Raw genomic sequence first — 277,995 nt, forward strand, 5'->3', positions numbered from 1 at the left:
ATGTTTGAAAGAAAAATTTAACACAGTTAATAAAATAAAATAAAGAAAAATCTAAATTTAGTTTAAAAGTTTTAATTTAACGAACGGAACATTCTCAAGATATGATGTTAAGTAAAAATCATGCACAGGGGCTTCCCTGGTGGCGCAGTGGTTGAGAGTCCGCCTGCCGATGCAGGGGACACGGGTTCGTGCCCCGGTCCGGGAAGATCCCACATGCCGCGGAGCGGCTGGGCCTGTGAGCCGTGGCCGCTGGGCCTGCGCGTCCAGAGCCTGGGCTCCACGGCGGGAGAGGCCACAGCAGTGAGAGGCCCGCGTACCGGAAAACAAACAAAAAAAAATCAGGCACAGACACTGACATGTCAAGTAGTGGGTGAGTGGGTGTCATACACGTTTATAAAACTGTATAGAACAATGAGAAAATTCCTGGTGTAAACTGTCCAATTTTCCTTACTATAAGCGTGTATTTGTTGTGTAATAAAAAGTTGCTATAGGGCAAATGTGAGTGAAGAGACAGGGAGAGGAGAGCACAGCTTGGAACGGGGGACCAGGCGATCAGCCAGGGAACTGAGTAAGCCGCACGTCCTGTCACAGGAGAGGATGCTCCTGTGGATGGGAGAGCAGGGCCACCCGCAGTCTGTGTCCCGCTCGAAGCGGGGGGATGGCCCCCTGGACACCCGGAGGGCGGCAGGGCCGGAGGAGCAGTAGGGGCCTTGGCCGGAGTGGGGGGCGAGGTGAGAGCTCACGGCAGGGCAGGCAGGGCCTGCAGGCTCGGGAGGCCTTTGCCCGTAGAGACACAGGAGCTGGTGGAGGGTTCCAGCTGGGAGGCGGGGGAGGGGCGGGGGAGGGGCGGAGGCGGCAGGGCAATGGCTCTGAGCCCCCAGGAGAGCCCGTGGGGATGAGGACCCAGCCTGGAGGCCCCACCTGAAGCAGCTCTGGGCACCGGGCGCCGGTGGCCCCGCTCTCTGAGGACCTATTTAGAGCCCAGAGCTCGGGCCGGGGGGGCCAGGCGGCACCGAGCTCAGTGTGGACAGGGCTGCGGGCTGCTGCCAGGACCCAGGGCTCCAGCTGGAAGGCGGTCAGGATGCCCCGCGTCCCCCCGCTGGCAGCGAGAGCTGGGGAAAGAGGGCCCCCTCCCTCCTCCGCAGGGGGGGCTGTGGCCGGTGGGCGGGGCTCCGAGGGTGCGGAGAGCCCGAGTCCTGCAGAGCCAGGCGGCTGTCCTACCATCGGGTCCCTCTTCCTGGAGAGTCCGGTGTGCGCGGTGGGGGTGGGGGTGGGCGAGGCTCACCTGAGCCGCTGCCTTGGCGTTTGCACAGGGGGAGGGGCCGGCAGCGCCAGGGAGCAGCCTGGAGGGTCCACGGCGCCTCTGTAGATAAGGCATTAACAGTCTGGTGGACTCGCCCTCCAGATCTGCTGACGCTTCCTTTCGGCCCAGGTGCTCGGGGTGAGGTGCCAAAGGTTCCCTATAAAGTGCTGGGGCTCCGGCCCGTGGCCACTTACCCTCTGCTCCGGCCGCGCCTGAGGGACCCACCTGCACCCGCCATGGTCAGGCTGCTGCTGCCCAACCCTGGCCTGGAGGCCCGGATCCCCACGCTGACTGAGCTGGAGAGCCTCGAGAAGCAGGAGAGCAGCTCCCGGCCCAAGTGGGACAACAAGGCTCAGTACATGCTCACCTGCGTGGGCTTCTGCGTTGGCCTGGGCAACGTGTGGCGCTTCCCCTACCTGTGCCAGAGCCATGGTGGAGGTAGGCGGGCGGGGCGGGCGACACCCACGCCTCCGCCCCAGGCCCCACTGTGGCCTGGGGGCCGGCAAGCCCCTCGGCTCCGGGCGCGCTGGGCTGGCACATCCAGGGCCTGCGCGTCAGGTGGGGGGCCCCCATGCTCCAGTACCCTGGAGCCCTGCCCTGTTCCCAGACCTGGTCTGACCCGGGGGTGGGGGTCAGGGAGGAGCCGGCCGCTCCTCAGGGGGAGCCCCCTCCTCTGAGTGTGGAAGGTGCTGGCCCAACGGGCAGTAACGCCAGCCCTTGGTGAGTCTACCATGTAGGCACCGGGCTGAGCCCTCCCTGTGTGTCACCTTCCATGCCGGCCTGGGGTAGGGGAACGGGACTCGGGGAGGAGGTCTGGGGCAGGTGCAGCGCTCGCGGGACGGCCGGCCTGATAGCTGGCCGGTCGGATGCTCTGGGGATGCTCCTGCTTCTGTGGGCTCTTGAGCGCCCTCCAGTGACCTGAGTCAGTTCTAACTCCGAGGAAGCTGCAGGCTCTCCCAGGCTTTGTGACATGAGTGCCCCCCAGAAGAGCAGACGTGGAGGTGGCCTCCCGGGGTCCCCGCAGTGCCACCCCCAAGGGCTCGAGCTCCTGAGTGTCTGCGAGGGTGTGTCCTCTGAGCCTCTGGTCCAGCCTGCGCTTCCCTCTGTGCCTGGGGCCCCAGGGAGCCTGCGAGGTCAGGACCCCCAGCCTGAGTCCGGCCTATTATTGCCTGGCTCTCAGCTGCTTCAGTGAGGCTGGTGCCCCCCCTCTGGAAGTTGCTGGTCACGGCCCCTGAGGGGCCGTCCTGGGGGAGGGTCCCAGCCTCGAGTCCAGCACAGGGACAGGAGGTGGGCAGGGAGGAAGGGCTGAATGCTCCCTCTGCAGGTAGGCCCCGGGCGGCTCGGGATGGACCCACTTTGTGGGTGGAGGCCAGGGGCTTGTCCCTGAGAAGAGGGGGCTGGGACCCCAGAGCCGGGCAGGGACGCCCGGGAGGACCACGCGGGCAGCAGCTGCAAGGTCTTCAGTGAGAGTGACAGAGCAGAGACGAAGACCTCAGACTCCCAGGGAGCCTAGGCCCTTGACTAGGAACAGCTCCCCGTGGGAAGTGGGGTTTCCGGGCGCAGCTGCACACGGGCCAGGAGCCCGAGGGGCAGCGCGAGAGCAGCCTGCAGACCCCGCTGACGGAGGCAGCTGGGCTCCCTCAGGCGGCCCCGCCCCTCCTCAGCTTGGGCGAGGGTGGAGGTCCAGCCCCTGGCACCCTGGGCGAGGCTGCCGCCCGCCCCGCCCCGGACAGGTCGGGACTCTGGTCCACCCGCTCCCCCCACCCCCGGGAGGGCCTGACCACAGTCCTCTGGGCCAGCTCACAGGTCAGGAGCTGGGCGTCCTGTCCTCCACACCCGGGAGACGATCCCTGAGGACAAGGCAGCGGGTGGCGGGGGACCCATCAGGGTGACGTTCCCGCCCCCGCAGAGCCAGCTAGGAGGGAGGGGGGTGGTTGTCCAGCTTGCGGATAAATGCCGCCTTTGAAGGTTTTTGACCTCCTCCCACCCTGACCGTCCGTTCTGGCTTGGTGAAAACTTACTATGTCTCCAGTTATTTCCAGGAGTTTTGGGTCATTCAAGAAGTAAACGATCTTTTACTTTACTTTAAGCTTTATATTATGAAAAAAAGTAAATACAGAAAAGTAGAGAAAGCCACAATAAAGACCCCCAGGCCCCTGATTCAGGCTTGAGCATTGGCAACGTGTTCCCGGTATTTGTTGCGTGTGTTGCCACGTGCAGGCCGAGCGGCTGCTGCACGACCCTGGGGGACCATGCAGTCACGGGCCTCTGGTTCTGGGTCTCCCGTGGGTCCCGGCATCTCCGCGAGCAGGGGGTGCGGGTGTGCAGCCGTCGCCTCCACCCTCCCGCGCGCTGGCCTGGCCTCTGCTTGCCTCTGCTCTGGGGTGAGTGTTTGCTGTCAGCAGAGAGCAGGGGTCTGTGACGCTGAAGGAGCTGTCCCCCTGCAGGCAGGCCCGTGGCCCCAGCCACAGAGGAGGATCTTGCTGGCCCAGAGCAGCCTGCTGGGCGGGCGGGTGTGGGAGCCCTGGCTGTCTCAGCTCCCTGGGGCTTGGGAAAAACCTGCTGCTTTTCTGGGCTTGGTGGGTGGGGGAAACTGGCACCTCTCCCCCACCGTCCGCACTGCTCCTCCCTCGACGCCTCAGGGTGGCCTCACTTCAGGAATCTCCTCCTTCGTCCTTTGTGCCCCTCCTTCCCAAGTCCCCGGTGAGCGTTCCGTGGGCTCCGCATGCGTGGTTATATGTCCAGCCGGCAGGCGGGCAGTGCACCTGCTACCTGTCCTCTGCTCTGACCAGGAGTCTGACATCGGGCGCCACGCTTGCATTCAGCTCCCTGGTCCCCACGCCGCACCCCGCCCTCCCCCGTGCCATCTGGGTCTCCAGGAGGTGGGCCCCCCCGGGGTGCCTGGATCGCCAGCCTCCACACCCTGGCTCTGTCCACTCCCTCTGCGATGGCCACCTCTGCCCGTCCAGCAGGCCCGGAGCACACATGGGCTCGGTGCTCCCGCAGGGGACAGGGCCCAGGCGAGGAGGGCAGAGCAGGGCACGCGGGAGTGCGGGGTCCCGGGTGGTCCCACTTCTGGGGTGGTGACCTCTAGGCCCTGGACAAACCCAGTCCTCCTCTCCGCCCCCAGGCCCTCCGGGCAGCTGCTGTGCCCGCGGGGCGGTGCCACGGGGCTCTGGCGTCCCCTGGCCTGGGGGACCTGGATGCCTTTCAGGGGTCCGCTCTGCCAGATGCTGACTGGGACCGCACAGACCAACAGGGTGGACCAGGCCCGGGGAGGGCAGGACCCACCCGCGTGACTTGGGCCCCTCCCACAGGCCGGCTCTGCGGCAGCCGAGCAGTTTCTCCCGGGCACTAAGTCCAGATCACGGGGCTGGCAGGGACGCAGGGCAGGCCCTGGGTGAGGGCGGGCACTGGTGTCATTTGGGGAAATGGCGGGGGGACCCACGGCCCCTCATGGGTGTCTGGGGAAGCGGGCAGTGCCCGGGGGAGGCTGGCCCTCAGCTGAGGCACCTGCTGCCCACCCCCAACACAAGCCCAGGCACGGGACCACCCCAAGTCCCCGGGCAAATCCTCGACACGGGAAGGGCAGCAGCCTCAGTTTCCACTTCGTTTTCCTCCTGGAAGCCGACTGAGGGTCTGCGATTATCCTTCATGATTAAACAAAAGTGAGGCGCCCCTGGGAGACTCCAAAGCTGAGAGGTACCCCGCACCTGAACCTGCGCCACGTGGGCCACCGCCAGGCCCTCTTCCGGCAGCTCCCTCCTCCCCCGTCTGGCTTCCTGATTTTCGGAGAGAAACTCCATGTCGTTATCCCGGGGCGGGGGTGGGGTGGGGTGGGGTGGTGTTTACGTCTCCTGCCCCCGCGTCTCTCTCTGCATGTGTGTCCCTCCGTGGGGGCCATCTCCGCCTCTGGGGACCTTTGGAACCATGCTGGGCACCGGGCACTTACGTGGCTTTCCTCCCTCACTGAGACCCACGGCCCTCCTTCCTCTTTCCCTCCGCCTCCTCCACACCTGCCCCCACAGAAGGGGAGCCCGTTTAAAAAGGGAAGATGCATATTCCCTGGAGCCTGAGTTTCTTGAGAGAAAAGAAGCCAAGAACCACACATCCCTGGAAAGAACAAGGTGCAGAGTGCCTGCCTCCTGCTGGTGCTGCCAGGGCTGGGGGAACTGGGCAGGCGGACTGCACAACATGGGCACACAGGAGGGCTCCCTGGCCCAGCCCACCTCTGGGGGTGCAGTGGACATGTGCTGGTCCCACCCTCCCATCCTCTTGAAGCTGAGCCTCTGGTCCCCGAGGAACTTGTGGGAGGGAGAGGTGCCAGGACCACAGGCAACAGGGGGGGCTTCCTGGAAGAAGTGCTATCCAAGCGAGGTTTTCAAGGATGAATAGGAGTTTCCAGATGGAGGTGAAGGGGCAGGGAGACTGGGGGTGGGGGGTGAGTAAAAGTGGCATCATGAGGGGAGGGGACGGGATTTGGAATCATGGGGTTGTTTTCTTCTTGGTAGTTCTGCCCAAAAGATTTTCAAATCAAGCTCCCAAGAAAACGTCAGAGAGACAAATCTTATTTCAACTTTACCTTCACTGACAGAGGGATCGCAGGAGTTCCTGCCCTGAGCCTACGGCTCCGGCCGTGTCCCCAGACCCAGGGCAGCTTCCCTCCCCTCCCTCAGGGGATCAGTCTGCTGGGCCTTCTTTTCCTGGGGTCTTTCCTCATGGTCACAGCCCACACCCCTTGCTTCCTGGCCCTCAGCCCCCTGGCAGCCATGGAACCGGAAGAAGCCTGTCCCTGGAGCCCCAGGTTGGGAGAGAGTCTTGCGGCCCATGGCCCCTCAGCGTCCTGGCGTGGAGAGCGAGGAAGGGCCACGGGGAGGGAGGAGGTGCCACTGGGCTCTGGGGCCTGTCCGCCCAACGTGAGGGCTCTGTGGAGGCAGACGGAGGAGGGAAAAAGAGAAAAGGCCAAGGGACTAACCCAGGAGCTAAAGGGAGAGCCGGGCTGGCAGAGGCTGTGGGCCCCCCGCCCCTCCGAGTCCCTCTCGACACACACACATGTGCACACAGACACACTCTCACACACCTGCACACGCACACACTGCGTGCACCCACACGTGCACGAGGACACACATCCATGTGCACGCTTACACCGAGTGTCCACATACACACGGACACGCCCACAGGCTCACACACACACACTCACATACCCGTGGGCACACACACTCAGACGCGTGTGAATGCGCACATGCACGCACTCACTGGCACACAGCGCCACGCCACTGAGGACCGCTAGCTCAGGCTGTGACACGCACGCTGACCGGGAGGCCAGTGTGGGGAGGTGGTGGCCTGGCTGGGGTCCGGGAGACGACGGGGCAGAAGTGGAGGGTTTGCGATATCTGGGGGAGAACAGAGAATGAGCGTGCCGGAGAAAGGGGCGGGGGCGGGGAGGACGAGGGGGAGAGGTGGGTGCAGGGAAGGCAGGGAGACGGGGGCTGCACAGACACTCCAGATGGGGTGTCACACCCAGGGTGAGGGGCAGACGCGGGGCACCCCCTCACTTGGTAGGTTCACAGCTGGACGCCGGCCACTTGGGGCGGAGAGGTAGTGCCACAGAGCGAGCATCCCAGGGCAGCCCCGGCGTCCTGGGAACCCAACCGCGCGACCCCATCATGCTGGACCTGGATCCGCTCGTAAGTCCTGAAGCAGTCGTGTGTTTCCAATTCTTATCGCCCAGTTTCGGCTTTGAGGTTCGTCCCGACTAATGGTGACGACCTTTGGTAACCACGATTGTGCTAATCTCGGCTGCGTTGCGCTCGGTGCGGTGCCAGGCCGTGTGCACCTGGAATTTCCCCCCTGTTTTCCCCAGAGCCCGGTTCAGGGTGTTGGGATCAGCTGGAGGGCCCGACCTGGATCAGGCCAGGGCGGCTGGTACAACCATGGCTTGGGGGCTGGGGGTGGTGGTGCTGAGGACGGAGCAGTGGCAAGGGGCACAGAAAGAAGGGGCGTCACTGTGGGCCGGGTAGCAGAGCCCAGTGGGAGCACATGCACCGTGAAAGCAGGTGTCACCACGTCCCCGTCCTTCATTTATGCTCGGCAGATGTTCACGGGACTCCTGGTCGGTGCCAGGCTGGACCCTGGTGCCCGTCAGGGAGCAGGGCCGGCAGGCGCTGCGTCTGGCTCCCGCACGTCCCCAGGGCAGGGTCTCTGAGCCTCAGATTGAGAAGCCCTCCTGCTAGATGTCTGGGTCAGCCTCTGAACCCCTGGCCTCTCCCCTCTGCCCTTCCCTACCTTTGTGTGAGGGTGCCACGTGTGTCCACACCCGCTGAGGGGCTCACCCTGGCACGTGCCCCTCCCTGGGCTCCACCTACACGTGGACACCGTCCCTCGTCCTCCGGGGGCTGTGGCACAGACAGCGTCCTGCAGGGATGGCAGACAAGGGTGAGCTGGCCCCCGTTAGGAGGTGGCGTGAGCCCCGCCCACAGCAACACCGCTGGCCGTCACCACGGGCATTGTCGACGGCGATATCCTTTGTGTTTGTGACAAACGCCTGTGAAGGTGGCCTGTGCAGTCCAGCGAGCTGCCCCCTGACTGCACGCCGCCCCTCCCTCTCCAGGGGCGTTTATGATCCCTTTCCTCATTCTGCTGGTCCTGGAGGGGATCCCCCTGCTGCACCTGGAGTTCGCCATAGGGCAGCGGCTGCGGAAGGGGAGCGTGGGCGTCTGGAGCTCCATTCACCCGGCCCTCAAGGGTGTAGGTGCGTGTCTGCACTCTGACTTGGGCGCCTGCCTGGGGTCCCGTGTTGGCAGCAAGCCCCACCCTGTCCTCCTTCCTTCCCTTCACGTTTCGGGGAGAGGAAGGTCCCAGGGCTCCACGGCCCCCACCCTGAGGCCTTTGCAAACCCTTCCTTAGAATCTCCTGGGGTGTGGCTGCAGGGTCCAGGCCACCAGGGGCTAACCGGGCAGCAGAGGACGTCCCGAGTCCCCAGGCGTGCAGGGCCTGGGAGGGGCAGACATGTGGGGAGAGCGGAGCACCCCACGGCCTGCCCAGAGCAGGGACCGGGAGGGACGCTGACCGCTGGGGGCTGCCCCCTGCTGTTTGGGGCCTCCGTCCACTCACACGCAGTGGGCCAGGAGGCTCCCCCCAGAGGTGACCTCCCCACCCCCCCTCAGGCATCGCATCCATGTTCGTGTCCTTCATGGTGGGTCTCTACTACAACACCATCATCGCCTGGGTTATGTGGTACTTCTTCAACTCCTTCCAGGACCCCCTGCCGTGGAGCCAGTGCCCACTCAACGCCAACCAGACAGGTGAGCCCTGAAGGGCCTGGGTGGGGGGGGGCGCCGGCCCACGAGCAGCCGCCCTCTGATTCTCCAAAGTTCGTGTGGTTGTAGCCCAAGTTTGGCAAAAACCGGAGCACAGAAAGGGGCGGGCCCTGCCCCCGTGGGCTCCCTGGGCGCACTGGGACCATTCAGGGCAACTTTCCCATCTCTGGGGATGGGGGCGGGGTGAGGGGAGGTCTGCCAGGATTAGACCATGCCCCCCTTGGCAGGGTCTCTCTGTGGTTCCGTGAGCCTGGGGGGCAATCAGGACCCTGGGACCCCGGGGCTCAGAGTGGCGAGAGTGTGTGAGGTTGAACAGAGCTGCCCGGTGTGGGCTCCGGCCTGGGACCGCCAAAGACTGGTGACCCCCTGAATGGCTGAGTGCAGTGGGGTGGGGGTGGGGGGAGAAGGCAGGCAGTCGAGGCCCTGTGTGCACGCCACATGTGTGCAAGAGTGTGTGCATGTGTGTGCCTGTACCTGGGTTTGCATGTGAGTTTACATACAAGTCTGTTTGGTGTGTGCATATGCTAACCATGTACACAAGTAGCACACGTGCACACGATCGCATGCAAGCGTGCTCATGTGTGCACACACCTGCTAGTACGTCGTGCGCATATTGTCTGTTGCGTGTGTCTGTGTGGGTGTGCACACACATGTGTATGGCTGGGCACAGGCGCACTGCACCCCTGGCATCAGTGCCCTGGGATCTGGGCCCGAGTTTCTTCCCTGGGGGTCCGTTTGCTCTGTGACCCACACTGACATGGGTGCCCATGCCAGGCTACGTGGAGGAGTGTGCCCGCAGCTCCTCCGTGGATTACTACTGGTACCGGGAGACCCTCAACGTCTCCACCTCCATCGACGACTCGGGCTCCGTGCAGTGGTGGATCCTGCTGTGCCTGACGTGCGCCTGGAGTGTGCTCTACGTGTGCACCATCCGCGGCATCGAGACCACCGGGAAGGTGCAGGGACAGCGGGCACTCCCGGGGGCGTTGGGGGGGGCCACGCCCAAGCTGCTGCCCCTTCACCAGCTCCGGGGGCCCAGCCCCTGCGTGCCCTCTGTCTGGGAGGGCTTTGCTGGTTGCCCAGGCCAGCGCCGCAGACTCGGTGCTGGACCAGATGGCTCTCAAGCACGTGTTTAGGAAGCCGAGTGTGGGAGGGACAGGGGCGTCCGTCTGGTTGGCAGAGCTAAACAGCAACCATGTTCACAACAGAACATAGAAGCCAGAGAGGGAGGCCGGGGCCCCTACCCCCGCTCTGGCCTCCTTTGTCCCACACCTGCCACCTCCCCAGGCCGTGTACGTCACGTCCACGCTGCCCTACGTCGTCCTGACCATCTTCCTGATCCGGGGCCTGACGCTGAAGGGAGCTTCCAGTGGCATTGTCTTCCTCTTCACGCCCAACGTGAGTCCCCGCCGGCCACCCGCTGGCCTGGGCACCGCAGCGCCTGCCTGGTCCCAGGGTCCCTGCATGTGGGCCGGGCCTGTGCGGGTCATGGGCCGGCTCAGCTGCGGCTCTGGGTGGAGGGCCATTAGCTGTCGCCTCGGGGCCGCTTTCCCTCTGACCGCCGACCGGTGGCCTCGGCCGCCACCTTGCCTCCAGGCTCCTGTCCCCCCGGGCGCCCCTCCTGTGTCTCCCACACCCCCGCATCAGCGGCGCACAGCCGACGGTGTCTGTTTGGCTGCAGGTCACGGAGTTGGCCAACCCAGTCACCTGGCTCGATGCAGGGGCCCAGGTCTTCTACTCCTTCTCGCTGGCCTTTGGGGGCCTCATCTCCTTCTCCAGCTACAACTCTGTCCAGTGAGTACGAGGGACAGAGGGTCCCGTGGGCGGCAGGGCTGTCACTCCACCAGGTGTTCCGGTGCTCGGAGCCTCGGTCTCCGCATCGGACCTGCCGTGAGCGTGAAGGGAAGGGACGCGCGCTCTCCAGAGGCGCCGGTCCGAGCCTCTTGGATTGCAGTCGGCTGGGCCGTGAGCAGGCGGGCGGGACCTGCTTACCCTTTGGCCTCCCTCCCCTTTGTGCCTTGGCCCTTGCGGCAGGGAGCGCTGCTGCTACCCCCTCCGTCCCCCACCCCTCGGCATCCCGCACCGTCCACCCCAGACCGACACCCACACAGAAAGTACCAGAACCCCCAGGGCCTCCAGGGGAGCGCAGCGGTGTCCGCTCATCTCATAAGCACTTACGGAGCGCCCGCCCCCGCCTCCCACGCGCCAGGACCCATGCTCCTGGGTCCCGCGTCCATGCGTCCGGCAGAGGCACACCAGCACGGTGAGCTTCTGTCAGGTCGCAGGCAATGAGAGACTCGGAGAAAAGGAAGAACCGAGCAGGGCGAGGAGTCTGGAGCCGGGGGCTGGGCCGGCTGGGCGTCAGAGCGGGCTGGGGCTCCAGAACACGTGAACACAGGCTCCGACGGCGGGTGGGTGCTGACTGTGGTCGCCCAGGCCGAGGGTGCCGTGAGGCCCAGCGGATTGGCGCGGGGGGGTGGGGGGTGGGGGGTAGTTGAGGGTGAAGATTCAGCTGCTCCCGGCCGCACACACCCGACCCCTTTAAAGCGCACAGTCCCGCGGCTTTTCGTGTGCTCACAGAGCCGTGCAACGATTGCCGCTGATCCCAGAATATTTTCAACCCCCGAGAGAAAGCCCGCGCCGCTCAGCAGCCAGCCCCTCGCCCTCCCAGGCCCCCGGACACTCAGCTGCTTTCTCCCCGGGGGTCAGCCCCTTCTGACATCTCACAGACGCGGCCTCCTCAGGCTCCGCCCTCTGTGTCTGGCTCCTCCCACTGAGCTTGAGGTCCTCGGGGTTCGTCCAGGCTGTCACGTGCGTCACTCTCCTTCCTTTCGTGGCTGAGTCGCCCTGAGGCCTGTGGACGGGCCACGCTGGGCTCCGTGTATCATCCCTCGGCCGTTGGGCATCTGGTTGTGTCCACTTTCCGGCTGCTGTGAATGTTTGCGTTCAAGCTCTGTGTGTGCCTGTTCTGGCTCCCCGTGGGTGTACCCCAAGGGGCAGGGCTGGTGGGCTGCAGGGCGGCTCGAGGTCTAAGCATTTGGGGAGCAGTTCTCCACTGCGGCGCCTCCACCTCACAGCCCCCCACAGGGCCGTGTGCGCAGCCCTGGTCTCTCCACACCCTCACCCACACCTGTCACTCTCAAATGTTTTGGTTCCGGCCGTCTTGGTGGGTGTGCCGTGGCATCTCACTGTGGTTTGATTTGCATTTCCCTGGGGGCTCCTGATGGAAGCGTCTGGAAGGATGGTGTTGTCAGCAGGGGGGAGGGGGGAGGTCAGTGGTCATGTGCTGAGCTGAGGGAGGCTTTGGGTGTCCAGGTGGAGGGGGGGAGTCCTCAGCCGTGAGGGCCTGCGGCCGGCAGAAGGGGTCCTTGGCAGGGGCAGGGGGGCAGGGAGGGGGGAGGGAAGGGGTCCCGGCCAGGGGGTGGGGGACACCTGGCCCACGCCGCCTCTTTGAAGCTTCTGTGGCTGGTGGGCTGTAAGGTCCAGGCTGTCCTGCCCGCGTGGGGCTGACGAGTCACCTCCTGAGCCCAGAGCAGACGCTGGCCCAACAGAGACTTGAACACAGGCATCTCCAGCTCCAGCTCTGGGGGTCCCCAGGGCTTTTGGGGGCACCGAGGGGCCACCAGGTCACAGCAGGGCTTGGGGACCGTCACCTGGCATCCGGGCGGGTTGTCCGAGAGCCCCCTCCCCCATCCATGCCCAGGGGCGGCTCAGCCTCTCAGGCTGGCCCGATGGCTCTGGCCGTCCCACTTGTGCCGGCGTGGGCCGGTCGGGTGTACACGGCGTCTCCGGGCCTGTGGTCACCGAAGCCGCTTTCGTCCGCAGCAACAACTGCGAGATGGATTCGGTCATTGTGTCTGTGATCAACGGCTTCACGTCCGTGTACGCGGCCACCGTGGTCTACTCCATCATCGGCTTCCGGGCCACCGAGCGCTTCGATGACTGCTTCAGCGCGTGAGTGGCTGGTTGGCGCCCTGGTGGCCGCTGCGTCCCCGCCCCTCGCCTCCGCCTCCAGGGAGCCCGCCCAGGGCTGGAGTCAGCCTCACTCTATTTCCAGGAACGTCTTGACACTCATCAATGGCTTCGACCTGCCCGAAGGCAACGTGACACAGGAGAACTTCGCTGAGATGCAGCAGTGGTGCAATGCCTCCAACCCCGCGGCCTACGCAGAGCTCAAGTTCCAGACATGCGACATGAACACCTTCCTCTCGGAGGTAGGCACCTTGGGCCGCGAGGCGGGGCAGCGGGCACCTTGGGTGGACACCAAGCTTCCCCCGGGAGCTCAGTTCTGACAGACCCGTCCCCCTGCCACGTGCCGGCCCACCCTGCCCCTCCTGCCCCTTGGGCGCCGGGTCTAGGGCACCAGCGTCTGCTGGGCCACGAGCCCCAAGTGTGAGGCCCCGAGATGCAGAGGCAGGGACCCAAGGGCCTCCATGGGCCTGACCTCTCCATGGCCTCAGGTCAAACACACAGAAACACCCCGTGGTCCATTTTTACTTTAATTTCTTCTGCAAAAAGGGCAGAGTCATTATAACTGTACTTTTTTTTTTTTTTTTTTTTTTTTTGCGGTACGTGGGCCTCTCACTGCTGCGGCCTCTCCCGTTGCGGAGCACAGGCCCCAGACGCGCAGGCTCAGCGGCCATGGCTCACGGGCCCAGCCGCTCCACGGCATGTGGGATCTTCCCGGACCGGGGCACGAACCCGCGTCCCCTGCATCGGCAGGCGGACCCCCAACTACTGCGCCACCAGGGAAGCCCATAACTATACTTTTGAAATCACTCGACAGCTGGTGGCTGTCACGGTGCTGGGAAACCCTCGCCTGACGCACAAACGCTTTGAACACCAACTCCAAGATTAGTGATGTTTCGTTCTGTGATGCTCATGGGCCAACATTTACTAATTTTGTTTTTGCAATTTTCTTATTTGGAGCCACCCGACATTTCAGGGCATGTGGAGCATTGTGAGGGCCTGGCACTGTTTCTCCGGCGACAGCACAATCTCGCCAGGAGTGGACACAGAGCAGAGGGCCCTCCCTGCCTGGCTCTCCCCTGGGAGCCCCGGGTGAGAGGGACGGAGTCACAGTGACCCCCCCTCCCCCGCCAAGAGACTGAATTTCCTTTCTTTTTAAAAAGCAACCTTATCGAGGTGTCAGTTCTCACCTGGAAGCTCTCCCGTGTCCCGCGCAGTTTGCAGGGTTTTAGTAAGTTTACGCTGTAAGTTCACGCAGTCCCGCACCCTGGACGTCCTCCGTCAGCAGAGCTCCTGCCCCCCTCCCCACGCCCCGGGCAGCGCAGACGTGCTTTTGTCTTTTCCACGGGGTCTGGGCTCTTAGACCCCCGGACACGCTCCTCCGCAGTGTGGGCACCAGGCCGCTGGTGACGACGCCCCTCAGCCTCCCACTCTTCTGCGTGGAGCTGAGTCCTTGTGTCCTGGGCCCTGGTGTAAATGCTGCTGCGCTGCCTTGGGCCCCGGCTTCTGATGGGATCCCGGCCCTGCGTGAGTCCTGCGGGGGCTGCCAGCTCCCCGCTCAGTCCCTCCGAGCTCAGGTTTCTCTGAGGAGGTTCTACCCCCGGGAACCCTGGCCCCCAAGAGGGTCAGCTCCTGCCTGAGGCCTCACTGACCTGTGTGGGCCGCGTGTGGCCGCACAGGACCACCCACCCCGGGCAGAGCGTGGTCATTACGTGCCCGCGGGCCCGTCCTTGGTGCTGCCTGCCCCGTCGGCTGCTCTGACCGCTGGCGGGCGCACGTCCAGGGTGTCTGCTTTGGGGACTCGCGCTCGGGCCCATTGAAGTCGTTTAGTGCTCTGGCCCCAGACGTAGGGGGTGGTGGTGCCCATCAGTGAGCAGATGGCCGTCCGTGTGCATCTGCCGAGTGTCTGTCCGGCCGCACGGGGCCCCGACCACTGCTGGACAATGTGATCCACTTCCCGGTCGCGAAACTAGTTCAGCTTTTTAAAATACGCTTAGGGCTAAAAGACAAGATCTGGTCGTTTCCCAGAATGGCTCCCATCAGCCATATTTGCGTGGTGCTGGCTTGGCAGGCGGAGGGCCGTCTGACGACAGGGCCAGCCTGGCCCCTGGGTGACGCGCCTGCCGCACCCTGCAGGGCGTGGAGGGCACCGGGCTGGCGTTCATCGTGTTCACCGAGGCCATCACCAGGATGCCGGCGGCCCCGCTCTGGTCCGTGCTCTTCTTTACCATGCTATTCTGTCTGGGCCTGTCGTCCATGTTCGGGAACATGGAGGGTGTGGTGGTGCCCCTGCAGGACCTCAACGTCATCCCCAAAAACTGGCCCAAGGAGCTGCTTACAGGTAGGCCGGACCGGGGCCGGGGCCGTGAGGGCAGGGCTGGGAGGACCGGCTCCGGGGGTCTCGGCCGTGGTGCAGATGTGGGACCTGGGTCCCCGGCGGCCCGCTCTGCCCGGCGACAATGGCCCTGCTGCGCCCCACAGGCCTCATCTGCTTGGGGACGTACCTCCTCGCCTTAATTTTCACGCTGAACTCCGGCCAGTACTGGCTGTCCCTGCTGGACAGGTACGCGGGCTCCATCCCCCTGCTCACCGTTGCCTTCTTCGAGATGTTCTCCGTCGTCTACGTGTACGGCATAGACAGGTAAGAGGGAAGGCGAAGGACCATCTCTAATGGCCAGGGGACATTCCCATCACGGGACAAGGGGATGCGTTCGGGGCAGGACAAGGGGCGGCAGGCCCGCGAAGACACAGGACCAAGCCTGCATCTCCCTTCCGGCCCGGCATGGTGTAGGCAGGGGCCTGGCCCTGGGAGGGTGACAGGGAGAGAAGAGGGGTCCCGCATGCACGCAAACCGTACCCCGTCCAGCTTCCAGATGCTCCCAGGCCCCAGGATAAGCGCTGGCAGCAGCGGAAGGAGATAGCACAGTCTCGGGGTGGGTGAGAGAAGCCAGGGCGGGTGCACAGGCAGGCCGCTTGCTGCGGGTGGAGGGGCTTCCCCAGCACCCCACCTGTGGGGAGGGAGCTGGGTGCTTTATTCCAGCTTGGGCTGCCCAGCCAGGGCTGCTCCCTGGGGTCTGGGGAGGGCTTCTCAGGCAAAGAAAGGCAGACAAGTGTGGCCTGGTCAGCCATCCCTTGGCCCGCCGTTCAGGGCATCGGGGATCGGTGGGGACCCAGAAGACGGTCCCTGGGCTCTTAGTAGTAGCTGGACTCACCACAGCTCCAGAAATAATCTGCTGGAAACCCATAGAGGGAGCCACCTTGGGCCCCCTTCCCTGCACCACCAAGAGCACGCGCGTGTGTAAGGACACACGTGCAGGGGGTTCACTCGCAACACAACTTGAACCAGCCTGGTGGCGCCGTGGGGAGACTGAGGCGCACTTGGGAGACCTGCTGTGTGTAGCATCAGCAGACGTCAGGGAGGGATGTGCGGATGGAAAGGTACGGATGTCACCGCATGTGTGATGCTGGCCTTGCAGCAGGTGTGAAACTGTCTGAGAGAGCACATCCCTCTGTGAACAGCCGGAAGGCTGTTGAAGTCAGACACTGGCCCCGGGCAGCTACCCTGTATCGCTTGCCTCGGGAAGGACGGGCCGAGCGGAAGCGTCCGGTCACGGGGCTCCTGAGCCCCACGGGGACAAGGCCTGGGCGCCTGCGCTTCTCCAGCAGCATCCTCTGTGTTCGCCGGGCCCTGGACGGCTCACGTTTACGCTCTGCCCACTTTGTTCTGATTTCTGCAGACGACAAACGCATCTGTGCAGAAGGGTATTGGGCACAGGACAGGGGGAGATGGTGAGGTTCTCCGAGGTCAGGGCTGCTGCCGTGCCAAGGAGGCTGAGGCAGAGGCTTCGACGGCTTCCCTCCTCCATCCCCAGAAGTTCCGGCGCCTCCTTTGCATCAGTGCCTGCCCGGGGCCACCTCTGACACGAGTCCACAGTCCAGCTGGGCAGTGGCACCATGGGGCGGCGGGGGTTCTCAGAGGCTACAGGTCGGCTTCTGCTGTGCCCACGGTGGTCTTCCTCGGGGAGGCGCATCTTTGCCCAGAAGGATGTGACGGGTCAGCGTGCGGCATGGCAGGACTGGGACCGTCTGTCTGGGGGTGGAGAGGCTGCCCGCCCTCTGCCGTCTTGGGATTAAAGGTGTCTCAGTGTGCACTGGTGACAGCCCCCTCGGTCTCTGCTTCCAGGTTCAACAGGGACATCGAGTTCATGATCGGCCACAAGCCCAACATCTTCTGGCAGGTCACGTGGAGGGTGGTGAGCCCCCTGCTCATGCTGACCATCTTCCTGTTCTTCCTCGTGATCAGTGTCAACGAGGAGCTCGTGTACAGCGTCTGGAACCCGGCCTACGTGAGCCCTGGGCCTCCGGGGTGGGGCTGGGGGCCGGCTCCCCCTCCCTTCAGCCTGGAGGCCAGGAGGGAGTCACACGGGGAAGAGGGCACTTCGCCCCGAGGGAGGCCCCGGCTGCCTCGTCTGCTCACCCCAAGGTCGCTCTCTCTCTCCAGGAGGAATTTCCCAAATCCCAGAAAGTGAAGTACCCGAACTGGGTGTACGGCGTGGTGGTCATCGTGGCCGGGGTGCCCTGCCTAGCCATCCCTGGCTTTGCCATCTACAAGCTCATCAGGAACCGCTTCCAGAGGGCAGGGGACCAGCAGGGGCTGGTTGGTGCGCAGTCCACGGTCTCGGTGAACGGGGACGTGAAGTCTTGAGCGGCCCCGCCCACAGCACGGGGGGTGGTGTCAGAGGAGAGGGTGGGCTGCACGTGCGTGCGTGTGTGAGCGTGTGTGTGTGCACGTGTGAGTGTATATACGTACGTGCACGAGAGTGTTTGCATATGCGTGGATGCTGTGTGAGTGTGCACGTGTGTGAGCGTGTGTGTACATTGCAAGTGTACAAGTATAAAAGTGTGTACACAGTGTGTGGGTGTGTGCCTACATAGGTAGGCACATAGGTGCCACATACATAGGTATGTGTGTATGGGTGAGTGTATATACATGTGCAAGGTTATGTGTGCGTGTGTCAGTGTATGTAAGCATGTGTGCACAAAAGGAGACAGTCAGGACCCTCCCGGTGCGGGTATACGCACATGTGAGTGTGTATGCACATACATGTGTGTGTGTGCTTGTACGCGTATGTGTGAGCAGGTGCATACGTGGGTCGGCACGTGAATGTACTCGCACGTGTGTGTGTGCACGTGCGTGCGTCTACGCACCGTGCACACGTGTATTCGTGCATACGTGCATATGTATGTGTGTGCACAGCTGTGTGTGTCTGTGTGTAGGCATGCACACCTATGGCTATGTGTGTACACACGCATGTTGCCCTGCAGCACACATGCCTGCCAGGTGAGGCCAGCGGCCCAGGAGCAGACTGGTGGTCCCCCTGCCCTGCCCGCACTCCCAGGGAGAGTCAGAGCTGCAGCGGGGGTGCGCCTGCTGGGTGTGTCCTGCTCACCTCAGCCCCTAGGAACATAATCTCGTTGCCCCCCCCATTCCCCTCGCTGTCACCTCCTAAGCTCGGGACTCGCGAGGTGAGGTCGGGGCCTTTACCTCGTGGCTAGGAGCGCCCTTCTCAAGGCCTGTCCAGAAGAGGCCAGTGAGCTTGCGAGTCCTGTGGGGCCCCGCCCACCTGCCGGCTGTGAAGAGCCCCCGAGTCCTGGCCACATTCCGGCGTCGTGAAGGCTGACCCACTTAATCACTGCATCTGGACGCCATGAACAGACGAATAGTTAATAAAACTCAGCTTGGGCGATTTGGGGCAGAAAACCCCCCTTCGTGTTTTCTTGAGAGGACGGTAACTGCGTGAACATTTAGCCAGGTGTTGGAAAAGGCGAGTTACAGGGTAACTAACTCAGCCTTGGCCACCGAGGTGGAGGACGGTGCACGCATCCCGAGCAACGGCAGGGGAGCCACGAGGGCCCGGAGGGCCGTCCACCCGGTGTCGCTCGGCGAAGGCCGGCGTCAGCTCCTCTCTCCCAGTCGGGGACGGGATGGGACACCCATTCTCAGCCCAGGTCACGTGGCACTTGGGTATTTGTTTCCAAGAACTGGTCGCCTCCACTTTCCATGGAAAAATCTGGAAGTTTAAGTTAAACTGGACCTTCTGAGGATTCTTGGTGCAGGATGGGAGACCCGAGTGGGAGTGGGTCCCAGCGCCATGTCCCTCCCACTTGGAGACCCCCCGCCAGCTTCCGCAGGACCCCACCTCCCTGCTCCCCAGAGCGTTCCGACCCTCCTCCGGGACAGCTCTGCTGCGGACCCCCTGGACACACGCCCCTACCTCCTGCCCCGGGGCATGGAGGGGGACACGCTCGCAGGCGTCACCTGGCCGGGTTGGTCCGTCCGTCTCTCTGTGGCTTGGTGAGGGCTTCCTTCAGACTTCACATTTCGCAAATTGTTAGAAATCCGGGCTTTGTGGGCATCGCGCATCTGTCTGAATAAATCTCTCCCTTTCACACTCTTGGCCTAAATGCTGTCTAAATGCAGAGGACGCGCAAGCAGCGGAGCCCCAGCCTCGAGGGGACGGGGCCGGACTGTGCTTCTGCTGCGCCCACGGAGCCCCCATTACCCAAGGTGCCCGGTGGAGTGCAGGGGTGGGTGCGCCTTGACCTCAGGATATGGGAGCTGCTGGCCGGGTCACTGTTGGGGGGACAGGGGAAAAAGGGAGCTGGAGGCACGGAGGGGAAGGCCTGTGTGGGTCACTCGGGACTGGGCCTGCCCTCCCCCTCCCGCCACTGCTTTCCATTTTCTCTGATTCTCCCTTTTCTCACTTTTTCCTCTCACCCAAAAAGGGATGTCTAAAAAACGTGTCCCCTGGGGCCTGCGTTTCCGGGACCCCCATGTTTGGCATCGGCTGCCCGGCTGTAAGCCCGCCCTCCAGGAAACATGAGATGATGGATGTAGGGCCCGGGCCCGTCCTAGCGGAAGCGTCTGCTGGCTCGGGGGTGAACGCGTCCACGGAGCCCCCAGTGGGAGGCCTAGGCTGAATCCGCCGTGACAGCTCACTACCTCTCCAGCCCGCAGGCGGGAGGTGCTCCGAGCTAAGGCGAGGGCTCACGTGTCCCCCCAGCCTGGCCAATCCCCCTCCCCTGCGCCCTGGTGTCACCCTCCCACCCCAGGGAGCCCCTTGAGGATCCAGGCCCCCACTCCCTCCACGACCCCTGTGGCTAATGGTGGGCTCACGCCCAGCACGGATTCCTGGGCACGGGGGTGCCAGCGGATGCAGAGGGGAGGGCTGATCTTCTGGAACTTTCCTGGGCATCCTCAGAACAGGAACATTGGGAACCAGAGGGAAAGTTCACGTTCAGACAATTTGAGAAGTTTGGAAATCTCTTTGGAAGATAAATGTGGCTTAAAAATAAACACGGCCCCAGGCCCGGCAGTCCTGCCGGGCACTTGCCCCGCGTCCGCACAAAGCCGTGTGCAGGTGCTCATCTCAGCCATCACTCACAGCCCCACCCACTCCGCGCGCAGCGGACACGGAGCCCCATGGCCGTACTACGGCTCACCTGGTGGGTCTCCAGAGACTGAGGCCAACCCCGTGGCCACACGGTTTACACAGTGTGCTTGAGATGACACATCTACAGCGACGCAGCGCAGATGCAGGCCGCCAGGGGTGCGGCCACACAGGGGACAGAGGGACCCTCGGGGACGGACGTGTCCGCTGTGACGTTGGCGAGATGTTTGCAGGACGTCTCCACCGGGGGGCTGGGAGCGTGGGCACTTGGTACTACTCCTCACGGCAACGTGCAAGTCTGCAATTATCTCACGAAGTTAATTAAAAGTAAAATTTTATAAAAACAACTAAATGTGCCCCAGCCTTGGAATCCTTGAGGCTCTCGTGTCGGTGGTGGCAGCAACTGTGGGCTGCTGGCATCGGGCGGGAGCCAGCGGGGGGCAGGGCACGCGGCCGTGGCGGGCGGGGGGTTGTTACCAATTAACCGGCTCCACTGGTTTTCCTTTAAATCATGAAAAATCACACCCGCAGGGGAGACAGCTTGCGGCTTCCCATCCCCAGTGGAGGTCCCGGGCTGCGGCCAGGAGCAGGTGGTGGGCATAGAGGGCACCCTGGAGCCGGACCCACCTGTGGATGCTGGTGGGGATGAGTGGCCCAAGTGGGACAACAAGCTCCAGTGCCTCCTGAGCTGCGTCGGGTTTGCCGTGGGCCTGAGCAACCTCTGGAGGTCCCTGTACCTGTGCCAGACCTACGGGGGAGGTGAGCCGCGCACTCTCCACATCCGTCCCCACCCGCGGCCTCCAGGGTGTTAGGGACCTGCCGCCCCCGGGGGATTTGTCCCTCTGAGGCCCAGTGGCCTCAGGTTTGCGGTGCTGTTCACTAGGCTGCCCGTCTGGGCTTGCGGCGGTCGGGGCCCAGGCCCCCTCTGTGGCGCTGCGGCCTTGCTGACAGCGCCCCAGAGCGCGAGCCCAGGGGTTTGCTCGGGCTCCCAGCAGTGAAGCCCATGGGCTGGAGCCGGAGCGGCTCAGCTGGGCTGCTTCTCGCTCGAGGGCCTTCTCTTGGTGTCACGCTTGCTCTTGGGGACATGAGGCCGCAGGCTGGCCAGACCACTGCCTTCGGGGGCGGACGTGGCCCGTTTTGTCCTCAGGTTCAGGGCGGGGGTTTTTCAGGCAGGCTCGTCCTCATGTGGGTTCTGAACTGAGGCTCCTCTGCCCCTGCGAGACCGGCGGTTCCCCAGCACCTGCAGACCTTCCCGCAAGAGTTGGTCTCTGGTGGGAAATTTGGGGAGTGTCTCTTTCAGGGCCCAGGAGACGGGAAAGGCTGAGCTGGTGACAACTCACGTCCCATCTTCTGGTCGCGGGGAGGCATCCTTGTCCTTTCAGGGGTGGACAGCCAGCCCTCCTCGCGAGATGGGGGGGCAGTGGACGGTGGGCAAGCAGACCTCACGTGAGCGCTGCCTGCCGAGCTTCCTGGTCATAAGGACGCTGCGTCTTTATAAAGTCTTTGTTTCCTGATTGTGAGACGATACAGGGCATGCAGGAATTTTGAAAGTGCAGGTACCCCTGTAACAGCTGCCCCAGAGATGCCAGAGCCTCCGCGGTTTGGGGTCGGGCGGGCGCCTGGGCCCCGGGTCTGCTGGCCAGCGCCCCTCTGACGCGGGCCCCTCGGGAACTGCAGGAGCACAGGCGGCAGACCCGACCCGGGGCTCGCGGTGGCCTCTCGGCGCCCTTTGCGTCAGGTCAGGGCCTCGGCGACGCTCCATACGCGGGGGATCTGACGTCTGCAAACGTTTCACTGCCCACAATCTTACTCACTGTTCAGAGCTGCCGGAGCCGGGGGCCTGGGAAGCCCTTTCCTGCGAGGTCCGTCTCCCCGCGGTCCAGACAGTGAGGCCTTCGGGGCGGCCGTGCCCGCGGCCAGGGCAGCCCGGTCCCCAGCCGCGCCCGGGGCTTTGAAACACTTCTGCCGCCTCTGTTTTCAGAGGTGGAAGCTCTCGATGCAACGTCATGAAATACTTAAGTTTCTCACGCTGCGAGAGGCCCTTTTTTTGCCTGTCCTGACCACCTCTGCTGACTTTCAAGATGAGAGACGCAACAAGTAGACGCGGCCTCACCCTGATTTGCACAGACTCCCCACCCCAATATTCTGCCCCCGCTCTGGAAACGTCAGGCAACGTCGTGACAGAATTGAGCAGAACATCTAGACGGAGATGGACAGGGATTCTGTCACATAGACACCACTCCGCAGTGAGCTGTTCTTTAAGTCAGATGACGGTAGAAGCACAAAGGCCCGGCGGTGACTCAGGTCGCCGACCGCGGGGCTCCGACATGGGCTGCGGCTCGGGGTTCACCCCAGGGAGACACACGGATGTGGTCCCCCATCGAGAGGCTGCGATTTCTGCGCTGCCCTGTCCCGCCCGGACTTTGTGTCCCTGGAGGCCTGCGGACTCTGGCACCGGAAGCGGCGCAGGGTTAAGTCGTGCGGGTTTTTAAGGAGCCCTGGTGTCCAGCAGTGATCCTCTCGGCTTGCGCTTCCTTCAGACGCCTTTGCCGTCACTCTTCTGTGTGAACCAGAGACACGGAGGCACCAGCCCGGGTGTCTGGCCTGGTGTCGACTGTCTAGGTGGGTTTGGGAAGCAGTCCCCCCAGCAACGTGTCACCCCTCCACACACGCACACACACACAGCGTGTCACTCTCCTTTCTGTCCTCGTGTGATTCTCTCCATAAAGATCTTGGGCAACCCGGGCTATAGCTGCTGTTCCGACCGGAACCTTCTTTTTCTCCACAGTTTCTTAGCGGGTTGGCCTGGTATGTGCTGCACCCAGCACCCCCAGGCTGGTGGAGCGTGGGGTGAGGGTGGGGCTCTCCGAGATCCGCCAGTGGGCTGCCGTGCACCCCCCGATGGGGCTGCGTGCTCCGCGTCACCAGCTCTTTGGTGCCCCTTCTGCTCTCAAGGCTGTGGCACCAAATGTGTGAGGTTTTCCCCACACCGACCGCGTCTCCGGTTCTCAGTGGACACCGACGGGGTGCCCCACGACCTAACCCCACCCTGACCCCACAGGCCAAGGGCTCACCCACAAGATGCCCCCCTCAGACGCCAATCTGGAGTAGCGGGTCCCCAAGTCACCCACAGCTTCTTTCCAACTTGGCTACAAATTCAAGGGGTCCCACGACCCCTCCTAAGCCTCAATAATTTGCTAGAATGGCTCCCAGGACTCAGGAAAACACAGGCTTACAGGTTTATTATAAAGCACACAACTCAGAATCGCCACATGGAAGAGACGTGAAGGGCTGAGGCGCAGGGAGGGGCACGGAGACCCCTCGCAGGGGCCACCCTCCTGAGCCTTGAGTGTCACCCACCCAGAAGCCCCGCGGGGCAGGGTTCCTGATGGAACCACTGGCCACTGACTGGTGATTAACTCGGTCTCCCTGGTGGGCGTGGTCAGGGCCTCTGGCCACCAGCTCCATCCTCCAGGGGTTAATACCTCATTGGCACGAGCCCAGGTAAGGCTAAAGGGCTTATCACGGACCACAGATGCCGCTTCTCTCTCCCGTCACCCGCGAGGTGCTGAGGGTCTTGGGAGCTCTGAGCTCCGAAATGCATTTCTTTTCGGGATGAGGACCAAATATGCTTGTCTTACTTCATCCCGGCATCACGGCTCTTGTGAGCCCTGCGCTGAGGTCCACCCGATGGTGGAGCAGCTCTCCTCCCCCCTTCAGACCCAGCAGAAGTGAACTTACTGTGTGACTTGAGGGAGGCAGGCGCCCACGCTGGACGCGGAGCCCTCTGCGCCCCGCCCCAGCGCCCCAGCCTGGTTTGCGGTCTGAGTTCCTGTCCCCATGGCAGCCCCGTGGGGGTTGAGATGCATCTGACGCACAGGGTGGACGCTGCTCACCACGTGGTCACAGAAATGCCTCTTGTTCTCTTCTCTGCCCAGCGTGGCGACTCAGCCACAGGAGAACCCCCCGCCCTCCCTGGATACTTCCTTTGGGTGGGCCCAGTCATGCTGACCTCAGCCGCCCCTAAGGCCCCCACCTGGGCTCGTCCGGCTGGGGTTTTCCCCTCAGAGCAGGGGGGAGGGGGAAGGGGGCCAAGGTCTGATTAGCCCGGAGGCTACAGCCCTTCCTAGACAGTGGGTCACATACCTCGGACTCAGTCCCTGCCCGTGTGGCCATTCCACGTCGGTCCTCGCCACGCTGCAGCCGTGCGTCCCGAGGCCTAAGGGTGGCTGGGAGGCCCGCCTGCAGGAGACCCCACAGTGCAGCATGGAGACGGGGCGGGCAGGGAGGAGGGGCCCTCTGTCTGTGCCCCGGGCCCCGGCCCTGTGACCGGCCCCTCCCCCCAGGGGCTCCCTGGGTGACCTGGGTTTTGTCCACACCCCTCTAGCTCCGAGTCCCAGCCCACAGATGCCCTCGCATCCCTGGGGCATCCGGCGCCTCCACCGAGGCTGAGTCCCTCCAGAATTTAACTTTCTCCTTTAATGCGGCTTTGCCTTTCGGCTGCTACGTAGAAGACACCAATAAGCACTGTTTGCCCCAAGCGCTGGCCCTGGAGTCCTGTCAGAGGCCAACACGGGCTGAGGGCTCCGTGGCCACCTGCTCCCTCCAGGGCCCCAACTCAGCCTCCAAACACCGGATTGTGACACGAAAAGCCAGATGGAGGCTGTGCTGGTGAAGAACACAGGGGCCTGTGGTGCGTGCAAGTGGCTCTTGGAAGCTGAATCCAAGCTTCCTGCAGACAGTGTGGGGAGGACGCAGCCGACCGACCTCGTTGGCCAGGGGCTAACGCTGAGCTGCTCCGTGGGGTCACCTGGACCTGTGTGGGGGGCGGGGGGCAGCTGCCGTCGGTCCTGGAGCATCGACGTGCCCACACATGCTGGTCCAAAGCGCGCGGCTGGTGGAGATCCGGAGGGAAGGGCCCTCAGGTGAGACGCCGACATCGCCGACTCCGTGCTGGGGAGTTAGTGGCCCTCCCGACAGCGTGGGAGCATCCAGTGGGGAACCGGGGTCTCCCCAGCAGGCCTGGCAGGTCTGTGGGTTCGGGGAGGCCAGGCCCTGCCACCTCGCGGCACCCACTTTGTCCACGGGGGCTCGCGGTGCAGGAGGGCCTCCGCCATCTCTGCCTGCCCTTCCCTCGGGCTCTGGCATCGGTCAGTACGTGCTCCGTCCTGGGGGCCTCGGCGACCTCTCCCGCCGCCGCTGGGTCCACCTCCCAGCGTCTGGACTGGGGTGAAGGGTTGGAGAGACAGTTTCCTGCGCCAACTCAGGGCGAAGCTTGGGAGACCGTCTGGGGTGTCTCCTACTCCGAGGCTCCACGTGAGCAGACCGGCTCCCCGACTCAGGAGCCCTGGAACCAGGGGTCACAGGGCCTCAGGGAGAACAACGCAGCCTGTCCGTGGATGAAAACCGCCAATAAAGCACCAGATGGTGGGGTGACACCAAGTCATTTAAAACAATGGCAACCCCCTGACATGGGGGTCCCCTATCCTCCCCTCGGGCAGCCACGAGCGCTTCTCCCTCACCGCTGTGTCGTCTTCCGGCCCGAGGCCTGGCCGGGCAGACGGCGCCACTGGCTGACCACCGCGTCTTTTCAGGAGCCTTCCTCATCCCCTACCTCATCGCCCAGCCTTCGAGGGCAGCCTGCTTCCACATCGAGCTTGCCGTCGGCCAGCGCCTGCGCAGGGGCAGCCTCAGGGTGTGGATGGTCATCTCACCCTACCTGGGCGGAGAGGGAACGCACCTCTCTCTGATCCCTGCCCGCAGCTGCTGGGGGCAGCGGGGCGGGCTGCATTTACGTGTGCCATGCATGTTTCATGGGTGTTTGATCATCACTCCAGTGTATATCCAGTGGTTTTGAACCTGCAGACACGGGAGGTGCCCTGATGTAAAGATGCAGGGGCCTGGGCAGCGGCATCCCTGTGGGAGGACTTGGAGGCCGGGTGTGGTGACAGAGGCGGCGGGCCGGCCCCGGCGCAGCAGCAGGCTGTCCCGTATCGCCCAGCTCATGCATGCAGAGCGCGGAGCCTGCCTATCCCAGAAGCTCAGGCGCCAGGGGAGACCAGGCGGAGGGCAGACCCAGCTCCCCGTGTGCCCTCGAGGTGGGTGCTGCACTAAGGGATCCGAGCATCACCGTCCAGGCCTGTGACACACCTGGTGGCTGCAGGCCATGTGAAAGCCCCACCTGGAAGCAGCCTGAGGCTGGTGGAGAGCCAAACGCGGCCCAGCCCGGAGAGCACCACATGGCCGGGAAGGTGACGGGTTGCCCGCGGGCGGACGCAGCCAGCTGCAGGCCAGCGGGCAGACAGTGGGAGCCCTTTGGGGCGATGTAGGGAGCAGGAATGTGGGATGTGCTTGAGGACGGTCTGCAACGGGGCAGCCAGGAGGGGGACGCTGACCGTGGCTGGTGCCCGCAGGGCTCGGCGGCTTCGTCACATCTGTCCTGGTCAGCATGCACTGCGACACGGTCCTGGCATGGGTGCTGTGGCACCTCCCCAACTCCTCCCAACCCGCTGCACTGGAGCGCCTGCCCGCCGGACCTCAACCACACGGGCACTGCTCTCGGGGAGGAAGCCCAGCCTCGGCTGGCACCTTGAGACTGGGTCTCGTTACCCCTGCTGTTGCCTGCTCAGTGCGGGACCCAGGGACCCGGATGCCGTGTTCCTTCACTGAGGAGCACCCAGGCCCTCGCAGCTGCTCGTGTGCTCGGTGACAGGAGGGAGAGGCACAGGCTGCTGCGCTCCCTGAACTAAGTCCTTAGGTGGAGACCCCAGCCAAGGGCGTCATCTGGGGACACCTCCCAGATGTGGGAAACAGTCATGGTTTTCAAGTTCGCTCGTAAAGCTGGGTTGATCTCTTTCCCTTCCTGCCTCTAGCTGATAGAAACTTGTACTTGGCACGCGCTGGACAAGGCTGGCCCTGGGTGCTCAGGCCAAAGGGCTGGGCTGGGAGGCTCCTCGTGTCGGCCACAGAGGCCACTGGCAGTCAGCCTCCCTGCCCCTCACTCAGGGTGGCAGCGGTCCCGCCCAGTGTGCCCAGGTCATCTGCAGTCTATGGCCAGCCCATGACTGCACGGGCTGGCTCCAGGCTTTGTGCTGGAATGCCGGGACAGCAGCGCTGTGAGCCTCTTCCGGTACCGGCAGACACTGAACATCACAGCCGACACCAACGACAGTGGCTCTGTCCGGTGCTGGCTGCTGGTCTGCTTGACGGCCTCCTGGGCCATGGCGTACCCGTGCGTCATCAGGGGCACTGAGAGTACTGGGAAGGTGAGAGCCCACAGGCCAGACCCCGCTCCCACCAGCCCCAGAGGACCCCTCCCCATTTCCATCATTGCTGGCCTCTGGGGTTCAGAGGCTCGGCGAGGAGGGTCGCAACTTCAGCACTGTCACGTGTCCCCGGAGGACTGATGCCTTTGTCACCATGAGGTGAAGCTCCTCAGCCTGGCGATTGTCGGCTCCAAGTGCACTGGGATATTAGAGGAGCTGTTCCAGCCTTTGCTGACTAAATCAACATAGTGCACTTTTTCCAATTTCTTTCTTTTCACCTCTTTGGGCCTTTTTGTTTGAGGTGTCATTCTTGTAGACAGCATATGGTTGGCCTTGTTTTTTATCCAGTCTGACAATCCCTGTCTTTTTTTTTTTTTCTTTTTTCTTGGCTGCGTTGGGTCTTCGTTGCTGTGCGCGGGCTTTCTCTAGTTGCCGCGAGTGGGGGCTACTCTTCCTTGCGGTGCGTGGGCCTCTCGTTGCGGGGGCTTCTCTTGTTGCGGAGCACGGGCTCTAGGTGCGTGGGCTTGAGTAGTTGTGGCGCACAGGCTCAGTAGTTGTGGCTCACGGGTTTAGTTGCTCCGCGGCATGTGGGATCTTCCCAGACCAGGGCACGAACCCGTGTCCCCTGCACTGGCAGGCGGATTCTTAACCACTGCGCCACCGGGGAAGCCCCCCTGCCTTTTTTTATCTGGTTTGGTTTAGCTTGTCATCTCGTACTTCTTTTCTGCTTGTCCCCTCTGTTCTTTGCTCCTGTTTCACTCTTTTGCTGAGTAGTTTTTGATCCCACTCTATGTGCTTTGCTCATCAGTAGCAACTTGGTGGTTGAATTAGGGGTTGTAGCATCATGGTCTGTCTCCAGGCAATGCTGTACCACCGCACAGAGGAAGCTCTCAGCATCACCCTCCCTCCCCACGGCGTTCACACTGTTGTCATGCATCTGACTTGCGATGTGTTATAAACAGCAAATGCATTCTCAGCACTTTTTTTTTTTTTTTTTTTTGGCTGCACTGCACGGCTTGTGGGATCTTAGTTCCATGACCAAAGTGCCAAGTCTAACCACTAGACCGCCAGGAAACTCCTGCATCTCAGCGTTTTTGTTTCACACCGTGGGTTATCTTTTAAAGAGATGTAGACAATGAGAAAAAACCTATTGATAGTTACCTGGTCTCCATGCAATAAGGACCAGGGGAGCCTGAGCCTAAGCCCCCAAGCCTGCCTTTCAAATTGCACCTAGCACAGGGCTTCCCACACTCTCTTCCTTCTGGGCTTGGATAAGTCTAATATTTTATATGTCTGTCCTTTAAATGACTGTGACGAAATCCTGTGCATTTCTACCAGGTCTCCCGATCCGTGATTATGGAGGTTTGCAGGTCCGAGTGTGCATGTGTGCCTGTGCTTTTTCTCGGTTACCACGTGAGGGTGATGGTTACTCTCACGTGAGGGGCTCCAAGCTTGAGGGGACTGGAATTTTGGAAGCAGCCATCAGTCACAACAAGCCAGCCGGAAACCCCGAATAATCCTGCCATGAAAGTCCCTGAAGATGCACTGGGTAGCTCCCCAGTGTCTACACTGGGGTCTGGGGGTCAGGAGGGAAGGGAATCCACTCGCAGATTTAATTTTTGCAGATGCCGTGTGTGCAGACCCCTCCTCAACCCTGAAAGAATTGGGGGCTGGTCCTTCTGCGGGAGAAGGTGTGGGCAGGTGTGTGGCCCCATGGACCCTGAGAAGTGGCCAGCTGGGGGCCTCAGCGTGGAAGGAAGAGGGGCCTGACTGTGGGCGAGGGGGAGTCCGCCCACCCTGGGGAGGCCATCGCCCTCCTCAGCGGGGTCCACGTATGGGCTTCAGGGGGGGCCCCAAACGCCGCAAGCTTGACTGGAGCTCACACCCCACCATCCCCTCCCGGATCCCACGGGTGACGTGGCAGTGGACCCAAGCATCTTGGTACACCCACCCCTCTCGAGGGTTCACGCGGAACAGACACACTGAGAAGACTAACAGCCTGCCTTTTTCAGGCAATTTTTTTCATGGCCTTGTTCCCGCACCTGCTCCTCTCGGTTTTCCTCATCAGAGGACTCCCCCTGCCTGGGGTGACGGAAGGACGGACCTACCTATTTGCGCCCGACGTTAAGTGGGTCCCGAATCCAAGCCCCCAGGGGTCCGGGCTCTGGAAGCATGCGAGCCGGGTCCCCTGCCCAGCCCAGCTCGTCCCAACCCCTGGCTGTGGGAGCAGAGGTGAGGTCACAAGGAGGGGCAGCCTGGGATCCCAGGGGTCAGGTTTGGAGGGGAGGGAGCAGAGGAGGACTCGGTCTGGAACACGGGGACCGCTATGAAATGGGGGTTCAGGGGGGAGGCCGGCTGGGGACCCACACGTCCCACCCCTGGGGCCCTCGTCCAGCAGTGCAGCCCCACCAGGCGAGGACCACTGGGCCATTCCACAGTCTCCGGGGCCGCAGCATCCCCGGGACCCCAGGGGCTGCCTGGCTCATCCCGCAGCCTCCCAGGCAGAGCCCTGCCCGGGGGAGGGACAGGCCCCTGGTACGCAAGCAGGTGGAGGTTTGCCCGGTCTACCAGCAGAAACATCAGGCACTGTGTGCACGGGGGCCCCACCTGGCCCTCAAGTCCTCAAAACCCCGGGCCTGAGGGGAGCAGTACAAACACCCTGAGTCCGAGCTGCTCAGCCTTGACTCCCAGCCCCGAGAGGGCGGTGCCCCTAGCGCTCAGGGCCACACGTCTCGTGTGGCTGGGACCCGGGGGGCCATTACACATCACGAACAGGCAGCCGGAGTTGGCCATGTCAACTGCTCCTCGTGTGCGGTCCCAAACTCTTCTTGGGGCCTGAGTAGGTGGCACTGCTCGTGGGAGTAGTCCCAGGGACGCTGGGAACATTCCAGAACAGGAGGCACTGGGCCAGGGCAGCTTGTCTGATCTCGGGCCCCTATCTCCTTGCAGATGCAGGTCCTGCAGAGCCCCCGGGTGTGGCTGGATGCAGCCACCCAGATATTCTTTTCTCTGTCCCTGGCCTTCGGAGGAAACATCACTTTTGCAAGTTACAACCCGCCCAGGTAGGGCCGGGTTGGGGGCAGGGAGCCAGGCTTCAGAGAGACACACCAAGCACTTCTTTGCCGTGACCTCCTGCCGGGGATGGAGAGTGATCTGGTGTGAGCTTCTGATAAGAACAGATTGTCAAGATCTGGTAATTACTGAGTCACCCCCTAAGGGCCGGGAGGTTGGGGCCCTCTGGGGCAGCTTCCAGCAAGTTCCGGAGCGGCTGCAGGAAGAGAACCTGGGTCATCAAACCCCGGAACAAGGCCATAACAGGGGGCTGCCTGTGTGTGACACATGTGGCCATAAAAGCAGAAATACTGCCTGTGTCCACCTCCTTGTTACTTAAAATAGACGCCAGGCCCACGCCCTTTTATGGATGGACTGGCCGTGGCACCAGGCACGACTGCGGGCCAAAAGCCACTCGGGGCGGCAGTGATGAGCTTAAACCTACCTCCAGGTGGCTGTCCGTGGGGACAGGCGTGGGGGGGGGCGGCAGGAGAGGGGGTGGGGACCACGGGGTGAGTGTGAGCCATGAAAGTCCCTGAAGATGCAGGGAGGGTGTCGGCGGGGAAGGGTCTGAGCTGTCCTCAGAGCACAGCAGCGCACCGTGCTCCAGGTCGAGCACAGGCGGCCCCCGGGGGCCCTGATGACACGCGTGTCTGCCCAGGAACAACTGTAAGAGGGACGCGGTGACCTTCGCCCTGGTCAACGGCATGACCTCCCTCTGTGCGCCCATTACTGTCTTCTCTGTCCTGGGGTTCAAGGCGGCCAGCGACCACGGGCGCTGACTGGACGGGTGAGCACGGTGCCCTCGGGCTCTGGGGCGAGGCGGTCCCGAGCTCAGCCCCCACGTGGGGATCCCCCAGATGACCTTCTGTTTCCCCAGAGCAGTGGGGTGGAGGGTCCACCCAGAACCTGGGATGGGACCTGACCCGGAAGCAGGGTCCTTGCAGAGATGATTGGTTAAGGTGAGGTTGTCCTGGACAGGGTGGGTCCCCAATCCAATGGCTGGTGTCCTGATAAGAGACAGGAGGGGGACACACAGACACGGAGGAGAAGGCCGGGTGACCACAGAGGCAGAGGCTGGAGGGACGTGGCCACAAGCCCGGCGACACCTGGGCCCCAGGGGCTAGAAGAGGCAGGAAGGACTGTCTCCTGTAGCCTCCGGAGGGAGCGCGGTCCTGCCCACACCTTGATCTTGGACGGCTGGCTGCAGAGCTGGGAAAGGATGAATCCCTGTTATTTTAAGACTCCCCAGGCTGAGGTCGTTTGTCACAACAGCCCCGGGAGCTGACGCTGTTAGGATGCCCCCACCCTTGAAGTTACCACGTTAGACGGACGGCCTGGTGGCCTCCAGATATGGTTTACCGGTTGGAGCCCGTCAGAGCTGCACAAGCCTGCCCTTTGGGCACTGCTAAACGTCCCCACGGCCCCGGACGGCCAGCGGAACGGTGGCCGTGTCAGCAGAGCGTGGGGGGATGCCTGTCCTGACCCTGCTCGGCTGCGCTGGGGGATGAAGGGCAGCCGCCAGGTGCTCCGGGCACTGCTGAGCAAGTGCGCCTCTTGGAATGTTCCGGAGAGGCTGCAGCGTCACCCCCGCGGGACAGCAGCTCATCCCCGTCTCCTTGTTGCACCTGGGACACTGGACAGCACTTAAACAGCAAAATCACCGACAAAAATGCGAAAACCGCAGTCGCAGCCAGCCTGGGAGAGGCTTGTCTACAGCTCTGCGGATGAGAGGGCAGAGTGTCCCGGGGGCCTGGCGGGAACGGGCGCGTCAGCCACTCTGGACACGTCCGCAAATGCCCTCGGGATGGTGTGGGGACTGGATGCAAGGTGACAAGTTCCTTCTAGCGAGCAGGAGAATTCGCAAACGTGGAAGCCCCGCGGAGTCTGAGCCTCGAGCCCTGAGACAGACGTGGAGGCACGAGAAGAGCTGCCCCCCCGCAGCCCCACCGCAGCAGCTCTAGGAGCGCCACCCCCAGGGCCATCGGGCCCTCGAGTCGGGGAGGCAGGGAGCAGCAGGTCCATTTGTATCCGGGCCCCGGGGCTGCAGGCTCTGTGCCCCGTTTGTGCATGAGGCCGGGCCTCCCAGGGCCCGCCCCTAGGGCATCTGCTCCCCCCACCTGCCACCCTGCAGAAACATCCTCTGTCTCGTCAACGCCTTCAGTCTCCCCAACCAGAGCATCTCCAGGGAGGACCACGCGGCTGCCCTCGCGTGCCTTCACTCCACCTGGCCCGAGCGGGTGGCGGGCTCCCCCTGGAGGCCTGCTGCCTGGAGGACTTCCTGGATAAGGTACCCCAGGGGCTGTGGCCAGGCTGCAGGTGGCTGCAGGCGTTGAGCCGGGGTCAGCAGTGAAGGGATCGGGGCTGACCCTGTGACCCGCTTCTCTGAGCTCCTAGAAAACCCCACGGCCTAAACGCAGCAGGTCCAACGGGCCCTGCCCAGCAGGCGGGGATCCAGGCTGACCCGAGAGTGGGAGTTGTGGGCGCCCAGAGCCCAGGGAGAGGGGCCTGAGCGTAGCCACGGAGCCAGGCTGTGTCTGGAGGAGACACGCACGGGGCCAGCTGATGCGGGGACAGGGACAGCAGGCCGGGGGCAGTCAGGGGGCAGGACCTCGGGACAGCGGTCGGATGGGCTCCTGAGCCCAAGGCCCCCAGGCCCCACGGCACCTGCTGCAGGGGATTTAGGGGCACAGGTCCCCTTCCTTCAGAGGTGCACCTGTAGTTTGTTATAACACAGCCTGACTCAGGAGGGGGTTGGTGCGCACGCGTGCCCCGGTGTGGATGCGCTGCGTTGCAGAGCGCCCCGGGCACAGGCCTGGCCTCCATCGTCGTCACGGAGGCGCCTCCACATGCCGGGGGCCCCCGTCTGGGCCGTGTTCTTCTCAGGGATGCTGTTCAGCCTGGGCCTGACGTCCACGCTCAGGAACATGGAAAGCGTCGTCACACCACCCTTGGACTTGAACGCCACGCCCAGATGGGTCCCCAAGGAGGCCCTGACAGGTGAGTGGACAGCCAGGCCTCCCTGCAGGGCCTGTCCTCACTGCCCTGCTGCCTCTACCCTCTGTCCACTCTGCCCGATGTCCATGAGGGCACGAGGGCCCTGACCCCGCAGCTCTGGCTCAGTGCCTCAAGGATCGTCACAGGGGAGCTGAGGGTCAGGGAGGGGACTCCGTCCCACACTGCCCACGGAGGCCACTCCATCCGAGCACGTCCTCCAGCTCCGTAGGTGCAGGGGGACATGCTGGGGGGAGTGGACAAAGGGAGATGCCTGAACATGGGGGTTGGGTCCAGGGCTGGCCCGCCTGCTTCACGCTGCGGGCGGGAAACTACTGGCTCGAGATCTTTGACCGCTACGTCGCTTCCCTGGACCTGAACCTCTTCCCGTTCTCCGAGGTGGCTGGTGTCATTTATGTTTATGGGATGAAACGGTGAGTCAGCTTCCAGGGGTCCCGCCCCTCTGCTCCAAGCGTCCCCAAGTACACACGTGTGGGCATCGGGCAGCCGGTCTCCTGGACAGCTGCGGGATGACACGGACCATCTGAGTTCCCTCCCTAAACAAACCTGTCCGCAGATGCACCCCTGGGACCCACTCGCTGGGCTGTGGGGACGCTAGTGACAAAACGACCAGTCCCCAGCCATGCGGGGGGACTCCTGAAGTCCAAGGACAGGTGGACACTAGGGCACCAGGAGGCCCCACCCAGGGTTCCAAGCCCCGCCATCCTGGAGGCCTCTGAGGAGGCCCCACACTGGTCCTGCCCATTCACACCTGGCCCGGGCCTGTGGCGCACCTGTCACTCACACCTGCCCTCACATCTGTCACTCCATGGCCACTCACGTCTGGACTCACACCTGTCACCCTGACCGTAGCCCTGCCCAGATGACCCTGGACGTTGTACCTTTAGGAGATCCTGACAGGCCCCAAATGCCAGGGCCTCCATGCTGCTCTGTGGGCACTGGGACAGCGGGCTTGTCCCCGGAGGGATGCTGCCCGCCTCGAGACACCGGAGTAAGAGGCAGTGGTCCGTGGTGATGAGGGGGGAACAGTGAGGCCCTGGACTCAACGGGTTGTGGGTCTCAGAAGGGGACCCTCAGGAGCCGTGAGGAGTGGGCTGGTGGGGGGGGAACAGGAAGGGGAGAGGCCCCAGGAGGGTCGGCTCCTGGGTGGCTGATACCTTCTCCTGGGTCTGCAGTGGTTGCTGCACATCCTGGGCCTCTGTCCTCATCCTGGGGGCCCGGGTCAGGTGCCGCCTTCCCTCCCACAGCGGGCCAGCGGAGGGCTCTCTACCCCTCACAGAGCCGGAGCTCCCCGCCCCCAGCGCCAAATCCACGGGTCCCGCCATTCCCTGGGCCAGGCTGACCTGCCCCTCTGGCCTTCCCCACACATTGGCCTGGGGGTTGGGTCTTCATCAGGACCCCAGAAGTTTGCCTGGTCTGGGGGCCACTCAGGAAGATGTGGGGCAAAGGTCAGAGTGGAAGTGGGGCAGCCCCATGGGCTCCATCTTTGTGGCAGGACAGAGGCTACTGGTCGAGCGGCTGGGGGATCTGAGCCCGTGGCAGATCTGAGTGTCTCTGTGGCAGGTTCTGTGACGACATAGCGTGGATGACTGGGCGCGGCCCGGCCTCTACTGGCAGGTGACCTGGAAGGCTGTCAGCCCCCTGCTGCTGCCGACCACCTTTGTGGCCTACATTGCCCTCCTGGCCAGCTCACCCCGGGCTGCAAGGCCTGGAACCCCCAACACGTAGGTCTCTGGGTGGGGGTCCGGGAGCACCGGGGCCACCTCAGACCCGGCCTGGTCCTTCCCTGGTGCCTTCCGGGGCCCAGGGGGCCCTCATGGTGGACATTCGTGCCCTAAGGGCCACGTGGGCTGTTTGTGCTCTGAGACCCCAGATCCCCGATGTCCCCGGGGGCAACGGTGCCGATTTCAGCAGCCCCAGTGACCTTGGGCAAGGGCCTCAGTCGGTGGCGGGAGGACAGGAGCAGTTTCCAGACTCCGGTGACTTCGCAGGTCCCTGAAGCCCCTCCCACAGGGACGTGGCTTCAAGCCACACTTCCCCAGCGCCGTGGGGATGGGCTCTGCAAACGCCCAGCTGGGTCCCAGACTAGAAACCGCCACCGAGCCGGTCAGAGCGTGAGCCGCGTGGGCACATGGCCCCGGCTCGAGCCAGCTCTTGGCCCCAGGCTGTGCTCTGAGCCGCGTGGGCCCCGCCAACCTGCCGGCTGTCCGGCGGCTCAGAGCTGCCCCAGAGGACCAGGCAGGCACGGGACGAATGGCGCCATGTTTCTCAAAGAGCTTCTCGTGGCTGTTGTCCTGTCCTGTCCAGGCCGTTGTCCTGTTCGCCACAGTGCCTCAGCTCGGGTGGCGGTGCTGCCCCCCTTACGGGGGGAGTGTAGCGTCTGACGATGCCCAGCGGATCAGACCCTGCAGCCCCTAGGGGTGTGCGGAGTGGCTGTCTCCAGAACCCGACGCCCCAGATCCCAGGCCTGTCTCAGAGCCAAAACCCTACGAGAGGCTCCGCCAAGCCCCGGAGCTTCAGCTGCCCGAGTCCCCGCTGCCCCAGGGAGCGGTCCCCGGCCGTGGGCCTTTTCCATCCATCCACCCTGGGTGCTTCGTCTCGGGAAGAGATGGGGTGAAGCTGCCCCACACAACACAGCCCCTGTGGCCGAGCGTCCGCCTCGCTGCATCCGGGAGTGGAGGTGGGGGGGACCTGTCCCCTGTCCGATGCCCACCTTGGGGCATTGTGTCCTGAAGCACAGTTCCCCTCGGGGCAGGAGAAGGCCTGCCCGGGCTGGGTGTGGGCCACCTGCGCGCTCCTGTCCTTCCTGCCTGCACTGTGGGTCCCGGTGGCCCCGCTGCTCACCCGGCACAGACAGAAGCGGCAGGACAGGCGTCCGAAGCTGCACGGCGGTGGAGGGGGCGGCCGAGGGAGGGGCCGGGGTGGCAGGGAGGGCCCTGCCTGTGCCAGAGCCCGACCACGCCAGCACACACTCGCCTGACCCGAGGCCCGTGGTCGTTGCTCCCGACACCGTCGCGCCCTCCAGACCAGCTCGTGGCACAGCCCAGCTCCGACATTGCAGTCCACGCACTTCCCCAGATGGGGGACAGCCCACCGTCTGCCTCCTGGGGCCTGCGGTGGGTGGCCAGGCACTGTACCCGGCGACTCCACGGGCAAACAACGGGGGTGCCGACAGCCAGGCCAGCGGTAGGGGGGCATCTGGGAAAGCCCAGCCACACCCCACAGCCGAGGGGTCTCGTGCCACGCGAGTTTGGGAACTTGCAGGCAGGGCCGGTCTCCAAGGAAAAGCAGACTGCGTTCTCTGCCACGAGGCCCCGCCCCATAGAAGCCCCTTTCTTTACCTAGAGCCCCGGAGTCACGGGGAGGGTCTGGTGTGGCTGCACGTGATGGGGACTCTCGGGGGCGTGGGTCCGTCTCGACCGATGTTCGGGCCACCCAATGCAGAGAATCGTCACAGAAGCACGGCCCATCCCGCTCTCAAAGGCCAGGGAGCTGCGGCGAGAAAGTCAGCAGCGAGGCCGCCTCTTCCCAGGCTTGGCTCAGAAGCACTGCCTTTTATTCTTTAGAGACTTTCTCAGTCAAATGTGTCAGGAATGATCAAAAAGGCCGATTATCACGCAGGTTTCGACTGCCTCCAGGGGGAGGCCACCCTCACTCACACCCGGTCCTTCCTTCAGCCAAGACCTGCCCATTCTTGAGCCCAATCTCACCTCCACCCGCCCTCCTCCGACAGCCAGAGGTCAGCTCTAAGGCGCTGGGCACTGGATGCACGGGCTTGCTTCCAGCCCCCAGCCCCACGGCCTCACTCAAGGAGACCATGTGTGTCCTTGGTGTCTTGCTGGGAACACTTCCCACTAAGCTCCAGTCCTAGGCGGCGCAAACGCTGTCCGTGGTGCTGAATCACCCCCAGCTGACAAGTACCACGGTGAGGCCAGGCATGCATGAGGGGCCCTCCTCACCCTCGGCAGCCCAGACCCCAGCAAACAGAAGCACGTGCACTACAGCCCACCTGAGAGGAGCTGAGTATTAAAGCGGGGTTAACCCAGGAGTGCCCCCAAAGCGAGTCCTAAGCCGCACGGGGAGCCCGGGGCCCGCACGTTGCCCACTCCGTGCCACACTCCGTGACTCGTGGCCCCTTCCTCCATCAAAAAGCCAACACAGCCGTGAGTCTTCTTCAGCCTCCCTCCTCCACGTTCAGGGACCCTGGGCTTCCAGTGGGTCCGCCCAGGGGATCCGGGATCACGTCCCGGCTTCAGGTTAGCTGATGTTACAAACTCCACCTGCACCTGTAATGCCCCTTCGCCACGTCCAGTGACATGGATTCTGGGGTTAGGGTGTAGCGTCTTTGGGGGTCATTATTCTCCCGCCAGCGCCTGGGGGACTCTGAGCTGCCAGGTCTGGGAAGCCCTCTGCTCTACAGTGCCCTTCACAGGTGAGCGTCCCATGGCTGGGCGCCAGCACACACCAGGGCTATGGCGGTGAGGGGAGCAGAGCCGTGGGGCTGAGGGCCCCCGGGCATCGTCTGTGCCCTGCTTTCACTCCTGCCCCTCGTGCCTTTCACACCTTGGCTTCTCTGGCTGTGCACACATCTGGGTGCACGGGAGTCAGAGGCTCCTTCACCTGCAGTTCAGACCTAGGGAAGCCCAAGAAACTAGATGTTTTTTCTTTGCTTCTCAGAATTTTATTATTTTCATGTTTCACCCTGAGGAGACTTGGTAGTCTGCATGGTGATTTTATAAAATAGATAAATCAGAGTGAGGTCTTACTCAGTTGAGCCTGACCAGAGCATACGCCCTTTCCAAGGGTTTTACACTTTAGTAAAAATACAAGTGACTTTGAGTAAAATTGGGACAAAATGCATGTAGTAGACAAACAAGGTTCTAGAGGCATGTAGAAGTCAGAAAACTGAGCCATGACTGACCTGTTTCTGGAAATGCCAGAAACAGGTCCAGGGGTGCTGGGAGCCTGTGGTGGCCGGTGGCGGGTCGGTGGGGTTCAGCTGTGGGGTCCAGGTCACCTCCCCCTGCATGGGGAACTCTCCGCTTTGGGCAGCAGGTCAGTCCTTCCCAGCAGGGGCACCGCCAGGCCGGCAGCAGGTGGGTGGGGTCAGTCCCACACTGATTATTTATGATGCGCTTGTGGACTTGGGTCCATCATAAACGCTCGGTCACTCGGACGCTGCAGCAGTGGCAGTAAACGGGCAACAGCCATAAAGCCCGGCAGGCGCCCTGCGCTCACGCTCAGCTGATCTGGGCTGCGTTAGCACCGACCCCGTCCAAGGTACACTTGACGGCACCTGCCACATCACGTGGACCCATCAGGGACATCCTGGAAGGAAGCCTTGGGAACTACTCAAGGTCGTCAAAATGCTGCTTTCCAGCCTCCGTGTCGTCCCCGGGCACAGGGCGGATAGCCGGCCCCCAGGTCACCCCCTGAGCTGCCCCTCCTGCTGTGTGCCCCGCAGGGCTCTGAAGGGCACAGCCTCAGTGCAGACAGAGCAGGGCAGGCCCGGGCGCTGGCTTCTCCAGGTGGAGGCGCCTCACGGGGACCTGAGGCCGGGCTGGACGCGGAGGCGGGGACCCTGACGGGCTGCTGCGAGGGTGGTCCGCTCTCACACAAGCCCCCTGGCACCTCAGATCCTATTGGTGTCGGCTGAGCCGTGTCCCTGCAACCTCGCCCTTACCCACCTCCTGAGCCCTGACCCTGATGCTGGACCCAGCCAGCCTCTGTCAGCTCCATCCCGGAGGGTCACTGCATGGAAGACAGCCCCCAGACCAGCCTCCAACTTACCTGGCCCCCAGCAGCACCAATACCACCTGGAAATAGTTTGATTCACATTCCCAGACCTGCTAGGCCGGAACCGTGTGTGTGGGCGGGTGGCATCTGTGTGGTCCACCCCCCACCAGGGAGCCCAGGTTGAAATCTGCCCCTTGCCTCCAAGCCCCCGGGCTCCCTGGACAAGCCCTCTGGGGTACTTGGCCATGGCCCGGTCAGGGGCTGACCACTGTTCTCCCCGGGTCTTCCACACGGCCCCCCGAGGCACGATCCTTGACCTTGAGCAGAGCCCCATATGCCCCGGCAGTGCAGGGAGGCCCCCGTGCATGAGGAAGACTCCCATAGAGACCTTTCCCTCGGGGACCCGAGCAGCTCCCCCCTGAAGAGCCCCCAACTTCCGGGAGGCCCTGTTCCCAGGCCTATCGTGCTCTTCCCCAGGCGCTGTGCCCGAGTCCGGCTAAGCGGATGTGACAGCACGTGACCAAAGGAGCCCCACAGCGGTCAGCACGCAGGTCACCCAGATGACAGAAGGGGGCAGACGGGGTGGACAGCCAGGGACTGCCTGCCTGAGCACGCCCACCTGCCCAGGTCCAGCACGTGGGGACAGGTGAGGAGACAAGCACTCTGGGGGAGGGATGGGGCTGGACTGGGACGGCCCTCGCTGCCCACTCCACAGAGCCCTCGGGAAGGAGGAGAATCCCACGGTCCACTGAGAAGGTAACGGGCAGAGGAGAAACATGCTCAGGAGGAATCCCGATGTCCTGGACCTCAGACCTTTCCTGTCCGTCCTCTCCCACGTGTCCATGGAGCTTGGCCAGAGCTGGCTGCAGCAGTGGGGGGTGCTGGGCCGGGCCCCATGGGAGCGCCCTCTCTGAGCCACCCACCCCTCCCTCCACATCCCCCCCACCAGGAAGCCCCCTCCGACCCCCGCCAGGCCGAGAACCCACGTGGATCTCGCACCCCAACAGTTGCACGTGTTTGTAATTACAGAACACAGTCCTCACTAGTACGCGTTTTAATACAAACTCAGAGAACGGTTGTAAGCTGTGAAACCAATCAGCAAAGGCTCCTTTCACTGGGGCGACAGGGCGGGGGGGCAGGAGGTGGTGCAGGAGTGCAATCAGGACGACCTGGGCCATGTGCTGAGAGGGCACCAGCGGGGAGGGCCCAGAGATGGGGGTGCGGGCGGGTGCAGAGCTTAAGGACAGGCGGGGTCGGAAGCAGGGGCAGGGCCGGGTGGAACCGGGCCTCAAACAGCTGACTGGGCCCTTCGCTTCTGGGGAAAGCGCCATGGGGCGTGAACCACGGATGCAGCCGGCAGAGGCACCCGGGGCAGGCACTGCTCCCGAGGTGGGTGTGAACGGCTGGGCTGGGCACTGACTGCACAGGTCAGCAGGAAGGAGCCCACGCCCACCACTCAGTCCCATGTGCCGCCCCGTGCCCTCGGGGACACATATGCCATCGCTCCAGACCGGGGCAGCCCCTGCAGCGAGGGGAAGGGGGCGACAAAGGGCCCCCCAGACCCGTCCAGATGCCTGACGCCCGATGCCCGGCTCTCCCACCTGCCGCTTCCCGGTGGTCAGCAGCTGGAGAACAGACCCCGTCACGGGAAGGCCACGGTGCGCGGGTCCTGCTTCCCTGAGGACTTGGGGGCTGCCCCCTCCCACTGGGCTCCGGAGCCCAGCCCAGCCCAGTCTGTGAGCAGGGCTGCCGTCAGTCCAAGATGGTCTTAAAGTCTGCGGTCAGGGCCGGGTCGGCTGCTGCCTCCAGGGCGGCCAGAGTGGCCTTCGGGAGCCGCCGGCACAGTCGGGCTCTGGCTACAAGGCGACTGAAGTCAGGCCACCAAACCCCCACCTACGCCCCGGAGAAACCAGAGACCGCCCTTCCCCGGGGCCCACAGGCACTTACACTGCCAAGCACCCTGTGTGCAGGCGGGCTTGGGGCGGGCACCTCAGGAGGGGGCAAGCACCCCACCCCTGCCGGGGGCATGGGGACTGTCCGGCAGAGGCCCAAGGGGGATCTGGGTCAGGGGTGCGAGGAAGGACACACAGGTGGGGGGCTGCAGGGGAGACGGAGGACGAGGACCCGGGGCGGGGTGGAGAGGTGGTGAGACCCGGGTGGTCATGCCAGGCCCCTGGGTGAGGGAGGGGGCCTGTAACCCTCGGGGCACCCGCACCCCTCACCTGGGGGCTCTGAGACCCGCCCACCTGCCCCTCAGACACAGAGGGGCCCCAGCACCGGAGGGCAGGGCCCGCACCTCACGAAGGGGCGCCTGGCACTCCACCCGCGCCTACCTGTCCGCAGCGCCCCCAGAAGACAGCTGTAGGTGACGCGGTGACGAGCTAGCTTGAGCAGAAAGGCGTGCAGGCAGAGCCACTGCGCGGCCTCGGAAGGAAACGGGCCGGAGGCGCCCTTGGCCCCCAGTGACATCCCTGGGGGACACGAGGAGAGGCTGAGGCCCTGCTGGCCCCGCCGCAGCATTCCTCCCCGGGGATACCAGGGGCCCCAGACGGTGCCCTCCTGCCGGGGGTCCCTCCAGGCTGATGGCATGAGTGAGGATTTGGGGGCGGCTGGGGGGGAGACTGGCCACTTCATTTCAGGGGCCACCCGACACGAGCACCAAGGAATTCTGAAAACGGAGACATTTTCTTCAACTTCTCCAAGAAACCTCCACAAACAGACGTGACGAAGAGCAAAGTCTGTTACACCCAGGACCTCAGAGACACGCACGGCCTGAACCTCAGACAGATCGGGAACGCCCAGGACGAGGTCGGAGGTGCAGACACAGGGGCTGCAGCGGGAGCGTTCAGGTGGGGACGCCCCCGAGGAGGCCGGGCCAAGGGGCCGTGAACCCAAAGCGAGCGGGCGCGCAGCTGCCGTGGGTGCCCCTCGCTGAGGTGGGCAGGGGTGGCCCAGGGCCTCCTGCGGACCCTGGCCTAGACTGACGCAAGCGCCCAGAGCCCCAGGGGAGGAGGGCCACCAGCTGGCCCCCAAGCGCCACGTCACTCTCCAGTCACGTGGCAGAGGGCGGTGAGCTGCTAGCAGGTTAAAGGCGCCCCGACACCCCATCTCCGCTGGAGAGGCAGGTGCTGCAGTGGCCGCGGGACACGAGGGACCCGGGACGGGCACAGGACGGAGCACGTGGGCGTGACCCCTCGGCCCGCCAGCCGTGCCCTGGTCGCCTGTGCACACCTGCGTTCCTGGCTCTCAGGAGGGCGTGGCAGCGGGACGAGGTGTCAGAGATGACCCGGAGGAAAAACGAGGGGTTCCTCCCGACTGGCTGATTAAACGGGAGCTGCAGCACACACGCGTGGAACCTGGGGATGTCAGCTCTGTCAGGGGCCCAGCCTCCCCAGGCTGCCCGGGGCAGGGCTCCCTGGAGACCACGGGCGGCAAGCCTGGCTCTGGGTCCCCGAGGCCAGCCGGCACGGTGAGTGAAGGACGGGGTCCACCTCCCCAGGATGGACAAGCAGCGGACTCCACGATCACCTGCCCGGCCCTGGTTCTTGGAGGGGGGCCGCAGAGCCACCCAAGGGCAGGGAACGTTCCGGAAGAGGGGCTGGAATGATCGGGAGCTGCATCCCGCCGTCCCTTCTGGGGGCGCCTGAGGGTTCGGGACCACACACGCCTCCTGTGCACTGACTGGCCCTCTGCTCGCCTACTCGCCCCTGCCCCGCGGCCACCCTCCTCCCGCCAGCCCCTCCCGCCGCGGGGACTCGGGCCGCCCCAGGCCGCTCGGGCCTCCCAGCACCGTCTGGTGCCCAGGAGCAGCGCCTCCAGAGCTGCCGAGGGCTCCGCGGAGACGCACACGCTGCTTCCTCACGGACCCGGGGGCAGCGCGCTCCCCAGGGCGGGGCCGTCGCCTCCCTCGTGGAGCAGCCACCCGTGGACCCACCTGTAGGCCTGCAGCAGGAATATCTTGTAAACATTTGTGAAAACTGTCTCAAGACTGTTCACCTGGAGTCATAAGAAAAAGCAATGTTGGCGATACCTCTGGTGTTTGAGTTTGTCTTTTGCTTTATTGCCCCATCAAACGGAACGAAAAAAAGGACCATCTCGGTAAGAATCCACCAGTCTCTCCCGTGAAACCCGCCAGGTCCTCACTGGGGCCCCTCAGCAGCTGTGGTGGAGTCAGGCCTGCGGGCAGAACAAGGGGGAGAGCCCAGCCTGGCTGGACGACGGCCTGGGCCCCGCGGCTCCAGCGCTGAGGCCACAGCGGTCCTGGGCCCTACAGCCTGTGAGGAGGGGCCCGGGCGAAGATGGCGGGGCAGCCGCGCGGCAGGGTGAGGGCCGGGGGCCCTGGACACACACACGCACATTCACCCACACAGTGCACACCTGCGCACACAGGCACAGGCACAGGCACGCATACCCACACACTACACACCTGCACATACTCGCAGGCACACACTCGTTCAAACACACGTAAACTCGAGAGTGCACGTGTATTTGATGCCTGATGTGCCTCCACACACGTGCACGCGCCCGCACACAGGAACAGACACACGTGCGCCCCCAGGATCTACGAAGTGCGCGCGGACCTTCAGGCGATGCAGCTGCCCTCTGCGCTCCGCAGCCCCAGCCGCCCACGGGCAACCCGCACACCTGCAGGTCCAGGAAGAGCCCATGGCACTTCAGCCGCAGGACCGCCAGGAGTTTGCGACGCATGTTCCTCCCAGGCTTGAAGCCCTGCTTGAAGGTGAGACTCGCTCTGATCGAGGTCCCGGCGTAACTGCGAGACAGCGTGGGGTTCGTGGAAACACGTGTGTCCACTTCACACTCTGACCGCCACACACGTCCAGCCCATCGGCTGCGCTGGGCCGGAATGGGCGCCTGTCCCCCAAACGGTCACGGCTTCACGGGGAGCCAGACAACCTGGTGGACAGTTCATGACTGACCGGTGTGGTCGGTGCCCGGACATGAGAGGGGGCGGCGGGAGCATGGAAAGCGTCTGCACCTGCGTCTTCTCGGGAGCACCCCAGAAAGAGGACCAAGTGCAGCCCTGAGGGCTCCAGCAGAACCGCGTTACCAGCGCAGGACGGGGCACACCCGTCCACCACCGTCTTGACACCTGCGCTTTTTATTCATGAAAATGCACAGGTTCCTGTGTCCAAGTGCATCGCGAGTCTCTCTGCAAAGCCTGAGGTTGGGCTGCGCGCTCTCAGGCTCAGTGTGGGGGAGGTGGGGGACGGGCTCTCAGGGGCCGAACTGCATCCCCCAAACTCACAGGTTGAAGCCCCGACCCCCGAGACCGTCTGGGGATAAGGCCTTTAAGACGGTGATTAAGGCAAAATGGAATCATAAAGGTGGGGCCCTAATCCCATGGGACTGGTGCCCTAAGAAGAGACACTGAGGGGCTGAACACAGAGGGTGACCGTGTGAGGCCTTGGGGAGCAGATGCGTCCACACGCACTCACAGGAGAGGCCCCAGGAGAAACCGGCCTGCGACACCTGGACCTCAGCTTCCAGCCTCCAGGACCGAGAGAACGGAAATGTCCGTGGTGTTTTTTGCGGCAGCCTGAGCTGACCGAGGCAGGGACCCAAGACTCTGTGTACAGAGCAGGCCACACGCACGGCAGCCCTGCTCCCCGACGGGCCAGAGGTGACCACGAATCCTGGTGCCCAGTGAGACCACGGAGACCCTTGTCTGGCAGGTCCTGGAAGCTCTAGTTCAGATCCACATGCTTCCCGGCGGAACACGCTGTGCGCCCCCGAGTCTGCCACGCGATTTCTTTTTATCAAAAACGCCCAGAAGGTACTTCCCTGGTGGTCCAGTGGTAAAGAATCTGCCTTTCAATGCAGGGGACGCAGGTTCGATCCCTGGTTGGGGAACTAAGATCCCACATGCTGCAGGGCAACTAAGCCCGTGCGCCGCAACTACTGAGCTCGCGCGCCTCGACGAGAGAGCCCGCATGCCGCAAACTACGGAGCCCACGTGCCCTGGAGCCCGTACGCCACAACTAGAGAGAGAGAAACTCGCACACCACAACTAGAGAAGCGTGCACGCCGCAACGAAAGATCCCGTGTGCCTCAACAAAGATCCCGCGTGCCTCAACAAAGATCCCGCGTCCTGCAACCAAGACCCGACGCAGCCAAAAAACCAAAAAGCGCCCAGAAAACGGCTCCCCCAAAGAGTCCATCCCCTAGTGCCCACCGCTGGCCTGTGACCCCCCTGGGGCTTTGGGCCCTGCCACGCGGGAGGACGCACAGAGCTGCGCGGCGGCAGAGCTCACCTGGAGTGGTCACAGCGCACCTCCAGGGTGCGGGTGTCCAGCAGCAAGCCGCACCAGGGGAACAGGCAGTGCGCCGGCAGCTGCAGGGGGGCCGCGCCGCCCAGGCCACTGTCCTCCACGGGGAAGTTCACCACCGTCTTCTGCAGGTTCGCCAGGCAGCCATACTCGGGCACGCCGTGGACCAGGGTCCTGCAGCAGGGGGGCCACGTCAGCCACCAGGCAGAGGGGACGCCACCCGCAGGTCTCGGAGGCACAGGTCAACGTCACCTAACAGCCCAGCGAGGCGGGCGGGGACTGGAGGGCTGGGACCATGAGCCCGCGAGGAACGCCAGACACAGCCCTGCTCTGGCCTCCAGGCTTCTGGGCAAACAAGTGCCAACGATTAGAGGCCAGGGTGGACAGGCCAGCAAGGGCAGAGGCAGGCAGCGGGGAAGGGGAGCACGGAAGCCCCAAGAACCAGTCCTGAAGGACGAGCGCACGCCTGGATGGCCCTCCAGGTAAGACAGGTGGGCGACTGAGCTGACGGGTCGTCTGGGACCCGGGAGACACGGGGCTCGGAGGGCAGGCAGAGTCCAAGGGATGGGTCCTCTCTGTGACGGCCAGCCGATGTGTCCACCTGGCGAGGCTGAGGTCCCCAGGTGTGCACACTCGAGTCTGCGTTAAGACCAGGGGGTCTGTAGGTGAGGCTGACACCTGCAACCAGCCGGCTTTAAAGGAGGACACTTCCCAGAGTGGGGCGGGCTCACGCATCGGGGAAGGGCCCTGAGAGCCAAACGGGGGTGTCCTGACTGCGGGGGTCGCCCACGGACTGCAGCCCCAGCACCTGCCCTTCCTGCCACCCGCCCCCGGGTTTCAAACCTGCCCAGCCAGCCCCACCATCACGCGAGCCAGCTCCTTTGCAGCAAGTCTCCTGGACGTGTGCCTGTCTGCTGCGCCCCCTGGTGGGACCCTACGGACACGCTCAGAGCTACCTCCCTGCCCAGCCCAACGACCACAGAGCAGCGCCGCTCCCAGAACTTCCCATGACAGAGGCGACGACCTCTGCGCTGTCCCCTCCGGTGGCCACTGGACACGTGTGGCCACTGAGCTCTCCAACTGTGGCCGGTGCCCATGCGGACCCGCGTGCAACACGGGTTTACATTTGCAGTGTCCTGTGCTGGGGCTGCCATAGGGAGCCCCAGGGCATCACAGCGGGCGGACTCTACAGGCTTCAAGCCTGGGGTACCCCGCAGGCAGACACGGGATACGCGGTTGCTGTCCAGGTGGGTTTCTCCAAAGGCAGCCCAACGACCAAAGTGACCAAAGTGTCAGGCTCGGGGACGCCTTGAGGGCTCAGTTTTGAACTTTCTCCTCCCTTGGAAAACCACGCTTTGAAACAAGCCCCCAGACTCCCGGGACGGATGGGGCACTGTGGCCGCAGCCCAAAGGGTCCCAGGTGCCGGGTTTGCTTTGGGCACCAAGCCCATGCGATCCCCATGCCTGGTAACCCCTCCTTCTTGACACGTCTGAATTCCCCGCTCTCGAAGACGTTCTCCGTGGGGAAGCCACAGGTGAGCCGTGCAGGCCTTTCCTCTTCCGTCCCCCGTGGTGCGTAGCGCACAGCCTCTGCTCCGTCCACCACCAGTGCATCATGGGCACCGAACCTCCAAGGAGCCTCTGCAGACCCAGCCCTGCTGCCTGAGCTCCTGCGGTGGCACCTGCGTCCTGACGGCCACGCCAGCGACAGGAGGAAGTGACGGCACTCTGGGCTCTCAGAGCCGCGGGACCACACCGTGTGACACTCCCCAGAGATGTGACGTGTGGGGAGCATGGACGTTCGCACACAGGTCCCACCGTCGTACGTGGGCCAAAACGCGCCTGCAGAGACACACGCGTGGGGGCCCTTACCTGAGGAAGGCTTTGGCTCGTGGCAGGTGAGGGGTGACCAGCAGGAAGTCGTCCACGAAGCGCAGGAGAACCCTGGACACGGATTGACCCCGAGATGAGGGGGACCCTGAACGCACTGCTTTACGCCCACAGGCAGCGTCCTCCCACAGGAGCCAACGCTGAAAAATTTAATGTCTGTGTTCCCGTGGACACGGATAAAGTGACCTTCTCCAAAGAATCTAACCAAAGACTCTGGTTTCTGTGGGATTCGGCTCCAGCTGTGGATGCCGAGCAGGGGCCCTGCAATTGGGCCGGAAGCACACGAGCTTGGCGCTGGTCCGAAGCCCCGGCCACACAGAAGGCCACGTTTACTCCCCGCTTGAGGCCTGCTGACCACCTCCTGTGCACCGTTATGAGAAGAAAGGGTGAGGCCCGGTCTACATCCAGGAACAAAAATACAAACAGGCCCCAAGCAAGGCAACACCCGCCAACACAGAGGGTTCCATACCCATCCCGCTGGATTCCGGGGAAGAGCTCGTTCTCCATGTCTCCGTAGCAGAAGCTGCAGAGCAGGGTGGACAGAATGGAGCCCTGGGGGACCCCCTGACACTGGACGTAGGACCTGGGGGGCAGGACGTGGTTAGAAGGTGGGCCAGCCACGGTGGGCCTCGTGCTTATGTCGTAAACACATGCACAGACGTGGAGCACAGACATACGTGCACACGCGTGCCCACGCCGCACCCGCCTGGGGGAACATGAATCAAGATTTATCACGCTCCCCCGTGAGGCCCTGCCATGCCTCGGTCACACGTGGCACGACCCCTCTCCACGAAGGTCACAGCGGGTGGTGGTGCCCCTGGGGAGGAGCCAGGGGCCACAGGCGTGGCCCTTCCCGTGGAGAAAGTCCTCTTCCCACCCGGTGCCATTTACACGCACGTGCAGACGTGTTCCCTTTGTCAAAATTCGCCCCGTTGTGCAGTTAGCACGTGTGCCTCCCCAGGGTGTACGTGTTTTTTTATATTTTAACGTGATTATCTTTAAGTGCTGTAATTACTGAGAATATAATAATAATGAAAATACACCCTTTAACTAGAAAGTTTCCTGAGCGTGGCCCACGGTTAACGACCTCCGAGAAGGCGCCACGGCCCAGGCTGACCTCTAACGGCCGTGGCTGTGAGCCCGAAGCCCCCGGGCTCTCCCCGGTCGCACACGGGGTCCCGCTCAGGCACTCGCCCAGGCCGGTCTGGCTCCACACACGTTAAAAAAGTTATCTGCCGGCTTCTGAACGCAAGGACTTCCCACAACCGTGGGAGCCTTGCTCTGTCACCCGGCCGCACGGCCGCAGTGTCTGTCCGTGGCCGGTAAGGGGGAGCCGCGGGGTCCGGACTCACCTGCCACCGATCCTGACCACGTGGTTGTGGACCAGGCGTAGGAAGAGCTTGAAGAGGCTGCCGCCGGCCTCGTTCAGGGAGCAGCTCTGCGAAGGCAGGCGGGCGTTCACCAGTGTGGATGCCGCCCTGGGCCAGCCGGCGGGCCAGCCGGACGGCTCGCGGTGGGGGCCCCGGACCCAAAGGAAGGCGTCTGGTGTCTGGGAGCCTCACATCGTGGCAGGGTCGCCCAGAGACTATTGTGCACAAAGCATGGGGACCGCGAGGGCCGACCCGCTGCTGGCAAACCTGGCTTTGGGACACTCTGCTCACACAAGGCAACGGTCACTCGATGGGCTAGCTCGAGGCGGGTCTACGGGGCAAACCCTCTCTTGTCCTCCTAGAGGGAGTGGGCTCGCCTTCGCGTGACCTCGAGACCAAACTGCGAGCGAAGATGTACAGCAAATCTCAGAAGAGCCGCGGGCAAGAGGGTGCGTGAGGCCCAGAAGAGGGAAAACGTGGCCAAAGGCAGCTGCAAGTCTCTGCCAGCCACAGAGGGTGTGCACGGCTGCCCCGGACCCAGCAGTGAGCAAGCGCCCGCACTGACCTGCTCGATGACCACGGCGTCCCTCAGTGAGCCCGCTGCCTGCAGGCGCTCCACGAACTGTCTCATGTAAGGCTGGAGGTCCGTGAAGGTGGACACCTGCTGGCCGGGAAGGCGGGGTGAGGCGAGTGGACGCCCCCCCTCCCCAAGCCCCGACAGCAAGGGCACACTCAGAACGGGGAACAGAGCCTGGGAGGCCCCGCCATGGCCGCTACGACCAGGGATGAGATGCAGAGCACGGCCGCCTGGGGATGCTGGGGAGGCGGGATGCAGGTGGGCTGGGGTCTCAGCCCTCAGGGTGCATCCCACCTTCACCCCGACTTCTCCCCAAGGCCTGTATCCACCGTGGGAGGTGGAGCCCGAGCAGAAAGTGGGGGCTCTAAGGCTGAAGATGCCGGGGTTCAGAGCCACGAAACAGCTGGGACTGAGGGGCAGTTCCCGGGGGAGGGGCTGCAGAGAAAACACCCTCAGCAGCAGGCGCCCCCGGAGCCACGCCCAGCCCCTCCGAGAGGACCACACTGGGGAAGGGCCAAGTGAGGGAGACCAGGCACCACACTGTCTAGAATGGACCCCCGCCGAACTGAGGTCACGGCTCCACCACTGCCAGGAAAACACCACCCGCTCTGGAGAAAAGCTCGCAAAACCCTTACGTTAAAACCCCTATTTACAAAGTCTGGCACACCGGGAAAAAATTCCAAAAGCTACAGAATAGGCCTGTGTGGCCAAAACCACCCACAAATCAGCAGACACAGACACGACAGAAACCTGCCTGCAGGCGATAGTTTCTGGCATTTTAAAATCACTCAAGATAACACTGCTAACAAAACAAAGATGGAGGATGTAACCAGAGCCCTGGAATCTGTGAGAAAATTCACATGGATTTCTAAAACTGAAAAACAGGCTGGCTAAAATTAAGAATTTCATAAATGGGTTTAAAATCAGAGACAGAAAAGAGCAGGCAAGTGAACCAGAGGACAGGTCTATAAATGCCCAGATTCCAGCAGAGACGGAACACGTTAAAGCAGCAGCCCAAAAATTGACTCAGAACAGACCCTGGACTGAACGCCGCAGCTCTAACGAGAAACATTCTAAAGGAGCATCAGGGTCAGGTAGCCGGGCAGGTGCGCCGCTCAAGCACAACACGGCTTCAGCCCCACACTGAGGATAAGCTGGATCCCTCAAAACAAAAGCATCTCCACTTGCAAAAGAAAAGGTGAGACAGGCCGAGAAGGCGCCTGGGAGCCCACAGCTGCCCAAGGACTTGTCCCCAGAACGTGGGAAGATCCCCTAAGATGGATGACCAAGGAGACAGCCTGGCAGCACCGGGGAGATGGGATGGGCACCCCATGAGAGGACACAACCACGTGGCCGGTACACAAGGTGCCCAGAACCGGATCTTCCCAGGCCGAGTCCCACAGACAGGACTGCGCTGCCCCACCGGGCGGCCGGGCTGCAAGCTGCACCCCTGGTCCCTCGGTACCGCCAATACCGCCGCCAGGGCCCCCCTGCAGCGCCTGCAGCCGCGCTGGAACCTCTTGGGCAACATCTCCTAAAACTACACAAGCCTGGAATCCGCCCACGGCAACGAGGACTTTGTTTCCCAAACGGCACATCACGGGGATGCTGGCAGCGGCCTCACTCACGCCCAAAGAGGAACCGGCAAACGCCCACCCAGCGGAAGGCGAAACCTCACCGCGCACGGCGACCGCGGACAGAACACGGAGACACTGCTCTGGGCGGCTGGACCCCAGACGCGGCGGAAACCGGACAGGAGGGCAGAGTTTCCCTGATTTCACATTACAGAGTTAGAGACAAGCGAGCATGTCGCCGTGCTCGGGGTAGGAGAGGTGCCCCCGGGGGCGGGAGGGAGTCCCGCGGGCGCTGCGGTTCTGGGCCGTGAAGCGGAGAAGACGTCATCCCTGTCCACAAACCCAAGATCCTGTGTCGCACACTCAGGACTCGCAAACCATGCTCACCAGCGCCTTGTGCTGGGGTCTTCACACGCACCTTTTCCAAGAACTTCTGGGGGAACTACCCCCCGCCACGCCTCCAGTACACACGCTGTTTCGGCCGGGGTGGGGTGGGGAGGTGATCCAAAAGCCTTCCCGACAAGCGCTAGGAAACCCCCCACCTGATGGCCTCGGGCTCAACCGAATGCCCTTGTCCCCTCCCAGCCCTGCCTGGGCCGGAGGCCCCAGGCGGCTGCGGCGAGGGGCTGCCCTTCCACCCTCGACCCACTGCGCCCACACGGACAGCAGCGCGGCCCAGGAGTCCCGGGCGAGGCGCCCTGTGGCACCTCCCGGCCCATGGAGCACACGCGGCCCTGCTGCGTGGCCGCTGGGACACCACGGAAACACGCGTGGCTCTGCTGCCACCAGGGTCCCTCCTCTCTGCTCAGCCCGGTGTGTAGTCGGGGCCCTGCGGCTGTGAAGGGGCAGCGGGAGGACAGTAACCGACGGGAACACCAAGAGTGAAGATGACGACCGTGCGTGCGCAGGTGCGGGGGGGTGAGGGGGTGGGGGGGTGGAGGGGCACGACCACGCCCCCCCACCACCACGGCGCATGCCCCTCCCGCAGACCACGCCCCCCACCACCCAACGCTCGCCTCCCGCAGAGCGCGCTCCCCAGCACCGAACGCTCCCCAGCACCGAACACACCCCAGGTGGGGCTTACGTGTCTCTTGAAGGACTTCCGCACGTGTCCGCGGGCAGTCCTCTGGACCACGGCATACTGGCGCACGCAGTACGAGTTCTCATGGGGCCGGATCACGTTGGCTATCACCTCCGCCAGCCTGTCCTGGGGGAGCGCGTCGTACGCCCCCGCCACGTCCACCTACATGGGAACCGAAGTGCCTGAGGACGCGCTCACCTGGGCCCCGAGTTCCCGGTCCTGCTGGTTGTGACCTGCGGTCAGCAAACCCTGGGGTGAATCGTACACCAGGGGACTGGGGAGACCCTGGACTCCCCCTCACACTGTCCCGTCCCCGTCCCCCACGCCCGCCCCCCACGGGGCTCTCGCTGAGATACCCACATCCCCCGGACTCTAAGCACCCTCAGGGCGGGTCTTCGCCCCTCTCTCTGAGCTGCAAGCTGATGACCAGGAGGCCCCTGGCAGATGACCAGGGCACCCGGCGCTGGGGTGTGAGCAGGTGTCTCCTTCCCTGAAGGAGCTGCCGTGGAGTTGGGGTGCAGTCACGGAGTCCACTCCACAGGGGAAGGCACAAAGCCTCCGCCCCTGGGAGCCAGACACCCCCAAATGGAGATGGGGTTCCCTGCCCTCCCGCTCCCAGAAGAATTTGTGGGACGTGGACGCGGCTCCACCAAGGGGTGACTCGTTCTGGCAAACACGGGACTGCAAAAGGCTGGCCACTCCCCACACCGGCAGGGGCCTGAGGCGAGGGGTCACCTGCAGGGCCGGTTCCCTTGGTGGGGGTGGGAATCGGGCGCCCACCTTGACGAAGTAGAGCGGGGCCACCGGGCCCCGCGCCCGCAGGGGCAGCACGAAGGCCTGCCAGGCCCTGTAAATGTCGTCCATGCCCAGCACGGAGGCCCCCAGAAGACCGGGGCGCCTCAGCCGCTCGTAGTTTAGCACAGCGAACAGGGTCTTGACCTGGGAGGTAAGATGCTGGACCTGCAGGCCCAGCCCAGGACGACCAGTGTCACCAGAGGGGCCCCAGACCAAGGGGATGTGGGGTCAGACAGCCCCCAGGGACGAGAGGCAGGCCCCCGCTCTGTGCCGCCGCCGCTGCCACCCCTGCCTACCCTGCCTCCCTCGGACCGCAGAAGGGCCAGATGGCTGCCCCCCACCATGCCCACCCCAGACCCCAGGGTCTCCCCAGGGACCCGTCCTGGGATCACGGACACCACGTGTGGAAAAATGCAAGTAGCTACACCCTTGGTCCCCTTTACTCACCTGGTCCCCCCCCACCCAGCGAAGAGGGGTGCTGCCTCCTGGGGGGCCCCAGCCCCAGCGGAGAGGGGGGCACCACCTCCTAGGGGATCCCAGCCCCACTGGGCGAGCACTTTGTCTTCGCTCATGGACCAAACCCCCATCAGCAGCGACAGCTTCTCTTTCTCACGGTAGAATCACCCCCAAATCACCCCCAAATCCTACAGGGAGGCGCATGGAAGGGGTCAGAGCTGCTGGCGAGGCAGAGGTGCTGTGGCGGGGAGAGCAGTCACGGGGGCTAACCATGGGGGTGAGGTCCTACGGGGGTCCTCGGGACCCTGGCAGGCTGGTGACAGCTATCGCATGGTCCCTCTGCCCCGGAGAGCACACCGTGCCCACCCCCGGAGGATTCCAGGGGCCAGGGGCACAGAGGGTTCCCAGAGCCCATCCAGCACCTCACAGGACTGGCCTTCCTGGGAGCTCCTTCTCTGGGCCCGGGAACCCCCATCCACGGCACCCCACCATTCCACGGCCTCACTGGGGCTGCCAGCCCCCCGAGACTCTGACTACAACCACCAGGCCTGGGGTTCAAATGCACTTTGCCTAAAAGCGGCACAAGCGGTGACCTTCCTGTCTCTGTGCGACTTCCCGGCTCCCACGACGTCGCCCATGTTCACGATGGGCCGCAGCCCGCTGGGCTTGGGGACGAAGCGGAGCTTGGACGTCGGCAGAGCCGGCCTGTCCTCCTGGAGTCGCCTGACATCTGCCTCGGAGAGCTCGCGGAGCTGCACGCGCTCTAAGTGTTGTCTGAAACAGAGGCGCCCGTGGGAAGCCGGGGCGGGCAAGCATAGCAGCCACCAGTGCCCGTGAAGTCGGCAGAACCCATGCCCAGCACCCCAGGCTTGTGGCGTGGCCGGGTGTCAGCTGGAGGCCCCTCCTCGGCAGGGCCAGGACACCCAGTTCCCGGTGGACAGAGCCCCGGCTGGTGTAGGCCGGGACCCGCGGGCCAGCGAGCCCGCCCTACTCTACACAGAATGGGCAGGGAGTGCTCGGCGTGGCCCCCTGAGGAACAGAAATGTCTCCCCACGGGCCTGCTAGCTCCTTGTTACCTGTGATCTTCAGCCTTTACCCCAAAACCACCCACAGGGAGGGCCTGGGTGGCCCCTGCCTCCTGGCCGCTGGGGTGAGGATGCTCCCTGGGCTGGTGGCCCCAGGGGTGAAGCGTGGTTCCAAGCACAGCCCATCATGGGATTCAAACACCCACCAGGCAGGGGTCGGGCCCCATGGGCCCCACAAGGACAGCCTAAACGCCCGCTTTGGGTCACATGGCGTGAAATACTTAAATGGGGCGCCTTCACTCAAGACCACGATAAAGGCGTCCAGAGCCTCCCCCCACCAGACACAGGAGGACACGGGCCCCAGCACGTGCGCTCAGGGACCCCGGCCCGGCTCCCTCCACAGACGTCCTAACGCAGGGCACGGCTCTGGCGCAGACGCTGAGCCCTCTGACACTGGGTGCCTCGGCAGGCCCGGCCCGTGTCTTTCGGGCTGTCACCCCATCCATCCTGGCTGGATCCCAATCCAGCTGACACCTTCCCAGTCTTTCAAAATGGACGTAAGACAGTCAGTGAGCAACTGAGACACATCTCACGGCCACCACACGGCCCTTCAGCCCCCGGGAGGCCTGCTTCACGGCAACACCTCTGCCCCAGACGCGCCCCACTGCACGGCGTCAAATAGGCGGGTCTGTCATCTGTGTCATCCTCTGTTCTGTGCGGATTAAACAGCACCGGGCCCATGTGCCAGGGGGAAGTAAGCGGCCCGCCCGTACTGTTTCAGTCCAGACAGACTCCTAGACCCCACAGACCATCCAGCCCAAGCCCCCGGCTTTCAGGTAAGAAGGGGCTTGCCGGAGTCCGTGACGAGGGCGGGGTCCCTGGAGGAGCTGGGCGAGGAGCCCTGGGCAGGGAGAGGCCGTGGTTCCCGATGGCCGTACCTGATGCCGACGCTCTGCAGCTGGCTCCAGACGCGCTTCCGGAAGAAGAAGAGCCGGTTCTTCTGGAACGTAGTCTCCGTGACATAGAAGAACGCCCTGAGCACCTCGACCACGTACGCACCCATCAGCCAGCACAGGAACCTGGCCAGGACGGCCTCGCGCAGACGGTGCTCGGCGGCCGGAACGCAGCGAGCCCCTGGGAGGAGAGAGGCCGGTGCTCACCCCACGTGCTGCCTGAGCGGCCCCTCGGGCCTGGACGGCTGCACACGCGGCCCATGTGCTGTGACTCGGAGCCTCGGGCAGAGGAGAACGTGGGTATCTCAGCAACGACGCTTCCCCCATTGCATGTTAAAGTGACGATGTTGGATCACCGGGCTTTGATAAAAAATGTCTTTAAGTTAGTTTCACCTTTCCTTTTTCACTTTCTAATTGGGGCTACGGAAAATCTGAAATGTTGTATGTAGCTCACGTTACGTTTCTACTGGGCGGCGATGACGTGGAACCTCATTATCTGTCCCCTTTACACACAGGCTGGAGAGCAGAGGCTGCTCTCCACACGGGGGACGTGCGGTTGAGGCTGGAGTGCATCGCCCCCGGGTGGCAAGAGCCAGAAATGCCTGGGCTTTACCAGGCTGAACACCGCGGGCAAGCAGACACAGCCACACACCGAGGGACGCCCGACGCCGCGGGGCTCCGGACCCAGCCACGGGCCAAGGTGAGCGCGCTCCCCTGCGGTCCTCTGCATTTTACTCTGTGCACTCGGAAACATCTCCAGCAGAGGTGCATCTCGAGAGCTGTCACCAGGCTGCCAGGGGGGCCTCACTGCGGACAGAGCCAGGGCTTTACCACCCGTAATCGGCATGAAAGAAACACAGAGGAGAAGAAAGGGGCCCCAGAGGCAGGTCTGGGGCAGGACAATGAACGGTGAGCAAGGAGAAGAGAAGGGGGGATGAAGCTACATAACATCGGCTGTAGAAACAGTACCAGCAGCATCTAACTTGGGACACAACTGGGTTAGTGGACGGAACAGCTCAAGTGTGATGTGGTTCCAACACGCAAGGCCCTTACACGGTTCCCAAGGTAACCAACCACCCAGAGAGGGTAAGTGGAGGATACAAAGCTAACGCTGGGAGCAAACCCAACGCACGCACACCCACGTGAGAAAATGCACGTCAGGAAACGAGGAATAAAAACGCGGAAGAGGGGGCCAAAGTGCAAGGTGAAAACTGCATCCACACTCGCCTATCATCACAGGAAATGAAAGAAAATTACTCCCGGTAAGTGGTAAAGACTGTCAGAATGGATTGAGAATAAACAGAAAACGTCAGCTCAGGGCTTCCCTGGTGGCGCAGCGGTTGAGAGTCCGCCTGCCGATGCAGGGGACACGGGTTCGTGCCCCGGTCCGGGAAGATCCCACATGCCGCGGAGCGGCTGGGCCCGTAAGCCATGGCCGCTGAGCCTGCGCGTCCGGAGCCTGTGCTCCGCAACGGGAGAGGCCACAACAGTGAGAGGCCCGCGTACCGCAAAAAAAAAAAAAAGTCAGCTCAGTGCTGTTGTTAAGACACTTAAACCGCGTATTCTCATAGGATACGAAGAGGTTGAAGATAAAAACTAAATAATGAAAAATGACACAAGCAGGAAATACTAACCAACGGGAAGGCAGGTAAACACACTTTACGGTAAAAAGAGCCACTAAACATTCATGGGGAAGATTAAGTCTAAAATGTGCCGGCAGCTAACAACCCATCGTGCAGACCGTGCAGACCATCGGGGCAAGCAGGAAGGGACACACCCACCCCCTGGGGCCGTGTACCCTCAGCATCGCGTCATCTGGAAGGACACACGTTTTGCACGGCACCCGGCGTGGTGACCACAGCACCAACCCCGGCCTGCAAACACACGGGAACCATTAGTGCTAACGCCACACACGAGACCAAGCCAGTCTCCACAGGCTCCAGGCCACCGCGGTCCTACGGACCCGCACGTGGCTGAGTCAGAAATCAACAGTAAAAGGCAACTTAAAACTGCCACACGTTCGGAAAATAAAAAATATTCGTCCAAATAACTCCAAGATCAATGGGGCAATCCCAGTAGAAACAGAAAACACCGAAAAGCGGCCGATGGAAACACGGGCAGCTACTGCGGGGCTGGGGAAATGCACAGCCGGGGAGGGAGTCGGAGGGGCCGCAGGTGACTGAGGAGCAGAGGGGTGGGGAAATTAAGAGAGGCCGACACCCCGCTGAGACATCAGAGCCACGCCTCAGGTCCATGGGGCTCAGGGGCGGGAGGGGGGAACGCTCCCACCCGCAGCTCAGGAAAAGCAACCGTGGTCGGATGTAGGCGGACAGGGTGGGCCAACCAGAGGCTAAGGCAGCGCGCAGGAATCCTTCTGGTGATGTCTCTAGTGACACGTGGCCCCAGATGTGGACAGCCCGGTTGTCTGGCCTCCGGGGCTGGGGATCAGGGAGCTGACAGGTATCCGTGGGCAGCATGGCAGGCACGACAATGGCCTCAACAGAGGCAGAGGAAGCTGGCGCTGTGGATGGAGTGCCTGGCCGGCACGGAGGAAGGGCAGCATTCCGGCAGGAGAGGGTGGAAGAGGCGACCTCGGAGAGCCGAAGCTCAGAGCAGCATTTATTCAGCCAGCGGGCAGAAGGCGTGGCTGAGGCCATGGAAAGGCTCAGCCCGGGGCACAGCTCAGGTGAGCAAGGGCCCAGTCGCCCGGGAAAACACCACCTCCTCAGTGCCTGCAGCTCGAGGGGTACGGGGACCCCATCTGAAATCGGGGCCAGAGCACAGAACTCAGAGCCTGCTTCCACAAAGCAGGCTGGGGCCCCACGAGCACAGAGGCGTCAGGTGAGGGCCTGGTCTCCCGAGCCCGCCTCCTGGAGACTCATCCACGGCGTCCCACGCGCAGGGAGCTGCTGGTCAGGGGGTGTAAAAGTCACGCAAGATGCAAAGTTTCTGGAGATCTGCTGTGGGACACCGAGCGCACAGTGCGCAGTACCGTGCTGTCCACCTCAGTGTTGTTTAAGAGGGTAGGTCTCATGTCACGTTCCCACAATTAAAAAAATTTTTTTTAAACCAAGTTGCTGAAGGTCACCCTGACTGTCCGTGTCACCTGCCCCGGGGTCTCTTGGGGAGCCAGAAAGGGTGTGCCCCGGCTGCACCTGAGGCCACCGCCCCGGGGACTGTCACACGCACGGGGGAGGCGGGGGGCAAACCTGGCTCTCACAGACGACTTCCTCCTAGAAGTCGTGATCATCTCAGGAGCGTGGGGTGGTCAAACACAGGGAGAGCAGGGAGGGTGCTGGGCCCTTCACTCCTGGCTCCGCCCTGCCAAGGAGGGTGCTGACCCAGGCGGGGCTGACAGTGGCTGGGCCGGAGGAAGCCCAACGTCAAACCCAGAACACCACAGTGGGAGGGACACGGCAGGCTCAGCTCCACAGAAAAAATCCTGCCGGCGCCCACAGAGGCTGCCCACTGCCCTGAGACAGCGGACAGCGTCCTGATGCTCCCCTCTGACCCCTGGTGACGCTGGGGCCTTGTTCAAGGACACGGTCTTTTCACTCCTCCCACCTGCCTGGCCCCGACCTAGTGGAGGCACAATGGGAACTCACATCGGGATCCGCGTGTGGGCTGACCAGATCCAGCGGGGAGCCCAGGAGCCGCACCCCCCAACCCCATAAACGGGGTTCTGGGTCCAGCCCCCGTTTCTATCAGCGGGGCACCACGCCAAGGCGATAAACCTTGACGTCAAAAAGGGTTATGAATGACCCGCATACACGCCCACAGGACCTCCTGTTGATCTCCGTCTGTTGGCGCAGCCCTAGACCATGTGTCCCGCCTGCTCACCGCCCCTCCCCAGCGCCCAGAACCTGCCGGAGCCCATGAACGTCCGGAGATTTATGCAAACTGGATGGGAGAGGGGGACAGAGGCAGAGAACTCGGAGTCACCCGACAGCCACCAAGAAGCCCCCTGCCCCCCGAGCGAGGTACGGAGGAGGCCCTACCGCACTCTAGGTCCCGAGGTCGGGTCCCTCACCTGGGCTCCCGCGCAGCCAGGCGCAGTCCTGCACCTTCATCTTCCAGGTCAGCTCCTGCGGTGAGAGCTTGCCGTGCTTCCCCAGAGAGAGGAGCTTCTTCACATTCCTCAAGAAGCGGCGCTCGTTGTGCCGGGAGCCCCAGAGGCCTGCGGGCACCAGCCGGCGAAGACAGGCCCGCAGGAGGCCGTACACCTGCCAGGGGCTGCTGTGCTGACGCAGCAGCTGGACCAGGCGGCGCGAGCCCGCGTCCCCCTCGGGGGTAGCGGCCGGCCTCTCCCCGGAGCGGGCGCCCACTCCAGGGCTCTCCTGATCGCCTGACCCTGCCGGCGTGGTGGAGGCCGGCAGTGGGCAGTGCGCCCTGAGAAGTGCGCCGTAGGGGCACCGCACGTGGTTCTCAAGCAGCTCCCGAAACAGGGGCCTCATCCGCCAGTAGCGCGCGGGCAGGCGGCGCATCCTGCGCGGAACCCCTGGTGGCCGGGGCTTAGAGCCCAGAAAGATGGTCTCCACGAGTCTCTGGGCCCCCGCCAGGCTGGGAGGCAGGGAGCAGAGCAGGAAGGAGCGGCGCAGCCGTTCTTTGCTGCCCGAGCAGTAGAGGAACTGCTTGGTCTCAGCCCACGCTCGGGGACCGGGCTCGCCCTGGGGATGTGACGGCCGCCAGGATGGGGAGCGAACACCCCCCTCGCCGCCCACCAGCGGGAAGGGGCGACGGGTCCTGGGCACGTTGCCCTCCTGAGACTTGGTTTCCGTGGCGGCTCTGGTAGGTGTCATCACGCGGGGGTCGCTGTCGCTCCGCCCAGGCGCCCTGCCCAGGTGGGCCCCGGGCGCCTGCCCTTCGGTACCACGCTCGGGCTCCAGGCCATGCCTGGGCTTCTTGGCTGGAGGCGGACGGCCCCCCGCGCCGCCCCGACGCCGCCTCACGCCCTTGGCCGGCAGCTCCCGGGGTCCCCCCGCCTCCCCGTCGCCGCCATTCCCGGCCTGGCGCGTGAGTCCGAGGCCAGTCCGGGTTCCGCCCGCGCGTCGCGTGGGCCGCGCCGCGGCGGCGGTGCAGAGGTCATAGAGCGGCGGCCCGCACACCTGGTAGGCGCAGCTGGGGGGCACCAGCAGGTAGAGTGCGCAGCGCGCCAGCAGGTGGGTGAGCACGTCATCGCCCACGCGGCGCAGCAGCAGCCCCCACGCGCCGCTGCCGCGCAGCGTGTCCGTCACCGTGTTGGGCAGGTAGCTGCGCACGCTGGTCGTGAAGGCCACGGGCGGCCCGCCGCGGGCCCCGTCCAGCAGCGCGAAGCCGAAGGCCAGCACGTTCCTCGCGCCGCGCTCACAGAGCCTCTGCACGACCCTGGCCACCAGCTCCTTCAGGCAGGACACCTGCGGGAGAGGGCTCCTGAGTCGCTGGGGACGCAGGTACGTCCTTCCCCACCCCCTCCACCACCACCGCGGCGGGCCCGACTGGAGTCCCCGGAGGCAGCCCACCTGGCGGAAGGACGGGGCGGCAGGGGGCGGCTGCGCATCCCAGGGCACGCACACGAGGCACTGGGCCACGAGCGCGCGGAAGGCCACCGGGTCCCCGCGCCGCACGAGCCGCCGGTCTTCGGGCCCCAGGCGCCGCACGAAGGTGGCCAGCGGCAGAACCTGCCGGTAGCGGTCCCGCAGCAGGGCGCGCACCGCCCGGCACCTGGGCGCGCGCGGCATCTTCGGAGCAAGGGGGGGGTCCGCGCGGAGGAAGGGGCGGGGTCGGGAGGAGGAAGGGGCGGGGTCGCGGGAGCCCCGCAGCCCCGCCCTTAGTTCACCCTGCGGGCCGCGGGTGTGGCCCCAGAGGTGTTTGCGCCCAGGTGCCTCGAGAACCTGCTCCGACCGCGCAGCTGCTCCGCGCAGTGTCCCCACCCACACGCCGTGACCCCTCCCAGGGCGCAGGGGTCTTGCGAGGGTCGCACAGAGGAGAGGCTCTATGGTACCGAGGGAGGGGACCATAACGTGGGGTCCCTGGGGGATCTGGTGCATTCTGCGCCCCCGCGGAGCGGGTCCTTCTGGTGTGTTACTTTATCACGTGGGCCGTGACCGGGCAGTGAGGGATGCTTTGGGGTCCAGCAGGGGCTCATGGCAGCGAATTTGTAATGATGTGCAAAGAAGAGAATGGACCACCGCCCCTGCCCCGCGGGCCTGGGGAAGCCAAGGCAGCAGGCGCACCCTGGACCTGGACCGGCACGCGGTGGGGCTCCTGGAGCTGTTTCCCGGCTCCGGCGGCTGGCAGTGGTCAGCAGGCAGCGGTCGGCGGGCAGTGGTCAGCAGGCAACAGCGGCACTTCCCCCACTGGCTCGGTCTCCCTGACCCCAGGCTGTAGTTTCTCTTTTTGAGTTCTACTGTGATCTCCACCAAAAACAAAAATCCTCAAATCAGTTCCCTATGAATCACCCACCTGATGGGTTGGGCAAAGGAAGGGGAGAAGTTGAGCTGCAGGCTCCCTGGGGCACAACCTGCAGGCTCCTGGCACCTGCCCGTGGCCTCCCTCCATACCCAGAGCTGCCGCTCCCTCCGCAAGCACCAGGAGGAAGGTGAGGCTGGACAGGTCAAGGGCCTGCCCCCAGGCTCGCAGCCCCAGGGAGAGAGGAGGAGCCCCCGCCTTGCAGCCCAGCCGCAGACCCTCCCCAGGCCTGGGGCACCGTTCTGACAACGGCTGGTCATGTGAGCCAGACAGTTCAGAGCAGTCGCCCTAATGACATTCCACCCAAAGCCAGACGCTGCAGTTGTTCAAGGTTGAGTCGTAAGAAATGGGAAGCTTCTGGGTCTTGGGAGGCTTGCGGGGACGAGGCACCTGAGTTTGGCAAACACTGAGCGGCTGAACAAATGTTAACCCTTCACAACGTTAAGAAGCGTGGTCAGAAATTGCTCGTCTTCATGGCGTAAACAGGCCTCCGCTACCCCTCCGCCGACGCCGCCGCTCACATTCATCCTGCTTGCTCTGGTCTGCCCGGCTCGTAACCCTCGGGACTAAGGGTGGCTCTCCTGGAAGTCCACTGCGTGAGCGCCGCAAGGTCTCTGAGACTTGCTTGTTTCTGCCAGTAGAGGATTTGGGGCGGCTTTGGGGAATTTGTTCTTTTCCAACAACTAGAAAATGGAGAAACCAGCATATAAAACAATTTTTTTTTTAAAGAAGAAACAGAAGCAGTGTGAATAATACCATGTTGAAGTGAGGAAACTTTTCCTAGAGAGAATGGAAATCGTTCATCTCCTGAATACTCTGTGCACTATTACATGTGCGGTTAATCCGTCTCTGGAAAGCTAGGGGTGGTCTCAGGTCACTGCGCCATAAAACATAAAGATGTTCCCAGAAAAAATTTCATATTGTTGGCTTATGACAAAATACAGCAAAATCCGATTCTAGAACTTCTGGAAGGCAGTGGATGGGTTTCACACTTCATACCTGGAAATTTCTAAACAGTGGATTCTGTGCCAGGAGCCAAATATGTGCCGTTTGTCACTGAAGGGGCAAACAGGGCCCCCTGCCCCCCAATTACACAGTAGCCCGACTGAGGTTTCCTACTGCGTGTGCAGTGATTGGACACCGGGGCTGCTCTTGGGGAGCTGGTGGGGGGCCTGCAGGGCTGGCAGTGGACCATCGCCCCCCGTCTGCGAGGAGTCACCGCAAGGCGTGAAGAGGGAGAAGCCCAGCAAAGGGAGGAAAGAGGGTCCCAGAGGCTCCAACCAGTGGGCATGACCGGAGCCCTGGCCAGTGTTTAAATAAACGATTACGCCATTGGTTCCCGAGCAGGGCTGTCCGAGGGCAGCGGTTCCCTCCTGCGTTCGCTGCCACTGGCCTCGGGACACCGCAGCCCCGCGGGCGCAGGAGGGCCGGCTCTGGAGGGCGGCCCAGGGAGGGGGGACAGGCCACAGTGACGTGTCTGGCACCACCCCATGCCCACGGGCTGACACACCTGATGCACGTGCCCACCCCCCGCCCCAGGCACCCTCGGGTCTGCAGTCAAGATGTGGGACGGCACCACCAGGACCCAGAAGGGTCTCAGCCGAGGAGGTTGCTGGCTGAAACAGATGCAGTGCAATGTAGGGACACATGCAGACTGCTGAACACAATGGGGTAAAAACAAAGCAGGCCAGCAGCGCAGCCCCAAGCCCAGTGCTGGGGCCTGAGGACCAGACGCTGGGAGGGGAGGGGGGGGGGGAGAGGGGGAGGGGGGAGGGGGAGGGGGGAGGGTGGGAGGGGGAGAGAGAGAAAGAGAAAGAGAGAGAGAGAGAGAGAGAGAGAGAGAAGAGGGATGGCCTGCGGACCCACCAAGCTCTCTGACCCCAACCTCTGCCTCTGTGGCTGCGTCCCCCTCCCTGACCCTGACAAGGAGCCTGCGATTGGCTCAGGGTCCAGCTAGTCCAGGGCCGCGTCCCGGCCTCAGAGCCCCTGGGAAGGGGCATCCTTGAGCGTCCTTCTGCCTGCCACAGTCAATGCAGCAGAGCAGCCGGTCGAGGGCAGCGGCTCTGCCTCTGGGCTCCTCTCCCAGCGCCCCTGGTGGCTAATCCCCTGTGACACGGTGGACACCAAGCCAGGACCGGGACACTGACCCTGGTGCAGTGGGTAGGTAGAAGGCAGTGTCATTTTGTCACCTGTGTAGACTCGCGTGCCCAGCACTGCCATCAGGATACAGAACTGGCCGCCGCCTCTGGGCTGGGCCCCCGAGTTCCCCCCTACACGCACGCACATACACCGTGACCCCTGGTGACCACTCGCCTACTCTGTGCTGAACCGTGTCCCTTCAAGACACTGACATAAATGGGACCATATTACACGTCACCTCAAGGTGACTTTTCCACTCAGCATAATTCCTGTGTGTGTCAGTCGTCTGCCCCTTTGATCCCGGAACAGCATTCCAGGCCTGGATGGGCAGCTAATGTAACCATGCGGCCTGTCGAGGGGCGTTTGCGTTTTTCCCACTTTGGAACCGTGACGAATACAGCCGCCATGAATGGCTGCAGACAGGGTGTTTGTTGTACATAATGTACACAATTCCATGACTTTTCGTCGCTCGGGGACAAGCGCCCAGGGGTCCGGTCGCTGGGTCACGTCCTAAGTATATGTCTAGTTTTCCGTTTTGCATCCCAACCAGTGCCATATGAGAGGTCCCTCGCCTCTTGGTGGTGTCGCTGATTTTTCCTGCAGGGACAGACGGGTCCTGAGAGGCCTGGACTCCAGCAGCGCTGGAGACACCCGGGAGGGGGCGCTGATGCGACAGCAGGGCTGCACGCGGGCCGAGGTGGGTCTGGCTCAGGGAACAGAGAAGGCAGGTGATGGGCAGAGCACTGCCCTTCGTGCTGGACACCAAGGGGTCGGGGGGCGGGGGGAACATCGCCGAGACAGCCTTAGGGACCAGCATTTAGGAAGTGTTTTCTGGAGAAGCAAAGGGGCAGAGGGGCCGGACCTCCTCTCGGCACCAGAGGGAGAGCCAAGGGGCCCGCTGGGGAGGGGACGGAGCAGGGGACAAGGAGGACGGTCCTGGCGGCAGGACCTGGGTGGAGGGCTGCCCTCCAGGACCTCGGCCCCCGTCCCGTCTCCCAGTTTCTCTGAGTCCAAGGATCCCGTTGTTCCAACGTGCGGGCTCAGAGCAACCGTTTTATTATCTCATGGGGTTCATGGGTCAGGCGCCTGGGTGGGTCTCCAGGATCAGACTCATGCACTGGGTGTTTTATGCCCCTATTTTGTGGAGGTTTGTCCTGCCTCAAGTTTACTGGAATGGTTGTTTAATTCTTAGAGGTAAAGGTAAATAACATGAAGAACGGTCTTTGTTTTCGTGGAACTTTACGATCCACACAGCGACTTCCCACACAGCAGCTCCTATAGCGGCCCTGGAGGAGGTGGCAGGTGTCACCATCCCGCCCTGCAGGTCCGCGTGGCGGCTTCCTGAGAGCCCCCAAGAATCTGGGGCAGAGCCAGGACGGTGGCCCGCTGCACACCCAGCTGGCGCTGGGGCGACGCAGCGTAGCCAGGAGAAAAGGCAGCAAGTTGGGTGGGGGACCCAGGGACACAGCCCACAGGCTCACTGCCTGCCCGGACAGCGACTCTGGGGAATACAGTCATCTTTCCCCAGTTTCTCAGTGCACGAGGCCTTTGATCTCCCGCTGCAGCTTGGCCTCAGATCTGTCTGACCCGCTTCCACGCCTTTGTGTACTTTCTCTCACACCTTAAACCGCCTTATGAAAACCAATAAAAAGTGCTTAGGACTAAAAATCCCTCCAAATGGGGCATTTAGTCCTCGCACTTTGGCAAACACAGTTCAGCTTCTGTTATACACACACCTTTGGCTTTCTGCACACTTGAAAGTTATTTGATGAAATTTAAGGAAGCGGTAAGATAAAATTATCCACTTGGATGCCGAATGGTGGAATTTACTTACAGAATTAAGCCCTTTAATCGCTCCCGGCCCAGCCGTGTCCCAGTTCCCCAGTGGGCACGGCCCAGGGCCGGGGCGGGGGGCATCTACAAAGCTCTTCAGCGGAGGGGGTCCTCGCCAGGGTCACTGAGAAACAGTGAGCCATGGGGCCACTCTGCCCCGCCCGTCACAAGAGCGAGGGGGGAGGGGGAGAAAAGAGGCCGGGGTCCGAGCTTCGCTCTGACTGAGCTGGGTCTTCCTCACAGACACACCGAGTCCGCGGTCAGGATGCAGGGCAGCTGCAGCTCGGGGTGGGGGGGGCAGGCCGAGGGCTGGCTGGGTTCTAGCTCCTTCCAGGCCACCGGGAAGCGCCAGAATGATCTCAGAAAAGCCCGAGTGAGAGCGTATCACACCCACCAGAGCCTTCCACGGCTCCTGGAAGAAAACCCAGACGCGTCACCCTGGACCCTGAGCTCACAGGGCCTCGGAGGGTCTCAAGGTGTTTCTGCCCACAGAGCCCGGGACCCGGCAGACGGGACACGAGCTCTAACCCTTCCTGGAAGGAATCACCCACACATCTGGCCTCGGGATTCCCACAGATCGGTCTTAACCAAACGAGCTCACAACCAAAAACCTCTGGACACACAGGAGGACGAAGTACCGTGAGAGCAGATGGACCCCAGCAAAAACAAGGCAGCTGGATCAGGCCTGCAGAGACTCTGCAGCCACGAAGGACATTCACCCCCAGTGCCGACCCGTCCTCTACGCAAACCCAGAAGCGGGAAAGCAGGCAGAGGAGAAGACCCCTCAGACAGACCAGGAGCTTTAATAAATAAAATCAAATAGAACGTCTGGAACCATATAGATGACTGAATAATGAACAATTCAGTAAGTGAACTAAGTACCAAAGTCGAGAAAATTAGCACCGTGGAAACACGGATCTCTCTGAAAACAACACTGCGTTCAGCACAGAGGGGCAAGGAGGCTGACGGCAAGGAGGGAGGACAGAACAAATCTTAGCGGAGAAGAAACGTGTGGGAGGGGCATTTCTGGGAAAAGTGGCCGAGGCTCTCCCATTGCCGATGGTAGACTCGAACACGCTGTTGGAATCAGTGCATCACACATGGAAAGGGAGACGGCAAGGACGCCACACGTGGTAGAGAGAGCATCGCCGACTCAGACGAGAGAAGCCACAGCGGCTCTGGAAAGGCTGCAGGCAGTGGGAGATGCACCGCCATCCACCGGGAGCACCTTTCAAGGATAACGGTGAAGTAAAGGCCTGTGTGCGGAATAAACCTGGAAGGATCTTACCAGCAGCCGGGTCCCTAAAGGATGTGCTTCAGGAAGGAAGGTCTGGTCTGAGAAACGTGGGCCAGGGAATGGAAGCATGTGTGAGAGGAGGTGGCTTCACTCGCGAGGTTCAGGGAGAAACGGCCAGGACCCCGCGGGAGCGGCACTGAGGTGGGGTCAGAGTGAAACGTCCCGAAACGTTCTTCCCGCGAGGCCTGTCCGGCCTGGATGTGCGGTGATGCTGCTTGGGCGTCGGGGAGCATCCCATCCTGCTCCGTCTTCTGGAAGACCACAGCACTGGTACCACTTCTTCCCTAAATGTCAGGTGGACGCACCGAGAAGCCGTCTCGTTCTAAGGCTCTTTGTGGGAAAGGTTCAACTTCAAGTTGAATTTTCAGAAGAGACAGGGCTATTCAGGTTTCTTCCTGTGAGATCTTGGGTGGTTTGTGTCTCTCCAGGGGTTTGTCCATTTGTCCATGTTTTTGGTTGTATCGGCACAAAGCTGCCCCGATGTTCTTCACTATTCTTTAAATGTGTAGAATCTGGTGATGTCACCTCCCTCATAACCGATGCTGTGATTGCGTTTTCCCTCTTTTCCTCCTAATTAGTCTGGCTGGAGGTTTATTCGTTTTATTGATCTTCTCAAAGAACAAGATTTTGAGTTCATTAATATTCCGTATTGTCTTTTTCTAAAGATTTTTTTTGATGCGGACCATTTTGAAAGTCTTTATTGGATTTGTTACAATATTGCTTCTGTTTCATGTTTTGATCGTTTGGCCCTGAGGCATGTGGGATCCTAGCTCCCTGACCAGGGATCGAGCCCGCACCCCCCCGCACTGGAAGGCGAAGGCTTAACCGCTGGACCGCCAGGGAAGTCCCAGGATTGTCTTTCTCCTGTGTCACCGATTTCTGCTCTGATACATGTTATGTTCTCCTTCTTCCTTTGGGTCTCATCTGCTCTTAGTTTCCTAAGGTGGAAGCTGAGGATGTGGATGCCTCTTCCCGCTATAGGTTCTTAGTGCCCCAACCCCTCGTATGCATGGCTTCAGCCGGGCCTCCGACTCCCCACCGAGTACCACAGACGTGGATGTTCGTGCTTTCATTTTCATTCACTTCAAAATACTTTATTTCCCTTTTGGTTTCTTCTTTGATTCATGGCTTATTTCAAAGTGGTGATATTTCATTTCCAAATATTTGGAGATTTTCCCAGATCTTTCTGTTATTGATTTCTGACTTAATTCTACTGGGGCTAAAGAACATAATTTGTATGACTTGAAGCATTTTAAATGTTGTTTAGGCTGGTTTTATGGCCCAGAATATTCTTTCTTGGTAAACGCTCTGTATGCTCTTTTTTTTTTTTGCGGTACGCGGGCCTCTCACTGCTGCGGCCTCTCCCGTTGCGGAGCACAGGCTCCGGACGCGCAGGCCCAGCGGCCATGGCTCACGGGCCCAGCCACTCCGCGGCATGTGGGATCCTCCCGGACCGGGGTGTGAACCCGTGTCCCCTGCATCGGCAGGCGGACTCTCAACCACTGCGCCACCAGGGAAGCCCTCTGTATGCTCTTGAAAAGAATGTGTACACTTCTGAAGTTGGGTGGAGTGTCTGCAAATAGGTCACGTAGAGTGAAAGTGTTCAAGTCTCCTCTGTTCTTACAGAGATTTCCTAATACTTGTTCTATCCATTACTGAGATGGCATTGAAATCTCTTATTAACTGTGGACTCCATGATTTCTCCTTGCATTTCTAAACATTTTTGCTTAATATATGTTCAAGCTCTGTTATTGGGCACACAAACACTTAGGGTTGTTATGTCCTTTTGATGAAATGATACCTTTACTTTTATGAAAAGACTTTATTTCTTGGTAATGTTATTTCTCTAAAATATGTTTTTCCTGATGTTAACATGGTGGATCTTCTCTCGGTGTTTGATTTTAACCTGTCTGTGTTCTTGGGTCCTGCTTTTTTATTTGCTCTGGTAATCTCTGCCTTTTAGCTGGGGCGTCTAAACCATTTACATTTAATGCGATTATTAACAAGCTGGGTTTAAGTGTACAGTTTTGCTACTGGTTTCAACTCGTCCCAACTGTTCTCGCTCCTTTCCACATTGCCCTGCCTTCTCCTGCGCTGAGTGTTTCTGTCTTCCTTATTGGCTGTTTTGTTTCAGAGGCCACTTGTCTCTAACCCATCGCCATCCACCTGGAGTCATAGCACATCTTCACACCCAGTGCAAGAACCTCCCTGCGGGCCTTTGTGCTGTCACACATTTTACCGCTCCATGTTACGAACCTCACAAAACATTGTTATTATTTTAGCTTTAAGTGGCTTGTTATTTTTTAGATCGTTTAAATAATAAGTCTGCACTTGCCCATGTGGTTGCTGTTTCCAGGGTTTCCCCTGCTTTGTGCAGATCAGATTTGTACCTGCTGCCCTCATCCCTGATGGAAGGACTCCCTGTAACGTCTCACAAGCAGATTTGCTGTGATGAGTTCTCCCAGCTTTTGGATGTCTGTAAATCCCGTTTTAAAATGTATCCTGAGACATACCTTCAGTGGGTAAAGAATTCTAAGTCAGCAGCTTCTCTTCTAAAACACGGGGGGTGCATGCTGCCCGCTGACCTCTGCATGCAGTTCTCGGTCTGGCTTTGTGAGGACTCGTGGGAAGGACACACAGCCCTGACCCTGAGAGCCGCCTCCAGACACCAGCCAGTGCCCAGCCGCCTCGGCTCCATGTTCTGCCTAGGGACGGGCCCTTTGATGAACTTCCGGAGGCCACAGGCTGCCAGTGTAGACATCGCCGAGGAATGATCCCATCGATGAGAACGACTGGATTCAGAGCCAGGCAGAGGGGCTGAGATGCTGACGTACGTACAGGTCTCCCGTGTGTGCTCATGTGCCCACACCCGGTGAGGGCTGGCTCTCCGGAGCTAACCTCACTGAGCGTGACTTGACCCCGTCACCCTCCAGATCTCGCCCTTCCCTGTCCTGTCAGTGAAGACGCCTCCCTGCCCTGTTTCTCCCTCTGCGCTACCCAGGGCGTTTCTCTAACGAAACCCCATCCACCTGACCCCTCAGGAGTGCGCTGACTTCGGCTTCAATACCAGACGCAGGCATTTTAAGAACAGTCCTGGCCTGAGAGATTCTTTACATTTGCTCCTTTTAACAAACATAGAGAAAAAATACATCACACGTTCATTTCTGGGAATGCGGTAAATGCCAGCATCTGAAACCTTACATGTTATACCAGATCAAAAAACGTGTTACAGCCAGAGAAATTTATTTTAAAATAGAAACATACGTACATTAAGCCTTAAAATAGTCAAATTTTAAACAGAAAGGAAAAAAGCCATTTGATCCCAGAGTCTGCACGGAATGGATTCAAAGAGGCGTCTGATATCCCCTCAAGGACTGTTTACAGACCCCGAGACGAACTCCCCCGGGTGGGGGCAGGGCAGTGACAGCGCAGCCCCCGCCAGCACCGGACGCTCCCGCAGCCATGGTGACCGGACAGACGTCCACGCGGGCAGCGGCGGCAGTGCTGCCAGCTCCCGTCGGACACAGCGTGACGGAACCCGGGGACGTGAGGGACATTCGGGGTTTTGGCAACGCAGGGGGCGTGATGTCAGGAAGTTCCACCAAAGCCTCTGCGCGGCTGCGAGCAGCCAGGGTCGGGCTCAGTCTGCGTGGGGCTTCCGCTGGGGATTCCCCTCGTAGGACTCCCCAAACTCGTTCACTCTGCTCTTATCCACGGGATAAAGCCTGCAACGAGACCACGCGTGCGTCACGCCAGCTGGTTTGGACAGACGCGTGCGCGTGTCCTGGGCGCTCGATGGCCAAGACCCGGACGGTCGGCTCACCACGGGAGAGGCGCGTGTGGGTTTGCCCCGTGCCCTCCCGGTGTTCTCGTGACGGTCAGGCCAGAGCTCTGCCCTCGAGGCCGATGAGAGGACGAGGACAGGGATGCCCAAGGAGAGGCAGGGCTGGGATGCGTCCACAGGGGACCTGACTCCGGGCCCCCGCTGCGTAGCACAGGGGCTGAGGCAGCTCCTCCGTCGGGCTCCGCTAAACAGCAGCTGCGGGCGACCCTCACGCCGCAGGAGAGCCGTGTGCTCGAGGGGCGATCAAATCGGACAGAAGCAGCGCTCCGGCACCCAGGCGCCAGGCACCACCCACCACCCACAAATCTCTCCCCGCAGGACCAGGCGTGGGTCTGCGGCCCGAGCGAGTCCACTGGGGCAGCAGCACCTCAGGCCGGCACTCACCATCGCTGGTAAAGGTACACGAGAAACACCACGTCGTCCCTGAAGCAGGCCAGCCGGTGGGAGGTGGGCATGGTGATGATGAAGGCGAACACGTCGTCAATGAAGGTGTTGAAGGCCTGCGGGCGGGCGGGCGAGGCCGTGGGACAGGGCCCCAGCGCCCGCCCAGACCACCCAGGCACACGGTCACGTCCCTGCACTCGCGCCGCCCAGTGACCTCAGAGCCACCCCATGAAGCAGGAGCCAGCTGGGGGGGGGGGGGGCGGGAGGGGCTGGCGCCCAGGGTACCCCCTTGCACAGACTCCAAGGCCCAGCGTCCCACCTGCTCTCCGCACGCGGGACCCAGGAGCACCACCTGGGAGCCTGGCTATCATGGTGCCGGCCTGCCCGAGAACGGCCAACCGGTTCTGAAGGCAGAAGCATGTTCTAACCATTGCCCCACCCCAAAGCCGCTCGCTCTAGTTCACAGCCAACAGCACCGGAGGGCCGTGTGGTCCCCACCTGTGTGTGTGGGACAGGCCATGATGCACCAAGACAGCCCTCGGCCAGCCCGGCCCCGGGAAACTGGACGCGCCGTCTGGGTGGACACGGACCCAGCACCCCAGACACTGGCCACCGGGTCAAGGGCATCTGCCTGCTCTTTGATTCGTGTTGGCAAGAAGCAGCACGGCTCTAACTTGGAGAACCCCTTGTGCCGCTGTGACAGAGAAGCCTGGCCTTTCGGAGTCGCCGCAGAGCACCCTATGTCTTAAAGGAGCCCCCGACGCTCTTCCACAGAGGGAACTCCTGATGCATGGCCCAGCCTGACGGCAAGTCCCCGAGGGCCCTGTGCAGGCGAGGCACTGACCTTGTAGGTGAAGGCCTTCCAGGGCAGGTGAGCCACCGACTTCATCTGGGGACAGGGAGACGGAGCACGTCAGTGGCGGCACAGGGACGCGGGGGGGCGGCACAGGGACGCGGGGATGCGTCTTACCTTGTAGTTCACGAAGAGCTGGGGCAACATGAAGAGGAAGCCAAAGGCATAGACTCCTGAGGAGACAGACGCGGCGTGGAGACGTGCCGTCTCGGGCCTGCGGCTGCCTCCCCGGGCTTCAGGACCACCTGACCCCCCACGCCCGAGAGCACCGTCCTGCGGTGAACCACCCGCCTCCCGCCCGCGGGGCTGTGAGACAGCGCCCCTGCCCACACCCGGTGAGTGCGGCGGCCCGCGAGCCCGGCCCTGTCCGCCTGCAGAGCGGCCGCGTGGTCAGGACGAGCCTAGTGGGCGGGCGCTCCTCCCAGGACACAGGGCTGGGGGCTGGGGCTCCGGCGTGCCCTAAGACAGCGGGGTTCACTGCCCGCACCCAACCATTCCACGGAGAGCACGCCGCCCACGGCCAGTCCTGCAGGGCCCAGAGAGGAGAACACGGGGCAGGGCGGGGCCTGACGGGGACCTCTCGGCACACCGGGCCACGCAGCGGCGGGAGAAAGCGACCCGCTGTAAACGCTGTCTCTGAGACAGGAGACCCAGGACTCACCATTGACGAAGCTGCTGACCAACCAGGAGTACCAGCTGGAAGGGAGGAGCGGGTGATGGCGGAGGCCGCAGGCCCCGGTGCTAGTCTGCTAACCGCCGAGCCCCACACACGCCCTCACGCTCTGCTCTCCAGTCCCGGGACCCTGCGGGCCGGCCAGGGGCGACCTGCACGGGGAGCGGCTTCCCAGGAGCCCTCACCGAGGTGAGGGCAGAGACTCGGCACCTACCGACTTTCCTTCACGACTTCCAGTGAGACGGGAAACCACGGACGCCCGTGGACGCCTCGGCCCCTGTGGCCCCGGGCAGTGTGTTCAAGCCCGAGGCCTGCTCCCGTGAGCGTTCCCGACCCCGCAAGGACCAGAGAGGGCCGCGCAGAGCCAGCAGCGGCGGGCAGGCCCAGGCCTGCGGCCGAGGGGCGTCCCAGTGCCGGCCCCACTGCTGGCCCAGTCAGTGACCCTGGGCTCCAGCTGAAGAGTAGCAAAGGTGACGTCCTACCTCTTATATCTGACATTCAGCAGAGAATAGATGGCGCCCCCGATGCACAGAGGGTAAAGGAGGTACGACAAGTATTTCATGGCCTACGGGGAACAGAAAACGTCCAGTGGGAGTCCACCATCAAACCTGCCGAAACTTTCTTGATGGAACTCACAAACGGAACGGGGAAAACACCCAGAACGTTCAGGGCAGCGAAGCTAGTCTGTGTGGAGGATGTGTGTCAGTGAGCGTTTGTGCAAACCCCACAGAACGTCCACCACGAAGACCGCACGGCAGAGATAACAGTAACAATACCGGCCCGTGAAACACAGCCAAGCTGACAGACCGACCCAGGGCAGAGAATTGACGACACGTCCTGGAAAGAACTCTGAAGAAATGCTCCCAGAACTCCGAGTTTAGGGCTGCCTTCCAACTAACGCGGTGTATCACCCTTAATTCTGATTTGAACTTTATCAAGAACCCAATAAAAACTGGGATGCAGTTGACGCCCGTTAAACCAGAAAATAAAATCATCCCCGCTCGGGAAACGTGTATTACATCAAACTGAAAACCACAGTTCCCCTCGGCAGGGGGAGTCTGATGGCCTAGGACGCAGAGCCTGTGGGGTCACCACGTCTCAGGGACAGAGGCTCAGCTCGCAACCCCACAGCTGCCCACCAGGAATAAGATATCTCCCGGTGGTACAGGACTCAGCCCGCAGGGGCTGGGAAAGAGAGGAGCCCCCGGCAGGCAGGCTCCCTGGGGGTCCTGGCTCCAGGACACCGCCTCCAGGCAGGCACGCGTGCCCCGGGTCACCGCTCACCTGAGTGTCATACTCCTCCGTCCGCCTTTCAGATTCACTGCAAGTACCGAACTGCAAGGAAATTCAGCGCAACCACGTCAAACCGTGGCCCAGGCAGGCGTCTGCGCTCCGCTGCGCCGCCACGCAAGGAGGGACAGGGCGGCAGGCTGAGAGGCACGAACCCTCGGCCCAGGCGTGGTAGCACCCCCGCTTCAGAGCCGGGGGTGCAGAGGACCCGATGACCCCAACCCACGAGCCACACCGTGTGGGACGCGAGGCGGAAGCAGGCCCGTGAGCCTGTGCGGCGCTCCTCGCGCTGCTTCCTGTTCCCAGTTCCGTTGAGTTTTGCAGTGAAGACACTGCTCTTAAATCAAAGTGGATTCACTGGGCTGACTCAGATCAAGAGAAGACGCATCCCATCTCTGAGTGCCCTGCCCTTGACCTGGAAACCTGGAGTGTCATAAACCCCAAGGCCTGTCACAGAAAGCAGAGTGAGCTGCCCGACCGTAAACCTCACAGTGACGCCCAAGCCCCCGCCCGAATCTTCCCAGGAAAGTCCACACCAAAGGGCAGCTCTCAGGGAAGCTAGGAACTGTGTTGTCATGTGGCGGCATCCCCCCCCCGCAGGAATGGGGAGTGCCACCTCTGAGCCGGGCCGACCAGCATCCTGTCCGGTCACTGAGGTGGACGTGATGCTCAGTGCGCTTGGTGCTAGGCCAATGCCTGGGGACCCCGGGCGCATCAGAGAGACCCGGAGCCTCGTGGGCAGAGCTGCAGAGAGGTGCGGTGACCCGCCCACTCGCCCCGAGACGCCCCTGCATCTCCCTGCTGGTCTGCAGGTGACAAGCTGCCCCTGGGGTCGGAAGGTCAGCAACGTGAGCACGTGACGATCACCGGCCCTCACGGCGACCTGCATCTCACCGGGACGCAGCTAGGAAGTGCATCAGCAGTCGGCCTGCACGAGCAGACCGGCCGAAACACGAAGAGGGTGGGCTGGGAGAAGCCGCAGGAGGCGACACATCCCCGAGAGGGTGCGGCTAGGTCCCTACCTGAAATGCGGGCCTCAGGCCTCTCCAGATGACGGTCACCTTCAAGGCCTTTTTCACTTTCCACAGCTGAGAAGTTGAAAAGTCCACACTTCAGGCTCCAGGACCAGGGAGAAGCCAGGACCCACTCCTCGGACAGTGACTGACCAGGGCACCGGCCGCCCGGGGCCCTCGCGCCCCAGCCCAGCCCCCGGTCTCCAGCCCACACCCACCCGGCCTGTGCGCCCACATGGACCCGACCCCCTCCCCGGGACCACTGAGGTGGCGCTGGTCGGGCCGTCCCCCCGCCCAGCCCACCTGCACTGATGCCCCACTCCGCCTGTCCCCAGATTCGCCCTGGCACCTTCTTTCTGCTCCCCGGGGGACCCCAAGCCCCGCGCCCTGCTGTGGCCGGGTCTCTCCAGGACCCTCCCTAAAGTGGGACCTGCACCATGGCCGTGAGGTCGGTTCCGCACGGTGACTAGTGCCCACAGGGGGGTCCTGCCAGCACTTCCTTGATGGGCGGTGCCAGCGCAGCCCCCAACCCGACAGCCGTGTGAGCCAGTGCCCACTGGCAGGGGCCCTGGAATACGACCACAGCTGAGGGTCCCGGTCAGGGTGGTGCCAGAGGCCTGCTGCCCCCTCCACTGCCCCTGCATCACACGTTCTGCTTCGCACGGCGTCCAGCGCAGCGAGAGCTGCACGGGTTTCAGCCACCACGTTAGCACATCCCATGGACGGACGGGCCAAGCTGAAGCTTCTGGGCCACGAGAAACGTGGAGGCATCGGCACCCTCGCCCTGCTGCCGCGCCGGCAGCCACTTCTTTGGCAGTGACGCGGGTCCCGAATGCGCCGAGCGCTTGGGCCCCGGAACCATAGACACGGCGCTCAGACCGGCGCCCCAGCGGGCAGCTCACCTCGATGGCAGCCCCGATGCCCGCAGGAACCAGCACCAGCAGGCTCGTCCGCTCGTCCAGCAGGAACAGGAAGATGACCACGGTGCTGAAGCAGCGCCAGAGCACTGGGGAGAAACGGGCTGTGCTGAGGCCCGGGGAGCGGCACCCCCGCGCACCAGCACCCTGACCGCTTCTGCCCCTTTGTCCACTACAAAGGAACCGCGGACCACAGGCGGCGACGGGAAATGCAAAACGATTACAAAAGGCTACGGCCCCAGCAGAAGGCAACCTCAGCAGGTGAACGTGTGTAAGCTACACTTACAGACACAGGAGGCACAGGAGGCGTGCTAAGGACACTGGTTCCCGACGGGGACCCCGCACGCTAATCCCAGGCTCTCCTGCTTTCACACGGGCCCTGCGGGGCTGCATCTGTCCTTTAAAGGCTGCACTTCGTCCTTTCAGGTTGTGCTTTAGGAGATGCCGCGGCCGTGGAGACACTCCCAGTAGGGAGCTCCCCACCGGGAGCTCAGGCCCCGGGACCCACAAGCCCCGCTCGTGCCACAGGCTGAAAAGGCCAGAGGAGGGCGCAGGAGGGCTCAGCGGGGGACCCTCCCCGCCAAGGAAGCCAGAGGTCATGACAGAAGACCCCGAGACACGGACTCTGGACTCGGGGGCCACCCAGCATCCCAGAGCACCCACTCGGGTGTCACTTCCGCAGGAGGAAGAGAACCGTCTCTTGCTGGAGACCCAGCTCGGGAGCCGAGCAGGACTGTGAACCGACACAGACGGGCGCTGAGCACCGGCACCCGTGTCGCCTGCCCTCCGTGCTCCCAGGCTTCCGTGGCGCTCACCACGACAGCGGACATAGCACCCTCCCAGGCTGCTACCACAGGGGATCTAAAAGCCCCTCCCGAACAGGAGCCATACTGGCCACGGGCGATCGCAAACTGTAGGTTTCCAAACGAGCTTTATCACCTGCCTGTGTCAGCGGCGGTGGGACAGGCCCTGAGGGCGGGGGCAGTTCTCAGAGCACCTACCTGCCTTGGTGGACATTCCGGTCATGCTCTTCTTTTTCTTCCAGAAACTGATGTCATTTTTAAACGCTAGGAAATCAAAAAGCAGCTGGAAAGAAAACAGGACAGCAATGAGCCCCTCAAGCTGTGTAGACAAGCCCGGGCCCGACCTGAGATGCTGGCCTTTCAGTAACACCCGTGTCTCCCAGCACAGCTCGGGCGAGATTCGGCTTCACTGGTGGCCAGTTCCCAGGCCCTGGGAACCGGCTGCGGCTTGGCGCCGGTGCCTCGCGGCCTCAGCCCTGCCCCCTGCCGAGCCCCCAGCCGCGGTGTCTAACGGGGGATTCTGCCGGCAGGGCTGATCCGTCACTCTCTGAACTGCCACACCATACCTCCCACGAGGAAACGCTTGTTTTACAAAGTCATTTGTCGATCTCACTGGTTTTGGATTTGTTTTCAAAACAGCTTCCAAAAGCAGCAGACGAAGCCCCAGGTCCTTCAGCTGGTCAGCGCCCGAGGTGCAGACCCTCTCCCGAGCGGGGTGGGGGGCAGGCCCCGCTGAAGGTCCGGGACCACTCACGTGGAACGCGGCCACGAAGAAGGTCAGCGCTAAGAAATACAAGTTGGTGTCGACGAAAATCCCTTTCACTTCGTCAGCGTCCTTCTCTGAAAACCCTGCAAAGGACCGAGACCCTGCGTGAGACGGACGACGCCAACCCCACACCAGAGCCCCGGCCGGGCTACCCCTCATCGGCAGGAAGAGCCCCGCGGGCCACACGTGCCCTTTCAAGGGGGACGATCGCACAGGCGGAATGGAAGCCGGGCTCCGGGGCTCCCGGGCTGGACTGACCCCCGAACCCGGGGCGCCCGCCCAGCGGCCTCACCGAACTGCTGCAGTGAGAACACGGCGTCCTGCATGTGGATCCAGAAGCGCAGCCGCCCCAGTGAGATCTTGTCGTAGGACACGGTGAGGGGCAGCTCGGTGGTGGAGCGGTTGATGACCTGCGGGGAGGGCGCTGTCAGAGCCCCCACGCACGCTGCTCTGCCCGGACCCAAGGCCACGTCTCCCCTGCCCTCTCCTCCTGTGGGGCCCCAGCTGTCTTCGCGGCCCCGGCAGGGTGCCTCCCCCAGGAAGCCCTGGCACCCTGACCTCCCGCCCACCACCCGGGCCCTGCGCGTCTCTCGTGGCCACAGCCCCGGGCGCTGGCGCCTCCTGGGCAGGAGCTGGGGGCCCGCCCGAGCGGCCGAGCTGCGCACAGGCCCGAGGGAGCCCTGGCTACTCACCGTGAGGTCCTTGACCCGGCTGCTGAGCTGATCGATGAACAGGATGGGCAGGTAGTGTACCGTCTTCCCCAGCCGGATCCTGGGGGATTGGAGCCGTTTCAAGGCCGCAGCGAGCTCCCGGGCCCCCAGGGTGACCTCACAGAGCTCACTCCCCCGCATCTTCAGTGGCTCCTGGTCGCAAGAGTCCCAGGACACGCCTCCCCAGGGCAGCAGGGGCGCCATGAGCTACGTTCTTCCCCTGCAGAGCTGCCACCAGGAGGAGGTGGGGACCATGTGCACAGTGGGACACCACTCAGGACGCGAGGGGAAGCAAGGGGCCACGTGTGCGCTGACACGGGGCAGCCCGCGACGTGGTGAGAAGCCAATACCCATCGACCCTCCACGCCTGGCTTTCACCCCATGACCCTTCTGTGCCTTTCACACTCAACCGTGTGAATGGATCATGTGTTCAGAAATTAGATTTTAGTTTTACAAAAGGGAAAACCTCATGACACCACCACAGGACCCGCTGGAAACTGAAGAAGGAAACAATTCTGAGCAGAGCCATTTCTAGGTGCTATGTGGCGACCCAGTGACAGGCTGTGACCTCACGGGGGGGCTCCCTGAGGTGCAGAGACACGGGATAATCTAAGTCAGTCAATTTTAACAGCCGTGCTTACGACAGCAAATGATGGGAACAGAACAACCTAACAATCAATTTTTAAGCAAAGGTAATCGAGTCAGAGCTAACAGGACGCAGACAGGACAAAACCTCCCGTGCAGGGTGCAGAGGAACAGGGTCTCACCAAGGCTCTCCATTTTCCCTTCCAGCTTCTGCCAAGAGCAAGGGGCAAGATGACTGCCTGTCGTGTCATCGTTTCCCTTCCATATCCTGGCGGCAGCCGTGATCAGCAAGACCCCCAGGGAGGAGGGACGGGCTGGGGTGCTCCAGGAAGCACCCCAGGCCCCTCGTCACAGAGAGGGCTCAGGAATGTGGGCACGGCCCATCTGCTTTAGGATTCTGGCCGGCCTCGATCCCTCCACCCCCCACCCACCAGGTCACCCCTTTGCTGTCCGCTCAGGGAGTGAACGAGCGATGTGCAAAGCTGGGCAGGTGAACGTGAACTACGGTGGCCTTCCCACCGTCTGGGCCTCAGCTCAGCGGCCAGACCAGCAACACTTACATCTTCATGTACCGATGCACATCAGCGGGCAGGGAGGCCCCGTCAAAGACGAAGTCATCCACCATCACGTTCAGGGTCAGCCTTGGTCTCCAGTGAGACACGGGTTCGTCCAGGGCACTCGCTGGCCTCTTCTCAGCCTCGATCTGCTGCTACACGTAAGGACTGACTTAGAGGAAAAGACCAAGGCTGGGGCGGGCGGGGACCGGGGACCCTGCTGTCTGAGGCAGCAGGGTGCTGGCACTGTCACCTGGGAACAGCCCACGAGCCGAGAGCTCAACCGTAAGAAGGGCCAGCGGAGCATATGGGAGGACCCACGGCTGCCAGCTCCCCGACTCTCATACCCGCGCTTCATTCTCCCAACAGAAGACAAAGGGTGTGCTGTTTCGCACCACGGGGTCCTGGATCTCACTGCCTCCTGTTTCGGGCCCTTGTCCGGAGCAGGGATTCCGAGAAAGACGAGCCTCCGGCACATTTGCAGGAGGTGCTGGAGCTGAGAGCCCCGCCCTCTGCAAGGAGGCTGAAGGGAGACGCTTCTAAACCAGCTCCACCCCGCTGTCTAGAAAGGGGCATGTCCGTGTCTAGGGAACAAGCCTAAAGCTACCGACTCAGAAACAAACTCCGCCCGGCAAGGAAACCTTGATTTCAGATCTAACTGAGAAGCTCTGTGAACCGTGTCGTTCTATTAATATTTATCTCCTCCCTAAAGCTACAATTTAGCACCAACAGTTACACTGAAAACAGCCTCCCAAGGAGTAGCGATAGCTAACGTTTTTTCAGCACCTGTAAGTCCCAGAGACTCCTTCCGCCCTTCACACCCCCGCCTGGCACCCCAGAAAGGCCCATGAGGCAGTGTCGTGCGGTCCCCAGGGAAACAGAACTGAGGGGTCTTTCCAAGGACACACACGAGACAGCTGCAGACACATCCTGGAAAGCTGTCGCCCCTGGCGTGGATGACTTCCCTTGCATTCAACGCGGACCCGAATACCAGGATCGCTCTGTCCCACCCTCCACTGCAGTAATGACCGCGTATGCGATCTCCAGCCTTTCCCTGTACGTACAGCTTTCTATGGGTGTACAAGATACAATTTGCACACACACCTTTTTCATAATTTTGAGTTATATCCTTAGAATAAATATTCAAGCGTTGTCCTGTCCTACACACAGTGCAGTGTCTCCCAACTCCAAGTTCGGACTGCAGCTGAGCTCTGCAGAAGGGGCTGCCCTGGACCCATTGGGGTGCACACACGCTCTCTGGGGGCTGAGAGGTCCCGTGGCCTGAGAAGGCATCTGGGTAAAGAAAGTCACCGAACAGGCTTCCCTGGCGATCCAGTGGTTAAGACTCCACGCTTCCACTACAAGGGGCACGGGTTCGACCCCTGGTTGGGGAACTAAGATCCCGCATGCCACACGGCACAGCCAGAAAAAGTAAAAGACAAAAATCACTGAACTACTTAAACTGCACGTCACTAGTTCGACATAAATTTATCTGCAAACCCATGAGAAGTTACTGAGCTGAAAATGTACATGCCAGTAACATCTGATCGCTTCACTTCCCAGCAGTCAGTCCAGCGCCAGATGCAAACCGTATGTGCAGACACGTGTGTGAACTACAAGGGGGTCAGCAGGTTTCCTTCAGCCGGCACCACTCACCTGTGTGGCAGATTCCCCAGTGAGCAGGTTCACCTCTTCCGGTTTGGGGACCATGTAGGTGGTCAGCGGGCTCACCAGGTGCACCTGCTTCCCGTCGTGCCAGGGCAGGACGCCGGCGTGATGGACGAAGATGTAGGCATACAGCGTCCCGTTGTTCCTGGTTTTCTTTGGAACAGAAACATTGACTGTCCTGCAACAAAACAAATGATGATTTCAATCACGTACACATTATGTTGTGTGTGCACACAAAATGGAGACTATGCAAATATTTCTATAAAAAATGTTGTTTCAAGCCAAAACCAACTAATTTTAGCTGAGAAATACTAAAAACGAAACCCAGCTACCTGGATGTTACTGAAGTCCTGAGTGCGCACATTTATGGAACACACCTGAAAGCACGGCAGCTGCCCAAAAGCTGAAAGGCCTGCATTCCGGGCGCTGAGGTCACAGGCTAAAGGGGCCAACACCAAACGTGTGTGCCCCGACCCCTGCCCCGCCCCCGTAGCGGCTAGAGGATGTGTATCCTGCAAGACACCACGCACCCCGGTGCTCACTCTGACGCCTCCCAGACAACCAAGAGGGAAGAAGAGAACTTGTGACAAACACATGATCTTTAAAATTAAATTTGCTGGAATTTAAGAAACTAGAACCATAGCTTAAATACAGCTTCAAAAAGTCACTCTACAGACGTCAACGTTTATATTGCTTGCTCTGTTGCAAACTTACATTTCACTTAATTATGATTTTCTGCTAAATTCTTCCCTCCGCCCCCTTCCCCTTTCCCTTCTAGACGACATAACTGAACCACTTCTGCCAGGAAAACACAAGTTGTTTTCTGTGGGAAACTGTGTGTGTAAGCTCTGTTCCCCACGTAGTCCCCACCATAATCTCCACTCCTCTGGAAGGTCCCCAGGGCCGCACCGTATCCCACAGCTGCCAGACGCTGGGTAAGCTACTTCTTAAAGGACAAACTCGGCGTCTGCTACTTTCAATTAAAAAAGTTTGCTTGTGTGCGTATCACACACACCTGCAATGAAAACGCTCTACCGTGCACGAGACGGTTGGTGATGCTGCTTCTCCGTGGTACCCTCCTCACGTGCAGAACGCTGACCTGTCAACAATCTCAACGTCAATGATGCCTGCCTGTCACCCTGTCCACAACCATACCTTTCAAATTTGGACTCCACGTCAAAGTCCTCCACGTTCAAGACCAGGTCCACGTTGTTCTCGGCACCCAGGTTGGACCGTGTGGCGGTGTACACGCTGAGCTGGAAAGGACGTCAAGAAAGTCAGCTGGGCAAGGCCCCTGGCAGAAAGCACACAGAGACCTGACCAGCCACACAGGGAAAGGTGCATCTTAACTCCGCAAGGGACACAACTCCGCCCGGTGACAGGACGTTCCGGGACGCGCCTGCTGCAAAGGAACAACCTGCTAAAGTGTGTGGCTGCCTGATGAACGGGGCAGGGGTACAGGGACTCTGGACGCCATGTGATGGGGTGAAGAGGGGCACGGGGGCCAGCGTGCGGGGTCAGGAGCTTTAGGATTCGGGGGCGGGGAGGAGAGGACTCAGCCCAGACCCGATCAGGTTCAGGTGCGAAGGGCCCGGCCCCGCCCAGCCCGAGATCAGAGGTCAGGTGCGAAGGCCCGCGCTCACCTGCAGCTTGGGCCTCCGCGCCAGGTAGGGCTGGATGCAGTTGCCGTCGCCGGCGCACGGGCGGGTGTAGACGATGCCATACATGACCCAGCAGGTGTGCACCACGTACACCACGAACACGCCCACGACCAGGCTGGTGAAGGAGCTGCGGCCGCTCCACATGGCGCCGCCGCCGCCGCCGCCCGGCCCGGCCCGCCTCGCAGCCGCGGGCCCCGCCGCCCGCCCGTCCGGCGCCCTGCCGGCCGCTCCGGCCGCCGCCGCTTACGCGAGAGCCGCCGCGCGCCGCCGCCACCGCCGGGGAAAGAACGCGCTGCGCGCCGCGGGCCGCCAACCGCCCCGCATGCTCCCCGCCGCCGCCGCCGCCGCCGACCTGTCGCTGCGGGATTCGCCGGTGCGCCGCTTCCGGGCCCGCGCCGCCCGCCGGAAGTGGGCGCGCCGCGCGGCCCCCTGGGAAGCGTAGTCCCGCCGCCGCCGCCGCGCACGCGCGCACGCCTGCGTGAGTGGCGCGACGCTAACGTCACCCGCCTGCGCCGTCCTCCCGGCGTACCCCGCGGGGTCCGGGCGCTGGCAATCTGGCGGGTCCCAGGGCACCTATGGGGCGGGGGCGTCGGGAGGGCCGGGGCGCAGGGCTCCCCAGCGCCGCCCCCACCGGAGAAGCGGGAGGGACCCTCGCCCCCGGGCCAAACGGCGGGGCGGCGTGTGAACGCGAAGGAGCCGGGCTGGAGACGCGGCGCGGGCGTGCGCTGTTCTCAGCCTTTCTGAGCCTGGCGTTATGTCAACGTGAAAAATGGAAGAGAAAAGAAATAGACTCACTAAAGTCAGCGACCCTTTCGTGTTGATTTCCGTCGTCTTTAAATATGAACCCCCAGAGGGGCGCCTTTGAAGAAAAACACAGCATTTCTAAATGAAGGGCCGAGGCCCTTGTCAACGAAAGTAATCGATAAACAATCTATAATAATAATAAAGAGTTTTATTTGAGCCAAGCTGAGGACTAGCCCAGAAGCCCGCTTACCAGGTTTTCCTGAGAAACTGCTCCGGATAAGCATGATTTTCAGCACAGTTTTATATTTCGTCAGAACAAAGAACATTAAACAAGTCAGATAACATTTCTTCAAGGTTTTAATAAAGAGAACGGATCAGCACGTACACAGCGAATCAGTATGGCCTTGGAGCCTGGGAAGGGCTTCTTATCAAAGGAGGACCAGCATTGGCGTCCCAGGAAGAGCGCCATTTAATCTTTTTTTTTTAACATGGACATTCTTTACTTCTGGTCAATGTGTCCTTTTTTTCTAATAATTAAAGCAGATGTACAATGTATATTTGATAGGCCACAAACAGGCTATTTTAGTTAGCATCAAATTCAAGTTAATTCATATATAAGCCAGAACGACTTCCCTATATCTCAATATGTGAACAGGTTTTTTTTTTTTTTTTTTAATCACCCTCCAGTGCCTCCCAGGAGCCGAGGCTGCTGAGGGCTGGACCGGATTCTCAGTAGCTCCCCTTAGGGCCAGCCGCCCGCCCGCTAGAGGGAGAGCCCAGCTGGGGCTCCAGGGAGTGAGGGAACTCATTCCCCCTGCCCAGGCTGTTGAAAGCTGCCCAGCTGGCCCCTGGAAGGGCACGTGCTCTTCCTGTTTGCATTAAAGAGTCCGTGGAATCAGGACCTTTGATTCATTGGAGCCTCCCATGCCCAGTGGCCGGCCCTCTGTGATGGAGAATGCGCCACCCTCATTCGCATTCACATCCACTTCTCTTTTCCTTCTGTCTCACAATCAAAAACATTGCTAAGCATTTATAGAAACAGTAGATGCTGTTAAAGACCCAGTAAATTGCTCAGGGCTTCAGAGAAGGGGGTGGGGGCTCGCTGAGTAGATGGGAGAGTGATTTGCTGCTGCAGAGACGGTGGAGGGATGGAGGCCTCCCAGGAGCAAGGCATCGGGGCGGAGTGCAGCGGTGGCTCTGGGTCACCCCCCTGGGATATGGGTCAGAGACTTAGGGGCATCGGAGACTTTTCCCTGCCTCTTGCACCCTCACGTACTCACCCTCCCCTGTAGCATCTTCTTGTGGCCATGTTGGCTTCAGCCATTGGAATAGCATGTAGCTGGACCCCCGTCTCCACCTTCCCCTCCAGCCTGCTCCCTGTTCAGCACACCTGCCCTCCTGTTGGAAACCCTTTGCTGACTCCTGTTGCCCTGAGTATAAGATCCATCCTCCTTAGCAGGCTTACCAGCCCTTTGCCCTCAGCTGTCGTGTGCTGTGCTCCTGCCACACTTGGGGAGCACCTTCAGGGCTGGGCTGCTGCACACCCCGCAGCTTTGCCCTCGGTGCTCTACTCTGTGCAGTGGAGGAAGGCATGCTATAGGCCTCTTAGTCTGCAGGGAACAAAGGCCAGCTCCAGTTTTGTGAGCCTACAAGGCGATGGGTGCGGTGCCCAGGGCAGGGCATCTCACGGTATCCAGAGGCCAGGATACAGCCAGGCTTCAGTGCGGAGGGGGGGGGGGCTCTAGGGTGCAGCTTCACATCCCTCTCCCAGTCTCGCGGACTGAGTTTTGATCCAGTTTGAACTCTGTTCCAGGTGCAGCTAGCTATTGTTCTGCAGGGAGGAGAGCCGTCCCGCAGAGCTGGGTGTCCCGCTGTTTGTGCGTCCAGGAGCTATGAAAAGGCCTTGGTGTGTGGGAGCTTAGGGCCCACACAGCTTCCAGACTCCAGGTCACGCCCTGTGTCCGATACCCAGCCCTCTTGGTGAGGATGTGGCTCCCACGGGGTTCTCTTTCCCACCCACAAAAAATACTCAGTGTTGGAAAGTTCCTCATAACAGCTCTCCTGTTGCTGAGCGGCCCTCCTGGTGCTGGTTTGTAGGTTATATCTGGAGAACTTACTGTTGAGGGTGGGCATTTGGTTGGGGTCCCTCGAATGCTAATCCCTTTCCTCCAGAGTGAGACTTGTTCTCAGGGCCCCTCAAATGTCAGCCCCCGGGCGCTGTGTGAGATCAGAACTCCAGTGTTCACACACACCACACGGGCCGTCACAGCCGGGTGCTCTGCGCTGTTTCCTCACGGGGTGGGGCCACCTGGAGAAAGAGGGGAAGCTGCTGCTGCGCCCAGGGCCGCAGGGAGCCCCCCCACCGCCCAAGGGCCTTTCTTTACTTCATTCATGGTAATTCCCAAGTGGAGCGGACTCCTGGTATGATCCCAATTTTTTATCTTATTTTTTGGGCCCAAGAACTACTCACCGTGCCCCTGAGGGTGAATAACTATGGACAGCCCTGGATGGAGGCCACAGACCCAGGTTCCCAGGGTAAGGGAGGGGGCTGCCATCGGGGTGTGGGAGAAACCTCCTCCCTACCCCCTCACTTCCAGGTACGCCATCAAGTCCATTGTTATTTTTGCTTTAAACAGTCAACTATATTTTAAGTAAATTTAAAATGAGCAAAGATACATTTTGTTTCTGTACATACACCTGTGCTCTTGGCTCTCGTGTACATATCCTGGTTTCTAGCTGGTGTTTATTCCTTTAGCCTCAGTAACTTCCGTTAGCATTTCTTGTTCTGCCAATCTGCTGGTGGTAAATTCTCTCAACTATTGCTTGTATGAGACTCTTTTTAATTTGCCTTCACTTTTTGGAAAGATTTTCACTAAGTGTATAATTCTAGGTTGATGGGCATTTTTTCTTCCAGCATGTTAAAGAATATTGTTTTATTATCTTCCAGTTTGCATTGTTTCTGATGAGAGGTTAGCGGTTATAGCTATATTACCTTTGTTTCACTTTATGTAGGCTGTCTATTTTCTCTGGCTGCTTTTAGAATTTTTATAAAAAGTCGCTGATTTTCGGCAGTTTGCTGTAGTGGTTTCCCTTGTTTGTCCTGTGTGAGGCCAGTTGAACTTATTCAATTTGTGAGTTTCATCAAACTTTAAAATGTTGCAGCCAGGATTTCTTCAAATACTTTTCGTCTGCCTCTTCTTTGGGGTATGTACGTTGACGTGTATGTTAGACAGCCTGCTCTCCCAATGTCAGTGAGGCTGTTGACTTTTTCGGTTTTTATCTCCTCTCCTTGCTTAGGTTTGAGTACTTTCTAAAGCTATGTATTCAAGCTCCCTGGTATATTTTTGCAGTTTCCAAACTGCTCTTAAGCTTATCTTGTGAATTTTTCATTTTAGATGTTATAGTTTTCATCTCTAGAAGTTCCACTGAGTTTTTTAAAAAAATTATTTATTTTATTTATTTATTTTTGGCTGCGTTGGGTCTTTGTTGCTGTGCGTGCGTTTTCTCTAGTTGCAGTGAGCAGGCTTCTCACTGCTTTGGCTTCTCTTGCTGTGGAGCATGGGCTCTAGGAGTGCAGGCTTCAGGAGTTGTGGCTTGCGAGCTCTAGAGCACAGGCTCAGTAGCTGTGGTGCACGGGCTTAGTTGCTCCGTGGCATGTGGGATCTTCCTGGACCAGGGATCGAACCCATGTCCGCTGCATTGGCAGGCAAACTCTCAACCACTGCGCCACCAGGGAAGCCACTCCATTGAGGTTTTTTTTTTTTTTTTTGCGGTACGTGGGCCTCTCACTGTTGTGGCCTCTCCCGTTGCGGAGCACAGGCTCCAGACGCGCAGGCTCAGCAGCCATGGCTCACGGGCCCAGCCGCTCCGCGGCATGTGGGATCTTCCCGGACCGGGGCACGAACCCGCGTCCCCTGCATCGGCAGGCGGACTCTCAACCACTGCGCCACCAGGGAAGCCCTCCACTGAGTTTTTTATTCTTTTTTTTACCTGCATCTTGAGAAAACACCCTATGGTAAATAGTGGTGTTTCTTGTATTTCTTTACAGCCACACATGTCTCTATTTTGTGGATGTACCACAGTTTATTCAATGGTCTCCACGTTGATAGACAACTGGGTTGTTTCCAGTCTTTGGTTATTAAGACTAGGGCTGTAATGCATACCCTTGAATACACAATTTCTCATAGTTTTTGACGGTGTGTCTGAGATAGGTTCTAAGAGGTGGAGGCGTAGGTTCAGATGGTAAGTGCAGGCGCTCTCACCAGGCGCAGCCACGTTTCTTTCCCGGCTGGCACACTGCTCAGATTCTCACCGCCAGTGTGAGTGTGCGTGCTTTTCTGGTGCTCTGCATTCAGGGTCCAGTGTCAAACCGTCTGACAGGTGAGGTGCTGTTACATGCTGGGAGTTTTCGTAGGTGTCTCTCTGAAGATGAGAGACGCCTGGCCGTGTTGGAGCAGAGCGGTGGCTGCTCTGAGCCCCATTCTGTGCTGAACTTGGGGTGTTTCCTGAGCCCATTCATCTTGGCGCATCAGAGGTGACTCTGCGGGGTTTATTTATCAGCAAAAATAAAACCCTGTAAAGAGAAACTGTGAGAAATGCAGTGGAGGTGCTGCTATGTGGAAACAGCAGGAACAGATCGGAGGCGCCGAATGGGGTGGGTGCCGGCCTCTGGGCCCCTCCTCCCCTGGGATGGGTTGGCTTGTATTCCTAGGTGTGGTCACAGCTCGCGGAGTGAAGTTGGCCGTGACCAGTCAGTCCTGGACACTGGACTCAGCTTTCAGGTGAGACGTGTAACTCCTCCTAGAGTTACCTTTGGTGAAATCGGGATAATCCGCCTATTGGCGGAGAGTTGAGGAGAGCAGATGTTGGAAACCCGCGGCCCAGAGCCCGGCACGAAGGAACAGCCAGGTCCTACTAGGTTGTCCTGGCCGCCGGACCATCGTCTGTTGGACGGCTGCCCTGTGAGGCATTGGCCGGCCTGGAGGGAGGGTCAGAAGGGTCTGGCTCTGGGCCCGTGTGGGTTTGCTGTGGTAGCTTCAGCATCTGACATCCCTCGTCTGAGTTCTGGAGGCTGGGGGCCCAAGATCAAGGTCTCTTTGAGGGTCATCTCCTCACTGTGCCCTCATATCTGTCCCTGTCTGTGTCCTAATCTCTTCTTGCAATGACAGTGCTCGGATTGGATTAGCCCCCTCTCTGGTGACCCCTTTCAGCTTGATTACCTCTTTAAAGACCTTATGTCTGAATTCAGTGACATTCTGGGGTCCTGGGGGTTAGGGCGTCAACATGTAAGTTTGGAGGGAAACAGTTCATCCCATACAGCCCCTCCTCCAATTCCATCGTGAATCCTCCTGGAATGTCACCAAAATCTTCTGTTTCGAGGCTTAGAGGAGATGGTGGGCAGGAGTGTGAGGTCACGGGAAGGGAGGGGTGCAGACAAGTGGGTGCAGCGGCTCTCACCCTCTCAGGAATTGGACGCCCTCTGCTTCTCTCACAGCTGGATTGGCCCTGGCCCCAGGGGGCAGTCCCCATCCCGGGGGCAGCATGCGCCGTCCTTGCGCGAGCGGGGGCTGCTGTGGGTCGTGTCCTGAGGGGCTCGGGAGGTAGACCCGTAGATCCCTCTGCCCCCAGCGAGGTGCTGGTGGTCCGCCCCGGCTGTACCCTCATGGACGGACCAGCTTTCCAGGAGGAAAATCAATGTGATGACAGGTTTCAGCCTTAGAGCACTCAGCCCTGTCATTATCTCACAAATAGTTGGGCCAGCCTTCCTGCAGAGCTTCTAATATGACTCCATGTCGGTACTGGAAACGTGTTTTTGAACAAATAATAGATTCTCTTCTCTGGAACGTGCGGGGAGCCAAACAGCTTTTGAAGGTCCCAAACCTTCAGGAAATAGCCCTTCATGGCAGGAAGGGGCCAATTTGACATGGCCACGTCTGGAGCTCTGTCCTGCTTCCCTTGTGCTCTGATGTTTCTGTCTGAGCTCCAGCCCTGGGCCCTGGTTGTTGCTATAACAACCCCCCCCGCCCAGGACTGAGAGCAAAATCGACAGCCCTGGATCTTCCATGTGGAGACCCCACTGCGAGGCTGCAGATCCCTCCCAGAGGGCACGGAGGCTCTGCACACCTGCTGCAGGTGCGCACGGGGAGCTGGGGCTGAGTCCAGAGAGGCTGCCCCAGAGCAGGGTGAGGGCCAGGCGGGAGCGAGGGAGCCTTTCAGCAGCGGGAGTGAGATGGGCACAGAGGGGCCGGGCCCCGTGCTCAAGACCTGGACAGCTGGGGCCGGTCTCCTGGGGGTGGGTGGCGTCCCGCACAGTGTCCCTGCCCGGCCCCTCCCGCTGACACACTGAGCTCGTTAGAGCTGTGAGCGGGGCTTTCTTCCAGGCTGGACTGGTCAGCTCAGCATTCACACCTCATCGCAGCGTGAGCGCAGCCCTCGCTCGGTGGACGCGGGTCCCAAATGTCTCCAGCGGCATCAGTTGCTCAGGCGAACTCCGTGCGCTTCACCGTGGCGGGGGGCTGGGCAGAAACGTTAGCCGCGAGCCCTCCGTGCGGCGTCCAGAACTCGGAGAACAGGAGACAATCTGCTCACGAAATAACTACATTTCTGTGTGAACAGAGTGCATCTGTGAGACGATGTCCCCGGGAGAGTCACCCCCGTCACACGTCCACCCGAGCTGGTACACAGCCATGTGACCTCAGGTGGGCCCTGGGCCTCCCCAGTCGCCCGTTCTGTCTGGGGTGCGTGGGTGAGGAGGGATCCTGCGACTCAGGGAGCCTTCCTTGCTGTCTGCGGCCATACATCTCCTGATGGGCTTCCGAGGCCACTCCCTTCAGCTGCTCCCAGCTGGACACGTCCCCAGGGAGCTCCAGGTCATGCTCCTCTGGCCACCAGGTCGTCTTTCTCTTCCTTCACATCTTTTCTCAACGTCTCTCTTTCCGGCCTGAGTTAAGATCTGAGGTTTTCCAGTTCTTCACTGGTGGCCTCCAGTTTTCACGTCTCTGTTAATTTGATCGCGAGTTTTGCTTCCCTTTAAGCTGACTCAGGGCCCCTCCTTCTCTTGTGAAGCTAAGTGTCTCAGAACTTGCTGTCTTTTCTCCAGAAGAGCAGAAGCTCCATTGGCCAGTCCCTTGTCCCCACTTGAATTAACTAAAAATCTGACCGGGACCGTACACACCACCATCTCCATGGTGTAGCTTCTCCAGGACCAGCGTGATGCAGACACTGAGGCTGTCCGCCGACGTCCATGGCCCGGCCTGTGCGGCGGAGGGTTTGCCCTGCCCAGGTGAGGTCTGGCCCTTTGCCCCCGACTCCAAGGCCCTGGAATGTCTGGCCTGATGAGAGCATCCTTGCTTCCCTGGCCACATGACTCAGGTCAGCCATGCCATGTGGTCACACCAAATAAAACCCTGGACTCAAGGGCTCAGGCCAGGCTCCCCGGCCGTTGGCACCCTGGGCGTGTTGTCACCGTCCAGGACTCCTCGGAGGGAGGGTGCCCAGGCTCCCCTGGGCCCTGCCTTTGTGTCTTCCCCCTGCACACCCCTCCCCTGCCGGCTGGCTGTAATCTGGGCGCTTGGCTGTCATAAGTCATAAGTCAGTTTTGCTGAGCTGAGTCCTAGCGAGTCATTGAACCTCAGGGTGGTCTTGGGACCCTCGCACTGCACAGCCAGCAGCTGCAGAACATCACCCGGCACCGCCAGCACCGGGACACAGAGCAGACCTGGGGCGGGGCCGGTGGGGGGGGACTTGCAGCAAGAGAGTACCTCCTGCCTCCCTCCCTCCCTCCCCCTCCCCCCGCACAGGGATGATGTCACATGACCTGGGGGCAGGGCAGGCTGCGGGGGGGGGGGGGGGGGCAAGACTCTGGCAGATGTGGTGCCGTGGACGTCGAATGCCCCGCAGCTCAGGGTTCACCTGCAGAGAGAGGTGCTGAGAAGGATGGGGGGATGGCCTCAGGGGTCCCTGGGGAGGCCCTCACAGTCCCTCGGAGGGGGGCACAGCCCTGGCCACGGCTGCATCCTCCCGGACCCCTGGTGACGGTGGGTGTGCTGTCACCCCAGGCTGCCGTGCGGTCCCCGACATGCACACCCGAAGGAGGATGCCAGCTCTGGCGAGTCCCGGGGCTGGGGGAGCGGACCAGCAGGGGCGGGTGGTCAGCAGGGCAACTGCAGGTGCCAGTCAGGGCTGGCGGGGTGCCGCCATGTAGGGAGACGCAGAGGCCAAAGCTCTGGGGATCCGCCGAGCCGGGCTGCAGAGCACAGGGCGCTGAGGCCTCCGCGGAGCAGGGACTGCGCACCTGCAGCAGATGGAGAGGGCAGGGCGCCCTCCAGGACCCCATTCTCACCAGGCACGGGGGCTCGGGGACCCGCGGTCTGACGTGGCAATAGGAGCGGGCAGATGGGAGCTCCTTACGGGTTTGGGAGGTGGGTGACGTCGGGGGCACAGTTGCCGCCGGGTTTGGGCGCGTTTGGAGCCTTGAGTGCAGTGCGGCTGGCCTGTCAGGTGACGGAGGGCGGCTGCGTGGAAGGAGGGGCTCAGGCCCAAAACGTGGGGTCTGTATTGGGGGAAGGGGGCGTGACACCAGCCCGACCAATGGCTGGGGTGGCAGTGATGGGATGAATGACCCCAGAGGGCTGGAAAGACAGCCAGAGAGAGGAGGCCACGTGGGGCGAGGTGGGTGGAAGGTGATGGCTCCGGGGACAGGAGGTCGAGACCAAGCAGTCTGGATGTGGAAGGTCCTGAGGCCGAGGGAGGAGAGCACAGGGAAGAGAAGGACACGGGGAGTCGGCAGGGAAGGCTGGCTGCTCAGCGCTGCGAGGAGACCGCCACCCTGGGGTGCAACGCGGCCAGGACCCCCAGTCACCCCACAGGGGATTGGGGGGGAGTCAGGGAGGGAGGAGCGGAGGCTGGCAGGGTAGGGGCTGGGATTATCTACCCAGGGGAAGGCAGGGTCCGTTCATCGCCCTTCAGGGTGGAAGCCCGACTTGCTCCACTGTCCGGGTCGTCATCTCGGTGAGGAGAGGCCTGAGGAAGACAGACCCTGGGCAAGAATTAACACGTCCAGCCGGCTCTTTCCGCCTCTGTCCAGCGTCAAAGCCGGTGTTGGATGGGCACGTTGGTGACGACCGCGGCCTCTGACGGGGGCTGAGGGCTGAAGGAGGCAGCTGGGCCTTGCTCACAGGCAGGTGCTGCATGGTGGTGCCGCGTGGCCATGGGTCCAGGCAGCCAGTTACGTAGATTCCCCCACCGCCTTCGTCACTCTCCTCCCTCTGTCTTCCCCTGTGACCCGGTGCCCCCTGCCGGGGGGGGACCAGGCCCAAGGGCTGCTCTGGACGCTGTGGGCCTTTGGCTGGTCGCCCCGTGCCTGGTCGTTAGGATGCCCTGGCCCTGCGTGAGAGGTTTGCAAGGTCTTGCTGGACACCCGGTGGAAAGCTTGAGCCCAGATTCTGATTATTTACATATAAACACATAATTTTTGCATGATTTTAACAAGTCTGATCTTTCTAGGAATTTGCAATAAGGTGGTGGGGGAGGACGGTGCTCGGCTCTGTGGAGAACAAGCAGGTAGTGGCCGTCACTCTGGACAACAGGGCACTCGTGTCACCTGCCCTCCCCGCGGCTGCAGCCCCACAGCACCACGATGGGGACGCTGGTTCCAATACCTTGCCTTCCTGGGGAGGCATCTGTGCATCTAGGTACCAAAGTACCTGTTTGCACGTGCAAACTTAGTCACCCTCTGCTCCTTTATGACAGGCCGTTCCATTGATCTTTCAAAAATGATACATACAAGTAGGTAACACTGACCCTGACTTTCATTTCGTCAGAGCAAGAGGCGACAGGAAAATGTTTGTTATAAAAGGCAGGCACCAAGGTCGGCAAGATTGGGACTCACGGACGGCCAGTGAACATCCTCTACGACAGCCGAGGGAACGGTGACCACGGAACGTGTGCCACCCGAGAGGCGACAGCAGCGGAGAATGCCCCAGAGGCCACTTTCAGCCCCTTCTCGTGCCCAGGTGGATGGAGATGAGGGTTTTCGTCATTAATTCTTGAAAATTCTTCTATTGGTCTGAATGTTTGAAATTTCAGTTTTTGGACAGCAGACCAGTGGAATAGGAGGTATAGAATCAGATGCACATAGACATTTGGCCTATGGTAAAGGTGGGAGAAGATGGACTTTTGAAAATAATATTCTTGGGACAACTGGGCAGCCATTAGAAAAGGATAAAACTGAATCCTTAGCTCATACTCTACACCAGAATAACCCCCAAAGGACCAGAGATATAAATATAAAAAAATGAAACGTTAAGTTCTAGAGGAAAACACAGGGGAGAAAAGCCTTTCTAGTTGCAGTTTACAATTCAGTAGAACAAATAAAAATCAGTAAGTTTAACCATTTAAAATGAAGTGTACCCAATCAAAATCCCAGCAAGTTATTGTAAGTGAATATCAAGAAAATGATTCTCAAATTAACATGGAGAGGAGGGAGAAGACCCAGAACAACCAAGGCAACACTGAAGGAGAAGGACCGAGTTGGAGGACGGACGCCACCCGACTCCAGGACTTGCTGTGAAGCTACAGTAACCGAGACAGTGTGGTGTCGGGGACGGAATAGACATATAGATCAACCGACAGAACAGAGCCCAGAAACAGACCCTATAAATGTCACTGATCTTTGACAAAGGAGCAAAGACAATGCAACGGAGCAGAGACAGTCTCTTCAACAAATGGTGATGGGACAACTGACATCCACACAGAAGATGAATCGAGACCTCACACCCTTCACAAAAATCAACTCAAAATGGATCAGGGACCTAAAATTAAACTATGAAACTCCCAGAGGATAAGACGGGAGAAACCTAGATGACCTCAGGTTTGGAGATGAGTTTTTAGACCCAACACCAAAAGTATGACCTATGAAAGAAAGAATTGATGAGTTGGGATTCATTGAAACTAATGAAGTGTCTGTGAAAGCTAAGAGAATGAAAAAAGTCACAGACGGGGAGGAAATATTTGCAAAACACGCATCTGATAAAGGACTATTATCCAACATATACAAAGAACTCTTTACACTCAGTAATAACGAAACCAGCAGCCCCATTTTAAAAATTGGAGAAGATCTGAATATACACCTTGCCAAGGAGGATACACAGATGACAGATTCACATATGAAAAGATGCTTCACATCCTATGTGCAAGCTAAAGCAACAACGAGACACCGTCATGTACCTATTAGGACGGCAGAACACGACAGCACCGAATGTGACAAGGACGTGGAGCAACGGGAACCCTCCTCCACTCTGGTGGGAACGCAACATGGTACAGACGCTTCGGAAGACTGTTGGGCAGTTTTTACAAATGTAAACCTACTCTTACCATACGATCCAGCAATCATACTTTGTGCTGTTTACCCAAAGGAGGTGAAAACTTATGTCCACACAAAAACGTGCATATGGACGTCTATAGCAGCTTTATTCATAACTGCCAAAACTTGGAAACCACCAAGGTGTCCTTTAGTAGGTTACGGGCTAAATAAACTGTGGTACATCAGACACTGAAAAGAAGTGGGGAACCTTAAATACATATGATCAAGTGAAGGAAGCCAATCTGAAAAGGCTACAGACTGTGTGATTCCAAATGTATGATATTCTGGAAAAGATAAAACTACAGATACAGTAAAAGAATCAGTGGTCACCAGGGGTTGTGGGGAGCGATGAAAGGACAGAGCACAGAGGACTTCCAGGGCGGTGGATGCTCTGTACGACACTATAATGATGGAAGCACTGATCTAGCCGTCGGGGTTGAGGGCGGCCAACCTCGGGTGAATCGGCTTCGTCTTCTCACTTGAGGGCGTGGAGTTCCCACACATGGAATAATATCATGACATTAGAAAGAAAGAAACGGGCAACCGCTGGGAATTCCCTGGCTGTCCAGTGGTTAGGACTGCACGCTTCCACTGCAGGGGACACGGGTTCGATCCCTGGCCAGGGAACTAAGATCCCGCATGCCGCGGCCAAAAAAAAAAAAATAAAAGAAAGAAAGAAAAGAAACAGGCGATGGGAACAAGTGCCTGGGGCTGCCCAGCAAGCTCGCAAACTGCAGGGTCTAAAGCGACAGGGGTTTATTGTCTCCTGTCTGGGAGCAGGTGCCAGACGGCGGTTCCCGCTGAGGCCCGGGGTGAACCTGCCCCGCTCTGGCAGCTCGGGGCCGGGTCCCTGGGCGGGGGCCACCCTCCTGTTCCCGCGGCTCCCCTCTGCGTGCCCGCCCTCTTCTTACGGGACGCCCGTGTTGGACTGGGCCCGCGCCACCCGGTACAGCCTCATCCTGGCCACCCACTTCTGCAGAGACCCTACGTCAAATAAGGGCCTGTTCTGGGTCTGGGTGGACATGAACTTGGGGAGGCGCCATTCCACGCGGGCACAGCCGTAGGTCAAAGCGGCGGTGACGTAACCATGCAAATCGAAGCCTTCGAGCACAGCGCTCACACTGTGTATCAGTGAGGTATACGCCAAGGACAAAGGAACATCGTTTACTTTAGGGTCACGTTCTAACTGTTCGTTTGGAAATGACTTTGGACTCATAAAAAAGGGACCAAAACCGCACAGGGCGTTCCAGCGTGTCCTGCAGCTGCACCCCCGGAGCCAACGACTCCATCGCCACCATGCCCTGCTCATGGCGGGGAAGGGAACACCGACCCAGCTCCGTGAGCACTGTTGACACCGGTGCAACGTGGCCTCATCTGAGGGTCTTTTCCTGAGCAGGACCCACTGCAGGACATGCACGGCGTTTAGTCGCCATGTCTCCTGGGTCTCCTCCAAGGAGACCTCATTCTTGGGCGTTTGGGGGACACTGGCCCAGGCTAGGCCTGTCAGCTGGGGCTCGTCTGCTGCTGCCTTGCGGCCACGCTGAGGACGCGCCCCTGGGCAGGAACCCACAGTGTTGGCACTGGGCCCTTCTGGGGGCCTCTTGTCCGCGTGTGCACGGCAGGTGGTCTGCTCCACCGTGAACTTGCTGCGTCTCCGTTCACTGTCTCATGGGGAGATTATCTCACTTCTCATCATAATTTTCCCACCAATTTTTACATCCCTTGACGCTTCTGGCCTACAACAGTGATCACTGTGGTGTTTGCTGAGTGGCCGTTCTGAGTCCATTGGCCCTTCTGCGTTTATGAACCATAATTCGGCTTCTCCTCCTTATCTGGGCATTTGTTTTCCTAGCTGGTGTGATGGACTACACATCTGTGTGCCCCAAATCCATATGTTGAAGCCCTGACCCCCAGTGGGAAGTATGGTGAGGTGGGCCTTGGAGGTGATTAGGTTCAGACGAGCCCATGCAGGTGGGGCCCATTGTGGGACTGGTGTCTGTGTCTACTGCGTGAGGACCCTGCCAGCCCCGTGGCCTGGGGCCTCCAGCCTCCGGGCCGTGAGAAATCTGCCTGTTGTTTAAACACCCATCTGTGGTGTTTGTCGGGGCAGCCTGGGCTGAGGCAGGAGTCTGTAACCCGTCACTGTCATTATTGTTATTCTTTGGTCAGCTTGTCCCAGGTTTGGCCTTCGGGAGCCTTTGGGGTGGCTCTGTCCTTCCCATGGGCCCCCCTTTGTGTTCAGCCTTTGTGGCCCCAAAGGACACTCCAGGCTCGCTGGCGCCTTCTGGGCCTGAGCTCTGGAATCAGCGGTTTCTCCAGGGCGCCCTGATGCCTCTGGCGGGAGAAGGATCTTCGGAACTGCGGTCTGGGCTGAGAGTGGGCTCCATGCCCGCCTGGGCGCTGCGGCGTCTGAGACCGGAGCTCAGAACGTGCTTCCACACACACCTGTGCCCAGATCTCCGCCTGCCTGCCTGGCCGTGCGTGTCCACACCCATATCTGTGTTACAGTCCTGAGCGCATGCGGACTCCCACGTGGGGCGGCAGCCCCCCTCCCCGCTTCCCCTGCTGACCTGCGGCTCCTTCCTCCAGCCCAGACTCGCATTATCCAGGGCCTCGCGCTTGGAGGGTTCGCGGCTCTGCTGTTGCCGTCCTGAAATTCTGAGCGAGTTTTGAGCAAGGGCCCCGCGTTCTCATTTTGAACAGAACTTGCAAACTGTGCAGCCGTTCTGATTACCTACGCGTTTGCCTGCTTGCCCGATTCTAGAATAAATACAGAGCAATTTCAGGATGGCTCACTCATCTCTGTGCAAAACAAACGCCCTAACTAGGGCACAGCTCTACACCTTACCGTTCTCAGTCAAACCACCGTCTTCCAGTGACCCGGGCTGGGCTGGGGTCAGGTGTCCATCTGTCCACCCACACAGGCTGGGCTGGCACACCCTAGGTCCAGTGGACGGTTGGCCGGCCCAGTGAGGGGGGCTGAGGGAGGAGGGGCATGCAGGGCTGGAGAGGGAGGGGCGTGGGGACACTCAGGCCTGGGCCAGGGAAGGGCTGGCCCCCGTCTGGCTGGACGGGAGTACGAGCTGGGCACCAGGCCGGTGGCCGGGCCTGGCATGTTTGTGCTTTATCTGCACCTGGTCACCCAGCTCAATTCAGTTTTAATTAAACTAACCTCACGAGTGAGGCAACGGCTTAGCATCACTCCCATGAGAAACAGAGGGAGGATGACGGGGGTAGTGCCCTACGGCGGAGCAGCCCCTCCTGTGTGGGACGAGCGGTCAGCAACCCGGCCAGGAGTCAGGAGTGACCATCTGGACGGCCAGCCCTGGTGGGCAGCTCTGCAGAGGCACTTGCGGTCCGCTGTGGCTGCTGAGCCTGGCCTGGCGCCGTGGGTGGGATCTGTAGCTTCGTGGGCCCCCTTCCCCCTTAGCACGTCCTGTGCAGGCTCACATCTCGGGACACACCTACTTTGTGGAGCATGTGGACATGCGACTGGCCCTCCGGCTTCCGGCGGGGCACAGGGAGCAGTGGGGAGCCCCTCGCAGGGTGGCAGAAAGGGAGGTGCAGAGCACAGTCCGGATGCGGCCTCAGGTGAGCACCGGCTGGACTGGGTGCCTTTGGTGCTCCCAGCACCCGCTCCTTGGCTGCCCCCAGCCTCAGCCCGGATTGCTGTGATACCTGGAGGGCTGGCCACGCCTCTCTCACCTTCAGCGACCCCTGCTTTCCCCCGGATCTCACCGTCCAGTGACTGTCGTGCATACCCGTGGCTCCTCTCTGGCTTCTGCTCCCCGAATCACTTGGGGAAGACATCCAGGCACCTTCCACCCCCAGCCCGGCACCACGATGGTGTGTGTGGGTGAGTGCAGACACGTACCCCACACGCGTGCACATGCTCACATGAGCACACATCTACACACACGTGCACACTCACGCGTGCACTGGCACGAGCGCACCTACATCACTCCCTTGAGCGTGTGACGTGCTTTCTCGACCACGACACCAGTGAGGTTGGTGGGAATCCTCTTTTCCCTGGGCCATCGTGCGCTTTCCGGGATGGGCAGCGGGTGGGACTTGGGGTCCCGGGCAGCGTTAGATGGGGACCGCCAGCACAGGGCACACACAGCTGGCATCCGTCGGCACGTGAGGTTTTGGGGTCCAGCACCCAGGCTCTGTCCTGCGGCCGTCGCTCAGGAAGAGGCTGGCGGTCTGGCTCCAGAACCCTGGCTCTGACCGCTGTGGAAGGCATTGGGGCCGTCTCAGCACCCAGGTGCCTCCTCCGTCCTGGGCTGGACATCGAGGTGTGGATCAATCGTGTGCATCTGGTTCCTGGTGGGCACTCGCGGCGTCAGACAGGAAGCAGTCTGCTCCTCAGCCCCAGTGCAGGCGTAACCTGTGTATAAGTAACTGAACAAAAGGCCTCTGGAAACAATTCTCCCCCTTGCAACATACAGCGCACGTGGCCTTTTCTAATTCATTAAAAGAAAGAGTTGCTACCCTTGTGTTGGATCCTCCATCCACTGATGGTTATGACCTGCAGGCAGGCCGGGAAGCACGGCCCTCGCCCCTCCCACCCCCGTCTGTGTGTTTCTGGTGGGGCTCACAGAGCGGCAGGGAGGGGCTGTGCCAGCCACACCCGCCCCACGTCAGCCCCCGCGCACGGGGCCTCGGCCCTCTCCTCTCCCGCGTCCCCATGAGCTCATCAGATCATTGCAGCTGAGCTGCCACTGAAGCATCTCTTCTGCATCGCGCCTGCTGTGCTGGCACCCTGGGGCTCTGGGGCCTCTTTGCACATCAGCGTCAGTGCATTTGCTGTGTTTGTTAGGCTGAGAGTCTCCCCGGTGAGCTGTGGACCCCAGGGCGTGGCCAGGCCTGTCTGCGGCCCCGTTGTCTCTGCAGCACCTCCCAGGTGCCTGGCACTAGTAGGATGTCATGTGTGTTCACTGGACAGAAAGATGAGGGAGGGGAGGTGTGAGTGTCCCGGGGCTGCCATAACCCCTGTTCAGCGGCCGGAAGTCTGAGGTCAAGGTGTCAGTGGGGCTGGTTCCTTCTAAGGCCGAGGGCGAATCTGGTCCAGGCCCCCTCCAGCTTCTCTGCTCTGCTGGCGTCCTTGGCACCCTGGACCTGTAGAAGCATCACCCCATCTCTTCCCCATCTTCACATGGCGTGTCCCGTGAATGTGTCTATCTCCGAATGTCCTGTTTCTACAAGGACACCAGTCCTACTGGATCAGGGCCTGGCCTCCTGCAGTGTGACCTCATCTTAACCAAATCTATTCACAAAGACCCTATTTCTAACAAGGTCACACTCCCAGGTACTGGGGGTTAGGACTTCAACGTGAGTCTGGGGGCACTAGTTCAGCCCTAACCGGACAAGAAGTGTGGTGGAGTCCTGGAAATCTCGGGGTCTGGCGTCCAGGCCGCAGGCCCCAGCTCCCCCTCAGGGCCTCTGTCTTTCTTCAGCCCCAACTCAACACGCCCACAGTGAGTGCTGAACCCTCCTGGCCCGCGGCTCACGCGCACGCAGGACCCAGCTGGCTCCCAAACCTGAATGCAGGGAGGGCGGTGGGCCATCGAGGGGCCCCTCGAACGCTTTGCCCTCCTGTCCCAGCCCTGCGGGACTCGGAGCCCTCCTGGCCTCCTCTGAGCTACGGGGGCCTCACGCCCTGGCCTGCTCAGCCACTGGTCTGCCAGTCTGTCCACTGCTGCCATGACGGGAGGCTGGGGGCCGGGCAGGAGAGGGTCTTGGGCTGCGGCCCGTCTGAGGCCCGACGGGGAAGGACTGTGTCTAAGCCCCCAGGCTGCTCTCGTGGCTGCTGGCCCGGACTCGGTTTTGCTGAATGCTGGCCGGAGGCTACTCCCGCTGCCCCCGTGACCTGGGCCGTCTGCGTCCTCATCACGGAGGAGACTCCAGTAAAGCCGGTGCGGCCTCCGCGGTTTGTCCCTTCATTTCTGCTGCGTCCTGTCAGCTAGATGGGAGCTGCAGGCTGGGCGACGGGGGCAGGGCACCCGAGGGCGTGAGCTCTGGGAGGCGGGGCAGCCAGACCCCTGGGAGCAGAGGAGGCCTGTGGCATGGGGCAGGGGAGAGGCCACGGGACAAGAGTCACACGGCCCTATTCAGGCTCGTTTCCTCCAATGGCGACTGGAGACAGGGTCGATGGCGGGGCCTGGGGCACCTGTGGCTGAGACGGGAGGTGTCCCGGGAGGGCAAACAGCTCTGTGGGGTGGAGGTGGAGGCTTGGGTGCGTGAGCCACACCCTCCCGGGGCGGGGATGGCAGAGAAGATGCCCCAGCGAGGCCAGTGCACACGTGCGTAGGCGTCTGGTCTACGTGAGTAGGACGGAGAAGCCACCCAGGGACCCAAGGGGCCGGACGGTGGTCGGCCGGACGCTCAGCGACAGGCAGGGCGTTTGCGGGCGGGGGCGGGGAGAGCGGGCGTTCCCAGCGCCCCTCCCCGCCTGCCCTGTTTGCGCCTGGTCGCGGGCGATGGGCCTGTGGGAGGGGCCTTGGACTCGGCGGAGGCTCTAATCCGCCCTCGTGCTCCCTGGAATCTCCCAGCCCTGCCTGGGAGCTTGAATCTCATTTTGTGCCATTTTAATTTCAAAGCATTTTTTAAAATTTTTGGTGAAAGTCTGTTGTTTTGCTAAAACAAGGAAGAGTTTCCTGATATGAGCCCAAACGCAGGGATGTGTTTTTCCATCAGAGAAGAGAAGGTCTAAGACGTTTTCCCAGCTGAAGAGCCTCAGCACAGAGAGCAGGTGTTTAAAGGCTGAATTCTAGACCTGGACCCAGAGACATCACAGGGCCGTGCAGGGCTGGAGACCTCGGCCAGGCCCTCCCATCTCACCCGGAGTCACACCCATCAGTGGTGCAAGGGGTTGGGGGCTTGGAGGAGGGGGTGTGAGCACTGCACTCGGTCTGCTGAGTGTAACGGGCCCTGCATCTACAAGGTTCTCAGAGCGGGGCCCACGGGAGCCGGGGGGGGGGTGCCTTGCACCCGTGGGTGCCCATCCTCGCTGGCGTTACCCACTCCCTCCTTCCTGCCCGAGAGGCACTTCCTTCCCGGTCCTCGTTGGCTGCTATGGACACTGCACTGCACGGGCAGAGCGTCTCCCGGCCAAGGCTGCGCCCACATCTCCAAAGCCCTGGCCCCTGTATCCACGTGGGCACCGTGGATGCCTGCAAGGAGGCGTACCCGGGCCACGCCAAGAGGGGGCGCGTCAGAGTGACGGGCGTCCCAACGCGCCCACAAGGTAATGGTGCTGTGGTCAGAGAGCGAAGGAACGGACAGCTTAGGGGTTCAAATAAATTTGCATTTCCAAAGTCAGATAGAGCCATAAAAACAAACTGTTAACTGGATTAAAAACAACTTTTCTACATGCCAGCCGTAACCAGGAAGCATATTAGAAAACGTCAGCTCTCTGTCTGAGATACCGCTCAGAGCAGACGGAAACACCACCAGCCACACTCATCCAGGACTTCTCAGCACTTCCCACATTTTAACACTTTAATGCTTTTAATAGCCACCCAGGTGGGCAGGGGGAGGCACCTATGACAGGTGGGCAAACAGGTGGGCAGTGAGGACCCAGGCAGCGGCAGGGCCAGTTATTCACCTGGACAGTCGGGCCAGCCCTGCCCTTGCCTCCCTCTCCCGCTTCGTCCTCAGACAGCTGAGGTCCCCACCCAGGAGATAAAGGGTGAGCCGGCCCGGCATCATCACCAGAGGTGGAACCCAGGGTCACCCTCCAGCCGGCTTCTCGTTCACTGCCTTCGGGGGCTGGATCTCTAAGCTTTCAAGGTGATCATTTCTGGTGTAATAGAACATTTTAGAATTTACATTTAGTTTCTCTGTGTGAACAAGGCTTTAAAGATATCAGAGCATTTAATAGCGGATGGCTCGCAACACCATCTTTGAATACATTTATTGAAAAGCTCTTCCAAATATTAACCTTTGATCCCGGTGGGAAGGAGCTGGCCGACTGCATTGCTGCGTAAATACAGACACCAGGCGGGTTTTAACCCAGAGAAACGTCCTGTCCCACAGAATCCTTCGTCTACACAACAAATGACTTGAAGCAAAGAACTTAGTTCTTGGAATAAGTAGAATTATTCAAACTCTAGGTGCATATCTTCAGCACCGAGTCAATACTGACTTGAGTTTTAAGTTTTGTTAAGTAAATGCAAGCCAGCCTGCGCAGGGGGCCGCAGTGGGGCCCCAGGGGGCTGGAGACTAGGCCGTTCAGAACGGGGCAGACTGGGGTGGTCGCTGCCCTACCCAGGGCGGGGCCCCGAGGCCTTTGATCCTGACCTGCAAGGGCCTGTCTCCCCCCACCCTGTTGTCTCTCTCTGTCTCTGACTTTCTGACTCTGTCTCGCTGTCGCTCGCTCACGCAGGTTAAGATGCATACCTGAAACACATGTTTCACAAAACAGACCTTGCCCTTCTTAGGTGCGCTGACTCTGATATTTTCTATTTTGTTAAATTGAAAAAAACTCAAGGAAGACTCACTAAATTGGCATAGTCCATCGTTTCCCATTCTGCGTAATGGCACCAAAAATTGTCTGCCGTGGCCCAGTGCAGGGGCGGCAGGGATCACCTGGGGCACCATTACCTAAGGCCAGGGGCTGGGGAGGTGGACTACCGTCTTTGGTTTTGTTTTCCTAGCTCTGGGTGGGCCTTCTGTGCTCAGTGGGAGGTTGGTTTGCAGGCCCCCGATCTGCTAGGAGGCTCTGTCAGTGGCGTTGGGGCCCTGGGGGTCCTTGGGGGGAGGAGGGGAGCAGGAAGGTCCCCCGAGGTCAGGGCGTGGCAGCATCTTCCACAGGGGACCACGGAACACAGGACTTGCTAATTAAGTGTCTCAAAAAAAGTGACCTTTTTCTGCTGTCAGTGACCAGGAGACAGGTAAAGATGCTGGTCAGGTGCATCTACAGAGATTAAAGGAGAAGTTGTGGAGCAAAACCAAAGAAAGCCAACTACGGAGGAATCTGTTTACCCTTCAAGTCACCTATTTCATTGTTGCCAAACCTTTATTAAAATGCTTCTCTCAAAGGAAAAATCACACGGCTTTTCTGGGCTTTAACACCCAGATTTTGTGTCTAAAGGTCACTGGGTGAAGAGTGTGAATCTGATGGCAAAGTGCAGTGTGGACAGAGGGACCGAGGCCTCCCATCAACAGAATTAGGGCCCAGGCAGCCTCCTCCTGCCCAGGGAGCTGGCTTCTGCACCAGGTTAGTGTGGAAAGAAAACAGTTCTTCGGGTGTTTCAAAATTGACATGTTTCACTTGTATTAAAGAACCTGACCTCCCCTTGGAGAACAGATGCCAAACACAGCATTCAGATGGCTAGCCCCACTGGGGTGTGTGAGACTGGACCAGAATGATAGACTTTTACATGTAATACAGGACCTTCCACCATCTGTGTTTCCACCCATCCACCTACCTGTCCATCCACCCAAGTACACACCATCTACCCATCCATCCATCCATCCATCCACCTATCCATCCAACCATCCATCTAATCCATCCATCCATCCACCTATTATCCATCCATCCATCCATCCATTCATCCATCCATTCACCCATCCACCCACCTACACACCCATCTACCCCTCCATCCATCCATCCATCCATCCACCCACCCATCCATCCATCCATCCATCCATCCATCCATCCATCCATCCATCCACCCACCCATCCATCCATCCATCCATCCATCCATCCATCCATCCATCCATCCACCTATCCATCCAACCATCCATCTAATCCATCCATCCATCCACCTATTATCCATCCATCCATCCATCCATCCATCCATCCATCCATTCACCCATCCACCCACTCACCCACCCATCCATCCACCCATCCATCCGTCCACCCGTCCATCCATCCATCCATCCATTCCTCCGTCATCTGTCCATTCATTGTCCACACACCCATCCATCCATTTTCTACCCCTCTTCCCTCGCTCCTTTCTCCATTTCCTCCTTCTATCCATCCATCAATCCACCCGTCCACCAACCACCCATCTATCCATCCACCTAAATAGCCATCCATTAACTCATTCATCTGTAAATATAAATTGAGTGCCACTGTCTACTGTGTACCAGGTCTATTTAAGACAATGGCAGAAGCGAATGAGATCAGCTCAGCCCCTGCTCCCAGGGGAGCTCCTGCTCAAACTGGGGGGGCAGTGAGCGCTCTCCATTCCATGGGACACCTGCTGGGGGGGCCTGGGGACAGTGGGCGATCAAGGAGCACTGAGCAGGGCAGAACCCAGAAGCGGGGCCAGAGAAGACTTCCAGAGGTGGCGTCCAAGCATAATGATAAACCACGGAGATCTCCTCTGGGCTGTGGCCAGAGCTGACTGGTGTCTAGAAGGACCTCTTTGGCCAGGGTGGACAAGAGATCCTTAGGGACCAAAGGCAGGGAGCCACTCAGGACTCCGGTGTTGTCTCCCCAGAAGAGGCTTTGGGCTGGGCAGTAGCAGTGGTCAGACCACATGGCTGGGGTCTGGACACCTGGGGAGACTGCAGGGGAGCTGACCAGGCAGGTGAGGGCTTGAGAGAGAGGTAGGACAGATGGGGGCGGGAAGGGATGGCGCGCAGCCAGCGGGGGCCCTGGGGTGGGTCTGGGTTAAGCCCACTGGACCTGGGAGGGGCTGTGCTTGCTCTTGGCCAGGGGGAGGTGAGTGAAGGCAGGTTCTCAAGGGAGGGGGATGGGGGGCCCGAGGCAGCCTCTGGCACAAAACGACATCGAGCAGGAACCTGGCCGTTTTCCCATGGGTTTCTTTTATTGTTGGTGACGACCACACAAGAGGCCACTGTGAGACAGATGGACGTGGACAACGTGGGTTTTCTACACGAGTGCTCAACACTCCTGGGAAGGACAGGGTGGGCCCGATTCCTCTCGCGCTCTGGTCCGCAAGCTGGTTTCCCCTGAGCGGCCGGTTCCACAGGCCTGGGCCGAGGTCCATTCGCAGGGATGGCCAAGAAACCTCCGTGGGCCTGTCTGGCAGTGCCTCTCCTGCGGCCCAGCAGCACGTGCTTGGACTGTGGCCGTGCTCCCTCCAGGACGGCAGTGCTGGGAGCATTTCTCAGCTGAGGGTCCAACACCCTCGCCAAGGACCACGGGAACGTCAGCAAACAGATTTCAGAAACCAGCCCTGCATTCTGAGAACTGGCCTTGATTCCCATGTCAATACGATTCTAAAAGCCGTTCCCTGAGGAAACAAGTGCTCTTCCTGACGTGACACGTGCCTCAGAGAAAATTCCGGCGGGGTCTGCCTCCCAAGACTGCGGGGCTCCAGGCTGCCACCTCGGGGGCTCTGCATGGTCGGGGACCACCACGGGGGACGCACTCCTGCTCGTGCCGAGCTCACTTTCTCCGTGGCTGGGGGTCCACGTCGGGCAGGAGTGGTGGCAGCCCACATGCACCTTATGGAGTTTTCTTGTAGCTACAAGGAAATAAACAGCACCCCCATCTCACACCCGGGCCCTGGCCCTCCGTGGGCTCTGAGCAGACCTGTGTGACGTGGGGACACGTGGTCCCACTTCGTCACCTTTCGTATGGCTTCCGCCATTTCACCTCTGCACAATTAGGCGAAACATGGCACTCGGTATTTTTAATACGAGCAAAACAAAGGATCCCAGAAGCTATTGTGAGCGCTGGGATTCTCAGAGAATCTGTAATCTATAGTTATCGTATTTCTCCTGCACACATGGATGACAGCAAGCTGTGGGCTCCAGGGGGCCCTGGGGTGGGCACGGGAGAAGGGAGCAGCTCTAACGCACAGAACACGACTCAGACGTTTCTACCTGCGGGACGGGCACAGACTAGGGAAGTTACACAGTGACACGGCGGACAGAGGGTCGTCTCCCCGTGGCACAGAGGGCGTGACCAGTCAGGGGAAGGGCTTGAGTGTGTCCAGCGAAGCAGAAGTTGCGGCGTGGGAGCAGCCCTCCTTTCTCTCGAAACTCAGATTTCCCTTCTTCGTTGCCTCTGTCCTGCCGTGGATGGTGCCCTGCGGGTCTCCTTCCTCCACTCCCCTCTACACCACGAGCCAGTGGCGGAGCTGGAAAGAAAACAGGGCTTATTCAGACGTGAAGGGAGGAGCTCCTTGGATAAAAGCAGCTCCTGGGCCGGCGGCCCGGCTTGTAGCTGGGAGATCCCTGAGCCCAGCGGGCGGCTGGGGGCCCAGCACTGCTCCTGGGGCACCACAGACCTGACGCCCTTTTTAATTTTATGGAGACAAGTCATCACTTCACAAAGAGATGTTGTCGGCAGGCACAGCGGCCTCTGCCATCCCTGGCCAGTGTGGCACCAGCTGCTGGGCAGACACTGGGTGCCAGCGTGCCTGGGCTGGTCCGGAGCTCTCGCCTACTGGCTCGCACGTGACCTGCGACGCCCCTGGCCCCCTGGGGCCTCTGATCGCGACCCAGTGGAACCCTGCACCCCGTGGAGCTGTCTGCTTTGTGTGACCCTGTGGGTGGGGGATGAGGCCTCGTTCACCGCTTGGGGAAGGGTGAGACCGACAGGGGCTCTATTTAGTTGTCCACAAATGTCATCGCCTGTTATCACCCAGCTGTTAGTTCAGCTTCGTTTTGAGCACAAGCCATTCCATCACACTAAATGGCAAGAACCGTGTTTTGTAAACGTTTCCAGACAAAGACGGGCAGGGCTTGTTTCTGACACAGCCACACCGGGGGTAGGAAGATGCTGCCTCCGGTCCCACCGCAGAGCCCTCCGTCACCATCGGGAGAACCTGTTTAGGACACGCCCACACAGCAGCCAAAGGGCAGCCAGAGGGGAGGGCTTGACCAGGGACGCCCCAGACCAGTGCTGAGGCCGGGGGGGCCACACCTGGGGCCCCAGCTGAGACCCGCCCCCGGGGGTGAAGTGGCCCTGTGTCCTGGCCACACATGAGCCGAAGGCGACCTTCTCAGAGGAAGGTGTGCTTACGGGGCCTCTCAGAGTCCCCACAGGTGGAGATCAGGCCGTGAAGCTGCAACCAGGAGGGCAGAAAACACAGGTAGCAGCCACCCCGGGTGGGTCGGCAAGAACCGGAAACTCCAGTTCAGATCCCCATGGACCAGAGAGGTTGTGTGATCCTCAGATTACTGGGCAGCTGTGTAAGAAATGGTTTAAAAAGTGACAGATGCCACGTATGGTGCTGCACAGTTCCAAGGCCAACTGCTGCTTCCAGAGACGTGGACAATGTGACTGTCGGTGAAGGGGGGACACAGGAAGGGGGTACGTGATGGAGACGCTTTTCCATAACTGCACACGTGACACTTCCATGTGCAGCGTCAAAGTGAATGGCCACAGCTACAGACAAAGGTATTTCTGGTCCAGGGAATTCCCTGGTGGTCCCGTGGTTAGGACTCGGTGCTTTCACTGCCTGGTCAGGGAACTAGATGCGCGGCTCAGCCAAAAAGAAAAAAAAAGATATTTCTGGTCCAGATGGAGTAATGGGGATTGAATATATTCTACCATCTGACACAGCTTAAAATGAACAAAATATATATAATAATGGGTTTTCAGACACAGGAGGCCAGACGACAAAGGACAGATTCCCCGAGGGAGACAAGCAGGGGGGTCTGTCCAACTGCCCCATTGCGGCCTTGAGGGGCTATCTAGGCTTCAGCAGGGGAGGGGACGCCCAGGTGGGGCAGCGAACCCCTGGCCTGATGAGGTGGGGTGAGTGCTGGGGAGCCCAAGGCGGCTGGAGTTCACAGGATGGAGCTGCAGAGGGGCGAGTGCAGCACTGAGAGCCCTGGGCACGTGCACAGGGACCCGAGGGTTCAGCTGAGCATTCAGGGCACTCGAGGCCGGAGACACCCTCCCGGCAGGATTCGGGAAATGTCTCTGAAACTCACAGGACGGGAGCTGTGTCCGCCCCGCAGCCAGGCTGGAGCATCTCCTGGATCTCGGGGCGCCGGGTAGAGTGTTCACCAAGGTCTTGCACCAGCATTGGAAACCGCCCCCCACTAAATGCCGCTCTGGTCCCACCTAACAAGTCTTAAAAGCCAAGTCCCCCAAAGATCAAACTGTCTCCGAGTAACTTAATGACGACCCAGAACAAAGCTTAAGAATATGTAAAGGAGCACAGATACATCCAGCCTCTAACAAGGTAAAACTCACAATAGCCGGAATCCAATTAACAATGACCAGATGTGTGAAGCAGCAGCAGAATTCAACCCCTTATGAGAAAAGTCAACTGACACTGACCCGGAACAGACACAGATGTGGACACTGGCAGGTGAGGGAATTACACAGTGATTATAACTGCAGTCCACATGTCCCAAAAGGTAAGTAGAGGCATGAAGGACATAAAAAGACCCAACGTGAACTTCTAGAGATGAAAACTACAAGGTGTGAAATGATAGGTGTACTGGATGGGATTATTAGCAGATTAGACTTTGCAGAGGAAAAGAATTAGTGCGCTGAACAAAAGCGACAGAAAGCACGCAAAATAAAACACACAGAGGGAAGAGAATTAACGTGGCCCACAATATGTGTAACTGGAGCCCCTGAAGGGGGTGGGACAGAAAAAAGTGGAAGAAATGATAGCCCCAAATTTCCAAATACGCTGAAAATTATAAACCCACAGTTCCAAAAGGCTCAGTGGACTGTGGGTATGAGAAGTATGAAGTACGGTGCTGTAACCGTGCACAGTGGAGAAATGAACCCAAAGACTCAGGCAGCGTGATGCCCTTTCAATAAATTTAAAAACAACTGAAATCAAACAGTCTACTTTTCAGGAATAGAGCAGTACCTACAGATGCAACAAAACCGTGCAGAAGAAAATGCGTGGGAAATATTCAGCTAGACTGAGGTGGTGTTGATTTCAGGGGCAGGAGGGTGGCAGACACGGAGGTAGATGTGAGTTACTATCAAGGTGGACTTTTGTACGGTTGTTCACAAGGGTTTATTTTGTTATGTGGTTAAATAAATGAAAGACAGCCACGGGTGGACTAATGTACAATGGTGCACCCGGACACAAAACCTAAAAAGACACCTGAAAGAGTATGAGACCCGGAGGAGCCAGGGAAGCATGTACAATGGTGCACCCGGACACAAAACCTAAAAACACACCTGAAAGAGTATGAGACCCGGAGGAGCCAGGGAAGCCTCATATGGCAGAGCCCAGGACGGAAGCAGAGAGGCAAGGGGCAAGATTTAAGTAGGGCTGCAAAATTCCCAGAACTCACAAAAAACATGAATTTATAGACCCTGGGCACACAAGAGATGCCGGGAGGAATAAGTAAATAAAACTACTTATAATAGCTTTGCAATAATATAAATAAAAGAAATCTATGCGCAGACACATCACAGGGAAACCGCAGCACCAAATGCAAAGGAAGCTGGAACGGGTCCGGGGACCCCACCCCATGGGGCCACATGTCTCAGCAGGACTGCAGGGCTGCAGGTGGAGAACCAACATCTTCAAAATGCTGAAAGACCATAACTTGATCGAGAGCCACATGCCCGTGGAAACTCTGTCATAAATAAGGGCAAAGTAAAGACATTCACAGACACACAAGAGTGAGGAAGTTTATTAAGACACCCCCTTAAAGGAATGTCTGAAGGATGCTTCTTCGAAAGGCAAGAAAATGGTCCTCAAAGGAAAGACGTATATGCCAAAGAGTAGAGTGAACAAATAAACACTGGACATGCACACTTGTCCAGGGAAGTTTCTGGACAAAATAACAACAATAATAATAGTGACTAATTTGTGGGTTAAAAATGACATAAATGGAATATTGGACAATAATAGCTTATTAATCTGTAGGAGGAAAAGTTAAGTCCTTGTGATATTCAGGATGGGGGTTCAGATAATGTTTAACTTTATACTTAAAGTGAAATACGCATGGTACAATTTCACAAACAACTATGAAATGAATAGAATAAAGTATATAAATTCCAAACAGAGAGGAAAGAGTAGAACAAGAAAAAAAAAAGACCAAGAAATCAATCATAAAAGGCAATAATAAGGTGGAAAAATAAACATTAAAAAATGGAACAGGGTTAAAAAATAGAAGAATGAAGCCCAACTGTACCAATGATCACAACAAATATAAATGGATTAAATCTGCCCAGTTGCCAGACTAAAGCATTCCAGTGTATTTGAGGTTTGCAAAAGACACCTAAATGTTAAGATGATTGCAAGGTTGGAAGTTAAAAGATCACAAAAGACATTTCAGGTAAACTCAAAAGAAACCTAGTGCAGCTGTAGTCACCTCAGACAAGAAGGACTTTAAGAGCAAAAACACAGCATGGGAGCAAGGATCGGCCAAGTAGATGTGATCATTCTGAACCCATACCTGTCCCAGAAAACAGGCTCAGAGTAGATAAAGCAAAACCCAGTAGAACTACAAGGGAAAATTGGACAAATATGCTTTCAAGGTCAGATATCCCATAAATATCTACTGATTACTGATGGTTAAACAGAGCTAAAATGTGCAAAATTGTAAAAGGTTTGAACAACGCAGTTACAAGCTCAATCTAATGGACAGAAGGAGAATCGCATATCAACAATTGGAGAATACATCTCATCTAAAGATACACGTAACACTTATAAAATTTGATTAGGTACTTGGCCATAAAGGAGTATCAATACACTCCAAAGAATGAGTAAAAAGGTGTCTGAACACAATGCAATTAATTTAGAAATCAATAACAAAAAGATAAATGAAACATCCCCATATATTGGGGAATTTAAAGGCAGACTTCTAAGCATGGGTGGAAGAAGTCACAACGAAAATTAAAATATGCTTAGAACTAAATGATACACAAAATGCTGTGTTAAACGTTGTGACATACAGCTGATTCACTTTGTTATACAGCAGAAACTAACACAACACTGTAAAACAATTATACTCCAATAAAGACGTTACCAAAAATTTCTAATTATAAGAAAAAAAAAAGTTGTGGAACACAGCCAACAGGGTATTTTGAGGGAAATTCTTAGCCTTGAATGCTTATGTTAGAAAAGAAGAAAGGTTGAAAATTAATGATCCATGGTCTAAGTTAAGAAGTTAGTAAATGTATGACAGAGTAGACCAATGAAAGTAGAAGGGAGAAATAATGACAGGGCTGAAATGAACGAGACAGAAAGCAAAGCACAAACAGAGCATCCTGCAACCAAGTCGCGACCCTTCAAACTGCATAAGGGGAAGTTCTCTGTCCCAATAGGCCCCCACCTCCACCCCTGCCTAAAATCATGCCCCTTACACAGCTTTTGAGTCAGAGTGTCCACGCCCTGGAAGGGCTTGGCTGTGCAGCATTCACAGCTGACGCGGGCGTCCTGACCACACACCTCGCTCTGGGGTTGGAGGAGGGTCACCCACCCAGGTCGCCTCCGCCCCCAGCCAGCGGCAGGGAGAGTGGCACTCACCGTGAACTGGCGCACCTCCCCTCTGTCCACCCGCTCGTGCTCCTTCTCGGGTGTGATGGCGTAGGCCAGCTTCTAGAAGACAAGGAGCAATGGTGGGTGCCAGCCCAGCCTCAGCGGGGTGAACGGGCCCTGGTCAACGGCTGTCGATGTGGGAGCTGATGGCTTGGGTCTCCTTAGACCCTGGAGCAAAGTCCAGCCCAACTCGAAGTAGCCACTACTGGAGGAGGCTCGTCTCCACGTCAAGCTCACGGTGGACCCTGAGCAAAGGTGCCCTCCATCTCTTCCAGGAATCCCGGCATCAAGATGTGAGGTAGAGGGACCCCCGTGCCCAACCCACCCACCTCCTCCTTCATAGGTGACGCAGAAGCTTGCCCAAGCGACTGCGAGGCCCAGAGCCACCCCCAACCCACACGGGGGTGCCCACCTGGGGATCCCTCTGGCCCTGCTCGGCCCCACGTGGACTCGGCCTCAGGAGAGGGCGGGTCCCCTGCTTCCACCCCCACCCTCAGACCACTGCCCTTCCACCTGCACTGCACACTGTAGAGCATGTGTGCACACACACAGAGACACACACAGACAAGGACACACGTGTATGTGCCCACGTGAGGACACACACACACCAAGACAGGCACACACAGGTGCGCGCACACACAAAGACAGGCACACACAGGCACACACACACACACACACACACACACAAAGACGGGCACACACAGGCGCACACACACACATGCGCACCCAGGCGTGCACACACACACAAAGACAGGCACACACATGCACACACACATGCACACACAAAGACAGGCGCGCACACACACAAAGACAGGCACACACACGCACAGGCACAGCCCACCCCCACACCAGCCCACGTGTCTCTGGCATGATCACCGGCCCCTCCAGCCCTTCCTGCTGGGCAGAGATGAGCAGGCGGGAGCAGCCCTGGGACAGGGACACCCTCCTGACCTTGTTGATGGCCTCACAATCGGGGGTGGGGGAGGAAGGGCAGGTGAGGGAGACCCGTCCAGATACACACCTCCCTCGAGGAGCCGGGCAGGCTGCAGAACTTGTAGGCAGCGTAGATGGGCACCACGGACATGGAGGATGCAGCGATGGTCCAGCCCAGCGCATTGGCCCACTCGGGGAAGATGTAGGCTCCGTAGTGCGGGGGCCGGAAGGTTGCGATGCTGACCACGACCACAAACTGAAACCGAGGGACAGGGGTCAGGGGCGGCTGGGGGCACGGGTACCAAGCGGGTGGCTCCAGTGGAGGGTCCCCCGCACAACGGGACTAGGCCGTGAACCTGGGCAGTGGGTGTCTGTGTGCACTCTGCAGACCGGGGCTGCTGCGGGATGGGGCGGGGGTGCTTGGGGGGCGCACATCCCTCCAATTCTTAAGTCTGATGGGCGGGGATTCTCTCACTGTCCCTTGTAAACCTCATAGGTTGCCACACGGGTTGAAGCAGGACACCTGGCTGGTCTGGAGGTCACATGCCCCAGGCTGCTGGGTAGCTGGGGGTGACCAGCAGCCCCTGCAGGTTTGGAGCAGCTCAGGGAGCTTGGGGCTTGAACTGGGAACCTCACCCCTACTCCGCCTCCTCTCTCACTGGCCCTCGGGGTGGAGGGGGTGCTGCCCGAGGCCCCTGCCCCGTCTGTGAACACCCTGGGGGCCGCTGGGCTGGCTGGGCAGGAGGAGGGCCAAGGTCACGAGGTGCTCGCTGGCCTGGGCTCTGCACTCAGAGCTGGACGGCCGCTGAACAGCTGCCTGGGGCCACCAGACAGGGCAGGCAGTTCCAGCTTCGTGAGCCGTCGGGGCTCGATCACAGCCACCCAGCTCTGAGGTTGTGGTGTGGATGTGTGGATGAACCAGCACGGCCGTGTTCCAATGCAACAGGCGGTGGGTGGACCTGGCCGCAGGCCCGAGCTTGCAGACCCATGGCCTGGACGACAGCAGCTACTGGGGAGCCCTGGGGAGCGGCTCCCGTCCGGCCTCGCATCTGAGCACCCGTCTTCCCAGGTTCTAACCCTTCTCTCGGGCCTCCAGGCAGAGATCAGCTGACGCCCTCCAAGCACAGGGGCCGAGCAGGACACATACGGGCCTTAATTGGGTGGGAGCCCTGCCTCCCATGAGTGGTTTCTCAGTGGCTCCAGTTGGGGGCGGATCTTCAGGAGACCAGAGGATGTGGGGGGCCAGCCTGCCCTCCTGCTGACTCCCGCCCGTGGAGACCCTGGTCCCCGGGCAGCACCGAGCCCCTCCCCCAGCATCGGGCGTGTGTGGGCCCTGCTGGGCCGGGTGGCGGGGGAGCGGGGAAGAGGGGCCTCACCAGGAGGAAGCAGGGGCTGATGAACTTCCAGCACAGCCGCCAGTAGAGGCTGGGCCGCTGCCCGGTCATCTGTTTGATGTCGTCGCTGAACTGCCACACGCCTGCGGGGAGGTGGCCAAGCAGGCGGTCAGCACGGCACCTGCCCGAGACGCGGGCCCCGCCGGGCCCTCACCAGCCCCGGGCCACCCCTAGCAGACCTGGAGCTCGGGCTGCACGCTGGTGCCCAGGCCGCCCCACCCAGCCGCCCAGGGGTCTTGCTGACCCGGGCTTGATGCATGTCCCTGTGGTGACACTGGGATCACTGATGACCCCAAGGGGGCCTGTGGGGCCTCCGCCCTCCCATCTCAGGTCCTCCTCCCTGTGGCCCACGGCCATCCCTGCTTCCCCTCTGTAATCACTGTTTTTTCATTTACAAAAATCATGGTAAAATATATATAACATAAAACTTACCACTTTAACCATTTTTAGTGCACAGCTCAGTGGCATTGAGTACATTCACACCGTCGTGCAAGTACCACCACCACCTCCAGAACGTTCTCATCCTCCCCAACTGAGGTTCTGTCCCCATTAAATGCTCACCCCCCACCCCCTCAGCCAGCCCATGCCACGCCCCCATCCTACTTCCTGTCTGTGAACCTGACTCTTCCGGGGACCTCACGGGAATCCTACAGGATCTGTCCTTCTGTAACTGGCTTATGTCACCGAGCATGATGTCCTCAAGGCTCCTCCATGTTGTAGTAGCATGTGTCACAATGTCCGCTCCGTTTATGTGAACGTTCTTTTGTAAGGAAAGCTACTTCTAGAAGCTCCGTGTGCCACAGCTCTCTCCAGATCTTATAGTGATTTCCCTTGCCCTGAGCCTGGCCTGGCCTCTGCTCATGTGACAGCAGCTGGTTGGCCGAGTCTGTGTCACATGCGGGGACACAGCAGAGCTACACCACCCTGCAGAATCCCCTCTTCACACTCCAACCCCATCAGCAGATCCCGGACTCGGACCCTGGAGGAGTGGGGTGGAGGACGCTGAACCCAAAGGCCAGCAAAGATGGGCGTGTCCACCGGGCCCCTTGGGCCCTTAAGCAGGTCCAGGGCGGGCCAACCCGTCCACAGGGACCTGGGGGCACTGAGAGGTGGGTGCGTTCTGGCTGTGAATCGCCGTCCGGAGAAACAGCGTGACCTCTGTCTTCAGAGGCTTTGGGGAGCACCTGGTCCCTGCAGGGCCAGCCTCCCTCCCGTCTCCGCCAGCCCCACGCTCATGGCTGTGGGGTACGTTTGCAGTATTCTCTCTCCTTCTCTGAGGTTTTATTTTGGGGTGGGGAGGCTATGATTTAAAGCTATAGACAAGTATTGATTCCAGGTGCCAACGAAGGCACAGAGAGCTTGATATTTCCCTTTTCTGTAGCAAAGTAACTATAATTGGGAGAGTTCTTGGAATAGGGACTATTTGCCAAGTTAAGCCTCTCAAAGCTGGAGTGCTTTTCAGGTTGTAATTCCAGGGCCAAGGCAGAGACCACGGCCCCCTCGTGTGGCGCCAGGGCTGCTGCGACACCGCGGTTCTCGGACAGCACAGACCTTCGGCTCTGGGCTACAGCACGTACACATGCAGTGGAGTGTGCCCGTTATCATGACCCCACGTCACAGGAAAGACATGGAGAGAGCGCAAGGTGGGCCTGGGCAGCAGGCTGGAAAGGGCACAGCGTCTGCAGCTGTCAAACCTACAGCAGGACATCCCGGGAAACATGGCAGGCGCCCCAGGAGGAGCCGGGGAGCACGGCTGCAGGCTGGGCGGCGCCTCTTCCAGGGGCTGCCTGCTGACCAGCAGGCCCCTGACCTTGAGGGGCTCCCAGGCCTAATCCACGAAAGAGCGCTGGACCAGGGCGGGGGGTGGTCTGGAGTCCAGGTGGTGCTGTCCGCGCAGGGTCAGGAGCTCTGGCCTGATGCTGAACAGCGGCTCTCTGAACACCATCGTCACCCCTCCCGTCAGCTGAGGGCCTTAGTGGCACGTCCCCAGAGAGAAGCCCACTCAGCCTGTTCCCCTGCCACCTCGGTGCGGAGACCTCGCCTCCAGCACCAGCCAGTGTCCCAGCGTCCTCGCAAATCCTTCCTCCTCAAGAACCAGCAGCGTGACTATGTGGCCACACCGAGTGCTCTGACCGCAGTAAGGATTTTGGGCTGCCGTCCAGGCTGTGCTCACTGATCCATGGAACAGCTGGCTGCCAAGCCTCCTCTGTGATGTGTGGTGACCACAGAGCAGGGCAGCTTTGCCAAAAAGGAAGCAGCACAGCGACAAAGCCCAAGGACGCCGGCCCGGCCGGTCGCAGTGACGGCACAGGGGCTGGGTCTTTGCGGTTGGAGCACACCAGCCCCCCGAGGAAAGCTCCGTCCTTACCGTAGAACCAGGCCACCCCGATGACCTCCATGAGCACCCCGAAGAGGATGGACGTGCCGGCCGCAAAGTGGTCCAGCAGCGTGAAGACGTAGATGCCACCCTAGGAGAGAGGGGAGCGCCTGCTGAACTCGGGGTGCCCGGTGTGGCACGCCTCGCCCACGAAGGTGCGCTTTCCAAAGCATAAACTTGGCCTGCAGTTTCAGTTGACAGACGACCTCTAGTTTACTCCCTAGACAGTGCTGTTTGAATCACTAAAATTCAGTCCACAAGCAGTTACTTAGGGACCCATCTATTCCGAAAAAGAAAAACTCCTCTCCTCCCCAGCGACTAGAGATGAAGGCAAAGCAAATGCCAAAGTTGGCAGGGCCTCTGTGAGGGAGGGGACCTGGGTCCTGCATCCCCCCGACAGGCCTCCCCTGACCCTCCAGGCCCACAAATCCACGGGCTCTTCCCAGGGAGCTGTCCAGGTTCTGAAACACTCCAGACCAAGTGCTCAGGCACCCAGGGACCGCGTGAGACCATGGCGACTCTGAGTGACCGTGGCTCCCTGCGTGTGTTCAAGGCCACCCCGAGTGTGACCACAGCCACCTGCGTATTACAGGTCATGGATTGTTTGGAGGGGTGCAGCCCTCGGAAATGCTGTGGTGCTGTCTGGTCTGACAGCAGTAACCATTGCTGCCCAACACCAAATGCTAATGAGACATCGTCAGGCGGGCGAGCGCAGGTACGCAGGTACGTACGTTGGTGACGCAGAAGAGGGAGAGAAGGAAGGTTGCCAGGACGATGACGAGAGTGAAGAGCTCCCGGTGCCTGTGCAGCAGCTGGAACTCATCGATGAGCCCGGTGATCACCGACTCCATCCCGCCCATCTGCAGCCGACACAGGGCGGAGGAGCGCTGGGGGCGGGGCCGGCGCTCTGCACCCCGCCTAGGCCCCCATTCGGGCAACTCAACGGACGCGCACAGTCAGGAGCTGCACGGTGTCTGGGGTGCCGAATGCACCCTCGGCAAGGGCTGCTCTGGAGACACGGCCACTGGAGAGGGAGGACCTGGGTAGGTACCCTGTCCCCTGGTGAGGATTTGCCAGATGGGGGTGGAGCGCTACGTGGCCCTCGTGATACCGTCCCCTGCGTCGCCACAAAGGCTCAGCTCTGCTGGGCTTTTCTAAGCAAGTGTCTGTCCCACAAGCGCAGCTTAGTTTCGCTCCCAGGGAGGACCTGGCCTGGCCACTGGCCGTGTCCTCACTGATTAAGTCCTCCTGACTCTCAGTACTGTCGTGACGGGGTGTCGCCCACGAAACCCGGCCAGCTGGGGAGCCTGCCTGCCCTGCTCTGTTGGGACCGCCTCCTCCAGGAAGTGCCGATTATGGGAGTCACTGCCAAGGGCTGTGCCCACCCAGTGGGCAGGTGACAAGGCTGACGGGGAGATGGAGGTGGAGGGCTACAGCGCGTGACCAGCAGTTACAGGGTGGGGATCCGTGGTCCTCCGCACTTTCCAGGAAGCTCGGATGAACGTGGGGCCTGAGGTCTCGGCTGGCGGTCCCAGCAGGCCACGTGGAGGAGTAGCCCGAGGAAGTCCGCCTGCCGAGCCAGCGCCCATGCGCACGCAGGGCCGCCATAGGATGCTCAGAGGGCCTGGCCGCAGCCTCCGCTTCCCACCCCGCACGGGCACCCTTCCTCCTGGCGGCTGAGGGGCAGGGAAGGCGTGAGTCAGGCTGCCCGGGCCCTGTGAGTCCCGTCACCCCGTTGCCTCGGCTTCCTGCACGGCCCTGCTACCCCCGGCCCTGTGCCTGTGTGTTTAGGACTCTCAGGGGGCTTTCTGTGCCCTTCCACCCCCAGGGAAAGAAGAGGGGAGAGCTGGTCTGAAGCCTCCTTGCCAGTTACTGTGGGGCCCTGCCTCCCACGCAGGGGCTCTGTGCAGGCACAGGGGTTTGGGAGACTCGCAAGGGCATCTGGGGCCGGCCTGGCCCTGTGAGGGCTGGCTGTCACTGGCGGGCCCACGGAACGCAGAGCGCCGAGGTTACTCACGGCGCTGTCGATTCCCAGGGTGAGTAGCATGACGAAGAAAACCACGGCCCAGACGGAGGACAGCGGGAGCGTGGCAAGCGCCTCGGGGTAGATGACGAAGATCAGCCCCGGCCCTGAAAGCAGACCCCGCCGTTGCTTCCCGCCACCCCCAGCTCCACCCCCGCCCGGAGACCACAAAGCCCTGCCCACGGCCTTATTTCCGCCTTCCTTGGAAAGTCCTCCCTCCTGGAATTCAGGGCCCAGGACTCTGGAGAATGGAAACTGGATCCATGGGAGGGAGGGCCTCTGTTCTGTCCCCTCCAGCCTGCCGACCGCCTCCCGGGGCTGTGCGGGCCCTGGGAGAGGAGGGGGCACAGCCAACGGGAAGAGGGTGGGAGGGGCTTTCCAGGGGCCCTACCCTTTATCCCTCCAAGCACTCGGGGCACCTCCTGGTTTGTCTCTTGTGCCTGTCGTGGACACATGTGCGCTGCCCACACGCTCAGGCATGCTGTGGTCCACGTAGCCCACACTGTAAATATTTTTCTGTGCCAACATATTACTCTGAGTATCATCCTTAGAAACCACGTACTGTTACGTGGTTTGGAGACGGGGCGGACAGACTCCTCCAAGACTGCGGTGGGAAAGCTGGGGGCTGGGGTGAAATCTCAGCAAGTGCTCTCAAAGTAAAAAAGATGCCCACAGGAAACCACTAGTTGATCATTTTCATGGGTAACCTAAAAAGATGTGCCATGTAGCTCCCTGGCACGGTCTCCCAAGCACTTGATCACGGAGGCGTAACAACTTTTCTGGTTCCCTCGTCCTCAGCGCGGCCTGTTCGGGTGCCAGCTGTTAGGAACAGGGCACTTACTGATCCTTCTAGAGAATCAAACAAAGGCCAGAGCCAGGGCCCACCTCCCAAGGTCTCTTAGGAGCCCTGGTGTCAGGCCTGTGCTCTGCAATTCCCAACCCCACGGAAGGAGCAGGGTTTCCGGTGTGGAGCGAAGGGGTGGCTCGTTTGAAAAGCTCTACAGTCTAAATGCCACAAACCCAGGAAGCTATAACCATATGCTCGGCTGAACGTAAGGCCAACATCCTCACCTTTCATTTCTGTTCTTGGGATAACATTTCACCCTGTTTCCTTGAGAATCAGAGCCATAAATGACATTTACTTTGCTTGTCACGGAAATGCATAGAGCACATTCAGCTGACTTTAGGGGTTAATGGAGGTTCTTGCAAACTATTGCTACTTATCATAATAAAGGGCAAGAGAGCGGTGAAAATGCATAAATGCAACAGAGTAAATTTCACTGCTCTGTACTTATTTGCATTATGTTCCCTTTCTCCTGCCTATATTGGATTTTTTTTTTTTTCCTACAGGAAAGAGTATGGATTTGGAAACACTTGCTGAGATTTCACCCCAGCCCCCAGCTTTCCCACCGCAGTCTTGGAGGGGTCTGTCCACCCCGTCTCCAAACCTCTGTTTCCTGCTTTCAAAGTGTGGCTCCAAATGTGACCTAATGAAACTGCAAAGCTTTTGCACAGCAAAGGAAACCATAAACAAGACGAAAAGACAACCCTCAGAATGGGAGAAAATATTTGCAAACGAATCAACGGACAAAGGATTTATCTCCAAAATGTGTAAACAGCTCATGCAACTCAATATTAAAAAAACAAACAACCCAATCCAAAAATGGGCAGAAGACCTAAATAGACATTTCTCCAAAGAAGATATACAGATTGCCAACAAACGCATGAAAGGATGCTCAACGTCACTAATCATTAGAGAAATGCAAATCAAAACTACAATGAGGTATCACCTTACGCCAGTCAGAATGGCCATCATCAAAAAATCTATAAACAACAAATGCTGGAGAGGGTGTGGAGAAAAGGGAACCCTCTTGCACTGTTGGTGGGAATGTAAATTTTTACAGCCACTATGGAGAACAGTATGGAGGTTCCTTAAGAAACTAAAAACAGAATTACCGTACGACCCAGCAATCCCACTACTGGGCATATACCCAGAGAAAGCCATAATTCAAAAAGACACATGCACCCCAATGTTCACTGCAGCTCTGTTTACAATAGCCAGGACATGGAAGCAACCTAAGTGCCCATCGACAGACGAATGGATAAAAGATGTGGCACATATATACAATGGAATATTACTCAGCCATTAAAAGGAACAAAATTGGGTCATTTGTTGAGACGTGGATGGATCTAGAGACTGTCATACGGAGTGAAGTAAGCAGAAAGAGAAAGACAAATATCGTATATTAACGCATATATGCGAAATCTAGAAAAATGGTACAGAGGAACCGGTTTGCAGGGCAGAAATTGAGACACAGACGTAGAGAACAAACCTATGGACACCAAGGGGGGGAAAGCAGCAGGGGTGGGGCTGGGGGTGGTGTTATGACGAATTGGGCGATTGGGATTGACATGTATACACTGATGTGCATAAAATTGATGACTAATAAGAACCTGCTGTATAAAAAAATAAATAAAATAAAATTCAAAAATTCAAAAAAAAAAAAAAGTGTGGCTCCCAACACTCAACTTCTCAAGAACTGGATGGGCTGACGGGCCGACCCACTGAGAGCTCAGGGCGCAGGTGGGGTTGGCCCTCTGTCCCCCTCAGCCCGTCCCTGAAGGCTACCCTCCTGCTCAAGAGTGAGAGGGCCCAGGAGGAGATCAGTCCCCCAGGCCCCGGGAGAAGAGGGGCTTCCCAGAGGAAGGGAGGGGCCCACCCCTGAGCAGGACGGTCTCGGGGGAGGCCCCTCCTGGCTCACGCACAGAGCGATCCTGCAGGCCGGTGAGGGTGGCGGCCGTCGTGGGAGGCCTTGGGGTCCTGGGCTGACCTAGCTTCAGGCTGCCTAAGCCGTGACTTTCTGCCCAGCACCCCGGGGGCTCTCTCCTGCGGGGCCCAGCTCGGTCCCTGTGTCACCTGGGCCCATGTCCTCCCCCGCCCACTCCCCCTCAGCTAACTTCCTGGTTTGCAGACACTCGGTGTCTGTGACGGCATGGTGAGCAGGTTGGGAACATGGGTCTCTGTTGTCACCGTGTCCAGAGACTTCAGGGGATTCTCGGCTATTAACCAAATCCCATCTACACGTGCCATGGCCACTGGGTATCTGGAGGAAAAGCTTTGGAACAGAGTAACTGCTATGTCCAAACCAGCCCAGCTTCCCTCTGGCTGACCACACCGAGGTCCGTGCCGCTTGGAACAGCTCACAGCCCTGAACTTCACGTCCCTGGCCAGGTGTAAACAACGGCGGGGGCCGCCCAGTGAGGGAACCAGACCCTCGTCCTGCAGCCGAGTGGCCTCTGCAAGGCGCACTGGGACAAGGGGCAAAGATGCCCCGGCCTCTGCATGCAGCACGGTGGTCCGAGGGGGCAGGCGCAGGGTGCGCGGGGAGGCGGTGGGTGCGCTGCACCCAGGATCCTGTTCCCAGTCACATCAGCAGCTCTTGGGAAGGGCTCTGGAGGCCTGTGCATTTCCCTCTAGGTTTGCAGGGAAAACACTCGTCGAGAACTGGGCAGCCTGAACCTCAGGAGCGGGCGGGGTGGGGGGGGACCTGCCTGCCCCGGGGCACTCACCGTCCTTGGCCACGTCCCCGATGGGCACACTGTGCTTCTGGGCCATGTACCCCAGGAAGGAGAAGACCACGAAGCCGGAGGAGAAGCTCGTCAGCGAGTTGACGGAGGTGGTGATGATCGCGTCTCTGCAGGAACAAGACGTGCTGTCTCAGCACCCGGCCTGGAGCCGCTGCAATTTCCAGTCATTATCCGTAATTTACTGCGTCTGGGGCAGGCAGCTCCGGGGGCGCTTCCCCAGTCGAGCAGGCCAGCCCCTCCTGCAGCCCCAGAGGCTTTCCGGGGCTGCCCTGCGGGAGGGAGGCTGCCACCCGGTGATGGTGACAGGACCTCCCACCTGGACCCCCCACTGAGCGGCTTAGGGCTCTGGTCAGACGTTGGCTAGGCCAGGCTGTATGGCCCCTCCATGTTTGCCTGGGGACCAAGGGACTCTTGGGACCCCCGACTCAGTGCTGAAGGCGAGACAGTCCCGCCAGCAAAGCTGGGGCTCCAGGTGGGCAGCACAGATGACCACAGGGGTCCCTACCCCTGCTCGACAGGGGCTGCCAGGCGGGGCTCTGAGATGTCTCCCGGGGACCTTGTTAAGATGAAGGTTCTGACGGGGCGGGTCTCGTGGGCCCCAGATGCTGTGTTTCCCATCGGCTCCTGGGGGTCCCGTGCTGCTGGCCTGTGGACCCCACTCTGACGGCTGAGAATTCAGAGGGCAGGGGAGGGGGCAGTGTGGGGTCAGCCCTCCTGGTGCCCGAGTGGAAGGACGTTTGCAGGGTGCTCAGACCCAGGTGGGCACAGGGTGGGCTCTGGCCCTGCCATGCAGACCCCACCTTTGTGTGGCCCTCTGGGTAGCAGTCAGCCTGGCCATTTTGCTGTGTGCACCGCCTTTGTATTTTTACCGCATTTTTATCCTCATGATATGAAAGAGAATAAATACAGGCTCATGAAGGTCAAAGAAAGCAGTCCTGGATGAAATTATTTCTCTGTTTTCAGAAGGATTTCAGGGCCAGCAAGTGGCTGCAGGTCACTCAGGTCATCCGGGCGGGGCGGCCCCAGCTGAGAAGCTGCCAGAGCTCTGGGCGCACAGTGGAGCCACCTTCCGGCTTGTCCTGGTGCCGGGTCCCCGGCGGCCTCTGCACAGAGTCTGGGATGCCCCTGGGGCCCAGGATCCCTAGGTGCAGGCCAGGTGGGGACACATGCAGGCCCTTCCTCGTGGGGCACGTGGGGGAGGAGACCCACCCTGAGTGCTGGGAGGATGAGGCCGGCTGGGTGGGGCAGGGGATGGAGCAGGGGGCAGAGGAAGGGGCCTGGGTGGGTGGGTGGGTGGGGGGTCCGGGACGCCTCCTCCCAGCGAGGTGATCAGCATCTCCACTGCTTCAATGCTCCCTTAAAGCCACAATCAACATTGTGCCTAGAGCTTCCCTGTTCGGTTTCCACTTTAAAAGCCATTTGGCTTAGAGCTGCAAGCACAGCTCATTCTCCCCTCCCTTCATCCACGGACACATTATCTCCTAAAGCCAACGATGCCCCCCATATCAGCTGTGCCCCCACTTGGTTCTGCAGAGCCTCTTACAGGAGCCCAGGACTCACCTGTAGCAGTTGTTGGTGAATTTATTGTAACTGGAGAAAGCTATGAGCACTCCAAGCCCCACTCCCAGCGAGAAGCATATCTGGACGGCGGCGTCTATCCAGACCTGCGCGGAGCAGGGACACAGACAGAGCGGCGGTGAGAGGTCCCTGCGGGGGGCTCAGCCAGCCCAAGGACAGGGAGTGGTCCTGGGGTGGACCCACAGACGGCCGCACCTTCGATGCCAGGGGCTCCAAGGAACAGGGCCGAACTTAAACTCGACATCATTGTCAACAAGCAAATGTCATCTCAGGGAATAAACCTTTCCCGCGTTGCTGGCCCGAGAGAGCCTGAAACACAGGGGGCTGCGTCTTGTTGCAGGACCTGCGGTTCCTCATTACTCCAAGTGGTGAGGGTTGGTCTGGCCCGTGACCCTGGTAACAGCAGTAATTTATGAAAATGCTGTGTGCCGTGCGTGCCTCAATCAGACACGTGCCCACCAACACCCGCCTTCTGTCCTTCCCATGGAAGCACGTTGTGAGTGCAGGGTGAGCACGCGGCGGGACGTGAAGAAAGGCCTGTGGAGCTGACCGTGGCTCTGACACTGTGCGCTTGCTGGGGGTGGCACAGGTGACATCCGGGTGCTGACACACATGACAAGTGAAGGCCTGCAGTCGATACTGGACCAAGAAGGTATTTTAAAAGTCAGACACGACCCTCTTGGGTCAGGGTGATGTGGAGACCAGCTGGTGATGGCTATGTGGGCCCCCCTTGGCCCTGCATAGCCTGGGGCAGGGATGAAGAGAGTGGAAGCCCACCCTGGGGGCCTGGCCAGACCTGCTGTGCTGGAAGGTCCTGGGGGCTGTCCCCACAGCCCGTGGTGCAGGCCTGTGGGCCGAGGTCCTCAGGCAGTGACTCCAGAGCTCCCCAGCTGGAGACACAGGGCAGCTGGCCTGAGTGTGACTGAGTGAGGGCGGGCAGCACGCCCAGTCTTGGGGTCACCCCAGCACTGGGGACAGCATGTTTCCCAGCTCAAGGCCTAGAGTGGCCAGGTGGGCAGGGGGCCAAGGGGTCCCCTCGTGCTGGTCATCAGCCAGCTCGTCTGGGCAGGTAGCTGCGGACAGGAGGCGGTGTCGCCAGGGGGCTCCTATCTCCTCTCAACCCCAGGTCCTCACAGTGGGCAGTGGCCAACCCAGAGTCTTTGCATGTGCAGCTCACCCATCAGGTTTCGCCTCCCAGCCATCTGTCCAGGCCTTTGCTCACTGCCGCTCCTAGGACCCAGCTCCAGACCCAGGCCACGGTCCACCCTGGGGCCCGCCTGGGCAGCCTCTCAGAACTGGCCTGGACTTGCCCTTCCTTTACTTCCCGTCCTCCTCTCTCCTGCTGGAATGGAGCCCTCCCAGACAGCACTCTGCCCAGCCCAGACCCGCCTGTCCGATGGAGCAGCTCCACGAGAGCTGCAGATGGACGACTGAGAGTCTGGACGGCCTGAAAGGGCCTGGCCTCTGGGTGCCACTGAGGACAGTGGCGCTGACCCCGAAGGCAGTCCCCTTCATCCCCATGGGGGTCTAGAAATGGCCCCAGGATGCAGGGCAGCCTCCACGTCAGAGCAGCACAGGGTCCCCGGTGCCAGGGGCACAAGAAGGGACGGAGCCGACGGTTACTTCCGCCCCATCCGCTTGCCGGGCAGGCCCCTCAGTGGAACCTCTGCTCCCACCCGGCCCGGACCAGTGAGGACCTGGCCAGGCCCCTCCCTCAGCCCCTCTGGACTGAGCCACCATGGCTGAACCCCCAGGGGGTGGGCAGGGACGAGCCTGGGATGGTGCTGGGGCCCTGCGCCCCGATCTGGGCCAGTCCCCAACCACATCCCCTCAGGGCCTGTGGGACCTGGCCCCCCACTGCCAAGCCCCAGGGGAAGGGTGCCGGGGCCGCTCAGTCTCTGAGGGGGGCTGTCCTGAGCCTGGGAGAGGGCTACAGGCAGCTGCTGGGCCCGGAGCAGTCCTGGGAGGACGGCTCAGGACGGCCGCCCAGCGGGTGAGGCCCAGGCCCTGCTCTGTCCTGAAGGACGTGGTGCAAAGTCAGCCAGAACCCCACGGGGGCACCAGGAACAGCCCCAGCCTCCGCGCTGGGGACTGCATAGACCTGTCCTCTGGGGACCGCGGTCTCCCAGGAGCCCAGTGCTGTGGGCCTGCTCTGTCCTGGTCTCTGCTCTTCCCCTCCCTAGCTGATGGGACTGTCAGAGGCAGGGACACTCAGGTCAGGTCCAGTCCTGTTGTGTCTTCGTCGCCCAGCACCTACGCCTGTCCTGCTGTCATCCGCCCGTCGTCCACTGCCTGTCTGCGTATGATCCGTCATCCGTCCACCTGAAATCTATTTTCTGTCTCGTCCATCTGCCGATCTACCTCGCTTGTGACAACCACCGGTTCCTACTTTTCTCCGATTTCTTCGCACCCTGGCATCTGTTTTGCTCACCCTCATGCCACCTGTCCTTCCTGCCTGATGCCCCACTTCTCTTTGACTTCCAGATCACGCCAAGCTGGCCTTGGACGCCCAAGGCCACCTCCTCCTGCCAGCACCCCCCAGCTGCCATGGGCTTTCCCGAGGACGGATGCCCTGCTGACCTCTCAGCTCCCCGGGCTCGGCTCTGCAGCTGTGGGGCCCCGGACCCGCTGCTGGACGAACTCTGCCTTTAGCCGTACGTGGAGACCTGTGTGCTGCCCTCACAGCCTCGGTCCTCGGGTGGGCTGCCCGGCTGGTGCCCTGCTCACGGCTACCCTCGCCTGTGTGCTTGTGGGGCCGAGACCGTGGTGCTTTCCTCTCGCTGCCCCTCGGCGCCTGACCTCCGCCCTGCCAGCGTCCCCCATTCCCAGGGTTCCTGGGGTCGGAGCCACGTCTGCCTCCCCTTCTCGCCCTTCCTGCCCACTGCTGCCCCAGGGGGTGCCTCCTCTGGCCCGATGAGCCCCACAGCCGACCCTCTCACAGCCTGGCAGCGTCAGGCCCCGGCCCCACGCCTCAGCCGAGACCGCCCTCGCCCTCGTGCTGCTCCTGGTAGCTCAGCCTCCCTGGGTGGCCACTGGGGCCCCTCCCTCTGCCCCAGTCCAGTCCACCTGATTTTCCAGTGACCCCACCTCCCGCCCAGCCTCCCCGCTTCTGGGCCTGTTTCCCTGCGATGCTGCTGCCTCTCTCTCTCGCCACCCACCGCCACCCCGCCATTGCCCGGCAGAGCCTCCTGTCTTCATGAGGTTGTCTTCTCATATTTCAACCCAGAATTACTTCTTCCTTTGCTGAAGAAACCTGCAGCCTGACTATGGAGTAAGTTCTGGCCACGATGCGGTCATATCGCGCCTTTATGCCGGGGGCGCCGTGTGCTTGACCATCAAGGTCTGGCTCCCCGAGGGGGACCCTAGTTCACGCAGCCTCAGCCCAGCTCCGAGGATGCATCCGGGGCCAGAGCTTGCGGCTGCGATCCAGCTGAGCGGCAACACCCTCGGGCACAGACCGGGCGGCCCCACAGGTGCTCATCCCAGGAGCCGGGAGCGTTCCTCCAGGGAGAGCATGGCCCGCAGCGAAGAGGTCGAGAGGCAGCCAACTCCCGCTCTCTCCCTGCGGAAACCTGGGTGGCCTGTTCCCCTAATGTCCTTACTCTGGTCCATTCAGCTGCTTGCTGTGCCCACACGGCCCCTTGTCACCTGGACAGGGAACTCTGCTGGGTGGGCCCAGCACACAGCGGGGGGAGTGAGAATTGCTGCCCGGCTGCAGCCTTTGGGGTCTCCTGCCTGGGATGTAGAGCCCCATGACCCACATGGACTGGGGCCGCGAGCGGAGGGCGCACTCACCGAGGCCTCGCAGAGCCGACGGAAGTCCACGCTCAGGTACGCCCTGATGCCGTCCACGGCCCCAGGGAGGGTGACACCTCGCAGAAGCAGCGCAAAGAGGACCACGTACGGCATGGTGGCCGTGATCCACACGACCTGGGGAGAGCACAGTGTCACCAGGCCGCACCGGCCACCGGCTGTCATGGCTGGGCACAGAGTCACCCTCATGGTTTGTGCTCAGAGAGGGGGACCTCAGATTGGGAAGCCCGGCTTCCCAAACAGTCACAGGACACCAGCTCAAAAAATGCCTCCTGGAGCGAGACTGTCCAGTGCCTTCTATCCTGTATGTTGTCTTTCCCAGGGATCAAAATGGACAAACAATTTGGCAAGGAAGGAGCCCTCCTTCTCTGCGCTTGGGCTATGGCAGTAGGCAGCATTGGCTGAATTCCTGATGAGGGAGATGTGAGTGATTTGCACTGATTGTGCAAATGGGCACCTGGATCACTTGTGAAAGATGGACTCTGGGCCACGGGGGAAGTGGAGGAGAGCACCTGTGGCCGTCGGAAGACTCTCAGGTGCTGGAGAGTCACTGCAAGTGTTAGCCCGAGTGACGGGGGCATTCTGGTCATCGTTGCTTTGGGCGCCCAGATAATGACCAAAATATTTTCATCAGCAAAAATATTTTGTTGTGCTTGTCTTCACGCTGAAAGCACTCTCCTGACATCATTCTTCAACCACAGCCACCTGTCCCAACCCACCACGGCCACCTGTCCACTCCCCAACCCACCATGGCCACCTGTCCACTCCCAAGCCCACCACGGTCCATCTGTCCACTCCCCAACCCACCACGGCCCACCTGTCCACTCCCCAGCCCACCACGGCCCACCTGTCCACTCCCAACCCACCATGGCCCACCTGTCCACTCCCAACCCACCATGGCCCACCTGTCCATTCCCAACCCACCATGGCCCACCTGTCCACTCTCAACCCACCACGGCCACCTGTCCACTCCCCAGCTGGCGAGCCTTGCTGCCTCACCTTCCCAGAAGTCTTCACTCCCTTCCACAGGCTGAAGTAGAGCAGGACAATGACCAGTACCAGGCAAGATGCGAGCTGCCACCGGGGAGGGCCCAGGTCGTCGATGCCCTGGCTCTCATGCAGGTGCAGCACGCCGCGCCTGGAGAGGAAGGAGATGGGGGTCCTGGGCAGGGGCTGCCTCCCTGCCCAGAACTGGAACAGGGGGCTGCACTTGTGAAGAGACCTGCCCTGCCCCACTCGGCATGGCAGCAGGGACCTGGCCTGATGGAGACCCCCACCCCTCGCCCCCCACCCCAGAAAGGCCAGGACCCCAGCCTTAGTGGAGATGCAGGGCCCACCCTCCAGGTGAGGAGAGCAGGTGGGCCACCGCACGCTGGGAGCCCACGGAAGCCCAGCCCTGGCCCAGGGCCACACTGTCAGGAGAAAGTAGACTGTGATAACTTAAAGACGTAGATTGCAAACCCTGTAATGGCCACTAAAAATTAAGACAAAGAGCTAGACGGACTTCCCTGGTGGTCCAGTGGTTAAGACTCCACACTTCCAATGCAGGAGCCACAGGTTTGATTCCTGGTCGGGGAGCTAAGATCCCACATGCCGTGTGGTGTGGCCAAGAAAACAAAACAAAACAAGAAAAGAAGAGCTAGAGCTTATTAGCAAATGGAGTAGATAAAGTGGAAGCCAAAATAATTAATTAATTCCAAAGAAAATAAACAGAGGAAACAAGAAACAATGAACCGGTGGGACAAGCAAGATGAAAGACTAAACCCTAACCATACTTATAATTATTGATTGGAAACACTCTAATTAAAGGACAGAGATTGTCATAGTAAATAAAAAAGCAACAACCAACTCTGTGCTGTCTACATGAAACCCACTTCAAATATGATACATATAGGTTTAAAACATAAGGATGGAGAAGATATCCCATGTAAACACTATTCATAGGAAAGCTGGAGTGATCATATTAATATCAGACAAAGCTGACATCAGAATGAGGAATAGGGACTTCCCTGGTGGCATAGTGGTTAAGAATCCGCCTGCCAATGCAGGGGACACGGTTTCAAGCCCTCCTCTGGGAAGATCCCACGTGCCGCGGAGCAACTGAGCCTGTGCTCCACAACTGCTGAGCCTGCGCTCTAGACCCCGCAAGCCACAACTACTGAGCCCGCGTGCCACAACTACTGAAGCCCGCGCGCCTAGAGCCTGTGCTCCGCAACAAGAGAAGCCACCGCAATGAGAAGCCCACGTGTCGCAACAAAGAGTAGCCCCCACTCACCGCAACTAGAGAAAGCCCGTGCGCAGCAACAAAGACCCAATGTAGCCAAAAAAAAGAAAAAGAAAAAAAGAATGAGGAATGGTACCAAGAGGGACATTTCATAATGGAAAAGGGCTCAATTAAAAGATTTGATAAACATGTGTGCACTTTAGAACAGAGCTTTAAAATACATGAATGAAGCAAAAACTGATAGAACTGTGAAGGGAAATAGGCAAATCCACAATTATAATTGAGATTTCAACACCCCTTTCACAGTAACTGAGAGAACAAATAAACAGTAAGGATGTAGAAAACTTAAACAGCACTAGGAGCTGACAGGACCTAGCCAACATGTCTACCCAACAGCAGCAGGATACACATTCTTTTTAAGTGCACGTGGAATACTTACCAGGATAAACCATATATTGGGCAATATGACAAATCTCAGTATATTTAGGAATAATGAGGTTTTAAAAGATATTGTCTCACCAAATCTGAATTAAATTAGAAATCAATAACAGAAATATATCTAGAAAACCTCCAAATATTTTAAAGTCAAACAACAAATTTCTAAAAATCTCCTGTGAATCAAAGAAGAAATCACAAGGCAGATCAGGGAATACTTGAATACACAACATATTAAACGTGCAGGAGGCAGCTAAAGCAGTCTCTTAGAGGCAAGTTTGTAGCTTTAAATATATAGCGTTCTAATTTATATTAGAAAGTAGGTGAAGGTGGTTTTAATAAGTGTTTATGGAGTTGAGTTGAGGGAAATTTAACACTAGTTGGAGTTACAGGGGCCAATCTTTTGGGGTTTTCAAAGCCCACATGCACTCTGTAGCACTTACAGCTTTACTACTTCAATGATTATAGTTATCCTGGAATTTCATGGTGGGATGTGAACTCCCTAATTACATGTGCCTTCAAGAACATGTAATGCTTTCCACAAAGATCCACTTTATAAAGTGGGTTTACATTCCAGAAAACCCTTGCAGACCTGACAGTCAGTGGGGCCTGTCTCAGGGAAACCCAGTCACCACCGTTAGTGAAATCGCCTGGCGTGTCATCAGTTCAGTTTAATAACTCATCGTGTCGTTAATGATCTATGACTTCCTTGTAAACCTTCAAAGGCCCCGCCTTTGTCCCAGGGTCACCTCCAAATACGGTTGGACATCTGCTCCTGCTAACAGCCCTTTACGTGGAGGGTTCAGGCAGCTTTCCAGCTCAATCTTTCTCTTCCAGACTTGGAATTTCCAAACAGACTTCACTAGTGAGCTCTCTGTTGTTTTTTTCTTTTAAATTCACCTATCACATATGTTTCCTTCTAGCATTCTTAATAATAAATCATTGACTAACCAGTTTTTTCCCTCTATTTTTCTCATCTGAAAAATCATTTAGTTAAATCAACTCTTTCCACACCTCCCAAACAAAAGGTAAGTATCCCCAAATGGCCTCACCTGACACATTTGATATCTCTTAAAGCTTTCTAAACATTCTAAATTGCACCAAAATCCATCTTAAAATTGTAAAAGACACACTAGCTTGAAAACTTAGCCATCATTTTGTTGGTGAAATGATAACTTAAACCCAACTCTAGCGAGAGCTGATTCTGCACGTCTGTCAGTGGTGGGATGGGTGGGATGCTCCCAGGCGCTCGCCCACAGCCATGTCTGTGTCTCCCCTTTCTGCTTTCTGGTGCAGGGGTCCCCACCGCTCCCGCTCTCTTTTCTGGTCCCCCGTCTCCCATCACACACTAAACCTGAGAGCTGGGCCACTGGTGAGAGTACTTGCAGCCTGGGCTTTGACCTGTCCGTGAGATGCTCTTAGGTTTGGGAAATGCAGTAATGAACAGGCTGGCAACAAGCTCCTAAGAATGCACAAGCAACTTTGATGAATGCTCTGCTCTCCTTTAGTTGGACAAATCTATCATTTCTTGCTTGTTTGTCACTGAGTCCTGCCCACACACTCAGGTGACAGGGCCTGGGTTTCCATTTCTCGTGGGTACGTCCGCATTGGTGTCTTTCAGGCAGATCTAATGGGACCCATCCCAGGTGGACTCTCGTCTCCAGCCCGTCCTCTGAAACCCGCTCGCCCCCTCCTGAGAGCTTCTGGAGACCCAGGCCCTAACCCCCCAGCTTTGGACTCTCCCTCCTCCGGGCAGGCGGGTTCTCAGTGGCCCCTCTCTTCCCCCCTTCGCGGAACCTCCCTCCCTGCCCTCCTCAGACTCCTTCACTCTCTAATCCCAAACTGCCCAAAAGACAATCTTCCAAAAAATTAAACAAGTCCCATCACACACAACCCTCGTCCTCACCCTAACCATGCTCTTCCTAATAACGCCTGAGAAAGGCACCCCATCCCTCCGGCGGTCCCCTCAGGCCCCCCAAACCCCGCCTCACTCCGTTCCTGCCCATCGCTGCCACTTTCTGAAGCAGCCAGTCCTGGAGATACGTTCCCCACGTGTGGCGGGGATTCTAGAGCAAAGGACTCAGACCCTGAGTATCTGAAACACGCAATTTCAGACGCTGAATGTCCGCAGGTTCCATGAACATCCCTCGCCCTTCTGGCGGTGTCACTCCTACCCCCACACGACAGATTCTCCCAGTGCCCGAAGGCTCAGTTTCTCTCCTGCACACCTGCTGTCTCACCCAGCTCCACAGGCCCCAGGAGTGGGACAGTGCCTCCCCTCAGGGAAGACCTCGGGCAACTGTCTGATGGTCCCGCCTCCGGCTGGAGGCCGGGCCATGAGCGGAGGGAGAACGGGGAAGGCGACTGGGAAAGGGGAGCCCGGCCCCCTCTGGAGGCAGTGCTGCAGCCCCCGGAGCCCAGCTCCACACGCCTCCTCCCTGCGGCATCTGCAGGGTCACAGGCCATCCCCCCCAACAGACCCCAAAGGGCCGCAGGGAGCAGGTGGGGCGGCCCATCCAGTTTCCCTTCCCTGCGAGGTCTCCCTGCAGGAGCCGTGCTGAGCTGCTAGAGGTGGGGTCAGAAATAAGCCCACAAGAGCCCAGAGGAACGGGATGCGGCACTGGCCTAGGAGGGGTCCTCCCCACATCCTCGGGAGGCAGCAGGGGCGGGTGGCTGGCCCGGATCCTCCTCCCCACCCCCGGGGGTGTCATCAGACCCCGAGGCCCCCACTTACTCAAAGTACTCGGCGGCAGGGGTGGTCCTGAAGGTGTCATTGGGGTCAGGGCTGGAGCTGGGGGCACGGGCGTCGGAGCAGCGGGGGCTGTTCCAGGTGTGGTTGCAGTGGGTCCAGGGCAGCTCCGTGGTGAAGGAGGAGAAGAGGTAGTGCAGTGCCCAGGCGATGATGACGTTGTAGAAGAAGCCGATGTAGAGTGAGATGAGGATGACCGTGTAGCCCACGCCTGGTGGGGAGAGCATGGCCCCATTAGCAGCTCACCCTTGCCCCTCCCCTCACGGGTCGCAGCTCCACCTGGGCTGTCCTGAAACCAGGCAGCGCCTTTAGACACACCAGAAGACGAGGGAAAGGGTGGGTCCCAGACTTCGCGTCATGGTCAGAGAAGGGGCTGCCCACTTCCAAAACCATCTGTGGTCCTTGACGTCTACCCAGACATGCAGGGCTATCCAGGGACGCCCTGGTACAGCCAGGTCACCCGCAGACATACGGGGTGACTAAGGGCCATCCGTGGCTGTCCACCATCACTCACAGCCAGGCTGGGTCATCCAGGCTCACTTAAGGTCATCTAGGGCCACTCTGGGTCCCCAGGGCATCAACCCAGGGTTATCCAGGGCTGCTCAGGGTCACTTAAGGCCATCCAGGGCCACCCATGCCAATAGGGCCATGAAGGCCATCCAGGGTCACCCAGGGATGCCCAGTGCCTCCCAGAGCCGTGCAGGGCCACCAATAGTCACTAAGGGATAACTAGGGTCTTTCACGCTCTTCCACAGCCATCCAGGCTCATCCAGGACCACCCAGGGCCTCCAAGACAATCCATGCCTACCTGGGCTACCTAGAGCTGTCCAGGGCCATCCATGGCCACCCACAGCTAACCATGCCCCTCTAGGCCACTCAGGGCAAACAGAGTCAGCTGGGTCTACCCAACATCACCCAGGACCATGCATGACCATCCAGGGTCTCCAAGGGTCACCTGTGACCACGCCGGGGCCCCCAGGGCTTGTGAGAGTCCCTTTCCAGGATCACAAGCCCTGGAATTTGTTGACAGTCCCTGAGGGGCTCCTGGCTTCTGGAGCAGAACAGAGGGGTGAGCAGTCTTTGGAGACGCGGCATCCTGGCTGTGGTGGACGGGTGGTCTGGCATGAGACCTCTTCCCTATTCAGTGTTGGACAAGCGCTGTCAGGTCCCGTCACTGCGGTTGACTGTAACAGGCTCCATGCAGAGTTCTCTTGTTTCAGCATTCTTTCCCGGCTTTGTTGCTAGGACTAGTTTGGGCTATGACTATAACTTCGCTGTCTTAGAACCTGGGGGGCGCCGTGCCCCGCCTTGCCTGCCTGTGTCCAGGGAGGAGCTTGCCTTCAAGCTGACGTCTTCAGGGAGTGGCTTGGCTTGTTTTTTATGGGTCTAGCCCTTAGGAGAAGCTATTTTCCTGCTCAGGACACTTCATTAAAATTCTCTTTCCTCTTCTGAAAGCAAAAAGAGAGGGACTACAATTTACTTATGTGTAGATATTAAACAGATCCAGTATCAGGAGTGATTTATTTAAAAGCAAACAGTCCCTGGTACGTGGTCCCTCTTGGAAAATGCGCTCAGTAGCAGTGATGACAAAACCAAACTGTTCCTTCAGAAGGTCTTCTCCAACGTGGACTCATCAATGTGAAAGAACTCTTTACTGCACTTCTGCTCCCTGAGCTCCTTAGGAGAGGCTGACTCCCCGTGAACTCGCCCCGGCAGCCACATCGGCGGGAAGCCACGCTGCTTCCGGTGCGTCACGGAAGGTGTTCCGTGGTGGTGAGCTGGCTGTGGGTGCCTGCCCGGAAATCTTTGGAAGGTGACAACGCTGCACACCAAATCCTCCACTTGAAGTTTGGGGAACTCAACGGAGCCTCTGATCAAACGCTAAAGCAGATCCAATCCGGGGTCCGAGAGAGAGCTGCCTCCGCTTCTGGTCCTTCAGAACCCACCGCCGTGTGGATAGCCCTCCGCTGGGCAGGCCGGGTTTCTCGCTGTCACAGCAGAGGGACAAGGGTGCCCCGGGCTGACGTGGCTCCTAGGAGGGTCCCCCATCCAAGGGCGCTGCCGTCCAGCTGCCCCAAAGGCCTGCGTGAAGGAACGATTTCCTAGGAATGTGGCTGTGAGCGCCAGCCATTCTTTCGGTCCCTCTGAGTTCTGTCCTCCAGGACCACAGAGCCCCAGGAAGCCCTGGCCCTGGGCCGCCCAAGGGCAGCCCCTCACCGGCCCTCCCTTCAAGTTCTTCCTTTCTGTCACTTAAGACCCAGCCACACGAAATCCACTGCCCTGTTGCTCTGAGAATGCTCTTGTTCGGTGAATGATCAGTGTTCATACGTTGTCATATACGCTAAATCAAGCTCCACATGATACGTTTCTTCTATCATTCTATACCACGGGAAACGTCCCTCCCAAGGAGGTGGCAGGCTCAGTCCCCTCTAATACTTCCAGTGAAAATATGAATGAAAACTTGATGTGTTCCTCTTTTGTCCTGGAGGCTCAAGACCGTGTGTGAGTTTCAATCACAGCTTTTAAGGTCAATTTTCTTAAATCTCAGTTTGTTCAGTATTTTTAATATTAACTCTGCATGCATTTTGTTTTCTTTTAAGCCACTTAAAATTCCTTTTTAGAAAGAGGAAGAGTTTGGTAAACCACACTAAAATATTACTGACCACAAAATATAATAAATTATTTTATAGTCGCTAAAATAGGCGTTTTCCATGCCGTACACACAGCGGGGGGTGATCTTAGGCAATTAACCAGACAACCTGAAACGGAGCATCCTCGGGTCTCAAGAGGGACAACAGCCCCCTTCTCCACCACTAAAGCCAGGTCACTCCAGAGCATTCCCCGGAGCTGGCTTCAGCAGGAAGAGGGTGTCGGGGACAAATAGTAATTCCAGGACCCCAGCTGGAGGACACGCCCTGATGGAGCAGCCTCCCATTCCTTGCAAGACTCATTGGCAGGTCTTTGAAGAAAACAGGAGAGGATTCCTCCGCTGTGGGTCTGAGTGCCTTTCGTATCTACTTGGTGTGTGTGTGTGCATATGTATGCGCACGTGTGTGTGTGTGTGTCTATGAGAGAGAGGGGGCAGGGGGAGGGGAGGGGCAGGGAGGGAATGAGAGGGAGAGGGAGAGGGGGGGAGACAGAGACAGAGGAAGGAGAGGGAGGGAGGGAGGGAGAGCTTGGAGAGACCCCCTCCCAGGCCCCGTGGTCACACTGGCTGCCCTCAGCATCACCGACAGCCTCTGGAGGGACAGTGCCGGGGACCAAGGACACGGCACGGCCCTCTGAGGGCCCTCGCCCTGACCGTGGGCGTCACGGCCTGGCCTTCTCGGGTTGATCTCAGTGCTGTCAGGCCCATGGAAAGACTCCCGGGGTCCAGGGAAGGGAAAGACGGGGAAGAGGGCTCCCCGGAGAGCTGGGTTCCCTTCCGCAGGGCCCGGATGCACCAATCGCCCATTGGAGGACCTGCAGCCCCGTGATGACCGTCTGGAGCATTTTAACTGATGTCTTCATTTATCATGTGTTCCCCCTATTTAATGACACATGAAAGTATGTGCAATTTTATTAGTTAAACTTTTTTTTAAGACAAGGAAGGAAAGGAAGACATGTGTATCAGGGTATCCAGGACAGCAAGGTTTGCCTCACCTCACTCAAGGAGCGATGCCGACCTCCCGTCCAATGGGCATCCTATGGAGAAACTTAACCTGAATGAGCAGGTGATCACCTGCTAGGGATCGTAGCTTCGTTAGTATCAAGCCATTCAAGGTGTCTCCTCTTCACACATAGAATTTCTTGCGTTGATTCTCTGATCTGCAACAAACAGCCCTGTGCTGATAACACAAAGATTCCAAGGCTCGACGGCTGACTTTCTGTGATGTGCGATTTCCCCAAATCTCCAGTTACAGGCTCCGGCTGAGCTTCCGCCCGCGGGCGCTGCAGGGTGCTTCTCCATGTGGCCTCACTGGCCCCGGACAGCCCTCCAGGAGGATGAGTTTCCAGACCTGGGAGGCAGGAGCGTGGATGGGCCGTGATGTGGAGTAGAGCTCGGAGCCAGCTGGCGTCTGCCCGGGTCTCCAGGCTCCGAGGTCAGGCCGTGCTGACTGCCCCGCAGCTGCACGCGTAACTCCCCCATGGAGGGGCTGACACTCTCGCTGTTCCAGTCGGATGTTCTGCAGTAACCAAATTCTTCAGGCTTAACTAGTCCTTCGAGACCCCTGGAGACCGCTTATTGACGTTCTACAAACTGCAGTGTAGAGATTCACTTTGGCAGTTTTGTTGGAGAAAATTCTTCTTCTGGTAGGACACACAGCTGGAAATGTGCTTCTGTCTGTGGGCCTGCAGCCCTGGGGTCAGCGTCCTTTTTCTCGGGAAAGAGGCCGAAGTAAACATGTCGCACAGCTGGCGTCCTTCCCTGGCGTCCCCAGGACGGTCACTTGACGGCGGACCCACCTCATGTCCGACCCGGCACCTTCGTGCTGTGTAACTACCAACAGCTGCGCAGCCCATCGCAGGAGATGCTGGCTGCCCGGCAGGCCCGGAGGACAGGATGAACTCACGCGTCCTCAAGTGTCAGGGTGGACTCGCCGCCCCTGACGGTATCGGCCCTGCCCGCAGACACCGGCCGTGCCCTCGACCTGCCCGGCTCTGAAGAGGTGCCCGCAGTCTCAGCTTCCTGCGCTTCCGCCCTCGGGAACCCCGAGCGCACCAGAGGCCGTTCCAGTGACTTAGTTAAGCTTTGACTGCTGTGAGCAAATCCTGCTAAGGGGACGCCCGGCACTGGCACCTGAACCCAGAGCTGCTGCCTCGCCCTGCAGAGGTGTGTGGGGTGAGCTGGGCCAGGGGTTCCCTGCAACTCCATTGCTGGGTGAGCTGTGCATCATCTAGCCTAGGAGAAAGGGGCTCATGCCTTAGGGTTCACCCAGCAGGCCATCAAAACGGAAGAACTCCACCACAGATGGTAGATAGATCATGCTATGGGTTGGATCGTGGCCTCCAAAATTCATTTGTTGAAGTTTTCTCCCAGTATTTCAGAATGTGACCTTATTTGGAGGCAGGGTCTTTACAGAGGTGGGCCCTAGTTCAGTGTGACTGATGTCTCTGTAAAAAGGGAAGTTTGGATGGAGAGACACACATGCAGGGAGGATGTGAAGACCCAGGGAGAAGACAGCCGCCCACAACCCAAGGAGTGAGGCCTGGAGCAGTGCCCCCCCCCCATCCCTCAGAAGGAATCAACCTCACCGGCACCTTGAGTTTGGACTTCAGAACTTTGAGACAACAAACATCTATTATTTAAGCCACTCAGTTTGCGGTACTTTGTAAGGCAGCCTTAGCAAACTAATACAGATGGATAGATAGATGAATGACAGATTATAGATGATAGATCTAGAGCTAGGAGTATTTTTTATCTTTTCTACTATTTTAGCACTTTGACAAAACACTGCTCATCCATTGCAGGCTGGCCTCACCTGGGAACAAGGAGACACACTCAAGTCCTTAGTCATTACGGAGGTTTAAAGTAGGACCAAAATTAAAAGGATGTGTCCACGTGCCTAGACACCCAGCAAAGCAGGACTGAATGCACACAGCTGGGGTTGACTTGCTTCAGAATTGCTCCAGGCTTGCCCTGGTCCACACCGCGCCGGGTGCAAGGGGGCGTCCCCGCCGTTACCTTTCAGGATAGGGCAGATCTTCCAGACGCCGGCAGCCCCCTCCCTGTTGAACTGCCCGAGGGCCAGCTCCATGTAGAAAAGCGGCATACCGGCAATGACCATGAAGAGCAGGTAGGGGACCAGGAAGGCACCTGGGGGACACGACAGCGTGTTCAGCCTGTGGCCGAGGACGGGCTGGTCTGTTGTCATTGGGGCGAGGGCTCGGCCATCCCAGCTGACCACGTGTGTCCTGGGCACGACCCTTGTCATCCGTCTCCTGTCCCTGTTTCTCCCTGAAGCTCCCTGCAGGCAGGGGCGGTGAGCTTCCTGCCTCCATGCCTGGCCCCCGCTGTCCAAGACTCCGGTCAGCTCCCTCCCCAAGTCATGGGTCAGCCCACGTTGTGGCTTTGCTCCTGGGTGCCGTCCCTTCCCCACCTGCGCGGCAGGGCCTGCCCTGTGTCCCCCTCCCCGCTTCTTGAGCCGTGAATCCTCGGGATGTGACCCTGCCTGGCCCCTGGCATGTGGAACCTGCCTCCATCGGGGCTGCAGCCTCGCTCGGGGCACAAAGTTCAGGCCCCGCAGGCTCAGCCTCCTTAAGCCCTCTGGCTCCACCTCAGATAAAGGGGCTTTGTCTCGGCTCTCTTCCAGGGAGGGGCGGGGGAGACAGGGAGACCCCAGAGTGATGCCTGTCTTGGGGCAACTTCTGTACCTGCTTAGGTCTCCAGTGGGGTGCCAAAACGCTGACCCACTCCCAGGCACCCTGGAAGGCCCTCCCGAAGCCCCAAGTGTGTGGCATGGAGTGACCCCCGACAGGGGCTGGCAGAGTCGGGGGACTCACGGGAAACAGGCACCAACCTAACTGCTTCTCAGCTCGAATTTTTGTGGTGACCCTGGCCCATCTCTTAGTTTTCTGCCTCAAGCCCACACACGGGAGTTCTGGGACTGGCTGTGCAGGGGGAGGGGGACGGGCACACTCCCGGGGCATCTTTGGTGCTGTCAACTGCCAAGGGCCTCTGCATGCTTCGTAAACACGGGTTAAATCAGCCAAAGATACCATTCTCTGGGCCTTGCAGAATTTTCTTTTCCAAAGTGAAAGTCACCTTTGGAAACAGAAAGCAGAGCCATGGTGCCTCTGACCACTCGCTCGGGGACCCTGCTTTCCTGGCCTCAGCATTGGCTCCAGGACATTCATCTGGGGAAACTGTGCCCCACTTATGCCGCATTCCTCCAGATGCCAGCCGTGTGGCCCTGGCTGGCAGGAGGGCGCGGGGAAGGGGGGACGCACTCACCCCCGCCATTTTTGTAGCACAGGTAAGGGAACCGCCAGACGTTGGCCAGGTCCACAGCGAAGCCAATCACCGAGAGGAGGAAGTCGGCCTTCTTACTCCAGGTCTCCCGATCCTGGGCCTGCGCGGGGCTCTGTGGGGGGTTGAGGAGGGTGGAGTTCGTGAGCTGCACCCCATTTTGTTCCTTGACCAGGACGAGTTCCACCGCCTTCGGGCCGGTGGCATTGGCCTCCTTAGCTGCGGCCACCACGGAAGACATCAGTGCCACAGAGCACCTGCTCTTACTCATGGCCTCCTGGACTCAGAGCTTCCTCCCTCTTGGTCTACAGCCAGCATGAAAGAGAAACACACAGGGATACACTGATTTAGTAGCCGGATCACGATGCACCCGGTGGCCTGAGCACAGATCTGAGGCATTTCCAGCCATTTTTGGGGGGCAGAACAAACGCACTCCAAGCACCCAAGAGGACACAGCCAGGGTTGAGGACAGTAGGAGATGAGCTACCCTCCTCGTGGGGCTGGGAGACAGGCCGTGGAGACCTCAGGACAGACTCTGCTCCACTCCCCCCTTCCCACGCACCCCTCTCCATTCCCATCAAAGTGCAAGGCTGTGTCCTCTCTAATTTAGTAATAATGCAAGATGCTACCTCCACACTCCCCACATGGCCGGGGAGTAATTGGCAGCATCCCTACAGCCTGGACGCTCAGCACCCCACAACCCTGTACCCCCACCCCATCTTGATAATCTTCAAATAGTTTTCAATAGTAAGTCTTCACAACAGTGCGCATACATTCTTTATACTCAGAGACCAAAGTCAAAAGCAAAATTCTAAAACCAGAGTCAGCCACAGGAATTCAAAGTTTCAAAGGAACGATTACAAGAGTTTCCGTCAAGGAATGGCTGCACATTCCACGACCACCTGTGGCCACACCTGGAAGGGCTGGGCAGGGACAAGAGCTTCCGGTCAGGTAAATCCTTCCAGTCAGGATTTACCTGGGGGTTTACAGGACTAGCTCCTGCACGTAGTAGCTTTACCAGGGAAATCATCTCCAGGTTACCTTCTTGAAACTCTGGGTAATATAATCAAGGAGAACGGAAGGAATTACACACAGTGTGTAACACAGAAATTACGCGGCCGAGAACAAGGTGGGCCCTCGAGGCCCAGGGCAGCTTCAAATATGACTTCTTCTGGCATTTGGATGTTTCAACTGCAGACGCTTGCACGTGTACACGTACACACACACACACACACACTCACTCTGAAGCAGCAGGTAGCAGGATGGTAGCGGTAAAGGGGTTATTTTCCTCTGCATCCAAGTTTGAACAGAAACCCACAACACGTCATTGTATGCACCACGTCTCTGTGACAAACACAACAGCACATTCCTGAGATGAATGAAAAGGGACAGAAGGGACTTGGGGGTGGGGAGAAGCGGGAGGGACAGGCCTGCAGTGGGGTCCAGCGGAGAGGGCTGGGCTTACGCAGGCTCCAGATCCCGGCCGGTTTGCTCTGACAGCGGCTCTCGCAGGCGCATCAGGGACCACCTGCCAGGGAGACCCCGGCTCTGCATTTGGGGTGAGCTCACCCCACCCCTGAAAGCCCCGGCCTCAGAGGCCAGGTTTGGGTACAGAAAGCGAATGTGGTGCTTAGAAAGTGTGATTCTGCACCGAGAACAGAAACAGAGCTGCAGTCCGACCCTACAGCCTGGACGCTCAGCACCCCACAACCCTGCACCCCTGCCCCACCTTAAAAGTCAAAGACTAAGCCCTGTGAGAAGAAGCGATGGCTGAGAAAATCACCCCTATTGGCTCTGGGGGCCGCTTGCCCAGGTGCCCCCAACCCTGGGCAGGTCTGGTTCAGCAGGGAGGGGTCAGGGCCTCAGGGAAGGCGGGGACAGCCGGCCCCTGCCCCGTCTCTCCGAGCCTGGGGCAGGATGGGGCCAGGGGCCACGGGGGCGCACATCAGCCCCGTGCCCGCTCCGGGGCTCGCACCTCTCGGCCACCTCACCTTAAGATCGCCAACGGCACTGTCGCGGGGCTGTGCACCCCAACTGTTGGCGACTTTTGGAGACGCCGCAGCCTGCGGGACACGGCGCTCCCCGACGGTGCTCGCCCCGGCCCGGCGCCCCCCGGCCGCAGCCTTCGGGTTCAGAGGCGGGAGCGGAGCGCCCGGAGGATGCGCAGGGGCACCTGTGCGGGGAGCGGGCCACAGGGCGGCCCGGCCTCACCTGTGCGCCCCAGCCTCGGCTCTGCTGGGGTCCTGACACCGAGCGTCCACGGAAGCTCCAGCTCGGGTTCCGCTGCGCTCCGGGCTCTTATCTTGTCGCCGGGACCCGCCCCGCCGGCCACCGGGGGCGCTCACCCGCCCTGGCTCCGCCTCCGTGCCGCCCCGGGTGGGCGGAGGACGAGCCCGGACGCGCCCCCGAGCCCCGCCCCCCGGGACCCGACCGCCGGCGCCAGTCAGCGGCCAGCAGCGCGCTCTGCCCGAGGCCTCGCGCGTCCCGGAACCTGGGGCGAGTGGCAGCAGGGTCCCCTCTGGGTCCCAGGCCTCGCAGGACAGAGACGGGCGGTTTTCCGTCTCCTTCCCACTCGAGCTTGCGCCCCCCCGGGGCTGCCCCGCGCATCTGCCTGGGGCGGGGGCTCCCCTGGCCCACCCGGCGCTCCGCCCGGGGAGGAAGCTGGGCGGCGGGCGCGAGGGGCACAGCGCGGGATCCCGCGGGGCCGAGCCGGGTCTTGCCTCCCTCCCCCTCTCCTGCCCACTCTCCCTCTTCCCGCCGCTGCCGCAGGGGCCGCCTTCCCGATGCTGCACCGACCCCTCTCCCCAGACGTCGGTTCCGTCCGTTCCTCCCGCCGCGGCCGCCCATCCCGAGGTCTGGCGCCCTGGGGGCATCTCCTCCACCAGCCGGTCCCACTCGAGTTGGGCCGGCCTGGGGGCAGGGATCCTGCGTCTGGCGTTTGGGGTCCTGTGGGCGTCCCTAGCCGGGCCGCGGAGACCCCGCCCGGGTCTCTGCCTTCTCTCCTCCGGTCTTGCGCCCCGGCCGCGAGGTACCCGATCCTCGCCCGGATCCGGGCTGCGGGGACGGGGGTCCTTCTGCGGCCCGAGAGCCGACACCCCGCAGGACCCAGTGTCCGCGCGCGTCAAGCAAGGAGCGAAGCGTCGTCGCGCTTTGCCCACATGGAGCGCGAATCGACTGGAACCAAGGGGCTCGAATCACACTCGCATCGGAACACGATTTCCAGGGACAGCCCGGAAAGCCGCAGCTGTCGATACTGGCTCAGGACGGACTGATTCGGAATCATTGCTGAGATGACCCCCAGCAAGACTGCACATTCACGATGCGGAGGAATGGAGTCCCCAGACCACCAAGCAGGCCCAGGACCCACAGGTGCAGGACAGCATCAAGGTAGGTGGCACCCTGGCTCTGCACGTGGTGGAGGCCCTGGTGACCCAAGCCTGGGCGGTAACCTACCCCTCCCCACTCCGTGTAAGCTTTGATTTTCCTGTCCTGCGCTGGCTGCAGAGGGGCGTCCACGCCAGCTGCTCTCCACTCTGTCTGGGCCGTATGTCCCTCCTTGGCGGTGCCACAGAAGCAGTGTCCCTGTACCAGGGGCCCGCAGAGCACCCTGGCTCATCTCACTGCCCCTCCGGCAGCCTCCCCACCAGGGGCTGGTGCCCAGGACAGGGCTGGTACCTGGTACCGGGGAAGCACTGGCAGGGGCTGCTCTTCCAGGCAGGACTGGGATCCATGGAAGAACCCACGACTCAGGGTCCCGGCTTCCGCTGGCTATGCTAACAAAAACGCCACAGACGGGGCAGCTTACGAACATGGAAGTATTGGCTGGAAATCAAGTCCTCACATGGCAGAAGTGCTCTGGAACCACCTTTATAAGAGCACTGGTGCCACCCATGAGGGCTCAGCCCCTGTGACCTGACCACCTCCCAGAGGCCCGACTCCTAGGACCATCGCACGGGGGTTAGGGTTTCAACATGAATTCTGGGGACGCCATTCATTCGTACACCCGGGGAGGGGGCAGGGATTTCAGAAGATGGTGATGTGCCACCTTGAATCTGTGACCAGTGGCCATCACAGCAGGCGGGCTCTCCCCACAGATGCTCCACAATGTGTTTCAAGCAAGAGGAGTGGTCCTAGGTTTGGGCCTAATGGACAGGGTCACAGGAACACAGAGCAGAGCCAGTGAGCTCAGATGTGTATGTTAAAAGCACACATACTAGGGCTTCCCTGGTGGCGCAGTGGTTGAGGGTCTGCCTGTCGATGCAGGGGACGCGGGTTCGTGCCCCGGTCCGGGAAGATCCTACATCCCGCGGAGCGGCTGGGCCCGTGAGCCATGGCCGCTGAGCCTGCGCGTCCGGAGCCTGTGCTCCGCAACGGGAGAGGCCACAGCAGTGAGAGGCCCGCGTACCGCCGAAAAAAAAAAAAAAAGCACACATACTAGATGGAAACACCTGGGAAGCAGAGCAAACCCTGCCGGGGCCGGGGAGGTGGGAGCAGCTGTGGCTCAAGCCCAACAGCGAACCTGCACCGAGGAGAAGAGTCCTGCGTGCGTCCAGGAGCACCGCCCCCCCCCGCCCCACCCAACCCTCTCTTTTAACGGTGACTCAGGATGAAGATCCCGGGTGCTCTGGAGCAGAATGACGTGGGAGCTGGGCCTGCAGCCTGGCCGCAGAAGACAGAGCAGGCAGCTGCCCGGCTCCTGTGCACCTCCATTGCCCCCGGCAGGGTCCTCCCTGTCGGCACCTCCATCGTCCCCGGCAGGGTCCTCCCTGTCGGCTCCTGTGCGGGTGGAACCTGTGGGGTTAGAGCTGATTAAACGCCGGGCCTTCGCATGCTTGGAACTTTGCCCAAGGTTTATTATTGGCGTGGCTGCTGTTGGCTCAGAGCCCTGGATGGACGAAGTATCTCAGAGTATTGTCCTGCCGACCCTCAGGGCAGTCGCTCGCTGTCTGCTGTGGAGCCGTTGCAGCCGCAGAGCCCGTGGGGGGGCCCAGGGGAGAACCCGGGGCTCTGGCTGCCAGCTGCTGACCCCAGAGCGGCTCTGCCCCACTGGTGACACCCATCTGGGTGCCGCCAACTGAGGAGGTCGCTGCTGGACGTTGCCCTGTGTCCTGTCTCGAGCAGCCTGCTTCACCCTGACTTGGAAGGCAGCGTGGGTGCTCCCCCGACAGGTGGCCCATCCACGGGAGGACAAAGGCCACGCGCTGATGTCAAGGCCTTCGAGGTTCCCGAGAGGCTGGAGCCATGGTGGATAAACGCAGAATTCTATCCGCGCTTCAGAAAGCCACCTGCAGGTGAGGCCGGGGTAGTGGTGCCCGGTGAGCACAGCAGTCCAACAGCAGAGGGGAGGTGCTTCTTCATCCCCAGATGCACGTCTGTCAGGAGGTGCCTGGCTGGAGGGCCGCCACCCCGAAGCTCTGTTAGGAAGAGCTGGAGAGCTCAGGTGTCACCACACTGGTGATGGGGTCGGTCCCCGGCTAGGTTTCAAGAGTGATTGCCATAACTGATGGGGTGGCTTAAACGACAGAATAGCATCCTCTGTCTGTTCTGGAGCCAGAAGTCTGAGATCAAGGCGTCGGCAGGGCTGCCTCCTTTCGAGGACTGAGGGGGAGTCTGTTCTAGGCCCCCCTCCAGTTTCTGGGGGTTTGCTGGCATCCTTGGCGTCGTTGGCTTGTAGAAGCATTGCCCCATCTCCACCTTCATGCTCACATGGTGTTCTCTGTGTGTGTGCGCGTGTGCGTGTGTGTGTGTGTGTGTCTGTGTCATGTTGGATCGGGGCCGGACCTAATGCTCCATTTTAGCTTGATTAGCTCTGCAAAGACCTCAGCTCCAATTAAGGCCACATTCTGAGGTCCTGGGGCTTAGAATTTCAACATCTGAATCTGGGGGCACAGTTCAACCCACAACAAAGAAGAACCTTAACAGGGCCGTTCTCGAGGGGAGCAGCTTAGAACATGTCAGAGCCTCCCGACACGTGGTCCCAGCGGCTCAGACTAGTTTAACCTGGACGTGCAAAGTCTTGGAGGGGGAGGAGTGCGGTGCAGGAGAGCTGGCTTCAGGCGTCCTGCTGCTTCCAGGGAAGAAGGGACTCTCGGGGGCGGTGCCAACAGAGGGTGAGAGAGGATGCCCTGCTCAGGGCACTGGCAGGGCACTTGGGGCTCAGTTCAGGCCTCGTTCCCTCTGGCTTTGCTTTAGACGTAAGGGGCCAAGCAGAACCGTGGTGCTTGGACCCTCACTGGGCGCTGGGCTCGGAGCCCATGGGAGCACCTCTGCTACAGCTCCCTCGCCCTTTCTGACCCTACGCTGCTGCAGGCATCGACACCAGACCAGGATGCCAGGGCTCCAGGTGGCCGGACAAGGCCTCACCACAAGTTCACAGGTCACACGACGTTCGTGAGGTGGCCCAGCCTCCGTTCTCCCCTCTGCTTGCTGACCACCCTCACACGGTGCGAAAGGGACCGAAATAATGATCGCTTCCGGCAGTGACCCTCAGGGCAGCGCCGGGCTCTGTGCTCAGCGGCCTCCTGCGCTCAGAGGGTCCTGGCCACACTGGCCTGGCTTCTCCTCACCGAGGGACAAAGGGCAGCGAGCAGACAGAAAGAAAAGCCGCCAGCAGCCTGGGAGCGCCCCCGGGCACTCCGTGCTGCTGTGGCCATCTGTCCGGATAGATGCTTGGACCCTGCACCCCAAGCTCCCCACGTGCCGAGGCTGGAGCCTAGGACTGCGCTTCCCAAAGGGCTTCCATCAGGCCAGCTCAGGGTCTGCGGTGGGAAGCCCGGCCAAGCCCGCAGGGGCAGCTGCAGAGACGGAGGAGGAGGCCAGTGGGCGGGCCTGCTTCCCAAGTTATTCATAGGGTTCATTTTGAGGGGAGCCCAGAGCAGGCGGCACTGGCAAGAGGGGGCTGTGACCTAGCGCAGTTCCCAAGTCACCCGCGTAAACCCTGACCCGCACGCAAAGCAAGGATTCTGCGTCTCACCCTCAGAGACTCTGAGTCAGCAGGTCTGAGGTGGGACCTGGGGACCTGCATTCCTAACAACTTCTCGGGGGATGCCACTGCTGCTGGTTCTGGGGCCACACTCTGAGAAACACTGACCTGGCCGGACCCATGGGGCGTGGAAGATTCTGGAAGATAGAGATGCAGCGTGGAGCCCCTGGCAGCCCCTGCAGGGACTCAGTGCAAACACTTGGAGTTTTGGAGAATAACCAAACAGTCTTCTGAAAATCCTATGCTCCGTTTGAGTTAGTATACCGCTGAGCCGTAGTAGAAACTCAAAGAAATCGAGTTAGCATATAAGCTGAGCTGCCTGGCATAAATTAACCAGCCAACCCATAAAGTTTGGTACAGACAGCAACTTGCTATCACCAAGTGGAGGCAATATACACGCTTTCAGGCTCGGGCGGGTGCTGCAGACACAACTAAGCTGCAGGAACAGGTGCCCCCCTTGTTGCATCGGTATCACCCCCTTAACCCGTACCTGGGCTTCACGGGCGTTTCTTCTGACCATCTGACTGCGGAAACATGGATCCCACAGTGTACCGATCCCACCGGGGAGTGGAAGGCTGCAGCACTGCAGCCACGCTCGGAAGACACAGGGAAATCTTCCCAGTGGGCAGATACCTGAGCAGTGCACAGGGCTATTCCTTAGCCGAGAAGAAGACAGTCAGAGGTACGGGTCTCAGTGATTCTTACACATTGGCTAGTGTTTGGTTGTGTGATAAGAGAGTTCAAAGAAAATCGGGAAATTGATGACAAGACCTTTATCTGCAGATGACGTAATCACCTATGGAGACAATCTTAATGAATCTACAAAACAAAAGCTAGAATTAACAAGTGAATTTAGAAGGTCATAGGATACACAGAAATCAATTGTATTTCTACATACCAGCAGGAAACAACTATAAAGTAAAATTTAAAATAATTTCATTTACAACAGTATCCGAAACAAAATGTTTAGGCATAAAATGCGTGTGTGCAAGACGTGAATGTTGAAATCTAGACACTGCTGAAGAACTAAAAGGGCTGGAGGAAGTGGAGTGGTAAGACCATGTCCATGATCTAAAGGCTCAGTATCATTAAGATGTTAATTTCTTCCCAAACTGACTATAGATTCGACCCAGTTCCAACCAAAATTCTAACTGGCTCTTTTGAACAGCTCAACCAGTTGGTTCTAAAATGCATATGGACCCAGAGTAGCCAAAACAATGCCGAAAAAGAACGAGATTGGAGGACAAAGGAAACTTTGTAATCCCACCGTCTGCACAAAACTTAACTCTATTTTCTGTCATTATTTTGCCATTTGTGTCCTCGCTCTACAGACAGCTTTATTGGGGTTCAATCGACATACCATAAACTGCGTGGGTCTCAAGTGCACAATTTGGGAGGCCGTTTATGTGGCCATGGGACACGAGCGCCATGAGGATAATGTCCATCACACTCAGACAATCGTAGCGCTCCTGCGTATCCATCTTTATCCACCCCACCCAGGCAACCGCTTGTCCGACAGCTACAGATTCCTTTTTTCTTCCTAGGATTTTATATAAGTGGAACCTACAGTAAGGACTGTTTTTTGGTCTCTTCCTCCCACTCAGCATGTTTGAGCTGAATCTGTGTTGTTACACGAATCAGTGAATTCCTTTTTGTTGTGGAATGGCTGGGTCATTTGGTTGATGTGTGTTTAACTGTTTTTAAAAACAGTCAAGTTGTTTTGCAAAGTGGTGATACTGTTTGACGTTTCCAAGGACAGTGCAAGAGTTTCCATTGCTCCACGTCCTTGGCAACACTTAGAATGGCCGGTCTTTTAAATTTTAGCATTCTAATAAGTGTGCAGTAGTATCTCATTACCGTTTAAATTGGCATTTCTCTAATGACAGTGTTTTAGCAGTCCTTCATGTGTGTGGTTGCCATCAGTATCACTCCTTGTCAAGTGGACGTTCAAATCTTCTGCACATTTGGGTTGTTTGTTTGTTATATTATTATTGAGTTTTGAGGGTTCTTTACATATTCTGGATACAAGTCCTTTATCAGGTGCTTTGTAAATATCTTTCCCAATCTTGGATTGCCTTTTCATTCTCTTAATAGAGCCTTTTGAAGAACAGAAGTTATTAATTCTGATGAAGCCCAACTTATCAAATTTTTAAATGAGTCCTGCTTTTAGTGCCATATCTGAGAAATTTTTACTTAACCCAAGATCACAAAAATTTTCACAAAAAAAGTTTTCCTCTAAGAGTTTTAAAATTTTAGGTTCTACCCTTATGTATAAGATCCACTTAAAATTACCATGGTGTAAGGTATAGATCAGTTTCATACCCTTGTCCTATGGGTCATTGGGAGAGAAGTGTTGAAACCTTGAGGCACAGCCATGTGGGCTGGTCTTATAGTCCCTGTGGTTCTGCTGTCTTTGCATGGTTCATGTGGAAGCTCTCTTAGGGTTGCCACGGCCTACTGGGAGCTGAATCCTTACTGTGAAATGACCTCTCTTACACCCGCTGACCACTTGGGCTCTGAGATCAACGTTTACCCTACCTTCTTTTGATGGAGTTGGCACTGTCCTTTTCCTTTTGGCCCACTGGTGGCCGGGTAAAGTGTGCTTCTTGCAGGCATCTTGTGGTTGGTTCTTGCTTCTACGTCCAATCTGACGATTTCTGCTGACCGATTGGGGTGTTTGACCATTTACATTGAATGTACTGCTGATACCGTTGGGTTAAATCTACCGTCTGCTACACTGTGCCCTCTGTCCCCCTTTACCACCGTTCCTGCTGTCCTTCAGACTGAGTTTTCAAGTCCCACGTTCTGCTTCCCCTGTTGGACTCTTAGCCGTATCTCTTTGCTGTGTCATTTTCGTGTCACCTTCAAGTGGCATCACACTGCTGTACATGTCATTAGGACGGACCTGGGGCCACTTCTAGTCACCCCTCCCGGCCTCTGTGCCATTGTCACCTATGTGTTATGAACCCCAGAATGCATTGTCAGTTTTACTTTAGATACTCAATCACCCTTTACAGAGATTTAAATGATGAGAAACAAGTGTTTCTACTTACCCACATGATTCCAGCTTCTGAGCCTCCTCAGGCCTCTGTGTGGGTCCAGATTTCAGAATGGAATCACTTTCCTTCTGCTGTAAGGACTTACTTTCACACACTGTGTAGTGAGGTCTGCCAGTCAGTGACAAGTTTTTTTAGCTTTTGTGTCTAAAAAACCTTTTTATTTCTCTGTTGTGAAAGCTATTTTTGCCGAGTGAAGAATTCTGGGTTGACCGTGTTCTTTTTCTTTGCGCATTTTATGGACGTTGCTTCACTGGCTTCTGTCGTTCTGATGAAGAATCTGCTCTGTGCACATGGTTGTGTCCTTTTCCTCTGGTGGCTGACCTTCTCTTTATCATCTATTTTAAGCATTCGATTACTATGCTCCTGGTGTGTTTCCTCCATGGCGCTTGTGCTTGGAATTCATCGAGCTCCTTGGACCCAGGGGTTTATAGTCTGTACTGAATTTGGGAAAGTATTTCTTCAAAAATTTTTGTTTGCCCTTGGGACTCCAGTGGTGCATATATCGGGCGACTCGAAGTCTCACACTCACTGCTGCTCTGTGCAAATTTTGGTCTTTTTTCTCTATTTTGTTTTGAACAGTTTGTGCTGCTGCTCTTCACGTTCACTTGCTGTCTCCTCTGTGATGCCAAAGCCACCCTTAATCCCAACCAGGGTATCTTGCGTCACAAACATCGTAGTTCTTACCTGCAGAATTTAGATTTGTGTCTTTTAAAAGACACCTGTCATGTCTTAACTACACATGGTTAGTCTTGCTTCCAGCTAGCTTTTGAACACGGATTTTGCATAATGATTGTCAATGCCTTCATCTACTAATTCCATCACCCGAGTCACTTCTGGGTCTGTTTTCGTTGATTATAGATCATCTTTCCTGCTTTTTTGCATCTAGGTGACCTCTGATGGGATGCAAGTCATTGTGAATTTGACCCCTTGAATGCTGGGTAGTTGTATATTCCTCTGAATATTCTCGAACTTTGGGCTGCAGGTAAGCTACTTACAAAGAGTTTGGTCATTCTTTCAGGTCTTGCTTTTAAGCTTTGTGTAGCAAGACCAGAGTGGAGTTTGGCCGAGGGGTTACGACTTCTTCACGACTCAGGCAAAACCCATCTGAGTTTCCACCCGAAATCCCCTTCCAGGATGGCAGCCTCTGCCCCTCCATCTTGACCAAAAGCAAAATTGTGGACTCATTAACGTTTATTAAGTTGAAAAGAACTAATCAGAGCCCGAGCAGCTCTTGACAATCCTGTGGTAGACCCCTGCCAGACTCTCGTGTGGCTGGGGGGCCACGGAGGTCGGTTCTGCCCCTGGAATATGGGCGGCTTCCTTTGGATGAGAGAACATACACTGTACGATTTAAATATTTTGAGATTTACTCTCGAGCCAAGCATGGAGTCTATTTTGCCAACTGCTTCATGTGCATTTTTAATGGCAATGAAATCAATTTGGTAAACAGGGTTTTTCAAATTTTCTACAAAACTGTGCTTCTTTCCCTGGTGGTTCTGTAGACTACTGAGAGAATTGTGTGAAAATCTCCAACTATGTTTGCTGATTTATTTATTGCCTCTTTTCATTCTGTCTATGTTTGCTTAGTATATTTCAAGGTACGTCACTGGGGATGTACCCCTTTAGGATGACTGTGTCCTCGGGTGACCTGAACCCTTTACGGCTCTACAATGTTTGTCTTTGACACCGTAATCCTTCTCGTCTTAAAGGTCACTTACTGTGATATTATTGATCCTGCTACATCAGCTGTCTTGTGGTTATGTTTGCACATTACATATATTTCCGTTTTTTGTTTTTTTTTTAAACTTTCAACATGTGTTTAAACAGCATATAGTCCGGGTGTTTTGTTTGCTTTTTAATTTGGTCCAGCAACTGTCATGTAGGCGTTTTTAGTCTATATTTAATGTAATTACTGGTACGGTTGGATTTAAGTTTACCACTTGCTGTTTCTTTTCTAGTTGTAGCATCTGTCCTGTCCTTTGTTCTTTATTTTTTTCTTCTTACTTTCCTGCTTAGTCTGGGTGAGATTATTACTTTAAACTATCCCATTTTATTTATCTGTAGGCTTATTAACTAGTCATACCTCTGTGTTTTTATTTTGTTTTCTCTGAAGGCTTGCACCGTTTTCACGGTCTCTGTTTAAATAACACTCATTCTTTCTGCAGGGCCAGGTTTCCACATGCATGTCACTCTTACCTTTGTTCCATGATAATATTTTCTTTTTCTCTGGCTGCTTTTAAGATTACCTCTTTACCAGCGGCTTCCAGAATTTTTTGTAACGTGCCTTTTGCCATATTTTTGTTATATTTCTTCTGCTTGTGGCGAGTTGAGCTTCTTGGATATCTGAGCTGTTAGATTTGGGAAAACTCCGGCCGTTATTCTGTCCAATAGTTTTTTCTGTCCTAACCTCCCCTTCCCTGGGCCTCCCATCACCTGTGATAGGACCCTTGGTGTTTCTTTCGGTCAGCTTTCTACCCAGTCTGTGCTCCATTGGGCCCACACATTGCTACATGATGGTGTTTTCTCTGTAGTGTGTATCTCAGGTGCTACATGGTGCTACATCGTGGTGTTTTCTCTGTAGTGTGTATCTCAGGTGCCCCTGCCCAGGGCGAGATGAGGCTGGTGGCTATGGGCCTGCCTCTCTTCCCAGCCGACCCAGCGAGTACAGCATGGCAGGGGACGGAGGGGCTGGGTGAAGCACGGATGCCCACCCGGAGCCGAGCGACCAGAGCAGCCCCGGCTGGCGTGGCCGGGCTGGGCCCCGCCTTGTCAGACACGGGCCCAGGACTCAGCTCCCGGCGCGGCCCCTTCTCTGGGCATCAGCTTGCTCGCACCGGACCCCCGTCCTCGAGGGGAAATGCTTGTCGTCATCCTGATGCTCTTGTGCCGGGGGTGGACTTCCTTCCCGCCCCTGCGGCTCTGGCGGCATGGCCTGCGGACCTCACTGGCGGCTGACTCCCCGCCGCCCACCTCCTTTTACGTCAAGAAGGGATTTATCTTACTGCAAGGGAAGCCTGGCAGCTCTGAGCGAGCCCCCATCAGAAACCGCTGGCCTGACGGGAGGAGAAACGACTTCTGACGCTTCAGAGACCGGGGTCCGTCCTAATGGGGTGCCCCTGTGGCATGCAGGCTGTGCTTCGAGCTGGTCGCGCACAACGCACGTCCGCGACACCCGGGGGCCCGTGGGAACGCTCTTCTCACCCTCACGGCCGGTGACCGCGGGGTGTGGCCTGTGTGATTCTGCGTCTGTGGGATGCCCTAGCCTGTGGGACTCGGGTGCCACGTGCTGCGCTCCGGCCGGGGAGATGTGAGCAGGGGTAGGGTTTTATTTCCGTGCAGAAGCGTAGGGCTCTCCTCTTCCCTGTGCGTCCGCCTGGCTGGACCCGGGAGAGAGGCTGCGCTGGCAGACGGGGACGCGCGGGGACAGGCGGCTGGAGCTGCCCCAGGACAGGTGAGCGAGGGGTAACCTGTCGCTGCCCTGAATCTTGGCCCGAGAGCCAGCCACATGCTTCTGCTCTCTTCTCTGCAGCTCTGGGCTTGTCCGTCTTGAGGGTCTCCGTTCCGCTGGATGAGACACTCCTACTCGGGACACCGCGGAGCCTCCGCGCTGCAGGTTCAGATGGCCACCAGCCGTTGGGCTCCTCCGGCTGGCGACGTGACAGGACCGGGGGTGTCACGGGTGCTAACGGCAGCAGGGGAAGGGGGCCCGGGGCTCCTCTGGGTGCTTCTCTGCACTTTCAGGACAAATCCTGTGACCAGCAGAGGCAAGACCACAGGCTCCGGATACTTTGGAGTGAAAATGTGAGTCGTCTCACTGGGCAAAGACCCAACCGTCCAAGGTGTGGTGGGGGCCACAGGACAGGGGACGGGGGAGGGGGGATGGGGGAGGGGGGAGGGGAGGGAGGAAGGAAGTCGTAAATACTGGCCTCAGCCACACAACCGGCCCCGGAAGTGAGGACGGCAGCGCCCTTGCAGCCGCCTTCCTGCCTGGCGTGTGTGTGTGTGTGTGTGTGTGTGTGTGTGTGTGTGCCCCCTCAGTTTACAGAGGGAACGGCAGTGTTGAGGAGCGGGCACTTTGGGAACTAGGGAAAACCTAGTTTTCCGTGTGACAGAGCATCGAGCGGTGTCTGCCAGCACCAGAAGAGTGAACATTTCCGGGATGGACGCGAGGGTCCCCGGGATCTTACTTTCTGGGAGGAGGCGGAGCCTTTGCGTTTGCAGAAGTGACCATTACATCACGTGTGTCACTCCCTCGCGGGAAGGAGCGAGGATGGGCCCTGCGTGGCTGGAGGGACGGGCTGTCCTGGCCACTGGCCGCCTGCTGCTCTCGGCGGCATCCCCACGTGTAGCGCTCTGCCCCAGGAGGGGGCCGGGGTCTGCCACTGTCCCACTGGCTGGAAGGCTTCCGGCCGGATCAGCAAATGGGGGCAGGGGGTTGGGCAGAGGTGAACCTTCTGCTTCTGTAGGAATCGCCACCAGGAACACCTTGAGCGCCCACCACTCCTTAACACCCGTCCCCTCTGGGGCGCTGGGAACCCCCAGAAGCCGCGGCAGGCCCCAGGGCAGTGTGCCCCCCCCCGCCCCCACCGCAGCTCCCAGAGGCTGCTTGTCCCCTTCCTTCGACTGGGAAGCTGTGTCCAGCTTTGAATGTGAAATGTCCAGACCCTGGCTTGCTTTGGCCCTTTTTTTTACTTAAAGACTTGAGCAAACTTTAACCAATTTCAAAGGCAACACCCATTTGTTATGTTAGGAAGGGCCAATGCCTACCCCTGTTGGTGCATGAATGTCATTGTGGTGCATTTCGTCCGCCGCCGCCCCGATGGGGTCAGACCACGGGCTCCCTCTCCGGCTTCCCTGACTTACGACATGAACACGATGCTAAGTGTCACTCCATCCGGAAGCCGCTGGCTACACAACCTCAATTTTCTCCTCTACAGTTTTTGGGACTGCAGTACATTAGCTCTTTCTTTCACTTCTATTTCTAAATCCTTCACTGACTTAATAGGACGAATTCAAGATTCCTGTCTCTCTCCGCTCAACTAAGCATACGTAGAAGGTGCGTGTTTCGCAGAGAAATTATAGAAACCAACTCAGCAGGTCGGCAAACAGCCTACGAGGTTGAGTTCTGTGAGACGTCAGCCGCTGTCTGCGTGCCAGCGAAACCTCCGACCCTCCCTTTGCCATCCAGAAAGCTTTTTCTACAGAAGTTCAATTACGATGCTTCCCCAACGTCCTAGAAAAGCACTAAGGAATCTCAGCGGGACTGGTTCTCCTGTCACAGCCTGTGTCACGTCTGCTGTTGTCTTTCTGATGAAAAAAACCGCACATAACAAATATGTCCTCAAGTACATAAGACTTTGCGTTTTATTCGTTCCATTGAAAACCCCGAGTTTGTTGGGAGGCACCCGTCCCACCCCCTCGCGCCCGGCAGGGCCTCTGCAGGCGGCGGGCGCCGCTGCGGCTCCTGGTCCCACACAAGGGGATTCAGTCCCGAGCTCTGTACGTTCACAGTTCTGGATGCCCGCGACCCTAAGTCGCTACGAAAGAGAAGAGTTATCGGGAGGAACAAACATCCATTCGATGTCTGTTTATCAGAGATTTTTTTCCTGAAAACGCACAGCAGCATTTCATTCAAAAACCCTTCATCCACAGACGCAGGGCCCAGGCCCTTCCTCAGAACATCTCGGCTTGTTCACCTCCTTCATTGCCAGGTGTGGGTTCTTCTCTTTAAAAATGAAACTGCACGCATCCCACGATCATGAAATCAGTCCTGTTCGCTACCAAGGCCGTGCGGGAAGCTCTGTGCCTGACGGGCGGCGCCCTGGAATGATGTCAGTCACCCCGCACCCTGCGCGGGGCAGGAGGGGCTTCGGAATGAACGGAAGTTAAGGGTGTTTCCTTTTTCTGACGACTAACCGTAGACACGCACATCTCCAAGCCTCAGGAAGTTAGTAAACATTTCCCCTGTACTTCTGGCTCTGGTGGTCACTTCCTATGGAGATGCCCCCAAGAGAAATTAGAAACCAAAAAAAATTTCCCAAACAGACCCAGAGGCTTTGCTTCAGGGAACAGACTCAGTGTGTGGTTGCCATTGTGCTTTGAGGACAGGTTTCTAGTTATGTCACAAGGAGATGAATCAAGGTGGTTTCACGAGTGAAGACAGCACCTGGAGCCCCTCCCCGAGCCCGGTGGCGCTGCTCCCCGCTGACGCCCCCGGACACAGAGAGGGACTGGAGCCCCCTGGGCCTCCTGGGCACCCCAACTGCCCGTTGCCGCTGCTTCCCACCCCCTCCTTCCCCGAGGCTCATCCGTCTCCAGATGCCCCGAGAACCCTGGTGCGAATGGGGGGAGAGTCAGCGCAGGCGGGGCCTTCCAGAGTGTCACCATCCCCTGGGGCACCCGGCCCGGGAGACAGGAAACCCCGCCCCCGCCATTTACACCCCGGTCCACCTCATCTCCCCGACATTCAATGCTCTGATCGGAGCTGACACTTTGGTGAAGTAGATCATGTCGCACGGAAACAGAAACCCCAAGCTGGTATAAAAAGGGGGGGTTTGTAAAGGACCAAGGAGACAAAAAAGTGGTTCCGGGCCGGGTGCCTCAGCGGAGAGGAGTTCTCTGGTCGAGAGAGGCCGGAGGGAGAGTTAGCTCAAAGCCCCAGACAGCCTCAGGGTCTGTCAGGAAAAGGGCCTATAAGTAAACATCCCCTGACCCTCCAAGGAAGATGAAGTAGAAAAGCAATTCTCTTTTCGTAAAAAAATGCTGAGTGTTTCCTGAAGTATCTAAATGAAGTTTATAAAATACTCATGAGCTCCTGCAAATATAGAAACGTTGAAAAATCAGATGGTGGGTCTGCCCACCGATTCCACCGAGGTCGGCAGAGACTTTGTGCCGGAATCGAAACGCGGGTGACACGTCCCACTTTCAGGTGCGTGTGGCAGCCGCCGGCCTGCGCAGCCTGGAACGGACCAGCAGGGACGGTGGGAGAGGATGGAAACAAAACGGGAGGCTCGAGGTGAAAAGAGAGCAACGGCCGGGCCGGCCCCCGAGTGCCGCCTGGAAGGGAGCCCCAGGAGCCGCCCCCATGAGCTCACCGCGCCCGCCCGTCAGGGCACGCACAGCCACGGCCTCGGGCCCGCGCTGCTCTAGGACTCGGGCCCGAGGGCAGGAAAGGGACAGCGCGTGTGGGAGCATGGAGCCCGGATGCTGTCACAGCAAACGGGGCGGCGGCTGTGGAGAGGCCTCGTCTCTCCAGAACCTTACGTCCTAGTCCAGCTTCTTACGAAAAGGCTCCGTCCCAGCAGCCGAGTTTTCGGGGCTGAAGTCGGCGCAAAAGCCGTTGGGGGTGGGAGCCTGGGGCGTCTGTGCGCAGCTCTGGGAGTGCGTCTGCTCGGGGTACAGGTATTCCTCAGCGAAGTCGGGGTACGCTTCGGCAAACCTCTCGAAGTCGGCTGGAAAGACAAAGGCACCTTGGTTACCGGCCTGTGGGGGCAAAGGTCTAGAGTCCGGGGTCTCTCCCTGGCGCCCCACTCACACCCTGGGGGCGTCGTGGCATCTACATGGACCCTCGGGAGGCCACGAGAGGCACCGCACCTCAGTTTTCTGTGTGAAGCCCAGGGCGGCTCTCACATCCTTTCGGCTACTCCTGCTTTGGGGAAACTAAAGGGTCAAGTCAGGGATGTATTCTGCGTGCTCACATCCTGGCAGCGGCCTCATACCCCCGAGGCAGGAGCCTCGATGGACACAGCTAGGCCCTGGGGACACCAGGTGCAGAGGGAGTCACCCTGAGCCATCGTGGGGCCTGCGCAGCTGTGTGTCTCCTGGTGGCCCTGGGTCCTGGCGTCGGGGTGGGGAGCACCCTCGGGCTCACGCTGGGGCACCCTGGGGGCTCGGTGAGGCTCAGAGGCCCAGGCCTAGGGCACTGCAAGCTCCAGCGGCTGCAGGGAAACGCGTGCTCCCGCTGGGAGCGGAGCTGCCTCCACGGGGAGTCTGTAGTCGGTCAGGGCTCCGAGCCTCAGCAGTAGCACCCGCTCCCCGGGAGGCGCGGCCCCCTTCAGCGCAGACACGCGCGCACACCCGGACCAATGCACTGCGGCACCTGCCTGACATTTGGATGCGATTAAAAACACATCCAAACACAACGTGCACAATGACCTTTCCTGAGCAAACGTCTCCTCTTACTTTAGGGAGATTATGGGCTCATCCTCAGATGTGCACGCGGGCCGGCGCGCTGAGCGGGCCGCCTTCTGGGGCTCCTGCTGCCCCCACACCCCCCGGCCTCGGTCCCCAGGCGGGTTCCGGTCCCAGTTCCCGAGGATCTCGGCTGTCCCGCGTTGTGTGGCGACAGGTGACGCAGCCAAAACCCCGGGAGAGGAGATGCCCCAGGAATCGGTCCTGATGGGCCGGGCACGGAGTCCCTCCCCCCACCGGGGACCCTGACCTCAGCCTGGCCGCAGCCCCGGGGATGGCGCCTACTTTACAGCTGGGCTGGGAACGTGCTTCTGTTAATGGCCTGCAGAAGCAAGACTGGAAGCTCCCACCCCAGCCCTGCCAGGTTTCAGGAGAGCCTGGCGAGAGTGCAGGGGGCAGTGCCTCCCCCACCTCGCACTAGGGGCATCCTCCCCAGCTCCCAGCCACTCACCGAACGTGATCCTGCCCTTCTCCTCTTGGTCGATCGCCCGGAAGAGGTCGGTCACGGTCAGTTCAGCCACGCCCAAGGCGGTCTTCAGGATGCTGGACAGGGAGTGCTCGTCTATGCTGCCGTCCTCCTGCGACCCGTACATCTGCAAGGCAGGGGCAGGCGTCACCCCGCGGCCCCGCCAGCCCCGACTATCCAGGGCAGCTGCTTCTCCTCCTTGGCGTTCCCAGCTCTCCGGCCGGCCCAGATAGCACAGGGTCAGAAGGGCCGGAACTCAGCTGCACGACCGAGCCCTCAGGAGCCCTGAGCACCTCGGGCAGGTGGCAGCCGGGAGCCCTCAGCTCCCTGCTCGTGTGTTTATGTTTTTTGGTTTTTTTTTTTGCGGTACGCGGGCCTCTCACTGTTGTGGCCTCTCCCGTTGCGGAGCACAGGCTCCGGACGCGCAGGCTCAGCGGCCATGGCTCACGGGCCCAGCCGCCCCGCGGCATGTGGGATCTTCCCGGACCGGGGCACGAACCCATGTCCCCTGCCTCGGCAGGCGGACTGTCAACCACTGCGCCACCAGGGAAGCCCTGCTCTTGTGTTTTAAATCCACCAAGAAAGGGTGGTATATACTCTGCAACGTGAGGACCTGGCGTTCAGCCTTTGGCTGCGAGGCGCCCACTTCACGGATGCCCACCTGAATGAACACACTGCGGCTGTGAGTCGCGGTGACCAGTGAAACCGCCAGGAAAGGAGCCAGGCCGCCCCGCCGTGAGGTCCCCCTTCCAGAAGGCCCTGGGTGACCCACATAACTGACCACCTCAGGGACCCTGCTTCTCCTCTCCTGTGCCCTAATTCCCACTCTTATGCTTTAAATTCGCCAAGAAAGAGTGAACCCCCAAAACCCTAGGCCCCTACCCTCAACCCTGACAAAGGCAGAGCCCCAGATCCACACTCTCGCCCCGTGACCTGTGACCTCGCTGCCCCCAAGGCGCGCCGTGTGCCCTCCAGGACCTGTGAGTAATAGACCTTTCTTTTCCAAGCTCCCTGATGGCTGTTGCTGAGGGCGTACTGCAGTCACACTGAGAGCCCCAGGGGCCGGTCCAGCCGCAACCCTGGCTACCGACAGGGCGCTGAGACCAGCACACGACTGCATTCCATCCTGCGCCGTGAATTCCTGACGTCCTCCTCCTGCTGCCCCAGTTTGGGAGGAGCGGCCCCTGCCCCCGCCTCCCTACCAGCCTGACCAGGGGCTGCAGGAGAGCTGGGGGCCATCACCGCTGCGCTGTCTGTGGGCTCTCCTCCCCACGCTGGGGGCCCCCTGACCAACCTGCTCCCCAACCCCCCGGACTTCTTGGAGCGTTCACTCTGTCCTCCTGCCTAGAGGTGGGCTTCCCGCGGCGGGATGTCCACATGAGCAGGACACACTGGCCCCGCCGTGGGGATGCCCGGGCGCGGGGCCGTCTGCCTTCCCGGGGGGCCCGTGAGGGGTGGTCACCGCAGGGGAGGTTGCCGTGGAGCAGTGCCGGGACCCACAAGGCGGCACAAGCGGTGCCGTCCTCCCCACAGCCCTCGCACCTGCCCTCAGGTGGGGCCCGGTAGAGCTGCTACAAGGTGCTCATGCGTATGCTCAGCTGTTTCACTGAGCAGCAAGCCGGCCACCTCCCTGCTAGCCCCTGTCGTGGCACCGAGTCCACCGCGAGATGTCAGAGAAGCTGCTGCAGGGCCACCAGATGGGCGTGGCCGAGGCAGCACCGGCACAGGGGCGATGAGCCCAAGGGCAACCCTGGGAGGTGCCCGCCAAGGCCGGAGGAGGGGACAGGCTTTCTGAGACAGGGCGCTACCAAGGACCGCTGCCGTCTGATTAGCCCCCGTGGCCTGGCCCGCAGAAGCTGCCCTGCACCGTGGGGGACTCTCCCAGTCTGCCATGGAGAGGGTCTGCTGGGGTCAGGAGGGAGAGAAGGGGTTCTCCCAGCAGTGAGTGACCGCGGCTTCCTGACCTATACACCATGTTTTCGTGAGTCTGGCTAACGTGAGCTGCACCTGTGAGACACAGACAGGATGTCTCTAGGTGGCAAAGCGAGCCCAGCTCCATCCTAGGGGACTGACCAGGTGAGGCCATGCTTGAGGGCAGCCAGGTGGATCTGCGGGCGGGCCGGGACCCCATAATGGGCCTTCCCCAGACTCACTGCACCCATGGTGAACGGCCCAGCTCTGGGCTACGGTGGGGCAGGCGGCTCCTTAGTCCCGAAGCCCTGCTTTCCTCTGGTCAACACGCTGATGGGGAGGCCGTGTTGGGAGACAGAACCCATTGGTCCCGCTCAGGCATCCAGGACTCAGGAAGACCCTTCCCCACACTCTTCTTATGAGTGAGGGCTCTTTAAATTCCAGGGAGAAATAAAGTAGAGGAGGTTTGCGGGCCTCTTTACAAACAACGGCTACAGTACAAGCTTATGTGAGAAGAGCAGGCAGACGGTAAGTGTACCAAAGTCATAAGGGGCTATAAAAGGTCTCACAGGCCTCACGTGACCCAGGTCTCACCGACCCCACAACTTAAAGGTCACATAAACGCCACACTTACCTTGAACGCCAGCCGGATGGTGTCCAGGGTCTGCGACGGCCGGCAGACGACGGACAAGGCGACCACGTACTCCCGCATGTCCATCTCCCCGCCACCTCTCTGGGAAGAGACGCTTTCAGGAGACAGCCCTGCCCCCTCCCGAGCATGGGTGTGACGTCACAGGCCTTTTGGCAACCCGCTTAAAAAAACCCCAACTACAGGCGTGTTTATCAGCAAACGTTGATTTAAAGCCAAATTTCTATGTGCAGTTGACAGCATCTTTTGGGGAGAAAATACCCCAAAAGACTGGGTGGCTGGCAGGATGGGCAACAAGGGCTGGTCTCCCCTTCTCTGCTTCCAAAATTGTCTGAAGAACATTTCTATCACAAGGGAAACAGCTGCCCCCAAGCCCCCCCAACAAGGCCTTACCTCATCAAAGAGGGCAAACAGGTCCTCCAGCGCCTGGGACTCGGGGACCTCCAGCTGCGCCGCGAACTTGGGCAGAGTCAAGCTCCCGCCCTGCTTCATCCTGGCGCTATCTGCATGTCTGTCCAGATCGCGTTCGAGTTTTTCTGGTTTTAGCCTAAACAAAAAATGAGGGGAACATTATTTTTCAATAAAATTACAAAATGCTGAAAATGGCAGATTTACTGTTATGTATTAAGACCCAACAAAACATTAAAACGATTCATAGACCAAGCAGCAGTCAGTCCTCGAGAAGAGAGGCTCTTCCAGGAGCTTGAAGGCACGAGTGTGCCCTGTGTGAGCGTCCGCACAAGCACTGACACCCCTGTGGGTGTGCGGGCCCTACCCTTGGGCAGGTCCTCAGGGGATGGCGGACGGCGGTGGCGGGTGGGGTGCGTCCATAAAGAGACAGCCAGGGCCGACCATTCAGGGTTTAAGACACTTACTTCTGTGTGGAATTTGAAAAAAAGAGAAAAAAAAAACCCCCAAACCTCAGAAAAAGCACCATTAATTATCTTGATCGCCTGCCACCCGTGACCTCCAGCTTGGTCACCAAGTGCCCAGGCGGAGACCCTGCGGCGGCCTGGTGGGTGTCACAGGCGCCCACAGAAGCACTGCCTCCAACTGGGTGCTCGAGAGAAAGCAGCAGGGAACTCACCCCAGGCCCCTCACCAGCCTGGCAAACTCGAGAAGGCACGTGTCCGCGGGGAGACGAAGCTGGCCTTCCGCCAGGGCCAGCTGGCAGTCCTCAAACGTGTAGTCAGTTACGGAGACGCCCAGGGCCCTGCGGGAGAGGAGGGCACTGCCATCAGCCGGCCCCTCGGGGCAGCAGAGCGAGCGCGCTGGATGCTGAGGTGGGCGGGAAGGTGATGTTTAAAGGCCACGTTCAGGGGGGTCCGCTGGTGGCCTAGTGGTTAGGATTTGCCACTTTCACTGCAGCGGCCCGGGTTCCATCCCTGGTCGGGGAACAACCCTACATGCCTCGAGGTGTGGCCAAAATAGAAACAAACAAACAAATCAATAAATTAAATAAAGACCACGTTCAGCACTAAACATAAAGGCCGAACAGCTGACCCCAAATCTCAATTACGTGGAACCTGGGGCTGCCCCAGCTTCGTGGTTAGCCTCGTATCGCTGTGGTTTCCGCCCACTAGGGAACTAGCACGCATCTAGCGCCTTAAAGAGGACGATGCTGCCCGCAGTGGTGCTCAATTCAGCTCAAGTCATCTTTGCGGGCAGCAGGGGCCGCTGCTATCTGTGCTGGCACCATCCTGAAGTGAGAGGGAGAGTCAGAACCCAGTCATTCCAAGAGCGGCGTCAGATTTCAAGAAAAATGGCCTTCTCCTGACTATCACGGAAAGCGCGTTCATGGTAGGAAATTTACCACATATAGAAAACTGCCCCCCAAGCCCGCCTCCGTCACTGAAAGGGCGTTTACTCATTTCGATGGGACAGTCGGCCCTCCGGATCCGCGGTTCCACATCCAAGGACACGGAGGGCGGCTGCACTAGACTGTCTCACAGAAGGGACTCGAGCATCCTTGGGTTTTGGTCTCCGAGGGTCCTGGAACCAGTCCCCGGCGGGTACTGGGGCACAGCTATAGTTCCTTGTTGCCATGGCAATGCTGTGTGCAGTCAGGTAATAAGGAAACAGCGACTCTGAAGGCTTCTTTCCGAGGCTGCTAAATTCCCCTTAAGAGCACGTAGGCGTGGTCGCGTGGGGACAGACACCAGAAGTGCCCCAGGAGCTCCCGGGCTATCCACAGGAAGGGGGACGGGGCTGGCTCAGGGCCGCCTGCAAAGCTTGTCGGGACCCCGGCCCTTCCCAGGTGCAGCCCCGGTGTGACTAAAGACCAGGGAGGTGACGGCCCACGCCCGTGGTTCTGGCTGTGAGGTAACGGGAGACCCGATGGGTTCTGCCCTTTTCCGCTGAACATGACGTGTCTCTGTTAACACAGATTATAGGACACGCCATAAGAGTTTCTTTAGGATACATATTTAAAATATTTAATAGTTAATTTGTCTGAACACGAACAACAACAACAAAGAATTACACCTAACCTGTCAGGCCTGCGACTCTGTGGGTATTATTTTCTTATCTAGAGGCTGATCAAGGGTGCCACTCACTGCCCTGACTTCCCAAAAGCTGGGAGTTGAGAATCTCCCGCATCCCGGCAGCTCTGTGTCCGCATGTGGGATTCGGAGAAGGGGGGCCTGAGGGGAGCGGGCGCGTTTGGCTGGACTCCACTTCCGGCGCCTAACACTCTGAGGGCGCCTGGGCGGACTGAACGCCTGGCTGAGTTTAATTCACGTGTGCCGAGGTTAAACGCGTGACTTTGCTCAGTGTGTCTCACAGAATGCACTCAAGCGGGGACGACGCATCCGTAGCGAGGAGATGGACTTTGCCTTAGAAACTAAGTCGCACCAGGGCAGCTGTGTGCACCTCCCCACAGGTGACACCGTCCGAGCACCCCTCCAGGCACTGCAGTGGCCGAACTCAGAGGCAGCCCCTGCCCGGGAGAAGAGAGGAGGGGAGGGAGGGGCTGGGACTGAGAGGAAGGGTGAAGGCACCTGGGGTCTGGGCTGAGGCTGCCAGGGCCTGAAACAAGCGGGAACTGCAGGGAAATAGGAGGTGAGAATATTCCTAGCTACACACACACTGTGGTACGAGGAGCGCGAGATTAAGCGCACAAATACCACACTTAGCTCGGCGGGACGGAGGTAGAACCTTAGTAACGCTGTCTGGGTAGATGGCACGTGTCGAGGACGCACCAGCCCAGGCCCCGCTGCCTGTCTCCAAGGGACGCACACGGACGCAGCCCCCACGGGGACTGCTGGCTAATGGGGACGTTTGCAATGTGCAGAATTAAGTGGCAATGAACCATCTTCCAAATGTTGAACAAGCAGAAATGTCCTCCAACAGAATCAGGAGACAATGCATGCAGCCAAGCACACGCTGGCCGACGCTCAGCCTAGGCTGGCTCCAACCGCCTCCCCGACGCCGCTGACTGGTTTTACAGCAAGGCCACGACACTGGCGGACAAGGACACTGGGTAACAAATGCTCAGGGTGGCCAAGGGCACCGGGGCTTCCCGCAGACCCCGCCACCCCGCCGCGGAAGGGGCGCGCACTCACTCTGCCATCACGTGCCGCACGTTGCTGGCGTACAGAGTGGGGTCCTGCTTCTCCTCCTCCGACGGCGTGTACACGGGAAGGAACTGTGCATACAGAGACGCCGGTTACCTGCACGAGCACGAGACACTGCCCTCGCCCCACCACCACCACCACGATGACAACCTGCTCCCGGACAAATCAAGATCTCTGTCAGAGCACCCTCCACTGGAATCGTCTCTGGAGTTGTCACTGCTGCCCATGCACGCACACGTGTGTAAACTCACAACCCACCTTTCCTCAGCAGGAGCACCGCTCCTCCGACACAGAAGCCCGTGAGTCGTGCTTAAGACTTCACACAGGGGCTTCGTCTTTGGAATCAAAAGAATCGCATGTGTGCTTCCACTTCTAAAGTCTCAGTTTTGTGTTGTGGGTAACACGACAAATTATTTCCACGTGAAAGACTATTATTAGCTTTTTGACAACTACTGCATTTGGAGAATATAATAAACTATCCCAGGAACGTGTGTCTCTGCGTGTTTTAAATAAGTACGTCTCAAAGTCTGTGCCAATCCCCCATTGTAGAAAAGGAAAATGACCATCACTGAGCCCTTTTCTTTAGTATGGACATTCAAGAATACAGGGACATCCCCAAATCCTATCAATTCTCATCGTATAATTCTAGTCTCTCACTTACTGCTACCTTTTTAAAAACTTTGTAAGTTGCAACAGTTCCTCATATTAGCACTGGCGTCTTGTAGGAGTGACGCAAAGAAAGAATTTAGAGTGATTTCATAAAGCCATACAGTTTCTTTCCAACTCTTCAAATTACAAACCAGTCTGAAATAGAGCATCTTCCTTGGAGTCTCACCCCGCTGCTGCCTCTCGGCCACCAGCAAACGAGCCAGCCACCCCTGGACTCGGGCCATGGCCCTTCCAGCCCAGTCCTTTATAATTAAGTGGCTTATGTTCTACTGAAGTGAAAAACCTGGCTGAAAGCCGGGCTCATTTGTAAATCCAGTATTACTCTGCAGTATTTATCAGAAGGTAGCAAATGAAATGCTTTAAGTTGTGTAAGACTCCTCTCTCATGTTCAGGTGTAGGACTAGCAGGTTAACTCCCCTTTGAAGAAAATAAACTCTATTCCTCATCCACTCAATTAAATTTACAGGCTGCATGAATGTGACCATACTTATCTGAGTAGAGAGGACAGGTATTGTGACTTTGGAAATGGGCTGAATGCTGGGAGGCAGTCTACCTGGTCTGACCAAGTATTAAACAGGATAACAGTATGATAAGTTTAGCAGTTCGATATCAGCAGTGTCAGTACTGGGTAAAAGTATAAGCCAAAAGAATCAGTAATTGCAGGTATGCCAATCTTACGTGCCCTTAAGCTATGCTAACCATAATAAAAGAATGATGGGCTTAGCTTCCTGTTGATTTTTAAAATCCTATCTGAATGGATAAAAAGTCACGCAAGAGACACAAAGTTGATGCAAACCCCCTGGGAAGCACCTTTAAGGAGCCATGCGAAATGGAAAAAGTTCAAAGCAAGACAGATGACATATAACTTTGTATCTGTACAGACACCAACATGACATTGTATAATATTATATCTACAGAGACCCCTATATATCATTGTATCCATATAACATTATATGTATAGAGACATCAAAATAACATCGTGTAACGCTGTATCTATAGAGACCACAATATAACATTATAACGATACAGGCAGAATAACATTGTATAACACGGCATCTGTATAAACTCCCATACAACATTGTGTAACACTGTATCTATACAAACCTCAATTTCCACTTGATTGTGAAACTGACACAACGTGAGCCACAGGATTTTCAACCTTAAAAATGAATGGATTTTACAGCACTGGTTAAAAGCTTCTCAATTCCTTTTAGTTAAACTACTAGCTCTGGAGCAAAGTCTCCAGACCCCGCTCCCCTGCAGAGGGCACCGCCGAGCAGGCAATTCTCCTTCCGGAGGGGATGCGGAGCCTTCCTCAGCCTAAATCTGAACCTTAAACACACCACTGAGTGACAAGGTTACTTTGATTAAACAGAAGTCTCCACTGAGCTTATTAAACACACGCACACCCGCCTGGCTGTGCCCTGTCTGTCCTCCCGTTCAGGAGGTCTCGTCTACCTGACCCCGGCCCCATCCTGGCTGTCCCAGGCCCTACATCATGCCATCCCCATGCCCAGGCCACCGGGACCCTGAAGGATCCCCTTCCCAGGCACTCCCCAGCTTCCGCCCACTCCGCCCTCCAGCCTCAGCAATGCCCTCCCCCCCCCCCCCCCCCCCGCCACCCACCACTTGGATGCGCCAGGGGCCTCGGAGGGCTCTGCGTGGCCTCACCACCCGGCCCTCCGCCTCTGAACGCCAGCCCACATGCCGGCGCCTGGACCCCCGTACGCCCCCAGCGGCCGCGCGCGAGGAGGCCCCACGCTCCCCTCTCCTCTCCGGGCTGACCATGTGCAGCTGATCGCCGAGCTGACAGACACAGGCGGGAAGAGAAGTTCTCAGTTACCTTCCCGCCAGGGCCGAGGACAATTGACTTCAGCCCTGGAATCCAGGAGTGGGAAGAAGGCCAGCCTCGTGCAGCTAGCCTCCCTGGGCCGAACCAAACTGCTGCCCAGCAGCAGTGGCCCTGCGCTCCGTTTCTGCCTTTGCTAAAGTAAGCAGAACGGCGGTCACTGGAGCGGGCCTGCTTTCCTGGGAGGACAGGACAAACAAGACAGTGCGGGGTCTGACTTACGCTCCAGGGCCTTGCCACGTCCAGGTGATGGTGTCCTGGGGGCAGAAAAGGAGCGATGAGTCAGGAAGGAAGCCCCTCCTCCTTGCCCGCTGGCCTCGCCCCGCCCTCACCCTCGCCCTGGCCGCCTGGGACCCCAGAGGCGCTGTCTTCCCTACCAGCCGCATCCCCTCTGGGGCAGGGGAGAAGGGGGAGCCCACCACCGCAGGTCCCCCCAGACTCGCTCACCTCTCCTCCCACGGCCCCGGGGTCACCCATCCCAGCATCCGCCCAAGACCCCGTCCTGCCCCGCTTCTGCCTCCGCCTTCTCCGGGCGCCCGGGGCAACTTCAGTCCACGCCCGGACCTGCTCTGTGCTCTGCAGGCCCCGCCCTACCCATCACCACCACCTAGCCAGGTGATGCTGTTGGCAGCCCCGTTCCAGCTCCACACCCACTTGAGCCCCCAGGATCCCCGCCTGGACGCTTGGTCAGAGACGCGACCCCGACGGTCAGCCCCGGACAGGGGCAGGGAGCGCAGAACAAAGCCACAGGGCCGCATCTCCCCCACCCCGTGCCTGCCCGGGGTCCCACGGGAACATTTCAGATGCCCTCCATCCTCAGCCACCTAGGTGAGGACCGTGGGTGACACACGTCCCGCTTCTACCCTGACACCGGTCACCCACCAGGGCTTCCTTCTCTCGCAGGCCTGACACCCACCCGCACCCTTATGGCTCCTGGAAACCCACCTGCCACGGGGCGTCCCCCACGCAGTCCCCAGCCCAGCCCCCCCCACGCAGGTCTGTGCTCAAACCTTAGCCAGCCGAAGAGCACGTGACACAGACCGTGAGCGCAAGGCGGGGGTCACCGTTCCCCGAAGAGCCCAGCGCCGTGCTTCCAATACGCAGATGCAGCAGACTTAAAAAGGGGAAAATCTAGAATCCTACACACTGGTGATGGAGCCTCATTCTCAGAAGCTGGCTAGCGAACGCACCTCGTCAGAGCTGTAGGAACAGCTGCGTCTGCTGGCCCGTGCGGCTGCCACTTCTGACTGGTGCTCACACACCGGCCCTGTCCACACCCATGGGCACACGGTCAGTGCACTGACCTTGACCCCAGGGCCCTGGCCCGGAAGAGGGAAGGCTGAAAGCCCCTGGTGCTCACAGATGTCACACGGGGGTTACAGGCAGGGCGGCCCAGGAGGAGTGCCCACAGGCACCAGAACCTCGTCCGGGCCCCCCACCCTGCGAGCTGAGCTGGGGCCCGTCAAGATTACCTTTCTGCACCTGGCAGAGGGACCATGGGGGCACTTAGCCTCTTTCCCTCCTGCTTGCCAGCCTCTGGGAATTAAATATTCTCAGTTTTCAAGTGTCCCAGAGTGCGAGCTGGGAGGCAAGAGCCACTGAGGACCCGGGGGTCTCACACCTACATGTCAGGCTCGAGGAAGGGCCAGGGCTTTGTGATCCATGAAAGCGGGACTTGTGAGCTAGTGCTGGGGAATGTTCCAGAGTGCCAGGGTAGATGGAGACAATGTCCTGAGATACCAGGCAATTCTCAGGCCCAGGAAATTCGCTGGACATTCGTGCCAGGAAAACACACTCACCAGTTTGTTTGGGTACCGCAAAACCACTGGCTGGACGGGAACTCCTGGGATAAACGCACCTGCAGAGGGAGAAAGGGACACCTCTTATCTCCCTGGCAGCAAGTCCCCTGCCCATACTTCCCGTGTGGGTCTCAGAACAAAGTGGGCTTCTCTGACAGGCCTTCCCGGTCAGCGGTCATTCAGTGCTGGGCAGGTTACCTCAACATCTGTGCCAGCTGTGGACACTCAGAGAAAACCCCAGGGTCACAGGAAACAGGCGCAAGGGCATCTCCTGGCTGAGGCACTTCGGTGGGAGTGAGGGTCTCCCCTGCCTTCTCAGGGCAGAAAAGAAATAATTAAGAAAACTACTTACCAGGCTTGAAGGTAATTAGGCAGGTCCTGTTGGTACAAGTGCCTTCTGGGAAAATCATTATCTTGAAATGGAAAAAAAAAAAATCAGCATCAAAGGGACAGTTCTGAGTTCACAGGGGCCAATTTCACAACCTATTTCCTCCAGTCCTGATGTGACTTAGGTACTTTATATTCAGTTGAAAAAGTTAAGATGCATATAGAAGCCTTCAGTAATTTCCCTTCTAACTGCTGGTTTGACTAAAACCTGGAAGCAACGCAGGTACGCGAACAGCACGTGCCTCCTTGGGTGGTGGGATATGTGAACAGGTGGCCTTAGCGCCCACCTGCAGCTGCTGTGCGGACGAGATCCCCCTGCCTGGAGCCGGCAGCCACGAGCACAAGGCAGGACGAAGGTGCAGGGATGGAGAGCCCGTGGCTGAGTACGGGGCCTGGGGTGGGGTCGGGGAGAGGCTGGGGCTGGGCCAGCGGCACAAACACCCACAGCATCAGTGGCGGAGTAACGCCTTCCTCGCCAGGACCTCCAGTCACTCCAACTCCTACTGACTTGCAGCAACATAACGTAAGCTAACTTTCCCCTGCGTGGTGGAAAATACAGCCCGCGAGGCTGCTTTCAATCCTGAGCCCCAGAGAAAGATCATCTCCAAGGGGCACCGAGTCAGCGTGGGACCGGCCCCAGCACGCCTGCGGGTCAGGCAGGTGAGCTGAATGGCGGAGGGGCTCAACCTATTCTTGTGTGGATGGCAGCTGGAGGCCCCGGAAGCACAGCCCCCAAAGGGCTGCCCGTCCTCGGGCATGGGTGCCACAGCAAGGCCTTCAGTGTCTTCTGAGCGGCCAGAACCCAGAGTCCTGTGGGACTTCCAGCTTCTCAAGGTCGGCTCGAGTGAAAAGAAAAACTACACATACACAGCATAGGTCAAACGCACCCACAGCTAACACTGGCCGAGGCCCCCGCTGCCCGGCCCGGGGCAGCCTTCCCGATGCCCCGAGGGAACCAGACACACGCCAGACAGGCAAGCCCGGAACTTTTAGAAGCAATGGGGTACACCTTGCAGCCTAAGGCAGTATTCAGACATGAGACCATGCTGACCCCAGGGTCAGGGCAGCCGGCTCTTTCCGACACAGAACTTAAAAGACGATTTGGGAACTTGAGATGCACGTGAGAATTGTTTCCCCCTATTTCTTTTATTTTTAAAACGCCAGAACCCAAACTGCCTGATAGTCGGCACATTCTTGGATTTGCACTGATCGAAAATAAAACGCAACGCAAGGAACCCAGCCTCCGGGGAAAGCAAGCTCTGGCCCTCGTGTTCCCCTCTCCCCTCCAATCCCTAAGGTCGCCTCTAGGAAGGACCGCTGAGAACGCAAGCAGCGCTGCACACCTGCGGCCACTTCCCGCTGGACTGCGCCCTCCTCTTGATCACTTCCACCGTCTTCCTGCGAGAATCCTGGTCCATCCGGGACACGAACACCGGCCGGATGTACTTTATCAGAGCTGAAAGAGAGGGGGGCGGTGCTCGCGTTGCGGTGGCTGCTCACAGCGCCCGGTGAGAGGTGAGCCCCCCAGAGGTGCCCCGAGGGCTGTGCCGTGGCGCGGGCAGGCAGCCAGCCAGCCAGCGCGGACCACGAGGGATCGGGAGCGGGGGGCACTGAGGCTTCAGTGGACTTAGAGGATGGCCAGAAGCCCTGCAAACTGCGGGACCCACAGTGACAACTCCAAGCGTTCTCAGATGACAAATCAGGAGAAAGAGACAGATGGGTCTGACCCCATGGGGAGTGGAGAGCCTTTGGTCACCCGTGTCACTGGTGGGGGGCTGGGGGGGGGAAGTGGGGAGGCCCCAGAGCCAGAAGGGCCTGGGGCACGTGGCTCGGACCCCACCAGCCTCGCTGCGGGCTGAACTGTGTCCCTCAGAGAGACAGGCTGACGTCCTAGCCCAGGTGCCTGGGACTGACTTCGTTTGGAAACAGGGTCTCTGCAGATACAGTCAAGTTCAGATGAGGTCACACTGCACTGGGGTGGGCCCTGATCAGTGACTGGTGTCCCCGTAAGGAGGAGAGAGGGAGAGATCGCCACGTGATGACAGAGGCAAGGACGGGGTGATGTGGCCATGGCCGGGGGAGGCCCAGGAGAGCCGGGACCACTGGAGACCGGAGGGCGGCCTGGGATGGACTCTCCCTTGGGACCAACCTGCCGACACCTGGATTTTGGACGTCTGGCCCCCGGAGCAGTGAGAGAACACACATTGCTTCAGTTTTGAGCTCTGTGGCCTGTGTTGCCTTGTCACGGCTGCCCCAGGACACTCACTCAGACCCCGTTCCAGCACCACACGCACGGCCCCCAGCACGCGTGTGAGGTCAGGGTTCCCTGACCGAAGCTGATGGTGACACCCAGCACACTGGTCCTCTCGAACGAGGATGTAAAGGTGGGAAGATACTTCTTAGAAAACTTTGAACTGACGGCAGGCAGAGGCCGTGCCAGTTGGTCACCCTCCTGGGCCGGTGAGGCCACGTCCCCACCTGCTCTGCCCCAGGGCCACACCTCGCTGGTACCAAGATGAGCTCTGAGCTTCTTTTCTGAGCATTTCTGTTACTTGTAAAGAGTAATATTTCATGACTTACGTCTTGGAGGTCTTCCAAAAAGCAAAGAAAAACCATTTTAAAAAAGAATAAAATTCTATCTAGTTGGGTCCATGGCACTCACAAAATCTAAGGGATCTCAGTGATAGTTTTTCCCATGTCTTGAAACATTTTGCTTCTTCACCAAATTGGAACTCTTTTATCCTTTCGCACCAATTACTCCTGATGCTGCTAAAAAATGACCACGAGAAGGAAAGGGAGGTTCGGTGGAATCACCCAGAAGGATGGGGCGCAGGGAAACAGGTGAGCCCAGCGACCGTCCTGGCCGAGCACAGCACCGCTCCCCAGGGGGCGAGGGGGAAGGAGGCCTGCTCACCTGGCGGGGGGTGGGTTTTACTGGTCAGAGCTACTCTGTCCACACGGCAAAGAGAAGAAAGCGGATGAAGAGGCTTTTCCCAATTCCTGGACGGACGCGAGGCCCAAGGCACGGAACCCGGAGGGCTCTCTGGACTCAGGACGGCAGGGGTCCCCGACTGCGCGTGTCCGTGGGGACCCCACCCGAGTCCCACCCGAGAACTGCATGCTTCTGAGGACAGAAGGGAAATGCAGTCTCTGTCCCGCGAGCCCCGAGCCCGGACAACAAGGGCCCGATGCCTGCTTCGCTGAAAGGCCGCGGGTGGCTCTGTGGTCAAGACATTTGAAGCGGTGGGTAAATGCATGGGACGGGCAGGAAGGAGCCTCCCCTGGAGCCTCCGGAGGGAGCGGGGCCCTGGGGCACCTTGATGGCAGGCTTCTGGTCCCGGAGCTGGGAGAGGACGAATTCCTGTGATTTTAAGCCCTCAGCTTTGGTGACGGGTTACGAGGTCTCAGGACGCTCGTACACCTGGATTTATGGTACAGAAACTAACTCAATGGGACAGTTACTGAGTTGTCCCCAACTTCTAGAGCTTCTGTGTGATGAGGGTGACACGTTCTTGTTAGAACTTCAAGGAGCACTTCAACACCTTATAGCCAAGGGCACTTGCGTGTTAATAAAAAATGAAAATCACAACAATATCACAGAAGAAATCACAGCAAAGAAAACAGGGATGCAAGGCCCAGTGCCTATTTCACGTGGGTATGAGCTGTGTGGGCGTGGCTGTGCTGTCACCGTGACCCGGACTGGCCGGCACTGGGGGTTCACTCCCAGCAGGACGGGGGCTCACTCACTTCCCCATATCGGGATGTCCCTGCTCTCCGCCTTCATCACGATGGAGGACATCGTCATGGTGACGGGGATGGCATCGAAGTAGGAGGAGTGCGGTGCCAGGGTGAGGATGGCGGCCTCGGCGGGCAGCGCCTGCCGCCCCTTCACGGCCACGCGGTGGAAGCCGCCGGCAAACCACATGGTGCGCATGATGGCCTTGAGCAGGACGTCCACGACCCTGCAACAGAAGCACAGCTGTCAGACCCAGGCCTGGCGGGGGACGCAGCCCCATTGCCCACACCCCATCGGGGACTGTGCCAATCCCAGAAGACCTGCCGCCACTGTCACTGAAACATCCGAGGAGGGAAGGGAAGGCGGCTGTGCTTTCTTCCCTCCGACTGTGCACATGGGCAGCAGAACGCTGTCACATCCTTTCACTCAAGAAAACGGAAGCTGTCTCAGCCCCGTTACAGGGACAGCAGCATGTGAGAAGGGAGGCCCACAGGACAAAACGAGAGACACAGACACGTCGGGTGATCTCTCAGCATCCTAAGGATATAAGTTTTAAATGAAAAGAAATCGTCAGCACCTAAAATGCACGCTGAAATGTGGAGAGGCAGCAGAGCTGAGGTCAGGAGCAGAGATGTGCTGGGTAAACCTCACCCTCGCCTCCCACAGGTGGCCTCAGGCTCCGGGATGCAGCTGTTACCTTCCGGAAACCAGCCTTTTCTGGATGAAATTAGATGGACAATAAATTTGGAAAACCGAGTAAAAATCAGGCTAGATTAACTGAATTTGCTTCTTATTTATTCTTTTTTAAACATATGAGAACGTAAGCATGTAAATCTGCACATTCCCTTTCATAGGAATCTCTGACACTACAAACCAGATCACTGTTCACGCCACTGAAACCACGGTGGGCGACGGCCTGGCGGGCAAGTGACTGCAGGCCACGCACCCGAGTCCTTGGGAGAAGGGCCATCTTCAGGAGGACCCGTGTCTCGCTGTGCCGCTGTGCTGCGTGGGTGATCAAATTGGGTAAAAGTCACTGCATGGAAGCACAGGGGCCTAAACCCTTATTGGATTGATTTCCCAAGGGGCTTAACAACCCTCTCAAGAGAATTCCCAAGATAAGCCCTGACAGATCTGAAGCTGCACCGCGTCTGCAAGGAGCCACCTGGAAACGACCTCCTCCGACCACGGGCAGGTCCTGCACAGTCAGTCACCCACGCAATGCGGGGGCCACGCTGGGCGCTGCGTCTAGAGCTAGATGACTACAAAGCACACACTTCCAGTCGCTTGTTCTACTGCACATTTTTAAATACACTTCTCTGCATGCATGTTATTTTTCACAATAAAGTCATTTACAAAAATAAAAGCCAATGGATGTCAGTTGATGCACAAGGAGAAAGAAACAAGACTGCGGGGGAGGCTGCAGTGGGAGCGCAGCCAGTCCCAGGAAGGCAGGTCCAGGAGGAGAGCTGGTGAAAAGGGGGGTCAGATCTCAGCCCCTCCATCGGAGACACACCCACCACCTCTCGGGTCCAAAGGTCAAACAGTGACAGTGATGTACTGGGACAGGAAAAACCAAATCTGATAATTCTCTAAGGTCTTGGAGGAATTCTGTCCCCAAGCTGCCTGTGGGGAAGAGATGCCTATGGGTGTGGGTACCGGCCTCAGAGCAGAGCCCTGGCCACTGCCCAGTGCAGGGCCAGTACCACGGTCCCAAGGCAAGGGCACCAGTGACACCGGAGATGCCAGAGCTTCTCCAGGGGAAGGGAATCGGGAGACAGATCTACGTGCTCAAGGGCAGGGACCTGCACCCCGACTCCATCTGTCATTCATCACACAGGTGGACACCTCAGACTTGGACGTGTGGGCAGAACCACCTACATGATGGATAAGAGGAGTATGACCCTGAGGAGACCCGAGGGCAGACATCGGAAGAGACGTGTAAAAATCCACACGCATCAGGACATTACAGTGCCAGAAGAGAGGGATGCTCTGAAAAGGTCCAGAGGACAAGAAAAAGAAAATACTCTTGGAAATCAAAAGTCTCATGCAGAAATACCGGTTCCCTAGGAAGGCTCAAAAACGTGGAGAAGGGGACCTCCCAGAACATGCAGGAAAAAGAAAAGGACAGAACTATAAGATATAAAGAAAATAGTTTCTCAGAGTTGAAGAAAGACCCAGATCTTCACCACCATCTCAAGGTGCTGAGCAGAATGAATTTTATGAAAAAGACTCATATTATTTCCTTTGAGAAGTTTTCAAATTTCCAACAACAAAGACTTTAAAACCTCTCAGAGAGGAACAAACGGGTTTCTAGCATCAAAGCTGCAGGTGTCAGCAGCGCATCTCCAAAGCTCTGTGGACACACGACGTGAAACCTGCAATTCTATACCCAGTCAAACTACCCACCAACACAGAGGAGAGAATAAAGACATTTCCAGACACAAGATGTGAGTGAGTTCCTCCTGCACATCTTCCTTCTGAGAACCCAATACTCCAGAAAATCTTGGAACAAAGACAAAGAAAACAGGCCCAGGAAATGCAGATCATGCCTGAGAGCGCAGCAGAAGAGAAACACACGCCACGCAGCGGTCAGGGTCCCGGACTCTCTGGGAGGAGAATGAATCCCAGGCAGCGGCCGCAGGACTCTGGGGGTGGAGAACTTTGAGGCTACACTCAGGGCTCATTATTCCCTTGGTTAACAGAAAAAATAAAATCGGAAATTCTGTGAAATGGAAAACACAATACAAGAAGTAAAGTTCAGACTCTACTTCACAAAGCAGGCAGATGTGCAGGTGACTTTGAAAAACCGTGTGAGAGAGAAGCACATGGTGATGCTGCCCACCACCATCACCCACCGCGGGGCCCCGCGTGTGCAGAGGTGCAGGCCACCCGGTGCCCCTCGGGGTTGGGGTCCGACCCCGACAGGCCCAGAGCTCATGGCTCCTTCCCCAGGGTGACAGAGGCAACGGGAGAAAAGCCACACACACGTGCGGAGGGCGTCTGCGTGGCGCTGGGAGGAGGGACTGCAGGCCTGCCCTCGGCCACCCACCCTTCCCCACCACTTTGCTGTAACCACCAACTCGCGTTACTCCAACGAAAGTGAGAAACGCCACCAGCATACACGTGGCGACTCAGAGTCGTCACGGAGATGACCCAGGGATGGACGTCCCCACACGGGGCACTCAGGAAAGGGCATCGTCTGCGATGGACCGACTCATGTCACCCCACATTCCTATGCTGAAGCCCTGACCCCCAACATGACTGTATCTGGAGCTTCCCCAGTGAGGTCCCGGGGTGGGACTCTGATCCAGGGGACCGGTGTCCTTACAGGAGAGGAAGAGGTCTCGCCTGCGAGGACGCGGCGTCTGCAGGTGGACGGAGGTCCCGCCACGAGCCGTGGCTGCTGACCCTGACCTCCCACTTCAGCCTCTAAAACCGTGAGAAACGAATCCTGCTGTCTGAGCCCCGCCGTGGTACCCGGTTGTGACGGCTGAGCTGACCCTCCTGAACCCTGAGTCGGCCAAGGGCCAGGGCCTGCACGACTGGTCGGCAGTGTCTCCTGCCCTGCCTGGTTGGGTTCTGTAAGAAGATAAATACTATAGTTTTTACAACACTCTGTGTTTTGGAACACAGAGTCTTATGCGCAATTGTGTCGTTCCTCCTTTCGTTGAAAACCCAAGATTTTATTTTAGGAAGGTCTGACTGACGTTAACTTATATTCAGCAAAAATCCTCCCTGATCAAAACAAAAATCTGCTCAAAACCGCACAGCTGTGCCTGGCGTGAACCAGCCCACCGCCACAGCTGATGGCGTGACGTCCTCTACTCTGAGTCCTGTTACTTTAAACTTGTTTCCTCCTAACTCCCCGTGCCCCAGACTCAGGACCTTCTGTCACTGTGTTTCCTTTGAGGAGCTCGGGGCCGGGTGTTTGTTCTTGTTTCCATGGAGCCCAGGGCTGTGCACCGAGTTCCCGAGAAACACTGCTGTGTGGAGACCCCGTGGGCTGCAGGGGGTGGGAATTCAATGTGGGCGGCATGTGCAGCTGGGGTACATGCCAGTGCACATATAAACACACACATATGCGCACACACACTTATGCACACACTCACACGTACACAAACACACACGCATATACATACACACATATACACACAGACACGCCCATATACACATATACTCAGGACGATGCTCAGGCTCCGCGTACCTGAGCACCCAGAGCTCCCGTGAACCTTAACCCCACATCTCCCCACGTGGGGCACATCAGGTGTGCACGTCACACACACACGCACACACACACGGTGCCTCTGTGAAGCGAGCGGGCTGTCGGAACTAAAGTTGGCTGTGGCCCATTTATCACCCGATGAGACCAAGTACATTATTGCAGACAAGAAAAGCTACAGGGAGTCAAAACAGGGAAATGGAAACAGCCCAGAGTCACCTGTTTTGAAAAGACAGACGCCGAGGTTGTGCAAGGTTTCCTCCTTCGTGGGAGAGGACGGCGGGGAGGCAGGGGAGCCCAGCCCCAGAACAGAGCGGGGGGAACAGGGAATTAAGACGCTTTTGATCAAATCATTCGTAATTTGTAAAAAACTACAAAATCTCTGCTTTCTAGCTCTGGGTTCTCAACCAAGTGAAAACTGAAATTCTGATTCCTATTTGGTCTGGATTTATTTTGCTTGATTATATATTTGACACCATATTTTACAGTTAAAACATTAAAAAAACCCCCAAATCTCAAGGTAAAGCACGATTTCCAAAGAGATTAGAAAACCCAGCTGTCTATGCACTCGTTCACTCTTTCATTCATTCATTCACTGACCCATTCATTCATTCATTTGGGAGAGACTTTCCTGTCCCTCAGGCCAGGCTCTGTGCTGGGGGCACACCCACGGAGACAGCCATGTCTACCTTCTGGTTTCTAGGGAGGGGGAGAGACCATGGTTCACTTGAAACTGGGGATGGTCTGAGGACGTGAAATATTACCACGAGGAGGGTGAGGGGTCCCCAGGCGCCATGCTCATGTAAGGCTCAGAAAACCCTTGAACCTTAACTGGCCGTCTCTGCCCTGCATGTAACTGCTGCTCTGACCACGGCACGTGGGCAGTGGGGAACCAAGGTCCAGGATGGGCGCCCGTTTCCACAGCCTCTCAGGGCATCAACATTCCAGCAGCTCAGACACTGGGAGAGAAAGGAGGGGCCTGAGCTGGTCCATAAACCTTGCGGGCCGGGCAGCAGGTAGTTTAGGCCTTGGCCACAGTGACCCCTGCCCTCCAGGACAGCAGCCCTGGATGGTGTACAAATGAATGGGCAGGGCTGCACCCCAATAAAACCTCATTCACAAAAACAGGCTGCAGCCCACCACCGGCCCTGCGCTAAACTAAGAACACTTCTGTTCTGAATAAACCGTCCAAGGACCCTTAGGATTGATCGGAGATGCAGACACAGGGGGTGGCCAGCAACTTGGTTTTACGACCGGAACGGTGTCTTCTAACACACTGGAAATACTCACCAAAATCCTTCCCATAGCTCAACGTTTTCCTTCACTAGAAACGGCATGTAGTTTGAGTTAAGGAACAGCTTTAGGTATTTAAATACACAGGAAAGTGCTGTGGTTTCATGTCCTTTTGTGAGGCCCCTGTTGGATCTTCACTTAAGATGGATTCACACGTCCACCTACACGAAGCAGAGGCCACGCCAGCGGCAGCAGGCTGACGTGCGGCCTCGAGGGCAGGGGACAGGGAAGCACGGGACCCCTGTGCTCGGGGCACAGCACAGCGGCCACTCGGCTTGCCGGGCCCTGGAGGGAGCCTCAGGGCAGGATGCTGGCAGGGGGAGCGCGGGCCTGCGACCCCCCAGGGCCCCCACAGACGTGCACTTACCTCCGCCACAAGGCCAGGGGTTGCTCTGGTTCCCGCTCAGCGGATCCCAGCGAGGCCACAAGCGCCAGGGGCCAGGCGAGCAGCATCATGACGGCGGCGACCAGCAGCCGGATGGGGAAGAGTGTCAGCGTCATGGCGGCCACCTGCGGGGACAGGGCACGGTCACGCGCGGGACTGTCCTCTGGGCTCCTCGCGCCGCCCCGGCACCCGCCTCCCGTGGACGCTGCGACCCAGTCCCTCCTACAGCCACCGAGGGGACGCCTGGGGTCGGGGTGCTCTCCTGGCCGACGGCGCTCCGCCCACTCCCAGCACCCCCAGCAGGCAGCCCCGCCCCCGAGCCCCCTCCTCAGCGCGCCCAGCAGCCCCTGCACACAAGGATGCTTTCACGGGGCCACAGGCACAGAGCTGGCAGGACTGGGCTCAGACCACAAGGAAGACGGGGACTTGGGGACTCTCCAACCCCAGGAAGTCACAGACGGGATGGGGGCCCAGCAGGGAGGGAGGGGGGCGTCCAGAGCCACGGGCCTGGTCCGGTGGATACGGGGAAAGCAGGCTAGGGCTCCATGGGGAGGGCAGGCCCTGCGCGTGAGGGGGGACACACGGTGGACGGGCAGCTGTGACTGAGGTACCAGCACTTCTGCATGCAAAGTGATGTTCTGGCTCCACACTGGGGGTGGGGGACATTCAGGAACAGCGTGTTTTGTGATGAACTTGATCTCAGGCGGTCGATTAGAAAATAGGGGAGCGGAGGGATGACAAGACAAAACTCACGGAGCCTTACAACCAACAGATATGCAGTTTTTGATTATTTGCAAGAAAATACACTTGAAATACGTAGGTTTGGTGCACAGGAGACAGGAAAGACGGGAAGAGACCCAGGTCCGTGGTACCGTGTCCAAGCTGCTCACCACCACCACCCGCCACGCCCGTCTCTGCCACCTGCAGGCCTGCACGCTGACCGTTCCCTGATTCTCTGGGGTCTCCATCAAGGCCAGCGCTGCCGGACAGGAATACAACGCAGGTCACGTGTGGCATTTTACGTTTTCTAGCAGCCATGTTTAAAAACACAAAGGTGATGAGATTAATTCAACACGCAGTTTATTTAACCCAACACGCCTAAAATACCATCATTTCCGCACGTGCGTAGCGCAAGGCGTGGGCGAGCCAGTTCACACTATCCTCATTGCGCCCAGGGAATCCGGTGTGCCCTGTGCCCACAGCACGCCTCAGTCACGCGCGCCACCTCCTAGGCGCCCTACAGCCACGTGTGGGCCCAGATCTCCATGTGCTGTGACGATGGTGACTTTGAACGACCTCTCCCCCCCGCCTTCAGGGGCTGGGGTCCCCTGGCTGAACCTCTGGTTTCAGCACAAGGTGGAACAGGGCCGGTGACCCCGGCTCTGTCGTGGCCGCCACTGGTGACAATGCTTCCTGTTAAATGGTGTGGGGGGGGGTCAGACAGAGCAGGGATGTGCTGGCGGGAACGTGCCTCCCACCCCGGGTTTTCTACGCGTCTTGTTTTGGGGTCAGCGTGAACGGGGTGAATGTCACCACAAGTCTTCCCTGCGGGATAATTACGTGCTCATCTGTCACCCTGTCCACGTGACCCACGGCAGTCACGGCTTCTCTGGTGTCACAACCTCGGTTCCGGCGCTGGGAAGCCACCTCTCTTAAGGCCTCGCCAGGTTTGTTTGCCAACACGCGTCTGGAAGGCGAGCCTGGCCACGTCCTCCGCACCGCCGTCCTCGGGTCCTGCGGTCACCACGCCAGACACCAGCCCACCTCGTCGGAGGAATTCCTACGGAGCTTCCTGATGGCTGTTCCAATGCTTTTCATTGTTTATCTAGATTTCCTATTTTCTGGAGTTATTTGTGTTTCTGTCAGGGAGGAAATCTCTGGGCGTCCTCAGCAGGCTTCTCCTCCCACCCGATTCCCCATGGTGCGTTTTCAGGATAATCGTGAGAACCGCTGCCCTGATCTACAGCATCGTTGTTCATAGCGTTTGTGCTTCTGAGACCCTTCGGCCCGTGCTGACAGACAGCCCTCCCCTTCGCTAATCTGTTTACAGAACCACTTGTGCATTTGTTCCTTATCTCTGCTGTGACCTATTCAGTCGCATTAATTTTGTATCTTACAGGGGCCTCTCTCTTCCACTCTGAGTGTACCCTAATGTTCTTTCTAACTTCTTGAGGGAAGAGCCTGGAGCATATTTTCAGAAATACCTTATTTCCCCCAAATTCACATGGAGAAGGCAGCTTTCTCTAAGGACTTTAATTCAATCCCACAGGTTTTAAAATGTAGCCTTTCCTTCATTTCAAAACATATCCTCTTCCATCCTTGCTGTTGTAACTTTGCTGCAGAGGAAGGGCAGAGACACCCCAGCTCCTCGCTGGCGGGGCGCTGCCTCTCGGTCTGCCTGTCACCTCGACGGCCCAGAACTCCGGCTCCGGGGGCTGTGCTGGGAGCCCCGCGTACCCGCTCGTCCTATGAGCCGTGGCCGCTGCTCCTCCAGGTTGCAGGGCAGCTGAGTCACTGGATACTTTGCGGTGTGTCCCCATAAATGGACCCTGAAGCCGGTGCCCGTGCCATAGACAGAATGAACAGGCAGCAAAGCACCAGACAGGAGCTCCGGGGCCAGCATGCTCAGAGCACTCATAGGTCGCGGACACGCCCCGGCTGTGCAGCCACATTCCATGGCCAGGACGGCTGCTACTGCAGGTAACAGAAGAGAACAACAGATCTCAGGGCTCCAGAAAGAGCACCCAGTTTCCCCACGGCTTCTGAGGCCCCGGGGAGGCAGCACCCCAGTCTGTCCGGACCAACTGGGGTGATGACGAGGCTTGAAGGGGTGACCCTGGAGTCGGGGCAAGTGCCACGGTTCAAATTGCTGGTTGATGAGCGGATGACGTCCCGCAAGCTGGCTCACCGGCCACTCCCCGTGGACAAGACGTGTGACCACATTTGCCTCTGAGAGGATGCATCTCTGTGCCCGCTCTGTGTGCATCGGGGAGACGGTCCTGGTGTCTGAGTTTTGCAGCCAGTGGGGAAAGGACGTGTGAGTGACCACACAGCCTCGACCCTCAGCAAACAGGCAGGCCTCCCACAGACGAGATGGGCAGGTACCAACGGAATGCAGCCTGAGCCATGGACCCGCCCCGGCCCTGCCGGGGCCGGGGTCGGGGGGCAGGGTGGGCAGGAAGCACGCGGGGGCCATGGAAATTGCTTGGAGGAGGCGGGTCCCTTCGGGAGCCCACGGGGGCAGGGGGGACCGGTTTCCTGAGATGTTGCCCACAGCTTCGGCCCTGGGCCATCATCGGGGGCCCATCACCCTCAAAAGTGCCAAGTCAACTGTATGGTCACCCTTCTCAAGGGCCACATGAGGGCTTGTAACACAACCCTTGAGGGTGACGTGCAATGAGTGCCCAGCTGAGCTACTTGGATTAAGCCATTAGAAGTTGTCTACGAGAAACCATCCCATGGAAAAGGGGTTTAACAGGCACAGACACAGACATGCGAGTCCTCTGCACGTCCGTGTCGTCGGGCAGCCGGCTCAACCCAGACCTGAAGGTGCACTGCCCACTCTTGCCCCGCACACTTCAGCACGAGCCCCAGCAGAGCGGGTCCAGGCGGTGATCCATCCGGGCCCAAGGCACCACTTCCTGCCCAAAGGACCCAGGGCCCCAAGCACATGGTGCACTGGAACGCACACAGGAAGAGCCACGCGTGATGGGAGCCTCACGCCCGCACGCCTCAGGGCACACGCTCACGTCCACGCACACCCTCACCCACACCTCTACTTATACACGCTCACACACATGCCTCAGCCTCCCTGGTTGCCTTTGGACGACCCTACGAAACCATCTCCTGATCGTGGCACTGGCCTAGGGGCAATGTCAAGCTTCGTGCTGCCTGTCCCGTGAGACTGTCCCTCGGGACAGCCAAGGGGTGGAGGGGGCGTGTCCGTGGGGGCGTCCACGAAGGGCTCGCACAGGCGTCCAGAACCCACCATCCAGGCACGTGTGCGTGACAGAGGGTCCTGCCCAGACGCAGACCAGCAGGTGGGCGGGGCTGGGCGTGCCCGACAGGAATGGGATCTCTCTAGTTGTGGATCAAGCCACCAGCTTCCAGAAGACACGGATGACCAGCACGCAGTCGGCAAAAGGAAGGCCAGGAGACACAGATGCACCAAATACACTGTAGGAAGAAAACCAAGACGACAGGCTGGACGGGGACCCTCTGATCAGAGTGTGTGCCGGGGGAGGGGGGAGCGTGGGGGAAGGGGTGTGGGCTGGCATGGTTGTAGCCAAGAACCCGCCCTCGCCCCGGAGCCGGGGTGACAGGTGACAGTGGCCTGCACAGCGGGTGCCAGCGTCTTTGTCCTTGAGCGGCAGATACCCACGGGATTGCTACTGGTGAAATGACGAAGTCTGGGCTCTGCTTGCAAATCACTGGTGGGAGAAGAGGGGGTGTCAGTGGGCCCAGAGGGGCTGTAAGGGGGGACTGCTGAGGTGGGGAGAGGGGGCGGCTCGTTACGTTTCCTCTGCTTTGGTGTCAGGGGCTGAACTGTGTCCCCCAAATTCATGTATTGGAGTCTGAACCCCCAGCACCTCAAAATGTGACTGTCTTTGGAGGTCCGTCCTTTAAAGAAGTGATTAAGGTACATGAGGTCACTAAGGTGGGCCCTAATCCCATGTGACCGGGGTCCTCATAAGAAGAGGAGATCAGGACACAGGCATGCATGGAGGGAGGACCACAGGAGGACACGGAGAAGACGGCCGTCTACACGTCAGGGAGAGAGGCCTCAGGAGGAGCCAGACCTGTGACACCGGATCTCAGCTTCCAGCCTTGAGAATGGGAGGAATAAATTCCTGTGGTTTAAGCCGGACCCTCTGTGGTGCTTTGTTACCGCGGCCCTAAGCAAAAACATTTGCTGTATTTTTGACACTTCCTGTGATAAGAACTGTGAAAGTGACAATTTCGCTTTGGATGTAAACAGTCTCCAGTTCCCACTGAATTCATCGAATCCACAGGTCCAGAACTCTCCAGGTGCAGCACCTGAGGTTCCAAAGCCCGGCTCAGACCAGCCCGGCAATCACCCCTCCTCCTTGCCAAGGCCACCAAGGCCGTTGGTATCACCCACGTGCAAGTTGGTCCAAGTGCCTTATGTTTCACAACCAACGAGGAAACATAATGCGTTACTTAAGAGACAAGATCTCTAGAGAGACCCAGGCCCTCGCCCAGGGAGGACAGGCCCCAGGGGGCTGCGATGCCTGTGCCCTCGAGCACATGCCTGCTGAGGGACCCCGGTCAGCCGTGCGAGACCCCGACACGACACGTGCGGCCAGGACAGCGCTAGGGAATCGGTGTCAGCAGCTTGGAGAACACAGCGGCCGCGTTACAGGCAGAGCAGACACTCCAGATGCTGGGTGCCAGCACGTTGGGACCGTCAGCATGCTGACCGGCAGGCACAGGAAGACTCTCCCGAAGCTGCCTTCCAATGCCAGCGCTTTCATCATGGGAAGAAATCCCGCCATTCCAAAGGAACCGCATTCACCAGGAGGCTGGAGGGAAATTCACTCCCTCCTATGATGAAAGAAAATGTAATAAGCAAGCACACACAGAGCCAGCTGGCCACACAAACCCGGCGCTGAGCCCACATCCTCAGCCATTATCTCTTTTCTCAGAAAGTTCCTGAAAATCACGCTGATAGAAATAGAAAGAGGGATTTCCCTGGTGGCGCAGTGGTTAATAATCCACTTGCCAATGCAGGGGATACGGGTTTGAGCCCTGGTCCAGGAAGATCCCACATGCCGCGGAGCGACTAAGCCCGTGTGCCACAACTACTGAGCCCGTGTGCCACAACTACTGAGCCCATGTGCCACAACTACTGAGCCCATGTGCCACAACTACTGAAGCCTGCACACCTAGAGACCATGCTCTGCAACAAGAGAAGCCACCGCAATGAGAAGCCCGCGCACCACAATGAAGAGTAGCCCCGGCTCGCCGCAGCTAGAGAAAGCCTGCACGCAGCAACGAAGACCCAACACAGCCAAAAATATATAAATAAAATAAATTAAAAAAAAAATCCTAGCAGGACTTAAGAAAAGAAAAAAAGGAATAGACTTTGCCCTCGTGCGCTGGGTGCTCGATCTACCACAGTCACCACAAACCATCCTCGGGCAGTGGGTAAGATCCATGAACTGATAGAACAGATGTGGACCATCAGACGTGTTGGCCCCTGACGTCATGTGGCCAAGAGCTCTGCACCACTGCCCACAAGGACACTGAGTGCAGAGCCCAGGGCCCACTGGTTCTGCTGGAGTCCACGTGCTCCTGAGTTTCTGGGAATAACCACAGCTCAGAGTTGGTCCCCAGGCCGTGAGGACGGTGCTGGAGCCTCTGTGCTGCAGGTGACAACTCGGGGTGAGGGGTGGGGAACTGTGCGTGGGCACCGGGCCAGCTGGCGGGCCCCGCTCCCCAGGGGCTGCTCCCATGGGCGTGCTGCTGGTAGCCGTGGAGCTGGATGCCACCCAGGGCGCCACCGGGGGACAGGTGAGCTGAAGGTCACCCCTGTGACAGACACCAGGGGCCAGCCAGGGGAGGAGCGATGAATTACACGGGACACAGCGGACACATCCCAGGGCGACAGTCGGTAAAAAAGGCACGAAACAAGACGGGACAGACCTGTGCAAGCCAATTAGATGACTTCACAACCTGGAATGAAGTGTTTTCAAGGATGGCGGACCTCGGTGAGCACACAGAAAATAGGCCAGTCACGGTGGTGGCGTTGAGGGGTAGGTGAAGCCTGGCTTAACGGGGGTGCTACAGGCACTGCCAGCACAGGGGCCTGGGGCGCACGGAGCCAGCATCCAGGGTGCCCAGATCGCAGGTGTGAAGGACAAAAGGTGCCCTGCCCTGTGGGTCTCCCCAAACCGACGAGGATGGGACCCCAGGACGCAGGCGCTGGGCTGACTGGTGGCCGCAGGAAGTGCCAGAGGCCAGGAGACCCGGCACGGGTGCAGGGAACCACGGCGATGGCTCACCAGCTCACAGGGTGCAAGGAAGCAGCGCCAGGAACACGACCGTCAACTCCCCGCAAATCAGTTCACCCTCCCAAACAGTGTGGGCACCCCGTGCAGGACGCAGGCAGGCCGCCAGAGGGGGCGTCAGCGATGATCCTTCCAGGGAAGGCAGGGTGCAGGCCACCCCCCAGAGAGAGAACGCACCCACAGTGCATGGGCTCAGGCGGGCGGGGAAACTGAGGCCCGGCCAGGAGGCGGGGCGGCTTCCCAAGGTCAGCCGCCAGTGGGAGCAAAGCCAAGTTTTGAGGAGCAGCCTGGACGAGAAGGGGCTGCCCTGACGGCGGAGGGGGCGGGGGAGCCCAGGCCTGGGACCCCACTCCCTCCCGTGAGCACCCTCACATTCTCGGACCCTGGCCTGATGCGGACGAGGCCCCTACACTGACGTCCCAGCTGCCCAGCGCTCCAGAGGCATCAACGGGAGAGCTGGCAACAACCCCCAAAGGGACACCCAAGCTGGCCCCGCCCACCTGCCTGTTCCTGGACACACACCTGGGAGTCACACTCGCCACCTCTCTTTCTTACCAACTCCTACTGGCTCTGCCTCCAAAACAGATCGGGGCTCAGAGTTCTGCACGGCTGCAGAGTCACCCTTTGACCCCAGGCTCCCTCATGGGCGCTGCCGGACACACTGGCCTCCTTCCTCCATCTCCCTGCACCTCCCTGCCCAGGGGGTCCTTCCCCAAGCTGCAGGGCCAGGTCCAGCACCCTCTCACCCCTCGGCCACAGACGAGGGCCAGAGGGTGAGGAGTGAGGGAGTCAGACAGGCGCCTTGGACCTGACCCGGAGGAGCCTCCCGAGACAGGTCAGCTGCGGTCCCAGTGGGGCACAGAGCTCACCTCTGGAGACAAGCACAGCTGGGGCAGAAGGGGAGGGAGCAGTGCGTTCTGGGGCTGGTCTTGTGCTCTCCTGGGAGCCTGGTCCTGGTCACCTCCAAGCTGTTCCACGTGGAGCAAGTTAGAAATGAGAGTCGCAAATTCTGCAGAAAGATCTCCAAGGCACGTGGGAGAAGCACAGGAAAGCCTCACCTAGGGAATCAATCTTTTCTTTGCTGTTACTTACATGTATTAAAACAAACAAACAAACTATAAAGCCAGCTGTTTTTGAGAATCCCACTTTAGAGTAGACAGAAGATGCTAAAACTGCCAAGGTGACACCTGATGCCCTGGGCAGCCGGTGGCCGCACCCCAGCCTCGCTTGGGCAGGAAGCCGGCAGAACCTCGAGGGAACCCTCCACCTGCTGGACGCAGCGGCGAGGGAGAAAAAGACACATCTAACTTTATTTATGTTTCTTAGAAAATGCACAGTTATTGCCACGGAGTCTTACAAGCCGGCACAGTGAAGCCACAGGCCCTTGGAGGTTACAGCTGGGACGGAGAAGTACCAGCTCTGGACCTGATGCCTGAGATGCAAAGCTAGCAAATCAACCATCCCCTCTGCTCACCCCCATCAGCAAAACACCTTCCTTAAATATAAAATGCCTTCCGGTCCAAGTCATACGCTGCCTTCAAACAGGAGATAAGCAGCCCTTTTCCCAACTAATTCGAATAGTTAAAATACTTGAAAGCAAAAGCGAAACAGAGAAAAGGCTGGCGTTCTGAACCGTGGCTGTTCCCTGGACCTTGTCACGCACACAGCTGCTCTCCAGAAGAGGCTTCTCTTTACCATCAGGTAAAACACTAAGTGTGGCCAGAGATCCAAGGGGTCATCGGCGAGGGGGGAATGGCTAGTGGGGGCCCAGGGGCCCAGGTCCTGTCCTGTGCTTATGGAGCACTTTATGTTTATTGGGTACCCGGGCTTCTTTTGGGGGTTTGCCCATCTACATAAATCCTGTGCCCAAATTCACACTGGACTCATGTGTCTCTTTCTTGCTAAGGTGTGACTGTCTTCTTGACCTCAGGCCTCCACGGCCTGACCTCTGAGGTTCTCCATCTACCTGTGTGTCTATTAGGATAATCTGTGCCTCCGCTCGGGAAAACTCTCCTTCCAGAGCCCATGCTTACTGTGTATAGAAGCTATTTCTTCCTAGCTCTCCCACTCAAATCTAAAATTAAATATAGCTTTTCTAAAGAGCTATTTTTTTCTTTCAAACTCTCAAGCAGGCCCAACTTCCCCGCCATCCCGGTGATCTCTATTCGAGAGCTTTCAACTCAAGTGTTAGCGCGTGTTGCCTCATCTGGAGCCTCCTGCAAAATGAGTGTCTTTCGGTAATCACCGAGTTTACAACTCTGTCCCGCGGTCCAACGCAGAGCGATTTTCCTAGATGACCATATTCACCGTTTTCAACCACAGCTGACGGGGTGATCTCGTGGGGCCGCAGTGAACGCCTGCGCAGCTCTTTGAGCGACCAGAGCCACTTGGTCGGAGGGCACCCTAAGCGTGACGCCCTGCGGCCCAGGCGGCAAGGAGAACCACACACTGGCCCTTCCTCCTCCCAGCCAGGGTCCGAGGGCTCCAGGGGGCAGGTCGAAGTCTTCACATCAGCTGATCCTGCCGGGCTCGGCCTGCGTCTGGCTGCGGCACTCACACTGGCCTTTCACGGGGCCGGGGCATGCCAGGGGTGGTGGGGCCCATGGTCCGCAGGCAAAGGAGGTGGGAAGGCAGCCCCAGGGTCAGCGGTCAGCATGGAGGGGCAGTGCAGCAGAGATCGCAGGCCTGGGGGCCTGCAGGAGGCCGGGCAGGGCACTCAGGCCAGGCTGGAGGCCTCAGGACGTCCCAGCAGATGGCAGAGGGGCCCACCCGGGAGGCCAGGGCAGTGGACGCTTGGGACACCGGGAGCAGCCTGCCACGTGGACTCCGGGTCTCCAGGGCAATTGAGAAAGGCCCCTAGGATAATAACTGGTGGGATTTGAGCAAAGCCGGAAGGAAGTGCAGGGGGAGAGCCTCCCACGTGTGGGAGGGGAGGCTGGGTCTGGAGGGGCAGGGCGGACACGTGGGGGCGCCCACAGCCGGTGCCCCGCCCCTGCTTCTGGCCGCCGGCGCCCGCCGGGCTGGCCTCTGGGTCTTGCCTGCACCCTCCCTGGCCCTCCTCATTCCTCCTCCGACGCACCCAAGTTTTGTACCAAATCTCATCTCCTCCGGGTTTTCAGGACCGCTCTGCTGGAGACCAGAGCGCTGTCCCGGGGTCCCCGTGATTGTGATCTGCGGTCTCCAGCTGTGAAATTCACAGTAAACCAAACCCCAGGCTGGAGCCCTTCTGTGGGAAGGACGGATGGGCAGCAGCAGAAAGGCTGGGAGGTGTAAGACTTCTGGGGCGGACGCTCCACCAGCACGAGGCTCAGATCCCAAAGCAAGTGCTGGTTCAGGAACTCGGCGACACCTGACCTCCTTCCCCAGGCATCTCTCCTGTGGGGTTAGGACACCCGGTAATTCTGTGTCTGCAGAAAGGGAGCTTCCAAGGCTCCGAGCTCCCCACTTGCAGAAGCGGACCCAGGGGGCTGCAAGTCCCACACAAAGGTGCCGAGGCTCAGGCACCGGGGTGCAGGGCCCACCCCACCGGCACTACCAGCAGCCTGGTCCTCGAGAATGTCTCCCCGAGGGGCTGAGAAACACGGGAGGGGGGAGGGGGGCAGCTGAGGCGGGGCACCTCTGTGTCCACAAACAACACACTGGGCCAAAGGGTGCCACCCGAGTGAGTGCCAGGGCCCAGAGGTAATGTCTGCCGACTGGCTGGCTCACCACAGGTGGCCATGAACCCCTGGCTGTGTCGCAGGACACGGCGGTCCCTGCCCTCTGGGCTCTCGCGGCCGGCCCCTGCCTGCACCCCTTCTCGAGCATCCTACCACGCCCGGTGGGCGGCCAACAGGGGCAGGACACACGGGAAGGGGGGCCTGGGGCGGTCCCCAAGGCAGGGATGGAGGAAGCTGTGAGAACCCTGATGACAAAGGAGCCCCCCCCCCCCGCCCACCGCACAGAACGGGCCTGAGAGGCTCCTCGCTGGCCCCTGCTCACTCAGTTCAGAGCCGCCCAGACGTCAGACCCACCCTGGCTTGTGGCTCAAGGAAATCCCTTATCTCCAGGGCCCTTACTGCAGGGTTTGAAGAAGAGAATCTCGAAATTCCAGACCTGCAGCATTTCCCGCTGCTTCCACCTGTTCAGCAAATACCTGCAGGAAGCGGCAGGGCCCTGGCCAGAGTGTCCTGGTACCCCTGCTGTGGGAGCCTCTCCAGCAGCCTCGGGCCCTCTGGGGCTCCCAGCTGCAGGCAGCCCCCCAGCTGGGCACCTCCTACTCACCCCACCCTCAGGTACCGAGAGCACCCCCAGGACATCCCAGCTCAACCCCAGCCCGACGGCTGGAGGCCCCTCACCAAAATTCTGCCTCCAGGCCCGCGGCTGTGGGGAGCCCCAGGGAACATCCTGGCCCTACCCCCAACTGCAAGGGGTTCCCCCCAACCACATCCTGGCTCTAGTCCCAGCTCTGGGACGGCCCCTCTAGCTGCAAGGCGACCCACGGGTACGTTCTGGACCTCCCCGAGCAGCAGGCAGCCCCCCAGAACACCCCAGCTCTGCCCACCCCCCCGCCCTGGTTGCAGGTAGCCCCTGGCCCGCCAGTTCCATCGTCATGGGCTGGGCTGGGCCCGGCACTGGGCCCTGGGGCTGCTCAGGGTAGCAGGAGTGGGGAGGAGCCTGGGGCAGCCTGTCCCCCAGCCAGGCAGTCACTCCTCTGAGCAGCCTGGGGAAGCGGGGAGGTGACCGGTCGGACAGCTCCTGAGGACCAGGTACAGGTGAGGCAGTGATGGAAGGAGAGGGCGGGGCCGGGCCAGGCAGCCGGGAGACCACCGCACTGCGGGAGACCACCGCACTGCGGGGAGACCACTGCCCTGCGGGGAGACCACTGCCCTGCGGGGAGACCACTGCACTGCGGGGAGACCACTGCCCTGCGGGGAGGCTGGAAGCAGAGTGGCCCCGGCTACTCTGGGGGGAGGGACGAGGGGCTCCACATCCCACATCAACCCCCTCGTGCCGGGTGGTCGCAGGCCAGCAACCAGCCGAAGGAAGGGAGCCAGGGTGGGGGACCGGGCGTCCAGCTGGAGAGACCCAGTGAGGACGTGCAGGTTATGAGGCCCACAAACAAAAGCGGCCACCGGCTCTGCCCTCTTGGTCAGAAATATCTGCTGCTCCGAAAGGAGGTTCTGTCGCTCGCTCTGTACGTGGGACAGCCGGTACCCCTCCCGGGCCAGCGAACAGACCCCCGCCTCGGGGCGGGCGTTCAGTGCCTGGTCCAGCCCAGCGGCATCCCCGCTGTCTCGGGCACTGAGGTCGCTCTGTGCTCCCGGGCTCCTCGGGTGGCAAGGAGTAGCAGGGCCCGCCGGGTGGCCCGTCCTCCCCAGCCGGACCTCAGGACCCCGAGCACGACCCTGCAAGGTGAGGCCCAGCTCCAGGGGACTGAAAGGTTAAAAGCGTGAAAGATGTAGTGTAAAAAGCTCTTAAGTGGCAACTAACTTTTTAGGGAAAATAACTCACTCCTCTGGGTCTAACATGGAAACACAAGTCAGGGGTACACAGGCTGCAGTCCCAGGCGCCTCGGCTCGGCCCCCATCCAGGACCCCTGCGGAGCGCCACCGAGGATGCTGTGCCCAAGGGGGGCCCGGAGGCCGGCAGCCGTGTGCGCAGTGACGAAGGGTATTCAGCCACGGTTACAGCCCGGCCCACAAGGCTGGAACGTGGTCAAAACACCAAGGAACGTGTGAATGAGCAAATTACTGCAAACCTCGCACTGACGGCCGAGCGGTGACTTGGACTTGAGAACAAACCCGCTACCGCATTTCCACAGGGTATTTCCAAACACACGCTTTCCTCTGGGCTCATTTCAGAATAACTCACAGCAAGACTAAAGGTTTACGGGACACGGAAACACCAAGGCTAACCTGCAGCGATCCCACGAGAAGTGGGCTGGGGCCTCGCCCGCTGGGGATGGTGGCCTTTGTCCTGGCTGTGTGGTGACAGCCCGGGGGCAGGTGGGCAGGGCCCGGCTTCGTGACAGAGGCTCCTGGAGGCCGTGCTGAGACTCGCTGGGTACAGGAGCCCACAGATCACCTCCTCAGACGGTCCCCGGGACTGCGGGGCCGGGGCGGGCCGGGCCCACTCTCAGGGACAAAATCCTGCTTTGTGAAAATGAGAAATAAGACTGTGCTTTGCTCAGCACTAAGAAATTAAAGCGAGTGTAAGAGGAAACTGTGTGCACGTGCGTGTGTGTGTGTGTCCCACTTCAGCGCAGAAGAACGCAACAAATGAGAAGTCGGATCCCGCACCCTTGAATCCCCCGTCTCATTCCTCAACGTTAACCACCACGGAGTTTCACACGTGCATCCTTCCAGAAAATTAGGAGCAGATTACAGGAGACTCCCGGTGAGCTGTAAGAGAAGCGGCGGGTCAGACATCTGCCCTGAGCCAGCCCGCGCTGCCCGGAGTCCGGGGACAGCACAGGACCTGGGCCTTGGCTTCCTCACCTGGACATGAGGACACGGCCCCCGATCCTCCACCCGCCTGCCTTCCAGGGCCGTGCTGCCGGGTCCTCAGTAGTCCTCAGAAGGGGACTCTGGGCCTTGGCCTCCCAGATCCCCAGGGACACAGCCTGCCCCTTCCACAGGACACATGCTCTCCTGGAGGGCCTCCATCTCCTGTTCCCAGTTTCTATTATCGCCAGCCCCTCAAGAGCACCGGCTTTAGGCCGGGCCACCTCCCCATTCATCCGTCCCCCCACCACCGACCCCCCGACCCCGCCACCAGGCACAGCGCTGGGGCTGTGGGAGGGGTTGGATGAAGAGCTGCTCACTGTGGAGTCTCCTGCGTGGAGCACGCAGACTTGCGGGTCATGAGGGCGTGCAGGTGGGCCTGGTGTGTGTACGTGTGGGGCCACGATGGATGTAAACAGCAGCCTTCCCTTGAGTGGCTGGGGAGTGTGTGGGGCGCGGGCTTCCTGCCCCAGAGCGGCTGCCCCTAACTCGGCATCCAGACCGAGCCCCAGACTCGGGCATTTGGATCAGAACTTGGAGAAAAAGATCGCCCACTTGTGGGTGATTAGACTCCACGCAGGCTGCCCAACAGGTCTGTCCCTGGAGTCACCCCTCCTGTGATCCTCTCTGAGGACTGGACCGGGGGAGGGGTGCACGCAGGGCCTCTCCCTCCGAGGGCTCAGTTCCAAGGTGTTTGGGAAACCAGGCTGCTCTCCAGGAAGTAAACTCTCGGTGACACTGGTTCAGGGGTTCACAAATGGGGAAGCACCAGAGCTGGAGGGGATGTGCTCACACCCGCGGCTTCCAGCGGGAAGTACACAAACACCCGGTGACATTGACCCACCGCCTGACTCCAAATCACGGGGTGACGATGTGATATTCCACTCTTCATGGTTTTTCAGGTCTTAACATGTTGTTTTCTGTCCAAAGAGATGCTTAAGCTCCTCACTAAAGCTGCAGTTAAATGACAGATGGGCCAACTGGTCATTAATCCCCAGACGCGCAGCAGCCCCTCCCCTACAGCAAAGGCCAGCAGGTAAATATAGGCACACTTACCGTTCTATGTCAACTCAGAATTTACGTGAGCTTCTGAGCGGCCCCCGGGGGGCTCGGACATTGCAGGGTCCATTTATGTACTGATTTCGGGAGGTGGGCCTTCTTTGCTCGGATAGGCCAAGTCCACTCTGCTCAAACTTTACCATAACAAAGTATGGTAAAGGGGGAACGTTTTGCAGAACATTGCTGGTAAAAAGCAAAATGCCTCTGCAGAGCCGATCTTGGAAATTGGAGAGTACAGACTACACCTGGGGCCTCAGGCCCCTGGGCAGAAACAGGACTTTGTTACAAATACACCAAGATTATTCTGACCCGGCCTCTGAAACACTGCAACAAGGTACAAACAAAGTATCCCTCCCTTGGAGGCAGGTGAAAACATGCCACCCACCTGTTCTTTTTTTCTCACACACCTGTTCTTCTTCTGAACTCATCCAGATGCTGAGACAACAACAGCCCACAGCTGGGATCCTCCAATTCCCAACCCTGTGACCCCCACCTGAAGGGGGTCAGGGTTTCAGACTCTGCTCTGACACCTGTCCCTTCGCCCGTTCATTCCCTCAACAGCCAGCTGGCTCTGCGTGTGGCTCCTCCATCCCCTGGGGCAGTGAGCACGGTCCCCGGCAGGACAGACCTGACCCCCCCGCCCCGTGCGCCCGCAGCAACGGGGGCTGCCAGTGTGACAGGGACACAGAGGAGGCCCTCCAGGGCCCCAGACCTGAGGGAGGAGCAGAGGGGCCGGGAGAGAGGGGTTAGGAGCGGAAAGGGGCCAGCTCTGCAGCAGCGGGAGCAAGGGTGACAGGCCTGGGGGGCGCCGGAAACCACCCGAAGGCTTCAGGGCTCCATCCCAGGGAGCCCCCTCCCGAGGGCTCTAAGCAGCGGGAGGAAGACCCTGGAAGCAGGGGGCGGGGGTGTGACAGTGACGGGGGCTCACTCAGGAGCTCAGAGGAAGCCACTGTGAGCCCCACCTGGGGGAGACAAGGGGGCGTGTGAGCCAGTGAGGACGAGGGGGGAGGCACCAGGGGACCACACGGCAGGCGGGGTGGGACGGCCCTGTCCTTCTGTGTCTCCAGGGGGGCTGCCGCTCTCCGTTCTCCCCCCCCACCAGTCTTCTGCCCGTTTCTGCTCCCCACTGACAACCATCGGACCCACCAAGGGGGCTGTTAGAGAAAAGGCAGGCATCTGGGGAAATGACAGTTTTAGACTGACTTCAAGAACTTTTCACTTTAATATGATTTCAGATGAGTTACTTTACACATTTAAAGAACTTCAATCTTCCCACAGAAGGTGTTGTTGGAGGTGTGCGCCCCACCGGCTAGACAACCCCTGAAGACCTGAAACTTCCCTGCTTCTATGCATAGTTTTGGAGTCAAAGAAAGGCCCTCCTGTGAGCAATCCTCCAGAAATGCGGACACAGCTCTCGGTCAGCTCAGAGATCCCACCAGGTCAGAGAAGTATCCCTCCAGGTCGGGAGCCACGTGAAGGCAGGGGACAAGTGTAGGGGCCGCCCTGCTTCCTGCAGCCGCCGTCCCTCAGCCAGGACCAGACCACCCCGCAGATAAAACGAGCCAGAAGCAGGCTGCCTGCGCGCTGTACCCCAGGCTGGACCAGGCTGGCCGCGACCGACTCTGGCCGCAGACTAACCCCCAAGGGAGTCCCTCAGAAACAACGTGGAAACCCGCAGGCGCAGAACCGTCCTGCCGGCAGCTCCAGGGGAGCCCACAGCCCGCACCCCACTGCCGCCGGCACTGACTCAAGTGACCAAAGAGGTCCCCCCACACGAAGCGCATCAAGTGACGAAGTCACATCCAGGGGGAGCCGCTCCGGTACCGCGCGGGGCCTGCACGAGGCGGCAGTGGACGCCGGGACCAGGAGAGCGCGCGGCGCCGACCGACCGGGGTGCGGGTACGACATCGGGGTGCAGGGGCCAGGGCAAAGGGCTGCGGGGTCCAGGGATCAGGGAGAGGGGGATGGAGCCGGGAGCAGGGACCTGGGGAAAGGGGATGCGGAGCCAGGTTCAGGGCACTGGCGGTGGGAACCAGGGTGACGGGAACCGGGGATGGGGTGAGGACGGCGGGGGATGCAGGCTGCGGGTCGCAGGGAAGTGTGGCGATCGCGGGCCCCGGGGCGCCGCGGGGCTGGGCCGCGCCCAAGGTCCCCTTCCCAGCCCCCTCCGGCCGCGCATCCCCGACCCTCGGCGCGGCCCCGGGCCCGGGGCGGGCTGGGCACACGACGGACACCCACCTGGGCCTTCTGCAGCGCGCTGAGTCGCAGCTCGTGCACGAAAGGGTTCCGCCCCGGGGGCGCCAGCCGCCGCGCGTCGCCGGCCCCCGCGCTGGAGGCGGGGGCGGCTCGGGGATCGCGTCCCCGCAGCCTCATGGCCGCGCCGCCCGCGGCGAGGGGAGCGGGGCGCCGGGCCAGGCGAGGAGCGGGTCGCGGAGCCGGGCGCAGAGCTGGGCGCGGGGCGCCGGGCGCGGGCAGAGGATGCGCGGCGTCTGGAGCGGGCCAGGCGCGCGGCCGCGCAGGCGCGGGAGGGGAGGCTGCATGACGTGGGCGGGGCGGGGCGGGCGGGGGGCGCCGGCGGGGTGGGCGGGGCGGACCGGTGAGGGGCGTGCTTGTTCGCCCCGCCCCCCGCGGGCCCGGAGAGACCGCCCCAGCGCGCGCGGACAGCCCAGGGCTCCGCGCGCTGCTCCCGGGTGTGCCAGCCGGAGCTGCTGGGCGTGGGTCCCGAGGGGCGCCGAGGCCCTGGCGGAGAGCCTCTCGCGGTGGCCTGACCACAGGGACTCACGAGGCGGGCCTGGTCCCGGAGAAGGGGAGATCGAGTCCCCAGCGCGGCGCGGCCCGCCACGTTGCCCCCTTCCGCCGCTCAGGGCGCCGAGCCGGGGCGCGGCCTGTGGAGCGGAAGGAGTGCAGCGACGTGTAGATGGGGCGGGCACGCGCTACCCCGGGCTGTGGGTGCCGAGCCCCAGAGCAGTCCCCGCGGGAGGCAGCCCCAGCTGCCCAAATCCCGAGGGGCGCTGTTGAGCAGCGCCTGGCCAGGCGCACGTGTGAGAGGTTCCACTGGGTCCCCGTCCCAGACCCAGCTCCCTTGGCTTTTCTTCCTCCTCACCTGTCCTCCCCAGATGGGCTACGCTGCACTGCCCCGTGGTCCTGTCAGCCCTGGCTGTGGGCTGCACCGGGAGCCCCTGAGGGCAGGCCTCATCCCAGACGCACGGGGTCCACTCAGACCTCAGGGTCCAGGGACCCAGTGGTTTGAGAAGGGGGTGATGAATCTTTCTCATTCCCTAAGGACTCTAGTTCTTGGAATTACTCTTTTGGGTGAAGGGGGTACACAGGGGATCCCTAATTTGTGGCACAGTACTAACTAGGGCAAATGCAGAATAACTCCCTGTTCAAAGTCTATAAATTTCAAAAAGTCACCGCAAACCTTTAGTATCAAGAACAGCTACGTTTCCGCACATCTCTCCTGTGGCCCCGACAGGCAGGTGACGGAGAGCAGGAGAAGGCAGTGGGTGGTGGGTGAGGAAGGACTCCTGAAACCTTGGGGAGGAGCCCTAGCTCTTCCCACATCGTTCTGGGGCTGTCTGGCTGACCTTCTCCAAAGGCCTGGGCTCCTGGGGCATCTGCGTTCTCCTGGGCAGCACGTCAGGGAGTGATCTGCCCTCTGATAACCCAGCCAATACCCTCACGGATGCCGTGGTGAAGCCTTGCCATGCTGAGGGCCCTTCTGTGTTTTGATGGAGACAGAGAGACGTTGGGGCAAGGAGGGCCAAAAGGGAGTCCAGTGGTCTCCCCTGAAGTCTCCAGCATCCTGCGTGCATTGTTAATACAGAAGGGAAAGTGCAGGGCTGGGTCCAAACTTCTTCAAAGCCTCATGCTCGACCTGGGCGAGTGACCACTCCTCAGAACCTCGGTTGTCACATCTGTAAAAGGCAACTCGAGCAGTGCCTGCCTTCTCCACCATGCTGTGACCACACGAAAGCCCCAGGGGTCATGATGGGCCTTGTTTGCTGGTGGACACAGGTGGGCTCAATCTCCTTTGCCTCTGAGGCCATTGGCCCTCTGCTGACCTCCTGGACGTTCGGTGGTCAGGTGCTCTGACGGCTGGGAGAGCTGGTAGGATGGTGCGGGGGGCTGGGCAGTGTGAGGGGAAAGGGGTGAGGGAGGCGTGCTCCACTCACTGACAATGAGCAGAAGCCTGGTGGGCCCCGAGTGGCCGAGGAGGGCGGAAGACAGCCAGGAGAGCGGGGCTGGGGAGCCAGGGGTGATGCTCTGGAGTTGCCCCCCCCAGGAGGACCGACCAGGATAGAACTGGGATGGCCACTCAGTGGCAGTAGCCAGTGGTGGAGACCAGCCTGCACTGGGCCGTGGGGAAAGCTGGGTGACAGAGGAGTAGGAGGGAAGTGGAGGCCTGGGGAGGGGAGGGGTTCGGATCCAGGACTGTCTCTTTGGGGAAGGGCTGGGGGCAGGAGGCAAAAAGCCAGCCCTACAGGGGAGGTTGAAACCCCCACTGTGGTCCCATCTCAGTCCTGAAGGATCCCGGATCAGGGGAAGGGACAGGACGGGCTGCGACAGGATGGGGAGCCCTGTCTGCTACAGCTGGAAAGGGGGACAGTTACCCGCTGGGGATGAGGGACCTCTGTGCGGCGGGGGTGGGGGGGTGGGACGGAGTCAGTTTTGCGGACTGAGAACGCTGGGTAGGGGCTGGGGGGAGGGTGCTGCGGGCTCGGAAGAGGGGCTGGGAAGCTTGTTGGCTTGCACTGGTCATTCACACCTAGGCTTCAATTTTCATAGTGTAATGGAATGTTCCAGAAGTCCCAGAGGGCTCTGGAAGCTTGGTTGGGAGAAGCTGGTCTCGGGCAGGCAGTTATAAGCAGTTCCTTTTGCTAGAGGAGAAAGAAAGCTTTCAATCATTTTGGACCTTAGTTTCTTGGTTTTGGAAAAAACACCAGGTGGGTCTTTTAACCACTAAAGCCAGTCGCCTGGAATCCCCAGGAACCCTCGGACCCTGGACACTGGGACCCAGGAGCTGCTGGCTGTGCTCTGGGGACACAGCTGTGTCCCTGCACCTCCCCGCTCTTGCTGTGCTCAGTTTGGTGAAGGTGGATGTAGAGAGAACCACTTCCCGCGCTCCAGACGCACGGAGCGCAGGTGGTACCTGCCTGTTCCTGGGTGATGAGGTAGTTTTGGTTTGTTTAGTTTTTGAATTCTAGAGTTATTTACAGGAGAGGAAGAGACATTCTTTCATTTTCTTCTAATATTTATTTTTAGTTCTGCCTTTCACGGTTGTTTCTAACCATCTACAGATATTTCTTCTTACACAGTAACCCGATATTTTCAACACTGTTGATCAATCTGTGTCTCCCACTTGTGGTCTCGCTTTGGGCGTGAAGAGAAGTGTTTATAAAGCTATTTCTGGATGCTCTATTTTATTCCATTGGTTTGTGCGTTCCTATGCTGGTACCACACTGTTCTAACATCTGTACCTTTGGATTAATGTGCCTTAGTTGCCAGTAGGATGAATTCCGGTTGGCGCTTCAAGAATTGTCTTAATCAGACTTCCCCGGTGGCACAGTGGTTAAGAATCCACCTGCCAATGCAGGGGACATGGGTTCGAGCCCTGGTCCGGGAAGATACCACATGCCGCGGAGCAACTAAGCCCGTGTGCCACAACTACTGAGCCTGTGTGCCACAACTACTGAAGCCCGTGCACCTAGAGCCCGTGCTCCGCAACAAGAGAAGCCACCGCAATGAGAAGCCCGCGCACTGCAACGAAGAGTAGCCCCCGCTCACTGCAACTAGAGAAAGCCCGCGCGCAGCAACGAAGACCCAATGCAGCCAAATTAATTAATTAATTAAAAAAGTGTTATAGTTTTAGCTTTAACCTTGTAGGTCTAGATTCCATTGGAAATTAATGTTTGTGAAGCCCTGTGTTGAGGGTGGAGACAGAGGCTTATATTGTTTTCTCTCTGGATATCCAGCACCATCGTTGATGAGAACATCCTTGCCCCGTTGACTTACCTTGGCAACTTTGTGACATGAGTATGGGGTCCATTTCTGGACCCCGTGCAGTGTTTCATTTATCTGTACATCGACCCCTGTGCTAACATCACACTGCTTTGATTACTGAAGCTTTGTGTTAAACCTTGAAATTAGATAATGTAAGTCCTCCAACTTTGTTCCTCTTCCAGATCCTTTCACTTCCCATAGAAATTTTAGAATCAATTTGTTAATATCTCAAGAACATCTGCTGGGATTTTTAACGAGATCGTGTGGAATCTACTGATTAATTTGGAAAAATCAACGTCTTAGTAATATTGTCATCTATCCCTGAGCATGGTATATATCTCATTGATTTAGGTTTTCTTTAATTTTTCTCAGCAATGTTTCATGATTTTGCTTATCACGTATAGGTCTTACCTATGTTTTTCTAATTCTGCCCCTAATTGTTTTACGTTTTGATGCTGTTGTAAATGGGACATTTTTTTTTTCTCTTGGCTGTGCTGCTCAGCTTATGGGATCTTAGTTCCCCGACCAGGGATTGGACCTGGGCCCCAGCAGTGAAAGCGCAGAGTCCCAACCACTGGACAGCCAGAGAATTCCCAAATGGGACTGATGGGACGGTTTTTATTTATTTATTTATTTATTTATTTATTGATGGTTGTGTTGGGTCTTCGTTGCTGCTTCGTTGGGCTTCTCATTGCGGTGGCTCCTCTCGTTGCGGAGCGTGGGCTCTAGGCACGCGGGCTCCAGTAATTGTGGCACATGGGCTCAGTAGTTGTGGCTCGTGAGCTCTAGAGTGCAGGCTCAGTAGTTGCGGTTCTCTGGCTTAATTGCTCCACGGCATGTGGGATCCTCCCGGACCAGGGCTCGAACCCGTGTCCCCTGCATTGGCAGGCAGGTTCTTAACCACTGCGCCACCAGGGAAGCCCCGGGACTGATTTTTAATTTCAGTCTCTAGAGGTTTGTTGCTAATATAGACAAGTACAACTGAATTTTGTGTGTTTACTTTGTATGCTTCAACCTTGCTAAATTCATTTCTTCGTTCTGATAGCATGTTTGTAGATTTCTTAGGCTTTTCCCTATTCATGGTCATGCTACCTGTGAATAAAGGTAGTTTTGCTTTTTCCTCCTTAACATGTGTGTCTTCTATTGTTCTTATTTTCTCTCGTTTCACTGGTTAGGACGTCAGTACACACGATGCTGAGCAGAGGTGGTGCCTTGTTAACAATCTTAGGGGAAGGGATTCTGTATCGACCTTAGCTGTGGGTTTTCATAGCCACCTTGAATAAAGCTGAGGAAGTTCCTTTCTATTCCCAGTTTGCTGAGAGTTTCTGCCATTTTGTCAAAGCTCTATCACGTAGTTTTTCTCCTTAATCCTGTTAATATGTTGAATTAAATTGGTTGATATTCCAATTTTAAACCAACCTCGTATTTCTGGATAAACCCCCACTTGTTCATATTTATATTTATTTTGAGTTCTGTCTTTCATGGTTGTTTTTTAATCTATCATTTCTTAAGTGAATCCTGCTTTTCAGTGTTATATCTAAAAATATTCTTGCTTAAGCCAAGGTCATGAATACTTTCTCCTGTTTTCTTCAAGAAGTTTTATAATTTCATATTTTACATTTAGGTGTATCATTGTGAAATGTGAATTGTGAACACATTTTTTATTTGATGTGAGATATATATATAAGCCTTTTTAATATTTTGCCCATGGCATACATGGTTCCAGACCATTTATTGTAAAGACCATCCTTTTACCACGGAATTGCCTTTGTACCTTTGTCGGGAGTTAACTGACCACATATATGTGCTTCTATTTCTGGACTGTCTATTCTGTGCATTGATCTATTTATCCATTTTGATGCCAATTCTACACCATGTTGATTACTAGAGCCTTATAATGTGTCTTGACATCAGTCAGCATTGGTCCTCAAACTTAGTTTTTCTTTTTGCGAGTTGTTCCAGCTATTCTAGGTCCTTTCCATTTCCATGTGAATCTTAGAACCAGCTTGTGAATTTACACAGGAAATTCCTTCTGCCATTTTCGTTAGGATTATGTTGCTTTTATACATCAGTTTTGGGAGAAATAGCACCTTAACAGTATTGAGTCTTTTGATCCATGAACATGGTTTATCTCTCAATTTATTTAGGTTTGCTTTAATTTCTCTCAGCAACATTTTGTAGTTTTCAGTGTATAATCTAGTATATCTTTTGTCAGACTTCTCAGTAAGTATTTAAATTTTTGGTGCTACTGTACACAATACTTTAAAAATGCCCCTCTTTATTTTTTTCTTTAATTGAAGTATAGTTGATTTACAATATTGTGTTAGTTTCAGGTGTACAGCAAAGTCATTCACTTATGTGTGTATATATAATATATATTTTCAGATTCTTTTCCATTAGATCAATAGATTATTACAAGATATTGAATATAGTTCCCTGTGCTATACAGTAAATCCTTGTTGAAAAATGTCCATTTTTGATTGTTCACTGCTAATATATAAGAATACAATTTATTTCTAATACAGATTTCATGTCGTCAACTAACTAGATTCACTTGCAAGTTCTAGTATCTGTATTTTCTCGATAGAAAGTCACGTTCTCTGCAAATAAAGACAGTTTTACTCCTTCCCTTTCTAATTTGGACGTCTTTTCTTTCTTTCTTACTGGTTGGAGTCTTGAGTATACTTTTTTTTTTGCGGTACGCGGGCCTCTCACTGCTGTGGCCTCTCTCGTTGCGGAGCACAGGCTCCGGACGCGCAGGCTCAGCGGCCGTGGCTCACGGGCCCAGCCGCTCCGCGGGATGTGGGATCTTCTCGGACCGGGGCACGAACCCGCGTCCCCTGCATCGGCAGGCGGACTCTCAACCACTGCGCCACCAGGGAAGCCCTTGAGTATACTTTTAAATAGAAGCGGTGACCGTGGACATCCCTGTCTTCTCCCACCTAGGCTTGATGCATTATCCTTTGTTTACGTTGTTGGATTCTATTTGCAAACATTTTAAAAGAAAATTGGCATCTGTATTCACGCAGGATGTTGCTTCCTTTCCTATAACACCCGTGTCTGGATATGCAATCAGAGTGACGTTAGCCTTAGAAGCAGTTGTTCAGTTCTCTTGAAATTTCTGGAGGAGTGTGTGTGGAGCTGGCACTATCTCTTCTTTAGATATTTGGTAGAATTTCCCGTGAAGCCATCTGGGTGTGCAGTTTTCTTTCTGGGAGTGTTTTTAACTGAAATTCAGTCTCTTTAATAGCTATAGGGCAGTGTCTGTGGGTCTCCAATCGTCCTCTCCTTTCTCTTAGGAGGACGCCAGTCATTGGGTGGAAGGCCTGCTCTAAATCCAGGAGGGTCTCATCTGGAGGTCTTACTTTAATCACATCTGCAAAGACACTGTTTCCAAATAAGGTCACGCTCTTTCCACAGGTACCAGAGGTCGGGACTTAAACACATCTTTTTTTGGGAGCATGATCCAGCCCACTATGGCCAGCTAATCTTGGGCAATCTTGGCAAAATCCGTGAATAGATGTTAAAGATAAAATACAGCCTCTGTCCCCTCCACCACCCCAAAGAGGTCAGGGCTCAGGGCTCCCTTTTCCCGTGGGCTGGGGGTTATCACCTCGGTGGAAGCAGCTCAGCCAAAACGCCCACGTCCAGAAGCAAACTGGCGGCGTCTGCAAAGGATGGCTCAGGAAATCACAAGCTGCCCCGGCCCTGGAGCAAGTTCTTCTGTGGGTCTCGTGGCCCCACTTGCACTGGGGCCTCGTCTCACTGCACGCCCGCCACTCTCCCTGTTACATTACCTTGCTGATCCCTTTGGGAGAGTTTTCCGTACACATTTGGCCATAAAATACCCAAGCACCCAGTTCACTGAGGATTCTCCTGCTCCGGGCACCCGCTGCCCGTCCAGTCCTCGGAGGGTTCAAGGTGGGGAGGGGTCCTGGCTGCAGTGCCCCCGTGAGCCGTGGGGACGGGGCTGCAGGGCCTGAATCCTTCCCGCCGGGGCCCTCCCCAGGGCAGGGGACAGGTGTCGACGTGGGCAGAAGGGGACCGTGTGTGTGACCGCGTTTCTAAGGCTGTGAAGTATCCCCCGTCGTGCTTTCTTATTCAACCCAACACTGATGCAATTTGGAGGAAAAAAAAGAAAGAAAATATTACCTATTTGGGGACTTCAACCTATCAAAGTATAATGTTGATGGACGTCAGCCAGTTGAGCGTTATTACGCAGGGTTTGTCTAGTACACAGTGAAGAGCGCCATCTTCTCTGTACTCAATTTAGATTCAAGGTGCACAGTCCAGCATAGAAGCACAAAGAAAATATTGCTTTTGCACGCTCAGGAATTTACGTTACGTGGTCCCTTAAAGAAAGCCTGGCTGTGTCGGTGTCTCCTAGGTTCTGGATGGAGCTCACGCCTGCGTCTCCGCGAGCATGGGCTAAGCCACCAGCACACACAGGTGAGGTCTGGCCTCTTGTTGGAGGATTTCAGAGCCCTTACCCCTCCTCAGACCTGGCAGAGGCGAGGATGTGCCCGCGCAAGTCTCGTTGCCGGCTCCACCCGTGGCCGTGGCTGGAGCCAGGCTGCCCGGGTGCTGGTGGCCTGAGCTGCGTCACTGTCTTGCCTGTGTTGGTTTGGTGCCCTCAGCACGGGCTGCTCTCTGGCACCGGGGAGGGCCCAGAACCCTCTGGAGGTGGCAGGACAGCAGAGGGGCCCGAGGTGTCCGTCCTCTCCGAGGGCTGGCGCAGCCACACCCCCGGCCGCCCGGACCCGCTGCCACCCCGGGCTCTCCACCCTCCCACGGCTGGTCCTGGGGCCCACACTGCTGGGCCCTGGTCCGTCGGCGTCTGGACGCTCCTGGGCATCTCACTGCTGGCCACGCCCCTCGTCCACCTTACTGCCGGGGCTCCCAGATGCCCCTGGAGTCTCTGTCCACTCTCCCCTGGCTGGCGGCTCCCCTGACCTCGTCCACCCCCGTCAGCACCTTCCCCAGTCTCCCCCTTCTCTCCCAACCGCTTTTTCCCTCCCTCCCCTCCCCCTTCCCCTCACACTCGGGCCAAGTAGGGCCATTTTATAGATAGGAAAATGGAGGCGCAGAGACTGAGGTCGGGATCCAAGTCAGGACCAGCGAAGGCCGCGGCCGTGTTTCCAGGCGTCGTTCCTTCAGCTCACGTGTCAGGATGGACTTGCCCTGTGGTCATCCATCTCTGCAGGTGGCCTTCCAGAGAGAGGTCCTATTTTTATAACACTTGGATTCCAGACAAAACCATTTTCCTCAAGGTTACGGACATTGGACATCAAGTAAGGATCTAGATACTTGACATTTTTCTATATTCTATGTGTAATTTTTTTTTTATTTTGCGGTACGCGGGCCTCTCAGCGCTGTGGCCTCTCCCGTTGTGGAGCACAGGCTCCGGACGTGCAGGCTCAGCGGCCATGGCTCACGGGCCCAGCCGCTCCGTGGCATGTGGGATCCTCCCGGACTGGGGCACGATCCCGTGTCCCCTGCATCGGCAGGCGGACCCCCAACCACTGCGCCACCAGGGAAGCCCCCTTATGTGTAATTTTTGACTGTCATTTAATATTCAGGTAAGCACTTACAACCCACGTGGGGTAACGCTGGTGATCTGAAGCCACTTACACAGAGATGCAGGTGTAAGGGGCCGCAGGGGTTTAAAGTTTGTCATCCCACGGCCCCTCTCTTAGCGGTGTCCCCTTAGCAGCGTTCCATTTTCTGTGGCATTAAGAAAACGATCCTCAGAGTGGAACATGAGCTGAGATGATGCTTTTCCGTGGGCCTCTGTGCAAACTAAACAGATTTTGGAACTCAGAGGCACAGCTTCTTCACACATTGGGTTTGCAGAACAAATGTTTGCATGTAATTTTGCTTCCCAAAATGTCAAAAGAAAGCACAAATATGAAAATATATTCTCAAAGGAGTGATCTTTTATGAAAAAAACTTGCTTACAGTAATTGTTTCCAGTTGGCATTGAGAAATACTGTGTCGAATTATTTTTACAAAGTTGCAGAGACCTCACTTTTCGGAAGAAGGGCATATTCCTGAAGGAGGGGTTTCACTGTGAGGAGGGGGGTAGAGGCCAGGCCACACCCATCCGCACGTCCTTCGTGATGGAATACGCACGTTTCACAGGGAAGCACGGCCACCCAGGATAAAGACTGCTTTTCCTAACCTACCTGCCAGTTAGTTGTGGTCATATGACTACGTTCCAGCAGCAGATGGGGCAAAAGCACAAGATTTGTGGAACCTCTGGGAAGTGCCCTTAAGCAAGGGTGCCTTTCTGCTGGCTGGAAGGGGAATGTAATGGCTGGAGCTACGCATCCATCTTGAGCCATGAAACAACTTTGGGAGTGGAAGGCATCCTAGCAGACCAATCGGAGAGAAGGAACCCAAGTCCCGAACCATGTGGAGGATGCTCCCAACCCTGGGTGGCTACCGCTGGCCTTCATGGTTGTGAGAAGTACGCTTCAATCTTTAAGTGGTTATTGTTTTGGATTTTTCTGTTGCTTGCAAGCAAACTTAATCCTAATGAATATATAGGCCACTAGGGATGCTTGGACTGAAAAAAGCCCAAGCAAAACCAAAACAAACAAAACAAAACAAACAAAACCCCCCACAAAACCTAAGCAAAGCCCAAGGAGGTATGTTTTTGATCTTTTCGTATCGACAAAATAGACTTAGGTATTGATCTTTGTGCACTGAAATAGACTTAGGAGGCCCCTTGAAACCCCTCTGAATACACCTATCTCCCGCTTCCTCTTCAATCCCCTTGTTGGTTCTCATCCCAATTTCTACAGGACCTTTTGGCCTGGCCCCTCTCCACCCCTTCCCACACCACTTCACTCCCCAAAGCCCACCCTGCTCTCCCGTCAGGAGGGCCTCCTGCCCTTGGTGGTCTGACATCTCCCGAACCTTTTTATTCGCCTCAAAGCTCTAGAATGTTGTAGGGATTCAGGAGATGTTTCTCAAAGGTGCCACCTTCGCTCTAGGCTCCTGAGACATTTTGGTTGTATCACATTATTGTTTGAAAGAGAGAGAGAGAGAGAGAGAGAGAGAAAGAAAATAGACTCGTTTAGAGAAGCAAAAAGTTTCTTCTAGATGGGTGTAGTGGCTTAAATCTTCATATTCATGATTGACTAACCCTTAGTACATCCCAAGCTCTGGCCGGGAGGCCTTAGTACATCCCAAGCTCTGGCCGGGAGGTTGGGGCAAGGATGTGGGTTTGCCCCGAGCTGGGGGATAACACCTGCGCAGGTGGGCCCAGCAGGTGCCTGGGGGAAAAGAGGGGCTGGAAAGGCCCAGAAGCTTGAGGAAGGGAGCAGTAACTCCCATTGGAAGGTCATGGAGGTCTCCAAGGAGGAGAGGGCATTTGGGAAAGTCTGGAAAGAGGTCCAGGGGGAAAGTAGTGAGTGAGGAGGTGAGAACCTCATCCACTCCAGGCCCCAGGTGTGTGCAGCATGTGGTGCCAGGTGTGGGGGGGCGGCCTGCCCCCCCTCCCCCCCGTAGTCCTCTCTTGGGGACATGAGGGCTGGGCGCCAGATCTCCGGCAAGACCTCTTACATAGGCGGGTGGTGCCACATCCCTCACTCACACCTGGAAGTGAGCAAGTATGGCAGGTGTGGGTGGGTTAGGCCGTGGAGCCATGGGCACCCCGGGCTGTGCTGCTCACAGCCTGTACCTGCAAGCACACCTGCACCTGTTCACACACCTGCACACATCCCTGCCTGCACACCTGTCCTCTTCATGTCCTCCCAGTGCACTGGCGCCCCGGCTGCAGCAGCCCCGGGGCTCACTTTGTACAAGTGGTTCTTGCTTCAGCAAATAGGGGCGTCCTCCTGAGCAGGGGCACTTGGTCTCCGAGAACAGAGGCTGCAGAGAATCACCTGATCTGGCTCCTTGACCTCGGGGTGTCGGTCATAACAGGAGCCCTGTGCCTATTTTCAGCACTTAAATTGATAAGGCCGGGAACTTGTATTGGAGCATAGGGCTTTTATAAGCCACTTGATTTTAGAGACTCAATAAGGAGGGTGTATCTCTTAAGACAAGGGGTGGAAAGTAGCTCCTGGGCTTGAGGAAGGGCTTCTGAGTCAGGACTCTGCGCTCAGAACTGGGCGTGCAGCCCTTGCTTCCCGGAAAGCATGTTTAGTCCGAGTTGAACAGCATATATTTCACGTCATCGTGTGTTTTTAGAATGACGCCCATTTTTCTGGCCTCGCCACGCGGCATGTGGGATCTTAGTTCCCTGACCAGGGATGGAACCTGCGCCCCCAGCAGTGGAAGCACAGAGCCCTAACCACTAGACCACCAGGGAATTCCCAAATGACCCCCCAGTTAGAACAGGCATTGAAAACCCAAAATGAATCCGATTCTTCTGCAGTTGTATTCTTCAAGCTGTAAAGGAAATACTTTCATACCGTTCAGCTGTGCCAATCCCCGTGATAGGGCAAACTTGTCTGATATGAGCGGGGTTGTTTTCTGACCGTGGTCTCAGCAATTCTCCTTTCACCCGGGCTCAGAATTAAAGGGTCATCCTGGAAACCCTCTTGTAACCAATGGTGATCTCACCGTTGGGACAAGTTGACCCAAGTCCCAAGTCTTTTTTAGTCATGGGAGTTACATTCTGTGACACAGCAAGACAGCAGAGCGGGGTCAGGAGCGTGGGTTCTGCCGTGACCTTGGGAGGGACCGCCTCTGTCTGCCTCACTTTCCTCCCTCATCTGCAAAATAAGGATGGAGCTGAGCCTGTCTGCAGGGTTTCTGTGAAGCCCCGAGTGAGCGCAGGGGAGGTGCCTGGAAGGGCGTGGAAGGGTGCCTGGCGTGGCCTGTGCTCTGAAGCCCCCAAGGTCTTCATCAGTGCTCGTCTGCCAGAGTCAGTGCTCTTTTCACAGAGAAGCGGGAATTTGGGGTGGACAGGAGCACATCCCTGAGTTCTCGGTAGAGTTTGTTTTGATGTGGTTGCGAAAACACAAGGTGTCAACTGCTTCATGAAGGTTAGGGAATCAGTTCTAGTTCTGAGAGTTGGGTCCTGGACGGCAAACGGGGTTTTGTGGACAGTTGGATGTGAGTTTTTTGTTTGTTTGGTTTTGTTTTTTGTTTTTTTGCGGTACGCGGGCCTCTCACTGCTGTGGCCTCTCCCGTTGCGGAGCACAGGCTCCGGACGCGCAGGCTCAGCGGCCACGGCTCACGGGCCCAGCCGCTCTGCGGCATGTGGGATCTTCCCGGACCGGGGCACGAACCCGTGTCCCCTGCATCGGCAGGCGGACTCTCAACCACTGCACCACCAGGGAAGCCCAGTTGGATGTGATTTTTGCTACTGACTAGATTACTGGGGAAAAGCAGTGCCAACTTTGTGTGTTTAGCAGAGAGCCCCAATTCTTACAGGAGAGGTGGTGTGTTTTGACGTGGGCATCTCCCCACCTTCTCTTTGAGCAAAGGACTTCCTCCACATTCACATACAGCTACGTGGGTCCTACTATGACCACATGCCCCGCATTCTTCATTTTCACAGTTTGGGTTTGTTCCTGTGTAACACACACGCATTTCTCTGGACATACATCCCCAGCACATGTGCACGGTGACATGACTTAGACATATGAACATGCTCGCTGACCAAGGGCGCCGGAACAAAGGCTGCCCCCCAGGGGCTGCTCGAGAGTTGGGGTTCGGGGTGGCCCTTTGCCACGAGGGGAACCTTGGACAAGTTAAGGGGGTCAGTGGGATGGCGTGTCTCAGGGGTCACTGCAGACAGCGTCTTCATGTCCAACCTTAGCAAAAGGTGGGCTCGCAGGAAGTTCTTAGTGAATGATCGCTGTCAGCGCAGGCATGAAACGCGTGAGCCGCTTCCGCATCTAAACCTGAAGTCCTGCTGTTCCTCGCTCACCGTGCCAACCACATGGACCTCCTCTTCCACGAGGTGGAACATCGTGGCCTGTGTTGGCTCAGGTGCCGCTCAGTGTTCGTGACTGTGGGCCTCCGTCCACCCCACAGCCTCTCAGGAACAAATTGCGCCGATGCGCTGTCGTCTTTTTATGATGTTATTCAAATTATTATTATTATTTTCAATTGCAGTTTGTTTCCTGTCTCTAAGTGTGACGTGCACTTTTATTTTAAACCATTAGCTCACACGTTTGACTCTCACAGGCATGCTGTGCTTTTGTGAGAAGTCAAAGTCGACAGGGGCTGAAGGCGGCCGCCTCTAAGCCTGGCTTCTAATTCCCCCCCTTTCTCACTGGGGTCCAAGGGCCTGGCTGCGTCCAGATCTTGTTGCCTCTTTGATGGTTGTCAGGAGGGTTACGGAGGTAATCACTAAGTAAATGGTCCAGCCTCATGCCTGTCCTGTCCCCGGGGGAGTGAGCTGGGGGAGGGGCTGGGGGGCGAGGGTAGGTGGGGTCTGGAGCCCCCAGTACGACCAGAGGGACCCACCTCCCGCATATGAAACCACCCGAGACAAACGGACATTGAGTCACACGTGGGTGGGCAGTAAGGTCTTCCGTCTTCCCTTTTTAAAAAGAAATCCGGGGAAAGGCTGCACACAGCAACACAGTATATTTGAGGCGAACTCGTGCAGTGTTCACAGTGTGGCTTATTGTTCTAAACCATCATTATGATTCATGAAGTGACTTCAACCAAACGGTTTAGGGCCACTTCCTCGTTCCTGGCATCCAGTGCCTCTTCGGAGGTGGGGGAGGGCATCGCGGCTGCACAGCACAACCTGGGGTTAAGGACATACGTCCCATGCGGCTAAGCGATCATGAAGAATTCTTGTAGGATCCCAACAGGTGTGATGGTGACAAGACCCACCCTATGAAGCGAACACAGGTAAAAACACAGGAACCCCGTGCAGCCCTTGTGTCTGCTCCCCCAGGTATTTCTGCAGCCACGGTCATACTTCACAGGCGTGAAGTGTGAAAATGCAGCTCCTTGCAGGTCCCACACTGGGTGATGGGATGGGTCTCCCCACACCCAAAAAGGGTGCCCAGGGACTTCCCTGGCGGTCCAGTGGTTAAAACTCCAGGCTTCCACTTGGAAGTCAGTTCCAAGACTTCCACTGCAGGGGGAGCGAGTTTGATCCCTGGTTGGGGAACTAGATCCCGCATGCCGTGTGGCCAAAAAAAAAAAAAAAAAATTCCTTGAACTGAATAAAAGTGAAAATACAACATATCAACTTAAAAAAACAAAACAAAACAAGCAAACAAAAAGAATGCCCAGTGAATTTGAATTCCAATGAATTCCCAGATGTCTGGGCCTGCTGTCTAAGCAATTAAGTCTTCAGGGTTAGGGCTTGGAGAGAAGAGGACAGACCCGGCCCCGAGGGCTTCGGAGGTGGAGTCCCTTGTCAGGTGACGCCTGTGCTGGGATCCCTGGGGACACACGTACGTTACACAGCCACTCCTCTTTATCCAAAGTCCAAATGTAAAGACACACTGTGAGAATGTGAACTAGTCAAACATTTTTCAGGGGCTTCCCTGGTGGCGCAGTGGTTGAGAGTCCGCCTGCCGATGCAGGGGACACGGGTTCGTGCCCCGGTCTGGGAAGATCCCACGTGCCGCGGAGTGGCTGGGCCCGTGAGCCATGGCCGCTGAGCCTGCGCGTCCGGAGCCTGTGCTCCGCAACGGGAGAGGCCACAACAGTGAGAGGTCGGCGTAACGTAAAAAAAAAAAAATAAAAAGACATTTTTCAAAAGGTCCTTTTTCCAGAAATGATTTCTTTCCTTGGAAGCGTATTCTACCTTGAGATATAAAGCTCTCAGTAACATCTGCAGGCAGGACAGACTTGCAGATTTACCCTCGTAGCATCCTTGCCATTTCCCTCTTCTTTTTTTGTCAATCCCCCCAAGCTGTATGTAACAAGGTTCTTAGGCTCCAACTTAAATCTTTCTACCTTAACCCTTAAAAAAAATTTTTTTTTTAGCCCAGTAGTAAAGAAAGTTTCTAGTGATAGGAGATTCAGTAGAAAATAAAATCTGTGGACATGTTACCATTTGGTGTTGCAAGCTCTTCCTTGGTTGACTGTGGACCACCCTACGGCGTCTTTGGGACCCACACGTTTACGTTCGAATCTCGGTTGTCTGAGTAACCAACCGTGGTATTTGTCACCGTGGGGGACACTAAGGTTTACTTTGGCAGTGGTTTCTTTCAGATCCTCAAAGCCAATTCGTTTCCTCTCCTCCAGGCATGGAAGGGATGCCCAGATGTCTGGTGCGGCTCCAGGACACAGATGGAGCGAGGCAGAGTGGACGGCGGTGTCCGTAGAGGAGATGCAGCCCCGGAGAGGAAGAAGGAGGGGGAGACTGAGGGGCAGTGGGGTCACCCCCCAGCACTGGACCAGGTGGGCACTCCCTTGGGGGCTGGGTTTGAGGGGATCGAGGTGAGAGGAAGGAAGTGACAGCACTCGTGGGGGCCCCGAGTTCCCCCATGAGCAGAGGGGAGTGAGCCACAGAGCACGGTGAGGGGACAGCAAGGGGGCCCAGGTGACAACTATGACAATTGCAGCGCCGGAGCCCGGTGCCTCTGCTCTAACCGTGCACGCAGTGAGAAAGTGCCAAAGTCAGAGAAGCAAACCCTCTTCCTTCCTCTTTCTGCCAGGAAGCCGCGGGGCCTGGCCCGAGGAGACTGGCCTCTGCCAGGTGTCCACCCCACTGCCACAGCATCCCCGGGAGGTGCTTCTCCCCATTGGCCAGAGAGTGATGCCCGTGTCCTCACCCACAACCCCCCGGCCCAGTCACCCTCAGGGCCCCTCTTTCCTGACCCTTCCAGAGCGTTCTCTGGGATGTGGGGTGAGGCCTAGGGGGTGCCCCCTCCCCTGGGCGAGGTCCTGGCTTCCACATGACCTCCCCACCCCCCAGGGCCCATTGCCCACATGGACCTCTGTGACCCTCAAGGCGGAAGAGTGAAGCAGGGTACCCCTGGGGCACCCAGGACCTGGCCGAGCCCGGAGGCTGAGGCAGGGTGAGAAGTTGGCACAGCTGAGGTCAAAGTGTTGCAGGTAAGAGAGTGAGGTGTGAGAGGATGGTCACCTCCCGGGTCCCATCTGAGTCCCGGGCACGGCTGCCGAGTGTGGATTCTTGGCTTCGCACAGGAAGGAATTCAAGAGCGAGCCGTGGTAGAGAAAGAAGGTTTATTCAGGGAGAAACACACTCCATAGACGGAAGGTGAGAGAAGCAAGAAACCGAGAGAGCCAGGGTACGGGGTTGTCAGTTTTTATAGGGCTGGGTAATTTCATAGGCTAGTGGGTAGGAGGGTTGGAGGGCTGGGAAGTTTCTGGGAATTGGGCGTCGCTCGCTTTGGGCCTTCCATGGTCACCCTCAGAACTCTCCTGGCTCCTGTGGGTGAGTCACGTAGCTGATGTGTTACAATGAGCGGATACTGGGGCTCGGGGTCTAGCGGAGGTCTGCTTGTCAGCCGTCTGGTTGTTCCAAGCAGCTTCTGTCGTGTCCTCGGGCTATGTCGTGCTTTTAAAGGCTGTGCCCTGCCCCCTTCCTGCCTCAGAAGGGCAGCCCTTCCGCAGGGCAAAGCGGAAGGAAACTTCCATAAGCTGTCAGTAAATGTGGCCTGGCTGGGCTGGGCTTGGGACTCTCTGTGTCCAAGGTGTGAACCAGCTGGGGAGCGGAGAGGGTGCGGCCCCAGGGCGGGCACTCCTCCCACATCTGACCTTGTCCTGCAGCTTTAGAGTGTTTGTGATATGTGGCCTCTCCTGTTCTCACTTCACACAGGTGTTCAGGGCCATCCTAATCTATTACTGTAACTGTGCACCTTTTCCCTTAAAGAAAGCACCTGCAGCTGTGTGAGCTCCAGACGCCGTGAGACACGGAACAGCCACCTTCTTCCCCAGTCCTGAGTAACGTCATGTGAAGGGCACCCCAGTGGCCTGCCTCGCTCTGGGGATGGCTCCCCGATGGCTCTGTTACCAAGGTCCGGTGGAACTCGCCGCTCAGGAGAAGGCGAGTTAAAATCGGCGACGCCTTGGGCGGCTGGAGTGACACAGTCAGGACGAGCCTGGCTGCGGACTAGGGGGCTGACCCGGCCGGGGCCTCTTGTCCGCACCCCGAGCTGGTCCTGAGCCATCCCCCGACCCTGTGCCTCTGTCCAGGGCGCGTCCCGAGCCGGCGGCCTCACTGCAGGCCGACCCTCCCTCTACCCACCGGACACGTGGCCAAGGCCTGTGCCGAGGAGCCCCTGCCGTCAGCAAACCCGGGGGAGCTGTGGCCGCGCTGTAGCCCTGCCGGCTGCACCTGAAGAAGGTGCCGGGGGCATCCCGGGCCCTCCCGCCCCACGGCCTGCACCTCCTGGGACCCCAGGGCTGGGCTGTTCTCGGAGCCACCCCTCCTGCCGCCCGACCCCGGGCCAGGACGCCGACCACACCGTGAAAGCTGCTCTCCGAACAGAACAGAACAGAGCAGCCGCCTGCCTCCCTCCAGGATGAGCCCTTTAAAGCTGGGGCGGTGGCCGTCACCGCCCTCCTGGGGCCCCTCTCACCAGCTCATCTGGTTCTCATCTCTGCTCCAGAACCTGAAACCTGCACGGAAGGAGCGTCATCTCCCGCCCACAGACACCCCTCATCAGTGGCGTCCGGGAGCTGGTTTGTGCCACCAGGCACTCTCAGCAGCTTTTCTCTGGGGGAAGCTCCTTGAGATGCAGCAGCGTCCGGTCCGCAAGCGGGCCGCCCTGCGTGGCCGGGGTGATGGCCCCACGCGTCACCTCACAGGTCAGAGGGGACAAATCTCGGCCCTCGGGCAAAAGCCGGGGAGTCCCCGCTTCTTACCGCTGACGCGTCCCCGAGGGCCAGCCGCCGAGGACAGGGGGAGGCCTGTTGATTCCTTCACTGGCTGTTCCAGCGTCTTGCCGGCCCTCCTGAGAGCCTCCATAAGGTCTGTTGAATAAACGGTTTAGAAAACAAATGAGTCCGGGGTGAAGAAAGAGCCTGTGATGGTAGCATAGCATTGAGAATGCACTGAATGCCACTGAACCATACACTTGAAAATGGTTAAAATGGTGAATTTTATTTTATGTTTATTTTACCACGTTAAAAAAAAACCCCACAAGTGAATGAGTGGCTAATTGTGCAAAGTGTAACCTTAAAGTTAAAAAAATTGGAGATTATTGGGCTTCCCTGGTGGCGCAGTGGTTGAGAGTCCGCCTGTCGATGCAGGGGACACAGGTTCGTTCCCCGGTCCGGGAGGATCCCACATGCCACGGAGCGGCTGGGCCCGTGAGCCATGGCCGCTGAGCCTGCGCGTCCCGAGCCTGTGCTCCGCAACGGGAGAGGCCACAACAGTGAGAGGCCCACGTACAGAAAAAAAAAAAAAAAAATTGGAGATTATCTTTGTGACTTTGGGATAGGAAAGGATTTCCTAACGAGTCCACAAAAATCACAAGCCAAAGAGACACCAGCACGTTTCATAACATTGTAAAGGTCTCGCTGTAAACCAGCTGAAGATAAAAGCCACAACTCAGCCAGGAAGTAGTTACAATGAGCATCATGGGAAAAGGACCAGCATCGTTCGATAATGTAAAGCAATTCTACACGGCTCTAAGAAAGCAAAACGACCCCAAATGGGGAAAGCTTACGCACAGGCAGCGCCCAAGAGAGGAAGCCCGCGGGGCAGGAAGAGACGAGAAGGTGCTTGGGCTTGCAGATCTATGGGAGACGCACCCAAGGAGATGTGGCATGAGAGGGGCTGGCAAGGTGGTGCTGGGGACCGGCCAGGACCCGGGGCGCGAGGCGAGCGCGGCCGCTCGGGAACCAGTGCGCAAACACCCAGTCGGTGAAGATGCACACGCCCTGTGGCCCAGGAACGACAGCCCTAGGGATACATCCCAGAGAAGCCCCGCAGCTGAGAAGACGCTTTATTGTGGAATTGTGAGAACTGGAGTGTCCAGCCAGGGTGCAGGTGGTAAGAGAAGTCAGCGGAGTCACGTCTGGAGCCCTGAGCTGTCGACTAGTAGCTGAGAAGGAGGTGCAGCCCCGGCTGCTGGCGGTGGGTAACAAGGCAGAGCTGGAGAACCACAGTGAATGGGGATTGTGTTTCGTGTTTAGAAGCACGGAAACAATCACAACCTAAGACCAAAGAAGAGAGGCACAGAGTTCCAGGGGGTGTCCTAAGGCTGCACTTTGGGTGGGGACTCGGACTCCTTCTAAGACATGAACAGATTTTGACAAGTAGATGCAGGAGGTGGTGAGACATCTCCTGAAAGTTGAAGCAACGGTAAATGACCCCAGCAGTAAATGGACGAAAGCAGATGGTGAGGGGAGCAGCACGAAGCTGGGGTCCGTCGGAGTCTCACTGTGGCAACTGCCGTCCTGCACAGGAAAGCAGACGGGCTGGACCCAGGAGGGGCTGTGACACCGAGACACCCACGGGTGTTTATGTAACTGGGAATGTACGTTTTAGGACGTGAGCTTTATTCTTTTCTTTTTTTCTTTTTTTGCAGTACGCGGGCCTCTCACTGTTGTGGCCTCTCCCGTTGCGGAGCACAGGCTCCGGACGCGCAGGCTCAGCGGCCACGGCTCACGGGCCCAGCCGCTCCGCGGCATGTGGGATCCTCCAGGACCGGGGCACCAACCCGCGCCCCCTGCATCGGCAGGCGGACCCCCAACCACTGCGCCACCAGGGAAGCCCGAGCTTTATTCTTTTGATCATGAAACTATGGCTTTTTATACTCGGTACTTTTAATTTTAATCTCCGGGCTTGAATTTTATTTTACGTTGGACGGTAAATCCCGACAGTAGGTTGTTAGACTGCTCACAGCGTTTACATGACTTGTTGTTTTAGATGCAGCTCCGCTGACAAGCTCTTTCACTTTAAGAATAAAATTAAAGAGAACTCACATCTCATCTGTCCTGCCGCGCTTCTGGCGGTGTCAGCATGTCTGTGGTCCACTCTCTTTCACAGGGTTTGTAATGTCAGCAAAAGGATTATTTCAGGCTGACACTTGGCACAGATGGTTCTCAGCCAAATGTGATTTTGAAGGGGAGGATTTGATCCCAATTATTCCATTCAGCTTTGTTGAAGGAGAGTGAGAAAAAAGAATTTACTCAGCTTCTGGTTCTGTAGTATTTTTATTTTAGATGCAACTGCAGTGACCCTGGCTGGCGGTGAGCTTTCAGCATGGACCGACATTTTGGCGACTTCGGAAAAAGAAACCTCGTTCGCACAATCCAGGGCTCTGGGAACGGCCGCCCCGCTTTCCTGCCGTGGCTGTGCTGTGCTGTTGACCCAACACAGATCCCTCTGTCCCCCGCTGGACAGCGGCCAGGCGGCCAAGGTCTGTGGAGCAGGACCACTCAGTGCGTGAGGCCAGCTCAGCCCTGGAAACCGCAGGGCAACAAAAAGCCTCTGTTCCTTCACGACAGGCTTTGCACAGCAAGGGTCCCGGCCTCTGCTCAGCCACGGGGATGGATTTGCAGATGGACCTGGCGGGAAAGCCCGCGGAGGGGGACAGGGTACCCGATTCTGGTTCAGTGGGGGGACTGGAGGAAGGGGACTCTGTCCCACGAATTTCTGCAGCACCTCCAAGTTCACGGGACCCTCACGACCACCTCTCCTTTCCTTCCTGAGGTGCTCGGTCCCGTGTTTAGTTTTCGGGGAGGGGGCACTGGCTCAGCCCCACAAACTCAGGATCAGGAACTTGGTTTGGGGGAGACCTCCATTCCTGCAGATTTTGTAGAATTGTTGTATTCAGTTCTCAATCCCTTTTTTTTTTTTTTTTGGCTTTGAAACCTTAGCTGTCTGGACGTTGCCTGGAAGGAAGTGGCGGGGGAGGATTCCCTGACCCCAAGGGGAAAGCATGTCTAGGGATGCCTGGACCTCAGCCAACACAGCCAAAGGGGCCGCTCTGGCCACCTGCCTCTCACCCCACCCAGAAGGGAGGGACCCGCCCCGCCCACACCCCACCCTGGACAGGTGAGACTGGCCGCAGGTGGTTAGCCACAGGCACATGACTGATGGGCCCATGGGGGGGGGGGCTGCAGAGGAAGCTTTGCAGTTCCCAGGGGGACGAGGCGGGCTTGTTTGGATAACTCTACAGCCTAGCAGGGACCTGAGGCGGACGCATCGGGCTGGGAGTTGGGGGGGCTGCAGCTGGTTCCCGATGGGGCTCGTGCTCTTTCAGGCCCTGGCACCTTAGAACATGGTGGGGCGGGGGGGGGGCTTGCCCACCACCGTGTGATCTTTCTAGGCTGTCTTGCCGTCCAGTCGACACAGCACAGTTCCCAGGACGGGGCGGTGCTGCATCTCAGGGGCGGAACCTGCTGGGCCCCATTTTCAGAAATCAGCGGAGCAGAAAGAGAAGAGGGCGCGTTTCCTGCTTCTCCTCTGGGCACAGTCCTCAGAGCGACGCCGGCCCAGGCCCTGTGGGGCAGGACTTGCAGCTGGCGGTCAGCCAGGGGGTGGGGGTGGGGCTGAGGGCTTGTCCCTCCAGGCAGACCCGCTGCAGCCCGGGTGGGCTCCCCGCAAGGGGTGTTCCACCCGCCTAACCCCGTTCCTCCCCTCTCTCCAACCAAAGCTTCAGGGAAGTTCCTTTTACACCGTCCTGCCCCTCTGAGGCCTAGGTAGGCACAGGACGGCTCTGAGTGGTTTCCAGGTGTTTTCACCTGAGCACACCTGTCCGCCGGTGTGTCCTGGAGGTGGGTGTGTTTTGAACTTAGCCACGTGGGGCTGGGAGGAGAACGGGAGACTGTGGAGGCGGGTGGCTGATGCAGGGCCCACGTGCCAAACAGAGGTTCTGCAGAGCCAGCCCTGGAATGTGGGCGCGGGGCGGGTGGGGTCACCGCGGGTCCCTGATCAGGGCTGGGGACTTGCCCCTCGGTGTCCTGATCTGCAGAGTGATGGGATTGGTCCCCCCACCCTGACACCTTTGCAAATTCTAACTGTGCTTTTCAAGGCTAAACACCTTCATCCGAGGCTCACCCCGAAGGCGACACCCTGGGTCCTGGTGAGACACCCCGCGGGGCTCAGGCCCCCACGGCCGCTGGTTAACCCGACGGCTGCTCCTTTCTGACTGTGCTGCATGGCGCACACAGCGCATTTTCTGCAGGACGGTCCAGTGGGTGAGGCTTTCAGTTATAGAACAGGGTAATCTGGAAGCTGTCTTTTCTGTCAAAACAAGGATTATACAACCTCGCAGTGATGATTCCTCAGTTTCAGAGTTTCTTTTTTTTTAACTGAGTGCTGCTTTTCTGTGTCTAACCACGTCTGGACTGCCAGGCCCTCACCACTGCATATGGGAAGCATGCCTTTTGAAAAGTTTCTAACGGTTTTGATTACACACTGAGGGACAGGAGGGAGGGGTGGCCTCCCGGGACCCAGCAGCATCGCTCCTTAGCTCACCAGGGAACCGGCTGGAGTGGACGGGCCCGTCTGCAGCGTGCTGGGTGGGAGGGCCAGGGGTATGTCCCGACGCGGTGGGAGTGCTGCTGGGAGGGTCACTGCGGGGCCGCAGTCGGGCAGGCCCCCACCCCGGCCCCGACTTCGGCAGAACCAGGTCCATCTCTGAATCCAGCCGCTCAGGGTGTTCCGTGCTGTGCTAAAATTTACTGAGCCACGGAATCTTAGGTTCCTTCCCGAAAATGGCTCTCAGGGGTTTCCCTGCATGAGGGTGTGTCAGGATGGGCCCTCCCTCTGCCAACAGTGGTAGCTTTCGGTTCCCACCAAATTTCGCCTGCTCCCAGGGTGAATTCCCGGCCCGTCTTGTCATTCTTCTTGAAGATGCCGTTTGTGACTCTGCTTGTGGAGAGCACAGGGCGGGCCTGGGCTTCGGGTGTTACGAAAACACCCGGGTTTTCGGGTGTGCCAGGATGGCCAGCGCCACAGCGGACGGGGCAGCGACTCCACCTGTGGTTTGTGATGCTGTGCAAACTGGCCGCCTTGCCTGACCTTTTCTCCATGGAATGAAGTCACCTGAGGGTCGCGTCCCTGCAAGTACACGGTCGGGTCCGGATGATTGAGGACCGTGTGGAATTCACGTGCAGGGGTGGGGCCTGGGCTGCAGGGTACCCCAGGCCGAGGGAAGGGGGTCATTTTACGTCCAAACCCTGACGCAGGTGTGGCGTCGCACCCTTCTCACAGGCCCAGGACGTCTTCAACAGACGAAGCTCTGGCTTTCAACCTGCCCCCCTCATGCCCCCTCCCCGCAGCTCAGGGCCGGCCCCTGGGACGTGGGAGCATGCTCCCAACGCAGCCAAGCTCAGGCTCTGACCGGGGTGGGGGGCGGGGTGTCACACGCAGGTGTGACCTGCTCAGGGAAGGCTGCCCGGAGGAAGAGGCCGCCGTGGGAGGCTGGGGGGACGAGGCTCCCGCAGGACTCAGGGCAGCACCTGGCAGGCAGGGGTCCGGGGCCCCGTCATCCCGTCCACAGCCAGGACCCTCCCAGGTCACATGTCGCAGGGGTGTGGGTGCAGGCCAGGGAAAGGCACCCACGGGCAGAGTGTGCGCGAGGTTTTACCAGAACGCGGCCTTGTCTGGCTCTTCTTGCATTCGCTGTGGCCGTTGTCCGCCCACATCAGGATGAGCGGTCATGGCAGGGACAGCCTGGCCGCAAACTGCAACAGCTCTGGGGCCAGCCCTGCACAGGCGTCTGTGGGTCTCCCGGGGCACCACTAGGGATAAGCAGGGTCCTGGCTGGCAGCAGGCGGCTGACCCCCACCAAAGATGGACGAAAGGGACCTTGAACAGTAGGGCCAGCGTCCAGGTGAGAGCAGGTGCAGGTGGGGGCCGGGCAGCATCACAGAGGCACGTGGGAAAGCCCTCACGTGCAGCAGGTTTGTGGCGCCCAGACCACCAAAGCCGAGGCTTCTGTGCCCGCCGTCCGCACCGGGCCCTCAGCAGAGGGGTCTCGGTCTCCTGGGACCCTCCCAAGGCGTCTGTGCCCCTTGGAGTTGAGAGGCAGTGCGATGCTCCCCGCTGGGGGGTTGGGGTCATTTCTGGACAAAGTCCCTAGAATCGGTGCTTTTGCAACTCCTTTCCTGGAGGAAGCCCACAGGCTCCCTCGGGGAACCCAAAGCCGCTCAGGGGACGCTGCCCGGGCCCCTGCTATGTGTCACTGTGACCTTTCAGCTCGGGAGGGTCTGCGGGGCTGAGGGGGAGGGGCCATCCTTCCCCCTCCCCTGCCGGAATGTCTGCGCTGCAAACAGGAACTTCGCCTTCTGGGGTCAGCTGACTCCTGGAAACGGCAGCACCGGGCCACGCAGTGCTGACCAAGGCCAGGATGTGGACGCGTCCGGTGTGAGGGGGCGGCTGGGGCGTGGGCAGGAGGCCGCCTTGTGGCCTTGAGACACCGTCCCCCCGACTCCAGTCCTACCCTTGGGGCGGAGACGTCGCCCCTTCAGCCACTGGACCTGTTCTGCTGGGAGGGCAGAGCCCCAGGTGACCCCGCCCAGGCTGGCTGTCCTGCCTGGTTGGAGAACCACATGTAAGACCCCGGGCCTTGCGCTGGGACTGCACTGAGTAGGGCTTTCGATGAACTGGGCGGACCCTGAGCAGCGGAGTCTGGGGGCCCTGCCGGAGGCCCTGACGTGGTTCCCAGACCTGTTTGTGACGGGCGCTGCCCCCCGCCCTGCCACCGGGAAAGTTCCTGAAAGTTTACGCCCCTCCATCCAGGAGCACCGCCGCTTCTCTGTAACCAGGATTATCAACCCTCGAACGTAGAGGAGAGTCTGGACCGCGGGTCTTTCGTTCTGCTGGCTCTTTGACTTCCGACTTCCTTGGCTCGACCACCGGTTCCTGGCCATCGAGCACGTGCAAAGCCAGTGTCCAGCGCTTTCTTCCCTGGAGCTCAGGCCAGCAGCCCTGCCCCTAGTCCTGGCGCTCTGGCCAGATGCTGTCTTTGTCTGGTCTTTTCCCCTCCTCCTTCAGATGCTCGGCTTGGTCTGCAGGTCCAGGCTTGGCGTCCAGGACACACAGGCCCACGAGGGCCGCCTGCATCCCCAGACAGAGCACGCACAGCTCCTGCTGTCCACCCAGGGCCTGGCGACCTCCTGGCATCGGCACATTGAGGTGGGTCTGCCCCCATGGAAACCGGCACCCTCGCCAAGTGGCGGACACCTCCGTCCAGGAGCCCTTCCTGATTTCCCCCACTCCTGGAAGCCTCTGGGGCGAGGGGAGCTGCCATCTCTCCACCCTCTCTGCCCAGCGCCCTCCCTCCTGGAGAGGCAGACCCTCTAGGAGTGAGTCTAAGCATTGTAGTTCCTTGTCCAGGGCCACAGCCAGGTCACAAGGGCACAAGGAATGTCATCACACCCACCCTGTCCACAGGGGGCTGATTCACTCTTGTTCCCAACGGCTGGGGTGCTGGTCTGAGGACCCCACAGTTCTCTGCCTTTGAGCTTTTTAGGAAGCCCGTGCTGTCTGGGGGTGGACGTCCCTCTGGCCACCTCTACTCAAGTGCAGCAGGGAAGGGGGACACCCAGAGCAGACCCAGTCCCTCCGGCTGCATCCGAGCCAGCTGTCTCTGAGTCATCGGCCTACGGGTGACCCACCGTCCCCTAAGCTCAGGTCGGCAACTTCCCTCCCAGCAGAAGACAAACGTGAAATACCGTACGTCAAAATTTGGAGAAGTAATTTCTGAGACAAGATTGAGTTTTTAAAGATTATAGTTTGGAGAACTCAGGTGCATCTAGTATTTTAACCGTTTCAGATTGCGGTGTTTTATTCTACCTGTGAAATACCATCAGTGCTCCACTTTCATTGTTATTTTAACCAGGAGCTTCATCTATGTGAAATAAAATTCATATTTTATGGCAAGACTGGAAAAATTTAAACATAAGAAATTTACTCTGCCCTTTGACCTCCCCTCTCCCCCAACTACGCATCTTGTATCTGCATTAGGGATGACCACAGCTCCCCACCGGCAGACACACCTGCTCGTCCGCGAGGAGCGACATCCTCCCAGCACCAGCAAGACAGCCCCTTAAAGAAAACATTCCTTCTTGATCTTTTAAGGGGCCACAATGACACTTAGCTCTAGACCGTGTAAACTGTCAATAATACGTCATTTAATGTACAGCCCTCTGTCTCAAAAAACTTAAACAACTGTGCCTGGGCTTCTAATGGGTGGAACAATTTTGGAGCTTTCTGAGAGGCTGTTCTTGGGTTAGAAGCCTCAGTTTGGCTCGAATAAAATTTTTCATTTCTCTCTTAGGTCGCCTGATTAATTTTTTTTTGTCGCCATCTATAGCATAATAATAACAACCATAGTGATGGTAAAACAACGAACAGTGTTGGAGTTTGCAAAGTGTTGTGTAAATTACCTCGGAGACCCAGCAGAGGCGGATGCGGGTTATCAGCTGTTTCACAGGTGGGGGCGCCTGACTCACAGGAGAGAAAACCTCCCAATGGCTTGGAGCTGAGGCTTCAGTGGGCATTGCATGGTGCTCAGGGGTGGCTGTGGCCTGGCCCATCTCCTGGTCTCTTTGTCTGTCTCAGAAATATTCCTTGAGCCAACTTTCCCCATAAGGTGAATTACAGAATCAGAATAGTGCTTGGAATATCTCAGCCTTTGAAGAAATTCCTAAAAGGGGAAAGTTTTATCTGAATTCCCCTAAAACATGTAGATGTTAGAGATAAGACTTTAAGACAATCTCTAGCAAATTAAGGTTAAAAGTTCTGTGAAAGAATAACGATTCTCCAGGAAGCAATCATGCCTGGAACATACCTCACAAGGTCTGGCAGGTGCCATCTTTTTTTTTTTTTGGCCTCACGGTAAGCGGGATGTTAGTTCTTCGACCAGGGACTGAACCATGCCTCCTGCAGTGGAAGCGCAGAGTCCTGACCACTGGACCGCCAGGGAATTACCAAAAGATTTTTTTTTAGTCGCCATCCTTAAGGAAAAAGGGGGTCTCCTCAGTAGGCGGGATTCCCATGCTGCTGTAGCTATTCCCAGCAGAGCCCTGTTTGGGCCTCTCTAGCTTTCGCTGTAGTGACAGTGCAATTCTGAAGGTGGGTTGAAGGCATGGCTTTCCCCAGCACCCACAGGCTGCTGTGCCCCATCTCTGCTGCTCCCTTCGATGAGGCAAGGCAGTGTGTGGACTCATGGCCGTCTCACCGCCCGTTATTGGGTGGCCCTTCGGCCTAAAGGTGACAGACTGTGTGCCAAGCCCCACGTCCCCTCGTCTCTCGCTGGCAGGGCCATGGAGGCCGGAGTGAGATTTCATCCTCAAAAGGCCCCTTGGGGTTCACGGTCAGGCAGTAACTATTTACAGAATACCCACGGGACACCAGGCGCTGGGCTGGTTCCAGCAGGTGTGCTCCTGGCTGTGTCACTGCAGCCCTCGGAAGAGGGTGTCTGCTCCAGGACCTGCCTGGTGGGCCCGCTGCCGACCCCTTGTCCCCCTCCTGGCTGCCTTTGTGCTAAGCGATGCTCACCCCCCCACACCCCAAGAGGCGTATACTGGACACCAGGGGAGCCCCAGGCTTAGGACGGTCCCGGAGGAGAGAGGAATAAAGGCCAGGCAACCACCCCGGTCCTCAACGTCCTGGTTCTGTGCTCTCAAGTACACTTGCTCACTGAAGTCCGTCTGGGGCTCCAGATCCACGCTCGTGGACGAGCCAGCGTGGCCCCGCCTCGTGGTGCCAGCCCCGGCCCGAGAGGCGACACTGCTTCCTGTGTCAGCTCCGCTGCGACACGTGGCTTTCTAGAGGTCTATGAAAAGTTGTCATTTTTGCATTTTTGTGTTTTTTTTTTGGTGATTTTGCTGCTTAAAATGCCCCCAAGCCCAGTGCGGAAAGACTGTGCTTCGGTAGAAAGGGCCTGGGAGAGAAGCTTTGTCAGGGCCGGAGTTACGTGCTCTTGGCTGAAGGTCTGTGTCAATGCAGCAAAGTAGATATCCGGTAAGGTGTCCCTCAGCAGAAACACACACGAGACAGGGTTAGGTACTGACCCATTGAGGGAAATGGGGCCTGGGGCCCATGGGAGCCCAGCCCTGTGTCCCCAGGAGCAAAGGCTCAGGACTCGCCAACTCAGTGTTTGGGTGTCTCTGTAGAACAGTTACCGCATATGGAGAACCAGCTGTACTCTATTGGAAGGAAAGAATGATTTTTTAAAAAGAAACAATGTTTCCTTCAACTGTAAACCCGCTGGGATGATTAAGTTGAGCATCCCTTTCTAAAGAAGAGAAAACACGAATCTTCCTTAGCCGGCTGCGCCTGGGTCTGACCTGGGTCTCCCATGTGGTGTCGGGAGCCCCTCTGACGTGACAAGCAGGCCACCCCCCCCCCCCCCGGCGACTTGCATTTCATTCTGAAAGCTCTGCTTCCCCATGACATATTTGCGGCTGCTCCTTTTTCCTGACAGCCCTGAGGCTCAGAGTCACCTGATTCTGCATTACACACCAGTGCGTTGCCAAACCAGGGAGGGGGAGACGGTGAGATGGTGGATGGTGGTCCACACCGGGGAAGCCTGGACAGGGAGAAGCCATCAGGAGACCGGCGTGAGAGTCCCTCAAATCACTCCCCAGAAAGCCGCATCAGATTGGTGCAAGTAGGTACCCGGAGGGGAAGAACCAGAGGGTGCCGACTGGGACCTTGGAAACGCAGGGCGGCTCCATCCCACTGGGTCATCACAGTGGCCCCTGGAGGCATCTCCAGCTTCTGCTCCTGCAGCCCAGCAGCATGTTGTCCATACAGAAGCCAGAACTACCTGTGAGATGTCACTCTGTGTGACAGCTGAGTTTATGGGTCAACTGGACCACTGAGTGTCTAGATACTTGGTCAGACTTTATTCTGGGTGCTTCTGGATGAGAATAGCCTTTGATTCCATGCACTCAGTAAAGCAGATGGCTCTCCCCAGGGTGGGCCTCTTCCACTCAGCCAAGGGCTGTACCTGGCCTACCCACCTGGCTCGTACTTACTTTTTCCCTTCCTGTTTTTCTTGCCGACCAAGACGTTCATTCCAGGATGGCAGGGACATGGTGTGTACCTAGAATAGCGCCCGGCTCAGAGTAAGGAAAGCCACACCTGTAGAATAGTTTTATTGGAGATAAAGAATGGTTCAGACAGGCCAGCTGTGTGTGACTGACGACCATTGTGAGTGACACTAAAACTTCACTCTTGGGGGGTGACTGGGGACCTGGTTTTAATGATTGAAGAATCTGAATTAGAGGTTCTCTCTAAAGGAACACAGGTGAATTTCATCACATTAAAGAACAGATGGCAAACAAATCAGTCACTAAGTGCTTCCAAAAAGAATTCCTGCCAGTAGGTGATGGATAAATAAACTGTGGTCCATCCAGACAATGGAGTATTATTCAGTGCTGAAAAGAAATGAGTTATCAACTCTCATCATTTTTTCAAGTAATAATTTTGGATATGCAAGATTGCTCATTTTTTCTTCCACGGTAATATTTTGTTAATATATTATGATTTGTCCAATATTAAAAAGAAAAGAGCTATCAATCCATGAAAAGACATGGACAAACCTTAAATGCATGTTATTAAGTGAGAAAAGCCAATCAGAGAAAGCTACAGAATGTATGATTCCAACTCTATGACATTCTGGAAAATACAAAATAGGCAGACAGTAAAAAGATCAGTGGTTGCCAGGCTTTGGTGGGAGGGATAAACAGGTGGAGCACAGGGGATTTTCAGGGCAGGGAAACTAGTCTGTATGGTTTTATAATTCTGGATACATGTCATTATACATTCGTCTAAACCCATAGAATGTACAGCACCAAGGCTGAACCACAGTGTGAACTATGGACTTCAGTTAATCATAATGTATTAGCGTTGGCTCATCAAGTGTAACAAATGTACCACATCAATGCAAGATATTAGACATAAGGAAAACTGCAGGTCAGGGGAGAGGAGGTGCATGAGAACTCTCTGTGCTTGCTGTTCAATTTTTCTGCAAACTTAAAAATGTTCTAGGGGCTTCCCTGGTGGCGCAGTGGTTGAGAGTCCGCCTGCCGATGCAGGGGACACGGGTTCGTGCCCTGGTCCGGGAAGATCCCACATGCCGCGGAGCGGCTGGGCCTGTGAGCCATGGTCACTGAGCCTGTGCGTCCGGAGCCTGTGCTCCACAACGGGAGAGGCCACAACAGTGAGAGGCCCACGTACAGCAAAAAAAAAAAAAAAAAAAAAGTTGTAAAACATAAAGTCTATGAATTATTTAAAAATCTGTTGTCTTTTTATATAGTAGCAAAAACAATTTTAAAAAGTTTTTAAATATTTAGAACTGCACTAAAAAATCAAGAAAAAATCTAATCAAATATGCTCAAAACCTTTTACAAAATATCTACACAATATTATTCAGAAAAAAGTGTTGAATCCTAAAGAATACAGAGATGTACCATGTTCATGAATGTCTCATATTTGAAGATGTTAATTCCCTCCAAGGTGATTTATAGATTCACCATAATCTGATCAAGATCTCAGCAGATTGTGTATGTGTGTGTGGACATTGAAAACACATTTCTGAAAAATATATTGAAATACCAAGAGTCCGTAATAAACATAATCTTGAGGAAGAACAAAGTTGCAGAACTACCGCTCTTGGATGGGAGACTTATTTTAAAGTTCCATGGACATCCCTGGTGGTGTAGTGGTTAAGAATCCACCTGCCAATGCAGGGGACATGGGTTCAGTCCCTGGTCCAGGAAGATCCCACATCCTGCGGAGCAACTAAGCCTGAGAGCCACAACTACTGAGCCCACGCACCACAACTACTGAAGCCTGCATGCCTAGAGCCTGTGCTCCACAACAAGAAAAGCCCAGTTACTGCAACAAAGAGTAGCCCCCGCTCGCCACAACTAGAGAAAGCCTATGTGCAGCAATGAACACCCAACGCAGCCAAAAATAAATAAACAGATAAATAAAAATAATGAAAGTTACTGTCAGTAACACAGTGTGGGACTCTAGAAAGAAAAAGAGACCGACAGGACAAATAGGGCCTCCAGAAACAAACACACGTGGGGACATTTCACTTACACCAAAATTCAGAATTTCTTCCCCACACCAGGATGGCTAAAATGAAACAGACAGAAATGTCAGTGATGGCATCAGGGTGGAGCAGCTAGAGCTGGAGGCACGTGGGATGCCACTGAAGTTGCATGTGGGAACACGCGATGCCACGCCCAGCAGGTACCCAACAAAAACGTGTACACTACGTTCACCAAAACACACGAGTGTGAACGTTCACGGCCCCAAACTGGGCACAACTCCACTGCCCGTAAACAACACAGCGGACGAATAAATGGTGGGGGGGTGGTGAGCACAGCAGAATCCAGCAAGCAAGGATGATAAGTGAACCGCAAACACACTCAACACTGGGGCGGATCTCGGGGGTGCGGTTGTCGGAAGCCAGACAAGAGCCTGCATCCTGCTCCTGCTGAGGGCGCGGATTTCAAAACTGGGCATCGCTGTCTGGTGCCTCAGGGTGGGGACGGGGTTCCTGAAAGGCCGGGCGGTGGCTGGACAGTGGGGACTGTGAGTGTGCTGGTGTCGAGTTCTGGGTGTGCCACGTGATGTGTGAAATTATACAGTATTCTGCTTGACGGTCACACGTCATAAAAGTTTTCTAAAAAAGATAGCAATGCTATATAAACAGTTGCACGTAAATGCACTCATACCACCTAAACAGGCATTTCAAAACCAGCCATTACTTTAAACCACCGTGCTTTCAAAGGGCTCTCGGTGAAAGCAAGGCTGTTCCAATGGATTTCCTTATTTGCTAAGCACTGAATCAACATTTTCTCTTGGCTCGGACGGGCTCCCCACGTGTCAAGGTCAGACGGGTTGATGAGGTTGCGGCTGGCAGACACCTTCTCCCATGCGACACCCGGGACAGTGTTTGCCCCCAGGGAGCAGGCGAGGGTGTGAGGCCTGGCCCAGGGCAGCCTCTGGGAATTTTGGTCGCTTCACCGGCATTTTCTTCAGAGCACAAATCACCGAGAGTTCCTAAAAAACTTCCTCTTTTTTAAAAAAATCTGATGCTTGATTTTTAAAAAACTTCTTATTTTTAAACACTCCTCTCCTTCTCTGGGCTTCTTGCTCCTACAGACTCAGCTGTGACACAAGGATTGAATAGCGTCCCCAGGTCGCATGGCCCTGGGGCGGGACTCCAGGCCAGGCGGGCAAAATACGCAGGGAGAACGTCTCCCCTGATTTTCAGTTTTCGGTTATAAGTAGACACTCGGGGCGGGCTCGCAGGACAAACTGGCGTGCATGTGGTCCTGTCCAGGTGATACAGACCCATGTCCAGCTGCCATCCCTCGTGAGGGGGCGGAGAACGTCCTGCCGACATCCTGGCCGGAGAGAAAGGAGGAGTCGAGCTGTAAACACACAGTACAGTTGTTTCGGCGACGGTTTAGTGAAACAGCTGGCGTGCGCACTGCCCAGTGAGGGCAAACATGCGTCTCTCAGAAGCCTGGCTGGAGAGCCACCTGAGACCACGGGGCGCCCTCCAGTGAGCCCTTGCTTCAGCTGCCCCCTGGAGGTTTGGGCACTTTCGGTCACTGTGAGCAATCTTCACCCTCGAAACCCACACTTGCCTCTGCGCTGGCCCCGATTTACCACCAGACGTGGTCTTCGGTCCACGGAACAGACGGTCTGGGCTTCGGCCACCAACTCAGTGTCAGACCCGCTCCCACTGAATCCCAGGGTCGTGGGCCCTGCTGGTGATGGTGGTAACAAGCTGGCCCAGCCCTGGACAGCTGCAGGCCAGGCCTCAGGCCCGGGTCCCACCGTCAGGGCTCTTTCTGGCCCTGAGCTCCCTCATAAGTCAACAACCCATCAGTGATTTGCTCTGTTCAGCAGATGAACCTGTTTGAATTTGTGAACTCTCTCGTGTAGATTTAACAAAATTATCAAGTTGTCCTGCCTTGAAATACACATGGGAACACAGAAGGGGACCAGCCTTCCTTCTGCTTCAATGAGGAGATAAATACTTGGCACTGATGTTCAGTGCTGGCCCAGGAATGAGTGATGAAAACAAAAGAAGCTTTCTTAGGGCTTCAGATTTTCTCAGATCAGGAGGCTGAAACCCACACGTCTACTTCCACCCTCCGCATGGAAGGTGACTGGGGCGCTGCCCTGGGGCACTCTGATCTGAGGCTCACCCACCAGAGCTGGGAGGGGATGACCCTGTGTGTGATCTCCGCAGAGCCATGTGGGTGGGAGCAGCCCCACATCTTGGTTCCTTCCCACCTGGGTTGACACGACCTTGTCCATCCGCTGATCCCACGTGGGGCCCTGTTTCAGAGGCAGCACCCAACATCCTCATGACCCTTTAAAATGAAACCCCCCAATGCCCGTCACTCCACTGACCATGTGGCCAAACACAGGCCTCAGCTTGACGGACGTGCAACCGGGTCATCAACTCCTGTCCAGCCAACGCCGTCACCTAATTGACCTTGGCCATGTGGACCACGGTCAGCCTGGCTGTCTCCAGAGGGGCTATTTTCAGGGATGGTTCAACGTGGGACATTTCGAGGATAACAGAGGAAAGTGGCGGCGGGGGGGGGGGGCACCTGAGGACGGGGGGCGGTGTCTACGTTAAACATGTAATTCAAGGTGCTAACAAATCCACACTCCCGCCAGCAGTGAGGGTAGAGCCTGCAGTGGTGAGGATTTGCCTCAGTGGCTGTGGACAGAAAATCGGAAAGAGCTGGGACTTAAAGGCAAAATTCGGGGGGACGGTTCTGGTGTGGTTGCCTGCTGGCTCGTGGTCAGGTGGGGACCTGCTCCCTTCGCTTTGTGGCTCTGTCATCCTCAACCAGTGGGTCTACTTTGAGTTCAAGCTCCAGCCCTCATGTCCTCCTGGAAACCAGCCGATAAGAAGGAAGATGTGCACATGTACCCCACGCCCCCACTAGCCTGGGGATGCACAGCGTCCCCTCCGCTCGTGAGCCACGGCTGGCCACGTGGCTGCGCAGGTGCAGGGAAGCTGGGAGATGAAATTTTCCTGGAAGCTGTGTCCCAGCTCAGTGTCGGGGACTCTTACAGGGAACAAAGAGGGATGCATGTTGCTGGACGTCTGGGGTCGGCCACAGACCCGTCCCCTCCTCCCCCCAAGAAAAGACCCAACCGTAAATGATTGCAGCCTGAGCTGTGGAAATTGTTTCAATTTGCGTTGTGTTATTTACTAGAGAGTTTATTTTCTCAGTCCTCACTGGCCATCGGGATTTCCTCTTCTGAGGTTGTCTGCTTCTGACTTGTCTTCCTGTTGAGTGTCTGTTCCGTGTGGATTTTCCGAGTTCTTTACAGATGCCGGATCATGACTCTGACCGTTGTTACGTCCTCAGTTGTCCTGCTCTGTGTACTTACTGTCTTTCAACTTAGAAGTTTCAAATTTTGAGGTGGTCAAATGTATCAGTCATCTTATTGGTTATGCATTTTGTTTTTACTCTGGTATAAGAAGGTCCTAATTCTCAAAGGTTATATACGCACTGTTTTGCATTTGCTTCTGATACATTTGTAGTTTTCCCTTGTTTAGGTCTTAAAGTATTTGGCGTTTGTCTTTGGGATACAATTTTTTTTTCTCCAGATGAACAGTCATTTGTCCAAATAGGATTTATTGAACACTTCCTCTTTTCTCCATGGATTAGGAAGCCACATATACCACATAGTACATTCTTATACGTACACAGATCTTCTTCCTGGATTTTTTTGACTAGGCCTGGCCTGACACTGCCGTTTCATAATATTCCTTCTTTCTCCATGGGGGACATTCCCTATCCCTCTCATGTTTTTGCTTTTATCAAGTATTTCTTGATCATTTTGTAGGGTTATTCTTCTATGTGAATTTTAGAGGCCTGATTCTGTTGAAATTTTGATTAGAATCACAATGAATTTACAGAATTGACACGTTACAAAACTGCATATTTCCATTCATGTACGTGGTATGGCTCTCCAGTTAGTTAAGTATTTCCATGTTATGGAACTTAATCATTCTGTCCTGTTTCACTAATATACAGGAAAAAAAAATACATGAACTGAAATAAAAGAGCAATTCACATTTTACAAATGGAGGGTAGAAGTGAATTTGATAGAAGGTGAGAGATAACAGCTGCTTCCTTTGGAGAAGGAGAATGTCATGGGTGCCCTCAACGCTGTTTATGGTCACTTGTTCTTCATGACCTGGGGTTGGCCGGGTCTCGGGTTCCTGACGCATCCGTGTCACAAGGTTCCTTCTACTTCCAAGGCCTCGGTGGCAATGCCCAGAGATGAAGAGAAAGAAGGTGTGTTTTAAGGATCTCATAAAATAAAAGTGATGCTCGAAACGTGTGACATAGGAACCACGGGTGAGAACTCATGTTTCAAAGATTAACTCTCCTTGCCCGTGGATTTCCTCTCATCTCTGTGGGAGCCTGGAGCTAGAACCAGTGTTGTCATGTTGGCTTTCTTGCATCTGATTCCCTTCCTGCATTTGGGGAGCCTGGCCCTGGGGACTCATGGTGCAGGCGACCCCTCAGAAACTAGGACGGCACATCCTGGTGGCCCCGAGGCTCCTGGGCCGTATCCCTCAGGACCCCTCCCTTCAGATTCCTGTGGTCAGTGGTCAGCAGACATGAATCAGGTAGAGGATGAAGCCCTGACAGCCAGGAGAGAGGCTGGTGGTGGTGGGTCAGCTCCCCAAGGCCTCTCTCTCTAGACACTTGCCCGCTGCAGGGCTGGGGCCCCACAGTGAGGGGCCCCGGAGTCTCCATATCCTTGGGCTTTTATTCCTTACACTTGAGGGATGCTGCGTTACCACAATGTAGCCCTCACCTGTGCCCTGCAGTGTCGCCTGCGGGTGGGACTCCACAGGCACGCGGTCGGGGAGCCCCAACCTGGGCCTCCCGTCATGCAGGTCCCACACGGCCCAGGGTTTCCTGGGAGTCAGGCCCCTCAGTCCAGCACACACAGGTGTGAATCAGGTGGGAGAAGGATACACTCCAGGGAGGGTGGTCAGGTCACTGGGGGCTCCCGGACCGCCACCTCGGCTGGTTTCTGGCCTCCTGCCTAGGTGCCTATGTTCTGGACCTCGCTCTCCAGCCTCCCCTGAAAATCGGAGGCCACCTGGTGTCCTCCCAGTGACTGCGGTGCTTCTGACGTTGGGCAGGGCTGTCTTTCACGGTTCACAGCCGGGAACCGCCAGCCCGATCACGTCTACATCCTGATCCTAGAATCTGGGAATGTGACCTTTCTTCAAATACGAGAAATGTGACGCAGCAGATGTGACCAAGTTAAAGATGTTGCGAGGAGGAGATTATCCCGGATTAACCGGTTGGCCCTAAATGCATTGCAGGTGTCCTGAGGAGGGGGGAGGAGGGCATTCGAGACACATGGCGGGGGGCACGTGAAGACGGAGGTAGGGGTTGGAGCGACGGCCCCAGCAGCAGACTAGGCGGGAGCCTCCAGAGGGAGCGGGGCCTCCACGTCGGACTCTGGCCTCCAGAGCAGGGGCAGGATATGTTTCTGCTGCTCCAAGCCACCCGTGTGCGGTGATTGGTGGTGCAGCCCCAGGACATGCAGACCCTCACTCTCTGGGCAGCCTGTCCGGCACCGGGAAGGTGACCGCTCAGGACAGCCGGCCACCTCCTCCGGGCAGAGTGAGCCCCGCGGTCCTGCCCTCCGTCGGCTTGGGGCCTTAACTGCAGCTACGCGGGGACGTGTGGGCCCACCCGCTGAGGCCCTCGGCCCACAAAGCTGCTGCAGGAAGCAGCAGCCCTGCCCCACCCTCACCCCGGCCATGCCGCCCCCAGCCCCTCTGATCCCTTTGCTCTGGGCCTGGGAGACCCCCGCACCCCCGGCGAGCGGCACCCCCCCACCCCCGCACCCGGCACCCCTCCTCGGCGTCCTCGGCCTCCTCGGCTTGAGCTCAGGGCCGTGCCTGCCACTTGCCCTTCGGGCCCTTGCTCAGGCCGGGGGGCCGGGGGGCCGGGGGCTGCTTTTCAAGCTCATGGATTGGGGATGGGGCAGGCGGAGTGATGGGGCTGGCGGACTCGCGGCGGTGCCCCGCCTGTGATGGGAGCGATCACGTGGCAGCTGGGCACCGTCTGTGGCTCTCAAGGTTGCTCATTTCTCGGGACGAGACCCTTCTCACAGGCCACCCTCTGCCAGGTGCACAGGTGTTCTTCCAGTCTGAGCGTTTGCGGACGGGCTTGCCGGGTCCATACTGGCTTCTCGCAACAGGAAGTGCCACGGACGCACCTGGGTCCCAACCAACCGCTTCAGTCAGAGGAGGAAGGACCCTCCCAAACCCAGGGCTTTAACAACCAGTCGTGGATTTGGGGTCTGGAATTCCGGAAGGTTCTGGTGGTTCTGGATTGGGCTCTGGGGTGGGGGTCAGGGGTTGGTTGAGGTAGAAGGCCGGGTGTTGGGACGCAGAGCAGTGGGGGGCTGGTGGCATCTCTCTCTCTTTAGGTGGCCTCAGGGCCTCCCCACGTGCCCCCCTTCCCAGTGCCACCTGCCAGGAGGGCTGCTGAGCTCACGGCCTGGTGCCCAGCCTCTCCGCAGACGTGGATGGACCCTCTTCACTCTCCCCAGAGGCCCACACAAGCCCAGGTGTCCTTGCAAGCCTGCCGTCCTCAGCACCCCTGGTCCTGGGGTGTTCACCAGGCCACAGGTTCTAATTTTTACATTGTATCGAAGGGTAACTCGCTCACAGCCAGCAAAGAGCTCAGCTGGGCTTTCACACGTGTCTGTGGACCTGCACGGTCACCCAGTTCAGGATAGAGATCCTCCCCCCAACCCAGCCAGTGAAGCCTCACCCACAGGAGCAGAGCTTCCGTAAATGCCGTCACTGGCACTGGAGGTTCGTTTTGCCTGATCTCGAGCTCCATAAAGTGGAACCACATGGGACGACCTGCAGCCTCCACGGTGGGCGCCAGTGGTCCCCACCCCTCATCTTCAGGCCTTGAAGTCCCTCCCACACAGGCAGGGCAGCCCTGGCCCTGCCCCCGGCCACGTGGGCACCGTCCTGCAGTGGGTCCTCTGGCCCCGCTGCCCTGGAACCTACAGTGCACCGCTGGGCCTTCCAGGCCGGTGCCAGGAGGAGGCTGGACAGCAAAGCAGTTGTAGGGTCAGTGGGTCGGGGGTGGGTGGGGCTGAAGCATCACCGGGTGGGGGGGACCCTGGGAGAAAGAGCTGGGAAAGCAGCAGCGAGGCAGGGTCCGAGGTCCGGGGACCCCCGCACGGGGGCTCAGGGAGCTGCAGGGTGTAGGGGGCGGGTGCCCCAGGCCCTGACCTCCTCTGGTGCTGAGCAGAGTGGGTGGTGGCCCCGGGGGGACTTGGGCCTCAGGCCTCTCAGGGACAGCGAGAAATCGCTTCTGCTTTGGGAGCTGTCTGTGGGGTGTGGCAGAGGCAATGGGGCGGGTGGGGAACAGAAGCACAGAGCACCCTGCGTTGGGGCACCCCTGATTCCCAGGGCGCTGAGGGCTCCGTGTAACGTGACGATGCCCGCTGATGGGCCACCTGAAGACAGAACTGTCTCAAAAGAAGGGAGGAGAAACACTACCTCTTAGGGCTTCCCTGATGGCACAGTGGTTGAGAGTCCGCCTGCCGATGCAGGGAACACGGGTTCGTGCCCCGGTCCGGGAGGATCCCACATGCCGCGGAGCGGCTGGGCCCGTGAGCCATGGCCACTGAGCCTGTGCGTCCGGAGCCTGTGCTCCACAACGGGAGAGGCCACAGCAGTGAGAGGCCCGCATACCGCAAAAAAACAAACAAAGAAAAAGACAAAAAACACTGCCTTTTAGTGAGAATTGATATAATAGCAAAGAAATCATTTTCTAAATCATCTGGCCATTTTCTTGCACTCATTACTCATTACCATATATACAAAACCAACAGAAAATGTCCACATAGGTTGTTTATGAAGCTTTTAAGGGGTCTGTGAAGTTTAGCAAGTGCTAAATACAGCTGCTGATACTTCAGTGTGCTCGTATTACGATGTTGCAGCTGGGTAGGGAGAGTACTGACAAGTCTTCTTATTAGAATGAATTCTGCATTGAACAGCTTTCTATATAAACCTCGTGGGCACTTCTGATTATCTCTAAAATAAATCAGAAGAAAGAATAATGAGTTAGAGTGTATAAACATTTGGGGCCTTTGAAACAGAGGAAGTTTTAAAATAAATTATGGTCTGTATTTTTTTTTCTTTTTTTCTGTACCACGCGGCATTTGGGATCTTAGCTCCCCGACCAGGGATTGAACCCACGCCTCCTGCAATGGAAGTGTGAGTCTTAACCACTAGACCGCCTATTTTTAATAAAGGGAGATTATCGTGTCTCAGAAGATCTTTACAGGGACGTCCCAGCTGAGAGCACGTCAGTGGCCCTCAGCCGAGCCCTGGGTGGGGTCCCAGAGGTCCTGACTCACGGACAATTTAACAGCCTGAGTGGACGGAGGCTGGACAGTTCTGAAGCCTCATCTTTGCCGGGTGTGCCGTGTGGATTCGGCCCGGGGTGCCTTCAGGAGCGTCCAGAAGACAGATGTGTCTGTGGCAGGAGGGCGTGGCCCCCCCCTCGGAATCCTGACCTTTCCTCCCACTCCCACCCAAAGTGCCGAGAACGGTCGACTTAATACAGAGCTACAACTGTACCAACTGGCTCGTCTGAGACCAAGCATGCATTTTTGGCTAGAATTATTTAGGTCATCAGAAAAGTATAAGGTTTTTCATGTTACTCTAAAAATTCCCAGCATTCTCTGTGCAAGACAAGGGACGCCCTCTGTGCCCTGGTGCTCCAACCCGGCCACCAGTTCACTTTGCACGGATTTCTGATTTTTTCTAAGTAACTTAAGTGTTTAGAGAAGTTTGGAGCCACATAGTGGCTTTTTGAGAATTTAGTTAGCGGACCTAACCCGGTGTGGTGTGATGTTTCCCTGCACAAGAGATTACTATCTGAAGGAGAGAGGCACAGAGAGAGTTCTATTCCGAGGACCCTCGGGGCCAACAGCGCAGTGGTCATGACGAAACAGAGCAGACTGGAAGGGATGCGGGAGCCCTGGAAGGCGAAAACCCAGCCAGGAGCCCAGTGATGACCCCTCAGAGCTCCAGATGTTCTCAGAGATACAGGGTGGCCCCTCCTGCCCAGGGCTGTCTTGGGTTTGGCACTAAAGTCTGGCATCCTGGGACACTGACCAATCCTGGTACCGTGATGGTGCGTCCCACTAGATCAGAGCCAGCCCCTGGCTTCAGGGGTGAGAAAAGCTTTGCTTCCTCTGTTGGTGGGGCCTCAGCCTCGAGGATGATAAGGGTGAGATGTGGGTTATCAGAGTCTCCATGAAGCCCGGGGAGAAGGACGTCCAGGCAAGGGCTGAGCGGCCTTTAATTAGGCTGAAAGCGTGTGGGGATCACGTGCTGTGCCAAACACTCCGGAACTGAGAGGCCCCCTTCCCTCCAGGGAAGATTTCTCTCCTGTCCTCAAGGGGCAGGTTGGCTCAGAGGTGAGTCCCTTCTTAAGGGAGGACCCCCTGCCCCCGCTCTCCCCCAGGAGGCCGTTAAGAAGAGAAACAGAGCTTTCTTTGTTTTTGCCCTGGGCACTGGTGTGTGGACGCCCCCTTGTCCCAGTTGCTCCACCCACGGAAAGTGGCCTGATGATATGTGACCCCAGCACGTCAGACATCTGATGTGTCTAAACGTTCCACGAGTGAGGGGCACCTTATGTCCTGGATACATTGCTCAAGATTTGATATCTGCAGACTCGGAGCAATCAGAGTGCTATATTAAACTGTCGAAGGAGAAGCCTGAAGACCCTGACAATTCATACCTGCGATGCTGTCTCTTAGTGCCAATAATGAGTGGGGAGAAAGTCAATAAAAATCACATCTGATCCTTAGCTGGCTGCCCTGTCTTTTAAGGCTGCCAGACACTCATGCTTGTATTTTCTCTGGAGGAGCATGACATCATTCTGGCCCCAAAATTTCCTTCCAAAATACTGCAAATAGAATGTCAGGCAAAAAGTAAAGAAGTAACCAGGCAAACACGGGTGTAAATGGGGGAACAACACGGAGTAAAAACGTCGACACCAGAGTCGCAGATGCAGGGCTGCTCAGAAACACCTCTCAAAACAGCGTTGTTGGCAGCATTCAAGGCTAAAAATGTCCAAAAGACTAGATTAAGAATTTCAGTGGAGAATTAAAAATTATAAAAAAAGGAAACTTCAAAGCTAAATAAAAAGATTACAATAAACAAGACTTGAAAACTAAGCTAATAGTTTAACAATAGTTTAGAGGTAGCTAAAAAAAAAAAGGTGGTGAACTGGAAAACTGTTCAGAAGGAGACATGCAAAGTGAACCACAGAAACATAGGGAGGAAAAGAGACACAGAGGGTGTGGGAAGCCACTGGGGTTCTGGAAAGATGGGGAGAGAGGTCGGCCAACTCAGTATGTGAGGAGAGAAGGGCGGGACATTTCTGGAGCTGATGAAAGACACCCTGGCTCCTCATGCTGTCAGTGAAGGGTTCCTTGTTTCCCCCGCACCGTCCACCCTCTGCGAGGTCGTGGTCCCCACTCTGGGCAAGCGTCCCAGCTCTCCAGCAGGAGAGTGAAGGCTCAGGGATGCCCTGAGTCCTCCATGGATCTGTCCTTATTGTCACTGCTGGTAATTGCTATGGACTGAACGTGTCCCTCTCAAATCTCCTATTTTGATTGAAACCTGACCCCCAGGGTTATGGGGATGGCAGGGCCTTTGGGAGGTGACCAGGTCACGAGGGTGGGGCCCTCACGATGGGATCAGTCATTAGTGTCCTTATGAAACAGGCACCACAGAGCGCCCATGACCCTTCTGCCCTGTGAGGACACAGTGAGAAGTCCTCGACCCTGAAGGGGGCCCTCACGCCAACAGGCTGCACCCTGACCTTGGACTTCCCGCCCCCAGAATGGTGAGAAATCAATGTCTGTGGTGTTTTGCGGTAGCAGCCCCAACAGACTAAGGCACCAACCTGAAGTCTGCGAGTTCGCTGGGAGCAAGAAACTGCAGTGCCTGAGCGCCAGCCGGCATCCTGCCCCATCCCACGTGGATATGCAGCTACAGATGTGATATGGGTGGTCTTCCTACTAACGGAACCAGCCTGGAGCCCTGAGTCCTGCAGGGTTTGCGCTGTGTCGGGTGGGCTGCTCAAGGTTGTGTCTGAGTAACTATGGTGACGGACGGTGCCCACGTTTGCCTCCAAGAGGGAGCCAGTCCCTTGCACGTGACGGGAGGCTTAAAGGGACTCCTGGGGAAGGGGCGGTAGAACGTGAGGTGGGTACCTGGGTGGGATCCCACACCTTGCGCGGGCACCATCCTCTCCCAGGTGCTAAGGGGGCCGGGGAGCACGGCCACTTCCTTTCCATCTGGCAGGGCTCCAGGGAGTCAAAGGCCGGCCCAGAGAGGTTACTTTTCCTTGGTGATAAATGGCTAACTGGGGCTCTTCAGGCACAGCTGGTAAGTGGGATTAGCTCAGCAGGGTCACCTCTGGTGGTTAGGGAAGCAGACTTATGCTTTTTTTTTTTTTTTTTGGCTGTGCTGTGCGGCATGTGGATCTCAGCTCCCCGACCAGGGATTGAACCCACGCCCCCTGCGTTGGAAGCACGGAGTCTTAACCACTGGACCGCCAGGGAAGTCCAGGTTTACGCTTCAGTCAGTAACACAGAGCGGCAGTCACTTCCGCATAGCATCTGTTTGTGAAGTGTGTGTAGTGGTGAGGCCTCCACATCGGGTGCTGTCCCCACCGTCACCTGAGTGGCGGCCCTGCAGTAGGTGGTGAGCCCAAGGCACACACTTAGGCCTCCTGGAGCCAAATCCACGTGAATTCCACTGTCCTTCTGTCTTTTGTCTAAGTCTCGTCCCGCAGCCCCAGGGCGAGAGGGTTCAACGGGGATTCGACGGGGGGGGGGAAGACTTAGGCCTGGGCCTCCCTGGGTGTGATCATCTCGTAGCCGTTTTCAAGGGACCGAATCTACATCTTGGGTGTGTCGAGCAGAGTCCGGCCCCACCCGCTAAACGCCAGCACCTCCCCAATCTCGGTTCAACACTTACGAAAGCCCCCATCCCCCTAAGGGGCCGTTTGCCCTCCGCTCCTGGATGGGTGGTCACCAGGCTCTTTGTCCTGCTCTGTCAACTTCTCGATAGACCTTCCTCGTGAGACCTTCACCCGAGGTGGTCCCTGTGTGCATTGAAGCAGAATCTCTCACTTCATGAGAATCCCTTAAAGGGGTCCCAGCATTTTAGACAAACCTCAGTATGCGAATCCGAGGTCCAAGTCATCGTCCCCGGGGCTGTGATAGAAATTTATGAAAATTTATGAAAATCAATCCTCAGTCTTGGGTCTCAGCCCGGCGGCCGGACCACCTGCATCCCGGGTCCACAGTTAGCGTGGGAGGTGGACCCGCAAAGGTGGTGTTGCAGACGTGGCTGACACCCTGGTGAGTCTGAGAGCTGACGGAATCACAGAGAAAGCTGTGGAAGCTCCGCTGTTCACGGTCAGCGCTGCTCCAGGGAGGCAGAGGCCCCACCCAGCCTCTGCTCCCACGTGGACGGATTTTTAGCTCAAATTCACCGGCGCGCGAGGCCCGTGTTAGCAGTTTCCCAGGGTTACTGGGTAACTAGGGCCCTTTGCTATCGAGGCCGTGTTCCAGGGCTGGCAGAGCCCCCGTCATCCCCTTTTCTCTCCTCTTGCTTTTCACTTTCTCCTTTTGGCCTTTTTCTCCTCAACGTTGGCCACTGCTCTGATCACGTCGACCTGCTGTGCTCTCGGGTTCCGACCTTTCCTCCGTCCAGACGGAGCAGAGTGGACGAGGCCGCAGGGTGTGAGTCAGGGGCGGCTCAGGCTGACCGCTGTCTCCCGTCATCCAGGGAGCCTTGCAGATGAGGCCCCTCCTCTTCCCCAGGCAAACCCTAGACGGTGGAAGCTGGTGGCAGCCCCCCTCCACCCGGTGGGGCAAACTAGCTGGACACACTTTGTGGATCTGGACACTTTTCACTGCATAAATCAAGTATGTTCACTGTAGAGCTAGAAAATAAAGATAAAAAGAAAGCCGTTGATGGGTCCCACCCCACATGCCCGCATGGCCCTGCGGTCTGCCGTCCTGGACCCTCACCCGCCCCACCCCGTCTCAGTCTCTGGGGAGGGGTCACAGCCGAGGGCTGGGGTCTCACTTGTCTCTAGAGTGTGACCTCAGGGGACACTGCTGTCTGCCCAGCTCACTGTAGGGCTGGGACAGTACTAACACCCACCCCGTTGGGTTGCCATGGGGTCCCCCGAGGTGCCCAGGGCCGGGGGCCCCCATCCCCCACTGGCTTCTATGACATCAGAAAGTTGGGGTCCTCCTGGCTGTGCTGACCCCAGGCCCTGTCCCTGCGCCTGGGTGGGTTCTGCTCCATGAAGCCCAGACCCCAGACCTGCCCTCACTTCAGGAGCTTGCACACACACACACACACACACACGCACATGAACACATACACACACACGCACATGAACACATACACACACAGAGACACACACGCACATGAACACACACACACATATGTGCACACATGTACAGTGCACGCACATGCACACACACAGAGACACACACATGCACAGAGACACACGTACACACACGCACATACACATGCACACATGCACAACACACACACACACACACACACACACATGCACACCCCTGTTTTGTGAGGGTCTGTGACCTGTCGGAGGTGGGCGAGGGGCGGGCAGACAGCGGTTCACACGGCAGAGGCCCCGGGCGTACCTGACCTTGCCGCAGTTTCAGGCTGAGCTGCCTAGAACCATAGGGCCTCACCCTTCGTGAACGGGGAGCTGTTTTCTCCCAAACTGAGGAGGTTCCCTCTTGAAGGGTCCACAGGGTCATGAGCAGTGAGCATTTTAACTCCCTCCGAGATCAGCCGTGTCTCCCCGTGTCTCTGCCGGGCTTTACTGTGTGGGGTCTACACCTCCATCCTCACTGGTCCCCATCTCTAGGGTTTCAGTGGTGGGGTGCATCTGAGTCAGTGTTTCCTGTTCCTTGAGGCCCCTCTGCACCCCCCCACTTCTCATTCACCCAGCAGCTCGGCTCAGCCTTCGGTGTGTTCGGCTTCTCGCCCGGCCCTCCCTGCGCTGGCCGCATTGGTTTCGCAGCCAGCTGGCTCTGGTTGCCCCCTCCTGTGTTTGGACGTGACGTGTTTTGGCCGCAAGTTTGGAGGGTGGGGGACGGCTGTTGGAAAGTGGGCAGCCCCCAATTTCACTAAGCTTCTGAGTTCTAGTCATTTATCCCGGGAGGCCAGACTCAGCATCGTCTTCTCAGAACAGATTTTGAAGACAGCCTCCAGAAGGGAACGGACGGGAGAGAGCAGGGCCCCCAGGCTGCATGATGGCCCCTGGCTGCCTGATCTCAGCTGGGCAGCTTCCAAGCACCGGCCCAGGGGCCGGGGCCAATTGCTCTGCCACTTTTATTGATATACTTCAACAGAATGGCATCCCATATAAGTACAATTAAAATTAATTATGAACAGTATTAATTGTCCTGATATCATTTTACTTTCCTTACTTATAAAATAATGGTACCAGAAAAAAAGCCATCTTCTTATGACAGAATAAACATGAAAATGATCAAGGAAATCACAACATAAAGAAGAAATTTCTTAGGGGGTTTATTTTATTTTATTTTATTTTTGCAGTACGCGGGCCTCTCACTGCTGTGGCCTCTTCCGTTGCGGAGCACAGGCTCCGGAAGCACAGGCTCAGCGGCCATGGCTCACAGGCCCAGCCGCTCCGCGGCATGTGGGATCTTCCCGGACCGGGGCACGAACCCATGTCCCCTGCATCGGCAGGCGGACTCTCAACCACTGCGCCACCAGGGAAGCCCAGGGGGTTTATTTTTAACAACAAACAGCTGATTCAACCGAGAGGCGTGTGTGTCAATGAGTTGAAATCCCCTTCCTCTGGCTTCAGCCACGCGATACTGCCCCCGGAGCTGCCCTCCTGACCGGTGTCAGCCTCCAGAGAGGCACCCAGCACTGCCCACCGCTTCACATCGGGAGGGGAAGCCTCCATGCTTTCTGCTTGGTGTTTATGCTTCGTGAGGGATTTGAAAACTGTTGTTCAGCACAGAGTGGGGATGCCCCCAGAATCATAAATGACTCCACTCAGCAGGACAATTTCTTAGTTGAGAGAAAGTAAAGCCATTTATAAATCTATATTGAAAAAGGAAAAAAGAAGCCCCTGTGATGGTAGATTTTATGTGTCAGCTTGGCTGGGCCCTGGGATGTCCAGACACTTGGCCAAATATGTTTTAGCCTGGATGAGACGTGCATTTGAATTGGTGGATGGGAAAGCAGATTGCCCTCCCCAGTGTGGGTGGGCCTTGTCCAATCAGTTGAAGGCCAGGATAGAACAAAAGTGAGAGGGACATCCCCCTGCCTGACTGTCTAAGCTGGGACTTACTTTGTTTTTTTCTGGCCTTTGGAGTTGAACTGAAACTTCAGGTCTCCCCGGGTCTCGAGCCTGCGGGCTTCCAGGCTGAACGGCAGGACCGGCCCTCCTGGGCCTGGTTCGCGGCCCGCAGGCCTGGGGACCATCAGCCTCCTTCATGGCACGAGCCATCTCCTCATGATATAACCCTCAGTACGTGGACACATTCTGTTCGTTCTTCTCTAGGGACCCTGTGAGTACACTCCCTCTTCGCACGGTTCGGAGGCAACATCTGGATCTGTTTCTTGGAAGACGGGGAGCCCGCCCGTGGCTGGGATGCACCTGCCTCAGGACCAGGTTCTGGGAGGTGCTGGCCACGCGCAGAGCCAAGAAAGCAGCAGGGCGGCTGTGGTTGCACGTCACCCACGAGTGCTGGCGGGAGGTTCTGACGAAGTGAATGATGGCCGGGGACCTGCACGTGCTCAGCGGGGCCTCGCTGGCACTCCACGTCCCGCCCCATTCCCGGGCCCCTGGGGCCATTCGGTCCCCTCGGCCCTCCTCCTGAGGGCCCCCCCATGGCAGTCCCCGAGTCCCCGCTCTCTCTACCCCCAGCCCCTGGCCTCCCCACGAGGCTGGTGCAGGTCCAGGCTGGACTGTCTGTGCTCACACACCTGCCAGCACTCCTCGGGGCTCCTGCCCTCTGGGGAGGAAGGGCCGGGTCACTGGTTCTGCGTGAGCTGTGAGGGAGCTCCATGCCCCGCTGCTGCCCTGGTGACCTGGCGACCACGGGCTCTGGGGGAGGCCAGCAGGCCTCTGGCCCGTACCCGGCGGTGATGTGGTGACACACGGACCTGGCTATTTGTCAGTGCAGCAGATCAGCCTGCCCTGGTGGGGCACTGGGCACGCCCCTCCTGCAGAGCCCCTGCCTCCTCGCCTGGCCCCTGGGGCCGTTCCCAGCTCCTGGTGCCCCGCCCGGCAGCGGACCTGATGCTGCTGGGGCAGTAAGTGAATAGGGGTGCAGGCCGTGCTGCCCTGAGGGCTGGCGGGGTCTCCCCGACTTGGGGTGAAGAGGATGGGAGGTTGCTCTCTCTCTGGAGCCCGGCAGTGGCCTTCTGGGCGCCCCTTTCCCTTTGCCTTGTGGCCAGCAGGTGGGCCCGTCACCCCAGAGCAGTGACCTGCCCGTTACTGCAGCTGGAGGCTGTGCAGGAGGAAGGGTAAGGGGGTCCCCGAGGAAGGACACCCTGTGCCCCAGCCTCGGGGCGTTGTCAGCAGCCCATGAGCCCGGGGTGGTGGCATCACCACCTTGGGCTGCTGCCCTCGAGGTGAAACCTCCCCCTGCCGGCCGGAACCTTCCTGGAGGCAGAATAAACAGCCCCCGTGTAGGTGTTCGTACCTGGACAGCTTCTGGCTGTCCTAGTGTGTCCCTCCCGCACTCCCCAAGATGCATGAATACAAGCAATGCCCTCCCAGACGAGGGCACCCCCAGCTCCCTCTTTAGAGAAAGGTCCAGGCCTTTCCCACCTCGGGTACACTCCCTGGGGTGTGTGTGCCCTCCACGGTTGCCGGAGCCTCGGGGGGCATCATGGGGCTTCAGGGGGTTTCGGAGAGAGCTGGCTGCAGGAAGGGCGTGCTCTCCGTGGAGCTGCGGGGCCCCGAAGACAGACGCTCCCCTCGCTTCGCAGGCAAGCGGGAGCGCAGGCTCTCGGGGACCCGCCGGCCCTGGAGGTGCCCCACATGCGCGCCCATCCCACTGTGAGGAGCCTCCCGGTTGCTGCTGAATGTTTCACATGCTTTGGCCACCTGCATTTCCTGTCTTTGAATTCACATCTCTTGAGTGTTTGCTTTTTCCTATTGATTTGTAGGAGCTTTAAAAAGTAGACGTTCCTGACATCGGTCCTTCCAACGCACTCCTAACACTGTTCCTAGTCTCGCTCGTCTTTCATTTTGATTTTCATTCCTTTCTTCCTGCCAAAATTCTTTGATTGCTCAGATGTAGTTAAATTTAGTCATCTTTTACGGATGTTTTCATAGTTCTTAAATCTGTTAGAAAACAGTTCTGCTTTCTGTTTAGGGAGCTTCCTGACCTTAGAGAAACCATCTGTTGAAACCAGACAGGACGCGGCAAGGCAGCAGCCAGGAAGTTTGCGTCGAGCCCAGAGCCGCTCTGAGCCGCTGATAAGAGCTGGCCTGGGTGGGCCAGGCTGCTGGGGACAGGCCTGTGGAGGGGCGGGGCTCGGAGCCACCTCCAGGCTGCCCATCCGTTCTGCCTGGGCGAGCACCTGCCTCAGGCCAGCAGTGACTAGGGGGCTGCCCCTCTCTGGGCTCCCCTGTCTGCCCGGCCCCCTGCTTCACCAGTGGTTAGACACGGGAGGCCGAGGCTGGGGGTGTCGGGCTGCAGCCACGGGTACATGACCGCGGTGGCTGGTCAAGGTGGCCAGTGGCAGCGTCTGAGCCCCGTCTGCAACTTCGGTACCGAGACACAGACCTGGACAAGCCCCTGGACGGGCAGAGCCTGGCCCCACCTTGGGGAGTCGGGTCCAGCGAGGCCACAGAAGCGTGAGCACCGTGTTAACAGGCTCTGCCTAGGCCTCTTGCCTGAGGGCACCTGTCAGAGGTTAGCAGTGTGGCCCTAACCAAGCTCCTCACACGGGCACCTGAAACCCCAGACGACCGTTGACTCCCGGTTCTGGGGGCTGGAAGTCCAAGGTCAAGGGGTCAGAGGGTTGGTCCCCTCTGAGGACAGCAGTCCCCTCTGCTACAGGCCTCTCTCCTGGGCGTGTGGACGCCATCTTCTCCCTGCGTCTTCACAGCGTCTGCGACTTATGTGCCTCTTTCTCTTCACGTGTCATTCTTCCTATAAGGACACAGGTCCTGCTGCACCAGCGTTCAGTCCAACAACCCCATCTTAACTTGCTTCGCTCTGCGAAGACCCCACCTCCTAAAGCCGTCGTGGTCATAGGTACTGACAACTTCGTTTCCGAATTTGGAGGGGACACAATTCAACCTGTAGCACAGGCCATGAGAAAACTGAGGAGGGCTTTCAGGTGAGCCCATGGGCGCAGGTATGTGGAGGGGAGGGTCAGTGGCTGGCAGGCCTTGGGGAAGCTTCCGGATGGCCTCAGTGCCCTGTAGGGGAGTTGCTGAGCTCGGCACTGGCTCTCAGCACTGAGGCCCCTGTGCTGGTGGCCGAAGATGGCTGCTCCCTTCCCCTCCTCCACCCCCGCAGCCCCACTATGGTAACTTTCCACAAGCCCCACTGGCAGCTCTCCCTGCCCTCCCTTCCCGCAGGCCTGGGTCATCCCCTCCAAGGACACATGAATGGCCCTCAGAGAATAGAACCAGGCAGGATGAGTTCTCCAAGCCCCTGCACAGCTGCCAACGGCCCCTGAGTCCCGGAACCTGATCCTCTGAGGATGTGGGCAGGTGCCCCGAGGTAGAAAGGTCAAGAAAGGGGGTGTCATGGGCTTCCCTGGTGGCACAGTGGTTAAGAATCCTCCTGCCAATGCAGGGGACACAAGTTCGAGCCCTGGTCCAGGAAGATCCCACATGCTGCGGAGCAACTAAGCCCGTGCGCCACAACTACTGAGGCTGCACTCTAGAGGCCACGAGCTACAACTACTGAAGCCCACGTGCCACAACTACTGAAGCCCACATGCCACAACTACTGAAGCTCATGTGCTACCACTACTGAAGCCCACGTGCCACAGCTACTGAAGCCCGTGTGCCTAGAGCCCGTGCTCCACAACAGAAGCCACCACAATGAGAAGCCCCGTGCACCACAGAGAAGAGCAGCCTCTGCTCGCTGCAACTAGAGAAAGCCCGCGTGCAGCAACAAAGACCCAATGCAGCCAAAACTAACTAACTAAATAAATTTATTAAAAAAAAAAGAAAGGGGGTGCCAGACTTTCTGCTCTGTGACAGCCATGAACTCAAACCTCTTTCAGATGCTGCAGGGGAGCAGGTGGCCAGGTGGGCCCGGGTCCCTGTCCACGGGATGCCCTCGTCAAGACGGCACCACTCCCAGCTCCCAGGGAGGGGACGTGTGCACTGGGCGTGCGCAGAGCGCTCCAGCCTGGGCTCCTCCCAGGCCCCACAGAGCCTGGAGTCAGCAGGGGGCATGGTGGAATCCGGGCTTGGACTCAGCACCTGTGGGTGGGTCTGGCTCCTGGGGGGCACAGCTGACTTGCTTTTAGTTCAGGAACTAGGGTTTGTCAATCTCCGAATGCAGCACGGGGTTTGCAGGGGCCTGGGGCAGCCCAGCCAAAGCATCCGAGAGCAGAAGACAGACACATTGTCTCCAGTAAGACCCCCGAATGGAAGTCCTGGGGCTCCCAGTCTCCCAAAGGGCCCACTTTGGGACACTAATCTCAGGCAAGGGTAGGACAGGATATTTCTCTGAGGATGCCGCCTGGCCCACGGGAGCCCGTGATTCAGAGGATACTGGTTTGTTAAAACAACTCCCTGTACAAAGCCCTGGGGGGCATATAGATGATAAACTAAGAAAATAAACTCTTCCACATTCCCTCACCCAGAGAACACTACCAGGTACCAATTTCATTATTTAAAAAACATGTTTTCAAATAAAATCTTTACGAGGGATAATGCTATTCATTCTATATAGTAACTTGCAATTGTCTCTGAATGATGCATTAAAGCATTTTTTGACCCTTGATGCACGTCTCACGCGTGGTTTTATGGGTAATTTTACAGTGAGGTGCTGGAACAGAAGGGTAAGGTTTAACGCAGAGCTTCAGCCGTTATTACTGGCTCTCACTCTCCGAGTTTTAATTTTACCTCTGTTTCGGGGCTTAAGGTTTGCTAACTGACTTCAACTTGAAATCGTCTCTGACGGGGAAACCCGCCCCCCATTCTCCCTGAAACCTCGGGAAACCCAGCCCACTGCGCCACCGTGTGGCGAGCGGAGGCCAGCACGAGAGGCGCGCCGGGTTCTTGGCGAGCCAGCGGGGAGGGGTTGGGGGAGGTGGCTGCCTTTACCCAGAACTGTCACTGCTCCCGCCCTGGGTCCCAGCGCGTCTGTACTCTGGGGGCAGGGCCTTCAACATCCTGGTTGCACGAAGCCCGATCCTCTGGGTGGATCCCGGGAGCCCCGACCCTCCTGGCCAAGCCTCCTGCACGAGGAAGCATCACCTAAAGGTGGCAGACGCCCTCAAATTTTGAGCTCCCGGGAGGGCCAGAGCGTGTGTAGATTAGGAGATGAGCAGATCCTGAAATGGTGCTCAGTGGGCAAGGGAGGGGCCGAGGTGCCATCACCTGCTCCCACACCTGTGCCCTGCCCATCGAGGTGAGGGAGGAGAGTCGGGGAAGGCCCTGCTGGGTGAGGGAGCCGGTGTCTGCAGGGGCCTCCAGCCCTGCGGGCCCAGAGGCTGGTGGCCACCGCAGAAGGAGGGGAGCTGGGCCCCCGGCAGAAGGTGGGTGATGGTTGGGGGGATTCACTGAGGCCTGAGGACCTCGTGGTCCTGGCCAGGTTGGGGCAGGGCAGCTGAGCCCTTAGTGGGGAGCGGGGAGGAGGGGCTGCCGGAGACCCAGGATTTGAAACCCTTAGGTGGTGGGGTTCTTTAGACACAGGAATGAGGGAGAGGGAGGGCTTGGGGCTGCGGTCGCGCTCAGCGTCTCTGCTCTCCTGTGGCCCTGGGGGCCCCTCCTCGCCCTCAGTGCTCTGCTGCAGCCCAGGGCTGCTTCTTGGGACAGGAATGATTCTCCTCCAAGACCTTAAAAGGGAGTCCTGCTGCATTTTTCTCTTGTCCTAATCATAAAATTAATAGGTGCACTCTTTGGGAATTTAGACTATATTTAAAGTGGACAGAAAAATAAAAATGACCAGCAAGGCTGTCACACAGAAATCAGGGGTAGGGTCAGATTTCGAGGGTGACGCCCTGCTTCTATCAAGTCTCCTGACACAACAAGCATTTTTGGGCTTCACAATGTCTTTTAAGAGGATCCACTATGGGCCCAATTTCTCTTTGCCTGTTCTCCTTCAAGTTCAGGCGTAATTTTGCAAATCAAGCCTGGAATCAAATGAGAAATATGTATTTAATGCTACCCCGGGTCACCCCCATTACCAACAGTGATCCTTTTATAACAATGTCAACCAGATTTTTGGAACTGTGTTCAAAACTTCCTACTTTTCCCCTAAATTGACACTGAAATTCACGTGTCCCCACTCCCCTTCCTCGTCCCAGGAGAAGCCACTCCCCACAGAGAACCCGTTCCCAGAAGACGTCCAAGCCGTTTAATAAAACCCGGTGGTGAGACCACACACAGATGCAGACATTGTAACTAATTCTTGTAGGAATGTCGCTGCAAGGACTCTGAAGAAAATGATGCAAATCAGACCAGGCGTCGCCTTGAAAGGCCTCTGCTTCAGTTCCCAGTGTCCTTAGTCATGATTTAACTGCATTGCAGATGGACCAGGTTCATGCCCCCGCTTAACAGGCGCCCCGAACACGCCCCGTGACACCCCGTCAACATCGGTGCGCGAACAAGCTGGGGCGAGCGGGCAGGCGTGGCACTGGGGTGTGAGGGGCCGTGCTGACGTGTGTTAGGCACGTCTGCACAAATGCAGAGAAAGGTGAAGCCGCTGCAGCCGTTCACACGGAAGCCTGAGGCTGGCCCCACCCTCTAACACTGCTCTGAGCGAGTCCCTTGCTTTCCATGTGTCTACAGTGCTTGTTTAACTTTTAAAAGATACGATAATTTTTTTCTAATAGGCATTAATTTCAGGGAGTTTTCCTTCTTCCTCCTCCCTCCTGGCGACCCACCTATACCCGGTATTAATGCTTTTCCCCCACAGATGGATTGCAAGGACTTAAGCCTCAGACCCAGGCCAGGCCGAATAGTGGGGTGTGCACAGGCTGGGACGGATGGGTCCTGGGACTGGGTGTGTGTGTGTGTGTGTGTGTGTCTGTCTTGGCTGCCCCGGTGTCCTGTGGGCTGTGCCCTTGGGGTCAGCCCACTCCAAGATACTCCTGTTCTCTGTCCCGGGGTCCGCTTGTCACCAGTGGCTGCCACTGCCACAGGGGACGGCCCAGCCCTTCACCCATGGTCTTCTGCTCAAGGTCTCTCTGGGAGACCCCTTCTTGAAGCTGTAGGTGGGGGAGGTTTTCCTCTGCAGTCTTGGGGCCTCTGCTGGGTCTGTGGAATAATCTGACCACAGACAACTTCTTAGGAGGAGAGAATACACACATATTTGATGTTGGTTTTATGAGCCTGGGGGCAGGGCTTCATAGAAAGAAGATAAAACCCCTAAGTCATGGCTAGGCTTGGAGGATTTCATGCCATTTGACAAAGGAAGATAAATTTCAAGAACTGACAAGACCAAGGAAAGGGGGCAGCTTGTGGGAAGGGCCGGCCTGTCTCTGAGCTGTCCGCCTCTGTTTGTAAGGAGGCCTCCCTGCAGGCTTCGGAAGCGGGGGCCCCTTCACAGGGAGCTGGGCCGCTTTCAGGCAGAGAGATCACCTGTCTGCTTTTTTGCGATTACCTTCAGCTCAGAACGATCCCTACACCGGGTGGCACGTTTGGGTGGCCCACTCTAGCCTCCCGTTAAGCCCGTCCTTGAGGTGGCCATGACTGGCGGTAGCCACTGTCTGCACCCTGTGGGCAGGCCGGCTGCTTCCCGGTCAGCTTTACATGTTATTCACACAGGCTTGTAAGACCCTTGAGGGAGGACGCCAAGGCCCCAGCTTTTCGCGAGAGGAGAGGGAAGCCCCCCAGAGCCTCCCACAGTCTGCGGTCCGGCCAGAGGGGACCAGGGCGGGAGTACAGGGACGGCATGCCTGGGGTACTGACCTGGGGCCTCTCCCCACAACTGGGGACTGTGGGTCAGAGGTCAGACCCCATCTTCCGGGCGAGGATCCCAGCTGGTGGGATGTAGAGGAGAGTGGGCACCAGAATGGGGGGGGGTACCTGTACTAGGCCAGTCTCTGACCCCCACCCAAGTGCCCATGGTCAGCACAGGTTCCCAGGCCCATCCCTACAAGTTCCACCAGTTGGCAGGGGCCCGGGGAGCTGAGTGTCCAGGTGTGTGGGGAACACGCTTCCATGCGTGTTGTTGGAAGATTGGGGGGTCAGGATACGGTTCATCGGGAGGGTAAGCATGGCCTGGGCTTCCAGACCTTCCATGCACGGTGGTGGCCGTCAGCTTCTAGTTCCACAGCTGGCACAGCGGCGGCGCTGGCATGTGACCCTGTGCCTGCCCCGGAGCAGGTGCCACCCACAACCCACCTAGAGACAGCGCCCGAATCCAGCCTCTGTCTTGGGGGGGACATGGGGGCGCCCCAGTCCCAAGCACGGGAATCCCCAGAGGCTGGACCGAGGCTGCCGCCCGCCTCACCGTGAAGCACTGGTCCCTGCAGAGGGAGGACAGGTCACTTCCGTCCACCTCCCTCCGGCTCCAGGGAAAGGCGGCCCCAAACCCGGTGCCAACACCAAGGGGACCAGGGGCAGGACACGGGCTTTCCTGACAGCCTCCGCCTCCCCCACTAGAGTCCTGTCCTCCAGGACAGGGGTGTCTGCTCCTGGCGTGCGTGCGTGCAAGCACGTGTGCGATCTCACGTCCTGGGCAGCCTGTGTGCGCGTGTTCACAGGTGTGTGCATCTCTGTTGGGGGAGGAGCACAGAGGAGGGTGATGAGGCTTTCCTGCGGCCCCTCCCGTGGACTGGACTCGGGGCGGCCAGCTCTGAGCTGGGGAGGGGCGGGGCAGGGTGTGGGCAGGGGCCGGGAGCAGGCTCTGTGCTCCTCTGAGGCTCTTGCCGAACCCCCGGGGTGGCCCTCGAGAGAGCGGGCAGTATCGGTGCCAGCCATCACTCCCCAGCCTGCCTCCTAAGCCTGGAACCCGCGCCTGTCCTGGAATCTGACCCTGGTTCCAGGCTCCCGCAGGCCTGGCCGTGGCCGAGCCCACAGTGCCCCCTAGTGCCCTACCACCTCCGTGCTCCAGCTCCGTGCTGGAGCTGGTAAAGCTGCTGCTTTGTGTCTCCGAGGTCAGGGAGGGGGTCGTGCTGCTGGACCCACGCAGGTGCCCAGACAGGTCCATAGGAAGACAGGGACACATGGACCCGTTGGTACAGCGATAGCAAGTCAGCAGCTGAATCTTTTAGCAAATGAGTTCCTTTGTGGCCTGAGAGAATTCTGCTGGGTCTTTCTTGCCTCCCTGACACCAGGGCCTGGAGACAGCCAAGCGCCCACCCGGGAGGACTGCCCAGAGACTGCCTGGGACCTGTTGTGTGGGCCAGGATGTCAAAGGGCCGCACGCACTGTCCCTCAAGTCCCCTCTCGCCTCCCGAACCGACCGGAGAAAGGCTGACACCTGGGTTGGCCAAGCACTGTCCCCAGCTGCCCCTGCCTAGCTTGCAGAAAGGGCTCGTGTCCCCCGCAACGGCACTGCCACCCCTCACTCCCTTCAGGGCCACTCCACCTGCTGCAGCCCCTGGAGAGCAGAGGGAAGACCACCTGGGCCGGACCGTGCACAGTCCCTGGCCGCCCTGCCCACTTCCCGTCTGGCTCTGTGGGGGCGGGTGGAGGTGTGGGCTTTCCCGCCAGGAACAGTAACGGGATCACAGGACATCCTTCCTGGGCAGGGCTGGACCCTCGACACACCTCATGGATGATTCCCTTACCCAGGGTCCCAAAGATATCAGAGGAGGAGGGAGTGGACGGGGAAAGAGAAAGATGGGGTTAGAGACAGGGATGGAAGGAGGGAGACAGAGAGACAGACAGATGAGAGGAAGGCTGAGAGGGAGAGTCAGGGTGGGGTGCAGAGGACTCAACGCCCACCACGTCTTTTATCCCAGCCTCAGACAGCGCCGGCCGGCATGTGCTCTGGTTTCCACCCCCGCCCCGGCCACCCTCCTGTCCACCTCCTCCACCCACACCCACCTGCCCCCGGGGCTGAGCAGTGGCCTCTGTGGACTGGGGCCTCACAGCCCCCCTAACCAGCCTCCCCAAATGCTCTCTGGGGTCCCTGCCCCCGGCTGCTGCCCCAGCACCATATTGGGTGACTTTCTGGCCATGTGGCCCCAGGAGATGACATTCTGCGGGTTCAGTGCTCTCCCCAGAGTCCCCACATACAGACCCAGGGAAAGACCGTCTCTACCCAGAGGGGCATCATGTGGCCATGGCTCCCACTCTGGACCAGGCAAACCCAGGTGACGGCGGCCTGGAGCCCTGCGGTCCCTGGGATGGAGGAGACGAGCTAGGCACCAACAGCTGGCGGCCAGGACCATCCTCGGCATGATGGGGCAGGATGACAACTGGGGGCTTGTTTTACAAATAAATACCCTTTTTGCACCCATAATGACAGCAAAGAGGTGAAGATACAAAATGTTACCTAAGCCCCAGAAATCCCTCCTTGTTTTCTCCTAGCAGTGCCCCACCTCCACCGTGAGTAACTTTTATCTTCAAGTCTGTCATCTATGATTAGCTTTATCTCATTGTATACACGTGGGTCACACAGCACACACGTGGAGTCACATTGCACACACATGGGGTCATACAGCACACATGTGGGTTAACACAGCACACACGTTGGGTCAATACAGCACACACATGTGGGTCACACACACAGCACACTTGTGGGGTCATAACAGCACATGCTCCTTGGTGTCTGGCTTTTGCGTGGCCTTCAGCTAGTGGGGTCTTCCTTCAAGCCACGTGATCATTGATATTTGCTGCCATGTGAGCCTCTAGCCGTGTCTGCTGGTGGAGGCGTGTATGGATTTGCTGGTATAGGGTGTGGTCTTCTGAGTAACGGCCCCCCAGGATGTTCACGTTCTAAAACCTGAAGCCTGTGTGTTCCCTTAAGAGCAAAGAGATGTTGCAGGTAGGATTGGGTTGAGGCTCTCAAGATGGGGCGCCTGCCCAGGGCTATCTGAATAGTGTCCCCCAAACTCACATCCTTCCCCAAACCTCAGAAAGCACCTCATTTGGAAATAGCGTCCTTGCAGGTGTGCTTAGTTTAAGTGCGGTCACACTGGCATAAGTGGGGCCCTGATCCAATGTGGCATGACTGGTCAGGAAGGTGGAAGGGACACAGCCAGGAAGGTGACATGGAGACGGAGGCAACATTGGGTGATGCATCCATACGCCCAGGGTCACCAGGAGCCGGGAGACACTCCTGGACCAGAGCCTGCCTCACGGCCGCGGGTAGCCGACACCTGCTGATTCCAACTTCTGGCCCCGAGAACGGCGAGAGGAGAAATTCCCATGTAAGCGCTACGGCTGCTGCAAGAAATGCATACAGGCCCAGGGCGTAGCCACATGGTCCCCACGGGAGGGGAGCAGGGGGCCGTCTGACCCAGGCGGCTGGGTGCATGGTGGCGGAAGTGGAGTCTGGAAGCTGTTGCTGCGAAGACAGGAGGGGCCCCGCGCGCCTCCAGAACCTGGAACAGGCAGGGTGCCGCCTGCCCGGAGCCCCTGGGGGAGTGGCCTTGCCAACACCGCGACTTCAGCCCGAGACACCAACTCCAGACTCTGGGTGGGAACAGTTAGGGGGAGGATCTGGGCCATCTAAAGCTACCACGCTGGGGCAGGCTGCCAGGGCAGTCCCCAAGGCACAGGGTACCCCCGACAAGTAGGTGCGGGCGCAGCTCTCGCTGACTCGGCGGTACAGGCTGCTGTCACCCTGCTTGTCACGGAGGGTCATGAAGGTGAGTGTTGTCTGTCTGGACGACCCCTCTTTCCAATCTCTGTCCAAGTCCTTTGCCCGTTTTTCCGATATCTAAAACCTCCTGGAGCACATGTCCATTTTTTATACTTCTGTGAATATTCCCTTGAATTTTGCATTTTTGGAACCACCTCTTTTTAGGAACTAGCCATTGCCGGAACCCATTTTCTGTGCGTCAGCTCACGTGACCCTATAAAGAAAATGAAGTCCTTCAGGGGATTCCTACCGGGACTTTGGATTGAGTCACCTGTCACCTCTGACCTGGCCTGAAGGTCGGGCCTTCTCAAAGCCCCGCCCCCTACCCCCAGGCCCACCGCAGCCTTTCCTTTTCCCGAACACACCGGCCCGGCTCATGCCTTGGCCTTGGCGGCCGGACCGACTTGCCCACTAGGAGCCCCGGGTGCAGGGCCCGGCCTCATGACACTTCTAGGGGCCCCCGAAATGCTTTAATTTCTTTTATAATAAGAAATAAAATAGGAACGGTTAGGTCAAAGCAATGTTTTAATGTATAATATGAATGTGTCTGCCTTTACAGTCATAAAGTTTCAAGGTGCTTCTTGTGCGGGAAGGGAGCCCTCAAACCCTGATGCCCGTGCCGTGCGCCCCTCCCCCAGAGCGCTGCCCTCCCCCCCCACGGGGCCCCCACTGGTTCTCACGTCTCAGCTTTAATGTCGTGCCCTGGGAGAGGCCTTCTCCTTCCCCAGACCCAAATAAGGCTCTTGGTTAAATTAACCCCGTTTCCACGACTGTGTAGGAGAGCGCCGCACAAAGGTGTTAATAGGGCCGGCCCTTGCGCTCCAAGCCCCAGGGTGGGGGCGGGGCCAGAGGCGGGGCCGGAGGGGTGGGCTTGGGGGAGGGGTCAGGGGGAGGGCTCCCCCGTGGCTTCCGGTGGCTGCGACCACGCTTGGTGTCCGGGCCGTGGCCCTGTTTCACGCCGCCTCCGTTCTCTGTCTTCCTACTGTGTTCAACCCCGCCCCCCCCTGCCCCCACCGTCCCCTCCGCGCACACCTGCCTCCGCTCCCACTTCTCACCCTGGGCCCTGGCTGTTAGCTCGCTGGGCGGCCCGGGGGGACCGTGGGCCGGGGCCACAACCAGGAACTGGTGCTCCGCGGCTCCGGTGCCAGAAGTCCCGTGCGGAGATGTCGGGGGCCCGCGCGTCCTCGGGCGCCTGGGGAGGGTCGTTCTGCCTCTTCCGCCTGAGGGGGTGGCCGACAGTCCTGCTGTGCGGCGGCAGCCGCCATCCGTCTGTCTTCCATCGTCACGTGGTGTCTTCACGCGGCCTTCTCGTAAGGGGCCAGTCCTGGTGGGTGAGGGTCCACCCCGCTCCGCTGTGGCCTCCTCTCGGCCGGTTTCACTCTCAGGTTCCCGGGGGCCCTTCTCAGCCCCGTCCAGCTTCCTGCACCCTTTGCCGTGGCCGCCTGTGCTTCTTCGCGCGGCACCTGCACAGCTGGGGGCTCGAGCGGGCTGGGGGCGGGCGTCACGTGCCTAAGTGGCCTCGGGCCCCATGGGAACTGGGTGCCGAGAGAGCTGCCTGCCTGCGTTCGGTTTGGAGCCTGGCACAGCTGGGCCTCAGTCGGTCTTGTGTGGACAAATGAGTGAACCTGGAAACTGTCCCCCAGACAGCCCCCATGTGTGGCTTGAGCCCTGGGAAGACGCCTCCTTGCAGAGCCTCTGACTGGGGCGCTCAGTGCCTCTTCTGTGGCGTTTCAGCGAGTCCGCTCCTGTTTGCAAAGTATGGGATGAAGGTTGGTTCTTTCATTTACTAATTGCTGGTCCCGAGGACTCCCGCTTCCCGCGGTGTCTGGGTAAGTGGCACATCACATCTGTTCACGTCCATGTTCTCGGGGACGTGTACATGGGCTTAAATGGTTAAACATCTCAAACAAATATACTTGGCAAATGGAAATCAAACCTCATTTTCTTTTAATTTCGGAGTTGTCTGTGGAAAGCTGACTTGAAAGGCATTGAAATTGGGTAGGTAATTAATTCACATGCACCTACAAGAGAGGGGAGAATGCACAAATTATTTGTAACATTTTGTAAGCACTGAAATTAATGTAGTGTGAATTTGTCATTTCTACCCAAAGTTACAGATTTTCTATATTATAATTTAATCTTTCTAATGTAAAAAGAATAGGAATTTTGCCCTTTCTGGCCTCTTGGGAAGCAAGAACTAGTGTATCTAATTATCTGAACACATAAGAACATAAAGGAATAGCAAGGAGTGAAATTATAAATCAGCCGGGAGAACCCCACGTCTTCTGATTAAACTCTCTTTCTGGAGCCCTTAGCAATCATGTTGCCTCTATGTTCATAGTAATTGCATGTGTCAAAGCTGAGGCTTTGTGTAAATGGGACGAACACGTTACAATTTTAATTCAGAGAGAGATAGCTGCCCGGGCTTGGGGCGGTGTGGGGAGCAGGGCGGCCGCCAAGGGGGCAAAGGCCCCGGGTGACGGGGTGACGGATGGTGCCGGGGTCTCATCAGGCCACGTTGCAACAGCGGAATTTCTGAAAAGGAGAAATGCAATTTACCAGCACAAAGCAACCACCTGCTCTCCCGATGCCTCACGTAGCGGAGCCTGTCTCATTTGCTTCCTTGCTCCAGGGCGGTGAATTTCCACAGCAGATATACTGTTGACCCTCAGGGCTGTGACGCAGGAAAATGAGATATTCTGACATACTTGCATCTCGGCAACAAAACAAAATCCTGTTTTTAACTTTTAAAATGCTCCCCAAAGCCAGAGGAGTGGCCACTTCTCTCTCTCTTTTTCCCCCTCCAGGAATCCCAGCTTTCTTGTTTTTCCTGGCACCTGAGTGATTGGTGCCTTTGAAGTCTTTTTACTGACGGGCCTGTGGCTTCCAAGCAGGAGAGGCTGGTTTGTCATCCAAGGGTAAGTCTGGCAAGAAACTCTCTCTGCAAGGGATTCGTAGCGAAGGCGCCGCTGTCACCGCGGCAGACTTGGTGACGCCACGGTGAGGAGGTACAGGGCTGGCGTGGCCACCCTTACATCCCATGGACTCTGGGTGTGCCTTCCGCCTTCGGGCAGAGGGGAGCCCCGCCATCCAGGCTCCGTCCCGCGTGGACGGCTCAGAGCTGAGCCCACTCCCTGCCTCTCCCAGTCCTGGTTTTCTGGCTGGCCTCTTTTTGGCCAGTACAAGGCCAGCGTTAAAGAAATCCTCCAGTTTAGACAAAGGTGGCAGAGGGTGGGACAGGGTTTGGAGGGCTTTGGACTGCACTGTCTTAGCTCAGAGCAAACACCATGGACACGAGGCGACCGAAACAACAGACATTGATTTCCCACAGTCTGGAGGCTGGACATCTGAGGTCAGGGTGCTGGTGTACTTGGTTCCTGGTGAGGCTTCTTCAGCCGCCGCCTTCTCGCCGTACCTGTGCCCGGCAGAGTGAGTTCCGGTGTCTTTTCTTATAAGGGCACCAATCCCAACGGATCAGAGTCCATCCTTATGTCCTCATTTAACCTTAATTGCCTCCTGTCTCCAATACAGTCCCGTTGGGGGTTAGGGCTGTGCCGTGAATTTGGGGGGGACGCAATTCAGTTCATAGTAGCCAGTTAGCACAATTGTGCGCATGTAGCAGGTGCACCTACTGCCGGGGAGGCCTCAGTACTGTGCCTGGCTGTCCCCACGCCCACTGGGGCTGGTGGGTTTTCCCCATCGAGCTCTCTTCTTCTCCCTGGCAAGTGGGTCCCGGAGGGGCTATTGGGCTGCTTTTGCCCCAGCGATACAGGGCGACGTGTCCCGTGGAGACGGGTCCTGCCACCTACCCCACGGACACCATGAGAACACGTGTCCAGGCCACTGGGAGAGGCTACGTTGGACCAGCGCCTCCAGTGAGGGAAGGTAATTAGCAAATTATGAGCAAGGCCGGTCCTGCTTTCGGAACGCTCTGCCAAGCACGTCCCTCGCCCGCTCACATGGACTCTCCACACTTGAGGGTCGTTGGTGGCGGGGACGCGAGCAGAACAGGTGGATCCTTCCTCAGCTGGGGAAGCAGCAGCCGAGGAGGTTATCTGGGACGCCTGGGCCGGGCAGGTGCCCACCCAGAGTCTTGGCCACACTGTCCTCGGACTCGGGGGGTGGAGATGCGGAGCTGCTTCCTGCTCCAGCGTCGAGACCTGGTTGACGGCATGCCTGTGCGTGTGTGTGCATGCATGTGTGTGTACATGTGTGTGCATGTGCTCATGTGTACCATCACACGTATCACGGAATAGGGTGGAAACATTGCTATTATTATTATCATTGTTTTCTGCAACTACAGGCTCCATTTCATGTTGACGTCTATTGGCTTCTTTTCCTTTTCTATTGAAGTATAGTTGATTTACAAGTTTCAGGTGTACAGCAAAGTGATTCAGTTATACCCATACACGTATATCTGCTCTTTTTCAGATTCTTTTCTCTCACAGGTTATTACAAAGTATTGAATAGAGTTCCCTGTGCTGCAGAGCAGGTCCTTGTTGGTTATCTGTCGTATATATAGTACTGTGTGTATTGTTACTCCCAGTCTACTAATGCCGTTACTTTAATCAACAACAGAAGTGGAAACACCATGTAAATAACAGAGGCTCGAATGCTGAACTGGTGAGCAGGTCTCGCATCTCCTCCCTGAGGGGAGGGTCCCGGCCGGTGAAGCTGCTTCTGCTGAATGGACCCGCCCCACCTGCACCCCGGGCCTGGCCTCCGTCCTGGTGCCCCTTTGATCTGAGCGACCGGCCGCCACAGCACAAAGGTCAGTGGCAGTACTGCAGCCACGAAGGCTACCACGACTGGCTGCCACGGATACCCCGCTGGTCCCTCCCTGGTGAGCTTGGCGACCTTGTCGTGCCCTCAGCAGCCCCCTCCCCTTTCCCGGCTGCACGGTCACCTGCTGCTGACCATCCGGGTCCTCTCCTTGGCCGTGACAGTGACAGCTCGTGTCTGCCAAGCATTCCCAGTGCCCGGCCCTGTGTCCTCTGCCCCAGCAGGATGCCTTTGAAGGAGGAGAAGCGCAGGCACTTCTGGGTGCTCAGCCCTTCCTGGGCTGGGACAGACCCTGTGCTCAGCTCAGTTGACGGGCTGAGTGAGCAGTGACCACCTTCGGGGTTGGTCCTGTCAGTCTCACTGGGCAAAGCACGCGGGGGCCTTGGGCCGCGTCTGCCACTCGGGGTCACGTACACGGTGAACCCATTTCCCCGCTGCCTTTTAAATGTAATAGCTGACATCCACCGCCTGCTGCATCCTCCTAGTGACGCCAGGGCCAGGCAGGGGGCGCGTTGGGACCCTCGAGGGACATGTGTGGTGCTCGCTGCCCTCGGAGGAGCGTGGTGGTCGTGGTGGCCCCCTGCTGGGAAGATGCACCCATCTGGCAGCAGGAGCTGTGTGTGATTCATGACTGGAACGGTTGACGGGTGTGGCCGCAATCTGATTCTTCTCTCACTCTTTGATTTATGAAGTTCGAGACCGCCGTCGAGGCCGGACCACTGTGACGTCAGAGCATTGATTTAAAAGCCATTTGGCCGATTGAGAGTTTGTGTCAGTGAAACATAAATCACAGTCTAATTTATAGATCATTCGACTCTCCTCTCTATTGGCAATTTTATTTTCATTGTAAAGTCTGATTTTATTTATTTATGTGTAAGAAAGAAAAATTGAGGTTGAATAGATATATATTCCCAGTCCTGGGTTCTTGGGAATCTACCCTAAAGATGCCAGTGATTTATTTCAGCATGGTTACCCCACTTCACAAGCGGCTGGAATTTCTCTTGGCTTCCTGGGCACCCACCGTTGAGTTTTCTATGGCGAACTTGAAATTAGGCGTCTCAGCCGAAGACAGTGTTTTCCCCATCGTAGGATCCTTCAACTTAGTAGACGGTAAAACTGCAGCACAGGGAGAGAGCTGACACCCAGGCCCTGCTCACAGCGCATCAGTTTTGCTCTAAGTGCTTGAGTATCTTCAACATTTCACACTGCAGAGACAGCAAGTCTGTCTTTGAATTTCTAGAATTCTTCAGAATGTATGGAGATGGGCAGATGGGTATAGCGTATTGAAAGCAAACGTTTGAACACAACAGGCCTGGGTTTTCAAATCTTAATTCCTCAGTTTACCAGTTGCATGCCTTTGAGGAGACCACAGTTTCTATGAGATTCTGTTTCCACACTTGTAATAGTAGGAACATAGCTTTTAGCATTGCCATGAGGATTGGGAATGGTTGACATAAAATATCTGTGCGCAGTTGTGTCTAAATTAAAGAGAAGCAGTGGTTACTGGGAGGGTATATGGAACTTCTAAAAATTTACTAAATGTAGTTGTAAAAACCTCGGAGGTTGGGATCCCATCGCATAAATTATTCAGGAAATCAAGCCACACATCTCCAATGCTGGCAGTGGCAAGGGAAGGGGAGGGGAGGGGAGGGGAGGGGAGGGGAGGGAAGGGGAGGGGAGGGAAGGGGAGGGGAGGGAAGGGGAGGGAAGGGAAGGGAAGGGAAGGGAAGGGAAGGGAAGTTACTGCTGCAGGAAGTGTCTGGAACTTTAGGAACTGTCCAGGAGGCCTGCTTGTAGACATGGCAGCGTTTCTACGGGGAGGCCCGGGCGGTGCTGCTTCTGTTTGGAAAGCAGACTGAAGGGCCTTTGGTTATGGAAGATGGGGAGTGTGGGGGTGCAGCCATAAACTGGGAGATGGAGACCAAGGGTGCACCTCTGAGGGGTAGCCTCAAGGGGGTCTTCGGCCTTGATCCCCAGCGCCAGAGAGGCGGGGGCCGCGGGGCCGGACTTTTGCAGGGGAGGGCGGGGTGCTTCTCTAAAGGGCACATCTTCCTCCTGCTGGGGAGGGTCCTGCGAACCTTTCCTGGTCCTGGGCTGTGGCTCCCGGCACGGAAAGTCATTCCACACCTCAGGGAGGGCCTGGTACACAAGTTAGAAGGACACAGGAGGACAGAGGTGGCTGCTGCCCGCTGGAGCCCAGTGATGTGGCCAGGGTGACCGGATGTGTGCTAGGATGGGGCCCTGGTGGGAGGGCGGGTGCTGGCCGGGAGAAGGCAGTACCTGCTGTGTCCTCTGAAGACCTGGCTGCTGTATTTTTTCTGTGAAAGGAAAAGCTGGCTCTGGGGGACTGGAGCTGATGGAGGTGTTCCTCATTGCCTGTGTCCAGTGGGCAGAAATGCACAGAAAGCTACAGACCCTGCAGACACTGAAAACAGGTTGTGCCTCTATTTGAACAACTTTATGACAATAAATTCAACAGCTGAGGTGAAACAGACAAATTCCCTGAAAGACACAAACCACTAAAGCTTACTCAGAAGAAAACAGAGAACCCAGGTAGTCTTATATATAAAAAATCATTGCATCTGCCGTTAAACATCTTCCCCAAATTAAAATTCCACACAGGCCCAGATGGCTTCCCTGCTGAATTCAGCCAAACGTTTAAGGAGGAATCAGTACCAATTCTTTCTACACAAACTCTTTCACAAATGGAACAGGAAAGAATGCTTCCCAACTCAGCGTATGAAGCCAGCATTACTTTGATACCCAAACCAAAGACAGTATATGTAAAAAACTAACTGCAATATTCCTCATGAACATAGGTGAAAAAATTGTTGACAAATTGAAGAAAATTGAATCCAATAATATTTTAAAAGAACAGTGCATCACAAGAAGCAAAATTTTAAAAACACTTGAAAAAAGTCCAATATACAGTCCTGGTAAACGGTTTCAGCAAACTAGGGAAGGAAGGGATCGTCTTCAGCCTTATAAACAGCATCAGTGACAAACCTACAAGTAACATCACACTTAATGGTGAAAGACTGAATGCGTCCCACAGGATCAGGAAGCAGGCAGGAATGAAGGACCCCCTCCACCCCGCTATTCAACATTGTCCTGAAGGCTCCAGCCCAAACAGTAGGGAGAGAGGAAAACAACAGGCGGATCAGAAAGTAAGAAATGAAACTGTCTGTCTTCCCAGATGACATCATTGTCTACGCAGCAAACCCCAGAGGAGCTACAAAAAGAGCGGCCGGAACGAACTAGTCAGCGTAACGTCCATGGGATGCAAGGTCAACATACAAAGCCACCTTCGTGTAGATTGAATAGTGAAAAACAGTCAGAAATTAAACCGAACAAATCTTGCCGCAAGTAGGACCCCGGCACGTGGGTCCTCCTGTAGCCTGTGGTCAGGAATGCTCTCCATTCTCAGGAAGGTGGTTAAAGGAACACGCAGGACGTGGATGCTTGGGGCCCAAGGGCAGCCCTCTCTTTCTTTATGTTGCTGGTCTTCCGCTCCCCTTCAAGGTGACTGACCGCTGGGCTCAGGGCCACAAGGTTTCACTAGGACCCTTGCTGACCCCCACCCTTAATTCTTCATTTTATCTCTGCGCTGAAAACCCCGCGAATGCAGTTTCTTCCCCCTGGGCATTCGGCAGGCCCCTGAGAGGTGCTGAACAGGGCTCAGGCCTCCCCCGTCTATCCTGTGTCCTCTCCTCTCCCTCCCGACCCCTCCTCCACGCCATCCCACCTCTCTTCGCTCCCAGACCGGAAGCTGGTGCTGTCCCAGGTGACCCCCTCTCCTCCTGCCCAGCCACGGCTCTCTCCAGGCACCGGTGGCCGCCAGGGCTTCTAAAGCGTGTCCACTCCAAGGGGTAGTCCCTGGATGCCGGCATTTGCTGAGATCCTGGCACAGGTGTCCCTCAGGTCCTGAGAAAGTCCCGTCACTTGTGGTCACTGTCTCACGCCAGCTGTTGTGGTTTCCCTTGCCTTGCGGGGGACTTTTCTGGACTGCACGGTGGAGGTGTGGAGAGCTCTGGTTTCCAGGGGACTCTCTTCTCCTTCCCTGTCCTGGTGCCTCTCCCCTCCGCACCCCGTCTCAGCTTCTTCCCTGGTGGGGGCAGAGGCCTCCTGTAGAGGTGTCAGCTGGGCCATGTCCCCTTTGGAGTCTCTAACAGAGAGTGTGTTCCTTGCCTCTTCCAGCTTCCGGCAGTGGCTGGCACTCCTTGGCTTATGGCCACAGCACCGTAGTCTTCAGGGCCAGTGCCTTCAAGTCCCAATCTATCCTGCCTCCATGTCACCTTCTCTGTGTGTCTTCCTCCCTCTCCTAAGGACCCCTGTGATAGCATTTAGGCCCCATCCGGACAATCCGGGAGGATCCCTTCAAGGTCCTTGGTATGGACTGAAGGTCTGTGTCCCTCCCCAGTTCACATGTTGAAGCCCTAACCCCTGATGGGATGGTGTTGGGGGTGAGGTCTTTGGGAGGTGATTAGGGTGAGATGAGGTCATGAGGGTGGGGGCCTTGTGATGGGATTGGTGCCCTTCTAAGAGGAGGAGGAGATCATAGTTTTCTTTGTGTCTTGTGAGGACTCCACATATCACTGTGGACAACCTCCTTTACTTAGAGATGACTGACTGTAGCTATAACCACATCCACAAAATACTTTCACAAAAACACCTACATTGATGGAACCACTGTGAGATATGATTGACACACACAAAACCAACACAGCTTATGTTCAAAACTTAGGGCTTTCCTTACCTTGTGCCCTGAAGTTGTGATGCTGGTAATGTTCAAGAAAAATAGTTTCCCTCATTACGTTTTTTATAGGCACTTGTTCAAAAGTTTTTGGGAAGGTAGGTACATAGACAAGGCAGGGAAGCGAACTCAGAGAGGAGACACAGGGCAGATCAGGGCTGCTGAGGCCTCCGTGCTCCCACCTGTGTCTGGGGCTTGTGGGTACACGATCCCCATGCCTGGCTTTGGGGCTGTCCTGCTCTGTTTGCCCCTGGACCCCTGGGGCGGGAGGGCCACACTCTTCCAGCCTGCTGTTTCCATCCTCCCTGAGATGTTTTCACCCTCCCTCCTTGGCACGTGTATCTCCCGGATCTGGCTTTCTAGCTCTGCCATGTGTCTGGCAGTACAACCCAGACAGCAGGGGGGCAACTCTTTTGTTGTCACAAGATTTTGAGGGAGGAGAACATGGCACCATAAGGGGAAGTGCCTGCCGTAAGCCCAGGGGACAGGTGCCCTGCCCGCGCCGCCCTGTGAGTGCATCCCTGGGGCTCTGAGAATTCACGCTTCTCACTGGTACCCAGAACCTGTCCCTTCCTGCGCTGCCATTGTGGGGCTATCCCGGGAGGGGTGTCTTCTCTGTGGTTGTCTTGGGTCTCCCCTTGGCGCGCCCCAAGTTTTAGCTGCCCCATGCTGATGTTGCACAGAGCACGCCCCAGGCCCCGCTGGGAAGTGGCCTCCACAGCAGGGGAGACAGTGGTGGCTCCAGCCCCGCGGTGCCCGCAGGTCCAGAGCTCTGACCAGGAGCCCCATGCGCCATGGGGAGTAAATGGAAATGGAGAGGCTGAAAGAGGCGGGCGGGGGAGAGAGGGACCCCCACCCTAGTTCAGACTTGTCAGCCTTTCCCAGTTCAGCCAGTGCTGAAATTTCAGCTGATTGCCCCCGGTCCTCTCCAAAGAACTCACGGCCTGCGGGAGGGCTCCGGTGAGTGGATGTGGGTCGGCTTTGCTCCCGCACCTTCAGTGACCGGGAACAGCCATCTGAGACACTGCTCCAGGTCACTGGACTCATACCTTGGCAGGTAGAAACGCTCAGGTTTCCAGGCCAAACAAAGGTCATGAGACAGCAGTTTTTACAGAGGCCAAGGTGCCGGTGGGGGCGCAGGTGTCCTCCATGCCCAAGGGCACAGAGGCGGACGGCTGGGGCTGCTCCCAGACTGAAGACTTGGGATGCCAGCATTCTGGGCAGCGGGTGTCAGCAGAGGGGCTGCAGGGGGACCCTGGGCTGGGGCTTTGGGAAGCCACCTGCTCATCTAGTACATTGGGTTACAGCCCCTGCATCTTGTTGCAATGCGGCCCTTGAGCTGAGCTAATGACATTGTATCACATTGCACCGTGTCGTGCCACATGGTTACATTTCTATTGCATCGTGTCACACTATCTTACTCTATCGATAGGATTGAATCCAGGATTAGACTGAGGTGAGGGCTAAAATCCCTTCAAAGTAAGATCCCAAGGTTTGATGAGTTTCCTGCTTTCATGACTGAGATCTTGAAATTCCACTTCATTCTGAACTGCAGGACCTGTGTTTTATTTCTCTGAGGAAAGCAGATGTAAAAGTACTCACTGCTGAGACATCTGTCTACACGCAGTATGGCCGTGTCGCCACTGAGCTCCCCTGGCGCTACCAGCACCAGACACGACTGTTATCAAGGTGCCCGTGGCCCTCCCTCTGCACGGCTGCTTGATCACAGAGCAGAGAGTAGGACTCCCGCCTAGAAGGTTATAATAGGTATTCGCTAAAATATTGTTGTGTTATGCTGTGGCGTTATTTTTAACACTTTATCAATCCACAGTAAGGCGGACATTTACTGAGCCCTTCCTGTGTCAGCTTGTTTACTCCCCAGCCTCACGTCTGATGGAGCAGTTGCCCCAGTCATACGGGGTGAGGCTGAGAAGGTGCCTAGTCGGCTGTGGGTGGTGGCAGAGAGGGATTCCTGAGTTTGGCCATGTGACTGCAGACTGTGGCCCTAAAATCTCTCCATGCTGCCGCCTTACCATGACTCCATGGCAGTGATTACCCCAAATGTCCCCTTCTGGAGTACAAGGGCCTCAAAGCTACAGACTCTGCTTCTTCCTGTCACCTGGGTCTCAGGGGACAGCTGTGGCCAAGCTCAGGGTGGACATACAGTCCTGCCTCTGAGTTCAGGGGCTGCCCCCTCCTTTCTTCCCAGGACTGACTGAGAGTTCAAGGCCAGAGCCGGGAGGAGAGACCCCTTCATTCACTCAGTGGTCGGTCACTGTGCTGGAGCCAGCGAGTGGGTGGGGATGAGGGTCCTGCTGGCCGGATGGAGAAGGTAAGACGTGTCCACGACCCGCACAGCGCCGGTGAGCAGTGCCCCCAGGGCACCGGGCTGATGTGTTCAGGAAGGGAGCCCCAGCTCCGACCCAGGGCTGGATGGCCAAGGACCCCCCACCCCAGAGCAGAGCCTGGGAGGCTGGGGCCAGGGAAGTGTCAGCTTGGAAGGAAGGGAGGGAGGGAGGGAGGAAAGGAAGCAGAGAGAAGGGATTGCAAATGGCAGGATAAGCAAGGTCCTGGAAGACAGTGGAGACGGCAGAGCCGAGTCTGCTCAGTGCAAAGCGGACCTGGTCCAGAAAGGAGATTGACAGGTGGGCTGCGGGGGTGGGGCCACGGGAGACACCTCACCTGCGGGCCGGAGGCAGAAGCAGCATGTGAAGCAGGAGGGGAGGGCCCTCTAGAACCTGCGGCGGAGGTACAGATGACCTCGCCGGGCGGGTGGGCTGTGTGTGACAGGAGCGGAGAGCTGCGCACGGGGTGCAGGTGGCCTTGGGGGTGAGGGTCTGCAGACCTGGGCTGCGTGAATCGGGGAAGAATGATTAAGTCTTTGAAAACAGAAAGCACGGGGAGCTAGACCTACGGAGACTTGGGAAGCCCTGTTGCGGGATCCGTGGGGACCCCTCGGCACCGGCACTCCCACAGAACCCTCCTTCCTGCCTGTCCGCTCTCTCTGCCCCACGGGCCCCCTCCGTCTTTACCCAAGGCCCCAGGGATGAGGCCCAGCAGTCCAGCCAGCGCACTTGGGTACTGGATGCCGGGACTGGACGCTGGCAAGAGACGCTCACCCTGGCCTCTTCCAGGGAAGATGCTCCAGCCATGTCCTGAGGTCCCTGGACTGGTGTGTCGGCTTCAGACCTGCTGGAGCATGACACACACGTGTCCTCACTCCTTAGGTGGACAGCCTTTCTGGGTAGAAAGGGTCTCTGTTCTTGCCAAACACCGTGCTGGTGGTGTGGGGTGTAGGGAGGGTCGTGGAGGGGTGCCCAGGGGTCCCTGTGTGAGGGGCATTCTGGGACTTCAGTACTAAAACTCGGAAGTCCTGGGCAGACAGGGCTCAGGTGGAGGGAGAGGCACCCCATCAGCACCACGGGCCATGGCGACTGGGAGACTCAGGCTCCTTGGATGCCCCAAGGAGGGGGCACAGGCTTCTCTTGATTTGGCAGCCCGGAGCGCAGCGTGTGTGGCGTCAGCATTGGCGCCCCTCAGCCCCACTGAGGAGGGAGAGCCCCCGGGGAGGTGTGCCCAGGGCCAGGGGCTCACCAGCATGCTGTGCCCGGAGCCAGAGGTCTCCTTCTAAGGGAACCATTTATAAGGGGCGGGGAGCAGAGGGGCTCACCCCCACCCCCGCCCAGAGCCAGGCCTGCCCTGGACCCTTCCCTTCTCCGCGAACCTGTGACTTCCTTTAAGATGTTAGGGTTAGGCGAGCCGCGTGTCCCCGGCTCCGCCCGCGGCCCGCCCCGTCCCTTCCCCCTCGGCTGACTCCCCCCCCCCCCCCCCGCCGCCCTCCCCACCGCCCCGTGCGTTCTCTGTGCCCGCCCAGCGGTGGCGCTGTTGCCCTTGGAACAGGGGACCCCCTGCCTCCCGACTTGGGGGTCTCATTCCAGCAGGGACGGGAGCCCGGGGCGCAAGGGAGGGTGGGGACCGGCGAGGCCGGCGTCACAGCGGGAGGGGCCTTTGGGGACCGGAGCAGCCCCAGCAGGAGCGGGGCCGGCGGACCTGCGGACCCTCCCCACCGCCTGCCGCGCAGAGCAGAGGCCTCCCTGGCTCCCTCGGGGGCGGGGCGGGCGGCAAGGTGGGGCAGCCCGTCGCCTCCTCTCCCCTCCCTTCCTCCGCTGTGCGGTGGTCCCGATGGTCCAGCGGGGCAGCTCCGGGTCCTGGTCCCTCAGTCCCGGCGCTTGCAGGCTGGCAGGGCCTTCCCAGCTGTGTCCCCTCAGGACGCCCAGACCTCGGGTGACGGCCGCGTCTATGACCCGCTCCTGAATTGGGGCCCTGCAGGCTGTCCTCGTGGAGCCGGCGGGCGGCGTGGGGACTGTCCCGCTGCCGGACACGTGCGAGGTCGCACTGGCGGAGGGAGGGACGGCAGGTGGGCCGGTCCTGGTCCAGCCGGAAGGAAGGGGCCGAGCGGGGAGCCCCGGGCAGCACGTGGCCCTCAGCACCGGGTCTGCGGAAGCCAACAGCCAAGCGGGCTGCTTTCAACGTGATATCTGCAGTCTTTTAAAAAATAATTTCAGGAAATGTGTTTTTTTTGGCTGCCCCGCCAGCACGCGGGATCTTAATTCCCCGACTAGGGATGGAACTCGCGTCCCCTGCAGTGGAAGCGCCAGTCTTAACCACTGGACCGCCAGGGAAGCCCCTAGGAAGTCTTTCTTCTGTTCTTGTTAGTTGTTAGTATTTGTTCTGCTCTTTCCATTTGGTTCCCCCTCCCCAGCTCTATTGAGATATAATTCACATATAACATTAAGTAAGTTTAAGGTGTACAATGGGATGATTTGAGGCTTGTGTGTGTTGTGTAATGATTACCACAATAGGTTAGTTAACACACCCACCATCTCGCACAGTCTGTGTGGAGGGGAGAGCTTTTAAAATCTCCCCTTTTAGTAACTGTCAGATGCAGGGTAGGGTGTTGTTACTGTGGTCACTGTACTGTAGTTTTCTCCCTGGACCCATTCATCTGATAACTGGACCACTCCTCCCCCACCCCCATGGTTTTCCACCCCTGCTGCCCACATGTTGGGTTTTGCTTGCCTATCGTCCATATTTGTCATGTCCTTGTGAATTCTTTAGATCTCTTTCTTCATGTATTTGTATTATTAAGATGTTCTCATTTGCTTAAGTTGTTATCTATTTTGCTTATTCATCCTTGTGTTTCTTCTTTATTATTTTGTTCTACCCTATTCCTCATTTCTGAAGTGAGGTTTTCCTCTTATTTCTAATTATATCTTAGGTACTATGTACTCATTTCTGAGTTTTTCTAATTTTGAATGATCTTGTCCTCAAAGTTTATATTGTTTATCTGTTGCAGTCAGCTTGCTTTGAAGTCAGTAGGTTATGATTTTGATCTGTTTTTGTGCACATCTTTCTGCATGTTTTCGTTATCTGCAGGGATACTATTCTGCTCTTTATTCTTTTTTCTTCATATAATGACTTGGCATAGGGTTAGATTTGTGTGTGTGTGTGTGTGTGTGTGTGTGTGTGTGTGTGTGTGATGCGCGGGCCTCTCACTGTTGTGGCCTCTCCCGTTGTGGAGCACAGGCTCCGGACGCGCAGGCTCAGTGGCCATGGCTCACGGGCCCAGCCGCTCTGCAGCACGTGGGATCCTCCCGGACCAGGGCACGAACCTGCGTCCCCTGCATCGGCAGGTGAACTCTCAACCACTGCGCCACCGGGGAAGCCCAGGGTTAGATTTTGATCCTCTTCTGTTGCTCATTTCTTATGTAAAACTGATTTTTCTAAACTTTTAGAAGGAGGCCTGTTCAGTACAGCGTTTCTAGCTTCACAGGGATCCTTCTCTTGTTTTCTTATAGATAAAACAAACAAACAAACACGTGGCGGCCTAAGATTTTCTGACTGTTCCCCGGCCCTTTAACTTTTCCCCTGACCTTATTTTTCCTCTGTCTCTATTGTCCTGAACATGGGGCCTCAGTGTGGCCCTGCTCTGAAAGGGAGCTCTAGAGGGGCTGGTTCCCACTTTGTTTTCTTAAACTTTGTAAGCAAGAGTAGATGCTGTCTAAAATTTACTGCTTATTCCTATAGTGTTCTTTTCCAGAAACGTGTTTTGATTCTCCATCCTGAGCACTGTGTTAGGCTTGTAGCACTTTGTCACTGTTGGGGCTCCAGCCAACCCCCAGCACACTCACCGATTTCCTCATCTCTGCCTTTGGGAGACGGTACTGGTGGCGTGTCTTTCCATCCCTTCCTTGTTGAGAAGGACGGTCAGAATTCTCCTTTGCTACCTGAACTCAGGCTGGGGGATCTTCATTCACAGTTGTCTGTGTATATCCAGCAGGTCAGGAAGAGTCGGCAGGGTTTCAGCAGGTGAGCCTCATCTCCCAGGGTCCTCCACTGTGTAGTGCAGAGGCCAGCTCTCTTTGGCTGGCTAGAGAGAGCAATGGACCTGTTTCCAACTTCCTTTCTGGAGCTGCCCTCCCCCACTGCATCAGGACCCCTCTTCCCTGCTACGTCCTGTTTACACCTGGCCCCCTCTGGTCAGCTGCTTCCCATCTGCTGACCTGGAGCATTGAGACCCCTTGCCTGTCCTTGGGTCATTCTTACAAATGGGTTTTTAAGAAGGATTGTCCTCAACAGTTCACAAGAACACGTCCTTGACACTGTAACTTCCTTGAATCTGGATCAACACACTAAGCAAATTCCCGGGCACCATTTCCTGACTATTTACTTGTTGGATTTTCCCTTGTTTGTGCGTGCATTTTAACATTGCATTTTCAGTTAATATATGGTGGTGATTATGTTCCTATGTTCAAGTAGGCAATTATCCGAGTAGTTGGTTTTATGCATTCATTCATTTAAAAGATGCTCTATATTATAATTAATTGTATTGAGGAAATTCAAAGAAAGCTTAGCAAAGCTGGTAGCTGTCACACAGCCATATCTTTAGGGAAGATGCCACTCGACTTGGTGATCACTTACTGAAATAAACCATGAACTCATTCACTTGCTTTTCAGGTTGCCTTTTGTTTTTTGTTCTTTTTAAGTAACCTTTCTGTTTGGGAATAATTTTAGATGTACAGAGAAGTTTCAAAGAGAGTACACAGAATTCTGTGTTCCCCTCCCCCAGTGTACACACAACCGTTTCACGTTGTCGCAGCAAGGAGTCGACCTCGGCGCTTTACTGCTAGCAAAACTCCAGAGTTCCTTCTCACTTCACCAGTTTTTCCACAATGTCCTTTTCCTTTGGTTCCAAGATCTAATCCAGAATTACCATGTTGTGTCTAGAATTGTAGTTATTTTTCATGGTGTTCTGTGAAAGCAGTGGCGACCGGTCAGGAAAGGTTTTGTAGAAGAAACCAGCCTGTCTGGGACGCTTGCTGCACACCTGTGATGCGACTCGTTGAGAACCCTGCTGGTCCGCTTTGGAGGCCTGGAGCTCCTGGTGCATCACTGTGATTTTCCTTCTTAGGGGGAGAGAGGTTAGTCATCCCATAAACACTAATCCTAAACCAGACGTGCCAGAGGGAATATCTCCTCTTCCAAGCTGCTTCCAGGCTTGCACTGAGGCACATGAAACCCGTGGGTCATCACCCCCGTGAGGTGTCTGCGGTGACCTCAGTGCTTCATAGGTACACGTGTGCATCCCCGCAATCCATGCGGGGGAAGCCTTGCCCCTTTGTTAAGGACTGAGCCCTTTGGGCGTCAGCCACTCTCATCTGAGAAGGGCGGTGAGCACCCCAGGCCCCAAGCGTCCACCTCCAGCCTGAGTGACCAGAGCACAGGGCGGAGGGTGGGAGGCACATTGGACTCACTGAGTAGAAACGGGGAAGAAGCCTTCATCCAGTTTCTACTGATCACAAGGCAAAGATGGCCTTTGACTCAGGACACATGATCTCGTAGGAAATTCACAAGGTAAGAATGTTACCCTGAAATCTTGTTATCTCAAGTAATATCTAACAGCAGGAAGGAATGCTGAGAGCAGGTCAGAGCAAGAAAGGAAAGTGAAGCTTGTTAAAGAAAGTAGGAGCTGGAATGATGACACGTTGCCAGCAATTTTTAATCCCTTTACTAAAAGAAAAGAAACGCAGACAATAAATAATGCCAAATGCACCCAGGCACGTAAGTGTGTGGCTCCCACTCCTGGGCGCTCACCCCTCTACCCACCAGCCGAAGTCCTGTGGGTTGAGTCCACCTCCGAGGCCTCTTCGTGAGGGGAAGAGGTCCAGGCAATGATGGTTGATGTACTTAAAGATGATGGAGTCTTGAGGACACAGTGGTTGAAACATTCATGACATGCTTTCCCGTATTTCCAAATCCATTGTTGTCAGTTGCATAATTAATGGTGACATTGCTAATTCTGGAAGAAGAGAGAGTTTGCATAATTTGTTTATGAGGGAAAAAGCAGGCTTCTGTTTGGAGAGCCCTGATGTGCTCTGCTGAGATGCTCTGTTTCCCAAATATCGGAGGACAAATCGCATTCTTTCCCAGTTTGGAAACAGAATAGGACTTAATCCTACCCGAATGTGTTCTCCCTCCCTGGGCTAGTGCAGAGACCCAGGCAGTAAAAAACAAAAAAAAAAAGGGCTTCGGGGCAAATAGACCTCCGATTCCCGAGAGATGGTGAGTAGCTGGGAATAAGGGGCCAGCGTGTGGCCACACGTGGGGTGAGTAATCATCTCTCTTGCAACATTTGGGGCTCCCCCTTGGGCAAGATGAGGCTCCACACCAGCCTTGTAATGGGGCAAGAGACTTGTGTGTGGCGTGGAGAGATAGGAGCGGAGGCATCCAAGCATGGACTGCGTGCTTAGAAAAGATGGAGAAGCTTTGAATTCTTCTGTAGTGTTGACCAATAATGTCCTGGACCTGCGCTAAAAGATTTTCTTGATTTCATGCTTGAGGTGCTAAGCACAGCATTCGGCACCAGCCCCAGAGCACCAGCCCCTGCCCAAGTGGTCTCCAGTGCCTCGGAGGTTGAACCGGAGGAGGCTTCTGCTTTCAGGAGCCAACAGTAAGCCAGAGAAATTTAGGGGGCCAAGGAATTTCATTGACTGAGTTTCTCTTAAAGTGGCAGCTCAAAACACTCATGGTGGGCTTCCCTGGTGGTGCAGTGGTTGAGAGTCCACCTGCCGATGCAGGGAACACGGGTTCGTGCCCCCGTCCGGGAAGATCCCCCATGCCGCGGAGCGGCTGGGCCTGTGAGCCGTGGCCGCTGAGCCTGCGCGTTTGGAGCCTGTGCTCCACAACGGAAGAGGCCACAGCAGTGAGAGGCCCGTGTACCAGAAAAAAAACCCAAAAAACCCACTCATGTTGTTTTGTCGATGTTGGGCATCCCAGTGCTCCCTGTTCCAGGGGTCCAAGTTTGGTGGTTTGTGTGCCCTGTGACAGGAGTATCAATCCCCACGTTAAAGCATTCAAAAGTGCTTTAGCAAAGAGGGCATATTATTGCCGCTAAAAACGTTAGAGCTAAATTTTACTTTCAAGTGGTTTTATTATTTTCCTTTTTCCATCAACTGTTGTTAAATACTTTCTCTCTGGTTATTTTACTTTATATTTTATTTTATTATGTCCAATGCATGAAGAAGGTCACCTGAATGCCCACCACATTTTTCTTAGTTTATTCCAATGGTGTGCTTGTAAATATTCAGCAACTGGGTTTCTGGGGAGAACAACCCTGATTTGCAAGGTTTGCTGATTGCTGTGGTGTAAATACTCCCACCCAGCAGATTTCAAGCTGCCCACATGATGCCACTGAGAAGCCGGGAAGAGATGTACACATCGCCCCACCCCCTGGGAGCCAGACAAGCTGCTGGAGCTACTTGGACTGTCAGCCAGGTGGACGTGCCGCCCCTGAGGGGCAAACCGCCTTTGCTTTCCTATGGTTACATATAGAGCTTTGTCTCCCAAGAGAGGGCTGCTCTAGAAGGTGTGGCTGGATCGACACAGGTCAGCGTCATCCTGGGTTGGCGTGAGGAACCATTACTATCATGTGCTAAGAGGTAGCATACATTTTCTTGGTTCATCCACCATCATTGAAGCACATTATTTTAAAAACAACATGATAGACTGTAAGGGATCTGGTGTTAGGAGTCACGCTCCCCAGGACTAAAATCCGAACTCTCCTTGACCTTGAGAACATTACAAGCAATCTCCAGCCTAAAAATGCTTTCCTCTTATGGCGTGAAGATTAAATAGGAAATACAGGCATAGCTTCTAACCCAGGGCCTGATGCACACTCCACACTCAGGGAGAGCTAGTTTGCATCTATAGTCTGCTTTTCCACAAGGATTTTGGGTAACTGGCTGTAGAAATCACTCAGAGAATCTAAAAAGGAGTGTGAACTCACTCTCCAGTTGCTAATAGTCTAGCAGGGAAGTGATGGTCATTGGGGTGTCCAGAGAGAGCTCCACTGGGTGACAGGTGGGTTGGCTCAGTCAGGCGGGCTAGAAGGGGCAGCCCTCCCTCCTGCCCTCTGCCCCCTCTCCTGCTCTATTCAGGGCAGTAGGGGTCACATCCGCTGAGAAGGTGATATGTACAACGAATCATGAAGAATGGGTGACATTTGTCAAGCGGTGGGGGGACCATAGCTTGATAAAGAGTTTGAGGGTTATTTCTCAGAGAAATGTGTATATATGTATCTATAAATTACAAATGGATATAGCTTATAAATGACCACACCAAAAAATCTGTTTCCATTTCTTTAACATTTAAGTAGGCACTAAAACATTTAGATAGGAATTCCTCAAATTCCAAACACTAAGAAATACTGAGATAAGAAAATGGTTATTTCCCTTTTCTAAGATGTATTTTATATTACTTCAGACCCTGCGACGTACTGTAACGTGAGGTCAAGGGTAGGGGGCATCTCAGGCCCACCTCTTAAAGCCGGTAAAGAAACAGAAACCCATTGTGTTCCAGATTTGGTCACACCAGCCCTCAGGGACACCACTGACTCTCTCTCTGCCTTTGCTGACACCTAGCTCTTCTGTGGCCCTTCTGGCTGTCGGGACTCACATCTGAGGTTACCGTTCTCAGGCTCACGTTTTCCCACGGATTCATTTTCATTTCTGCTCCCCAGGCTTGTTCATTGCCTCTATTTCTCAGTTGTCCCACATCTCTTAGTCCAGTCTTCTAAACAGCATCCAGCATGGTGCTTGTGGTCAGAATAGCCAGGATGAGTTCTGGCTTGGTCACTTTCCAAGTGCTTTAATGTGCTTCAATGATGGTGGATGAACCAAGAAAATGTATGCTATCTCTTAGTAGGAATCTAGCAAGAGATTATCTTATTCAAATCTCAGTTTCTTTATCCAGGAAAGAGACAGTGAAGCAAATAACAGGAAGTTTTTGTGGAAATTAAAATAAAAGTATACATTTAAAAGTGCTGTATAAATGTTAATTACTACTGATACTGTCATTTTAGACCATAAAAATAGAGGCATGAATCTCCCATTTTTCCTGAAATTCTTCCAAACTAACTAGAGAAAAAAGTCCTTTCTCAAGCCCACTCTCATTATACTCTGACTAATCTGGAAACACGCATCTCTGTACGACAAAGCTTTATAGAAAATGCCCATAAAGAATTCAGAAATTGGAAACATTGAACATGGATTATAAAATAACAAATTAAAAACAAGCTTGGAAATATTTGCAGGGATCAGGAAATTTTAAAAAATGACACAGCTAAATTGTAAATGAATTAAATAGAACTTCCAGAAACAAAATGTTAAGAAACGGAAAAAACCTCAACAGATGAGTTTAATAGAAAGTTAATACAGCTGAAAAGAGAACCAGTGAATTGTAAAATAGGCCCCAAAGAGTCCCTAACCAGAAAGATTAAAAAAGGAAACTATAGAATAATAGATTAGTTTAACAGGATGTTTAGGAAATAACAGATTTGTTTAATCAAAGTTTCTCAAGAAGGGCTAAGAGGAAGCATGTGGAGAGATAATGGGTGGGGATTTCCCAGGATTGATTAGAAACACTGATCTAGAAATTTCAGAATCTCAGTTAATCTCAAGCGACATTCAAGCATGAGGGAATTCATTCTCAGATACATCTTAATAAAACTGCAAAACAACAAAGACTGAGAAAATTTTAAAAAGAGACAGCAAAAAGAAACAGACTCATTGTGTTCATTCTTCTCTGAGTGCTTGGACATATTCATAAGAACTTTTTAAAAGTGCTTGTCTGCTAATTCCATCATTCTTGCCATTTCTGGCCAATGGACAACTTTGAGAACTGTCAGTGGTAACACAGGGCTGGCACAAATTCAAGATCTGACCAGACAGAGTAGAAAGACCTGGTTGAATGCTTGGGACTTTCCATAAAGATCCCAGAAAAGGTACACCTTAGTAGTAGGGCTAAACTAGATTCAGGGTACAGGCTAACCTGTATCCAACTTCGCCTGAAATCAGCCTTCAGAGGACCAACTTGATCCATGGACAATTTACTTCCTTTTGGGAGGAAAATCCTCAACACTCACTAAAGGAAGACAACAAGGCCCAGCCACTCAGAGACGTAGTAATCATGATGCCCAGCATGCAATCAAAATGATTAGACATGCAAAGAATCAGGGTAATCTGACTCGTTCCTAGGAGAAAAAAACCCAGAAATGACAGAGAAGATGAAAATAGCAAAAAGGAATTTTAAAACAGCTCTTTAAAACATTTCCAAGTAGTTAAAGAAAACTGCACATAATAAATAGGGGAATAGAAACCATAAGAAAAAATCCACATTAATATTCTGGAGCTGAAAAACACAATATCTTAAATCAAAAAAATCACTGGATGGTAGTGATTTCTAGTAGACTAGAAACTAAAATGAAAAGTGAACTTGAAGACTGGCCTAAAAAAATTGTCCAAACTGAAGCAATAAAAGAAAAAAAAATGGCTGGAGAAAAGAGGAGCTCTTCATTGACTTTTGCCTTAATATCAAGAGGCCTAACATAAGTGTAATGGAAACATAAGAAAAAGAGGAAGGGCAGAAAAGCATTTGATTAAATGATTGAAATTTCTCCAAACGTGGTGGAAAATATAAACCTACAGCACTCAAATAAACTCAGAGAAAAAAAGAAAATCATACCAAGGCACATTTTAATCAAATTACTGACAATGAATTATAAAGGGAAAAACTCCTTAAAAGTAGCCCAAGAGAGGGGGACATATTACACGCAAAGTGACAAAGAGAGAAATGATGGCTGACTTCTCATTGGAAACACTGAAGGACAGGAGACAATGGAACACCAACTTTGAAGTGCTGATTAAAAAAAAATCATTCTAGAATTCTATATCTAGTTAAAATCTCCTTATAGAAATGAGGCAAAATAAAGCCAATTACAGCTAAGACCAGCTTTTATTACTAGCAGAATTGGTAATAAAAAATCATTATATTATTTCCTCAAGGTAGAGAAAAACGATAACACATTGAAACCCACATCTGAAGGAATTAAGACCATTGAGGGATAGTAAATATATGAGTAATGATTTTTTTTTCATTTTTCAATTTATTAAAACAATTACTGGCACTTTAAAGCAAAAATAATAAAAATGCATGGTGTAATATGTAGCATATGTGGAAATAATCTGTATACCAATATTAAAATAAAAGGCAGGAAGGGAGAGATGAA

The 277,995-nt window shown here is 57.8% G+C and overlaps 6 protein-coding genes and 6 long non-coding RNA genes across 23 annotated transcripts in view; 7 read left to right on the forward strand and 5 right to left on the reverse strand.

Annotated features, from left to right (window-relative positions):
* Positions 1-1,274: 1,274 nt before the first annotated feature.
* On the forward strand, positions 1,275-18,027 carry SLC6A19 (solute carrier family 6 member 19). Its single transcript, XM_022581260.2, has 12 exons — positions 1,275-1,741; positions 7,914-8,054; positions 8,470-8,607; positions 9,397-9,578; positions 9,910-10,020; positions 10,304-10,416; positions 12,448-12,576; positions 12,680-12,836; positions 14,728-14,932; positions 15,073-15,232; positions 16,775-16,937; positions 17,093-18,027. The coding sequence occupies exons 1-12, from the start codon at positions 1,540-1,542 to the stop codon at positions 17,294-17,296; spliced, it is 1,905 nt and encodes a 634-aa protein (XP_022436968.2). The 5' UTR covers positions 1,275-1,539; the 3' UTR covers positions 17,297-18,027.
* Positions 18,028-18,743: 716 nt separating this feature from the next.
* On the forward strand, positions 18,744-36,421 carry LOC111178508 (inactive sodium-dependent neutral amino acid transporter B(0)AT3-like). The gene is given in 18 exon segments (XM_089908357.1): positions 18,744-18,918; positions 20,574-20,801; positions 25,637-25,769; positions 26,451-26,546; positions 26,548-26,591; positions 27,126-27,307; positions 29,320-29,430; positions 30,257-30,369; positions 31,020-31,148; positions 32,493-32,602; positions 32,605-32,648; positions 33,156-33,199; positions 33,201-33,408; positions 33,650-33,786; positions 34,937-34,965; positions 34,968-35,072; positions 35,075-35,101; positions 36,109-36,421. Coding segments are annotated over 18 exon segments (2,160 nt in total). The 3' UTR covers positions 36,354-36,421.
* Positions 36,422-40,148: 3,727 nt separating this feature from the next.
* Positions 40,149-60,871, reverse strand: TERT (telomerase reverse transcriptase). Of its 6 annotated transcripts, XM_022581329.3 has the most exons (16): positions 60,616-60,870; positions 59,148-60,510; positions 55,103-55,298; positions 53,733-53,913; positions 52,669-52,848; positions 51,892-52,050; positions 49,222-49,317; positions 48,639-48,724; positions 47,756-47,869; positions 47,269-47,340; positions 45,382-45,570; positions 43,754-43,880; positions 43,044-43,105; positions 42,341-42,465; positions 41,443-41,580; positions 40,149-40,965 (listed from the first exon to the last, which is right to left on the reverse strand). In XM_022581329.3, the coding sequence occupies exons 1-16, from the start codon at positions 60,832-60,834 to the stop codon at positions 40,862-40,864; spliced, it is 3,411 nt and encodes a 1,136-aa protein (XP_022437037.2). In that variant the 5' UTR covers positions 60,835-60,870; the 3' UTR covers positions 40,149-40,861. The 6 variants fall into 6 exon arrangements, with proteins under 6 accessions (XP_022437037.2, XP_089764775.1, XP_022437034.1 ...); XM_089908649.1 differs by lacking the exons at positions 40,149-40,965; positions 41,443-41,580; positions 42,341-42,465; positions 43,044-43,105 and adding an exon at positions 43,112-43,285 and having other exon boundaries at positions 60,616-60,871; XM_022581326.2 differs by lacking the exons at positions 40,149-40,965; positions 41,443-41,580; positions 42,341-42,465; positions 43,044-43,105 and having other exon boundaries at positions 43,112-43,880; positions 60,616-60,871.
* A 9,188-nt stretch (positions 60,872-70,059) lies between these two features.
* CLPTM1L (CLPTM1 like) lies at positions 70,060-82,882 on the reverse strand. 3 transcript variants are annotated; one of them, XR_002645676.3, is made up of 18 exons: positions 82,537-82,882; positions 82,049-82,149; positions 80,882-81,071; positions 79,232-79,380; positions 78,069-78,147; positions 77,669-77,786; positions 77,365-77,459; positions 76,809-76,893; positions 75,793-75,896; positions 74,900-74,965; positions 73,872-73,922; positions 73,070-73,152; positions 72,576-72,610; positions 72,032-72,087; positions 71,906-71,950; positions 71,381-71,465; positions 71,062-71,177; positions 70,060-70,558 (listed from the first exon to the last, which is right to left on the reverse strand). XR_002645676.3 is itself a non-coding variant. In XM_022581332.3 (17 exons), exons 1-17 carry the CDS (start codon positions 82,696-82,698, stop codon positions 70,474-70,476), a joined length of 1,617 nt encoding a protein of 538 aa, XP_022437040.1. In that variant the 5' UTR covers positions 82,699-82,879; the 3' UTR covers positions 70,060-70,473. The 3 variants fall into 3 exon arrangements, 2 of the variants coding, with proteins under 2 accessions (XP_022437040.1, XP_022437039.1); XM_022581332.3 differs by lacking the exon at positions 71,381-71,465 and having other exon boundaries at positions 79,232-79,377; positions 82,537-82,879; XM_022581331.2 differs by lacking the exon at positions 71,381-71,465 and having other exon boundaries at positions 82,537-82,879.
* LOC149749500 (uncharacterized) lies at positions 71,122-104,194 on the forward strand. Its single transcript, XR_016392575.1, has 2 exons — positions 71,122-78,778; positions 78,879-104,194. It is a non-coding gene; the product is annotated as an uncharacterized LOC149749500 (long non-coding RNA).
* Positions 104,195-106,581: 2,387 nt separating this feature from the next.
* Positions 106,582-141,504, reverse strand: SLC6A3 (solute carrier family 6 member 3). The gene is made up of 15 exons (XM_022581333.2): positions 141,367-141,504; positions 140,111-140,430; positions 138,842-138,973; positions 133,162-133,387; positions 128,768-128,906; positions 127,751-127,885; positions 123,938-124,041; positions 122,360-122,484; positions 118,784-118,896; positions 117,498-117,626; positions 116,758-116,857; positions 114,372-114,472; positions 113,084-113,251; positions 112,051-112,122; positions 106,582-106,725 (listed from the first exon to the last, which is right to left on the reverse strand). The coding sequence occupies exons 2-15, from the start codon at positions 140,394-140,396 to the stop codon at positions 106,702-106,704; spliced, it is 1,854 nt and encodes a 617-aa protein (XP_022437041.1). The 5' UTR covers positions 140,397-140,430; positions 141,367-141,504; the 3' UTR covers positions 106,582-106,701.
* Positions 141,505-142,650: 1,146 nt separating this feature from the next.
* On the forward strand, positions 142,651-156,278 carry LOC111178542 (uncharacterized). The gene is made up of 3 exons (XR_002645679.3): positions 142,651-153,617; positions 153,696-153,967; positions 154,279-156,278. It is a non-coding gene; the product is annotated as an uncharacterized LOC111178542 (long non-coding RNA).
* Positions 155,505-196,382, reverse strand: LPCAT1 (lysophosphatidylcholine acyltransferase 1). 5 transcript variants are annotated; one of them, XM_022581339.3, is made up of 15 exons: positions 196,111-196,202; positions 183,286-183,473; positions 179,280-179,422; positions 173,409-173,623; positions 171,005-171,117; positions 169,627-169,687; positions 169,275-169,333; positions 167,698-167,732; positions 166,731-166,785; positions 164,946-165,028; positions 162,470-162,595; positions 161,776-161,929; positions 161,368-161,466; positions 158,808-158,949; positions 155,505-157,617 (listed from the first exon to the last, which is right to left on the reverse strand). In XM_022581339.3, the coding sequence occupies exons 2-15, from the start codon at positions 183,286-183,288 to the stop codon at positions 157,433-157,435; spliced, it is 1,473 nt and encodes a 490-aa protein (XP_022437047.2). In that variant the 5' UTR covers positions 183,289-183,473; positions 196,111-196,202; the 3' UTR covers positions 155,505-157,432. The 5 variants fall into 5 exon arrangements, with proteins under 5 accessions (XP_022437047.2, XP_022437042.2, XP_089764779.1 ...); XM_022581334.3 differs by lacking the exon at positions 183,286-183,473 and having other exon boundaries at positions 196,111-196,382; XM_089908653.1 differs by lacking the exons at positions 183,286-183,473; positions 196,111-196,202 and adding an exon at positions 179,909-179,929.
* Positions 196,383-210,944: 14,562 nt separating this feature from the next.
* LOC111178541 (uncharacterized) lies at positions 210,945-218,017 on the forward strand. The gene is made up of 3 exons (XR_016392576.1): positions 210,945-213,034; positions 213,650-217,148; positions 217,609-218,017. It is a non-coding gene; the product is annotated as an uncharacterized LOC111178541 (long non-coding RNA).
* A 3-nt stretch (positions 218,018-218,020) lies between these two features.
* On the forward strand, positions 218,021-223,018 carry LOC115802639 (uncharacterized). Its single transcript, XR_004023151.2, has 2 exons — positions 218,021-218,508; positions 218,766-223,018. It is a non-coding gene; the product is annotated as an uncharacterized LOC115802639 (long non-coding RNA).
* Positions 223,019-257,460: 34,442 nt separating this feature from the next.
* LOC149749501 (uncharacterized) lies at positions 257,461-260,561 on the forward strand. The gene is made up of 2 exons (XR_016392577.1): positions 257,461-258,721; positions 259,415-260,561. It is a non-coding gene; the product is annotated as an uncharacterized LOC149749501 (long non-coding RNA).
* An 11,862-nt stretch (positions 260,562-272,423) lies between these two features.
* The window catches only part of LOC111178544 (uncharacterized), a 10,758-nt gene continuing 5,186 nt past the window's right edge, over positions 272,424-277,995 (reverse strand). The window contains exon 2 of the long non-coding RNA XR_002645681.3: positions 272,424-272,730. This is a non-coding gene — a long non-coding RNA (uncharacterized LOC111178544). The remainder of the gene's footprint in view (positions 272,731-277,995) is intronic.

Source organism: Delphinapterus leucas, chromosome 3 (assembly GCF_059928025.1).
Source record: "Delphinapterus leucas isolate spDelLeu-1000000601 "Yukka" chromosome 3, BTC_Dleu_Yukka2, whole genome shotgun sequence".
Lineage (NCBI taxonomy): Eukaryota > Metazoa > Chordata > Mammalia > Artiodactyla > Monodontidae > Delphinapterus > Delphinapterus leucas.

Coding starts and splice junctions, on each gene's coding strand:
- SLC6A19 (XM_022581260.2), top strand. CDS start 1,540: ATGGTCAGGCTGCTGCTGCCCAACCCTGGCCTGGAGGCCCGGATCCCC. Junction 8,608..9,396: donor ACTCAACGCCAACCAGACAG/GTGAGCCCTGAA, acceptor TGCCCATGCCAG/GCTACGTGGAGGAGTGTGCC. Junction 14,933..15,072: donor GCCCAAGGAGCTGCTTACAG/GTAGGCCGGACC, acceptor TGCGCCCCACAG/GCCTCATCTGCTTGGGGACG.
- TERT (XM_022581326.2), bottom strand. CDS start 60,834: ATGCCGCGCGCGCCCAGGTGCCGGGCGGTGCGCGCCCTGCTGCGGGAC. Junction 55,299..59,147: donor CTGGCTGCGCGGGAGCCCAG/GTGAGGGACCCG, acceptor CTCTCCTCCCAG/GGGCTCGCTGCGTTCCGGCC. Junction 47,341..47,755: donor CCCGGAATCCAGCGGGATGG/GTATGGAACCCT, acceptor ATCCGTGTCCAG/GGTTCTCCTGCGCTTCGTGG.
- CLPTM1L (XM_022581331.2), bottom strand. CDS start 82,698: ATGTGGAGCGGCCGCAGCTCCTTCACCAGCCTGGTCGTGGGCGTGTTC. Junction 78,148..79,231: donor GTGCATCGGTACATGAAGAT/GTAAGTGTTGCT, acceptor CCAATCCCCCAG/GATCCGGCTGGGGAAGACGG. Junction 75,897..76,808: donor CGGAATGTCCACCAAGGCAG/GTAGGTGCTCTG, acceptor GTTTCTCCCCAG/TGCTCTGGCGCTGCTTCAGC.
- SLC6A3 (XM_022581333.2), bottom strand. CDS start 140,396: ATGAGTAAGAGCAGGTGCTCTGTGGCACTGATGTCTTCCGTGGTGGCC. Junction 124,042..127,750: donor GTCGGCTCTGCGAGGCCTCG/GTGAGTGCGCCC, acceptor TGCTCCGCGCAG/GTCTGGATAGACGCCGCCGT. Junction 112,123..113,083: donor TGCCCGGCTCCTCGAGGGAG/GTGTGTATCTGG, acceptor CTTGTCTTCTAG/AAGCTGGCCTACGCCATCAC.
- LPCAT1 (XM_022581334.3), bottom strand. CDS start 196,245: ATGAGGCTGCGGGGACGCGATCCCCGAGCCGCCCCCGCCTCCAGCGCG. Junction 166,786..167,697: donor ACGTGGCAAGGCCCTGGAGC/GTAAGTCAGACC, acceptor TTCATTTTTAAG/GTTGAAAATCCTGTGGCTCA. Junction 161,930..162,469: donor AGGCTGGTGAGGGGCCTGGG/GTGAGTTCCCTG, acceptor TTTTTTGTTTAG/GCTAAAACCAGAAAAACTCG.